At 46.3% G+C, this 243,793-nt stretch overlaps 2 protein-coding genes across 4 annotated transcripts; one reads left to right on the forward strand and one right to left on the reverse strand.

The window, feature by feature from the left end:
* Positions 1 to 56,842: 56,842 nt before the first annotated feature.
* On the reverse strand, positions 56,843 to 151,968 carry GEMIN6 (gem nuclear organelle associated protein 6). 3 transcript variants are annotated; one of them, XM_078649014.1, is made up of 3 exons: positions 151,950 to 151,968; positions 84,798 to 84,933; positions 56,843 to 57,466 (listed from the first exon to the last, which is right to left on the reverse strand). In XM_078649014.1, exons 2-3 carry the CDS (start codon positions 84,923 to 84,925, stop codon positions 57,097 to 57,099), a joined length of 498 nt encoding a protein of 165 aa, XP_078505140.1. In that variant the 5' UTR covers positions 84,926 to 84,933; positions 151,950 to 151,968; the 3' UTR covers positions 56,843 to 57,096. The 3 variants fall into 3 exon arrangements, with proteins under 3 accessions (XP_078505140.1, XP_078505139.1, XP_078505138.1); XM_078649013.1 differs by lacking the exon at positions 151,950 to 151,968 and adding an exon at positions 151,428 to 151,538; XM_078649012.1 differs by lacking the exon at positions 151,950 to 151,968 and adding an exon at positions 151,421 to 151,533.
* LOC144763426 (serine/arginine-rich splicing factor 7-like) lies at positions 151,963 to 243,252 on the forward strand. Its single transcript, XM_078649011.1, has 7 exons — positions 151,963 to 152,108; positions 191,195 to 191,375; positions 202,511 to 202,690; positions 205,108 to 205,176; positions 206,745 to 206,837; positions 220,165 to 220,200; positions 242,978 to 243,252. The coding sequence occupies exons 1-7, from the start codon at positions 152,078 to 152,080 to the stop codon at positions 243,021 to 243,023; spliced, it is 636 nt and encodes a 211-aa protein (XP_078505137.1). The 5' UTR covers positions 151,963 to 152,077; the 3' UTR covers positions 243,024 to 243,252.
* Positions 243,253 to 243,793: the final 541 nt, after the last annotated feature.

Below are 243,793 nucleotides of genomic sequence, written 5' to 3' on the forward strand. Positions count from 1 at the left end.
TATGGCAGTCCATGACGAGGTCCAAGGTGAGTGTTGCAGAGTGCATCGGGGGACAGTGGAAGGTGATGATGCAGAGGGCAGTCACAAGCTGAAACAGGCCATTTGGCGGAGATCAATGCTTCTGCGTCCTTCTTACCACTAAGGCAGAATCATCTGCATCTTCGTCCTCTGCTGTTTCATGTACCTCACATGTGGGTGGTGCTGGTCTTTCTCCAGCACTGTGTGGCACTGACACTTCAGGGGCCGGAGATGTGGATGTAGTGGTAGCAGCAGCATGCATCAGCACCAGGCCTTGTGGCAGCAATGCCATGAGGATGATCTTGAGGTCATTGTAGAACCCAGCTACCACTCGCTGGTGTGCAGCTGTGGCAGCCGCGCTTTCCGCCTGCATCCGCTCTATGGTCTCCAATAACCACCGCATGTTTCCCAACTCCTGTGTGACATCGCTAGAGCCACTCTGACTGGCCAGTTGTTCTATTCTCTGAGTCAGGGCTCCAGCGATGTCAGCCTTGGTCCATTGGAGAGCATGGAGTGGACTGTGGGTGTCGTTTAGGGACTGTGAGTGGTCCCTGATGGGACTTAGACACCCACGTATGGCATCTACTTTGGCTGCCATGCAGTCAGCCAGCTTCTCCTGGCACCCCAACACACGGCTCCTGGAGCTGGGCTGCGGAGGCTCTCCACGAGCTGTTGGAGGGCATCAGAGTCGAAGCTCTGGTGGTCCTCTTCATCATCAGAGAAGAGAGGGTCGGGCTGCTCTGCAGGAGGTGTTGATTCTCCCTCTGCAATGTGAAGGGGGATGCAGTTTAACCTTGTGTTCACATTTCTGTTGTTGCATTCTACATGTTTTAATATAGACTGCATGACTGTGTACATTGTGGCTGTGTAGGAGGAACTGTATTTGATGGGGGTCAGTAGACATTTCGACGGCATAACGGATGTGTATTTGTACTTGTACATTATCCACTCACAATTCCCTGCAATGCCAATTGTGATTGGCCAGTGTCTACACACAAGCGGCACCAGTTGTGTCTTGTGGACGTGTTGCAGTTTGTACCACATTGTAATTAGTGTTGATGTGCTCCGCATGTTATGTGTGTGTGCTGCATTTCTGGGGAGTCGCTCCTGCAGCTATGATTTTGCTGCACCTTCTCTATTTCATGTGATGTGCCTATGAGTTCTGTGCTTATGCAGTGCTGAGATGTTGCATACTTGGGTACATAGGTCTCTTGGTGGGAGTTGGGGGCTGTGGCATGGTTTGTCTGCAGATGTGCTCAGCTCAATTGTACATGTGTGCCATTGTGCCCATCTCCCCCCGTCCCCCCAGTCCCTGTTCGTTACTCACCCTGGTACTGTTGTGTCTGGTCATGTTGAGCAGTGTCCAGTCCCCCACCTCCTGCCACCGTCTCCCTACTGATGACTCTGGATACCATTTCCTCCATCTCGTCCCGCTCCTCCTGTGGCGCAGGACTGCCACCTCCAGTCTGTATTGCTGCCTTCCGGTTGTTGCCGAGTTTCAGCTTGGTTTTGCACTTGACATCATTCCAGGGCCTCTTGACCTCTTCCATTGTCCTCTTCAGCACTCTCACTGCATTCACCTTGTCCACAATGGACTGTCATAGTCCATTTTCTGTTGCCAATGACACAGTGGAGGTGACGAACAGTTGTTGATGGTGTTCTACCACCGCCCTTATCAGGATCCTGTTTTCCTGTGGACTGAACCGCTTCTTCCTACTCTTCTCCTTGGCCTTCCCTGACCCCGAGGTCCCTGGCTGGTCCTCCGGGGGGCTTGTGGGGTTCTGGTTGTCCTCCGTAATTACTCCGGCAACATCCATTGTGCTTCACTGTTGGTCGTCTGTTTTTTTTCTACTTTTATGGTGATTTTTCCCACCAAGCGTGTGTGAATTGCAGGCCTGTCGCTGGTTTTTGCTGGTTTTTGTATCACATTTGCCCTCATCGCAGCTTTTTTGCATTCGTGTTTCGCATTTTTGAGGCATCGAGTTGTTTTTAACTAGGTCATTTGGCGCATTATCGTGAGACTATCGCATGGTACCGCCGTGTTGTGAATACTTAGTTCACATGGCGTAATTTTCCAGCGATGAACTGCTATGTAGAGTTGTTAATAAGTTAATTTTGTGATGGTTATCGCACGTTCTTGAGAATATACCCCTTAGTTTAGAATTCAACAGTTGCTTCTAAAATCTGTCCAAATGTCCAGTGAGTGACCTCTCACCCGAACCCACTGCCATAATAGCACCAGAATGAATTCACCATTGACCTGAGATCCAGGAGATTAAAAATGATGTGGCAGGCTAGCAGGCTGCAAATACACCAGCTCTTATAGATACGGAGATGCACAGACAGACCTTAAATCTGCCAGTCTCACTACGGTGCTGTGCGCATCAGCGCTTATAACAAGACTCCTCCTGCCGACCATCCCTAGGAACATCCGCACTACCATCTGCCGCTGACACCACTTCCGACCAGATCATTAGTCAGGCAAGAACAGCGTCACTAGGAGATGCCGTAGAATCCTCATACCAGTAATGTCATGCGTGGTCATGAAATGAACAACTGAGATTAAAGGGATGTGTCGACATAGGGGCCATAGAGTAAATGCTGCAGGTACAATTCAACTGACTGTTGTGACAGCTGTTGACAACACAATAGGCTTCCAAATGACCTCCTTTTTTTAACAACCTCAGATAACTGCAGGCTTCTCAGACTTCCAGCCACTAAAGTTAAATGCCCAAAACTTCAAATCTGCATGCAGTCTGTCTTCAAGCCACACAGGTCGGGCATCTGTGGGCTGTCCGTCTTCAAGCCACTTATGTCAAACGTCCACTTCTGTAGGCTGTCTGTTGTAATAGACACCGGTGGGGCATCCAGGGAGTTGCTTAGGCTTCTCTTCAGACTCCAACAATCTTCTTTTAATTTCTTATGCAATTTCTTGGCTCAACACGCGTGGTTCCTTTTCAAAATCGTCGTGACTTTTGTAAACAAATTCAGGCCCTTCTAGGTAATCAATCCAGTACCCAGTAGGGTAGATTATATAGGTACATTTATTCAGTTACAAGTAAGATGGTTATAAAGTTGCCTCACCAGGAGCAGCACTCATTCCAACTGACCACTCATCCAAACCAAACACTCATGAATATTTTTATGACATCACATTCACACAGGCTGAGCAGCAAGGAACTAGGAGAAAACAAGATACAACAGTCTCCACTCAAAGGTCGATTGTCACATGCTAGCTTAGAACTATACATGCTTACTGGCGTATCCACTCCAGTCATGTAGATCTATACAAGTTCCTTTTGAAACGTTAGTTGCAACTGGAGCTACAGTTGATCCAGGGATTGATTTCAGTGCCATCAACTCTAACTTCCACAACTTATTTGCTATCAGCTATCCCACCTTTTCTCCTAACATTTCTTCACTACATTTTTGTGCTGCAGCCCAAGGCAGACATAACCGCTTTTCTGGGCCATCTGTATGGCATACTTTAATTTCTTTAACAGCAGAGCTGTGGCATCATTCTACTAGAATCGGGGTGGGCAATGGTTTGAGCAATAATAACAAGGTCTGTAAGAGGAATGCACTGTCAAAAGGGCCTGGCTGACACTGGCACGCACCCCTTTAGTATCCCTATCTCGCAGCCAGGTCAGCAGCTTAGGTATGAGCACATTCTTTGATAACTTTTCTTAAGGGATATTCTGAGCTTTACAAGGTCACCTAAACTCATGCCCTGACATCTGCTATGACTACTTAACATCATTATTGGCAGCCATTTCCTAAATGGCTTCCTGTGGTAAAACTAATGGGAGTTTTTGGCCAGTATCACTCTTATATTGCAGTATGTATCAAGAATCCACACCACATACCAAAGCAAGCATTTGCAATGCAATAGGTCTGAGTTGAAGCTATTGGCATTGTAAAGGACAATGTCTTTTATTTATGTTTAAAAAACCAAAACATAAATAAAAGCCATTGTCATTTACAATGCCAATAGCTCAAACTTGAGTAATTGTGAGACAATGGCATTGCAAATGTTTGTTATTTTTTTTGAGGAAGGAGTGTGGGGGCAGGGAAGGGGCAAAAGTACCTCTAAGGTACGTCTTGGCACGAGGACACACCCCCTCCAAGGCCCAGTCCCCTCCTCACACAGCTATTTTTAGGCCAAGCCTAGAGCAGCGCATGCGCTGCTTGCTCGACTTTTAGTAAAGGGTAAAAAAAAGTGCTACCTACCAGAGGCTTTTGCTGGCCTGAAGCTTGCGTGCACGTGCGCGTGCACGCGCGCAGCCGCCATCTGTCTCCTCCGTCATGGGTTATTAAGTTGCTTTCCCCTCTGCCTCCGTCCGATTACTTTAACTTTCACTTTCGTGGCTTGGCTTGTTTTTTCCTGTTTACCGAATTGTTGTTTTAGAAAGCTTTACCTTTTATTTTTTCCCGGCAACAATCATGCTGATGGTTTCCCTTTAAGCGTGTGGTGCTGTTGTTTACTCCCATTCCACAAGATGGCAGTAGAGAACTATTCCTTTTACGTTAAAAAAATGTAGGCCATTTTCCAGCAGTCCTCAAATTTTAGCAACGACGTAGTCCAGTAATGCCCGTATCATCAACAATTCTATTTACCTCCCACAAAATATCCCAACCTACTGCTTGCTAAATCACCAAGTTAATTAAAAATCTATGCACATAAAAGTTGTGGACCAGGCATATTTGAAATAAATAAATAACTTAAATGCCTGGGTTGTTATAAGATTACAGACAGCCATTTTTGTCATTGTAGAAATTGGTGAATACCACAGGAAACGCTGTCAGTTCTTAATGTCTTAAAGATAAAGGCTTGTGAAAATATTACTGTAAGGTATCACTGGTGTGTGGTTTGGTCATGCTATGCTACCTGGTTATTTCCGGAAATATCACTATTACTCTGGAGAAGAAAACTGTCCTGTGAACAGATCACCAAACGTGTTTACCAGTCTGGATGGTTAGGATGTTCTACGTTACCCATAACTCTCCCATAACTCTGTCAAGCCAGACAATAAAAAAATGGTTAAAATGGTGCATTTTCCATCACAAGTTTTGGAATAAATTGACCAAACACATGGTGCCATGCCTTGATGCAGCTCCTTCTACTGCTCCCCTTCATGAACTGCACGTTCCTACACAGGTGGTTGAGTGTAGCCTTTTTCAAAGGTGGGAACCATGAAAGGCTGCAGGACACACCTAAGATGTCCTTAGGTCCCTCCTACAAGGAAGGACCAGACCCAAAACAATAAAGCTCAAGATCAAACATAACCACTGATCTAAGGACTTAAATTATGGACATCCCTCCCTACCATCAGTGTTATCAACAGGTCTAAAGTTCAGACTCCCAACCAGCGCACTGTGGGCGGTAAGGTGAGAAACTGGTGCTTTACAAGATATCTTAATGAATAAAGAAATAAAGCGCTACGCCTGCAGCCCTTCCTCTGGCACATGTACACTATGCTACGCAATGCTTATTAGCGGTGGAATACCTTCCATAGTATTCATTACTTGTGTCTATACCTGAACCCGAAAACTACAACAGCCTTTTAATACAGGGACCTAAAACATACAAATCTCAATAGTGTCAAGATGTGGAAATGTCACAGCCAACATTTGCGAACAATTTTTTTATTACGGTTTACATCTCGTCTATTTCATTTTCATTTAACTGTAGTTTCTCTTTGCTACATACATACATCTTTATTTACTGGTTTTTCTTTGCCCTGCCTGGTAGAAGACCCTCTTTGTGTTGTTCCTTTCCTCTCTGTCATTTGATCAGCAGTATCTGGGTCCATTTTTAGGTCTGGCGAGACATTTAGTAAGCGGGTTTTTCAAGTGCTACCAAAGGCAGCAACCAGCTTGCTATTACGCGCACCAGCATGCTCGATCTCTTTCACTTGCGCGCGCTCACAACTCCCGTTCGCGCCCGCACTTCACTTTTTCGTGCTGTTGCGCCAGCAGATATGTTAGGCGAAGAGAGACATTCATAATCTTCGCCTACGTTCTATTAATAGACCCAAAACGTGCCATCTCTAAAGCTAGGGAATTTCACGTTTATATATTTTTAAATATCTCAGTCTGTTTATTTGATTAATAGGACCACTCTTGCAAACAATAAAAGAAAGAAATGAATGAAATAGCTTCATAATGCAAACATTTCTAAAACTATCCACTCTAAAAATACAAGTACACTTTTAGATGTGTTGCTCGTGCGACTATGGCTTGCATTCACAGATCGTCCGATGAGCGCGTAGTACAAAGGTAACTGTGCGCATAGTACAATTGTAAATAAACCTTCCCTCACGGTAAAAGAGGCTGGTGCATCTTGTCACTGATGTGTGAGCGTTCATTCAGCTCGGCGTGCCGCTGCTTTTGTCTGCATACCGAGCAGGGGTATGACTGAGCAATCCGTGAGTGAGAGGGGGCAGACCTAAAGTAGAAACTCAATGAGTGGCGGCTAGTCCGCCCTGCACTCATGCATTTCTTCGGTGTTTAGCCGGAACTACTTACTTGAGATCTGCAGCAGGAATCGCATGTTATCATTGGCTGATATAACGTACAGGGTTTCATTCGGTAATGCGGAAATAAGAGAAATCAAACTGTAGAAGTTAAGTACTGAGGTAAGTTCCATTTTTGGAGTAACCATTCATTCAATTGTGTATTTATTTATCATTCTTTAACTCCTCTTTCGTTTACTTGTGTCACTCACCCTTTTATAAATCTTATTTATTCTAGTAATCCTATTAATTTACACTGTTTATTCATCCTTTGTACTGGTACGCAATATTTCTCTATTTATCCACCGGAAGTCCACACATGCTAATATATCAGAAGAGGCAAGTGGGAGATTAAAAGAAGCATTGGCATAGCCAATAGGTCTCGCATTTGGGACCTTATAAGTGTTTAGCCATGCAACAGTTGGTGTTGTTGCACCAAAGATATTCTGCTGCATAACTAAATACTTATAGGGTCCAAAAAAGCGAGACCTATTGGCTGTGCCAATGCTTGTTTTGTTTTAGTTGGCAGGTCTACTTACAGTACATTAGTTCATGTATCTGCTTTCAGTGTATTTTCCTACCTGCATTTCCTTCTTCATGTCACACAACTGAGTGAGGTCTGTGCTGGGATGTGTCCTCCCCTTATTGGTGGTGCAGCTGGAGGCGGTGAACCGACTACTATGAACCCAGAAATACTTATTTTCACTACGTTGCCACATAGTACACAGACTAAGATTTGAGATGTTGGCATGCATTTATATATATAGCGCTTACTACCCCTGAAAAGACATTGGGTTGCTCTTACTCCTTTCTCAATCACCCTTTGGACTTGGGCTGTTTAATTTATCATGGAGGGCTTCTAGCAAATCAAACTGCACTGCTCTCCCTCAGAGGCTCAGTGAGCCAAGCATTGGCTGCTGAAACATGTGCTGATCGGCAGGTAATGTGGTCAAAATCTTACAAGGCTCACTCTCCCTTCCTCCTTCCATCCTTGCAAGTCCGGTAAAATGAAGACAATTACATTTAGTAAAAGACTCTCTCACCTGTTAACTACAGCGCTTCAAAACGACCATTACAGTGCCCTGGCCGGACTGAAGTCCACATATAAATGACCACATCATCCATGTCAAGTGATACATTTCATAGAAAAATTAGAACTTTCATACACTATGCTATGTAGTCGGTTGAGGAACAGCAGCAAATCGTGTGGCCAGACCGATGGGTATCTGATGACTCCACGTCAGAAGAGTGCGTGGGACCATTCTGAGGCCTATTTTGAAGAAATCTACATCTGTGGTGTCTGCTTAAACTGGACTGGTCATTTATACCATCTGGTCCCAGGCACTCTTTTCACTCATTTACGTCACGCAGGCAGTCTGCCCTTGCATATACAGTCCGCTGACTTTGCTTCCCCAGGACTACTGGAATTATCTGGCATGGAAGGCAAATCACATTATGTGGCGAGGTTGAATAAATTATGCCGCAAGTTTTGTGGTCCAATTTAGCATAATTTCTAGCATTATTATGTTTCCATTTTAACATACGTTAATACTGGCTGAGGAAAAGCTTTTGGAATCGAGCCCAGTATGAGCTTTCGAACTCAAGGCCCGAGTAGCTCTAAAGACGTGCTCACTAGACGGAGTGAGGCCTCTGGTCGCCTGTTACACTTACAGAGGGGTCTCATCACACTGTTCATTTATTTATATATGCCGCACAGTCCAGCAAGAGCAGCCCAAGTGTTATTTTTCCAGTTTCATAGATTAAACTTTCCAACAGCAGCACTGTTCCTCATTTTATCTGCTCACCCAGGGCACCTGGGGGGAAACTTTTTTCCATAGCGACCCTTCTAGCAGAACAAAGGCCCCCTGTGTTATTTTCTCAATGGCTGACATGTCTTGAGAGCTGCAGTGAACACTGAAAGTTTATTTTTTCTTTTCTTTTTTCCACTTACCTGTGCCAAAAGGATTGTTGAAAAGCAGGGCTAAACAATTGTACTTTCAGAGCTATGTTTTTCCAGAGGAAAGAGTAAACAAGTCCTCTCCAGCCAACCACACACCCTTCCCGATGCAGAGGGGCCCGAGCGGGGACCGCTGGAGAGTTGCTCCCTCCCAGCTTCTGTGGAGGTTGCGGGGGAGTCCTCCCTGGTGAAGGGGCCGGCAGGAACAGGTCAGGAACTTTCTGAACTTTTGGAAAGTTTCTCCTCAGGAGCGGCTTTCACTTCGGCGCCTTTGGATTTAAAGTTTGCGGCACCAGTACACCGACCATGTTGCTGGCCTCAAGAACAGACACACACGTCGAGTGCACCTCTGGCCAGCGAGCGACACGCACGCTGAGCAGTGTGAGCCTGAAAGAAAATAGTGCTCACCCACTACATAACGCCGACCGTGTAACACCGCAAGTAAAAGATCCAGCCCTGATGGGCAGTCAGAAAAGGAGACAGGGTGGTAACAAGGAGAGACTAAGAAACTTCATATTAAATCGGAAGGCATTTTCTCTGGGTTTCTAGGTAGTATCCATTGTGGGAAACTGACAATTACTATATTTCCAGGGAGTCAAATAAGAGAGAACAAGCATTTGCAATGCAATCGGTCTCGCCTTTGGGACCTTATATGTATTTAGCTTTGCAGCACATTAGCCTGAGCGCTGAAACATCTACTGTTCTTTAACATGTAAGCACCGAACTGCGTGACACACCAGGCATGGGAACACATGGAGACAAATATTGACTTTCAGCCGGAAATGGTATAGTCCAAAGCTCTGTTTTTAATATAAAATCAGGTCCTTTGGTGGTCATATCACTGAAAATACAAGACTGAAAAAAATATTATTGTCTACGGGTGCTTGTGGAAGACAATTTCTATGGACTGGAATCTAGAGAATGCTAAAGTGATTCTGGTATTTTACTGACCTCTGCTGTTCGTTTTCTATCAAGAAAGTTAAATAGAGGTAGTTGAACAGAATAAAAGTCCCTAAGCGGAAGCAGAAAAGTCCTAGGGCTGATCTCCAGAGCCCACAAAGTACATACTAAAGTATATACAAGAGGTCTTGAATGCCTGCCCTAAAAAGGCTGAATCCTGCTTGAAACTAATCTAGCAATATATTCTTTGTGGTGAAATAAAGAGATTTGGCATTGACTTCTCCCTCCACTATCTTGGTGTTAGAAAGTAGCAAAGATACAGGGCTATGTTGCTTAAAGTGGCCATAGTAAAGGAAGGCTTCTTCAGCAAGGTTTTTTTTTTTTAGTCAAGGAGGATCAGACCCAAAGCAAAATAAGAATCAGCCAAGTTGCAAATCACAGGTGCCACAAGAGGATACTACCAGTCATGAAATACATGCAAGACAAGACTTAGGAGGAGATCCAGCTTTAAGCACCTTTACTAAACACATAATACAATCTTGAATAAGAAGGCTGAATTCAGTTAGACATTTCTGCAAGCCCAATGTCGTTCCAGAAACAACTGAGAACTAATCAGATGGACTTGAAGCACCCACTGGATTCTATGGAGTTATACATGGAAACAATGTTGTCCTGAAAGAAAATTAAAAAAAAACAGTGTTGCAGCATTTGCGTAAACGCAATGCACCATAAGGCATTTTGTAAATGATGTTACGCAGGTGTCAAACAAAAAGCAACGATTAACTTATTGACAAGATCTTTGCTGTAAAAAATTAGAAAATAAACCATTCTAGCCCAATCATAATAATGACATTTACTTCGCCCTTTTCATTAAATTAAATCTAGTTAAAAATAGTTATATTTTATATTTCATTTCATTTTATAATAAGACAGTCATTTATTTTACTTAAAAAGATTAAAGCAAAGTGTGTTGATCATAAGAGGCTCATTTAGAACGAAGTCGAAAAATTGAGGAAAAAGCCTGAGCACAGGTAACATTTGTGCCTGATATGGGTCTGTTTTTAAAGATAATTGACACCTTTTTGAGGAGCAAAAGTTGAGAGTACTTTGTGCAAAAGGTGAATGTACCCATTTTTGTACAATAGTAGCCCTTTTTTACATTATACTATGTGCTGGTGGCTACAACCTATGAGCAGTCATAATCTGTGCTCAGTTCAGAAGCAAAAACGGTGCAAACTTGGTTTGTGTCCATTTTAGCAGGCAGGTATTTCTCGAAACATGTTCAATGTTAGACAGAATTTACAACAGGGTAGATATGACAAGTGATATATTGAGACACAAAAGAGATAAAGCTGTACGTCAGTAGCACACAAGTGGCTTCAATAGGGATTTGGGGCAGCCGACAGGGTGAGCAAATCTAATTTCTTACATTATTCAATTAAAAATTAGCCACTGTGTCACCAAAAAGCCCAGATGATGATAAAACAGCTTTATGATAGACCTCTGTTTATACCATTCTCTGCTTGGCCGAAAGGATCTTTGGCTGACACAGGGGAGGGTTTTATTAGCACGAATTAAAACTGTGAGAGTTGAGCAGTGAGGGATGACACAGCTCCTCTCCTCAGTCACACATGTAAACAAACGCCTGCATCACAGTGAGGTTGCCGGTGTTTATTCTTAGAGTTTCGAAACTAGACAGCTGTTGCATCCCTCTGGATTGCTGGTAGCGTCTTCCTACTCCGCCCGGGAACCACGTAAAGGGTGCACGACAAGCAGCAGATTAACCCAACCACATGGCTGCCGGCCACCCCACGCGGTGTGCAATGTTTTAAACCCTTCGCTGCTAGGCCTTTTCCCCTCCTGTGCTAAGCCTTTTTTTGGCTATTTGGGGTAGTGCGTGCTTAGGCCCCAGTAACTCTTTGGCCACATAAGGTATCCACGCTAATTTTGCGTACTTTTCTTCCAACATCATGGGGATTCTAAAGGTACCCAGGGTTTGTGGATTCCCTTTGAGGGGTTCCAGAAATTAAGCAAAATACAGTAATTTGTTTCAGAAAAATGGGAAAAATGGGCTGCAAAGGAAGGCATCTGGGTTTTTCCCTGTAAGGGGCTGAAATCACCACTTTCCCAGCTTTTAGGGAATGACAGTCTTTTGTCAGAGAACCAACATTTTTCACACAGTTTTGGCAGTTTTCTGGGACATAGCCTATTTTTGCTATTTTTAGTGCTTCCAACCTCCTTCCAGTTAATGGTAAAAATGAGTATGAAAGCAATAATGGATCCTGGAAAGCTATACATTTAATTAAAGTAGGCAAAATTCTGAATTCATTTGTCTAAATCCATGATGGTTTCTTTATAAAAACTAACAGTTATATATAGGAAAAAATTAAAATTAGTTGAAAAAAACAGCCTTTTGTGTCAACGTTTTCACCTGTAACTTCTTTTAATTATGACAGCTCTTTGCAAGCAATATACCGTTACATTTGCTGGACCTTCCTGGTTGTGGGGATATATAGGACTTGTAGGTTCACCAAGAACCCGACGAACCCAGAGCCAAAAACTGCACAGCAACTTGCAATGGAATCTTATTACGTACCGGGTTTAGAGCAATTATTCTTTGAAAATGTATACATGGAAAAATTGGTAAGAAAGACACCTGTGTATTTCTGAAATGGGTACAAATTATAGAGTTTAGAAACAGTACATATTTGCACATTTTCAAAATTGGAAATACTCATACTAGCATGAGAAATATTGGTCATTTTGTCTTTCATTTGGAAGGCAGAAATGCATCAAAACTCAACAGGAAATAACAGTTGCTTTACAAATCTGAATTGCCCTAAGTCTCCCGATAAAAATTGTACCTCACTTGTGTGGGTTGGCCTTGTGCCTGCGACAGGAAACGGCGCAAAACGCAAGGTGGTCGCACCTCAATTTCGCACTGAAAAATGACCCCTTTTTGGCAGAGTGCCTATCTGTAGTTTTTGTACCCTAGCTCGGCCAGCACCTAGGAAAACCTAGCAAACCTATACTTTTTTGAAAACTAGACACCCAGGGAAATTCAGAATGGGGCCCACCAGGTTCTGTTACCCAGAATCCCTTGCCAACCTAACAAATTGACAAAAAAAACACATTTTCCACACATTTCTGTGGTGGAAAGTTCTGCAATCTGCGTGGATCAACAAAGTTCCACCCACCCCGCGTTCCCCAAAGTCTTATGAGAAAAATGATACCTCACTTGTCTGGGTCTGCCTAGTGCCTGCGACAGGAAACGGCGCAAAACGCAACGTGGTCGCACCTCAATTTCACAGTGAAAACTGGCCCTTTTTTGGCAAAGTGCCTACCTGTAGTTTTTGAACCCTAGCTCTGCCGGCACCTAGGGAAACCTAGCAAACCTATACATTTTTGAAAACTAGACACCCAGGGAAATTCAGGATGGGGTGACTAGACTGCCTCCCACCAGGTTCTGTTACCCAGAATCTCTTGCAAACCTAAACAATTGGGAAAATAAACGCATTTTCCTCACATTTCTGTGGTGGAAAGTTCTGGAATCTGCGTGGATCAACATATTTCTACCCACCCCGCGTTCCACAAAGTCTTATGAAAAAAATGGTACCTCACTTGCCTGGGTCTGCCTAGTGCCTGCGACAGGAAACAGCACAAAACGCAATGTGGTTGCACCTCAATTTCGCAGTGAAAACTGGCCCTTTTTTGGCAAAGTGCCTACCTGTAGTTTTTTAACTCTAGCTCTGCCGGCACATAGGGAAACCTAGCAAACCTATACATTTTTAAAAACTAGACACCCAGGGGAATTCAGAATGGGGTTACTCGACTGCCTCCCACCAGGTTCTGTTACCCAGAATCTCTTGCAAACCTAAACAATTGGGAAAAAAACGCATTTTCCTCACATTTCTGTGGTGGAAAGTTCTGGAATCTGTGTGGATCAACAAATTTCCACCCACCGTTTGTTCCCCAAAGTCTTATGAGAACAATGGTACCTCCCTTGCCTGGGTCTGCCTAGTACCTGTGACAGGAAATGGCGCAAAACGCAACGTGGTCGCACCTCACTTTCGCAGTGAAAACTGGCCCTTTTTTGGCAAAGTGCCTACCTGTAGTTTTTGAACCCTAGCTCTGCCGACACCTAGGGAAACCTAGCAAACCTATACATTTTTAAAAAGTAGACACCCAGGGGAATTCAGGATGGGGTGACACGACTGCCTCCCACCAGGTTCTGTTACCCAAAATCCCTTGCAAACCTAACAAATTAGGGGGAAAAACGAATTTTCCTCACATTTCTGTGGTGGAAAGTTCTGGAATCTACGTGGATCAACAAATTTCCACGCACTCCGCGTTCCCCAAAGTCTTATGAGAAAAATGGTACCTCAGGTGCCTGGGTATGCCTAGTGCCTGTGACAGGAATCGGCACAAAACGCAACGTGGTTGCACCTCAATTTCGTAGTGAAAACTGGCCCTTTTTTGGCAAAGTGCCTACCTGTAGTTTTTGAAACCTAGCTCTGCCGGCACCTAGGGAAACCTAGCAAACCTATACATTTTTTAAAACTAGACACCCAGGGGAATTCAGAATGGGGTAACTCGACTGCCTCCCACCAGGTTCTGTTACCCAGAATCCCTTGCAAACCTAAAAAATTGGAGAAAAAAAACTAATTTTCCTCACATTTCTGTGGTGGAAAGTTCTGGAATCTGCGTGGATCAACAAATTTCCACCCACCCAGCATTCCCCCAGGTCTCCTGAAAAAAAGGTACCTCACTTGCGAGGGTGGCTCAAGGACCCACAACAGGCAATGGCCCAAAACCTAATGAGGCGACATCAAAATGACCTATCACAAAGCAACCTGGTTTTGCAAGGGGGTGCCCATGAGTTTTTGGCCTGGGGCTCGGCGGCCATCTAGGGAAACCTACATAACCCACACATTTCTGGAAACTAGACACCCGGAGGAGTCCAGCAAGGTATGGCTTGCGTGGGTCCCTCATCATTCTCCTACCCAGAATCCACTGCAAAGCTCAAATTTCGCTAAAAAAATCACTTTTTTCCCCAGATTTCTGTGTGGTAAAGTTGTGGAATCTGCGTGGATCCTCAAATGTCCCCCCCCCCAGCGTTCCCCCAGGTCTCCCAATAAAAATGGTAGCTCACTTGCGTGAGTAGGCATCGTGGCTGCAACTGGAAAAGGCCCAAATCGTACGGTGGATACTTAAAAATTACCTATAGCAAAACTACCTTATTTTTTGGGGGGGCACATGAGTTTTTTGCCCCGTGCTCGGCGGCCATCTTAGGAAACTACCAAACCCAAACAGTACTGAAAACTAGACACCCGGGGGAGTCCAGCGAGGTATGGCATGTGTGGGTCCCCCAACGTTTTCCTACCCAGAATTCCCTGCAAACCTTAAAATTAGGTTAAAAAAACACTTTTCCATACATTTTTGCGTGGGATCTCCATGCCGGCAAACATGTCATACCACCCAGCGTTCCTCTTGTTCTCCCGAGTAAAATGATACGTCACTTGTGTGGGTGGGCCAAAGGAACAGGCCAAAAATGTATTTTAAAAAAATTGCAGCGTTTACAAGAAAGCACCGAGAATTCTACTGTTTTGGGGTCATCCTAGTCACAGGCCTTTGGCCCACCCACACATGTAAGGTATCATCTTTTTAAATTTGGGCCCCCTGGAAGCAACCCTTGCCCAAGGGGTTGCTTCCATTTAAAAAAAAAAGATTTCCCTGGTGTCTAGTAGGGTTTTTTGCTCCCTCCTGAGGGCAGAAAGGCCAAATTAAGGGGCAGAATATATTCAATAAAAACTATGGGCCCAAGGAAAAGACCCTTGGCCAAGGGGTCACTTCCATAAATCCCTGGTGTCTAGTGGGCTTTTCTACCCCCCCTGGGTCCAGAATCGGAAGAAAAACAGCCGATCTGTCCCGGGAGGGGGGGGGGGCAGAAAAGTCTAAAATATTTACAATGCCCCCTAGAAGCGACCCTTATCCAAGGGGTCGCTTCCTTTACAAAAAAAACAACAACCTGGTGTCTAGTGGGCTTTTCTACCCTCCCGGGTCCAGAATCGGCCAAAAAAACAGCCGATCTGAAAGTCTAAAATATTGACATTGCCCCCTGGAAGCGACCCTTGCACAAGGGGTTGCTTCCTTTGCAAAAAAAAACCAATCCCTGGTGTCTAGTGGGCTTTTCTACACCCCCTGGGTCCAGATTCGGCAAAAAAAAGGGCCGATCTGCCCCAGGGGGGCAGAAAAGTCAAAAATAATTAATTTGCCCCCAGAAAGCGACCCTTGCCCAAGGGGTCGCTCCCTTTTCAAGAAATAAACAATCCCTGGTGTCTAGTGGGCTTTTCTGCCCCCCCCTGGGTCCAGATTCGGCAAAATAAAAACGATCGGCCTCCAGGGGGGGGCAGAAAAAGTCTAAAATAATGATTTCGCCCCCAGGAAACGACCCTTGCCCAAGGGGTCGCTTCCTTTGCAAAAAAAAAACGATCCCTGGTGTCTAGTGGGCTTTCCCCCCCCCCCCCCGGGTCCAGATTCGGTGAAAAAACGTCTGAATAATGATATGCCCCCCTGGAAGCGACCCTTGCCCAAGGGGTCGCTTCCTTTTTGCGGAAAAAAACATCCCTGGTGTCTAGTGGGGGCATTTTTGGTGCAGGATCGCGACGCTGTGCGCGATCCTGCACCAGGAATGCCCTGTATTGGGACATCAGGGGAGTGGAAACCGAGAAACAGCCCCCCCGCCCCACCGGAGAGCACAAACCTACCTTGCTCGTTGGACGCGCTGAAAAGAAATGGCTTCCAGCGCGTCCAGCGCTTCCTGATGACGTTGGCGCGTGCTGAGCGCGCTGACGTCACCAGGAAGCGTGGGGGGCCCGGGGGTGGCAGCGGAAGACTTTCACACGATCAATGCCCCAGGGGGGGGAGCGCCAGCGCTCCCCCCGAGGGCTGTGCCGATGACAGAGCTGTTCCGTCATCAGCACAGCCCAACCGATGCTGATGACGGAACTGCTCCGTCTTCAGCATCGAAGGGGTTAAAACCCTTGACAGTGTGTACAGTGTATCGAACCATACTGCATTCTACTGTCGTGTTAATTCCTCTTTTTGACTAATTTTCATCACTTCGTGCATAAGGGGAAATGTATTAACAGAAATAAAAGGCAATGTTTTAGATGCATGCTTTTACGATAGAAAGGTCGAACCAATCTTTAGTAGAAGGGTTATATAAAAAACGCATTTGGAGGGTTTTGCAAGTGTGTGGTGGTGTTTTGTAGGCTCGTCCAATGCTTCTGCAGCTTTTTTTTTCTGTTTGGCTCAAGCAGAGATGATACTCCGAGCAGCACAGTCAGCAAGGGAAGGAGAACGATTCGCCTTATAAACCTCCATTTCACCGGAGCTCCGCGTTTGTAAATCATACATGGTAAATAAAGAGTCTGTGGTGCATGGTGGGAAGCCCCGTGTCTTCCCTTTGTCTCGTGGAAATGCGCCGTCTCCCTGACAGACCCACACAGAAAAGATGGCGGTTTGCCACCAAGAAACCAACACGCAAGCACGGGCGCCCGCCAACTACAGCCTTCGCAGGGCTTCCATAGGGCCAAACCGCACAGCCAGTGCGCGGAACTCCCACATGAACGTGCATTCCAACACGATCCGCGCGGAAGCAAAATCCATAAAAATTATTTTCAGAATATGTACTTCATTCATAAAATTATTACAACTAAAAAGCATCCTTTACCCGCTTTCGTTTTGCAGCCTCCACCCATTCCTGAAATAAGCAAGCGTGTCACAAACAGCACATAAGAAAAAGAAACAGTGAACAGCTTGTGCGCGCGTTAATTATAGTTGAGCACGCGCACCACGTCTTCCGGAGAGGAGCACTCAACTATAATTAACCCGCGCTCAAGCTGTTCACTGTTTCTGGGAAGCGCGTTCACAGACCGGAGTCTGCTCGTGCACCGGTCTGTACCAATTGGGGAGGCAACACAACGACAATAAGGCTCGCTGGCGGCAGCGCTTTGCGCTGCAACGCCAGGCGAGCCCTAAAAATGACTACCTTTGTTTACTTGCTTCTCTAGTAGTAGTTAGATTCAGCACTCAAAGCCACCTTGAGGAGGTAGCACTAGATTTTGAACCCACAATACAGCAGTACGGTGCAATACTTCCAATAACATGCATCTTTATGGCAAATTTGTCATAATTGCTGGGTTTATGAATTTTGTGCTAGCTTTGGATACCAGATGGTCTCCGCCCTTTTACTGTAGCTTTATTTACTGTCTATAGTCTTTGGAAGAAATGTTCTAGACAGAATGCTACAATATAGCTTGGATTCAGTGATGTCTGTCTCAGTTTCACTAGAGTGTTAGGGCAAAAACATCAGTGGGTTTCAGCTGAGGCAAGTGAGAATCTGACAAAGATGTTACAAAGCACCAAAATATTTTACACACCAAAATATCCACCACCCAAAAGTTAACTTGGTTTTTCACACACAATTATTTTAGGGCGCCCTGAATTCTGGTCCAAATCAAGCTCACAGGGCCCGATTCACAAAGAAAAGATGTACATTGTATATCCACACCAGTACATGTACTCATGCACGTGAATGTACCTGGTCAACTTTTGTGACTTCGCAAACATTTCCAGTAGTATGTCTGGAGAGCTGTGCTAGTTACAGTTTTTCAGGTTTATTACTAGGAATGTCATGCGACATCTGCTATTTCCCAAATTTGGAGTTGTGTGCACGGTAAAACTCCGCATTGGTGAAAGTACATCCGATGTATAAATATACATACATTTTCATTATTCTTTTTTTTTTCGCTACTGGGAAAACATTTTCCCCAGTTTAAACCCCATGTCATTTGAGTGTGTTTCTTTGCCCTTCCCAAACTGGAAGGGGAGCTACTCCAACCATTTCCGTGTTGAAAAAAGTACTGTACGCCATGCCTTTTCTTCTTCTTCTAGAAATAAGAATGACTTCTCAGCTAGAACTTAATAAAAAAAAAAAGCCATGTTAATTTTCTTCCTGTTTAAAAAATGTGGAAGAAAATAAGTCTTTAGATAGGCATTGTATTGATATATAGATAAAAGAAAGATTTTTCTCTCGTTCCAGTTTTCAGAGATTCTGCACCTTGGCAGAGATATATAGGGCCTTATTATGAGGTCGGTCGGAGTTGCCTCCAACCGACACCATAGTGGTCTTGGGGGCCGACCGATAATGCAATCACACATGGTGCATTCCATACTCCCATTTCTCAATGGGAGCTTGTGCTATAGCTGTAAACCAGCTGTAGCGCAAGCTTCCATAGAGAAATGGGAGATTGTGTTTATCCCTGCACCCCGTGGCAGGGATCAACGGGGGGCACGGCCCCAACCAGAGGCCGCAAGGAGAAGGGGGCCCTGCTAGGGGCCCCAACCTGACTTTCCCAACATGCTTTCCATGTCCGAAAGCCCGACATGGAAAGCCTGTCTGAAACCGAGCATCATAATCCCAATGGTGGAAACACCAACCATTGGGATTACGGGCCGGTCTTCGAATGGCCAACAGTGTTGAGTGCGGATTTTATCAGCCTCCGCCCTTAGTTCTGTTGCTTAAATATGGTTTTATGATGACAAACCAAGACTTCCAATTGTATGGTAATTCACCTGGACTTAACATTGTGATGTAAGTTATATGTGCTCTTCTGCCTCAGCTAATGAGATGACTAATGATCGAAAACGTTGTACAAGGGGGGTTGTACCCATATAGTCAGTGGGACCTGGGTGATCAATAGCGTTATATCTAGGGGGTCCCAGACCAAGAACACAATTCCTATTTTGAAACACACACTACTTAAATGAATTTAGGAAACACACACTAAATGCTGGTGACCAGTGTTTTTAATCCACTGTACCAAACAAACAGTCAATGTTAAGAAATCAGACGAAACATATACAAAATTCAATGCGCCCACAATGACCGAAAACAGAATTGATTTTCGCAGTGCATGCAACATTTCTTCTACTCTACAACCTTTAAACAAGCACAATGTGATCCGCTGTGTTAAAATTGGTCCTCTCTGCAGGGTCCCTCCAATCTTTTTGCTTTCACTCCCTTCCTTTGCAGAACCCGTTTCTGTTGGCTATTAGGATTCAGTGCACTTTACCACTGCTAACCAGTGCTAAAATGCTTGTGTTCTCTCTCTAAAATATGGTACAATTGGCTTACACCACACTGGTGCATTGACATTATTTGTAAGTCCCTAGTATATGGTACCACGGGTACCCAGGGCCTGTAAATCAAACACTACTAGTGGGCAACAGCACTCATTGTGCCACCCACTATAGTAGACTTTTTATACATGTCTCAGGCCTGCCACCGCAGCCTGTAGGGCAGTTTTAAACTGCCATTTCGACCTGGCAAAATAAACTTTTTTCCAGGCCTAATGAACAAGTTACTTACCTTCGGTAAGAGACCTAGGTTAGTTATAGATTCCTTAACTTAGAATTACCCGCAGGCGTCAGACTGGATCCAGAGAATTTGTTCTTAGCAGTACCCATGCACGTCGGTAGGTTGCATTGGTTGTCTCCACGTCCATAGTCGGTGTCGTGGTGGCCGGGATGACATTGTGGTGCCTACCTAGATGCCGTCTCTGCACGGTGATGTCAGTTCTGACAAGACTTTCCACGCCAGAAGCGCAGAGCCATGAAAGACACTGACCACTGGTGCACCACAGCTAGGGCCATGTAAGGGAGTCCCTATCCCTATAAGTCAGTTTATAGAGTGGGGAGGATAGGTGGAATCTATAACTAACCTATGTCTCTTACAGATACCTCGTTACCGAAGAAAAGTAACTTGTTCATCTGAAAGAGACAGTTATAAATTCCTTACCTCAGAATAGATACATCAACCCCAGAGGAGGAGCTACGAACCAAGTTCACACCAGAAAGTCCTGGAGGACAGAACGGGCAAAATAGCCATTCCTCCGGACTTGGCTGTCCAGGCAGTAATGTCTGGTGAATGTGTGCAGGGCTGCCCAGGTTGTCGCCTGGCTGATGTCAAGTGGGACTCCATATGACAATGCAGAAGTTGCTGCCATAGCCCTAGTGGAATGAGCACATAGCCACACTGGAGGTTCCTTTTTCGCTAAAGCGTAATAGAATTTATTACAAAGGACAACCCATCGGGAGATGGTATGCTTTTGGACAACCCAACCTTTTTTGGCACCCCCATAGCCAACGTACAGTTGATCATCCACCAGGAAATCTTTTGCGCGGTCAAGGTAGAAGGACAGAGCGCATGTTTTGGGTCCAGACGGTGGAGTTTCTCCTCTTTGGAAGGGTGCGGAGGCAGTAAAAAGGTGGGCAAAGTGATATTTTGGCCTATGTGAAATGGTGTCACCACTTTATGAAGGACCATGGGTCTCGTCCTAAGCACCACTTTGTCCGGATGCACAAAGGGGGCTTAGAAGAAAGAGCCTGAAGCTCACTCACCCTGCGAGCAGAGGTGATGGCAACAAGAAAAGACGTTTTCAGGGTAAGGAGCCTGAGAGGACAGTTGTTGTAGGAGGGTGGCTCTGTATATACTATACCAAAATGAGGTATACCGTGCACAGAGTCCAGTGGAACCCCCAAAGGTAGGCAGAGGTAAAAGTAGATAGCACCTTACTCTCTATTTGTGGTAGTGTGGGCAAGCAGTAAGGCTTTATCAGAGGGTAGTGTTACGCATTTGTTGTAAACACCCAATCAGCAAATGATGTCACACACTCAAAGACTGAACAAAGACCAATTTTGTTTCTATAAAAATATTGTTAAGTTATTTTATTTCTAGAACCAAGCCAAGCTTGGCACAGGTAAGTGAAATAAATGATTTGCTAAATATTAAGCAGTGTTTACAAGTGAATACAAGTTAAGTTCAAATGCAGTTGTTTGAAATACAGGTAAGTCAAGGTATTGAAATTACTGTTCAGATTACTTTTTAGTTACTTTTTAGATTACTTTTTAAGTTACTTTTTCTACTCAGTGTGATATGCCTAGATATCACACTGGGACATTTCCTAGAGAAAAGGTAAGTAAAATCAGTTTTCCACACTTGGAATTTTTCAGGTTTCCATACAAATCAACTCCACACAACATTTTTCAGAGAAAAACAATCAATAGATTCCTATGGAGAGAACTTAAGTTATCGGTTACCAGGTAAGTACTCAGTCTTTGGGGTTGAGTGTCTGGTGTTAGAACAAGGGTTCCCACAGGTTTGAGGATGCACTCTCAAAACACTCTCAGCTGCACCAGGGTGGCTGGGTGCAGAGTGCTGAGGCCTAATGTCATCCATTGGGGATAGGGGGCCTCGGGTTGGTGGCTGCTTACGAGCAGGCCACTGGATTGTGAGAGCAAAGCTCCTGGTGTTAGGCTTAGGGCAAATGGGGATCTGAGTTAGCACCCAAAGTACACCCACAACGACGCAGGGGTGGCTGGATGCTTTTTTTGGCATCGGTGCCCTTTTGGTTTCAATGGGGATTTTCCGGTTTCAACAAAGACTGCAGGCTCGGGGACAAATATCTTCTGGAGGTAACCACTGGTTAGAGAGGTAAGTTGAGATGCCTGGGTATGCTGGGACACCGTCGGTTGGGCCACCCAAGGCCATGGGGCTTCGGGTGCAGGGGTGTCTTTAGGAGTCAGGTTTCTCTTACCAGCTCCGGTCGCGGTCAGGGGGATCCTCCAGAAAGTGGCTTCAGGCTTCACTGGGAATTCGAGGCAGGTCAGATATCACCAGATCTCTGGTCAGGATCGCCGGGGAGACCTACTCGTGGTGTTGGGCCACTCAAACTTGGGCCGTGGGCGACGAGTGCAGAGTGGTGCAGACTCGCGGATGTGGCCGGAGCCAGAGTCTGTGGGTGAATACATTTGGAGTTCCTGGGAGACAAAGTCTTTTCTTTGGAAGGCTGGGCAGGTCCTCGGGGTACTTGAGATTGCTTGCTGCAGGACACACCGGAGTTTCGCTTCTGCAGGTTCGAGATGGGAACAAGCCGGAAGGGCTGGGGTCAAGTCAGTGGGTGTCCTCCTCTTCTTAGCTTCAGCACGGCTGTTTGGTCCTTCTTTTTTTCTTCTTGGCTGTTTCTTGTTTGAGGAGGCAAGGTTCAGGGGTAGATTTAGGGGCGATACAGGTAAGTAAAGGTTTGGACCAATGGGTCTCTTCCTTGGGGTGGGTACACCACCGTATTATGTGATGTAAATATCTTCCTAGACAGTTGTAGTTGCTAAACGTCTGTGATTAATTTGTCATTCCAAAGCAGAGAAAATGCAATGTCAAGCAAGAAAAATGTATAAAGCAAGAAAAATTTATAAAAAAGATCTATGTTTATTAAAAATTAGGAAAATAAAAACACAATAAATTCAGCAATTAATTTTAGACACAAAATATACAATCAATCTAGAGCACAGTTAAAAGTAGGGGAATGTCTTTATCTAATCCAATAAACAGTAATGTGGCGGGATTAGGATTAATTCCTAATCCCGCCACATTACTGTGCTCTCAAGGGTGCCAAGCCTTTGAAGCTTCCCCTTCGTGGACCCTGCCCAACTTGGGGGAGGAGACTTGGCACCTCGTCCCAGGATGTGCATTGTTTCAGACCGTCGAGAGCAGCAGGCTCTCGACCCAGGGATCCAGAAACATGTCTGGTGGTGGCACCTGGTGAGCAGCCACTCAGCCTGGACACTAGTATTAGGTCATTTTTCTGGGGGCATCTCTAAGATGTGTTCTGTGTGGATTTTTCATGAAATCCCACACTGGCATCAGTGTGGGTTTAATGTGCTGAGAATCTTGATACCAAACTTCCTAGTTTTTAGTAAAGCCAATATCGTACTGTGAAGTTCGTAATGACAAACTCCTGGCACCATATACCCTTAATGGCATTACTGCACTTACAATGTCTAAGAATTGGCTTAGACACTGTAGGGGTACAGGGCTCATTCACCTGTACCCTCGCCACTGGTATAGTGCACCCAGCTAGAGGGGTAACTGATCTATGCCAGGGCAGTGGGTTGTAGGCATGCACATGTGTGCCATGTTGACTCTTCACTTTATGATGCACCAAAACACGTAGGCTGCAAAGACAGTGTGTGGGTGTAAAGGTACAGGGCCTCTAAGGGTGGCGCAATACGTGTTGCTGCCCTTAGAGGCCTTCTCTGGTCACAGTCCCCTAGGTACCTGTGGTTCCATTTACCAGGGGCTGACCTGTGGCCAGAGAGTGCCAATTGGGTGTTATGTTCCATGCAGTTTTAGGGAAAGAACATAGGCCCTGGGTACCTGTTTGGCAGGAGCCCAGGGCACACTCAGTCAAAGTACATCGCCCGTTCAGCAAAAAGTGGGGGCAACCGTGCAAAAAGAGGGCATTTTCTTACAGTTGTGAAGAGAAGAGAGCACACATTAGATAAGTTAAAACGAGATTCAAGTCCCACTGAGGCATCATGAAAGGAGATGGAGGAAAGAGATTAATAGTCCCCTTAAGTAATCTGTTCACAATAGCGGACTTGAATAAAGAGGGCTGATCTGGTATCGGGAGGTAAGCAGAAAAATGCAAGATAGCCTTTTAGAGTTCCCAGAGCGGAGCCCTGCTGGGCCAAAGAGAGGATGAACAAAAGAACCTCAGAAAGAGGGTCACAGAGCAGATCAACAGTCTTTGCTGTGCACCATGCCACAAACGTATTCCACCAACAGGCGTATACCGTTTTAGTGCAGGGATGCCTGGCTGCCAAGGTGATGTTACAGACTTCGGGTGGAAGGTCAAAAGCAGTCAACTGTCGCCGCTCAATCTCCATGCAAGGAGGTGGGGGCTGGACAGGTTTGGGTGGAGGACCGTCCCCTACTGCTGCGACAGAAGATCCTCCCAGAGGCGCAGTCTGAAATGAGGATCAATGGCCATGCTCAGGAGCTCGAGGTACCAGACTCTTCGTGCCCAGTCCGGAGCCACAAGAATGACTTGGGCAAGGTCGCGCTTCACCTTCTTCAGCACTCGGGGCAGAAATGGTACAGGCGGAAAGGCATACAAGAGGCCACAACACCACTTGCGCCGAAAGGCGTCGCCAAGCGAGTGCCGCCTTGGAAACTCCAACGCACAAAACTGCTGACCTTGTGCGTTCTCTTCAGTGGCGAACAGATCTAACCAATGCTCTCCCCACTGCTGAAAGAGACCTTGCACCACCTCTGAGTGAAGATGACATTTGTGATCTACCAGGCACCGACGGCTGAGTTAATCTACCCTGGCATTCAGAGAACCTGCCATGTGTTAAACCACCAGGGTCATGCCCTGATGTTCCAGCCATGTCCAAAGGTGGAGAGCCTCTTGACATAGGGTCCACGACCCCAACCTGCCTTGTTTTTTTGCAGGACCACATGGTGGTGGTGTTGTCTGTGAACACCTGCACTACTGTTCCCCTGAGGGAGGGAGGGAGGGAATGCCTCCAGTGCCAGGCAGATCGCTGAAGCTCCAACAGGTTGATGTGGAGCCCAGACTCCGCCGGAGACCAGACTCCGCCGGAGACCAGACTCCTCTGTTCTCCGACTTTCCCAGATGGCCGCCCCATCCCACGAGTGATGCATCGGTCACTACCCTGAGTTCTGGTTAGGGAAGGGAGAGGGATCTGCTTTGACCCAATCCTTGTCCGTTAACCGTCAATGTAGTTGGTGTGCAGTCCCCTTCGAGATCTGGATGTAGTCCGAAAGATTCCCCTGATGCTGCAAGCACTGGAACTTCAGGTCCCACTGCAGAGCCTGCATATGCCATATGGCATGATCCACCAACAGGATGCAGAAGGCCATGAGGCCCAGCAGCCTCAGGGTCATTCTCCGCGAAATCCGGGATGGAGGCTGAAACATTGGTATTGTAGCCCGAATATCCCGGACTCACTGCTCAGGAGGATATGCCCGAAACTACAATGTGTCCAGAACAGCTCAGATGAAAGGGAGTGTCTGAGAGGGAGAAAGATGTGACTTTGACACGTTTATAGTGAACCCCAGTGAGTGCAGGATGTCCGCCATAGTCTGAAGGTGGAAGACAACTGCCTGGGGCGAGCCCGCCTTCAACAGCCAGTCGTTGAAATAGTGGAAGACTGGAACCCCTGATCTGCGCAGATGAGCTGCGGCCGCTGCCATCACTTTCGTGAACTCTGAGGAGCACTGGTAAGGCCAAAGGGGAGCATGGTGAACTGAAAATGCTTGTGGCCTATTGTAAACCGTAGGTAGCGTCTGTGGGCCGGCAGGATGGGAATATGGAAATAGGCGTCCTGCAAGTCCAACAACGCGATCCACATCCAGTATCGAAGGCAGACAGGAAATACGGGGTTACCCAATGCACTCTTAACAGTGAAATTTTTCTCATGTAACATACAACAATTAAATACAGAAAAAACACAAAGCGACAGAGAGTTCTAGGAAACTCCAGAGGGAGAGTCGTCCGGTGGAGTCCTTTATTGTGTCAAACAGGCAGCCGACACGTGTTTCATCGCTATTGCGAATCCTCAGGGCTGAAAAGAACAAATAAATGACAATGGGGCATTCCATGTGTGAGGGTACAATCACAATGATACAGCATAGCATGGTCTCATGTACAGTTTATAATGCTTCCACTAGTGTAAAATACCAGCATTACACCTCGTTACATCTTTGTGCAACCAAAGCATTCGTGTCGAAAGTGCAACTACGGCGCCATCTTATAAGTGTTTAAGTGACCAAGTGAACATGTCAATCCTGAAAAAGAGCTCCGTTGAACCTCTTATTGAGACAAGACGGCGCAGTCTGTAATTTTACAATAGCACCATGAATTGTATGACCACCTGTATGCAAGTGCCACTGTACGTGTACGGTTCATTCATACTACGTGCAGTGTGATAGTGAATATGGTCTCGGGACGTTTGTGACTCTTAAGACCAAGGACGCACATACCTATAATGGCTGTATCAAAAGCCGAAGGTCTATATGAGAATCAAGCAAATGACAAAAGGGAGGAAGAGGCCCATTATTAATGATACCATATGTGTGAAATAACGGGGCAATAAAAAAAAAAATTACAAAAAAATGTAGATGCGATAAGGTTAAAATGCTCACCACACAGCTGGTGATATTTCCGACCCAGCCGGGCCCGTGACCGTCAATCAAGAAAATATAAGGAACTGGTCTCCACACTGTAAGGACCAAATAATGTCAAATGATAAAGAACCCAAATGATGCTAGATCCGAACAATTGACTGATTAACTCGTCCAAACAATCATAAAGTCCACATCCTGTCTTTAAAACTAGACCAGTATGAGAATGTTTATAAGTGCTATTCAATCTCATTCATAGCCAGCAACTTGGAAAACACGAGGTTAAATCTCTAGATATAATGAGGCTGAGCATGAGAGGCTAAAACTAAGGAGTGGCTTCTCAGATGAGACCAAATATGCCTTACCTCGGTATGAGGTTCAAAGCGGACAGAATAGTCATATGCCGTAAGAAATATTGGGACGTAGAGTAGTCTTCTAGTAGCGTTTCTAAAATTTAAAATTGCATCCCAATCACAATTTTTGTAAGGACATCCTTTACATCAGGTCAAAGAACTATAGATTATCTGTTTCTGTCTTACCTAAAGGAGCATCATGTCAAAATCAACACACTAGCCTGGAGTCGGGTTCAACTTCATTCACTGTAGAGAGGACGCCAATTTCTAAGAAAGGATGTGAATATGTATCAACATCGAGTAAGGGAATTCAAAGGGTAAGTAGACTCATATACCGTTAATATGAGCCAATGAGGATCGGGAAGTTGGGGAATTATGAGCTTACCTCGTATCACCGGGTGCGGTAACAGGCGTCTGCTCTCCTCGGGCCGTGTTCCTGTTTGGACACGTGACCCGGAAATCCGGCTTGTTAAGAAGATGCGTAACGATCACCTGACGTAAAACTAGAGCGCTGACCTCAAACTTTAGGTCCGTGACAAAACGGAAGTCAATCTGATTGCTGTGATACTAAAAGACCATGGTGATAAAAAATTTCACGTAACCAACGCTGTAAGGTGAAGACTAGTAGTGAAATGTGCACAGAAATACTAGTGTATGTATAACTGAAATAATTGAATGACGGCGTGCCCCGATGGGAAGTGGATAGTTCATGCGGGTAATTGTGAGTGAAAACAGACGTGTAGGTCCCACTCACACGTGACTTCATAAAATCTAATTTCGTGGTGTAGATACATATCGAATTCAAAAGGTTTCACAAAAAAGCCTTAATACGTGATAGTATACAAATGTAGCTCAGTAATATTACAACGATAAAGTTCTTGTTGAAAAGTGTCCTGAAAACATGCAGCAACTTCAAATTGTCACATCCTGCCATTACTTTTCCTGTATATTAACATCATGTGGCAGTGTGAACATAAAGTTCAAAATTAGTCCTTTCAGCAGAAAGGAGTAGTTTCTGTCCTGTAACTCCAGTTCTGTAGTAGGGGTATCTCTGTTCTAGTCATAATCTAGTGAATAGTCCCGCCCATGTGCGTGGACCCCGGAGCAATCAAAAATAATCTCTTACAGTGTCAAAAAATGCAGAAATGCATAGACACTTAAGAGAGAATTTAAAGACAGATAATGCAGCCTAAAAGGCTACACTGTCCAGTACTTCAACTAGAAATTCCACCATAAAATCCACAAAACAGCAAAAGCCTGTACAGATTTCCATTGCTTTAACAGCAAACTCCCTCAGGAATGATAGAGAGAAGAACCTGGACAGACAAGCCCCATAGGCTGCCATTATGTGGCTCAGAACAGGATACTGTGCCTTTAAGAGAATCTTCCAGAACCTTCTCCCAGTATCCCAGAATGCATAGCAGGTCCAACTTACTTTCAGTTCTTTTTGAAGGCGTAACACGCCAGACCTGTAGCATTCCTTAAAGGAATATGTCTCTCTCCACCGGGGAGGAGGGAGGGTGCTTATGACTATAACAGAGATACCCCTACTACAGAACTGGAGTTACAGGACAGAAACTACTCCTTCTGTAGTAGGGGATCTCTGTGTATAGTCATAATCTAGTGAATAGAATGGCAAGCCCATCCCCACACCAAAGCGGCGGTGGAGAAAAGAGAAGCAACACCACTATTGTGCGAACAGATTTCGCAGTGAAGCCTGTCCAACCTGAGCATCTGCCCTAGCATCAGTGTCCAGGCAGTAATGCTTAGCAAAGGTATGGACTAACTTCCAAGTGGCCGCCTTGCAGATTTCTGCAATCGGAACATTACGAAGCAAAGCTGTCGTGGCAGCTTTGCCCCTGGTGGAATGAGCCTTAGGCTTACCTCCTAAGGTCTTATTAGCTTTTTGGTAAAACAGCTGTATGCAGGACACAATCCACCTAGAGATAGACTGCTTAGAGGTCGCAAGACCCGTCCTGACTGATCCATAATTGATGAACAATTGGTCTGACCTACGAAGATCACTGGTTTTATCCAGATAAAATTTCAGCACCCTCCTAACATCCAGGGAATGCAAAGACCTTTCCCCTGGAGATGAAGGATTCTGAAAGAACGTAGGTAAAGTTATAGTCTGGTTGATATGAAAATCAGAAACAACCTTGGGAAGAAACTTAGGGTGAGTACGCATAACAACCTTAGCAGCATGAAATACAGTATAAGGTTCTTGGCAACACAACGCCTGAATTTCACTCACCCTGCGGGCCGATGTAATGGCCACGAGGAACGCCGCCTTCCAGGACAGGTGCTGCAACGAAGCCTTATGAATAGGTTCAAAAGGCTCCTTCATCAATCTGGAGAGCACCATATTCAAGTCCCATGAAGGAGAAGGAAGCCTGACAGGAGGGAATACTTTCTTCAAGCCTTCTAGAAAATCCTTGATCACAGGGATCTGGAAGAAGGAAGTCTGTGAAGGGCATTTCCTGTAGGCAGTCAAAGCAGCCAGATGAACCTTAATGGAATGGACATTAAGGCCAGACTGCGCCAGATGTCGCAGATATGGAAGGATGACATCTTCCTTGCATGTCGTAGGGTCATAGTTCTTAGACTTGCACCAGATGCAAAACCTCTTCCACTTGTAAGCATAAGAAGTCCTAGTGGAAGGTCGCTTAGCCTCCTTCAGTATGTCCATACAATCCTCTGGGAGATTCAAATGGCCATACTGCACTATTTCAGGAGCCATGCCGCCAAACTCAAAGACGAGAGGTTGGGGTGCACCATCCGCCCCCCGAACTTCGTGAGAAGGTCCGGCCTGCACGGCAGCTTCATGTGAGGAAGGAGAGACCGGTGAAGCAGGTCCGTGAACCACCACTGTCTGGGCCATTCCGGGGCAATCAGAATCATCTTCGCCCTGGATTGGGAGAGCTTGATGAGAACCGCTGGAATCAGGGGAATGGGTGGAAAAGCGTACAGAAAGCTGTTCGACCAGTTGATCCATAACGCGTTCCCCAGCGTCCCCGGCTGGTAGTACCTGGAGGCGAAGTCTCGGCATTTGCTGTTTTCGGCGGTGGCGAACAGATCTACGTCTGGAGTTCCCCACCTTGCGAAGACTTCTCCTAGGACTTCGTCGTTTATGACCCATTCGTGGTTTTCCTGAATCAGTCTGCTCAGCTCGTCTGCCTGAACATTCTGCACACCTGGCAGATGAGTGGCCGTAATCGCGAGTCCTCGAGCCAGAAGCCAATGCCAGATCGCCTGCGCCTCCTGAGACAGAGTGCGTGATCTCGAGCCCCCCTGCTTGTTGAGGTAATACATCGTGGTCGTATTGTCCGTCTGTACAAGCAGAGAGTTGGTCCGGAAGGACGGTTGGAAGGCCTTCAGCGCCAAGTGAACAGCCCTGAGTTCCAGGAAATTGATGTGGTACGTGGACTCCGACGGGGACCACGTCCCTTGAATCTGTAGATCTCCGGAGTGCGCTCCCCATCCCAGGAGAGAAGCATCCGTCACGATAGTCTGAGTGGGAATGTCCTTGTGGAAGGGAACCCCTCTGAGGAGATTCTCCGCTGAACACCACCACTTCAGAGACTGAAGAGCATGCAGAGACAGTCGTATCTTGTCGTCCCAAGAGCCTCTCCTCTGGTCCCACTGATCTTCCAAGCACTCCTGCAGCGGTCTCATGTGCAGCCGTGCATGCGGTGTCAGGAAGATGCAAGAGGCCATCAATCCCAGCAGAGAAGACACCGTCCTCACTGTCGTGGATGGAGTGGACATGAGAGCCTGAGCCTTCTGAAGGAGTGATAAACGTCGCTCTTCCGAAGGAGACACGCTTGCCGACAGCGTATCGATGGAGGCTCCCAAGTACTGGATACACTGGACCGGAGTCGGAACAGACTTGGACATGTTGATGTGCAACCCCAGCTTGTTCAAGAGAACGCACGTCTTCTGGAAGTGTGCTTGAGCTTCCGAGAAGGAGGAGGCCTTGATCAACCAATCGTCCAGGTATGGGTAGACAAACACCTTGTTCTTCCTCAGGTGTGCCGCTACCACTGCCATGCACTTCGAGAACGTCCGGGGCGCAGACTTCAGCCCGAACGGAAGTACCGTGTACTGATAATGATTGGTGCCGACTTGAAATCACAGGAACTTCCTGTGTTTGTGTGCAATGGGCACATGGAAGTACGCATCCTGTAGATCTATGGCGCAAAGCCAGTCTCCCCGCTGCAGCTGAGGATAAATCTGATGCAACGACAGCATGCAAAACTTTTCTCTGCGAATCCATTTGTTTGCCTGTCGCAAGTCCAGAATGGGCCTGAACTCGTTCTTGTCCTTTTTGCGGACCAGAAAGAACCGAGAGTACAGACCTCTTCCTCTTTGGGACAGAGGGACAGCTTCTATCGCCCTTTTCCTTAAAAGGATGTCGGCCTCCGCCTGGAGCTCGCGCAGTTGATACTGCGAGCTGACCGGAGGAATCGATGGAGGAGGGCTGGTGAACCGAAGACTGTATCCATTGCAAACAATATTCAGCACCCACTTGTCCTGAGTAATTTTTTGCCACTCTGCCAGAAAAAATTGAACGCTTCCCCCCACCGGAGCGGGTAACGGACGAAGGGGAAGTAACCGCTCAGGGTCGAGACCCAGGCGGGCTCTTGTTCGCGGTAGAGGACTGCTGTCCACCTCTACCCCTCTGACGTTTCTGGAAGGGTCTTTTGTATTGCTGCTGTTGTTGCTGCTGCTGCTGTTGCCCAGAAGACTGTCCCCTGCCTCTACCCTGCGACCCGAACCGTCGTTGGAACTGGCGGTAGGGTTTCTTTTCTTTGGGCTTCTCCAAGCCCACAGCCGTCGGGGTTTCAGCCTCGGCCTTCATCCTGGCCATTTCGTCATCTGCATGTTTCCCGAAGAGGGTGTCGCCGGAAAACGGCAGATTTGCCACTCGCTGCTGTGCTTCAGGCTTGAGCGACGTCAGCCGGAGCCAAGCATGGCGTCTCTGATTGATACCGTGGCAGTATCCATGCGCGGCCAACAGGGAGATATCCGCCGAGGCGCTGATGGCCTGGTTCGAAACCAGCATCCCTTCCTGGACGATCTCCAAGAAGTCCTCTTTCCTGTCACGCGGGACAAGGTCCGCAAACTGTTCCATGGAATCCCACAGTGCACGGTCGTACCGCCCCAACAACGCCGAGTCGCTGGAGGCCTTCATCGTCGTGGAAGACGTCCCACACGCCTTCCGTCCAGCCGAGTCAATCTAGCGGCTCTCCTTATCCGGAGGCACAGTGGAGGCCGGGGAGGTAGCATGTAGTTTCCTAGCCGCCGTCACAATCACCGAATCAGGCACTGGGTCCTTCCGTAAGAAGGCCGGGTCCGACTCTGGAGCCCTGTACTTCTTGACAAGCCTGGAGGGAGCGGCTTTCACCACCGCCGGCGTAAGGAAGAGCTGTTCCGCAGGCTCAACCAGTCCTGGCACCAAAGGCAGTAGGGGGCGAGACAGGTGCTTCTTGTGCAAAGTCTCGAAGATCACAGAAGTCGTCGGCGTAGGGGCCGTCACCTTGATCCCCAACTTCGCCGCCCCTCTCAGGAGAACCTCCTGGAACGTGCCAATGTCATCTATCGGAGATACCCTCGTCTCCGGTGAATCCGACAATGTAGGTGAATATGAACGGGTCCTAGAGGTCGAACGGGACCTGGACCTATGCCTCCTATGGCGATGTCTGGATCTCGAGGAGGATCCGTGTCCACTCCCAGATCTGTCTCTCCTCCCTGAGCGTGACCTCGATCTCCTGGTTCTGGGACGCTCCGCCGGCTTCCCCGGGACGGACGTCTTGGGCTTAGGAGGAACCTTCGACTTAGGAGTTTTCTTCGGAGGTGTCGGAAGTCTGGGCATCGACACCGATCTCGGTGGAACCGGAGGAGGAGCACCAGGCACCGGGGCCTGTGGTCCTGACGGAAGAGCAGGTAGAGGAGGCAATGGAGGAAAGGTTGGAGCCCTCGGAGGAGGACCTCTAGGCAAAGGAGGAGGAGGTGTAATAGTCTTCTTCGGGGTATGCACCTCTGAGTACGCCGTTCCCGGCGAGCCACCATCCTGTCCTGACTGAGGGGAGCCCCCCACAGTCCTCGGCCTGTTCTTACGACCCCCTGACGTCGAAGACCGGTGTTCAGACGTCGAACGTGGTCCCCTCGACGTCGAGCCGCCCTTCGGCGTCGACCGTTTCACACGCCTCGGCGTCGACCGGCTTCTATGCCTCGACGTCGATCCCGACCAGATGGACGATCCTCTAAACCTCGACGGCGAGCGCTTACGCCTCGACGGCGACCTCGACCGCCTCGACGACGACCTCTTCGATCGCCTCGACGTCGACCTCGATCGCCTCGACGTCGACTTCTTCTGCGCCGGAGACCTCTTCCGCCTCGACGGCGACCTTGCCCTCTTCGACGGCGGCCTCGACGACGAGGATCCCCTCGACGACGACGATGTCCTCGCCCTTGACGGCGAACGGCGGTGTCGCCTCGACGGCGAGCGCCGACGCCGGGTCCTCCGATGCCGTCCACTCGACGCCGACGGCGACGACGAAGAAATCGACACCGGGTTCGACGGCGGCCAGTGTAAGTCTCTCGACGTCGACGGGCGACGTTTTCTTGACCCAGAGCCCTGGGGAGACCGGGAACTGGCCGTGGACCTTCCTCTCGACGTCGTGGTCAGAGCAACCGACCCAGACGGAGACCGTGGATGTTTGCTGGACTTCCTGCCCCTGGGGAGCCCCCCAGAGGCCTCAGCATGGGCAGTAGAAGCCCCTCCAGACCCACCTTGAGCCTTCAGTCTTCTTTCTTCCAGGCCCTGAAGTCTGATCTTCCTCCTGTCCTTCAGGGTCCTGCCAGAGAAGCCTCTACAAATCTCACACTCCTCTGGGATGTGGGAAGAGGGAAGGCAGAGGATACACACCTCATGGGGATCTGACTTGGCCTTCTTCCTGGAGCACTCCGGGCATTTGTCAAATAATGCAGGCATTATGGACAACAAAAGGGTGCAGAAAACCAAGAAGAAAGTCACCAAAGTACTTTAAAAGTACACAAAATCGAATTTAGTGAAAAAACACCAACAAAACCCTTGAAAAGGGAGAGCTCAATGCTCCAGGGTCCTGCTTGCAGGAGCCGGAAAAAAGAATTGAAAGTAAGTTGGACCTGCTATGCATTCTGGGATACTGGGAGAAGGTTCTGGAAGATTCTCTTAAAGGCACAGTATCCTGTTCTGAGCCACATAATGGCAGCCTATGGGGCTTGTCTGTCCAGGTTCTTCTCTCTATCATTCCTGAGGGAGTTTGCTGTTAAAGCAATGGAAATCTGTACAGGCTTTTGCTGTTTTGTGGATTTTATGGTGGAATTTCTAGTTGAAGTACTGGACAGTGTAGCCTTTTAGGCTGCATTATCTGTCTTTAAATTCTCTCTTAAGTGTCTATGCATTTCTGCATTTTTTGACACTGTAAGAGATTATTTTTGATTGCTCCGGGGTCCACGCACATGGGCGGGACTATTCACTAGATTATGACTATACACAGAGATCCCCTACTACAGGAGATTCATTTTCTGTGTACCAATATGATTGAGCAAGGTAAAAAAACACATTCAATGTGGCAATCACATAGTTAGATGTTCACGAAAAATAATACATTATAGCTCATGTAAACAGTGTCAATCTCTTGAAAGAAGTGGTTCTAAGTAATTGGTCAAAATGTAATCGATGTTCATGTTCATCAAAAATTAAACCTTGTCGGAAATCTTTTTAATCCCCCAGGAAATACTGCATCTCCTGGTCATAATTAAGTCCATGCTCAACTGAACGCAAGCGCATGATCCAGATCGCTTCAGTGCGTCTCAGCTTGAGCTCACGATTCCCTCCTCTGACTCCTAGTGGAACCACGTCAATGCCAAACAATCTTACAGGTGTATTGGTCTCTCTATTTTGGCAAGTCGCGACATGTAGGGCCACTGGATATTTAGTGTCACCTTTTTGTATTGCTCTTAAATGTTCAGTAATTCTGTCCTTGAGGGGCCTGATGGTGCTACCCACATAATATTTGCAACAGTTACATTCAATGATGTACACTACAAATTTCGTTGTACAATTGATGTTGGTCTTAATATTGTAAGACTCACCCACTGGACTTGTGAAATGTGTGGTGCCATGTTTGGCCCATTTACACATAGTACAGAAACCACATTTGAAGAATCCTACGCTGTGTTTTGTCATCCAAGTTGTGGGGGTGGTGTTGCGAGGAACAGTGGGACTTAGTTTGGTCCTGAGTGTATTCCCTCTCCTGAAGGAAATCTGTGGTTTATCTGAGATGCAGTTGCTGAGTGCCCTTTCAGATTTTAAAAGCCCCCAATGTTTCGTCAGACTTTTACGTAGTGTACCATGGAGGGAATTGAAATCAGTAATTAATCTGACAGTCTCAGTTTGTGGTGATTTAGAGTTATGTGTCAGTAGAGTGTTGGATCTATTCACTTTCCCAACTCTTTTCTAAGCTTTACGTATTACATTCGCTGGATAGCCTCTTGCAGAAAATCTGTCTTTCATACTGTCTAAACATTTCTTAAACTCAAGATCCTCACTGCAATTCCTTCTTGCCCTCAGAAATTCACCATAGGGTATTGCGTTGATCTGGTGTGAAGGATGTGAACTGGAAGCATGCAGAATGGCATTGCATGATGTTGACTTCCTGAAAAGCCTGCTGTGCAGACAATTTGAGGAAATGTAGAATTCCACATTGAGAAACTTTGTTTGTTTTGCTCCAATTCATAGTGAATTGTATTTCCCATGAGTTGTTATTCAAGTGTTTAAAAAAACTTTTCAGAAGTTCTTCTGAGCCTGACCATATCAAGATGCAGTCATCAATATATCGACCCCAAAAGATAATGGAGTCGATATATTGAGCGCCCTTACTGCCCCAAATTAGATCTGACTCTAGTGTACCCATAAAAAGGTTCACAAAAGAGGGTGAGATTTTGGAACTCATAGCAACACCTCTCTTTTAACGATACCAGGTTCGATCAAACATGAAAAAATTGTTCTTCAACACTAGCTCCATCATGGTGGATAACATGACAGTGTGTTGCCACAAAGACGCCGGTCTGTTGTGTAAAAGTTTGTTCACTGCCTGTATACCCAGGTCCATGTTGATACTTGTGTACAAGGAAACTACATCCATTGTCACCAGTAGTGAACCAGGTTGCCACTGTATATCTGCCAAAGTGCTCAAAATATGCTTCGTATCCTGTATGTAGGATGGTAAATTTCTAACCAAAGGACCCAGGAAAAGATCAACATATTCAGCTATTCTTTCTGCAGGACCCCCCATCCCTGAAACGATAGGTCTCCCTGGAGGAAAGGGAAGATTTTTATGTACCTTTGGTAGGGTATAAAGCCAGGGATGGGAGGGTCTAAAGACTTTCAAATAGAGATATTCTTCGTTGTTGATCAATCCAGATTGTTTCCACATCAAAAGCTTTGAGTTGATCTCAATTGTAAGTGGACCCATGGGATTAAAGGTAAGGCGTTCGTAGCATGTGTTATCCCCTAGTTGGTCTAGAATCTCTTGTTGGTAGTCAACGCGGTCCATCACCACCACGTTTGCCACCTTTGTCTGCCTCCCTGATAGTCTCACTGTCCATATGTGTGGATAGGGCTAACCTTTCTCCATAAGATAAATTGTCTTTGTATTTGAACGTTCTGTCTTTGCGCAAGCGATTCAGGTTGTCAAGATCTTCAATAACATGTTTATGAAAAGTGTCTATAGCATTGCCACCAGGTAATGTTGGAATCCATCGTGATTTCGATTTAAGACCACTGACAATGCTATAATCAGATTCAATGTTTAACTCCTCTTGTAACCTGTCCATGTCAAAAGGAGAATCCTCCACATCAGTTAGAGACAAGAGAAGATGGGTGGTTTGTATGTCCTTTATTGATAATGAGTCAGTAGTAGCCGGTGCAGGAATATTTTTAACCCCTCTATCCTTTTTTTCCAACCCAAAAAAATGTTTTTTTAGTTTCAGACTTCTGACAAATTTGAAAAGATCTATCTTTAATTTACAAATGTCACCTGTGGCATAGGGATTGAAATTGAGGCCCTTACTTAATAGTGAGATCATGTCCCTCGTGAGATGGAAAGAAGAGAGGTTAATCACCTGTACTTCCCTGGCTCTGGCCCTATTCAGTTCTTGTTGGTCCCTGATCTCAGTTTCCTCCTGTATTCTTCTGAGCTTGCTACCCCTGCCCCTCCGGGTTTTGGATCTGATTGGTTTCTTTGTGGGATGTACCTGTTGCCTTTCCTGATACGCAAGACCTCGCGAAAAAAAGCAGAACTACCTTGTTCTGCCCTGTCTAAACTGTCAGTATCGCCTCCATTAGTGCTGACAGAGTTCAGCGAGGTATTGCCAGAGGAAACAGAAGCAGGTTCAGTGCTTGTATTGTTTCGATTGGTGGATCTGGAGTTGTTGGGGATCAGGGAGTCATATTTCTTGTCGTAAGTGAAAATCCTTCCTTGAGCATAATCTAGCTTGTCTCTTCTCAATTGTCTCGCTTTTCTATTCTTAATGTCAGATTGGTGTTTTAGCAAGATTTCATCTAGAATGGTATAGTTTTTCACTGTAGCCTCAGGCAAATTAAGGTCCTTCGAAGGCAGACAGGACCTGAGCCAAGGTAAGCATTTTGAACTTCTCCTTCTACATATAGAATCAATGAATGAAAAAATCAAAAGAATGGGGAATAGAGAACAACTGAATGACTCAAAATTGATAATGTCTGTACTGGCCAAGCCTAATATTGTTTATTGATAATGCTCTATTCCACCAAAGCTGCCATTCTTTTGATTTTTTCATTCATTGATTCTATATGTATGTGATATTTGTTTTCTGTTATGTATTAATTTTTTTGTAGGATGTTGGATGTTTAAATATTATTTTGACACTGTTCTGTTTCTATGTGTATCAAACCATTTGTATATAAATTGGATGTACAGTCCTTATTTCTGTCTATTGATGTTAAAATATGTTTCTAAAATTTAAAAATAATTGGCATTGAATAAGCATGCCTGGTTGGGATGTAATAAATATTTTTCTAACCTGAAAACATTTTTTCGTTCAAGTAAGAGTGGTTGAGGCAATTTTCATGTTGTATGCATTAATAAGGGTCTAGCCTTAACCACGTTTTCATAGACCTATCTCCTTTGGGTTCCAACTTCACCACCACAGCGTAAGATGCTCCATTCTCCAAAGCCACGGTAGGAGCAGAAAGCATGCCATGGTCTGAAGAAATTACCAGACCACTGGCGTCTCCCAGGTCCTCTCTCCAGTCCGGCTCTGCAAGCTGGTCTGTCAAAGGGTCCAGCGATCCCTCCCAAATCTCATCACCACCTTTTGGGCAATAGGAAAAACCATGGATGAACAGGGGAACAAAAGTACCCTCTGGCGTCAGATTTGACGTCGGTCCACATCTGTCCGGCTCTGTGTCAATCTCAGTGGTGCGGATGGGGACGGCGTTGGCCGGGGGCATGGCCGACGCTGGGGTGTCATTGCTGGGATGGGCGCTGGGGAAGGTCGAATAAGGTCAACAGATGTCGATCCAGATCCAGGCCTAGATCTATGGGGGCCCTCTCGTGCTGAGGCCGGAGCTGCCAGCATCAGAGGCCCAGGACCACCGACCGGCTCCGCGGGGCCCAAAGGCGCGCCGGTGGAGTCAGGCTGCACAAAGTTACTGTGAAGGGCTTCGTAAAAGGTACAAAGTTGGACAAGGGACACCCCGGCTCCCTGAAATGGAGAGAGGTGCGTAGTTATCCCTGAGGAAGGCACCGAAGACAGGGACATATGCTGCAGGTCCCGCTTTGCGTCAGCGGACTGACGGGGAGAAGGCGAAGAGCGCAGGTGCTTCTTCGCCTTCTTCTTGTGCTTCAACTTACCCGAAGACCTCGAAGACTTGAGTGGGACGAGGTGTGGAGGCTCCGCGAGTGGTCTCGAGACCTTCCCCTCGAGCGAGACAGGGAGCGACACGGAGCCGGCTGCCAGGACTCCAAGAGCTTTTTGGACCGCTCCAGCAAAGACTTTGGGTTCATGGCCCAGCAGTCTGAGTACGAGTTCGGGTCGTGGTCACGCTCCAGACACCAAAGGCACATGAGGTGTGGGTGCGTCACAGACATCAGTTTGTGACAGACCTCGCAGGTTTTGAAGCCGGTCTGACGGTGGAATATCCCTCGTGCACCAGGAGTCGAAGACTCGAAAAGCTTTGTCAAAAAGTGACTAAAGGGGTAGCTCTCTCCGGATCTGCGCTAGGCTGGCGCAGAAAAAGAAAAAACTGACGTCAGCGCACAGGGGTGGAGTCTAAGTTGGCACCGCAATTTCATCCCAGGGACCACGGCGCCGATGACGGACGCGGAGTCAACCGACGCCACCTACTGACGCGCAGGGGTACTGCTAAGAAAAAATTCTCTGGATCCAGTCTGACGCCTGGGGGTTATTCTAAGGTAAGGAATGTATAACTAACTGTCTCTTTCAGATATTTATCTTTAATACCTATAATTCACAGCTGAGTTAGGCCCTAAAGCAGGGTTCTCCAACCTTTTATGTAATAAGAGCTACTTATGTTCAATGAAAATCATACGGAGCTTCCAATATTTTTAATGTGATAATAGTGATCCTGTCAGGCAAGATTACGATGATCACCTCAACAAGACAAAGGCTTCCGCAATTTGGAATGCCTCTTTATGGATAATACACAAAAAATATAGCTACAAAGCCCCTGGCACCAAGGTCATAATATTATTAAAAGATCTCCCCAAAGCCTTATAATTATCACTCAGACTGCAACTTTAAATATATTTGGAAATCCAACCATTTTTCTCCAAACATCAGGTAAATTCTCAAAATAAACACATTTTTTGTCATGTTTTTCAGTTTTGAGTCACATATATTACTCAACTAATCAAAAGCATCTAATTTAGTAGGCTGTAAACTGAAAAACTACCAGTAGGTCACAAGCTACCTGTTGCCAATGCCTGCCCTAAAGTCTCATAGGGCAGAATGCATTATATGTAAACAGACGTTTTTTAAATAATTAATTTTATTGTATTATAACATTCAGTACATTATGAATGTTGAACCAATAAAATTTTCCAACAAATTAGCCATCTTTCCATGTGTTAAAAACAGCAGTAATTCCTTACAAATGGGGGTTGAGGCGTGGGCAAGCTGGTGAACAAGAAGGCCGCATGACGTTGAAACCCAGCCAGAAATTCCCCATGACGACTGTATAATCCCCGATCCAGGGCTATTTCCGCCATCCAGAGCTGTACCTGCCTTCCTCACATTGAAACGGACACGCACCCTGTTTGAAGATTGGCTCAGGGAGATGCGGAATGGGCAGCTACGTGCTGGATTAGAGAAAGGGCCCGGCTTAGCCTCTGAGGCCCTGCAGTGACATGGGCCATGGGTTAGCCTGAGGCCGGGCACTGCCATTGCAGACGCCAGTCTCGTTGCCCCGGACTACTGGGACTGCCCGGGGCATGCTGTGAGATAGTGGTGGGCCACCGATTCTCCGACTGGTGGATGCGGCACTCAGCCTGAACAAACTGCTCTGCCGCCATCAGCGGCCATTTTGGGTCACGGCATATTGCCCGGCTAGCGCTGGTTCTAGGCTGCCCTGGCCTTTATGCTGCTGGCTGCTTCTGCTCCGTCTGTCTTTTCCTCAACCTGGGAGCTCGTACCCGTGTCTCCCAGGAGGGTGGTGAGTGGCGGCCTCAGCTGCGTCCCTGGGTGGAGGCTGCCACATAACACACTGAGCAATCTGTGGGCCCATCGTCTTTAAGCCACACGCTGAGCTGCTGGGAGACTGAAAGTTCCATTCTACACCCTGCCTGCCTGGGGGCCATAATTTGTCATCATCCTGGCGGGCCCTACTATGCCGGGCACTGTGGCACCAACAAATCAAGTCTACAAAAGATTAACTATCTGGGAACACTACTGCCAGCCAAGGCATCAACAGGCATACTATTTATGACTAAAACCGGACACAACATTGTGGACCCCTGTGAATACCCCGCCCCCATTGGCGTGGTCTCGCCCTTTAGCTTTTGTGTTTTCAAAGCATTGGTCGCTCAGACCCCAAACAACATAAATTGCCATTTCACCGTGCTGGTGAACGGAACGAAAAAGCGACTCCGGTCAGAATGGTGGAGATGGCGGATGGGCCCTGTGGGGCTATGTAATTGATGACCACGGAGGCCCTGTTGGCAGATATTCGAGAGGGTTTAAAGCTATGTACATGAGCTTTGATGCATTATCAGGCGGACTGGAAGGCATGAGCGATCGCCTCCATCGCCACCAGGCCTGGGTGGATGGGGCTGACAAGCGGGTCTCCACGTTGGAGGACTGGGCCACCACCATGCTCAAGTGGCTAGAAAGGTAGGAGCCCCACACCAAAACTGTGGCAATAAAAAATTAAGATTAGAAGCCAGGTTGCACCGCAAAAATGTCTGCATAATTGGCATTGCTGAATCTAGGGCTACTGGTAAAATGGATCTATTTGTTGAACAGTTACTGGTGGAATTATTTGGGTGAGAAATGTTCTCCTCTGCTTTTCTGGTGTGACGTGCCACCTGATCCCTGGGCCCTAGACCCCCTAGACGCTACGTCCTATTATCGCGCAAATGCTGAATCTTATAGATAGGGATACTGCACTTTGCTTGGCAAAGGAATATGGTCAGGTCCAGTTTCAGGGATCAACTATCTCCCTCTATCCCGATTTCACCCTGATGGTCCAGGAAGCGTGTCAAAGGTTTGCGGAGGCTAAGAACGCACTCCGGGAGCTGGGGCTGCGATATGACATGCAATCCCTGGCACGCCTCCGCGTAGATGTCCAGGGCAAGCTATGGATTTTCGATTCTCCTGCAGATGCACTTTACAAGAAATTCGCCAAGGAACACCGATCTGATTCCAGAAATTCTCCAGTGTGCTCGCCCCTGACCTACAGGCTACGAATAGCTCAGACCTTTCTCCTTTGGAATTACCTTGGGTGCTGCTCCAAGACATCGCTTCTACAGGGTTGCTTATCAAGATACACAGCAGCGGACCATGTCATGACTGTACCGGCTGTCTCATAGATGCCAATTTACTTGTACAAGTATCCTTTATCCAGTTCTATAAATGCTGTTACATGTATGTAATGGGGAATAGCTGTTTTTGCGTTGCCATACCCCGAGGTGTATACCGTAATTTGTTTTTTCTATGGAATGTGGATTCGCTGGGCAATTTTTGGCCTAGGGTGGGTGGGCATGGCAATGGGTCAGGGGTTGGTTTTTGTTCTTGTTATGGATGTGTACTACATTGGAAGGATGATTATTACTTTACAGTGCATAGGTCCTTCATGGCAATTGTAATGAATGACCATGTCCCATAACACTGCGACTTAAGGGGTGGAAATCACATTTATGACTTAGAATATTAGAGACATTAACAACCCCTTTAATGGCAAACAGGTGTTCTGACCACTGCATTGCACAAACCAATTATAGTCCTTCTGGTAAAACCGGGGAAAGATCCTACGCGCTGCCAATCTTATAGTTCACTGTCTCTATTGAACTTTGATAATAAGTTACTCTAAAAAATACTAGCCACCAGACTTTCTCTACTCTGTGAAACCATTATCTCTCCTCTCTAATCTGAGTTTATTACCACATCATTCTACCTCAATCAACCTGCGAAGACTGTTCTCAGTATTGAATAGAATACCCATTGAAGTCCCAGCATCAGTGGCACTGCTTGATGCGGAAAAGGCCCTTTCTCCCGAATGCCTTTCCTATTAGCAACACTTCAAAAAATCTGCCTTCCACTGGGGTATACATCTCCTATCATGCTCCTTTACTCTCAGCTGATGGCCCGCATTCGGACCAATGGGTCACTTACCTTCTCATTTACCTTGGCCAGGGGCACGAGACTTGGGTGCCCGCTCTCTCCACTTGTACGTATCATCGCCATGGACCCTTTGGTACGACTGTTGCAGGAGAGAGTCCTCCCACGAGGGCTGCAGTTCAGCCCCAGTCTGCTGCTTCTCTCGTTATACGCAGATAACATATTAGTCTTTCTTAGGCACCTCTCCAAGAATTTAGGCCCCTTCATCCAAGAAATTAAGAGATTTCATTTGACCTCTTCTCCAGTCTTCAAATTAATTAAGGGAAATCTGAGCTATTTCCGCCGACAGAGGTTATGAAGCAGTTTCAGTGCGATTACCCTCTACAGTGGCTGTAGACACCATTATATGCCTGGCAATTCATATCCACTGGGACAAAGAACAGATCCCCTGACTGAACCATGGCCCGGCAGTCGATAAGCTAACATCGCAGACTAGGAGGTGGATCAAATTGCTGCTATCAAGAGCCGACCTTATCGCCATTGTTAAAATGGTTGTTCTTCCCTGGTTTCTTTATTTGTTTCTCAACATACCCACTCCTCTTACAATTGATTTCTTTGCCACTGTGAGAAGCCTCCTTCTGCGGTTGGTCTAGGTGGGCCCAAGGCTGCGGGTGGATTGGTGAGCACTGGTCCTCCCTTATGAGTGAGGTGGTTTCAGTGTGCCACATTTCCAAGTTTACTATTTGATCACACAATGTCAATAGGCGTACCACTGGTACCATAGAGATACTTGCCTCCCCTATGATCGTACAGAGTGAGACCAGGCTGGTAGTACCCGACTGAATACCATTCTCCCCTCTGGTCTCCCTCTGGCCCCCACAGGCATCCAACCACTTTCTACCACATGTTGGGCGTTGAACCGACTCCTGCAATTGCAGGGGATGGAATACCTGTATTCCTCTGCCTTGCCACTTGCTGACAATCAGTGGCTGGCCCCCCATGTCGTAAGCAATAGTCAAAAACAAATTGGGGTGATACGCATTATATACTGCCGTGGACCTTTTTCCAGATGGCCAGGCAATCTCCTGGGAGGAGGACACACGCTTTGCCACACAACTCCAATCAAACAATGTATCTTATATTGTATTCAAAGCGCTCTACATGCCCAGATCCCCTCCTACCCTATCACTCCTGCTGATTTCAACCCTCTCACAATCCTCATAGAGGACACTGATGGTGGACACTTGTTATCTAAACTATATTGTGTGAGCCTGGCTATGCTGCAGGCTGCAGCCGATTGCTTGTGGGAGGCTTGGGTGGAGGATTGGCAGCGCCCTTTGCCAGACGATGTCTGGTATTACTGCGGTCAACAAATCAAAGTATTCTTACCGAACCTTAGACACAAACAGATACACTTCAAATTTCTCCGACACATTTACACTATTCCGAGTCTCTTGGCCAAGATTGACCCTAGCCGACCATCGGCCTGCCCTAAATATCATGCTGATGAAGCAGATTTTATACATCTAACATGGACATGTATACACAGAGGCAACTAGTGGGTAGATATCTTCGCACAACTCTCCCTGATGGTGAAATCCACCTTGACACCGGACCCACTATTGACGCTGCTGGGATACGTACATGATGTCCCAAATGCGATTCGAAGGTTTACAGCGATTGAACTCGTGTTGGCAAAATGTGAAATTACGTTATGCTGGGACAGTAGCTGCTACTCCACTGCTGCAAAATGGATTAAGAGTATCATATTCTCCGACGCCAGTAGCGAGCTATAAGCTTCATTGCAACCACACACATGACGTCCTCCGGATATTTGGCAACCACTACGCACGTATTTGCAGCAACGGAGATTGTGTGGGCCAGGCTGATTTACTGGGCTATGCTTTGTGTTGCACATGCAATGCAGTTTTCTTGTCAAGTGTTTACATTCGAACGGAAGTAGTGGTTATACATGTCATTTTATGATGATTGATGGAATTACTAACAAATACCCTAATTGTAGTATGTGTAGAACAAACGGTCAACTATGCTATTCCTTCTGGCATCAATGGAGCACATTTGTGTTGTGCTACTTTAGATTTCATGCACTGTCACTAATGTGGTACTGTTTGTAAGTTTAAAAAATGATAAATAAAAATGTAACAACTCCTAACAAATAGATCATTGATTACAAAACATCAGTTTAGAAACTACCGTCCAGTTCCCCTTCTTATCCGATACGTGCATCACCTCCCACGGCTGTTAGTATTTCATCAAGCGTCAGACTCTGGTATTTCATCTTTATTCACCTCCCCCTCCTCCACAAACTCTGCAAGTAGTAGTCCCCAGGTTAGCAAATCTTCTGCCACACTGATGGAGACCCATCTCTTTTGCTACCGCCCATTCTTTAACATCCTTCGTCCATCCCTGTGCCCTAGGGCCTAAAGGACCCATCCATGAAATGGCAACCCTCCTTTTTACCAATAGCAGGGCCAGTTGCATACATTTCCACTTCCTTTTCCTACCCTTTTGTTTCTTGACATTTCCCAAGAAACATATGGCCCAGTCTAGGTCTACTGCCAGACCCCCAATATACCCCAATCTTTGGAAGACTAGGTCACAGAAAGCACACACCGGGGGCAGTACCAAGCCAAATGAAGGAACGTTGGGAGCATACTCTGACACCGGGGACATCTGTCTATCTTGGGGGGGTCTATTCTGTGTAGGAGGACAAGGGTGATATATATAAGGACAATGTAATTGAAATGTACTAGTTTGGACCGCACATTGCAAATCCCCTGCTTAACCAGTGCACAAACACCTGTCCACCGTGCTTCCTCTAGCAGTGTTCCGAGTTCTTCTCCCCAAGACATTCTAGCCCAAAATGTGGTCTTAGGCTTACCAGCAATCATGGTCCTATATATGTAGGAAACCAAGTGTCTACCCTCGCCAAACTCTGGTAATACCCTAAACATGTCGGAGGAATTCGTGACCTCTGGGTACGTTGGCCAGATATCCCGAACCATGTCCACGATACTTACGTACAATAGGAACTGTCCCTGACCCACACTGAAGGTCTCCAGAGCTGCTTCAAACCTAATGAACATCTCATTGACGTATAGGTCCCCTAGAGCCAAACATCCTCCCTCCCTCCCTCCAGGCACTAACATCCACTGTAGTGGTCAACAGGCGAAACACTAGGGGATCCCAAAAATTGAACTCTTCTGCGAAGGAGGCGTGTCCCAGCACCACTCTCAACCCTCGCTCCCACAATGAGGCTGTATGTTTGATTATACATTGTATTGTAATTGCATTTATATAGCGCTTACTACCCCTGACGAGGCATCGAAACGCTTTTTTGGCGGGTAGCGCGCTACTCCGGGACCCATAGAGGATTAGTGTTGAATTAGTATAGTGAAACATGCAAGTACATTTTAAGTGGTGGATAGGTTAGTCAGTATTTGGAATGATAGCAGAAGGATAGAGGAGGACAAAGGTTTGTATTTATTTATCGCTTGCTTGTTGACGCACGCTATTCAGGAAGCCTATAAAGGATTAGTGGTGAATTAATATGGTGAAATATGAGGTAATTTCAGTGGTGGATATTAGTCTGTTACTTGGAGTAAGAAGGATAGCGGAGGGATAAAAGGGGAAGAAAGATTTGCATTCATATAGCACTTGTTACCCCTGATGGGTGTTTAAGCGCTTTTCTGGCGAGTAGCACGCCACTCCGGAATCCATAAAGGATTAGTGTTAAAAATTAGTATGGTATAAATATGAAGTAATTTGAGTAGTAGATATGTTATTCAGTTATTTGGGCAGTATATTAGTATAGTTGAATATGAGAAGTGAACATGTTAGTCTGTTAATTTTGATTGAAAAGGATAGTGGAGGGATAAAAGAGTGAACTTTTTTTATTTAGGTCTTAGCAGTAGGAAGAGGCTTTTGGATGAGTAAAAAGGAGTTTTGGAGGGAAGGAGTCAGAGGGGAGAGTTTAGAAAGGTTTGCTTTAGGGGATTGGTGTAGTAAAAAGAGGTGTCAGGTGATGCAAGGAGGGGTAGAGCAGGAGAGAGTCTAGAAAGGGTTATTTTGGCGATCATAGTAGTGGTATGGGGTTTGGGATTAATGAGAGAGTGGATGTAGAGGATATATTGATAGATGTATAGGATGAGAGATAGGGGAGTGCATTAGAAGGAGTAGTAGAAAGAAGTTTGAGATGAGTCAGAAGGTTGGGCTAGAAGATATATTGAGCGAAGTATAGGCTGAGAAATAGGATAGTGCATTGGAAATGCTAAATTAGAAGAAAGTGATAAATATATAGATCCATAAGTACACTGAAAGGGTATATATACATAAAGGAAGTAAGTATATTTAGATTAAATATATTGATAGAGGCACAGAGGCACTTCCTGGACTCTGCTCACTGCAATCTGGGGGCACATGTAGGCTGCAACTCACAGGATGGAGGAGAATGATTTGGGGTGCACCCAGCAAGGCCTTAAGGGGCCTGGGCAGGTGTGAGAGGAGGGCTCAGACGTGCCTGGTAGCTGAATAGCCAATGGTCTGCTGGCCTGGGGGTGGGATCTGGGCAGCTGCTTCTCCTGTTCACTATGGAGCAATTGCTGCAGCTCTTCTTCTCTGGAGTCATCTGTAAATAAATCCTTTTCCCAGTTGTCCCCTTCCGACAACCAGTGTGCAGCAGGTTGCAACTGGGATGCTAAATAGTACAGTTCCATATGGAGCAGTGCCAGACCTCCCTCCTCAATAGGTAGATGAAGAATCTCTCGGGACACTCTGCTCCAGCCTCCCACCCACACCAGACGTTAGTAAGGAGTGTAGATGCTTGAACACTGTCCTTGGCAGCGTGCCTAAAGAGTGCTGTAGGGCGTATCAGTTATGTGGCAAGAACAACATCTCGCCACTGCCACTCGTCCCATAAGAAACAGGGGGAGCGTGTTCCAGAATTTGACCAACCTAGTTAGGCCCTCAGTCATATGGTCAATATTATATTGTTTCAGTTTCTGAACCGTGTGTGTGAGGACTTGTTTGGGCGAATACACAATCCTGAAATGTCACCAAAGGTGTCTAAACACTCCAGTAGTAATAGCAACGACTCCCTCGGAATCGTCAGATAGAAATGTGCATCATCAGCGTAGAGAAAGATTATATGGTCGACCTCGCCATATCCCATCAGAGCCCTTTGGACAAAGGCTGCAAAAAGGTGGCCAACGGGTAAGGAACTCTGGCTGGGAGCCGGCACAAATCCCTGGCATGTACCACCTCCTCCACCAACTGGACCTCCTCCACCACCGGAGATCCTTGGACCGCTTTTCTGGGATTTCCAGAGCCGACCTGCAGCTTTCGCTGTATTAGCTTAGGCTGGCTATCATCAATGAGCGAGATGCCTACAGTGACTGCCGCCAGTGGAACCCAGCTTCCTGGCCGAATGCACGGCTGAGCTGCGCAGGCAGGGTAGAGGCGATGGGCTGGAGACCGCCCGTACTGTTTCTGGCAGTCACCTACCTTCCGGGCTTGGCCATGGCAGCTTGGCTTTCCACTGCGACTTCCTCCTTGCGCTCGGATACCCTAGGGTCAAGTTCGCGCTCTATAAAACAATAAAATACCCAAAAAAACACAAAAAAACTCTGTTGCTCCCTGATTGATTCCTAATGATTGGGAAGAGAGGGGAGAGTTCCTGGTTTTCTGCTCTCTCGTTTCCCGTGACCGAGAATTACTTCCCCCCTGACTGGTGTCTCAGGCTTTGATGGTCTGGGTTTTCGCCATTTTGTGCTGAGGGTTGATGTGGCAGAGGGTCAAGATTGATTTGCATAAGGCTGGGTCTAAACTGGGGTGGCATGGTGAGCAAAAGAAAGATGGATTTAACCCAGATCTCTTGACTGGAGGTGAATGTATGATTTATTCATCATTCCGTCAATCATTTGTTTGCGTAGCACTTTTCACCCGAAGTGGGATGGGAATGCCCAGACTTGGGTCCCTTGCTCACTGTACCACTGGATTCAAGCTAGCCTGGCTGATGAAGGGTAATATCTAGAAACCGGTCCCAGGATGCTTTTTCCAGTCCAGGGAGGACCTGGCTTGGCAGTTCAGTCTGGACTGTTCCCATTAGGCACAGGGTAAAGATTGATTTGCATATGGCTGGGTCTAAACTGGGGTGGCATTGTTTTGATCTTCAGCTCTCCACTTGATGCCGGTCTCTGACTTGGTTTCCCCAGCCAGACTGTACCCTCATGACGATCCCCTCTTAACGGGACACCTTTTCTCCTTTTGACAACGAGGATCCGTCCGAGAAATCCACTTCACACCCCTCTTCTGACCCTCTCCACAACCAGGTTGCACCAGCGCAGTGTCTGAGACCGGCCCCAGGTGCTGTGGATTCCTTGTCCACGACCTGTCTGGTTATTTGTTGACTTTGACTTTATGTGGCTCATGATGTTAGTTGTTCTTCACCGCCAGTTTGCCTGACTTGTCCCTTGCCCAGTTTCGGGCTCATTGGACCTCCCCTCCACCTTTTTGTTCTCTTCGGACTTGTTCTTGCTTTTCTTCTTTCCCTGATAAACTATGCAAGGCTGTTTTTTGCTCTCTGGTAACTGATGTAATTCTGTACTACTGTTTGCTTACAGTGACTTTGCAATGTTCCCCTGAAGTTCTATCTCCCTGACCCGTTCAACATTCCTACCCCTTCTAATCCCCAACTACCCTCCACAGCACTGTTTCTATGTTTAGCTTCGCTTTGTTTTTGAACCGATGTAATTGAAGTAACTCTGTACTCATGTATTGCGCTCTGATACCGCCAGGGCCTCCCCAAAGCGCAAATCTCAGGTAGCTGTGGAAGGCGCCTTCTTTTGTTGTAATGTTGTTCTGTGCAATTTTTGTATCATTGTGATTTTGATGTTTTGTTAAGTTTGTTTTGCTGCGATTCAGCTGTGTATGGTATGATTTATGCTTATGGTGCTATGATGTGTGCTGCTACAAGAAGAATGGATGAAATTTATGAGTACATTCTTGTTTTTGGGGTCTTCTGCATATGTGTAATATGTATAGTGACGAATTCTATAACAAATAATTTGATGAAATCATTTTGCAAAGAACATACTTTTTTCGTTACATAATAAAACAAAAGAATGTTTAAATTTTTTTTGTCTTGGGACAATGTTGATGCTTATTAAATGAAGGATATAATACCTATGTATTATCTTGTTACCAAGGAGGGGTATCTGTACTTGTTCTAGCAGTGGAAGGTTGCACAGGGTTAGAAATTTTACTCGAATCTCCCAAGGCCTGAGTTGCAAAGTCTCTAAAAAAAAATGTAACAATACAAACACATTTCCATGCATGTATGAGACCGAGCAACATGGTCAATGCCAGGTGGTGCTGCCTCGACAGCTATAGAGGAGATCGGCTCTGATTCACCCCCTCAGCCGTCACCTACCCAACCAGATATTGGGCAGTTTCTGCTATCTCCTGCCCTCCTTATTCCTGTGGCTGCCTCCCATCCCAGGGGTTCTCCCCTTGCTGGCCCACTTGACCCGAGCTGCATTCCTTATCCCTTTTTCTTTCCCCCTTACCTTCTATGCCCCTAGGACATGTGTCTCTGTTATGTAATGCTCTATTTACTCAAGTGACCGAGTAACATTGTTTTTCTATGTGTCGGTGCTATTCTATGCTCTAGTAACACACGTTTTTCTGTATAACACGGTTTTTTTTTCCTTTCCCAATGTTTTAATAAGCTCTTGTAACTTGTATCTCACTTATCCTCATGTAAAACGATCTGATGTCTCCAGGTCTAGCCAGCGCTATATAAAACGATTCAAATAAATAAATAAATTGCTCCAGAGCTATCGCAAACAGCCGGGGCAACAACCGGCACCCCTGACATGTGCTCCTCCTGATCTTTAGAGGGGTGGAGCATACTCTACTCACTTTGAACTTGGCCATGGGCTCTGTAAGGAGCAAACCTACCCAATCTCAAAAATGTCATCAAAACCGCATTGCCTCAAAGACCACAAGTAGGTACACTAGTTTACTGTTTAAAAATGCCTTGGCGATATCAATGGATGCAAGCCCAATTCTCCTGGTCCTCAACTTCATGTTTAAATCTGTTTATTGACAGCAAGTGGAATACAGCGTCGGCACAAGATACAGAGACCTTTTTCCAGGTTATATAGAACAAACTGTGAATAAAACAACCCCCCCCGTCCTCAACTTCATGCATTAACCAAACAACATTCATGGTGGGGTTCAGGCCAGGTATGAACCCACACTTGCCTGGATGGACCAGCTCGGCAATCACCAGTCTCAATCGCAGTACAAGAACTTTACAAGGGATTTTCATGTCAATATTAATCATCATGATCGGATAATAGGACAACGGGTCAGGTTTCAAATTCATTGCAATGGTACCTTCACGTCACGCATGGATGTCGGAAGCACCTTTTTATCCAGTGTCTCCAAGTACACTTCGAGTAGATCGGGAGCCACCTCTGTATTAAAGGCCTGGTAAAATTGAGTTGTGAATCTGTCATTTCCAGGCATTTTCCCGAATGGGAGGGACTTCTATCTTGGTTAGCGTTCAGCTCCTGCTCGGTCACGGCTCCCAGCTTTGGGCTCTGTTACTCTGTCAGATAGTACAAGGTTCACTCTCGATCCGGGTCGCCTAGGCCGGTGTATACCCTCTCCAAGTGCTCTAGAAACACCTCTATTACGTCACTCTGGGTTTGCACCTCACCCCGCTGAAAATTTGTAATGTGAAGTACAGGGGAGCGTGGCAGCTCACGGTGCAGGATGTAGGCCAAGAGTTGTTCTGAATCATCTCCCTCTCAGTGAAGCAGTTTTCAATAAGATTTCAATGTGTAATGCTCAAGCCTGTCTCTAGTGTCAGTCACCTGCTGCAGTAGCTCCATTTCAGTCTCCAAACCAGCGGCTTCACCCCGCGGTCACCTCTGTAAGGCTGCCAAAGCCTATTCCTTGTGAAGAAGTTCTACCTGCAGGGTATGCCTCATTCCACAAGAAAAACCCACGCATCTACCCCTGAGCAACGCCTTCTTTGCCTCCCATTCCATCGCTCATTTCTGGGTGGTAGTCCAGTCCAGCTCAAGATATTCTGTCAGGGATTTTGCAACCGCAGGTGTCTCCAACCTTTTCTGTACTGAGAGTTACTCATGTTCAATTAAAGGCATTGAGAGCTACTAATATTATTATTATTGTTGTAGAATCTCAATTTTGTTATATATATTAATTATAAGCTGGGCTGCATACAGGTGAGCTACTCAGAGTTAGTTGGAGCACTGCAGTAGCTCACCATTTACAGTATTGCTACCCACCTGGTCCTGGAAAATCTCAGAAGGGAATGGACATGAATAGGGGTACCAGGGGCTTCTTTTACATTAGAATTGACATGCATGTGGCGCATGATCAGACATATCTTGTCAGAAGTACTACTTCATGTAAACACACAAGATGATGGACGGAATGTTGCACAATGGCAAAACATTCACCCCCAGTCACATAACTGGGTTTAATCCATCGTTATTTTGTTCACCAAGCCACCCCAGTTCAGACATGGCCATATGCAAATCAGTCTTGACCCTGCGCAACATTCCGTCCATCATCTTGTGTGTTTTGCTGTTCTACCTCTGTGGAAAGGGTATGCCCAGACGTGGGTCCCGTGCTCACTACGCCACTGGAGTCAAGTTATCCTGGCTGATGAAGGCTGATAGCCAGAAACCGGTCCTAAGATGCTTGATTCCGGTCCAGGGGAGACATGGCTTGGCAGTTCGGTCTGGACTGTTCCCATGAGGCAGAGGGTCAAGACTGATTTGCATATGGCCATGTCTGAACTGGGGTGGCTTGGTGAGCAAAAGAACAATGGATTAAGCCCAGATCTGTGACTGAGGGTGAATGTTTTGCCATTGTGCAACATTCCGTCCATCATCTTGTGTGTTGTACTACTTCTTGTACCCTAGTTGCCATATGCTGTGTCACAAATAGTCAATCCAATCCGCTAAATTTACCATGCATGGCTGAGTGACCGGTATATTCCTGGCACCATGGGTGAGTGTCCCTTCAGTCAGTGCAACAGTAGGGAAAGTGTTGGATTGCGGAGGAGTAAAAATTACTATGCCCACTCCAGTCAGTTCAAAATTAAAAACAAACAAAATATCATCAACAAACTATAAATGTTTTAAAAACACAGTAAATAAAAAAATATATATAGTTTGAAAATGTAAATAAAAATATATTTAATATTAAAACAAATGAAAATAAAAGCATAGTATAATGTTAAATACATATCACAAATACCTACAAATATATTAAATAAAAAAATCGTTCATACAAATACTTTTATTTTGAAATTATTTAACAAAAACATGAATTACATTATATATTAAGTTTATTTATTTCCAACCCTATAACACCACAAAAGTCACAACCCACATCTAAAATCTAATTGAAAAACAAATTAAAATTCATAAAAATGTATTAACTTCCCACCCTTTACCCTTATAATCCCAAAATCAAAGCAATTAAACTAACATAATTATCAATTAATATTAATTTAGAACTACTTATTCATTAATTGAAAATAAATTACTTTCTCACCTTTAACCCCTATATGCCCAAAACCCACACCCCAATTTTTTTTAATTAACATAATTAATATCACCTAATTATTAATTACAAATAAATGACTTCCCACCCTTTACCCCAATAAACCCCACAACCCACACCTAAAATGGAATGTACACAATTACCATCATTATCAATTAATATCAATGCACAACTAATCATTAATTTAACTGAATTACTTCCCACCCTATCCCCCTATAAACCCACAACGGAACTAAATAACGCAAAATTGAATTAAAAAAACATTATTATCTACTAAAAATGTAACATATTAAAAAACAAATACTTATACAAAACAAAATACATCACATACATTTAAAATATATACTAAAATACAAAACACTTATTAAAAAGAAAAATTTATGTTTTAAACAACTATATTTTTGCAAACAATATTAATTACTACGATATTTTAATAATTGATATTACTTACCTTAAAATCGATTTTCTAGCTGTCAATATTTCTGTGCACGATACTTACAACTCGATAATTGTGTCAGTTGATATTACAAACTCTCTATTTGTCTAAATGCTCTCCAGCACCACTGCTCCACTCCCAGGGCCGCGTGCAAAACCTGGGAGGCTGCGAAGACATTTTTTCGGTGCTGCGTGATATCTCTCTCAAAAGCACCACACACACACCTGGCCGGCCAGGGGCGCTCAGCGGGTCGACCAGCACTCTAACATCTTTCAGGAACCTCAGTGAGCAGAAACGATTAGCATGGCCAGCCAGAGTCAAGCGATAGAATAGAGGCCTCCAGCATAGTCCCCACAGTCTCCTGGGCCCCCCTCTCCAGTGCTCCCGGAAATCTCAGCGTAGTGTTGCCACAATTCCAGGTCTTCACTCAGCACCCTGGTTCATACTTTGCTCTTTCAGCAGCAGCTCAACAGGTTACAGGGCTATGCGTGCCCCCCTAGCTCTGTTGGTTAGCGCCGGGTTCACCGCAGCACGAAAGGCTGCTTGTTGTCTTCGCTCCAGAACTCTTTCTGATATCCCACGCCAGGACGGAAATTTTAGCCTGCACTCCGAGCAGCATTTCTTCAGCCGATTTTGTACAAAAATCCACTGCCGGTGTCAGGATAATGCAGGATTGTGGAATTGGGGAACCACAGCTCTCTAGATTTGCAACCTGTCTACCATCTTGCCAGGCCACGCCCCGAGACATGTTTTTTTAAGTGTGACATGTTCTGGTAGTGGATAACCCTAAATGTGTTTTTCACTACTGTACGGCTAGCCTCTTAACAGTGGGTTGCTTTATTACATTGAACAAATGTTAATTTTTATTTGGGAACAAGTAGAAATGTGTTTGGACTCAAATTAACTGTATTTTAAAATCCCCTATAATTGTAAATTTGGACTCAAGGTCACAATTCGGAAACGTTCCTGGGTCATAAGACTGAGACCAGTTTAGGTGTTGGCCTTTGGATATTCCTGCCAGACAACGAGGCAAAGGGGTTTTAGTGTTGGCTGGATGGGCCATCCTGCCAGGATGGGTGTGGCGGAGCTATTACCTGCCCCGCTTACATTTCAAATGACTGCCTTCAGCACACACACAAAGAAAGCTGATACTAGTCTGTTGTCACCTCAGATTTCTTGGAGCCTTGAGAGAGGAAGCTGGGAACTTTCCAGAACAAGATGTGGGTGTAGCGTAGAAGATTTTCCGACTTCAAAGGCTAGAACCAGGTATAAATATAAAGGAGGTGAAAACTTCAATACTGTTCTGCATGTCTTTAACATAATATAGATTATAATGTGCATTAATATGTAACCTTGGTATTAACAGATAAGACGCACTTCCAAATAGGGAGTTTTCTAACCCACAACACTATAAGCTCAAAATATAGAAATCAAACTATAACTAAACAAGGCATATGCTAAATAATACAGAGGACAACAAAAATGCCACTGTTGTGCAGTGAAGAACACCAGGGGGGATCAGTCCACCCCTTAGCCACAGGAGTGCATCTAATTGCTATTTTTGAACTGAAGAAGGTAGGTGAACGAAGCAACAACAACTGGTGTACAGTTTACTTCTAACCCCTTAGGGCAAAGTATAAACATGATGCTCACATCTAGATATCAAGTCACCAGGTGCAGTTAGGACAGTGAAAGAGTGGGTGAACTGAAATAAACCAGTCCATATTAGTGCTCGTTATGTGACTGACATTATATCATACACAAAGTGTCATTTTATGGAAAGCATAACCAAATGCTTAGTACAGATACATCTGTATATTAGTTCAGAAATCAAATGTAAGCGATCATTAGATCTCACAAATTGTTTCCACAATCCCATAATAAATGAGCAATTATTTAAAAATCAGTTGCCCTTTTGTATAAAATTTCTCTTCATGGCGATGTGAGTAGCATGGGACTAAAATCTTCATACCTTATTTCCGGCTCTAATTATGAAAACTAAAATACTGTGAATGTACTTGATAGTATTTTCAACTGTAGTAAAAATGAAAATTCTGACACATATAAGATGAAGGCATGTTCTCACACTGGCTCGGGTGTCGAGTTAAAAGTTTAACAGTACTTAATTGTCGCTGTCATTTCTGAATGATGAATCCCTAGTGCATGCTTTAATTGATGTAAACTGTTGTCCTCAACCCTCAGTTGTGTTTTACTCTTAGGTTTATAGAATGTGACCATGTAAAATGTTCCTGAAGAAGGTGAACATCAGGGATTGCCCGGGCGTGATTTATACGGAACAAATATTCTTATATAACCTGCTGCTTCGGAGTTCTCTTGCAGTAGCGTCTTTATCTCTCCTCCTGCCCCCGAGCAGTTGTGTACTTCCACATAAAAAGTGCTTGCCATTCACGCAGCTGTGATCACTTTATTTATCCAGCTGCCGGAGATTGAGTTTTCAGGGGCACACACATGATAGTGTAATGTTATTAAAGTGTCTTACCTACATGGAACTTTAGGTTTGGCTTTACAGTGCCACTGTCACCAGACCTTTTAAACTACATCAATATTATTCTATAGTTCTTCGCATTCACACAAATACACATTCAATCCCATGCTATTTACTGGTAACACTTCTCATTACCATACAACACAACCTTAAAGCCAGACCTATTGGCATTGCCAACGCTTGTTTAACTTAGTTGTGAAAATTGAGAAGCCAAACTCGTTATGTTTAGATTTGAATAGTCCTAATACTTTTTAAGTTCGAAATTCAATAGATGTCTTATCAATTCAACGGTTTAGCTAAATATATGAATTATCTGTCACTTGTTATATAGTCTGTATATGGAATCTTATATGTGCAATATCATTTTATAGAGTTTTCTGTAAACCAATATGAAATCAAGAGAAATGACAAAAAGTACAGTGATCAAAACATATAGACACCAAAATAGAGCAATGATACATTAAATGCAACTAGCAGACTTCAATCTCCTAAGCCTGGAAATGTACTTGGCCTCTGTGAGGAGTGGAACCCAGAGCTCTCTGAAAACACCTGTGGTACTATGCAAACAAATAAACAAGACCATTTTCAAATAGTATACACCTATCACTGTTTAATAAGTTACCCAAAAGCCCATGAAAACAGTGCAGAGCTAGGACTGAAACTCGTAGATCGAATTTCAACAAAATAATCAAAAGACTAGACTTTTCTTCATCATTTGTCCTACTGCGAAATAAACCCCAATATGAAATCTAATAAAAGACCACACTTGTATCGGTGTTTGTGATAATGTAATCTCTGAATATCAAATATGAAGGTCAGAAATTAGCAAGGGTCACACAATCTCTTACAGGTGTGTGCCGGTTATATGGGTTTGTACAAGACCTTGGAGCCTGGATAAAATTATTTCATTAGAACTGTTACAATTTTCTGGCCCATAGGGTGGATCAATGGTAAGTACGCCTGCCACACACAGTGTTCTTCCACTTTCTGTTACAGGGATGTGGTTTTCTTCCAACCATGTTTTCAAGCTGTCCTTCCTGTTTTCTAAATAATCCCGACTGTAAGTCTTGCTTTCCACTGGCATGAACAGATGTACAAGTTTTTCCTTCTGTTCATCGTTGCATTCGTTTAGAATTTCCACACTCTGAACAGCATGTCCCATAATTGCTCTGATGGACACTTTACCATCTTCTAGAAAGTTGGCCAGGACAATGCTACAAAAGAAAAGAATGGGACAGGTTGACACAGGCAACAACAATAATATCAAAGTTCATAACATTCAAATGTATGACAAACAATTCCTTGACTCAACTCAAATTCCTCACTCATCCCACCCTGGAGAAATCCAAAGACAGAAATGAATGTGCAAAGTGAACCACGGAAATGTATCCAATAAAACAGAAATACAGTTAGGTTTCCCAATAATTATCATAAGACAAGCGTTGCAATTTTGGTTGAGGTTTTCAATATAGATGGAATAAGAGAATTACACATGCTTATTTATTTATTTATTTATTTATTTATGTGGTTTATAGAGCGCACAGCTACCCCCGAAGGGGTGTCCCGGCGCTAGAACCTGAGCCTCCAGGGGAGAAAAAGGAGCATAGAGCATGGCGAAACAGTGGGGAAATCAAAGTCCGGAAAAGAGCCAGGTTTTGAGTTTGGCTCGGAAGATGGATTCGGAGGGACAGAATCTCAGATCGATTGGCAGAGTGTTCCACAGTTTTGCCGCAATGACACTGAACCCTCTGCCACCCATTCTAGATAGTCTAAAACGGGGGGAGATCAGGAGGCGGCGGTCATTGGATCTCAAGGATCTGATGGAGCGAGATATCGAGACACGTTTTTTCAGGTAGTTGGGACCGAGGTCGTTGACGGCTCGGTAGGTAAGGGTAAGGATCTTAAACTGAATACGACTAGCCACTGGTAGCCAGTGGAGTTCCTTACGATACGCGGATACAGATTGGCGGTAGGGGATATTACCAATCAATCTGGCCGCCGCATTTTGGACAATCTGTAGCCGGTCTAACAGATACTGGGGGGCACCAGCATATAGGCTGTTAGCATAGTCCAGGTGGGACGTGATGAGGGCTTGGGTAACTGTACGGCGGGAATCCAGAGGGAGATAGGGGAGAATTTTTTTGATCATGCGCAACTTCAGGAAGCAGGCAGAGGTCACTTTATTGATCTGAGTTTTGCATGAGAGAGAGTCATCAAACTGGAAACCCAGGTTTCGAGCAGAGTGAACGGGAGAGGGCGCGGGATCAAGTGCCGTGGGCCACCACCAGGAGGAGGGGATGGGAGCTTTCTGATTGAAAAATAGTACCTCCGTTTTGTCTGCATTTAGTCTGAGGTGGTTAGCAGTCATCCAGACACTGATATTGTTAAGGCACTGGCGGAAGTTGGAGAGTGCGGAGTCCGAGTGGTCTCTGAAGGAAAACACCAGCTGAGTATCATCAGCATAGGAGACCACCCTGACTCCGTAGGACTCTACAACGTCGGCCAGTGGGGCAAGATAAACGTTGAAGAACAGAGGGCTGAGGGCGGAACCCTGTGGCACACCGCATGACAGGGGTTTTTCCTCCGACTTGAAAGGCCGTAGCAGTACCCTCTGACTTCTACCCGAGAGGAAGGACTCGATCCAGCTGAAAGCTGTGCCGCCAATGCCAATCTGTTTGAGTCGGTCAAGGAGGATGGGGTGGGAGACCGTATCGAAAGCTGCAGACAGGTCGAGGAGGACCAGCATGGCCTCCTCGCCCCTGTCCACGCATTCCCGAATAGTTTCCGATACCTCCAACAGTGCCGTCTCAGTGCTGAATCCAGCTCTAAATCCAGATTGTGATTCGTGCAGTAGAGAGTGGTTTTCCAGATATTCCGTGAGTTGCAACTGCACGGCTTTTTCCAGGACCTTTGCAGGTTTGGGGAGAAGGGAGATGGGGCGGTAGTTGGCGAAGACAGTGGGATCTGCATCCGCTTTTTTTAGGATAGGAATCACCAAGGCCTCCTTCCAAGTGGTAGGGAAGAGGCCATGGTGAAGGGAGGCGTTCCAGATGGAGAGGAAGGAGCAGGCTAGCGAAGGCGCCAGTTCTCCCATGAGTTTCGCAGGGATAGGGTCAGATGGGGCGCCGGATTTGCAATGTGTCAGTAACCTAATAGCATCGTCCCGGTTGAGTATATTGAAAGAGAGAAAGGACGGGGAATCTGGGGGACTAGTGGGGGTAGGCAGGGGGGCTGGCCCTTTAGGAAAGGAGACACAGAGTTTGTTTATTTTTTCAAGGAAGTAGTGTGAAAGTCCCTCGCATAGAGCCTGACTCGCAGTGTTCTGAGTGGCCCTGGCCGGCGGATTAATGAAGTCTTTAACAATGGTGAAGAGTGTTTTAGACGAGTTTTTGGCCTTGGTAATTTGAAAAGAAAAATGATCTTTCATAGCCATTTTTTTTTTTTGAGGAATGTTTTCAGGGCAGACCTATAAGAAAATTTGGCTTCAGGGTCGTAATTTAGTCTCCACTTACGTTCGAGTGCTTTGCATCTGCTTTTCTCCTCACGGAGGGAGGTGGAGAACCAGGGGGCGGAGGGTCGCAATCTAGTGGAGGTAATGACTTTCTGGGGAGCAATGGAGTCAATAGCATTGACAAGGGCAGCATTTAGCCTAGAGACGTTTCCATCTATATCAGAGGAGAGGTGCTCCGTCTGGAAGTGGAATACCGGGTCCAAGGTGGCACATGTAACCTTGTGCCACTTTCTTCCCAACTCCTTCCTCGGGGCCAGGGGGGCAGTATTCCGTCCGAGGGCAAGAGAGAAGGGGATGAGATAATGGTCGGACCAGGTGAGGGGGAGGGGTGGGAGGACAGTGGTAGTGGAAAAGTTGGCGAATATGAGGTCCAAGGTGTGCCCAGCCACATGTGTAGGACCTACGACTAATTGTTTGAGGTTCAGGCTTTCCATAGTTTCCAACAGATTGTTCGCCTTCACGCAGAGAGGATTGTCTACGTGGAGGTTAAAATCACCTAGGACTAGAAAATATTGGTGTTTGAGGGATAGATCAGCCAGTTGGTGGGAGAGGGCAGTGAGAGAAGGGGAGGTGGCGGTAGGGGGGTTATAAACTAATGTGCCGGCCAGTATAACTGCCGCGGAGTCAGATATAGAGAAGTACATGGCTTCAATTATACCAATATTAGTAAGTTTAGTAAAGGTCAGCTGGAGATAGGATTTGAGGATGACGGCTAGACCGCCTCCAGATTTACTACCAGCCCGGTTCATGCAATTTATATTGTATCCTGGGGGGATGGCCAGATAGATGTCCGGAGAGGAGGAATCAGTGATCCAGGACTCAGTAAGGAATAGAATATCCCATTCTTCTGAGGAGATAGACATCCAGATGTCATTGGCATGACGAGGGAGAGAGCGGCAATTGATCAAGCCAGCTTTCAGAGTCCGGCAATTAGAGGGGGGGAGCTGCGGTGGGGGACGAGGCGGTAGGCAGGGTTGGTAGGACGGTAGAGTGAAGTTACATTGCGGGCAATAGAAAGGAGCAGACTCTAAGTGGTTTGGGATGCAACGGATGATAGCCGGGCAAGGGGAGGGGTTTAGTAGGTGTAGTTGAGTGTTGGTCCAACACGTACGAGTAGAGTCAGTAGAAAAGACAGGGGGTCTGGCCCTGGGCCCAGTCCAGGCCCGGACGGGCCCAGACGGGCTTGCCTTAGGCGCGCCTTCGGCACGCTGACGGCGCGCCCGCTGCGCCCGTCCGCTGCGCTTCCTAGCGAGACACATGAGTTATGTCTGTGAGAGAGGGCGTCATGGGGGCGTGGCCAGCTGAGGTGGGCGTGTCGGACCTGGCGCCTCGCCCTCAGTAATGGCGAAATGAGGATTCGTTGCAGCGCTAAATCCGCTGTTCAAGTGCAAGGGATGAGTGATTTAAAAGAACAAAGTATCACACAGAAAAGTTTTTAAAATTACAGGCTCACTCCCGGCTTCCGCCTCAGGAGACTCGCGATTTAAAGTGACGCGCTTTCTATCTGCGCGCACTTATATGATCGAGTAAGGGGGCGTGGCCAGCTGAGGAAGGCGTGTCGGACCTGGCGCCTCGCCCTCAGTAATGGCGAAATGAGGATTCGTTGCAGCGCTAAATCCGCTGTTCAAGTGCAAGGGATGAGTGATTTAAAAGAACAAAGTATCACACAGAAAAGTTTTTAAAATTACAGGCTCACTCCCGGCTTCCGCCTCAGGAGACTCACGATTTAAAGTGACGCGCTTTCTAGCTGCGCGCACTTATATGATCGAGTAAGGGGGCGTGGCCAGCTGAGGTGGGCGTGTCGGACCTGGCGCCTCGCCCTCAGTAATGGCGAAATGAGGATTCGTTGCAGCGCTAAATCCGCTGTTCAAGTGCAAGGGATGAGTGATTTAAAAGAACAAAGTATCACACAGAAAAGTTTTTAAAATTACAGGCTCACTCCCGGCTTCCGCCTCAGGAGACTCACGATTTAAAGTGACGCGCTTTCTAGCTGCGCGCACTTATATGATCGAGTAAGGGGGCGTGGCCAGATGAGGTGGGCGTGTCGGACCTGGCGCCTCGCCCTCAGTAATGGCGAAAGGAGGATTCGTTGCAGCGCTAAATCCGCTGTTCAAGTGCAAGGGATGAGTGATTTAAAAGAACAAAGTATCACACAGAAAAGTTTTTAAAATTACAGGCTCACTCCCGGCTTCCGCCTCAGGAGACTCACGATTTAAAGTGACGCGCTTTCTAGCTGCGCGCACTTATATGATCGAGTAAGGGGGCGTGGCCAGCTGAGGTGGGCGTGTCGGACCTGGCGCCTCGCCCTCAGTAATGGCGAAATGAGGATTCGTTGCAGCGCTAAATCCGCTGTTCAAGTGCAAGGGATGAGTGATTTAAAAGAACAAAGTATCACACAGAAAAGTTTTTAAAATTACAGGCTCACTCCCGGCTTCCGCCTCAGGAGACTCACGATTTAAAGTGACGCGCTTTCTAGCTGTGCGCACTTATATGATCGAGTAAGGGGGCGTGGCCAGCTGAGGTGGGCGTGTCGGACCTGGCGCCTCGCCCTCAGTAATGGCGAAAGGAGGATTCGTTGCAGCGCTAAATCCGCTGTTCAAGTGCAAGGGATGAGTGATTTAAAAGAACAAAGTATCACACAGAAAAGTTTTTAAAATTACAGGCTCACTCCCGGCTTCCGCCTCAGGAGACTCACGATTTAAAGTGACGCGCTTTCTAGCTGCGCGCACTTATATGATCGAGTAAGGGGGCGTGGCCAGCAGAGGTGGGCGTGTCGGACCTGGCGCCTCGCCCTCAGTAATGGCGAAATGAGGATTCGTTGCAGCGCTAAATCCGCTGTTCAAGTGCAAGGGATGAGTGATTTAAAAGAACAAAGTATCACACAGAAAAGTTTTTAAAATTACAGGCTCACTCCCGGCTTCCGCCTCAGGAGACTCACGATTTAAAGTGACGCGCTTTCTAGCTGCGCGCACTTATATGATCGAGTAAGGGGGCGTGGCCAGCTGAGGTGGGCGTGTCGGACCTGGCGCCTCGCCCTCAGTAATGGCGAAATGAGGATTCGTTGCAGCGCTAAATCCGCTGTTCAAGTGCAAGGGATGAGTGATTTAAAAGAACAAAGTATCACACAGAAAAGTTTTTAAAATTACAGGCTCACTCCCGGCTTCCGCCTCAGGAGACTCACGATTTAAAGTGACGCGCTTTCTAGCTGCGCGCACTTATATGATCGAGTAAGGGGGCGTGGCCAGCTGAGGTGGGCGTGTCGGACCTGGCGCCTCGCCCTCAGTAATTGCGAAAGGAGGATTCGTTGCAGCGCTAAATCCGCTGTTCAAGTGCAAGGGATGAGTGATTTAAAAGAACAAAGTATCACACAGAAAAGTTTTTAAAATTACAGGCTCACTCCCGGCTTCCGCCTCAGGAGACTCACGATTTAAAGTGACGCGCTTTCTAGCTGCGCGCACTTATATGATCGAGTAAGGGGGCGTGGCCAGCTGAGGTGGGCGTGTCGGACCTGGCGCCTCGCCCTCAGTAATGGCGAAATGAGGATTCGTTGCAGCGCTAAATCCGCTGTTCAAGTGCAAGGGATGAGTGATTTAAAAGAACAAAGTATCACACAGAAAAGTTTTTAAAATTACAGGCTCACTCCCGGCTTCCGCCTCAGGAGACTCACGATTTAAAGTGACGCGCTTTCTAGCTGCGCGCACTTATATGATCGAGTAAGGGGGCGTGGCCAGCTGAGGTGGGCGTGTCGGACCTGGCGCCTCGCCCTCAGTAATGGCGAAATGAGGATTCGTTGCAGCGCTAAATCCGCTGTTCAAGTGCAAGGGATGAGTGATTTAAAAGAACAAAGTATCACACAGAAAAGTTTTTAAAATTACAGGCTCACTCCCGGCTTCCGCCTCAGGAGACTCACGATTTAAAGTGACGCGCTTTCTATCTGCGCGCACTTATATGATCGAGTAAGGGGGCGTGGCCAGCTGAGGTGGGCGTGTCGGACCTGGCGCCTCGCCCTCAGTAATGGCGAAATGAGGATTCGTTGCAGCGCTAAATCCGCTGTTCAAGTGCAAGGGATGAGTGATTTAAAAGAACAAAGTATCACACAGAAAAGTTTTTAAAATTACAGGCTCACTCCCGGCTTCCGCCTCAGGAGACTCACGATTTAAAGTGACGCGCTTTCTAGCTGCGCGCACTTATATGATCGAGTAAGGGGGCGTGGCCAGCTGAGGTGGGCGTGTCGGACCTGGCGCCTCGCCCTCAGTAATGGCGAAATGAGGATTCGTTGCAGCGCTAAATCCGCTGTTCAAGTGCAAGGGATGAGTGATTTAAAAGAACAAAGTATCACACAGAAAAGTTTTTAAAATTACAGGCTCACTCCCGGCTTCCGCCTCAGGAGACTCACGATTTAAAGTGACGCGCTTTCTAGCTGCGCGCACTTATATGATCGAGTAAGGGGGCGTGGCCAGCTGAGGTGGGCGTGTCGGACCTGGCGCCTCGCCCTCAGTAATGGCGAAAGGAGGATTCGTTGCAGCGCTAAATCCGCTGTTCAAGTGCAAGGGATGAGTGATTTAAAAGAACAAAGTATCACACAGAAAAGTTTTTAAAATTACAGGCTCACTCCCGGCTTCCGCCTCAGGAGACTCACGATTTAAAGTGACGCGCTTTCTAGCTGCGCGCACTTATATGATCGAGTAAGGGGGCGTGGCCAGCAGAGGTGGGCGTGTCGGACCTGGCGCCTCGCCCTCAGTAATGGCGAAATGAGGATTCGTTGCAGCGCTAAATCCGCTGTTCAAGTGCAAGGGATGAGTGATTTAAAAGAACAAAGTATCACACAGAAAAGTTTTTAAAATTACAGGCTCACTCCCGGCTTCCGCCTCAGGAGACTCACGATTTAAAGTGATGCGCTTTCTAGCTGCGCGCACTTATATGATCGAGTAAGGGGGCGTGGCCAGCTGAGGTGGGCGTGTCGGACCTGGCGCCTCGCCCTCAGTAATGGCGAAATGAGGATTCGTTGCAGCGCTAAATCCGCTGTTCAAGTGCAAGGGATGAGTGATTTAAAAGAACAAAGTATCACACAGAAAAGTTTTTAAAATTACAGGCTCACTCCCGGCTTCCGCCTCAGGAGACTCACGATTTAAAGTGACGCGCTTTCTAGCTGCGCGCACTTATATGATCGAGTAAGGGGGCGTGGCCAGCTGAGGTGGGCGTGTCGGACCTGGCGCCTCGCCCTCAGTAATGGCGAAATGAGGATTCGTTGCAGCGCTAAATCCGCTGTTCAAGTGCAAGGGATGAGTGATTTAAAAGAACAAAGTATCACACAGAAAAGTTTTTAAAATTACAGGCTCACTCCCGGCTTCCGCCTCAGGAGACTCACGATTTAAAGTGACGCGCTTTCTAGCTGCGCGCACTTATATGATCGAGTAAGGGGGCGTGGCCAGCTGAGGTGGGCGTGTCGGACCTGGCGCCTCGCCCTCAGTAATTGCGAAAGGAGGATTCGTTGCAGCGCTAAATCCGCTGTTCAAGTGCAAGGGATGAGTGATTTAAAAGAACAAAGTATCACACAGAAAAGTTTTTAAAATTACAGGCTCACTCCCGGCTTCCGCCTCAGGAGACTCACGATTTAAAGTGACGCGCTTTCTAGCTGCGCGCACTTATATGATCGAGTAAGGGGGCGTGGCCAGCTGAGGTGGGCGTGTCGGACCTGGCGCCTCGCCCTCAGTAATGGCGAAATGAGGATTCGTTGCAGCGCTAAATCCGCTGTTCAAGTGCAAGGGATGAGTGATTTAAAAGAACAAAGTATCACACAGAAAAGTTTTTAAAATTACAGGCTCACTCCCGGCTTCCGCCTCAGGAGACTCACGATTTAAAGTGACGCGCTTTCTAGCTGCGCGCACTTATATGATCGAGTAAGGGGGCGTGGCCAGCTGAGGTGGGCGTGTCGGACCTGGCGCCTCGCCCTCAGTAATGGCGAAATGAGGATTCGTTGCAGCGCTAAATCCGCTGTTCAAGTGCAAGGGATGAGTGATTTAAAAGAACAAAGTATCACACAGAAAAGTTTTTAAAATTACAGGCTCACTCCCGGCTTCCGCCTCAGGAGACTCACGATTTAAAGTGACGCGCTTTCTATCTGCGCGCACTTATATGATCGAGTAAGGGGGCGTGGCCAGCTGAGGTGGGCGTGTCGGACCTGGCGCCTCGCCCTCAGTAATGGCGAAATGAGGATTCGTTGCAGCGCTAAATCCGCTGTTCAAGTGCAAGGGATGAGTGATTTAAAAGAACAAAGTATCACACAGAAAAGTTTTTAAAATTACAGGCTCACTCCCGGCTTCCGCCTCAGGAGACTCACGATTTAAAGTGACGCGCTTTCTAGCTGCGCGCACTTATATGATCGAGTAAGGGGGCGTGGCCAGCTGAGGTGGGCGTGTCGGACCTGGCGCCTCGCCCTCAGTAATGGCGAAATGAGGATTCGTTGCAGCGCTAAATCCGCTGTTCAAGTGCAAGGGATGAGTGATTTAAAAGAACAAAGTATCACACAGAAAAGTTTTTAAAATTACAGGCTCACTCCCGGCTTCCGCCTCAGGAGACTCACGATTTAAAGTGACGCGCTTTCTAGCTGCGCGCACTTATATGATCGAGTAAGGGGGCGTGGCCAGCTGAGGTGGGCGTGTCGGACCTGGCGCCTCGCCCTCAGTAATGGCGAAAGGAGGATTCGTTGCAGCGCTAAATCCGCTGTTCAAGTGCAAGGGATGAGTGATTTAAAAGAACAAAGTATCACACAGAAAAGTTTTTAAAATTACAGGCTCACTCCCGGCTTCCGCCTCAGGAGACTCACGATTTAAAGTGACGCGCTTTCTAGCTGCGCGCACTTATATGATCGAGTAAGGGGGCGTGGCCAGCAGAGGTGGGCGTGTCGGACCTGGCGCCTCGCCCTCAGTAATGGCGAAATGAGGATTCGTTGCAGCGCTAAATCCGCTGTTCAAGTGCAAGGGATGAGTGATTTAAAAGAACAAAGTATCACACAGAAAAGTTTTTAAAATTACAGGCTCACTCCCGGCTTCCGCCTCAGGAGACTCACGATTTAAAGTGATGCGCTTTCTAGCTGCGCGCACTTATATGATCGAGTAAGGGGGCGTGGCCAGCTGAGGTGGGCGTGTCGGACCTGGCGCCTCGCCCTCAGTAATGGCGAAATGAGGATTCGTTGCAGCGCTAAATCCGCTGTTCAAGTGCAAGGGATGAGTGATTTAAAAGAACAAAGTATCACACAGAAAAGTTTTTAAAATTACAGGCTCACTCCCGGCTTCCGCCTCAGGAGACTCACGATTTAAAGTGACGCGCTTTCTAGCTGCGCGCACTTATATGATCGAGTAAGGGGGCGTGGCCAGCTGAGGTGGGCGTGTCGGACCTGGCGCCTCGCCCTCAGTAATGGCGAAAGGAGGATTCGTTGCAGCGCTAAATCCGCTGTTCAAGTGCAAGGGATGAGTGATTTAAAAGAACAAAGTATCACACAGAAAAGTTTTTTAAATTACAGGCTCACTCCCGGCTTCCGCCTCAGGAGACTCACGATTTAAAGTCTAGGTGCAACCTACAAAACAGATTTTAATCTCATATATCAAACGGATTTGGACAGCTCCAAAATACACATCAGGCACCAGCTCCTTTTCCGTCCCTATTAAACGCACACTACAAGACTTAGAATTTAGGGACGCGTGGCACACATTATACCCTCAAACCAGGGATTATACCTTTTTTTCTCATGTCCACCATACATACTCCCGCCTTGACGACATTTTTATTAGTCAGAGCCTCATAGGCTCGCTACAGGAAGCCAAGGTTTCCCCCCTTGCTATTTCAGATCATTGCCCGGTCTCAATCTGCTTGAAGTGGTGTGGCACCGTGCCCACGACACCCAAGTGGTACTTCCTAATTTCCCTCACGCGAGATAGACTACTTCAAACTGAGCTGCGGTAAGCAATCACTGACTTTTTAAAATTAAATACACCTGAAGACATGTCGATTTTGAATAACTGGGATGCCTTTAAAGTAGTAATATGAGGGAAATACATTAAACTTAACTCCACCTTAAACAAACAGAGGGCAAAGGAGAGGGAGGGCCTCGAAGCAGCTCTGGAACCCAAATGAAAAAAAAGCACAAGAACAATCCTAAAAGGGGCACCCTGCCTACTTTCACAGCACTGCAGGGCAAACTTAAAGCAATCTACACCAACAGGGCAGAATATACATCACTGAAATTACGCCACCTCTTACTCCCAGGGCAACAAAATAGGTAAACACCTGGCCAGACAGCTGAGGGAGAAGCGCGAGATGGAGTAAATTGGTGGCATACAAGACGTAAAGAGCAGTATGATCCATACAGATGCGGGAAAAGCTGACACGTTTGGGGGCTTTTATAAGGCTCTGTACACTGAGGAACCACGGGACATAGAGCAGCAAGCCAGATATCTTCAAACATTACAACTTCCCCAGATCTCCCGGGACTGGAACAATAGGCTTACGGCTCCCATAACCTCAGAAGAGGTGGGCGACACCATTGAGGCACTCAAACTCTATAAGGCCCCAGGTCCCGACAGACTCACGACACACTTTTACAAGACCTTTGCACCAGACCTAATACCGCACCGTGTGCAGCTTTTTAACACAATGGCAGAGGAGGGTGGAATTACCCCGTCGATGGCAGAAGCAGTGATTACGGACATAACTAAACCGGGGAAAATGTCCATTTGTGCTCCTCATACCACCCCATTGCTCTTTTGAATCTGTATGTGAGGCTTTATTTGGCTATTCTAGCAGTTAAATGATCGATGCCTGACTTAATTCACCCTGGCCAGTCCGGCTACATAAAGGCCCAGCAGACCCATGATAACATCCGGCGGACAGTGCACCTCATCGAGAAAGCTACAAAATGTAAGATATTGGGGGTTCTCGTGGGGCTGGATGCTGAGAAGGCCTTTGACAGTGTGGATTGGGCGTTCCGTTTTAATACCCTTACACATTTCGGCTTCGCAGATAAATGTATTAATATGGTTAGGGCTACATGCAGCCCCATTCTAGGGTACAGGTAAATGGGTCTCTCTCTGCTCCTTTCCTCCTCACGAGAGGGACGAGACAGGGGTGCCCCTTGTCGCCTCCGTTGTTCGCCCTCAGCATCAAACCCTTAGCGATGTCCATTCGGGAGTCACAGGCGATTAAAGGTATACCTTTTTGCAGGGAGTTTTCCACAAAATCTCGCTTTTTGCAGACGACGTGCTACTGTCCCTAGGGGAACCTGCCCTCTCCCTCCCAGCACTGCAATTTGAATTGACCAGGTTTGAAGCGGTAGTAGGATTTAAAGTTAATCTGAATAAATCTTACATACTTAACCTCACGGTCCCACAGAAGGCCAGGACATTGCAGGCATACTCCCCACTCCAATGGACTCCACAATCTTTGCAGTACCTAGGGATACAAAGACACCACGCGTAGAAGGGCTATACAAAGCTAACTTTCCGCCATCCCTCACCCAACTCCCAAATTATCTTAAGGGTTTGAAACCGCTTCTTATTTCATGGCTCGGTCACATACACGCGGTCAAAATGACAGTACTTCCCAAACTTCTATATCTATTTCAAGCACTACCTATTGAACTCGATAAGAGACTTCCTCCCTAGGATTAAATCCTTGATCACTCAGTTTATCTGGCAAGGGGGGAGGACAAGACTATCCTTTTCAACCCTGAGGCGGCCTAGAGCAGAGGGTGGAGTGGGTTTGCCGGAATTCGGCCTTTATTATAATGCTACCCAACTACGCATAGTAGCGGAATGGTACAAACGGGAATCGGAGAAACACTGGCTCCACATGGACCGTGCCATTGTGAGAGAACGCACGTGGACAACATTCCCCTCACCAAACACACCAATACATTTCACTCCAGCCTGCCCTCCGGCACTCCAAGAGGGACCCTTTACCCCCTGGAAAAAGGGGGGCTGCTTAGCCCTATCCCACCTTTTCCACAACCATGATATCCTCAGTTTCGGGAGTTCCAGTTAGACCAAGCTGAACACTTCCACTACCTACAGCTCAAGCACTGGGCTCTTACCCCAAACAACCGTGTCGCGGCCTTGAGAGAGAAAACAGTGTTTGAAAAGTTTGTGCTGAGGGTGGGCTCCATGAGAGGGGTCATTTCTTTCCTATACAACCTTCTACTCTCCTCCACATACTCCCCACATCCTCGATACATGGCAATGTGGGAGGGGTATTGCGAAGAACCATACTCGATGAGGAGTGGGCCGGGCTGTGATCAGATATTACAAAATGTAATCACTCCTTGGAACACCTTAAAACACTGATGGATTGGTACCTATACCTCACAAGACTCAAGAGACTATTCCTGAATACTTCAGATCAATGTTGGAGGGGCTGTGGGTTGATTGGTGACTTTCAGCATATTTGGTGGGACTGCCCCACAATCAAACCCTCCTGGGAGGAACTTTTAGCACAAATAAAATGTATGCTGGGCTATCTATGGAGGGCACCCTCTTGGGCCTTAGAGACCCGTCGTTCGAACATCAAACTAAAGCTGCGAAGGCCATTATGTGGACATGCATACGAGCCGTGAAGGTAACGATAGCGGCAGCCTGGAAGAAAAGGGAAGCTCACTCCCTCTCTCTTTGGCACTCACGACTGTGGAAACTGTTGTGTCTGGAGAGGATGACTGATATCTTCTGGGATGATTATAAAAGTTTTTAATTTAAATGGGGACCGCTGGTCGCCTTCCTCACAAAGGGGTTGCCCTTGGCAATGTGTCCACCCACGGTTAGGGACATGCACCTATTTCAATTTTAATGACCCCACAAATGACTAGGAAGTAGAGGACACCATGATGCGCCACCGCCATCACCACCACCACCTACATTGTTTGTTGGGATGGGGTGGGTTCTTTTCCTCTCCCCTGCCTTTTATTTTCTTTTTCTCTTTCTCCTTTTCTATCTTTGGGGACTCCTTTCCGGTTGGAAGAGTCAAAGTTAAACCCTGTAACAAAAGAAATACCGTGTTGAGCGCTTATTTCTTTAGTATGCGGAATGCCCAATGCCTGAATAACATAGGGCACTGTACTTACCACCGGCGGACCATCACTAAGACAGGCATGGGCCTCTGTCATATTTGTAAGTTCAACTATGATGTAATTCCTATACCGTACTTTCTACAATTGCCTTGCAAATTCCTATACTGATAGGCAATGAAACATATGATAAAATGTTAATAAACAGATGTTTGGAGAAAAAACAAAAAAGGTTTGACCACAGCTTTGAACGATTTGCGGAATGGAATTCTGCGGTTAAATCCATAAAAGACAAATACATAGGGCATTGTCTGGCCACAGTATACTTCCCTATATTCAAGGTCAAATTTATACACTGCTCGATGATCCCGACCAGACTTTCGAATCCATATTGGCAAGGGTAAAGAATGTGCTTTTTCTCTGTCCATCCTTAATCCTATTGTACAGACCGCTTCCTAATCTTTTTAATATGGAGTCTATTAAGGAAATGGGCCTTTGACAACCTGGTTTCATGCGGTCACCCTTTTTAGGTCTCGCGACCTATCGATGCGCGCAAGCGCATCGAGCGGAGCGAGAATTCAAGTAGCCAAAATCCTCATGAAACCACCAGCTTTTTGCTGGCGTTTTGATGAAGTTCACGTGAACCACGTGATCAAACACGAACGCGCATCAGCCTCCCTCCCTCCTAACTGCATTTGCCGCACAGCACATCAAAGGGCTTCGCCCAGCGTGCGCTCTGCGGCTTCTCCTCCCCTAATTAGTCATTTTCGCCGCTCCCCTGCCCGCCGTGTGGCATTTCTCCTCCCCCCTCCCCTTCTCTGCCTTCCTTTCCCGGCGCACGCATTTGTTGACATTTCTTTCGCTGCTTTGAACTCCACTCCAGCACATGCTGTGCTTGTTCTTAGAGTTTCATGTTGCCTTACTGCATCTTTATTGATGATGTTGATTCCCTCTTAATACAAATTTTACCGTAATCTCCTCTCGTTATTCTGGGTGACTTCAACCTTAATGCTGACAGTCACACATGTTTTACCCTTATTATTTATTTTTTTGTTTGCCTCGGCTCGTGTATCCGCATGGCGCCCGCTTCAGGATGCTGTGCTTCAAGGTTTTAACCACATTTGCATTTCACAACTAGTAGTATGTGTTTCGATGTGTAAACAAAATTTGTGGCTTTTGTTTTCTCAGCACGGCGCTTGCTTCACGGACATCGCGATTCATGTTCTGTTTCACCACCACAGCAGAGTGTTGAAATGTGAGCTCCCAGCTCGGCAGATAATTGTTCCCTGTCTGCCCTCTGCCCCCTTCTCCACACACAAGCTGGCCCGTCCTACATCACTGAAACAAAATGAACACCAGCATTCCTTACCCTTCAGACAACCACGGTTCCGATTTCCGAATTCTGTTGTTTCGAAGTTAATCTATGCAATAAAAGAGGCACCTTTTTTTATCCCTTTAGATATCCCTGGCACTTCACATTCTCCTGCTTAGTCTTTGTTGGAGCGCTGACCGCTCTGATCATGTGAGTGATTTCTACCCGTGATTACAACCTTGTGTGGAAAATGGCCGTGTTTATTCAACTAATCATGTGTGTGAAGCTGTAATTCTCACTCACTAACACTATATTTGTAAGTAGTCACAGTCCGACACTGCTAGCAAAACATCTGCAGTCCATTAAATGAGAAACACATCCCAAATGGAGCTTGGCTTTTGTGTATTTTAAGCACAATGCCTTACACAATCTGAAAGTTATGTGTGTGCCTCACAGGACATGATTAAAATGACCTTATGGTTAAAACAATCGGAACGTCAGACAGAGGAGATAATACAGATGCAAAACAAAAGTCAAATGAATTCCAATACATTTAAAAACAACTCCAAGAATGAGTGTGGACTACATTATATGTGTAACCTAATATTAAGAAGCTATTGCCGGACGTGTGCAAGTGTTGCCCTCATGCTCGAGACACCTTGCATGTGCTATTTTTTATTTGTATTTTGTAAGTACTGATGTAGTGCGTCATGGCTCAGGAGTGTCAAATCGCTTTACATAAGCAAAGGCGCCCTAATGAGCCTGGCCCTGGCCTATGACCTCATACAAGGCTTTGTAGCTTTGAACAGCACTTCGATCAGTAGATAAAACAAGCATTGGCATTGCCAATAGGTCTTATAAGTATTTAGTTTTGCAGCACAATATCCTTGTTGCACCAAGGATATTGTGCTGCAAAACTAAATACTTATAAGGTCTCACAAGCGAGACCTATTGGCTATGCCAATGCTTGTTGAAGATAGGCACTATAACAGAGGTTGACTATGAGGTCGGCAATGGGGAGTGAACAAGGCTATTCTGCCACCTTCCCCATAGAAGGGTGAAAGTGCCTTCAAGGGAATTTGTTTACATAAACTTTAAGTTATTTGAACCAAAATTGGAGGGATAAACAAATAGTCCCTGTGTGGATTAAATCTTTCTATGAATACAACAACTCACATAACATAAAACAAATCAAAACTGCATCAAAACACAAAGACTAACAAGGTGTATAGACAAAAGGTTTTTATCAAAAAATAATTGAATCAATATATACAGTAAAACAAAGGTCTGAAGGTCTATAAATGATAAAGATATATAACACAACAGAACCTAAGAACACCTATCCAATACAGTACAATAAATGATACAAAAGGAAGAGGTGAAGGTCGACGTTTCGGTCTCTTTAAAAAATACTTTTTGAGACCATCTTCAGGACTGGAGTCAATAAAAACTGTATAATGACCAACCGTAACCTGAAACATAAATGTTCTAAGTTACAAACAGTTCATAGATCAGTTACTCTTATCCATAACACCTTGAACATTCAACATTTAATCTTACAAATTAAACACACTATACATATAACATACTATTACACATTACAACGAATACTATCAAATGATTACAAGAAACACTTAAACACGAATCAAATTATAATTTGAATGTTCAAGGTGTTATGGATAAGAGTAACTGATCTATGAACTGTTTGTAACTTAGAACATTTATGTTTCAGGTTACGGTTGGTCATTATACAGTTTTTATTGACTCCAGTCCTGAAGATGGTCTCAAAAAGTATTTTTTAAAGAGACCGAAACGTCGACCTTCACCTCTTCCTTTTGTATCATTTATTGTACTGTATTGGATAGGTGTTCTTAGGTTCTGTTGTGTTATATATCTTTATCATTTATAGACCTTCAGACCTTTGTTTTACTGTATATATTGATTCAATTATTTTTTGATAAAAACCTTTTGTCTATACACCTTGTTAGTCTTTGTGTTTTGATGCAGTTTTGATTTGTTTTATGTTATGTGAGTTGTTGTATTCATAGAAAGATTTAATCCACACAGGGACTATTTGTTTATCCCTCCAATTTTGGTTCAAATAACTTAAAGTTTATGTAAACAAATTCCCTTGAAGGCACTTTCACCCTTCTATCATTATCTCCCAAGCCCTCAAGGGTATTCTGGGTCGCTCACTGTTTGTAATCACCTTCCCCATAGGACTTTGCTATATGTCGTTTGGGAAGATGCCGGACCTCCTGTGCTGCTAAGTCATTATATACCGCGAGCTGGGAATGTATAGTACTCGAGGTGCAATGGTCAGGGTCAGCCTCGTACTGGGTCTCCAGGATGCATATGGAGATGCGTATGGAGCTTTCCATGGTATGTAACTGAGTGTGCAAGGCTTGTAACACCCCAGCCGGCATGTGCTGATTCATATCCCCCTAATAGCAACTTTAAATTCCTCCCATAGGACATCCGCTCCCCCCACAGATCCTGCATTGTTCTCAAAGTACTCGAGAATAGACGTCCGCAGATCATTTCCGAATACCTGATCATGCAATGCGGTGGATTGAAATCACCAAGTGAACGGGGAGGGATGTGTGTCGCTATTCCCACCACTAATTTCACTGGTGCATGGTCCGACAGAGTCTGGGCATGTATTGCACCGTAAATACCCCGGAGCCGACCTTTCTGATTGCCAGCCAGTAATCTAGCTGAGACCATGTCCCATGCACAGTTAAGACAAAGGTGCCTACACAACCCTCTGGATTCCTCAAGCACTACAAGTCTACTAAGCCATTATCGGTCATACCCTCCCGCAACACACAAGCTGACTGTTTGCAATGCCAGTCCCCGGTGGCAGATCTGTTCCTCTCCGGGTCCAAATATAAGTTCAGGTCCCTTTCCCAGGTGATAGCTGTGGTTTGTAGCGTGTGCAGTCTACACCATATGCGTGTGTAAAAGTTCGGGTCATCCGCATTTGGACCATAAGTAGCTAGGAGGGTGATTAGGGGGTCTTAGAGTCTGCCTTGCATTATTACAAATCGGCCTAAGACTCCGTTTCAGAGTAGGTGGGCGTAAAGTGAACACCTTTCTTTATTAGAATCGTGACCGCCCTCCTATGGAGTATGAGGAGAAGGAGGATGCCACACGTACACAGGCCCATCTACCCGTGAAGTAGGGCTATTTGTACTTGATGTCCATCGAGGTACGCCAATACCTGCCTAGTTTTCCTGGGGTTGTTCAGTCCCCACACATTCCACGTTAACTTTACTACCTGCCCTCTACTAGGAGTCATTGCAAGCTCAATCTAATCAGGGTTTCACCCTTGCCATATCTCCGCAACATAATACATGCGTATGATCAACATCTACACTGCGTAAAACAACGCAAACAAAAAGAAACAGTCCCTCCACACCCCCTTTAGCAACCCAAAACTGAGAAAGACATCAATATTCCCTAACAAAAGAAACAAACTGAGTACAATGATATCCAATTTGCATAATGTCCTTGTCTGCATGTGTAATGCTAAAGAAGCATTTGGGGTGCGCCTGCTTGGGAAACTCCAGAGGCTCCAACATCCTCTCGGTGGTCGGAGGTGGCCAGGAATGTATTACATTGGCTAAATGAAGTTGATAACTAGGGGAGCTGTCTAGAGTTGGAATGTATTTACTAGACCCAACATATCCCTCACAAGTGTAAATCTCTTTCATTTAGCTGGTGATCGCCCTTAGATATCTGAGGAGTGAAAAGATTCACCTGCATTTATTATATAGTTGACTCCGTCCCCAGATCTCCAGTGATTGCACACTTGGGGAAGCATTTCAGTCCTGTAAATGTGGGGAGCCGGCTACAGTACTGATCGTGGCATCCATATTGCTGAGTTCAGAGAGGTTACATGGTTCAGATGTCTGCTGTAGATCAGACTGCTTGGTCTTCCAGATCCGAGGCAGCCCTATCTCCGCGTGGAGATTGAAGAGTCTTCACATATGCCATGGCTGCTTTGGGTGATGTCAATATCTTCTGTGCCCCACGATGCTGCCCTTGCAATCTGGCAGGATATAACATGGCATACTTGATCCCAAGTTGTTGCAGTTTCTTTTTGACCAGGGCAAACTCTCTCCGGTTCGCCTGTACACCCACTGTGAAGTCTGGTAAAACGCTACAGAGCACCTCTGTTATTGTGTGTCATCATTCTCCCTCACCAGGCAGAGCACAGCATCATGATCCCGGTAGTTGAGGAGTCTGGCAATGATTGGCCGGGGCGGAGCTCCCTGTGGAGGGAGAGCCGCTAGGGATCTGTGGGCGCACTCCACCAACAGCATAGAGGATAGATTTTCTACTCTAAACAGGGTTCTTAACATATCTTCCACATACTGCTCAATCGGGCCAGTGCTGGTAGATTCTGGTATTCCCATCATTCTCAGGTCATTATGGCGGGACCGCGCCTCAAGATCTTGATCCTTGGCCTGTATCACCGGAAACACTTTTTCCATATTATGAAACTTGGAGGTGACAGCCTGGAAGTAGTCTTCTGCTGCCGTTATGCGCGGGGTTTGTTGGTTTAATTTTGCTGCCATATTGTCCATGTGGATATGGAGTGTCGATTTTCCAGTCTAGTGACTGTAAATTTTTCTGCATGAAAAGTAATGTGTTTTCCAGGTTTGTTACGCTGGAGGACTCAAAGGAGAGGTATCTGAGCGTAGTCACCGCTCACAGGCGCAGAGATAGTGCAGCGTACACGCTTGCTTCCTCACCCCTTTCACAGAAGATTAATGGGGCTCCTGCAGGTGGAGTGGAGCCACTGGTAAGATCCCGGATTTGGGGGACTACCTGCTACTGGTGACTGCTTCATTCTCTGTGAGGTGGGTACACTTTGGCACAGAGATCAGCTGCTCGGCGCTATAGGAAACACTAGTCACTACTACGGACTACGAATAGATTGGGGTAAAAACCCCTATACAACAGCCCCCCCCCCCGCCTAGTGACGGCCTGCAAGCTTAATTCAACATGGGGAAGGCGGACAAGGCCCAATCAGGATTAACATTTGAGTCTTGGCAACTCGCCAAATACCACCTGGATGCTCTCTCAGACCCACTGTGAAAACAAGCATTGGAAATGCAATAGGTCTCGCATTAGAAAAGTTGGAGCTATTGGTCTTGTAAATGATTTTTTTTTTTATTTATGTGTTGTTTTTGAAAATAGCTAAATTAATAGCTTTGTCATTTACAATGCCAATAGTTATAACTTTTGCAAATGTGACACCTATAGCATTTGTAATGCAACATGTTTTGTATTTACGTGACTTAGATGTATTGATATTACAAATAACAATGGCTTTTAATTTTTGTAAATAATTAATACTTAAATAATTTATTTAATTTATAATGGCAATAGCTTAAACGTTTGTAAATAACTTTTGTGAAGATTATGTTCAGTGTATTTTATTGTGACAAAAATCCAAGAACATTGCATTTGCACCTACACACACACAGAGCCACACACATATAGATGTGGTGGTGGTGGATCTGGGGGATGTGGTGGTGGTGGATCTGGGGGATATGGTGGTGGTGGATGTGGTGGTGGTGGTGGTGATGGTGGATGTGGTGGTGGATGTGGTGGTGGATGTGGATGTGGTGAAAGTGGTGGTGGATGTGGTGGTGGAAGTGCTGGTGGTGGATGTGGTGGATGTGGTGGTGGAAGTGCTGGTGGTGGGTGTGGTGGTGGTGGATGCGGTGGTGGATGAGGTGGCGGATGTGCTGGTGGTGGATGCGGTGGTGGTGGATGTGGTGGTGGTGGATGTGGTGGTGGATGCGGTGGTGGATGCGGTGGTGGATGTGGATGCGGTGGTGGATGTGGTGGTGGTGGATGCGGTGGCGGATGTGCTGGTGGATGCGGTGGTGGTGGATGCGGTGGTGGATGCGGTGGTGGATGTGGTGGTGGATGCGGTGGTGGATGCGGTGGTGGATGCGGTGGATGTGGTGGATGTGGTGGTGGTGGTGGATGTGGTGGATGTGGTGGTGGTTGTGGCGGTGGATATCATGGTGGATGTGGATGTGATGGTGGATGTGGTGGATGCGGTGGTGAAGTGGTGTTGGATGTGGTGGTGATGGTGGATGTGGTGGTGGTGTTGGATGTGGTGGTGGTGGATGTGGTGGATGTGGCGGTGGTGGATGTGGTGGTGGTGGATGTGGCGGTGGTGGATGTGGCGGTGGTGGATGTGGCGGTGGTGGATGTGGTGGTGGATGCGGTGGTGGTGGATGTGGTGGATGTGGTGGTGGGGAGAGAGTGGGCAGGGCTTCAAGTCCATACTCCAATACAGCATAGCAGTGCATGGGCTGACCAGGCTCGACCTATTAAATGAAATTAGAAGAGAGAAGTACGTTGGGAGTAGATAACAAAGGAGTAAAGGGAAGAAAAGTCGGGAGAAAGAATGAGTTACGGAGAAGGAGGGCAACATAATGATTCAAAATTAAAAGTACGGAGGATATGGAATGTGGAGGTGACAGCTGGCAGGAACGAGAGGAAAGTGAGAGATGTCTCTTTCTTTATAAATAACTTTTCGAGCTGTGGATAGAAGCATCACAGAATTTGAGTGAACGCGAACGTTGTCTATTTTTTCAGCTCTTAGAGCGTGCACTCTTTCTCGACATTAAAGCCTTGCGGACCCTAGTGAGAGTGACTTGTTTTGAGTTTCGTTCAAAGCCACTTTGCCGCCGTCTGCATTGGCTTCACAGTACATATAGCTCAACTTTAACAACTCTGGCTAGTCCCCCAAAAATATGGCTGGTGTGCTGAAGAGTGAAGAAGGTGACGTTGTTCGTGTGCCAGCAGGAGAGGTCCGCAGTTGTGCGTCTCCTCCCTCATCATCTGGCTCCTGGAGGAGGGTTAGCGGCTCTCGTGATGTCCTCGGGCAAAGGGAGGAGGGTGGGAAGAAGCCGGGGGGAGGGAAGGAAGGGGGAGGAGAGGCGGGATGTATTTTCAAGCTTTAAACAAGGGGCGGAGCGAGGGGGAGGTGTGCTGGGAGAGAGTGGGGAGGGGAAGAGCTGCTGGCGGAGCATCCTTGTTATGGGCGATGTGTTGCTGTAAAGTGGATTATAGGCTGATCGACTAAGAGTCGGCAGGCTGGGGAACAGATGCTGCTGGGGAACGGATGAGGGGAGGTGCTGGCGGCTGGGGAGGCAGGGGGCGGAGAGCAAGGGGCGGAGCGGGAAGAGCTGCAGAACAAAATAGTGTGTAACTTTCTTTCTTTACCGAGCAGTTTATGCAATCTCTACAAGTTGCGCTATAAGAATCTGGGAAATTTTACGCATGTCCAGCTGATGCCTGAATTCCGTGCTGTATGCTAGAGTGCTGGGGGGGAGGTGGCGGAGCGGGAAGAGCGTCGTGAGGGGAGAGGGCGGAGCAGGAAGAGCTGCTCTCGGCAGGCTGTGTCAGTGTGGAATGCTGGCGGCTGGGGAGGCAGGGGGCGGAGCGAGGGGGAGGTGTGCTGGGAGAGAGAGTGGGGAGGGGAAGAGCTGCTGGCGGAGCATCCTTGTTATGGGCGCCCTCGGAAACATGCCCCGTTCTGTGAGAGGAATCGGTGTGGAGAGCAGAGGCTTCCGCCAACAGATGGGTAGGAGAGACTGAAAGCTATCGGGCAGGGGCTGTGCTGGAGGCGACTTGCAACCAAAGAAGCCGCACTGTAAATTTTCCGCATGTCCAGCTGATGCCTGAATTCCGTGCTGTATGCTGGAGGGGGAGGTGTGCTGGGAGAGAGAGTGGGGAGGGGGCGGAGCGGGAGGAGCGTCGTGAGGGGAGAGAGAGTGGGGAGAGGGCGGAGCAGGAAGAGCTGCTCTCGGCAGGCTGGGGAACAGATGCTGCTGGGGAACTGATGAGGGGAGGTGCCCTGAAGAAATGCGACACGGCAGGCAGGGGAGGGGGCGGAGCGGGGGTGTGGGAGGAGTGCGGCTGAGGGAAAAGACATGCAAGGCAGGCGGCTGGGGGCATGTGCACGCGCTTTTAATGTCAATGCGCATGCGCATTGAGCTTGAATTTCACGGGCACTGCAAGGAATCGCCATCGATTCCTTGCAAGTTGGTTAAAGTCTGTTTAAGCCCCCATAGTCTCACAAGCTCAATGCGCATGCGCATGGACAGGCGAGACCTAAAAAAGGATCTGGGTGGTATCATTCAGGATCCCCCGGGGCCAGCCGCATTACGGTCTTCTTGATCTTGGCACCCTGTGCACCATCTTGTGCCTTGCGGTCACATAATACTACTGGGCATGCAGGCCTCACCTTTTCTTCTTCGGGGGTCCACAGATCAAATACTCAGGCCTGTGTGCTCCGCAAGGAAATACCGCTCTCCTCGCTCAGCAGATGGCCCCTTTTGTTCTCAGTCTTTCAGTCAATGACTGCCCCCAGGGCCTCCCGGTGCAGCATTGGTCCGTTCTCACCTGCAGGTCGGGCGGATAAGACGTCTGCTGCAGCTCCGCTCCCCCAGTGCAGCCCGGCTCATCCCAGAGGATCACCAGCCCACTCTCTCCCTGCAGTCTCCGCCCCGCACCCGGGGAGTGCCCTTCCTAATTGTTGGCAGCTACACGGCACATGGGCAGCCAACTTGATCTCACCGACACGTCAGCGTCCCCCCACTTCTTTTTTAAGGACTTGTGCCCTGGGTATGCTTCTGCTCACAACGTGTTGCTCTGGGATCGTCGTTCTTTCCCACACACTCACCATCCAGGGCGAATGCAGCCAATACGGTGGATTAAGGTCGGATGAATATTCCCGGCCATCAGATCAATACTTGAGTGCGACCATCTTGCTCTGAGCTCTCTGGCACCCCCTTCGTCCCCACCAGTGATCTTACTTATGAGGCAAGCATACAATTCTCGAAGTGGGAAAATGTGCATGCATTTGAGAAACAGAATAAAAGCAAAAAATATGTAGTTGGGTGGAGGACCCACAATGGAAGTGCGAATAACGGAATTATGTAGGAGTAGAACCGTCTACCAGTGTACACAATAAAACAAAACAGTGGCCCCTAAAGATGGACGTGTGACCCTCTACTTTCTTGGAGAAAATTCAGTTCTCCTTGAAATTTCAGGAAATCTCCACAAGAGGGCAGGATGAGGGTTTGGGGTTTGGTCGGTCCTGAAATAATGCCTGTGGAAAAAAGATATGATGTTGCTACTAGAGTGGCACCCTCTTGTAATGTGGCAACGGATATACCTTCTAATGAATTACAAAAGCAATTATTGTATTACAACAAAAAGTAGGAAAGCATGACTGTAAGAGAGTGAGTTTATTTTGCAGTAACCCCCCCCACTTTTTGCTAAATTTTTTACACACTTTGACTGAATGTATCCTAGGTCCGTGCCAATCAGGTTCCCTGTGTTCTTCCCCAAAGCTGCCCCTTTGTCTCCACATTTGGCACTCCTCAGGCCCACATGTAAATCTCTTGTAAAAGGTACCAATGGTACCAAGGGCCTTGTGACCAGAGAGGGTTTCTAAGAGCTGAGCATGTATTTTGCCACCCTTAGAGGAACCTTACCTAACACATAAACACAGCCATTGCAGACTGGGTGTTTGTTTTGGTACAGACAAAACCGAGCTGTCAACATGGTACACATCCCTGTGTGCCATGTCCACAAACTCAGCCTGTGGGATAGGTAAGTCACCCCTCCAGCAGACCTCACAGCCCTAATGCAGGGTGCACTATACCACAGGTGACTTGTGGGGCATATTGCTCATGCAATATGCCCCATACGTGTCTAAGTCCATTCTTAGACTTGTAAGTGCAGTGAAGACATATTGAATACCTCGGCTGTGAGTTTGTCATTACGGACTCCACAGTTACATGATGACTTTACTGAAAGCTAAGTAGTTTGGTACCATACGTCTCAGCACAATAAGGCTGCACTGATGCTAGTGTTGGATTTATCATAAAATGCACTCGAGGGCATCTTAGAGCTTCCACCTGAAAAACAACCAACACACTATTGTATAGCTGACTGGTCTGTACCGGCCTGCCACAGACAGAAATGCTTCTGACCCGCTGAAGTGACAGCCCTGTGTTCTCGTGGCCCAGGAACAAAGCCTGCTTGGGTTGAGTTGCTTCATACCTACCCCCTAGCAGGAGCAGCATTCAGGGTGGTGAGCATCAAAGGCTTCCTTCCCTTTGAAATGCTAGCCAGGTCCTCTCTAGCTAGTGGAGATGCCCGCCTCCCCTGACCAAGCCACACTTTTAGCGGCAAGGTCGTGGGAAAATTAGTAGACGGGAGAGGTGTGTCCCCTCTCAGCCAGGAACACCCCTAATGTGTCCAAAGCTGAAGTGATCCTCTTCTTAGGAAATCCTCCATCTTGAATGGAAGGATTTTAGCCAATCAGTTTAGGGGATGCCTTTTGGGAAAGGGACATACAAAGGGTGTAGTCACCCAAAAGGCATAGTAGCCTGTTGGCTACTACCTGCCAGTACCCGTAACACCCCTAAGTTCGGTATTTAGGGACACCCCGGAAACTTGATCTGTAAATTCCTGCAGCCAAAGAAAAATTAATAAGATGCCGTGCAGCACAGCTTGAAGAAGACGACTGCCTTGGCCCCAGCACTCCTGGCCTGTCTCCAGCTTGAACAGCCTGCAAAGAAGACAATGCCTGTCCTGTGGCCAGCAACTTCCAAGAACCCCATGAAGACTGACACACTTCAATAAATACCAGATCTCTTTAGGACAGCAGTTCTGTCCAGAAAACACCAACTTCAAGGACTCCAGATCCAGGTTGATCCGCAACTTCTGCCCACTCTGCACCTGATGCCCAAGGCCAGAGTCTGAGTGGCTCACCTGCTCAGTGAAGTCCAACATTGTTTGACCTCTACTGAACTCCATGAAGTCACCTGCAGCCTCAACACGAAAGGCCCCCTTGACTGTGACCGGCTCCGGTAAAGAGAATGCAACACTAAATAGCACCCCTGCATCATCAGCCCCCGACCTCGGGGGTTCCCAGCCGATGGTGCCCAGACCTTTCCCAACATCCCAACTTACCCATCCAGTGTGTAGTCACCTTCATCCATCCTCTTGGCCCGAGGCTGCAGCCTCTTTGTGCAACTGAGATCCACCATTCTTTTGCATTGCGGATTTGCACCCTGCACCCGGCCACCGCTGGTGATGTAGCTTTGGTGCTCTACCCCTCCTTGCATCATCCGACACCTCTTTTTACTACACCGATCCCCTAAAACAAACCTTTCTAAACTCTCCCCTCTGACTCCTTCCCTCCAAAACTCCTTTTTACTCACCCAAAAGCCTCTTCCTACTGCTAAGACCTAAAAAAGAAAAATCCTTCACTCTTTTATCCCTCCACTATCCTTTTCAATCAGAATTAACAGACTAACATGTTCACTTCTCAAATTCCATATTCAACTATACTAATATACTGCCCAAATAACTGAATAACATGTCTACTACTAAAATTACTTCATATTTATACTATACTAATTTTCAACACTAATCCTTTATGGGTTCCGGAGTGGCGCGCTACTCGCCAAAAAAGCGCTTCAATGCCCATCAGGGGTAACAAGTGCTATATGAATGCAAATCTTTCTTCCCCTTTTATCCATCCGCTATCCTTCTCACTCCAAGTAACAGACTAATATCCACCACTGAAATTACCTCATATTTCACCATAATAATTCACCACTAATCCTTTATAGGCTTCCTGAATAGCATGCGTCAACAAGCGAGCGATAAATAAATACAAACCTTTGTCCTCCTCTATCCTTCTGCTATCATTCCAAATCCAAATAACTGACTAACCTATCCACCACTTAAAATGTACTTGCATGTTTCACTATACTAATTCAACACTAATCCTCTATGGGTCCCGGAGTAGCGTGCTACCTGCCGAAAAAGCGCTTTGACGCCTCGTCAGGGGTAGTAAGCGCTATATAAATGCAATTACAATACAATACAATACAATGTATCAGATAAATGCAAAGTTATTTTCGGAGCGCTAATGATGCGGTGATGTTTTAGAGTGAAACTGACACACGGGACGACTCTGGAGTGGCTGGGATTGAAGCCTAATCTAGGTCATGGGGTTTGAGCAGTGTGGTACGCGATTAATCGATCTCCACGGCTAGTCGCTTCAAAGTTGAGAATAGAACTAAGGCACCTGTTGCAAATGGTTGCCTCCAGCGTTTTGCTGTGATATCCTAAACTGTGGAGCCTCCAATTGGTAAACATTTGCCATTTGAAAGGAATTCAACATTAATTCCTCAAACTAATGATCAGAAAAAGGTTCATATAAATAATTAAGGCTTTAGCTTGCTATATTGAACGAATAAAGCAGTGAGTAGCAGGAAACTCACCCATAACTATCACAAGGCTGCAATGTTGATTGTGGCAAATAAAACAATGCACAACGGTCTGCACATCTGATTCCTGTGCAGGAACATTCGTTGGAGGAATTCATGTTGAATTATTTTCTTAACTTCCAAGCTTTGTTGCAACTGAAAAAATTGGACATTGCTACCAGAATGTAGTAGGTTTTGAAACATAGCACTCTCCTTGTGAATTAACTTAGCTATTAAGTCCATATCAGAATTCACACATCAAAAATATTCGGAATCGTTATTCAGCCTGGTATTTTGTAGAAGCAAATTACTTACAGCCTTGAAATATGAATTGTAAACTTACTTTCCCGAAACTGGATCAGTTGTTAGAACCCAGCCTTGATACTCATTTTTTTCATCCGCGGTGACTTTAACTTCCTTGTTGATATATTCTTGCCATTCCAGTGGTGTTGTATTGCACCACTCAGCCATCGTTCAATCTTGATACAAAATTAGCAGAAGCCAAGAAAAAAAAAAAGGAACAATTTTTTTTTAGAGATCATCCATTTAATGTACCTGCAACCTTCAATCGCACATTTTATCATTACTGTAGAGAGCTTAGGCTGCGTTGTCATACCAATCTTTTTTTTTTTTTTTTTTTTTTTTTTTTTTTAACTATAGCTGAAATGGGAATGTATCAGTCAAAGATAATTTTTTTGGGGCTACAATGAAAAGAGAATTGCCTGCTGGGGCTTGGGCTTATTAAGTATTTGGATTGTGAACAGTGGACACAAAGTTGCCTTGCAATTATAAAAAGAAACTTGTATATTCGGTCAAGGTCATCCAACTCAATGCATCACATTGAGACATAAGTCAAGTCATGTAGCTTACACCAATAAACAAGTTTCTCTGTTACGCTGTTTGCATCTCTCACACGGGATCGTGTCAAGATTTCAGAATTGATTAGTTCATATCTCTACTATTTGAGAATTTGCAATTTTCAGCAGTCTTTAATTAAATGAGAATAACACTTAACCCTGCTCGGTCTTGCAGCTTTTCCCATGTGCATCATCCTTGTGCACCATGCTAGTATTTATTACCTCTGCTTCTGCCCATGCCTGAAAAAATGTTTTAGCAATGACGCCTCCCTCTGTGGAGGTTCTGAATATATCTAGGATTTGTGTTCTTCCTATTGCCAACGAGAACAAAAGCCACATTTCTGCTTCAAGTTCACATTTTTTGGCAGCAACACCAATCTTGCAATCCTTTCCATGGGATCCCTAGACCTATGTAGCCAACAGCTGTTTGTACTCAAAGAAATTGTGCTGGATTATACACATTTTGGCACCTTTAATGAAGAAGTACAGAAGAAAGATACATTTAATGTATGTAATGATAGTGTGTGACTTTAAACCTGTTACAGGGGACTGTTTAAAATTTGTTGGCAAGCCATAATATGCTTTCAGACTGTCAGCTCTTTGGAACAATCAACTATTTATCTAGAGTTAGGGGCTTCCGCATCCTCCCCTATTGTTTGATCCACCCACAGGTCCATCAGTGCCTTTAGGGTACATACCTCTTGCGTATTTCTATGAACACCCATAATGTGCCTCGACTGCCATAGCTAATCTGCAGTACAGAAGAAGATGCCATCTGTAGTATCCTTGGTATTTCCAGTGACCCTCCCACCCTCCCCCCCTTATATCAAATTTTTTTATTCGGGTATGTATGTCCCCACATACACTGAACTAAGCGACCTCATAATAATTTAACTAATTGATAAGTTGCTGATCATTCCACTCAAAGCATATTATTTGCCTGTGTATTTTGGGCTCATATGCCAATACAGAGCCTTTTCGCTGAGATCATTATAACATGCAGAACACAAGTTTCAATCCTATCAGGGGTTTCTCAGCAGTTCATCTTTTTGAAATTGCTAAAATGAATATACTTTTAAGGATGAAAAATGTAAAAAACAATTATTGTGTACTGTTTTATTGATATGAATAAACAGTACAACGAGAAAGACTAGCTAATTTGCGATTTACATTGCTCCAAAACCCACAGTGGTTTATGAAACAAGGTATTATAGATTTTTTTTCCAATGGACCAAAATCATCCACATAGGGTACACACATTAGGTAAGACTACAAAACATCCAGAAAGCCTCAAAAGTATCGAAATACACCAGTTAAGGTATTTTCTGGGGTGGGGGAGCGGGTGGGGGAGCATACAACTCCAAGAGATACACAAATATGTTAACTCTCCCTGAATAAGGGATGGTGTCACGTCATGTGTTTTTGGTATTAGTGATCAATGACTATGAGTTAAGGTTTTGTGTAGAAGCAGAATTTAGGTCAGCAGTTTTTAGATATATTTAGTTTTCAAGGTTGTAAGTCTCCTCCTATAGACTTACTGAAATTAAATGAATGTCAGTGGCTAAATAAGAAGAGTTATGTAGAGCACAGTCAAGATTTGCTCAGTATAAACAAGTATTCTTCAAAATTGGGTAGAAACGCGTTTATGCAAGGAATATTGTATTTCCTCTGAATATATGAATCTCACTTTATGGGCTGTTCAATTCATATATGTTCAGTTCATGCCTGTGAATGTGATGTTATGAAAATATTGTGCAAATACACATTCATTGACATAATTTTGCATTAATTAGTCTTACTGTACATTCTTTACAACAACTCGTCATTCATAGATGTGATTTCATTTTGCTAGGGCAAATGGACATGGTTTGAATTTATCTACGTTTCTTTTTCCAAATGTACATTTGTTTAGGGTCGGTTCTATATTTTTCAGCAAGCTAATGTGGCAGACTTCAGCTTTGTTATAACATACTCATAATAGCAATCAAACTCACATTGCCAATGACATTATGGAGAACTGGGCACATCCTGTTTTCAGACTGTCATCAAATAGGATTGTGCTCCTTCAGTGTACGCCTAGATAAATACGCCTTGAACATGTTTAAAGTATGGTTCAAAATGATTTTGTGTGCATGGGTTGCTAGGTCAAATTGAATCAAACAATTTAGAGATTTGCGCGTGAAGGTGTTCCAAAAAGAAGCTTGTTAAAACAGTACTCAAAAACACAAACCAAGCGCGAGTTAAACTATTAAGTCCTTGGTCAAAGTTCAGCAAACGTCCATTCTTTAAGTACATGTGTTTTCCAAGGGGCTCCTCTAACTTTTCGTGAAATTTAGTCACAAAGTTCAAAAGTAATAGGCAAAAAAATGATTTTGTCATCCCTATAGAGGATGTACCATGAGGTTAGTACAGTAATGCTACTGTGTCAATATGCCTATGTTCTACAAATAACAAGCAGTTGTGAATTATCAGGTTCAGGTTCAAATTATCGATATAACACCGATAGGTTGTGGTAACAAATAATAGCTTCCTTATCTTTTTTGTTGTCAGTTAAAAGTCATAAAAATACACATTACAATATATATTTATAAAAGGCACATGCACTTAGGACCGTGTAGATACAATAACCATACACGTTATTCTTACGGCTATAACTGCTTATTGGTTACTCGAAGACTGCACTTTAATCATTTTACCTATTCACTGGATTTTAGCCAACAGCAAGGCTTTTATTACTATTGTAAGTGTACAATGGCCATTTGCACACACACTGAATATTTGATTTTTTAATCGGAGTTTGCTATTTGTAATGTTTTTTAGTAACTAAACAAAGTTTTGAACTGAACTACAAGTTAGAAACAGAAAATAAATTACTACACACATGTAGGATACAAACGTCCTTTTCTCATAAGCGCCTTTACATAATCCATAGTCTCGTGATGGCACATTCTTTTACCCTGGTTTAAGTTTAAGAGTAATCACCCTGGCAAACGAGGCATAAGAAATTACTGTGGCTAGGATCAATAGTAGATCCATTTTAGGATATGATGTCACGGCTACCTTATAGTTGGTAATTCCATAGATTTTAAGTGTAACTGGCCACTTCTTACTGAAGGTGCCGGTTTTAAAGCAAAAATGTATAAAGTGTATAATTGTGTCCCTGCCATTTTTATTTTGTTTATTTTAGGGTTTTATATAGTGCAAACTACACCTGAAGATATCGCGTATCAGAGCCCTTACATAGCACTAGTTTCGTTACACAAGGACACATTCAATTTCTTTTTTTTTATGCACGGTGGAGATTACATGATTTGCTAGGAAATCACAGGATGTTGAGCGTCGTTGATGAGGCTCGAACCCGGTTCCCCAGCTTCGACGTCGCCCGCTCTAGCCGTAAGGCTACATCCTCGCCATTGTGTCACACTGACTCATTACATATTGAGTGGTATTCAGTTTGACTGTATAAGCATATATTGCTAAAGTAATCAATCTAAACATATAATGTATGTCATGCTTCTGAAGTAATCTATTCTAGATATGATTCAAAGCCAGTCTTCACATTAACAGCCAAGTATGAAGCTTCATGTGTTATTTTTGAGCATTATCTCACACTCTGTAAACCGGTATTTTCTCAATTACCCTTACAGTGCTTGAACATATAAAAGAAGATTTTGCTCCCAAATTCGCACAGCCTATTCCCGCTCCGGTACTTTTAACATTCTCTGCAACGGTCTCTTATAAGACCCCTAACAATATGACACCATGAAAGGATTCTAGATAAGATTTTGCTAGGTGGTTCCTGAAAAACCTTCCAGAGTAGAAGGTTGAGCATAGTGCAATTATACTACAAATGGTTAATACCCAATTGTAATCTTAAGGGCTCTAAAAGTGTACCAGACCCATGATGCAGGGTAAAATCACAAAATAACTTAGTTTTTAGAACAATCTAGATAGGATCATGACACCACAACTTAGCGCTGTAAATTGTTGCTCCTACAACAATTTTGTAAAATGCAAAGTCCGGTTTGCAGCCAATTTCTTTCCTTACATCATAGTATGCTTCATGGTACTCGGAGAGTTTTCTTTTTGCTGAGCCCAAGTAAACCACAAATCCAAATGTACTCCCAAGTTGTTGAAATAGGTAGCCTGTTCTAGTATTTCATTGTGAATAGAAAATGTTGTAATAAGGGTTTTCTACATGTCAATGACCATTTATTTCTGTGTGTGATATCTTTCAAAACTCTAAAGTAGGCTGTTCACAGACATTCTGTCAATGATAGCAATACTGTGTCACCTGCAAACAACTAGATCGTGATATTTTCATTGCTCAACCTTGAAGCATCAAGTTTTAGGTTTACTTGTCGGTCTCCCATATCATTCATAAACAAACAAAATAAAAGAGGGGCAATAGGAAAATTCTCAGTGGGCGCTCCAGTTTTTCCATATCAAACCTTTTCTGTTTGATCGTCCAATCTTTGTAATGTCATTATTAAGACATTATTTTATTTACTTATATAGCACACATCCAGCAAGTGGCATACTGGTGCAGGAAGCTAAAATAGAGACAAGTCAAGAGTTAGATCAACAAAAAAAACGAAAGATTTTAAGTGCTTGCATTGCAGCCCGTAATTCTGAACAGCCCTCGGGGACAAGTCTTTCCAAGCTTTGAGACCTAAATGAGGCAAATACCAACTCCCAGAACATGTCTTCTAAACACTCAGGACATGCAGTATCAAGTTAGAACTGAAATGTAGATTGCAAGAGGATTGAGGCAAAGCAGCAGTGGTGGTGGTGCAAGACTACGGGTAGTAGACACATGATTAAATATTCTCAATCAAAAGATCTTCTGAACAGACATTTTTGGATGCTATAGCATTGTTTCTTTAGAGCATGATCTGGAAGATGTTACAGTAGTCCAGCCGTGAGAGCACCCATGCAGAGGCCAACTGAGGGTAATGATTCACAGGTACAAACAAAAGAACTTTACCAAGAGTTTTAAGTATGCCAAAACATGAAGAGGAAACACCACTAATCTGAGCCTTGAAAGGAGGACTCGAGAAATCATAAAAACCTGCAGGTCTAGTGCCTTAAATAATCTGCTCGACCTATTTGTAATGCTCTTGACCAATACACTGGTTTCAAATTATTTGATCGTGGGCAAATAATTTAATTAATTGCCCTGCCATTTTCTTCATTATCACATGACAGCCCCTTCAAATGTGCAAGTTCAGCATGCCTACCTTACAAAAAACTCTTCTTTGATTTAAAAGACGAAACTTTTTCCCCCATTTATAATACAAATCTAGCCATCTACATATAAAATACATATGACCCCTGACTTGCCTCTTCGTTCATTAACAGCATTTCCATCAGGGCGGGGCCAGGAATGTTTCTCAAACGATGTTCAAAAACTATCTATTTTAATAAATACATAACTAAACCATGAAATGGTAGCACACCGTTATTTGTAATCAGCAGATTTTATTGAAATGGCCACAAACTTTCCCACTGACATGAGGCTTTACTGATACAACTGTATAGTGTACAAACAATGTTTGGAAATGGAGTTTCTGCAATATGTGTCATTTGCACATCATCAAGTAAAGTGTGCTGGTTTGTTTTGCTCCTATTTAACTCTGTTTGCTTCACACTTCTTAATTGCAAAACATTTGCTTTTGTAATTTCCAATACATTTTGAAATATTTGTAATATTAATTTACAGGTTATGTTTTTAAATGTTATGTACTCGAAAAAACATAACTGACATCTTTGGACAGCTCACTAGACAAAAACATCCAACTCTAATAAGAGAGAGAAAAATAAACCTCATTTTCCAAGCGGCAATTAGTTAAAAGACAAACTGACATTTGACCTCATTTTTTTGAACAGACAGCAAATGTGTCAAGATAAAACCAAGATGATTTAATGGCATCTTTATTGCACTTTCTGAATGAACAGAAGACCTGTTCCTTTCCAGCATACAATTACTCTGACTAGTAGGTGCTAAAAATAGCCTGACCCGATAGATTTTTACAAGCAATTGCGAGTGCACGAGTAGATTTTTCGAAGCCTGCTTGAAAGAAAGATCTAAATCCAAGTGGACTCAGATTTGACTCGGAAGAAATAAGTGGTGGAGTATCCAGCTCTGTAGGAGAGAAGGAATTGTGGCATATAGGTTTTGAGTGTTTAAAAGCATCAATTGGTCTTACTGGGATTGAGCATCAAAAATCTGGTGGCCTTTCAGGCTTGCACTTTGAGCAATTATGGTTTGATTGAAGCTTCAAAATGGCCCATAATTCGGCTCAAATGTCTACGTTGAAACCTGACTTTAGATCTTTAAAAATCATAAGGAGCAGAACACTCCCAAGTAGAGCATATTTAGAACTAACCATTTGGAGTTTGATTGCCTGGCCTACTGTACCTAAACTATGCTAAATTTTGCCTGGATATTAGTAAGGATGTTTGTAAGTCAACACATCCATACAATTCTGTATATGGTTTAACAAAACATGACTGCAAATAACAAAACATGACTGCAAATTCTGGCAATTCCACCAGCAGGAAAATGGGTTTGCTTATGGCAGAGTTACATCACTCCTTTTTATGTCTCGGCCTAGCGATGGCTGCGCTTGCGCAGTCTCGCTGGCAAGATTTTATGGTTTTTATGTATGGGGGCTTGAACCCGCCCCTCTTCTCCATTGGCTGGCTTCCTAAACGGAGGCCAGTCATTGGAGGAGAGGGGCGTCACTCAGTTCAAGACGGGATTCGGGGGTGTGTTTTTGGTGTTCTTTCTCTCCCTGACGTCATCGTAACAAAGCACACCCCTCATCACGCTGCCTGCAAGCTCAAGTCGGCTCTCTGATTGGTGTTCCTTATTAACCAATCAGAGGGCCGACTGGCGCGTGCAGGCAGCGTGATGAGGGGCGTGCTTTGTTACGATGCAGGCAGAGTGTGTAGTAGTTTGACAACCATCAAACGGCATCTGTGATACGAGGCCAGTAGTGTGTGTGCTCTACACCGCTACAGTGTGTTACCTAAATAGACTTTTCAAGTGGGAATAAAAAAAAATACACACACAAAAATTATCGTGCGCAACCCACAACCTCCGAGAAGCAACAGGCAGGAGCAGTGCGCTTTTTCTGGCTGAAAATCCCGGCCTCCCCCTTCTCTCCGCATGGTACGTCCCGCCCCTTCAACTCTGTGCTGGAGGGGGAGCCGGACCTGCTGCTCCGACCCTGCCTGAAGCGTACTCGTGTTTAAAAGGATCGATCGGCGGGCTGGGTTTAAAGCCCAGGCAGGACCTGTCGGGCTCGCCTCCTGCTGCAGCAGCGTGCACTGTGCAGGCCGGCGGGGAGCGTCAAGCCCGGGCCGTCCCAGAGGGTTCCTGGACTGGAGGCTCCAGGGTCGTGCTCGCCGCGGAGGCTCACAGCGCACAGGCTGCAGTGCAGTGGGTCACGGCGGACTGGGAGCGGGGGGGGGGGGGGGGGGGTCAGGGTTCACTCACTGCCGGGGCTCAGGGTGCATGCACCAGGGAACAGCGCGTCCGGAGTAGAATGGACTAAGTGCTCAGGTTCTGGGTACATCAGCTGACGGTCCACAGTGGCATTCATTGACTGAATGCTGAGGTTTAGGGTACACACTTACAGCTCACTGACTGAGGAGAGGAAAATAATCTGAAGTTTACTCTCCTTTACGCCTTTTTTTTTTTGCGCAGTTTACGCCTGCATTCGAACACTGCTCTCCACAGCTGATCCTGATTTTTGAGTGAGCACTGCACCTGCGGCACTGCTTCCTTTCAGCTTCCACTTTCTTGGGGCACGCACGCCAGGTGGCCTGATTTGGACACTACTATTTCTGACACGGATTGTGGACTCTCACATTAACTCCGACTGTTCTGAACTCTAGTATCGCCTCCATCCTGTTTCTGCACGCATTCTGGACTCTCACTTTCTCTTCACGATAGTCGGCCTTTATACATCTTCATCCACGGAGTTTAGAGCAGTGGCCAAACCTGCGCGAGTTTGGGACGCCGATCCCCACCTGCAAGTGGTTTGGACAGGAATCGCCAGCTTGCGCGGGTTCTGGGCACAGTTATAACCTGTGCGCATCTAGGGGCATGCGATAAACCTAGTGGGGGTCGAAAGGTTGATCACCCCTGCCTGCGCTGGTTTCAGACCCTACGTGCTCCCTGAGCTGGTTCTGGACTCTGGCCCCATGGAGTCCGCGGTGCCCTTCAGCAGTGAGATCGCGGACCTGAGCAGCCAGGACGCGCAGTCGGTGTGCGAGGCACTGGGCTGCTACGAGGAGTCACTGCGCGGGGCGGGAGATCCATGTGGACATCCAGGTGTTCAAGCACGGGGTGGAGCGGCATCTGGAGGACGTGCTGCGCCTGGCCGGGCCCCTGCTGCGCACCGTCTCCGACCTGCAGCAGGAGAACAGCAGCCTCCGCGTGCAGGTGCTGCGCCTGGCAGAGCAGGTGGAGCGCCTGGCCCGGTGCGCGGGGCTCCCGGAGGAGGCCGGGGGCAGCGGCCTGCCGGGCTCACCGGGCACACCTGGGGATAAGGTACCAGCATCGTTACCCTTAACTCTCTGCACCTCCGGGGGCACCCTGCCTGGCTTTCCCTGCACCCCCGGGGGCACCCTGCCTGGCTCTCCCTGCACCCCCCGGGGGCACCCTGCCTGGCACTCCCTGCACCCCCCGGGGGCACCACGCTCAGATCCCCGAGCGTCCCCTGGAGGAATCTGCCTGGCTCACCCTCTATGTAAATGTGGGATACTTGTAAAGCGCACTGTTACTCTACCCGAGTGTCCTGGCGCTGTAGACCGCTGGGGAACCCGTCCTGGTTTTCCCTGTGAGATGGTCCCTTTCTGGGTATCTCCAGGGTGAAAACCAGGCATCCCCTGCGTCTGTGGGGGGCCGTTGTAGAGATGAGGCAAGCTTAATGCCCAGAGTTACCGAGTGTGTTCCCTGGTTAGAGTAGGCACTGAGGCGAGAATTATCAAGTCAGTTGACCCTGGTCCAAGACCCTGCCGCGTCGGGAATTGAACCCTGGTCCCGGGCCGTTCTCTGCTTACAGGTCTGCCGCCTCTAACCAGTGGGCCACACCTCTCCACCTCTCTCCTCTTGTGGGCTCAATGCCCAGCACGCCATGGACACCCCCGGGCAGCCTGCCCGGATCTCCCGGAGTGGCGTCTGCAGGGGGCAGTCTCCCAGGCTCCCCGTCTACATCTCAGACCTGGTTCTCCAGTCACGCCCTGCTGTCAGTGTCCGGGAAGGCGCAGGTGTGTGGCTGTGTATTGATACTTATACTTCACTTTTAATTGTAACAATATGCTTTATTCACACATAAAAATATGGTTGTGTTCGTGGCAATCCCCCACAAACAACAAATAAAAGCATATTTTGTGCTGCCCTTTAAATGTGCATGTTTTGATACAGACATATGACTACATCATTTGCTGAGCAAAGAAAGGTTTAGGGTATGATCCAGGGCAATGTAAAGATGCTGAGCAGGTGAGACTCACTGTTGCCGATGGACGTCATATAGGGGTCGCAGCTGCGATCACTGGCATGACCCTTGTGACCCCTGGCACTGCCTTTGTGACCTCTGGCTTCAGAGGTGGGAAAATCAGTGCCAGGAACATGGGCGGCAGTGGTTCCGCCCCCACTTTCCTTGTTTTCTGTCAATTTTATATTACACTAATAGTGAATAATATACCATTATTCACTATTTGTATAATAAAAAAATGGAGTATAATTAGCTTGCATATGACTCAGCCTGGAGCAGAGGTAAGTGAGTGCTTGCTGGTGAGAGTATAATTATGTGAGTGTGTGTGTGTGAATGTGTGTGTATTTGATGTGTGAGCATATGTGTGTCAGTGAAAGGAAAGGTCAAATGATATGTGATGTCACTTCCCCATCTGCTAAAATGTTGGTGAATTGACGTTCATGCTTCTGCTGCACAGCATATTTTGTTTTCCCCCATGGTAAGGGGTCACAATGGTTTGATGAGCTAGGACGTGCCAAGCTGACAGGCAGCAGAGGAAGCTGACAGGAAGCAGAGGTGTTGACCGCAGGACGTCTTCCTGCATCTCACGGTACATGGAAGACAGTCCGATGGAGATGAAAGCATGCCCAGCCTCTTATTACTGGTGTACGTGCCCACCCGAATGTCCCTCAAAACCAGGGCGTGTATCTCTGCACACAAAATAACACTACTTTTCTCTTTCCGCATTCGCGGCATTTTAAGGCGGGGAGGTTGCGCGGGTTGAACAGAGAGCAGAGCCCCCACCAGTAATCACAGTTGTCAAATACTTTGAGCCTGCGGGACTCGGTAACACTTCTTCCAGCTCCTCTGGCACGGGGTGCAGCTTCTTCGGGCTTTGTGCTGAATAATTTGGAGGGGGTCACTCAGGAGGCTGTTGTGATGGTGAGGAGGGCGAGGGACAGGGACTTGGGGGAGACTGGAAATCAGAGTGTTGATAGTACTTTGTCGTTAATATTAAAGTAGTTGGAATAATGTTGTTATCGGGCATGCTACTACATAGTAGTTAAGACTTAAAGACTACTCAAAAATGCCCGCCCTGTCGCTTACTTGCGGTACACGTCGCTTTGACGAAGGCAATATTATCACGCTTCACTCGCTAACATCGATTTTTCTGAACCGCCGCGCTCTGTACAGGCTTTCTACGACAGTTGTTGCCTTTGTCCTTCCTCTGTGTTTATGGTACTGGAGCGGAAAGATGGCGGCTTCCGGCAAACAGTGACTGAGGGGCCTGGGATTTGGGTAAATTGTGTCTTGTAAGACCCGGGTAGTGATTTCCCATAGCAATTGGTCAGAGGTCTTGATGGAGAGAGGAAAGAAAAAAGGGGAAGGATTTGAGGCGATAATATTCTTGTCTCTTTTTGGAGGACGTTATTATTCATCACCAGGCATGGCATTTTACCATCCCTCCTCAAGACATCAGCCCGGAATCCCTCAAGACTGGGCGTTTTTTTAAGGAGGGCATCTGTACCGTTGTCTTCTGGGGTGAAGCGTGAAGGGAGTAGTGACGTTTTTAATACGATTTGCATGGCATTCATTCCTTGGGGCTACTTGACCAGGTTATTAATAAATATCTTATACATGTGTGTGTGTGTGTGTGTGTGTGTGTGTGTGTGTGTGTGTGTGTGTGTGTGTGTGTGTGTGTGTGTGTGTCTGTGTGTCTGTGTGTGTGTGTGTGTGTGTGTGTGTGTCTGTGTGTCTGTGTGTGTGTGTGTGTGTGTGTGTCTGTGTGTGTGTGTGTGTGTGTGTGTGTGGCTCTGTGTGTGTGTGTGTGTCTCTCTCTGTGTGTGTGTCTCTCTCAGTGTGTGTGTCTCTCAGTGTGTGTGTGGCTCTGTGTGTGTGTGGCTCTGTGTGTGTGTGGCTCTGTGTGTGTGTGGCTCTGTGTGTGTGTGGCTCTGTGTGTGTGTGGCTCTGTGTGTGTGTGGCTCTGCGTGTGTGTGGCTCTGCGTGTGTGTGGCTCTGCGTGTGGGTGTGGGGCTCTGTGGGTGTGGGGCTCTGTGGGTGTGGGGCTCTGTGGGTGTGGGGCTCTGTGGGTGTGGGGCTCTGTGGGTGTGGGGCTCTGTGGGTGTGGGGCTCTGTGGGTGTGGGGCTCTGTGGGTGTGGGGCTCTGTGGGTGTGGCTCTGTGTGGCTCTGTGGGTGTGGCTCTGTGTGGCTCTGTGTGTGTGTGGCTCTGTGTGTGTGTGGCTCTGTGTGGCTCTGTGTGTGTGTGTGTGTGGGGGTCTCTGTGTGTGGGGCTCCGTGGGTGTGGGGCTCCGTGGGTGTGGGGCTCCGTGGGTGTGGGGCTCCGTGGGTGTGGGGCTCTGTGTGTGGGGGGGGGCTCTGTGTGTGGGGGGGGCTCTGTGTGTGTGGGGGGGCTCTGTGTGTGTGGGGGGGGCTCTGTGTGTGTGGGGGGGCTCTGTGTGTGTGGGGGGGGCTCTGTGTGTGTGGGGGGGCTCTGTGTGTGTGGGGGGGCTCTGTGTGGGGGGGGGGCTCTGTGTGGGGGGGGGCTCTGTGTGGGGGGGCTCTGTGTGGGGGGGCTCTGTGTGTGTGTGGGGGCTCTGTGTGTGTGTGGGGGGCTCTGTGTGTGTGTGTGTGGCTCTGTGTGTGTGTGTGTGGGGCTCTGTGTGTGGGGGGCTCTCTGTGTGTGTGGGGCTCTGTGTGTGTGTGGGGCTCTGTGGGTGTGGCTCTGTGTGGCTCTGTGTGTGTGGCTCTGTGTGGCTCTGTGTGTGTGTGGCTCTGTGTGTGTGTGGCTCTGTGTGGCTCTGTGTGTGTGTGTGTGTGTGGGGGTCTCTGTGTGTGGGGCTCCGTGGGTGTGGGGCTCCGTGGGTGTGGGGCTCCGTGGGTGTGGGGCTCCGTGGGTGTGGGGCTCCGTGGGTGTGGGGCTCTGTGGGTGTGGGGCTCTGTGGGTGTGGGGCTCTGTGTGAAATGAAAAGAAGTTTTATAAAGCGCGATTGCTGCCCTGGGGCGTCCAAGCGCTAAAGAAAATGGTGCTACCTGATGAAAACGGTCGACAGGGGGGTTTTAGTCAGATTTATTAAAAAGAATAGTTTTTAACTGTTTACGAAATGAAGACAGATTGGAGTTGGATCTGAGATAGAAGGGGAGTGAATTCCACATTTTGGCTGCGTTATAAGAAAACGACCGGCCTCCTGATCTTGATCTCCTAATTTTGGTGACTGTGGCAAAAAAGGCATGAGTAGAACGAAGCTGTTTATTGGGAAGGTACGGAGTGATTAAAGAATGATTAAATCACCGGACCTGTTTTCCAATAAGCCTGATGAGAAATACACAGGGATTTAAAATTAATTCTCTCCCTGACAGGGAGCCAATGTAGACTCCTCAGCCCAGGCTTAGCTGAGAGCCTACGGGGGAGCTGAAGCAGCGTTCGCACGGCACAGTTCTGAATTAACTGAAGTTTCCGTAAAGTGTACTCAGGGGCTCCTAGATAAAGGGCGTTGCCAAAGTCGAGGCGAGACTGAATCAGACCTTGAACCACCATTTGTTTGACCTCGAAGGGCAAGAGGGGGAGAATCTTCTTGATAAGTCTGAGCAGGCCAAAACAAATGGCTGATAGCCTGGTTGCCTGGCTGTTAAAAGTGAAGGACCTGTCCAGCCAGATACCAAGGCTTTTTATGGTATCTTTGGGTATTGGTGGAGGGCCCAGAGAAGGAGGCCATATTGAGTTAATCGTAGGGGCAACGGAGCCGCCGAGGAGCATAAGTTCCGTTTTGTCTCCATTGAGTTTGAGACATGAGGCAGTCATCCACTTTTTGACTTCCTCTAGGCACCCCCCAGATCAACCTGTGCTGATTGACAGTCTCGCTGTGTAAGAGAAACCACTAGCTGAGTATCGTCCGCATATGTGATGATCTTAATACCATAGGGACGGACAATCTCAGCCAGTAGTCTCATATATATGTTGAACAACGTAGGGCTCAAAGATGAGCCCTGCGGTACCCCACAGCCTAGGGATCTACTGAAAGAGACAGTATCGCCTTCAAATACCTGAAATGATCTGTGTGTGTTGGGCTCTGTGTGTGTTGGGCTCTGTCTGTGTGTGTGTTGGGCTCTGTCTGTCTGTCTGTGTGTGTGTGGGGCTCTGTGTGTGGGGGGGGGCTCTGTGTGGGGGGGGGCTCTGTGTGTGTGGGGGGGGCTCTGTGTGTGTGGGGGGGGCTCTGTGTGTGTGGGGGGGGGCTCTGTGTGTGTGGGGGGGCTCTGTGTGTGTGGGGGGGGCTCTGTGTGTGGGTGGGGGGCTCTGTGTGTGAGGGGGGGCTCTGTGTGGGGGGGGGGCTCTGTGTGTGGGGGGGGCTCTGTGTGTGTGGGGGGGGCTCTGTGTGTGTGGGGGGGCTCTGTGTGTGTGTGGGGGGGCTCTGTGTGTGTGGGGGGGGCTCTGTGTGTGTGGGGGGGGCTCTGTGTGTGTGGGGGGGGCTCTGTGTGTGTGGGGGGCTCTGTGTGTGTGGGGGGCTCTGTGTGTGTGGGGGGCTCTGTGTGTGTGGGGGGCTGTGTGTGTGTGTGGGGCTGTGTGTGTGTGTGGGGCTGTGTGTGTGTGGCTCTGTGTGTGTGTGTGGCTCTGTGTGTGTGTGGCTCTGTGTGTGTGTGTGGCTCTGTGTGTGTGTGTGTCTAGGTGTGTGTGTGGCTCTGTGTGTGTGTGTGGCTCTGTGTGTGTGTGTGGCTGTGTGTGTGTGGCTGTGTGTGTGTGTGTGGCTGCGTGTGGCTCTGTGTGTGTGTGTGGCTCTGTGTGTGTGTGTGTGGCTCTGTGTGTGTGTGGGGGGCTCTGTGTGGGGGGCTCTGTGTGTGGGGGGCTCTGTGTGGGGGGGGCTCTGTGTGGGGGGGGCTGTGTGTGGGGGGGGGCTCTGTGTGTGGGGGGGGCTCTGTGTGTGGGGGGGGCTCTGTGTGTGGGGGGGGCTCTGTGTGTGGGGGGGGGCTCTGTGTGTGGGGGGGGCTCTGTGTGTGGGGGGGCTCTGTGTGTGGGGGGGCTCTGTGTGTGTGGGGGGCTCTGTGTGTGTGGGGGGGCTCTGTGTGTGTGGGGGGGGCTCTGTGTGTGTGGGGGGGCTCTGTGTGGGGGGGGCTCTGTGTGGGGGGGGGCTCTGTGTGGGGGGGGGCTCTGTGTGGGGGGGCTCTGTGTGGGGGGGCTCTGTGTGTGTGTGGGGGGCTCTGTGTGTGTGTGTGTGGGGCTCTGTGTGTGGGGGGCTCTCTGTGTGTGTGGGGCTCTGTGTGTGTGTGGGGCTCTGTGTGTGTGTGGGGCTCTGTGTGTGTGTGGGGCTCTGTGTGTGTGTGGGGCTCTGTGTGTGTGTGGGGCTCTGTGTGTGTGTGGGGCTCTGTGTGTGTGTGGGGCTCTGTGTGTGTGTGGGGCTCTGTGTGTGTGTGGGGCTCTGTGTGTGTGTGGGGCTCTGTGTGTGTGTGGGGCTCTGTGTGTGATGAATGAAATGAAAAGAAGTTTTATAAAGCGCGATTGCTGCCCTGGGGCGTCCAAGCGCTAAAGAAAATGGTGCTACCTGATGAAAACGGTCGACAGGGGGGTTTTAGTCAGATTTATTAAAAATAATAGTTTTCAACTGTTTACGAAATGAAGACAAATTGGAGTTGGATCGGAGATAGAAGGGGAGTGAATTCCACATTTTGGCTGCGTAATAAGAAAACGACCGGCCTCCTGATCTTGATCTCCTAATTTTGGGGACTGTGGCAAAAAAGGCATGAGTAGAATAAAGCTGTTTATTGGGAAGGTACAGAGTGATTAAAGAATGATTAAATCACCGGACCTGTTTTCCAATAAGCCTGATGAGAAATACACAGGGATTTAAAATTAATTCTCTCCCTGACAGGGAGCCAATGTAGACTCCTCAGCCCAGGCTTAGCTGAGACCCTACGGGGGAGCTGAAGCAGCGTTCGCACGGCACAGTTCTGAATTAACTGAAGTTTCCGTAAAGTGTACTCAGGGGCTCCTAGATAAAGGGCGTTGCCAAAGTCGAGGCGAGACTGAATCAGACCTTGAACCACCATGTGTTTGACTTCGAAGGGCAAGAGGGGAAGAATCTGCTTGATAAGTCTGAGCAGGCCAAAACAAATGGCTGATAGCCTGGTTGCCTGGCTGTTAAAAGTGAAGGACCTGTCCAGCCAGATACCAGGGCTTTTTATGGTATCTTTGGGTATTGGTGGAGGGCCCAGACAAGGAGGCCATATTGAGTTAATCGTAGGGACAACGGAGCCGCCGAGGAGCATAAGTTCCGTTTTGTCTCCATTGAGTTTGAGACATGAGGCAGTCATCCACTTTTTGACTTCCTCTAGGCAGCCCGCCAGATCAACCTGTGCTGATTGACAGTCTCGCTGTGTAAGAGAAACCACTAGCTGAGTATCGTCCGCATATGTGATGATCTTAATACCATAGGGACGGACAATCTCAGCCAGTGGTCTCATATATATGTTGAACAACATAGGGCTCAAAGATGAGCCCTGCGGTACCCCACAGCCTAGGGGTCTACTGAAAGAGACAGTATCGCCTTCAAATACCTGAAATGATCTGTGTGTGTTGGGCTCTGTGTGTGTTGGGCTCTGTCTGTCTGTGTGTTGGGCTCTGTCTGTCTGTGTGTGTGTTGGCCTCTGTCGGTCTGTGTGTGTGTTGGGCTCTGTCTGTCTGTGTGTGTGTTGGGCTCTGTCGGTCTGTGTGTGTGTTGGGCTCTGTCTGTCTGTGTGTGTGTTGGGCTCTGTCTGTCTGTGTGTGTGTTGGGCTCTGTCTGTCTGTGTGTGTGTTGGGCTCTGTCTGTCTGTGTGTGTGGGGGGCTCTGTGTGTGGGGGGGGCTCTGTGTGTGTGGGGGGCTCTGTGTGTGTGGGGGGCTCTGTGTGTGTGGGGGGCTCTGTGTGTGTGGGGGGCTCTGTGTGTGTGGGGGGCTCTGTGTGTGTGTGTGGCTCTGTGTGTGTGTGTGGCTCTGTGTGTGTGTGTGGCTCTGTGTGTGTGTGGCTCTGTGTGTGGCTCTGTGTGTGTGTGGCTCTGTGTGTGTGTGTGGCTCTCTGTGTGTGTGTGTGGCTCTCTGTGTGTGTGTGGCTCTCTGTGTGTGTGTGGCTCTCTGTGTGTGTGTGGCTCTCTGTGTGTGTGTGGCTCTCTGTGTGTGTGTGGCTCTCTGTGTGTGTGTGGCTCCGTGTGTGTGTGTGTGGCTCTGTGTGTGTGTGTGTGGCTCTGTGTGTGTGTGTGTGGCTCTGTGTGTGTGTGTGTGTGTGTGTGGCTCTGTGTGTGTGTGTGTGTGTGTGTGTGGCTCTGTGTGTGTGGCTCTGTGTGTGTGTGTGTGGCTCTCTGTGGGTAGCTTTTTGTAGGTGGCTCTATGTGTGGGTGGCTCTATCTGTGTGAGGGTGGCTCTGTGTGTGTGTAGGTGGCTCTGTGTGGGTGGCTGTGTGTGTGTGTGGGTGGCTCTATGTGAATGACTGTGTGGGTGGCTCTGTATTTGTGTGTGGGTGGCTTTGTGTGTGTGGCTCTGTGTGGGTGCAAATGCAATAGGTCTCGCATTTGCGAGCGATTAAGCTATTAGCATTGTAAATGACAATGCCATTTATTTATATGTTTTAAAAACCAAAACATAAATAAAAATAATGTCATGAGCAATGCCAATAGCTCTAACTTTAACAATGCAGAGACCATTGCATTGTAAATGCTTGTTATGGAGTGGGATGATAGTTGCTGACTGCTAAGATCTATGGATGTTATCATTAGGGACAATAGCACGGACTACTTTATGTTAAACTTTGGTCTGAGATGGGGAATATCTGTGAACAGCAGCGGATTGGGAATCTTTCAAGTGGTGTTAGAGTCCAGGAATACCAGGGTGTTTGTAGTATGCCTTGAGCGGTTTCTTTCGACTATTGACAGATAACAGATGTTGTTAGACTACTTAATGGTACTCATTTTGATCAACTTCAGAAAGAAAAAGGCTAGGTGGATAAGATGGGTTCTGAGCCTGTGAACATGGTATCAAGCAATGGCTCAATGGCTCAATTAATTGACACAGGTATCTCTCCCCTACTAAATGCTATAATTCTGACAAATTAAAACAATCTTGGATATCACTAAATATTTTGCTACCAAAAAAATACAAGTTTAAGTGGAGACCTGGTTGGTCGAGTACCTTTATCATGTTGCTCTACCAATAGGTCTATTAGCAATTATATATATATATATATATATATATATATATATATATATATATATATATATATATATATATATATATATATATATATATATATATATATATATATATATATATATATATATATATTATTTTTTTAGAAATGCCCACATAAGGACCTGCTGTGCAAGGTCAACACTGGATACATTGGCCATGCAACGACACGTGCGCAGCACTGTGACAGTATGAAAAGAGTTCAGAGATTTCATCTTAGTAGAATGTATATGGTGAGACGGGAATGTTCTCTGCAAAGGCACACCGATGTGTTCCCTGCCCTGAGTTCACAACTACGTGTAAAGCTGGGGTCCTGACTTTTAATCTGGTCCTACCATCACGCTACTCTAAGCGGGTGCACTACGGCCTAGACCTGTACCGGACTCTGAGAGTTCATGGATCTGTCCTGTGACCAGATGGGGTGAATCAAGCCAGGGCTCAAAAAAATCATAAAATTGCACAAGACCTGCAGGTCTAGTAACGTGAACCATCTACTCGACCTAACTGAAACGCACTTGACCTCTAACTCTGAAAGCTGAGCAAATATGACTAGTTAAAGAGACTTAAAAGCATTTTCATTGCTCACTTTGTGAGCAATAAAGATGCCTTTAAATCTTGCTTTCTTGTCACATTTGCTCTGCTTTCAGAGGCAGAGGTCAAGTGTCAGTTTGTCTTCCTACTCGCCAGAAAGGGCGAGTAGGGCCTAAAAATAGCTTGTCTTTATTGAATCTGACTCGCAAATGCGAGTGGACTTTTCAAGCCCTGCAAGCGTTCCCTTATTATAGGCAGAGAATAAATGTCCCTCTCTTAAATATAGTGCTTAAAGTGGTGGTGGGTACGCAAACAAATAATGGACGGAACGCTGAATAAATCATACATATCACCCTCAGTCAAGAGATCTGGGTTAAATCCATTGTTCTTTTGCTCACCATGCGACCCCAGATTAGACACAGCCATATGCAAATCAGTCTTGACCCTGTGCCTCATGGGAACAGTCCAGACCAAACTGCCAAGCCAGGTCCTCCCTGGACCGAAACAAGCATCCTGGGACCGGTTTCTGGGTATTACCCTTCATCAGCCAGGCTAGCTTGATTCCAGTGGCACAGTGAGCAAGGGACCCACGTCGGGGCATACCCATCCCACTTAGGGTGAAAAGTGCTACGCAAACAAATGATGGATGGAATGCTGAATAAATCATGCATTCACCCCCAGTCAAGAGATCTGGATTAAATCCATGGTTCTTTTGCTCACCACTGTTCCCATTGGGCGCAGAGTCAAGACTGATTTGCATATGACTGGGTCCAAACTGGAATGGCATGGTGAGCAAAAAAACGATGGATTTGGGCCCAGATCTCTGTATTGGGGTGAATGTATGACATTGTTCTGCATTCTGTCCATCAATTGTTCTTTTTGCATTTGTCACCCGAGTGGGACGGGTATGCTCAGACATGGGTCCCTTGCTCTCCATGCCACTGGAGTGAAGCTATCCTGGCTGATGAGGGTTGATAGCCCGAAACCGGTCCTAGGATGCTTGATTCGAGTTCAGGGAGGACCTGGCCTGGCATTTCGGGCTGGACTGTTCCCATTGGGCGCAAGGTCAAGACTGATTTGCATATGACTGGGTCCAAACTGTAATGGCATGGTGAGCAAAAAAACTATGGATTTGGGCCCGGATCTCTGTACTGGGGTGAATGTATGGCATTGTTCTGCATTCTGTCCATCAACTGTTCTTTTTGTAAAGTGGTGGTGGCAGCATATAGTGTTTTAGAAAGATCTGTATTGTGACCAGACCTTTTTATCAGGGTCACTGGGATTGAGGCCTACTGTTGCACTGGTGTAAAGTTCTTCTATTATGTATTATCCTAGAGCCTTGAATTGGCATCCCAAGTGTATGTCATGTGCATATGTGGTGCATGCAAAGCATGTGTAGTGATAAGCTCTGTATATGAGAGAGCCTGAGTAATAAGGGTCAGTGGGATCCAGTTTGGATTACCTTGGCCTGCTACAACACAAGATGAATGGTGAGGCCTTTGTTTCCAGAGAGTGCAAGTGTATTGCCTGAATTTCTGTAGCAGTAGAGTGGTGAACCAGAAACTGAAGTGAGGACGATGGGACCAGGCTACCTTTAAAGATGCCTTGAGGTCTTTTGTTAACCAAGAGCTGCTTATTAATCTTCTTGAGCACTGCCAATTGTTGAATGAAAGGAATTACGGGTGTAATTGAAGTCTCTTTTCATTCATTCAAATCTTTATTTCGGTTAGACAAACCATAAAAGAATCATTTACATAAAAGCCAATACATTCTATAAAAACAGATAATATCAATAATGGGAATTTCAATTTTCATTTAGTTTGATGGAAAGCCATAAAGAGAGAAGGGTCATGATAAACAGTACAATATTTTCAGAAGGGAGCTTAACAAGATCAGATAATTGAAGTTCCTAATCCACTATTCTAATTAGTCAGTCCCTAGTTCGCTAAATGCATAGGAGGTACAAAGTTTAAAAACTAGCAATAAATATAATTATTAATAAATATTTATATTAAAAAACCAGATGCTGATATTATTTAATGGATAAAAACATGTTAACAATTTTAAAAGGTATTTCTTCCATTTCATGTAGCAAAATTTAGATGTGCAAATAACGCAACATCTTATCCACTAAAAGCCCAAAACCATGTCAACATCATTACCAACTTTTCTGTCAAATGCCTTATCCTGTCACTTCAACAATTATAGTTTCAGACCTTGTCTTTTGCGTACAATGGCTATAGCAAGAAGATATCGGCTTAGGCTAAATACAATAGTCTGCGTGGTATCTGCTTTAAGCACTCTTTCTGCTTCCCTAATGCGTCTGAATCCTAGGAGGCGACAAATAGGTTTCAGTCTCTTTTGTATATGGTGATGAAGTTTCTAGGTGAGACCGGACTCTTTGTTACTCCTTCCGTTGGGCGGATGACAGCCAGGTGCAGAAACACAACACCTCATTGTGCCAGTGTTGAGATTACTCCAGGTTAGAGATCAGTCCGAAGCTACCTGCTGTTTAGAAGTATCACTCTACATAAAGACTGTCTGGAGAGCAGCTTGAGCGGGACACTGGAAAGAATAGTACCCCAAACTGGTTCTTCAGTTTGAGACAGTGGATCCACATCATAGTCTAGAATTTGGATATAAAAGTGGGACCTAAACCATCCCACTTGTTCCAATTCCTTTGCGACTACGGAAGAGTGCTCCACAGAGTACTCGACGTGCCTTCTGTGCAACCAGGAATGGCATCTGCCGGACAGCCAGTCTCCGAGAGGAGGAAGAGCATCACTCAAAGTCTGTATTTTCTGCTGGTGGAGCTGAGGATGTGTCTAGGGCACCCAAATGTCTGCTTGCCTCTCTGCTGAGCAAGGTAAGGAGTGTGCCTGGTTGTGCAGGAGGAGAGACTGCCCATAAGACCCTGCATGTCCCCAGTGGAATAGGGCCATGCAGTGAGAGCAGACTGCCCAAGAGCAAGCTGGGAGAGATCCATCTGACATGGCACTCCTAGTCTCTTACACCGGTTTCTGAAAGCAACTGATGGATTACCAATGTCCAGATGGTAGCTGCAATGGAGTGATCATCATAGACTCAGATGAGGGCTGCAAATGAGTGATCTTCGTAGCTCCAGACAGAGGGTATAACTTCTATCATCATCATAGGCCAGGACAGGGCTGCAACTGCCATGATCAGCTTAGACCTCGATGGGGGCTGCAACTGCTATGATCATCTTTGGCCCAGGTGGGGCTACAACTATCTCCAGTCTGATCAGGGCTGCAACAGCCGTGACCACTGCTTGTTTGAGTGGGTCTTCACTACTCATCAGCCTAGGCAGGGATGCATCACAAAAAATAAACTGCATCTGCGCCTGAGTCATTATTTACTCAATTACAAAGGGAGACTCAGCAGATAGAGGGCTACTCGGGAGAGACTAGTACGGGGGATGAGATGTGTAGCACCAATAAAATCACCTCCACTGACACTAATTGTATAAGCAATTGTATTATGTAGCATTTAATACAAGTGTGTGATTGAAAGTCATTTATTTTTCATACAGACAAGCACTGGGCTGAACCGTAAAAAACACCATACACAATAATTCTAACAGAGTTTTATATAATGCGAACTTGACCTGAAGGTATCTGGTATCAGAGCACTTTACATATCACCAGTTGCGTTACAGGAGGACACATTCATTTTTGCTAGGCATGGGGAGATTACGTGATTTGCCCAGAATCACAGGATGTTCAGCTTTTTTGCCGAGACTCGAACCCAGTTTCCCAACTCCGAGGTCAACCGCCCTAGCCGTTAAGCCAACTCCTGTCACTAATGTGTATGTTGTTTAATTGTTGATCTTGAGCACCCCACACTGCCACTCAAAGCCTGTGGCTGCTATTACCTCAACTGCCAGAGACTGCAGTGGCCAGGTCTGCACCTGCAGAGGGGCCTACAAAGACTGAAGCTGGCCGGGCCCGTAGTTGCAAGTGGCCTGCACCCAGCTTCCACGTCGGCCTATTAACCTCCTCCTCAATTTAGACCCTGCAGCAATATACGTGGAGGAGCCACTAGAGCTACAATAAATTGAAGACTCACTTGTTGCTTATCAAATTCAAAGAGGGGGTTAAGACTTGTAATGAGAGCACATTTCACTGTGTGAGAACAAAAAGGCTTCCCATGTGCTTGATTCACTCTTTTACTGATTCTAAACCAGATGGAGGGCCTCCCAAAGAAACAACTAGGGAGGGTGTAAATCCTATCTATTGTCACTATCTCGATTAACCAATTGGATTGTGTATTATTTAATTAATCCTTGTGAATAAAATCACTTTTTTTTCTAAAGGCCAAGCAATGGGCTGGAAATTGGAATTATTATATCCGTTGGTTGATTGTTGAACACTGAGCTCGAGAAGTTACCAGAGCCTCCCTGAGAAGCCTGCTCACCCCAGCTACGAGGAGACTCAAGTGCGGAAGCAGTTGTTCTGGACTGTAGGACTTGGCCCTTTTTGGCTAAAGTTCCCTAAACTTGTATTCCCCCTAGACCTTTTTTAGGGCTCGCGCCCTGTGTTGCACTGCGAGGCGAGAGCCCTTTTGCCTGGGGTTTGGAAACGGACCCTGGAATCGCACACGCTCGTCGTACGTGTGCTTTTACTTTTGGGTTCCACTATAGGGCTTTGTGTGCGTGTTTTGTTTGAGCACGCAATAGGCCAAAGGCGGGCGCATTGTTCTGCCCATGGCCTATTGGTGTCTGTTACGTGCACCAAAGCCCATATGTTTTCAATTATCGTGCCCAGACACGGGCGCGTTAAGTGATAACACATGTTCGCTGTGGCACGAGCGCGCATCACTCCCGAGGGTTTTTTTTTCTTTTTTTTACAATAGCGATCTCTTTTAGTGCTGCTGGTTTAAAATTGTCGTCTTGGGCGAGCAGCAGAATAAAGAATAAATGGTCCGTGTGCTCCTGTAAGTTTTCCAGACCACACACAGTGTCATCAGAAGTGTGGCCGAAAGCTGCAGTTTGATATCAGCTTCATAAATCAAATGTATCTGCAGCAGTAAAAGGTGCCTTAAATGCGAAAAATGCCCCACACACGGGGTCCAGGAGCATGTTTCAAAATGAAAAAAGCATTTACAATGTCAGCACCCGCGCTTTAGCTTTAGATATTTTAAGCTAAAACGTGGGTGCCGTGATTGCTTTAAAAAAAACATTTGGAAAATAATTCTTTTAAACCAATCGTGACATCCGCACATTTGCTTCAGATGTTCAAAGCCTAAGCGCAGGTGCCGATATTGTAACGAAAGTAAACAAGTAGGGGAAAAAAGCGTGCAGCACCCATTTTTTAAAAATTTGCTTACTTTTGTTACAATCGGGGCACCTTCGCTTTAGCTGTAAACATCTTAAGCTAAAGCGCGGGTGCTGCTATTGCTTAAAAGGAAATAAAATAGAAATAGAAAAAAATTCTAGTTCTTCACTTTCTAAGCAATCGCGGCACCCACGCTTTAACTTACAATGTTTACAGCTAAAGCGCAAGTGCCACAAACAAACAAAGCTGTTAGCTGCCACCAGGAGCCCAGAGTATTCTACGCATCATTGCAGGCTCCCACCTCCAGCGTCTGTAGTGGTAATATGTATCGGAGAGTGCAATTTTGCTATCCCACACCAAAATCTTTTTCCATGTGGGGAAATCCCTTAACCCACACCTCGAAAATATGCTGGTAGATGTAGGAGACCTATTCACATGAATTTGCACACTTAATTATGATTTTTTTAGCATAAAAGATGTGTACAAATTGGGTGTGCAAAGGCGTTGGGACTGCTTGTGAATCTCTATATAGTGCTTGTTTGGGCGTTAATAATAGGGTAAAAGGGAAAGGGGGTTGCTCGGTGTAACAGGTGCGCTTGGTTTGAGATGTTATGGTTCTTTTGTCGCGGATAAGCAGGCTCTGACACTTCCTGGAATATATGTTCTCACTTGTGTACTGAAAATCCGGCGCCTTTCAACCGGCGTGGAAATATTTGTTTTAACATCCGCAGTGAATTGAAATGTTCGGAATCTCTTTCCCACCATGTGCTTGTTTAAAGGATGTGGAGAAACAAATATTTTAGGCAACGCTTTTAAAACTGTGTGAATATTGAAAACCAAGGAAAAACTGGAAAAGTACCACACTTTTTATCCCTACGCATTCCTGGATGAGACAAACAAATGTTTCTCACCAGTGTCCACTGCAGATCCTTCTAGGTGACCAGGAAGCAGGTGTTTCTACATTACCCAATGTGTCTCCGCACAGCCAGTGACTGCTCTCTGGGCTGCAGGGCTTGTGCAGGGGCACAGGGCCTGCATTCCGCCAACAGGCCGTGAGCGAGGTCACTGTCCAAGTGTGTCCACCGCATTACACTTCAAAGGCGGCTAATGTATGCTGCCGGGCTCGGCGGCTGTTGCTCGGCCTGGCCTTTGTGTGCGAGGTTTTATGGTGCGAAGAGTCACCGTGGCAGCCCCTCCCCTCACTACTTGACTGAGCTTGAAGCGAACCCCGGCTCTTCACTGGGCTGGCTAGAAACTTAATTCCCACCCCGTGTGATCACGTGATGTGCCCTCGTACCATCTCTTAAGTTCCCCTTAGGTAGAGCACACTGTGAAGGCAGAAGCAGGGGGTGGACGGGAAGGGGTTATTTACAGGATGTGGGCTCCATAGTGATTCTACATTTTAAGTTCCCTGCCAGGAGGGTGAGTGCAGAGTTAATGATCCTTCTCTGGTGATGGGTTGTAAAGGAATTAAAGGGGGGGGGGGGGGCACCTAAGTGGCTTTGTGCCTTTTGTTTCTGCAGGCGAGAGGAGAGTTGGTTAGGGAGAGGGCCAGAGGGGAAGGGATCCCAGGGGGAGATGCTTAAAGCTCAGGAATGCCACCGCCCTTTTTATACGGATTAAAAGTCCTCAGGGTTGGAAATGAGAGCAGTGGTAATTACTAGAAATTCAATGATGGGGAATCCTCAAGTTTCGATAAGGAAGCCAGACGAACTGTCAGAATTTGGCTCCGCTAAGGAAAGGGGAGTCCGGGTATATTCTTGCAATTTGTATGCCTTTATTTTAAGCATTTGTGACAGAACAGAGTTAGCGTTCACATGACCAGTAGTATTACATGTGTGCGTAGAAGGTAGGGTTGCCACCTGGCAAGCTTTATTCCGGATGGCAGATATTTTAATGTCCCTGGTGGTACAACAAAGAAAAATCACCCAAAGCTGATATTTTTCCCCTTTTCAGTACATACTTTAACAACCATTTGCAATGCAATAGGTCTCGCATTATTAAAATTTGAGCTATTGGTGCTGCCTTATTTAGCAATGCCAATAGCGCAATCTTTAATAATGCGAGACCTATTGCATTGCAAATGCTTGTTCTGACATGGTGTTGCCAAATTAGATGCTTTGGACACTTTGCCACTGCTAAACAGTGTGAAAATGCAAGTGCTACCGGTGTAAAGTGTAATGGTAATTGGTTGTCCATGATTAGTATGTTTAGCTTACTGGTAAAGTCCCTAGTAAAGGGCACTATGTGTGCCAGGGCTGGTAATGCACATGCTACTAGTGGGCCTGCAGCACTATTTGTGCCGTGCCACCCACACAAGTAGCCTTAACGAGCATTGGCATAGCAAATAGGTCTCGCTTTTGGGACCTTATAAGTAGTAAGTTATGCAGCACAATAGCCTTGGTGCAACAACATCAACTGTTGCATGGCTAAACACTTGTAAGGTCCCAAAGGCAACCTACTTCAACTCCAAAACCGCACGTATTCTAGTCTCCCTCCCCCATCCCTGCCTGCTGAACCACATGGACAATGATGCATCTTCCAACCTCTCAGGAAACATCATGCATCCTCAGCTGACCGCTTTCAGAGCAGTAACACTGGACGAAGTAAGCACAACCATGGCCAAAATGAAAAGCGGCTCCCCTCTAGATCCTGCCCCCATTAGATTCCTGAAAACAGTAGCCCCTGTCATCGTGCCTACGATCACGGAGCTGATAAACATCTCGCTATCTCAAGGCTCTGTCCCCCCAAGCTGGAAGAGTGCAGTAGTCAAGGCACTCCTAAAAAAACCTCATTTGGACCCCGCCGACATGGCGAACTACCGGCCAACCTCACTCCTCCCATGCGTCAGCAAAATGGCCGAGAAACTGGTCAATGGGCAACTGTCACAGTTCCTTGAATCAAACAACCTTCTGCGGCAGTCACAAACTGGATTCCGCCCGGGCCACGGCACAGATACCGCCCTCCTCGCTGTCATCGAGGAGGCAAGGTGCATCCTGGATTCAGGAGGGTCAGTGGCAGTGATCCTCCTGGACCTCAGCGCAGCCTTCGACACGGTTAACCACCGTGTCCTACTCCATCGGCTGGCCGTGGCAGGGCTCGCAGGTTCGGCGCTCACATGGATAGAATCCTTCCTTTCAGGGCGCTCGTTCCAGGTATGGGATGGCAACTCCCACTCTGCCTCCCTCCCCCTTGCGAGCGGAGTCCCCCAGGGGTCATCCCTAAGCCCCACTTTATTCAACGCCTACATGGCCCCCCTCGAGGATGTCGTCGCCCCCTTCGGGATTAAGATAGTGAGCTATGCGGACGACACGCAATTGGTCGTCTCACTCTCACATCTGGACAATCACCCAGACAATCTGCCGAACTGCCTCCAACAAATTCACCACTGGATGTGCGAGTCATCGCTCAAGCTAAACGGATCAAAGACAGAAGTCACGCTTTTGGGCAAGCAATGGACCACCATCCCCTCTTCGGTCTGGCCAGACGTCTTCGGGGAAGTACCCACCCCGAAACAAGTAATTAAGACCTTAGGAGTCTGGCTGGAACCCGAGCTGTCTCTGAAAACCCAAGCAACCAAAACAGCAGGCACCTGTTTTGGTCTCATGCGCTCCATCCGCAGGATCCTCCCACTACTTCCGCCCCTATCTAGGAAACTCTTGGTCCAAGGCCTGATCCTTGCGCGGCTAGACTACAGTAACACGGTCTATCTAGGAGCTCCTGAAGCCACTATGGCTAAACTTCAGCGTACGCAAAACGCAGCTGCCCGGCTCCTTATGAATCTCCCTTCCAGAGTCTCAGCCAGACCAGCGATCAAGGCCCTCCACTGGCTTCCAATACGACAAAGGGTAGAATTCAAGGCCCTGTGCACCGCACACAAACTTCTCAACGGTCTCGGCCCTGCTATCCTGAGAGACCTGGTTACCCCCTACAAGGCCCCCAGATCCCTACGCTCGAACAATGAGCGTCTGGCCAACGTCCCCAGATACAGGAAGGCACGCACCGGCGGTAGACGCTTTTCTGTAAAAGCATCCTCAGGATGGAACTCACTTCCTCGCCCCCTGAGGCAGGAACCCAGCCATCTCCTTTTCCGGAAAAAATTGAAAACGCTGCTGTTCCCAAAATAAAGTCCCCTCTCCCCTCTGGCCTCCACAAATGCTACAGCGCGGGGATGCCTCCGGGTCACCAGGCGCTCTATAAATCGCTAAATAAATAAATAAATAAATATACTGGCTATGCCAATGCTTGTTCCTTTAAGCCATAGTTTGACATTATTCAGTGCTTTTGACAGGACTCGTGTCCATTGACAAAATGTCTTCATTGGTGGCGAAGTGAAACCGCTAATAACTGGCCGCTAGGGGGCAGCGTTTGGTGAGCAGCGAGACAGGAACGCATCTACCCACTGCACAGAACGGTGTAAGGAGCACGCCTTTAATATAACACTCTCCGAGATGTACCTGGGGCAGTAAGATAGATGACCTGCTTAAGCAGCTTAAGCATGCCTTCATTTGTGTTTCAGCCTGCCAATGTACATGCACTTATAATGTTAGCCTATATGAGTATTTTTTGTACTATTCATACAGTATGCTTGTGTTTGTAGGTTCACTCATTGCTTTAAACATACAAAAATGAGTGTATTTACATGAATATGTCTCCTCTGTATGATTACAGCGGTCTGTTTTTTATGATTAAGTTTGCACTGTATAAATCTACATGTATGCATGCATACACACATTATATACACATTTACATCGTTAAAATATGTAGCTTAACATGTACAACACTTTGATAATGTCATGACTTTACCCTCCAAATTATCCTTCAAGGCACAAGGGAATGAAAAAGTAGAACCATCGGATTTAATATAAGAGGAGCGAAACCTTAAAAGGTTGAGAGCCGCCTCCGCTAGGCTGCGCTTGGTGCAGCTCTACTACCTACATGACGCATACCTTACCCCTGTGCGCCTTCATCGCGCGGGGCTTAGCCCGTCTTCAGCCTATACCAGATGTGGCCATGAACCCGCTGACTTCCTCCACATGGTTTGGGCCTGTCCCCTCCTAACGAGATTCTGGAAAGGCATTGAAGAGGAAGTCTCCGAGGTTCTTGGGTGGGGGGGTTCCACACGACCCTAAGCACACAATCCTGGGCATCACCGATGGGCTAGACGGGTCACGCAACGAAAAGTTGTTCTTCGCTACAGCTATGGTGGTGGCCAAGAGAGACATTGCGGCCTCCTGGAAATGCCCGAACCACCAACTGTGAGACGTTGGCGGGATGGGGTGGACTGGTGCGCCACACAAGAGAAGGTTATGTATGCGGCACGTTGCTGCCCCATGAAATACCGCAGAATTTGGGGGAAGTGGCTGGGGGGAGGGGTCTAATTATGGGGGGGTCTGACTGTTTCCGTCTTATCTCTGCTTTATTGATGTCTGTATATTGGGTAACGAGAATTTGTATTTGTAATCCTCGATCATTCAATTACAGTGCGGATTGGCTGGTGTTCTCCTTCTGTAAACTAAATAAAAATGTGTTTATCAAAAAAAGGTTGAGAGATATGTTGTAGGCAGAAACGCGTGTGAAGAGAGATTGAGGGTGGTAATAGGTTTGCATTCAGAGATGCTGTACAGTTGTCTGTGGACGATTACCAGTGCTTAATTTGTGCAGGCGTTTGCTTGTGTTTGGCACAGACGCATGTGTTTTTTTAAAAGACTTAAGGCATATATTCACGACAGCCTGTTCCAGCCTAAGCCTATTTTTAAAAGCGCAGGAGCAAAGTGTTTGCAATCTGATATGAATTAAAAATACACAAAAATGCTATAAAAGATAATCAATTTTATTCCCAGGCTGCACTGTATGGGATAGGCTGAGCTTAAACATGTTGATATTGTTATTGTTTTCAATTAATAAGTTTATCCTGGTTCTTAAAGCACGCCATGAACAAAAAACCGATCTAACGGCTAAAGGTGTACTATGAAGCCCTAATAACATGCATTTGCAATGCAATAGATCTCGCATTAGGAAAGTTTGAGTTATTGGTATTGTAAATGACACATTTTTAGGTCTCGCCTGTCGATGCGCATGCGCATCGAGCTTGCGAGACTATTGGGGCTTAACCACTCTTTAACTAACTTGCAAGGAATCGTGGCGATTCCTTGCAGTGCCCGTGACTTTTAAGCTCAATGCGCATGTGCATTGAGCTTAAAAGCGCGTGCACATCAGTTCCCTCAGCCGCACTCCAGGCCCCTGCTGTTTTCACACCCTCTCCCCGCTCCGCCCCCTCCCCTGCCCGCCGTGTCGCATTTCTCCTCCCCCCTCCCCTTATCTGCCTTTCCCTCCGTCTTACAGCGCTTTCGCTTTTACAGCTGCTTACAGTTTGGCAAATTGCGGGGTTTCATTTTGCGTGTGTGCTACTACATCTTACAACGCTTTTGCTTTTCCAACACCGCACATTATATCAGTGTGTTACGGCGCTTCCGCTTTTCCAACACCAGGCATTGTATCAGTGTGTTATGGCGCTTTTTCTTTTCCCCACACCAGACCTCATGTTGCTTGTATTTTTAGGGCTCGCCTGCTGTGTGCATGCGCATAGCTGGCGAAGCTCTATAGGGGCTTAAACAGCGTTTACCCAAGCACGATTCCACTGGCGATTTCTTGATGTGCATGTGCTTTTTAGGTCATTGCGCAAGCGCAAGCCCTAAAAAGCGCGTGCACAATGCCACCAGCCGCCTGCCTGCCTGCCTCGCATTACCACATCAAAGGCAGCTTCTCAGCGTGCGCTCATCCCCTAATTATTCACGGCCGGCCGTACTTTCAGTTTCACGGCCGTCGGCCGTGTCTCCTTTTATGCTAACTCCCTCTGTACCTCTCATTGCATCCTCCTCTTTACTTCGATTCCTGCCGTTTTCTCTCTTCTCCGGCTGTTTGCTTTGCTTCCTTGTTAGGACTTGTGCCCCCCTCACCCTCACCCCCTCACCCTCACCCTCACACTCACTCACCCTCACACTCACTCACCCTCAACCCCTCACCCTCACCCTCAACCTCACTAACCCTCAACCCCTCACCCTCACACTCACCCTCAACCCCTCACCCTCACTCACCCTCAACCCCTCACCCTCACTCACCCTCAACCCCTCACCCTCAACCCCTCACCCCCTCACCCTCACCCCCTCACCCTCACCCCCTCAACCCCTCACCCTCACCCTCAACCCCTCACCCTCAACCCCTCACCCCCTCACCCTCAACCCCGCACCCTCAACCCCTCACCCTCAACCCCTCACCCCCTCACCCTCAACCCCGCACCCTCACTCACCCTCAACCCCTCACTCACCCTCACTCTCACTCACCCTCACTCACCCTCACCCTCACTCACTCTCACCCTCACTCACCCTCAACCCCTCACTCTCACCCTCACTCACCCTCAACCCCTCACTCACCCTCACCCTCACTCACCCTCACCCTCACTCACCCTCACCCTCACTCACCCTCTCACCCTCAACCCATCACCCTCAACCCATCACCCTCAACCCATCACCCTCAACCCCTCACCCTCACCCTCACTCACCCTCAACCCCCCTCACCCTCACTCACCCTCACCCTCACTCTCACCCTCACTCACCCTCAACCCCTCACCCTCAACCCTCAACCCCACCCTCACTCACCCTCAACCCCTCACTCACCCTCAACCCCTCACCCTCACTCACCCTCACCCTCACTCACCCTCAACCCCTCACCCGCAACCCCTCACCCTCAACCCCTCACCCTCAACCCCTCACCCTCAACCCCTCACCCTCAACCCATCACCCTCAACCCCTCAACCCCTCACCCTCAACCCCTCACCCTCAACCCTCAACCCCTCACCCCCTCACCCTCAACCCCTCACCCTCAACCCCTCACCCTCAACCCCTCACCCTCACCCCCTCACTCACCCTCACCCCCTCACTCACCCTCACCCCCTCACCCTCAACCCCTCACTCACCCTCACCCCCTCACTCACCCTCAACCCCTCACCCTCACTCACCCTCAACCCCTCACACGCACCCTCAACCCCTCACTCACCCTCAACCCCTCACCCTCAACCCCTCACCCACCCTCAACCCCTCACCCTCCCTCAACCCCTCACCCACCCTCAACCCCTCACCCTCACCCACCCTCAACCCCTCACCCTCAACCCCTCACCCACCATCAACCCCTCACCCACCCTCAACCCCTCACCCTCACCCACCCTCAACCCCTCACCCTCCCTCACTCACCCTCAACCCCTCACCCTCACTCACCCTCAACCCCTCACTCACCCTCAACCCCTCACCCTCAACCCCCTCACCCTCAACCTCAACCCCTCACCCTCAACCCCTCACCCTCAACCCCTCAACCCCTCACCCTCAACCCCTCACCCTCAACCCCTCACCCTCAACCCCTCACTCACCCTCACCCCCTCACCCTCACACTCACTCACCCTCAACCCCTCACACTCACCCTCAACCCCTCACCCTCTCACCCTCAACCCCTCACCCTCACCCTCAACCCCTCACCCTAAACCCCTCACCCTCAACCCCTCACCCTCAACCCCTCACCCTCACCCTCAACCCCTCACCCTCGACCCCTCACCCTCAACCCCCCACTCACCCCCTCACACTCACTCACCCTCAACCCCTCACACTCACCCTCAACCCCTCACCCTCTCACCCTCAACCCCTCACCCTCTCACCCTCAACCCCTCACTCACCCTCAACCCCTCACTCACCCTCACCCCCTCACCCTCACCCCCTCACCCTCACCCCCTCACCCTCACCCCCTCACCCTCACCCCCTCACCCTCACTCACCCTCAACCTCACTCTCACTCACCCTCAACCCCTCACCCTCAACCCCTCACCCTCAACCCCTCACCCCCACCCTCAACCCCTCACTCACCCTCAACCCCTCACCCCCTCACCCTCAACCCCTCACTCACCCTCACCCTCACCCCCTCACCCTCAACCCCTCACTCACCCTCACCCCCTCACCCCCTCACCCTCACACTCAACCCCTCACCCTCAACCCCTCATCCTCAACCCCTCACTCACCCTCACCCCCAACCTCAACCCCTCACCCTCAACCCCTCCCCCTCACCCTCAACCCCTCACCCCCTCACCCTCAACCCCTCACTCAACCTCACACCCTCACCCTCAAACCCTCACCCTCACCCTCACCCTCACTCACCCTCAACCCCTCACACTCACTCACCCTCAACCCCTCATACTCACACTCACCCTCAACCCCTCACCCTCAACCCCTCACCCTCAACCCCTCACCCTCACCCTCAACCCCTCACCCTCAACCCCTCACCCTCAACCCCTCACCCTCAACCCCTCACCCTCAACCCCTCACCCTCTCACCCTCAACCCCTCACCCTCAACCCCTCACCCTCAACCCCTCACCCTCAGCCCCTCACTCACCCTCACCCCCTCACCCTCAACCCCTCACCCCCTCCCCCTCACACTCACCCTCAACCCCTCACTCTCACTCACCCTCAACCCCTCACCCTCAACCCCTCACCCCCTCACCCTCAACCCCTCACCCTCAACCCCTCACCCTCAACCCCTCACCCTCAACCCCTCACTCACCCTCACCCCCTCACCCTCAACCCCTCACTCACCCTCACCCCCTCACCCTCACACTCAACCCCTCACCCTCAACCCCTCACTCACCCTCACCCCCTCACCCTCAACCCCTCACCCTCAACCCCTCACCCTCAACCCCTCACCCTCAACCCCTCACCCTCAACCCCTCACCCCCTCACCCTCAACCCCTCACCCTCAACCCCTCACTCACCCTCACCCCCTCACCCTCAAACCCTCACCCCCTCACCCCCTCACACTCACTCACCCTCAACCCCTCACACTCACTCACCCTCAACCCCTCACCCTCTCACCCGCAACCCCTCACCCGCAACCCCTCACCCTCAACCCCTCACCCTCAACCCCTCACCCTCAACCCCTCACCCGCAACCCCTCACCCGCAACCCCTCACCCTCAACCCCTCACCCTCAACCCCTCACCCTCACACCCTCAACCCCTCATCCTCAACCCCTCACCCTCGACCCCTCACCCTCAACCCCTCACCCTCAACCCCTCACCCTCAACCCCTCACCCTCAACCCCTCACCCTCAACCCCTCACCCTCAACCTCAACCCCTCACCCTCGCCCTCAACCCCTCGCCCTCAACCCAACCCCTCACCCTCAACCCCTCACCCTCAACCCCTCACCCTCAACCCCTCACCCCCTCACCCTCTCGCCCTCAACCCCTCGCCCTCAACCCCTCGCCCTCAACCCAACCCCTCACCCTCAACCCCTCACCCTCAACCCCTCACCCTCAACCCCTCACCCTCAACCCCTCACCCTCAACCCCTCACTCACCCTCACCCCCTCACTCACCCTCACCCCCTCACCCTCACCCTCACACTCACCCTCAACCCCTCACCCTCACACCCTCAACCCCTCATCCTCAACCCCTCACCCTCAACCCCTCACCCTCAACCCCTCACCCTCAACCCCTCACCCTCAACCCCTCACCCTCAACCCCTCACCCTCAACCCCTCCCCCTCAACCCCTCACCCCCTCACCCTCACTCACCCTCACTCACCCTCAACCCCTCACCCTCAACCCCTCACCCTCACTCACCCTCAACCCCTCACCCTCACTCACCCTCATTCACCCTCAACCCCACTCACCCTCACTCACCCTCACCCTCACTCACCCTCAACCCCTCACCCTCACTCTCACCCTCAACCTCTCACCCTCAACCCCTCACCCTCAATCACTCACCCTCAACCCCTCACACTCCCCCTCAACCCCTCACCCTCACTCACCCTCACTCACCCTCAACCCCTCACCCTCAACCCCTCACCCTCACCCACCCTCACAACACATATTGTGTTACAATAGGTGTCACATTTGCAAAAGATAAAACTATTGGCATTGTAAATAACAAAGCTATTAATTTCGCTATTTTCAAAACAAGCACATAAATAAAAAATGTGTCCTTTACAATACCAATAGCTCAAACTTTCCTAATGCGAGACCTATTGCATTGCTGTGCTTCTCTCCCCTGCTGCACTCTCCTGCTCTCTAGAGATGTGGCCTAACGACCAGAGCTGCCATCTAAGTCACGTAAATACAAAACATGTTGCATTCCAAATGCTATAGGTGTCACATTCGCGAAAGTTATAACTATTGGCATTGTAAATGACAAAGCCATCAATTTAGCAATTTTTAAAACCAACAAATAAATAAAATATGTCATTTACAAGACCAATAACTCCAACTTTTCTAATGCGAGACCTATTGCATTTCCAATGCTTGTTTATTTATGTGTTGGTTTTCAAAATAGTGAAATTAATAGCTTTGTCATTTACAATGCCAATAGTTATAACTTTCGCAAATGTGACACCTATAGCATTTGTAATGCAATATGTGTTGTATTTACGTGACTTAGATGTATTAATATTACAAATAACAATGGCTTTTAATTGTTTTTAATAATTAATACTTAAATAAAGGTTATTGTAAATTATAATGGCAATAGCTTAAACTTTTGTAAATAACTTTAGTGAAGATTATGTTCAGTGTATTTTATTGTGACGAAAATCCAAGAACAGAAGTGAAATATTAACATCTTTTTGTGACATTTGTAATAAAGTTTGAAACATTGAGAGAACATATTTGAACCAGTTGTTGTTGAATGGTTGCATAGATTGATGCTGTGGTGGCGTGGAGTGATGTTGTGGTGGCGACGAGTGATGCTGTGGCGTTCAGTGATCCTGTGGTAGCGCATAGTGATGTTATGGTGCCCCTGAGTGATGCTGTGGTGGTGCTGAGTGATGCTGTGGTGGTGCTGAGTGATGCTGTGGTGGTGCGATAGATAGATAGAGTGAGTGCGATAGATAGAGGGCGATAGATAGAGGGAGGGAGGGCGATAGATAGAGGGAGGGAGGGCGATAGACAGAGGGAGGGCGATAGACAGAGTGAGGGCGATAGATAGACAGAGTGAGGGCGATAGATAGACAGAGTGAGGGCGATAGATAGACAGAGTGAGGGCGATAGATAGACAGAGTGAGGGCGATAGATAGACAGAGTGAGGGCGATAGATAGACAGAGTGAGGGCGATAGATAGACAGAGTGAGGGCGATAGATAGACAGAGTGAGGGCGATAGATAGACAGAGTGAGGGCGATAGATAGACAGAGTGAGGGCGATAGATAGACAGAGTGAGGGCGATAGACAGAGTGAGGGCAATAGACAGAGTGAGGGCAATAGACAGAGTGAGGGCGATAGACAGATATAGTGAGGGCGATAGATAGATAATAGTTAGAGGGTGATAGATAGATAGACAGAGTGAGGGCGATAGATAGACAGAGTGAGGGCGATAGATAGACAGAGTGAGGCCGATAGATAGACAGAGTGAGGGCGATAGACAGAGTGAGGGCGATAGACAGAGTGAGGGTGATAGATAGACAGAGTGAGGGCGATAGACAGACAGAGTGAGGGCGATAGATAGAGTGAGGGCGATAGATAGACAGAGTGAGGGCGATAGATAGACAGAGTGAGGGCGATAGACAGAGTGAGGGCAATAGACAGAGTGAGGGCAATAGACAGAGTGAGGGCAATAGACAGAGTGAGGGCAATAGACAGAGTGAGGGCAATAGACAGAGTGAGGGCAATAGACAGATATAGTGAGGGCGATAGACAGATATAGTGAGGGCGATAGACAGATATAGTGAGGGCGATAGATAGAGTGAGGGCGATAGATAGACAGAGTGAGGGCGATAGACAGAGACAGTGAGGGCGATAGACAGAGACAGTGAGGGCGATAGACAGACAGAGTGACGGCGATAGACAGACAGAGTGAGGGCGATAGACAGACAGAGTGAGGGCGATAGACAGACAGAGTGAGGGCGATAGACAGACAGAGTGAGGGCGATAGATAGACAGAGTGAGGGCGATAGATAGACAGAGTGAGGGCGATAGATAGACAGAGTGAGGGCGATAGATAGACAGAGTGAGGGCGATAGATAGACAGAGTGAGGGCGATAGATAGAAAGAGTGAGGGCGATAGATAGACAGAGTGAGGGCGATAGATAGACAGAGTGAGGGCGATAGATAGACAGAGTGAGGGCGATAGATAGAGATAGACAGAGTGAGGGCGATAGACAGAGTGAGGGCGATAGATAGACAGAGTGAGGGCAATAGATAGACAGAGTGAGGGCAATAGATAGACAGAGTGAGGGCAATAGATAGACAGAGACAGTGAGGGCGATAGACAGAGACAGTGAGGGCGATAGACAGACAGAGTGAGGGCGATAGACAGACAGAGTGAGGGCGATAGATAGACAGAGTGAGGGCAATAGATAGACAGAGTGAGGGCGATAGATAGACAGAGTGAGGGCGATAGATAGACAGAGTGAGGGCGATAGACAGAGTGAGGGCAATAGATAGACAGAGTGAGGGCAATAGATAGACAGAGTGAGGGCAATAGATAGACAGATAGAGTGAGGGCGATAGACAGAGACAGTGAGGGCGATAGACAGAGACAGTGAGGGCGATAGACAGAGACAGTGAGGGCGATAGACAGACAGAGTGAGGGCGATAGATAGACAGAGATAGACAGAGTGAGGGCGATAGATAGACAGAGATAGACAGAGTGAGGGCGATAGATAGACAGAGTGAGGGCGATAGATAGACAGAGTGAGGGCGATAGATAGACAGAGTGAGGGCGATAGATAGACAGAGTGAGGGCGATAGATAGACAGAGTGAGGGCGATAGATAGACAGAGATAGACAGAGTGAGGGCGATAGACAGAGTGAGGGCGATAGATAGACAGAGTGAGGGCGATAGATAGACAGAGATAGACAGAGTGAGGGCGATAGACAGAGTGAGGGCGATAGATAGACAGAGTGAGGGCAATAGATAGACAGAGTGAGGGCAATAGATAGACAGAGTGAGGGCAATAGATAGACAGAGACAGTGAGGGCGATAGACAGAGACAGTGAGGGCGATAGACAGACAGAGTGAGGGCGATAGACAGACAGAGTGAGGGCGATAGACAGACAGAGTGAGGGCGATAGATAGACAGAGTGAGGGCAATAGATAGACAGAGTGAGGGCGATAGATAGACAGAGTGAGGGCGATAGATAGACAGAGTGAGGGCGATAGACAGAGTGAGGGCAATAGATAGACAGAGTGAGGGCAATAGATAGACAGATAGAGTGAGGGCGATAGACAGATAGAGTGAGGGCGATAGACAGAGACAGTGAGGGCGATAGACAGAGACAGTGAGGGCGATAGACAGACAGAGTGAGGGCGATAGATAGACAGAGATAGACAGAGTGAGGGCGATAGATAGACAGAGATAGACAGAGTGAGGGCGATAGATAGACAGAGTGAGGGCGATAGATAGACAGAGTGAGGGCGATAGATAGACAGAGTGAGGGCGATAGATAGACAGAGTGAGGGCGATAGATAGACAGAGTGAGGGCGATAGATAGACAGAGTGAGGGCGATAGACAGACAGAGTGAGGGCGATAGACAGACAGAGTGAGGGCGATAGATAGACAGAGATAGACAGAGTGAGGGCGATAGACAGAGTGAGGGCGATAGATAGACAGAGTGAGGGCAATAGATAGACAGAGTGAGGGCGATAGACAGAGTGAGGGCAATAGATAGACAGAGTGAGGGCAATAGATAGACAGATAGAGTGAGGGCGATAGACAGATAGAGTGAGGGCGATAGATAGACAGAGATAGACAGAGTGAGGGCGATAGACAGAGACAGTGAGGGCGATAGACAGAGACAGTGAGGGCGATAGACAGACAGAGTGAGGGCGATAGACAGACAGAGTGAGGGCGATAGACAGACAGAGTGAGGGCGATAGACAGACAGAGTGAGGGCGATAGACAGACAGAGTGAGGGCGATAGATAGACAGAGTGAGGGCGATAGATAGACAGAGTGAGGGCGATAGATAGACAGAGTGAGGGCGATAGATAGACAGAGTGAGGGCGATAGATAGACAGAGTGAGGGCGATAGATAGACAGAGTGAGGGCGATAGATAGACAGAGTGAGGGCGATAGATAGACAGAGTGAGGGCGATAGATAGACAGAGTGAGGGCGATAGATAGACAGAGTGAGGGCGATAGATAGACAGAGTGAGGGCGATAGATAGACAGAGTGAGGGCGATAGATAGACAGAGTGAGGGCGATAGATAGACAGAGTGAGGGCAATAGATAGACAGAGTGAGGGCAATAGATAGACAGATAGAGTGAGGGCAATAGATAGACAGATAGAGTGAGGGCGATAGACAGATAGAGTGAGGGCGATAGACAGAGACAGTGAGGGCGATAGACAGACAGAGTGAGGGCGATAGATAGACAGAGATAGACAGAGTGAGGGCGATAGATAGACAGAGATAGACAGAGTGAGGGCGATAGACAGAGTGAGGGTGATAGATAGACAGAGTGAGGGCAATAGATAGACAGAGTGAGGGCAATAGATAGACAGAGTGAGGGCGATAGATAGACAGAGTGAGGGCGATAGATAGACAGAGTGAGGGCGATAGATAGACAGAGTGAGGGCGATAGATAGAAAGAGTGAGGGCGATAGATAGACAGAGTGAGGGCGATAGATAGACAGAGTGAGGGCGATAGATAGACAGAGTGAGGGCGATAGATAGACAGAGTGAGGGCGATAGATAGACAGAGTGAGGGCGATAGATAGACAGAGTGAGGGCGATAGACAGAGTGAGGGCGATAGATAGACAGAGTGAGGGCGATAGATAGATAGAGTGAGGGCGATAGATAGATAATAGTTAGAGGGTGATAGATAGATAGATAGAGTGAGGGCGATAGATAGAGTGAGGGCAATAGATAGATAGACTGACTGAGGGCGATAGATAGAGTGAGGGCGATAGATAGACAGAGTGAGGGCGATAGATAGACAGAGTGAGGGCGATAGATAGACAGAGTGAGGGCGATAGATAGACAGAGTGAGGGCGATAGATAGACAGAGTGAGGGCGATAGATAGACAGAGTGAGGGCGATAGACAGAGTGAGGGCAATAGATAGACAGAGTGAGGGCAATAGATAGACAGAGTGAGGGCAATAGATAGACAGAGACAGTGAGGGCGATAGACAGAGACAGTGAGGGCGATAGACAGACAGAGTGAGGGCGATAGACAGACAGAGTGAGGGCGATAGACAGACAGAGTGAGGGCGATAGATAGACAGAGTGAGGGCAATAGATAGACAGAGTGAGGGCGATAGATAGACAGAGTGAGGGCGATAGATAGACAGAGTGAGGGCGATAGATAGACAGAGTGAGGGCGATAGACAGAGTGAGGGCAATAGATAGACAGAGTGAGGGCAATAGATAGACAGATAGAGTGAGGGCGATAGACAGATAGAGTGAGGGCGATAGACAGAGACAGTGAGGGCGATAGACAGACAGAGTGAGGGCGATAGATAGACAGAGATAGACAGAGTGAGGGCGATAGATAGACAGAGTGAGGGCGATAGATAGACAGAGTGAGGGCGATAGATAGACAGAGTGAGGGCGATAGATAGAAAGAGTGAGGGCGATAGATAGACAGAGTGAGGGCGATAGATAGACAGAGTGAGGGCGATAGATAGACAGAGTGAGGGCGATAGATAGACAGAGTGAGGGCGATAGACAGAGTGAGGGCGATAGATAGACAGAGTGAGGGCGATAGATAGATAGAGTGAGGGCGATAGATAGATAATAGTTAGAGGGTGATAGATAGATAGATAGAGTGAGGGCGATAGATAGAGTGAGGGCAATAGATAGATAGACTGACTGAGGGCGATAGATAGAGTGAGGGCGATAGATAGACAGAGTGAGGGCGATAGATAGACAGAGTGAGGGCGATAGATAGACAGAGTGAGGGCGATAGATAGACAGAGTGAGGGCGATAGATAGACAGAGTGAGGGCGATAGATAGACAGAGTGAGGGCGATAGACAGAGTGAGGGCGATAGACAGAGTGAGGGCGATAGATAGACAGAGTGAGGGCGATAGATAGACAGAGTGAGGGCGATAGATAGACAGAGTGAGGGCGATAGATAGACAGAGTGAGGGCGATAGATAGACAGAGTGAGGGCGATAGATAGACAGAGTGAGGGCGATAGATAGACAGAGTGAGGGCGATAGATAGACAGAGTGAGGGCGATAGATAGATAATAGTTAGAGGGTGATAGATAGATAGATAGAGTGAGGGCGATAGATAGAGTGAGGGCAATAGATAGAGTGAGGGCGATAGATAGATAGATAAAGTGAGGGCGATAGATAGATAGACTGACTGAGGGCGATAGATAGAGTGAGGGCGATAGATAGATAGAGAGATAGATAGATAGATAGAGATAGATAGATAGTGAGGGGGGGGCGATAGATAGATAGAGGGCGATAGATAGATAGAGTGAGGGCGATATATAGATTGAGGGCGATAGATAGATGGAGTGAGGGCAATAGATCGAGTGAGGGCGATAGATAGATAGATAGATAGTGAGGGCGATAGATAGAGAGATAGAGTGAGGGCGATAGAGAGATAGATAGTTGTGTGTGTGTGTGGTTGTGTGTGGGGTTGTGTGTGTGTGCGGGTGTGTGTGTGGAGTTGTGTGTGTGTGTGGGGTTGGCTCAGCGAGACCTAAAAAAGACTATGTGCATCTAGTTAAAACATATAGGTGTCTTCCTCCATCTGTTCAGCACGGAACAATGACATTCCACAAGAATACTGCTTTCACATACATCTTCCAGAAGGGAGTACAAGAACCTAGCAGCTGCACCCATGCGGTATGTAAATACAAACAAGAGGCTGCAGCACAGGCACTCTTTACAAGTGCATGTCTAAACGTTCAACAAACAAACTGGAGTAAACCTATCTGACTGGATAAACAAAAGTGTTAGTCATGAGTCATCTGTGTGATCAGCAGAGAGGAGATGCCAAGTGCTGATAAGCTGTTGAGCTTCAGGCTGGGCCTGGAACAAACTGGCATCAGACAGCTGCTCTCAGATCTGACAAAGTTTTACAATGAAGGCTAATTAAGCGACCGGGCGAAAGGAGCTTTAAACGCCCGTAATCTTCACAGAAGGTAATGGCATCAGCGGCTTTGCTTCAGTTCCAGTACAAGCGTGGACACTAATGGTTATTTTGATGCAGCTACTCCCTTTAGGGGAGTTATGAATTCTAAATTCCCATCCGTCTTCGCTTTTGGGAAAGGAGGGGACCGGAATGCAGCAGAAATAGGGTTCAAGTAAAAATTCCAGAAGTGTTCATAATGATTCCCATCTGTGTTGAGAAATAGTCAAGTGATGCAGAGCTCGTAATACTAGTGCCGCTTACGAAGAATCCCCTGCCCTGAGTGGGCGTGAGGTGCACACTGGGCGAATTTGCTGAACAATGTGGGCCCCCGTTGCCCCTTGTACCGGGTGCGGAGCATTGGTGGGGTCCGGGAATCACCTTTGTCGCACAGAAGCCCGCCGAGTGGAAAAACAGAACACATGCACTCAAATGGAGTGTGAACATGAAATGAAAACACACTTGAAATGCGTACAGCCACAGGGGCATTACGTAAACAAGCACAGGCAAAGCAAACAAGCAGGAAGGGGTGGCTTGAACATTAGGGAATACAGCAATGTATTGGTGGCATTTTCTCCATCGCATAAACAACAGACGTAATTTACCATCGTTATTTCCGGTACAAAATGTTACTGTAATATGCCTTATTAGTTAAATTCTTTTTTCTCTACTGTCACCCAAACTGAAAAAGAATCACAGTTGTTTTTGCTTAGTTTTGCACCAGTGCACTGTTAAAGTGATACGCTTAGAAGTTCATATGTGCCGCTTGCAATTAAAAGCGGTGCACTGCACGGTTCCCACAAAAAGGTGATGACGCCAGAGCAACAAAAAGGTAAAAGCTCGAGAAGTTGTGAGAACAGCAAGAGGGCAAGAAATGGATGGCGCTCACAGGCCCTTTACGAGTACAACTACACTATTAAGCAGGCTGCACATTCCTCAAGCCGGAAGAAGTGGCCTCGGAGAACCTGTCTAACAAGGTGGGAGAGGGGCCTGGATGGGGAAGCGCGTTTACAAAGTGTACGTGAACAAGTCGTAAAGGAACACTGTATTTTAGATTTTTCAAATGTAGTGCGCGCGAAGCAAACACAACCCCCGAACACGGACCACAGCGGGGCACCGGGCTGGTGCTACCCTGCAGGGGATAGGGGGGGTCAGTGAAAGGCCTGTTGTGTTGTACTAAGTGAATCATTGCGCAATTACAGTAGGATTTAAAATGCTGATGCATCATTTAAAAACAGGTTAAATACAATGGATATAAGGTATCACTCAGGTTTTTTCAGAATATTAAAACAAGGAGAAGGAGGCTGGTTTCAAGCATATCTTGTTTGAGTCCGTTGGGAAAAATCCCTTTCAGAAGAAAAAAAAAATGCGAGACCATTTGCATTGCAAATGCTTGTGACTATGGTTTACACACAGCTACACAGCTGCACATCTTAAAATCAGGCAAAACGTTTCCTGATGGCTGCATTCGTCGAAACCATACGACATACACACACGGCACACTTTCGTCTTAAAGGAAGCATAAAGCCCATGCAGGCGAAACAGACCTGTAAAGGCATGATATAGTCAAGTATCGACATGGAGGGAGAAGGCACAGATAGCGGGCGGGCTGCGGGGACGAGGGGTACGGGGAGGGAGAAGGCACAACAACGGGAGGGAGAGGGGTAAAGAGGCATCAAAGCACGTCTTACCTGCAGTGAGAGAAAGTGAGCGTGTTTATGCTATGGAGGTTACAAAAGCCGATAGCAAGTTAGGCGGCACAATAATACATTTAAAAAAAATAACGCTGCAAGATAACACAGAAATACAAAAACTCGTTTTTATTTATTTATTATTGTGCCGCCTAACTTGCGATTGGCTTTTGTAATCTTCATACCATAAACACGATCTAAGGTTACAAAGGCCGATCACAAGGCGGCACAATAATAAATACAAAAATTAACGTGGCGAGATAACACACCAATAAAGTATATTGCGAAATAGTAAGCAAAATAAAACAGCATACACACGATGTGAAATACTAAGCAAAATAAAACTGCTTAAACACGATCTAAGGTTACAAAGGCTGATCGCAAGTTTAGGTTGTAGGAAAGGGCATGCGGAAAAAAACAATAATTGAAAATTACAGAAAAACATGCCCTGCAGCGCAGGCTTCTAGTAAGAAAGAGGTTTTCTTGTTTTTGACATCGTTTGTAACAAGCATTGGCGGCCCCTTTGAAGTGAAGCTCTAATTAGGGAGGAGGAGAAGTGAGGCCGAGCGCGCGCTGGGGTGAATGCCTGAGGCCTAGCGCACGCTGGGGAAGCTTCAGATGCCTGTGGGAGGGAGGCTGGTGGCTTTCATGTGGACGCGCGTTCCACACAAGTGTACCACACGAACTGACGGAAATCCGCGATGGTTTCAGACCTTGGTTTGGCCTCTATACTCTCGCCTATTATCCCTTTCGGGATTAATAGGCAAGACCTAAAAAGGAGTACTTCTACTTGAATGACAAACAACAGATAAAGTCAGTAATTACCAGGTTCTTCAATAAGTGGCGCAATGCCAGATGTGACGTATTTCATGTAATCATGGGTAAGAGTGGATATTAGATATGACGCATCGCCACGACCTGTCTCGGCCTTCCTGATAAGGGCCTGGTAAACGAACCGGTGCTAAAAGATGGGTTGACAACACATGTGTGACAGGAAAAACGCACAATATGACAGCCTGACATATAAAGGCGAATGCCAGACATGATGTGTGGCCAGCAAGGAGTATGCAGAGGGCATGCGACTAAAGCAATGATCAGAAATTGGAGTGTGGAAACTATGTAGTGAAACGTTGGGTGCCCAGGACATTGGTAGGACAGAAGACAGACTGTCTGAGTAAGTGGGGGCAGTCATGGATTCGTGAAAAAAGTGAATGCGCGAGTGTGGCGCAACCATGGTGCAAAAGGGAAAGGTGAAAGGTAAATGAACCCCGGGCAGAGACAAAAAGAGAAAAAGAAAGTAAAATCGTGCAGGCAGACATTTGTCCTCCTTGACACGTGGGTGACAGACAGTAGAAGCAGGGCACTAACAAAGTGTGGAAAGTAAAGAAACAGAAGGGCAAAGGGAGTGGAGACGACAGCTTTAACCGTACAGGCAGGCAATGGACCTCCTTGATATATGGGTTACAAATCGTATATGCGGGGCGCTCACCGGGTATGAGAAAGTGAATACACAGAAAACAAAGAAACGTAAAGGAAAGTGTAACCATGCAGGCAGGCAATTCTCCTCCTTCACAAATAGGTTACAAACAAACAGTGTATGAGGGGCGCTTAGTGTGGATAAAAACCGACCAAGGGCATGTGTGCTCGGCAAATAAATAACGTGCCAGCAGGTAATACCGATAAAATTTAAAAAGATATCGTAACCAGGAAATAGGACCCAGAAACAAAGAAGAACTTTTAAAAATGTGTTCGGCCACAAAGCAATGCAATGCCCGATGTAAATGCAGGATCGTACATGTGGACGGCAAAGGGCAATGGGCGCGGTGCCTCTGATAGGACCCGTGCAAGGGGTATCGGGATAAATACCTGAAGCGAAGTTAGTCAGCGTCTAGGACCTTGATCCAAGGTCAGAACCAGCCAAGTGACCACGGAGCATCCTATTTGTACTATGCAACGCGGGAAGCGAAGTATAGAGACGGAAGAAAGACGGCCCAGGGCGTGCAGTAGGTCGTGAAAACCGGGATGTATCCACTCTCTACTTTTCATCCTGCGTGGGATCCATATAATATCGTCTCAGCTAGCGTAGCGCCCCTGTGCGGCAAAAAAGGGGTCACGAATGGGCTAATGTGAACAGAAACTGCAGTGAGACACGTGATTAGAAGATTATGGGGCAATAAAAAAAGTGTCTGGCACCAACATGACAGTGTATCGAAAAAACTCCAACAGTCAATGAAATGAGATGCGGACAGCCAAATGTAAACAAAGTGTATCAAGCGCTGTCGTAGTGAAAATGGCGCTAGGAATCCCCAGCACACAAATAGATGTATGTAGAGATTGAACCCACACTGACAATGTTAAGACAAGCGCTAAACCACAAGTGCTCTTTGGTAGTTGAGGTTCGTGTGACCAGAGTTCCCGAAGTCACACCAGGGATCAGGTGCCTGCATGTAATGAGGCAGAGGGTAGGGGTAGTGACTATCGGAAGCAACAACGCTTACTTAGAAAATGGGAAAAGCAGGGTTGGGAGAGAGGAGTGGATCGGCACTGGGAGATTAAGTACCTCTGTAGGCACGTGGGGGAGGAGGTCACAGCAGATTAGGCGAATATGATCTCGGAGAGCAAAGGAAACAAACACCGATCTGAACAAGCACGTACAGTGGTCCCTGCTCTACCCTGCCCACTTCTATAATGGTACAAAAGGGGGTGGTGATGGACAGAGCATCTGAACCAATCAAACACTCACACCCAGTCAAAAGATCTGGGTTTGATCCATCACCGTTCTTTAGCCCACTCTGCCACCCCAGTTCAGACATGGCTATATGCAAATCAGTCTGACCCTGTGCCTCATGGGAACATTCCAGCCCGAACTGCCAAGCCATGCCTTCCCTGGACCGGAAACAAGCTTCCGAGGACCGGTTTCTGGCATTCCAGCCGTCTTCAGCCCGGCTTGCTTGAATCCAGTGTCAAAGTGAGCAAGGAACTCACGTTTGAGCATACCCTGCCACACTTATGGCGGCCAAAGCGGTACAAAAGGGGGTGGTGATGGACGGAGCATCTGAACCAATCAAACACTCACACCCAGTCAAAAGACCTGGGTTTGATCCATCACCGTTCTTTAGCCCACTCTGCCACCCCAGTTCAGACATGGCTATATGCAAATCAGTCTGACCCTGTGCCTCATGGGAACAGTCCAGCCCGAACTGCCAAGCCATGCCTTCCCTGGACCGGAAACAAGCTTCCGAGGACCGGTTTCTGGCATTCCAGCCGTCTTCAGCCCGGCTTGCTTGAATCCAGTGGCAAAGTGAGCAAGGGACTCGCGTCGGAGCATACCCTGCCACACTTATGGCAGCCAAAGCGGTACAAAAGGGGGTGGTGATGGACGGAGCATCTGAACCAATCAAACACTCACACCCAGTCAAATCAGTCTGACCCTGTGCCTCATGGGAACAATCCAGGCTAAAGAACGGTGATGGATCAAACCCAGATCTTTTGACTGGGTGTGAGTGTTTGATTGGTTCAGATGCTCCGTCCATCACCACCCCCTTTTGTACCGCTTTGGCCGCCATAAGTGTGGCAGGGTATGCTCAGACGTGAGTCCCTTGCTCACTTTGCCACTGGATTCAAGCAGGCCGGGCTGTAGACGGCTGCAATGCCAGAAACCGGTCTTTGGAAGCTTGTTTCCGGTCCAGGGAAGACATGGCTTGGCAGTTCGGGCTGGACTGTTCCCATGAGGGACAGGGTCAGACTGATTTGCATATAGCCATGTCTGAACTGGGGTGGCAGAGTGGGCTAAAGAACGGTGATGGATCAAACCCAGATCTTTTGACTGGGTCTGAGTGTTTGATTGGTTCAGATGCTCCGTCCATCACCTCCCCCTTTTGTACCACTTCTATAATGAGCATGTGAGAGGGGGTAGTGAGAAAAAGGGGGTGGAGGATTCACGCGCTGTAAGGCTTAATGAGCCATGAAAGAAAGGCAGATGGCGGCTGCGCGCGTTACTGCAAGCTTGAGGCCAGCTGAAGCCTTTGGTAGCACTTTGAAAACACACTTACTAAATTTCTCGCAGAGCAGCACATGCGCTGGCTCAGGAGAGATCTAAAAAGAGAACACAGGCCTGCCATTACAGGGCCTGCGCGCAGTTTGTTAAACTGCCATGTTGTTCTGTCAAGTGCACTCACTTGCCAGACCTTACCCTTCCCTTTCTACGCACATCAGGAACCCCTATGGTAGGTCCAGTGTATCCCCTGGGCAGGGTGCAGTGCATGTGAAAAGGTAGGACATGTACTAAGGTGTGTACTATGTCTTGTCAGTGAAATAATCTCCATTTCGTTTTTCACTGTGGAAAGTCTATCTTGCCCATAGGATAGAACGGGAAGGCTGTACCCTATGTTTTCCAGCCTATCTTCCCAAAGGCTTAGGATGGAAAGGTGAAGTTTAGTATGCCTGAACTCACAATGTAATAACACATCTTTTTATGGAGGTGGTTTCTGAATTGTGTATTTAGAAGTCACTCTTTTAGAAGTGGCTGAGTTGTTGTGCTCTAAAATTTCTGTGCGTCTCTGCCTGGCTGTGGATTGACTGTCTGGATTTGAAAGCGATAGGATCTGGGGAATGTCTTGACCCAGGGGAGGAGATGAGACAGCAACAGGCTGACCTGCACCTGGAGTGTAGGGGGAGGAGAAGCCCCTATAGGTGAAGAGGCCTGGGTTGCTGCTATAAAATAATTGTCCAATCTCCTGCTGAGTGATTGAGAATCCAGACCTCCACTAATCAAAGGAAGAAAGGTGTCACTGGCAGGGAGGCACCCAGAACTGGTTGAACAGGGGTCAGTGACCCTAAAACACAAAGACTTCAAAGCCATTGAGGGGTATAACCATGAGAGCTGAAGCCCCTGAACTGGAGAATTGCTTGATCAAGTGTGAACAAGACTGGAGCTACTTTGTGGTCAAGAAGACCTTTGCCAAGAAAGAAACAACTGAAGAGACTGAAAGATCTGTGTTCTGGGGCTGGCCTGCAGTTTGCAGTTTTAACCAAGCAAAGGCTAAAGGGACTTTGCTGTGTGCTGTGTCCCCCTGCTTGAAAGTACTTTGCTGTGTCCTGAAGTAATTTATCTCCAAGGGCCGAGGTGAGCTGGCTCCCTCTTGCGGAAACACAGGAACACAAAAGTTTCCATGAGAGTCTCAACGATGCTGTGTGCGTGTGCTTTGTACAGCCTGAGACCCTCGTAAGAACTGCCCTGTGATCATGGGTGCCTGGAGTCCAAGTGAGTTCTAGCAACGCTGTGTGTGTGTGCTTTGTGCAGCCTGAGACCTTCATGAGGATCGGCCTGTGATCGTGGGCACCTGGAGTCCAAGCAAGGATCAGCGACGCTGTGTGCATGTGCTTTGTGCAGCCTGAACTCATTTTATGAGGATTGTCCATTGATCGTGTGCACCGGAATCCAAGTGAGTCTCATTGACGCTGTGTGCGTGTGCACCATGAGACCTTTGTGAGGATTTGCCTTGTTATTGTTTGCACCGGAATCCCAGTGAGTCTCATTGACGCTGTGTGTGGGTGCGTTGTGCACTGTGAGACCTTTGTGAGTATTTGCCGTATCATGTGCACCGGAGTTAAAGTGAGTCTCAGTGACGCTGTGTGTGTGATCTTCGTGCAGCCTGAGACCTGTGTCTGGAGTGCCCAGTGATCGTGCACCCGAAGCTTAAGGAAGACTCAGCGACGCTGTGTGCGTGTGCTCTGTGGCAGCCTGAGATCTTCGTAACTGTAGCGGCTCGGACTGGCAGTCCCGGAGGAGCGGAGTTGCCAGCCCGAGCCCGCTGTTGTCAGTTCACAATGTTGCATTGGAGGCCCAGACGCTAGACAAGGAGAGGAGAGTGGGTTTGCGCCCCCCAGGTAACGTGTGTCGACTCCTGGGGCGGGCTCGGAGTGAGACGCTCTCGACCTCTCTCTCGTGTCGGCAGCGCAAGCCTCTGCTTCAGCTCGGATTGTGCTCTGTATTGCCAAGGGAGTGGCAGTACAGGGGACGGAGTGCAGAGCTGCACTTTCTGATTACATCGTACCCGTGTTCGGGGATACTGTTGAAAGGCTGACCAAGTCAGAAGGAGAGGCGGAGAGACTGCCTAAGGCACTATGATTGGTGCCTGAGTGTATTACGGATCATTCCATTTCTGCATAACGGAGTACCTGACTGTTGTATTACACACTGAATCATTTCTGCATAACGGAGTACCTGATTAGTGTATTAAGCATTGCATTATTCCCGCATAACAAACTGCCTGATTAGTGTATGATGCATGGCATTTTATCTGCATATTGAGCTACCGGATTGTCGTATGACTCATTGCATTGTTTCTGCATAACGGCCTACCTGATTAGCGTATTGCGTTATTCCTGCATAACAAATTACCTAATTAGTGTATTACGCATTGCCTTATTTCTGCATAACGACATACCTGGTGGTTGTATTACATATTGTATTATTTTACCTTGCAAAGTGCCTGATTGTTGCGTTACACATTGCATTCTTTTTACATTGCAGAGTGTGATTTCTGCATTACGCCTTACAGTAGTTTTACATTGCAAAAGTGCCTGCTTCTAGCATTCCGAACTGTATAACATGATATTAGGATTACAGGAGAATGTTTAGAAGTGCTCATTAATTCCGCCAGAACTTACAAGGGGCGGCTGGCCTAACAACCGGCCAGGACAAATAGTACACAACCTCATCTGTTGAATTTATATTGTGTGGTTGTATCTTATATCTTTTTACATAAAGTTTATACTCGTTTTTTATAAAACTTGTGTGGAGTCTCTTTGTGGTGTCATCATTGGGTCATTGTGAGCCTGATTGCAAATACTTTACACATTTGCCTTGAAGATAAGCCTGGCTGCTCGTGCCAAGCTACCGAGGCGGTGAGCGGGGCTATCTAAGAAGGTGATCTTCCTTTCCCTGACGTTGGAACATGGGTCCCTACTTGGCCTAAGGTACCTACCTCAGCCAACCAGGGATCCCGCGTCTAACATGGACCATTTTGCAGAGCCAAGATGAGACAGGCCCCAAGGCACCAGTGTCAAATGACCTCAACCACCACTCTCTGCCCAGAGGCCCCAGTACGAGGTTCTAAGAGCATTTTTTTTTTATCACCATTTACACCTAGGATTGTCATCTGGCTTGTTTTAAACCAGTATGACTGGTATTTTATTATCCCCGTTGGTACAAACATTAGAAAAATCATCTAAAGCTAGTATTTTTTCACCTTATCAGTACATACTTTAAACCGTAAATTTTAGGAAAAAACACTTTAAAATGTGTCCTAGAGCTGACCTAGTTACACCTGGCTGATAATTAGAGTAAACAAAGACATGTTAAAATTATTACTGACGATTTCATATAAAGTTCTACTCAAGAATCAGATCCGGGTATTTGCAGAATCTTAAAAAGTGAACAGATGGCCAGTATTCTTCCCTGGGAAAGGCAGCAACCTTCTTTATGAATACATTATCCGTTAAAGTCAAAGTTATCATTTCAATAAGAGTTTTGAGCATGGCACAAGTCCTAAAAAAAGAAGTGGGGTGACGCTGCCACCGGAAGGGAAGTCACGACAGGAAGTGACGTCACGAAAGGTGCCGGGCTCCTCGTCCCAGAGAGGCCAAAGAGTGAAGTCCAGCTGTTTGGCAGGGGGGACGGCGCCCCCCCCCCTGTAAAATAAGTGGGGGACGCCGTCCACCCACGTGGTACCCTGACTCGAGCCCTGGTTAGTTCGAGGCTACCGTCGCACTGCGAAGCCGAAGATTTTATGACTTCTACAGTGAAGCTTGAACCCGCCCCTCTTCTCCATTGGCTGGCCTCGTAAATGCTGGCCAGCCATTGGAGGAGAGGGGCGTCCCTCTGTTCAGGCCCCGTCTTGGCCCCGTTTTGAGCAAATTTGAGGGCGTTTTTTTTGCATTTTTTAATCAGTGACGTCATCCGTCACTCTGCAAAAAAACACGCCCCCGAATCCGAAAATGGCTGTGAGTTTCTCCGAGGCATTTTCGCCTCGCCTCGGAGAAACGTGGTGGTGTGGAGCGCTCCTCGGGGAGACCGGCGTGCTGGACCCGCTTCTACAATGCAGGTGAGAGGCCCTTTTCTGCCCCCCTCTTCCCTCGTTGTGCTTGCTTTCTTGGTTGCCCGCCCGCCCGCTCCTCGTTGTGCTTTGTTTCCCGCCCGTGAGTGAGCATTTTTCACTGTGTGATTAGGGTGCGGGGTTTTGTGCCAGGCACGTCTTGGGAATTTGTATTTCCTCTCTCCAGAGGCGCCAAAAAAAAACTTTCGAGGCTGCCGCCAATATCCTAGGGAGGTTCAACATCCCTTAATAGACACTAGCTGTTTAAAGCTTCAAAACAATTATCTGGAAACCTGTCATTTGCAGGGATTTCCAGTTAATAGTATGTGGACTCTCCAGATTCCCGTGTGAAAGAGCTGCTACCGAGTGACACACGGCGCCCTGCACTGATAATTCTTCAGTGTCTGACAGGGCACAAATAAAATAATAATAAAAGTGTCAATACGTATTTTACCAGGTAATGGGAATGATTCAGTACACAGTTGTGAGTCATTTCAGGCAGGGCTTCCAGTATTGTGATTAACGCATGGATTTGTGGGGCAGTTTTATATATTAACGCTAATTCGGGGATTAAGTAATTTGACAAGGAACACAGGATGTCTTGAGCATACGCCTTGAATCGGATTTAGCTCCCCAGTTCCAAATTCGACACCTCAGGCCATAACGCCACATCCTCTCCCCGTGCTAGTTTTAACTTGGAAATTCAAATTCAGCTCTATCGAAGCATCTCTATAGCGATCTGCACAATTGTGTATTGCTACACAGGTCTGCAGACCGTCCACACTTCCCCTTCTTACCTTAACTTCCCTTGTAGAAGGAGGTTTCGCACCCATAGCCCTGCAAGTCCACTTCATTAATGCTCTGTTGGCAGTGCTTCGGTAATTAAGACATACATTGAAAAGGCCCCTATATTCGTGTCCTGGACATTACAAGTGAAAATAATAGTTATTTTCGTGAAAGTGTGTACAAGTAAATGATGCTGATGTTATCAATGGGTTGTTTCCCACGATTTACTTAATGTTGCATGTGTCTCTGTCCTACGAATGATTTCCTTTTGCATATTAAAGACTGAGTCACCGCTAGGTGTCTGGGTGAGGTCCGAATGTGGATGAGTGTTAATGATGGGGCACAACTGAGAGCTCTGGAGTTTAGGCTATAGGCAATTCCTAACATTGCCTGTCATAAAGGTGCTCTGACTAAAAGCTTATCTAATCATTGGCTTCTCTACCGAGTACACAGAGAGGTGGTCACCTAGATGGTAATCATAATTGCAAATTTTTGGGAAAGTGTATGAAGGAGCTATGCAGTCATGGAAATAGTGATAGCACGACAGGAAAAGTAAGTGCAGTGTATATGTTTAAGAAAGTTGAATTTTCATATGTTTAAGAAAGTTGATTCTGCAGTGGAGGAGATAAAAGGAGGTACATTCAAAGGAGAGGGTGAAAAGACAGCAATGTAAAGGTAAGAGATGAAGTGTGATACATGCAGGTGTAGAAATTTCAGAAAGAGCTGTGCCAAGAAAGCGGGTCCAAGTGACTAAGAGAGAGATTGCATTGGAAAGTGATGTGAAGAATGCGAGTTGCTGTTCTTTTATCTGATATTGAATACAAATAAGTAAGTGCTAATAGGCATTTGTAAATCTGAAAGGTCTGTTTTTTATTTAGATTTTTGTTGCCTTAGTGATGTGTTTGGAAGTACTAACGGAAAACACAGAGAGAGGTGCCACATAGTAGTCAAGGAGCATGCTTTAAGTTCAGGATTCTAAGTCACATTTCGGCTACTCCATATGTAGTATTCTTAATTACTGTTCTAGGCGATGCCAGTTTTGAGACTGTTAGACCTGTCTGCCCTTTGGGTAGTCCCTTCTAATTTATTTTTGTCCCCTTTTTGCCCCTCAAAACCTTTAATTTTTAAGTCCACTGTATCTTTTTGGTGTTGCCCTAGGGGGTCAGGTGCTCCTTGACCCTCATAGGTCCTCATAGTTTTTTTCCTGAGGCCTAGGTGCCTTCCTGACTGAATTTACAAGACTCACAAAATGGTGGCCAGTAACTGCCATAACTGGCACTTCAGGAAAAAGGGCCATTAGGGTAACATAGGGAGACTCTAGAACATTGCAGCTAGTTCTGGTGACCTAAGGCTAGCCTATATAAGGCCAGGGTCAGAGCAGCCATTTTGTGGTGTCCAGTGAGCTGTTGTGGTAGCAGGTCAGGAAAGGAGTGAGGCGATCTTGTGGGGAGGAAGGCGCACTAAGAAAGGGGAGATCGACTTTTGAGCCGGCGGCCTCTTCGAGTGACGTGCCCCCTGCTCATCGACCAAACCCTATCGTGTGTGGGGACTGATTCTCACCCCTGACGCTGTGGAAGGGTTCCTCAACTAACCCCTATATGCGGTGGAAAGCTATCTGTTGTGGCAACACTAAGCAGGAGAGTTAGCGATTAAGGAGCCGCTCACCAGTGAAGCCCCTGTGGAGCTGTGTAGGAGTTCCCCATGGTGGTGTGACCAGCGGATGTGGGGGTGCGTGCCTGACGCCTGTGAAGCACATCGCATTGGTGAGGGGACGTCTAGCGGGCCGAGCACAGCTGACGCGAGAGGTCTCTCCAGCTGAGCTCGCGGTGTCGGAAGAAGAGCAGACAGAGGCCGGTGGGGGGCGGAGTCCTAGAATCCGGCCGAGCCGACGAGGGAAGTCCCCCGGAAGAAGTCGACGGAAGCCGGCTGTGGGCGGAGACCTGCCACTCTCGGAGCCAGCGAGGAAGGAACCCCGGAAGAGCTGGGTGCTGCCCTGACGCTCAGCGAGGACGACTCGGAGTTAGCCCGCGCTTCAGGAACCGAGCGGGGCCAGGTTGTTGACAACGGAGCCTTCCCCGGTTTGGGGAACAACACGGACCTGGTCTCAGAGCAATCAAATAAGACCGCTCAACTGAAGTAAGGAGGGTGATCGGTGGGGCGGGACAAGGAGGCCACATTGAGAACTCGGCCCTCACCGATCGACTTGCATCATCCCCAGGGCCTTGCGGCTACATAATAAACACCTCCTGAATGTCGCTAAGCTGAGGGAGGTCCCTCCAAGAGAGTGAGGGAACCTGTAACATTTCCAGAAACTGATCTAGGCAGGGAAATTGGGGCTACCTAGGGACCTTATCAGGTGGTGAACAGAGCAAGGAGAGGAACTTAAGTATCTTCCCTTAAATCCCTATGGGGGGGAGTTCAGAGTGCCCCGGAGCTAACCATCCCCAATAAGAGTGTCCCATTGAAGTTTTACCTGATTGTGGGTCAAGACCGTGCAACCTTTATTGTAACATCCAAGGAGGAATCTCTGCCAGGGTTTCATTGAAGGGAGTGAGACTGGTGTTAATATGAGCTCCAGGCATTAGATAAATATTCTGCGGGGTGTGATTCAGATAACTCTGTTTTTGAGCTAAAGCGCTGCTGAATAAACGGGGAGGGGTAAGGGACAAAGGATCTGCTGGAATTAGTAACCCTGAGCCTCTGAAAGTAAAGACAAGCATTGGAAATGCAATAGGTCTCGCAGCATTAGAGTTAGTGCTTTTAGAATTGTTTATGGTTTTTTTTTGTAAATCTTTAGCATTTTTGTTTCCTGTAGCCAATGCTAAAGAATTTCAAAAAAAAAAAAGCCATAAACATTTCTAAAAGCTCTGAAATGCAGTCTGAAATGCTGGATATATATTCAGTACAGATACACTATATTGTTAATGAAGACATAGGATATAATATGTTGTACTGTATACACACAATTAGATGGGAACGTGCTGTGTGTGTCAGCGATTGAAAGAGACTGCACTCAGAGTTGCTGTGCGCATCAGCGAAAAGATTGCAGAGTAGACACGCAATACTTGTACTAAAGTGTTGTGCGATTGTACTGTAGGCACGCAATTTAAAATCCAGCTAAACGCGTCAGCAGAGTTGCTGTGCGCATCAGCGAGTGAACTGTAAACTAGACACGCAGTTTTAAAATCAAGATGTGCGTATCAGCGAAAAGATTGCAGGGTAGACGACCAAATACTTGTACAAAAGTGCTCTGCGTGTCAGCGAAAGAACGTAAAAGTCTGCACTGGGCACTGCTGTGCGAGTCTGCAAGAAAGCATGGAGCTGCTGTGCGCATCAGTGAGTAAACTGTAAAGTAGGCACGCAATTTAAAATCCAACTGTGCGCGTCAGCGCCGCGGAGTTGCTGTGTGCATCAGCGAGTGAACTGTAACTTATACACACAATTTTAAAATCAAGCTGTGCGTATCAGCGAAAGGATTGCAGGGTAGACATGCAAATACTTGCACAAATGTGCTGTGCGTGCCAGCGAATGAGCATTAAAGTGCACACAGGGTCGCTGTGCGCGTGAGCGATAGAGCATGGAGCTGCTGTGTACATAAAATGGACACAAAGCTGGTGTGCACGTTAGTATTGGCACAAAGCTGTTGTACACGCTGTTGTCCGTCTGTAAAGGCTGCTGGGTGTGTCAGCCAAGGAGAATGAAGCTGGTTTGCGCGTCAAGGTTTCTAGGTGCGCAATCAAAGAGCAACGTCGGGTCAATGCGTTGCACGTTGCGTTCCAATGACGAATTTCTGGAATGCCACAGTTATATGGAGAAGTCCTAAAGTTCACAGAGGAAAGCACAGTGCCAGCACGAGGACGGGCAGTCACGAGCAGGTAGTTAAAGAAATAACATGGAACCACCCGGACAGCGGTAAAGTTAACAAGTGAAAGCGGGATGTAAGTAGGGGGGAGGAGAAGTCTGGGCAGGCAGGATGACTCAGGGGAGGGGGCGGAGCGGGGCAGAGCGGCATGTGGGTGTGAAGAAGCCGGGCCTTTGAAGTGAAGCTAAGCTTCACTTCAAAGGTGTCGGAGGAATGCGGGCGGCTGTGCACGCGCTTTTAAGCTCAATGCACATGCGCATTGAGCTTAAAAGTCACGGGCACTGCAAGGAATCGCCACGATTCCTTGCAAGTTGGATAAAGAGTGGATAAGCCCCCATAGTCTCGCAAGCTCGATGCGCATGCGCATCGACAGGCGAGACCTAAAAAATGTTGTATGTGTACTGATGAACTGATTCCCTGAATCCCATACTTAAAGTGTAATCATTTGATTGTCTATGTACTGGAAACCATATGCTGAGAACCAAGAAACTTATTCTTATAAAACAGCTCGTATTTTTCTAAGATTGGTGTAGTGTCTTTCTTTTCTAGTGGATGGGCGCTTAACACTTTATGCCTTGGGATAGACCTTCCTACGTCGCGCCAAGCTACCCTATGTGGTCTGGTAGTCCCAGGTCCAACATAATTGGTGTCCAGCGGTGGGATGAGAACTGTGCTTGCGTCCACTCTATAGTAACTTAGTGTACTCCACAGGCCTACACCTGGAGTTTTCTCCTTGCGGACTCCCTAATTAAATTTTAGTTTTTCCAAATGTACTCCTGGTGGTGGGTGGAGGAAGCTTCTAGTTACCCTCTGAAATAATTCTTTCCAAGTGGCTGTCCCGCACTCTTGGTGGCAAAATGGAATTCGCACTGGAGGAGTTAGAAACCTATAATGTGGCTCAACTCCGTGAATTTTGTCAAAATATGGGAGTGTTTTTCAAGTGTGGTGCTAAGAAGGGGGAACTTCAAACCAGCTTGAGGGCGTGGGTGGCAGCTCACCCGAATGGGAAGGAGGAGGAGGACACAGACAGGGAAACTGTCATCGGGGTAGATGTGCTGTTCCAATCTGAGAGGGAGAACTTACTGACAGGTCCCAGAACACTCTCAAGAGAGGGCAGCAGTGTCTCAGCGAGAAGCTTGACTGAAGCCGAACTAGCGGACAGGAGGGAAAAAAAGACAACTAAAATGGGAGTTAGCCAGGTTGGAAAAGGAGAAAGAGGAGCAGAGGATAGCTCATGAGTTGAAACTCAGAGAGTTAGATCTCAAGGCCCTGCAAGTAGGGACTTCCAATTCTCCAAACGGTGGCAGCGAATCAAAGGATTTGACCAGGGAACCCAGACCTTACCTAACTAAGGATGTAGTCGCCAGCTACAGTACAGGGGATGACATCGCCAAGTGGCTGGCCGCCTATGAGGTCTCCTTAAGAGCCCATGGGATTCTAGAGAAACACTGGGGGGGTGGCTTGTATAAGTACATGCCTCCTGCAGGGAGAGACACACTCTTGGCCCTAGAGCAGGGGGAGCAAACCCACTACCCCACCATGAAAGTGGCGCTAATCAGAAAGTTTGGACTGACTCCAGAAAAATACCGTCAAAAGTTTAGGGGTAGTCCCAAACTAGGCACACAGAATTGGGTGGATTTCTTGGACTACGCAAAGAAGGCATTAGAGGGCTGGGTGTAAGGCAGCGAGGTGGGGGACTATGAGGGGTTGTATGACCTTATACTCAGGGAGCACCTACTCGAGAAATGTTTTCCCGAGCTGCGTCAACACCTGGTGGACAGCAAGCTGACCAACCCCCGGAAGCTTGCAGAGGAGGCGGACATCTGGGCAAGTACCCGGGTGTCCTCAAAGGGGACTGGAGGGGATTCCCAAAGGGCCGGACAGGGCGCCCCCCAGAAGAAAGAGGGGGGAGATAAAAGAGGGAGTTCTCCAGGGAAAGGGAGCAGGATTCACTCCTAAGGCTAACCCGCCCGAAACCCTTATCTTGGCCAAAGTCAGCAGCTAAGGGTTGTCCACTGCTTTGAGTGTGGTGGGGTTGGACATTATAAGGGAGATGTCAAGTGCCCAAAGAGACCACCCCCTCCCACCGGAGGAAAAGCCCCGGGAGTAGCTAGTGTAGTGCTCGGGGAGGAGTTGCCCTTAGATAAGGGGGGTGAGTGGGCGGGTGTCACCTTAGTGTCCCTGGGAGATCGGGAGATGGTTCCTAAGATCCAGGTGCCCTCAAATACTGTCAAGTATGGGCAGTGGGTCACCATCAATGGCCAAAGAGGGGAGGCTCTGAGAGACACAGGAGCCAGTATGACTATGGTAAGGAGTCAACTGGTGTCTCCAGAGCAGGTGATTCCACATGTACTCCACCCCGCCGCGATGGCTGACGGCAGATTGGGCCACTACCCTGTGGCCGAGGATCCCTTTGAGTGGGAAGGGGTTGCAGGTTCACTTCGAGTTGCCGTAAGCCCTGCCGTGCCAGTCGATTGTCTGTTGGGAAATGACATGGAGCACAATGCTTGGAAGGAGGTGGAATACCGGACTCATTCGGAGATGCTGGGTACACCTGACTGGGCCTGTGCAAGCACGAGGTCCGCGACTACCCGGAGAGGGAGTTCGCCTGGGCTGGAGCCTGGAACAATGGCCCAGCCCGCTGCCAAAAAGGGAAAGAACCGAGGACAGGAGAAGCCTGCTTCGGCTTCCACGCCCCATGAGACAGATCGGCCACCTGCGGTGGTGGACCAGGAGTCCATGGAGGGGGAAGTAGTCTCCCTCGAGGACTTACCTATTCCTGCTGAGTGGCATGTGGAAGGAGGGCCTACCAGAGAGGAGTTTTGTAAGGGCCAGAAGGAGTGCCCTACCCTTGAGGGACTGAGGCGACAGGCCGAAGCCCAGGCAGCAGGGAACGTTGCTGGGAACTACCATATTTACTGGGAGGATGGACTCCTCTACAGTGAACCGAAGGTACCTTTGCCCGGGTCATCACGGGCCTTGGTAGTCCCTCAACGCTACCGAGTCCTTTTTTTTTTTTAGAACTGGCTCATGAAATTCCCTTGGCAGGACACTTAGGTCAGGACAAGACCTTTGCCCGGCTTGTCCCCCACTTTTACTGGCCTCAGACGAAAGTGGCCTCCGACACATACTGTCGGACATGTGTATCCTGCCAAGCCAGTGGGAAAACAGGGGTGAAGCTAAAAGCTCCCCTGGAACCACTTCCTGTCGTTAGCACCCCCTTTACAAGGGTGGGCATCGACATTGTGGGGCCATTGGATCCACCAACTACAGCTGGTCACAGGTTTATCCTGGTTCTGGTGGATCACGCCACACGGTACCCAGAGGCAATTCCTCTGAGGACTGTCACTGCACCTGTAGTGGCTAGGGCCCTGATGGGGATCTTTACCCGAGTGGGTTTCCCCAAGGAGGTTGTGTCCGACAGGGGGACCAACTTCATGTCAGCATATATGCGGGCTATGTGGAAGGAGTGTGAAGTTACCTACCGGTTTACCACTCCTTATCACCCCCAGACCAATGGTCTGGTGGAAAGGTTCAACAAGACCTTGAAAGGCATGATAAGAAGTCTGCCTGAGAGCCTGCGGAGGAAATGGGACGTCCTCCTACCCTGTTTGCTGTTTTCCTACAGGGAAGTGCCGCAGAAGGGAGTGGGCTTCAGCCCCTTCGAGCTTCTGTTTGGGCATCCTGTGCGTGGACCTCTCAGCCTGGTGAAAGATGGATGGGAAAAGTCTCCCAGGAAGCTTCCCCAGGATGTGGTGAGCTACATGCTGGCTTTCCGGAGCCAAATGGCTAAGTTGTGGAAGCAAGCTTCTGACAACTTGGAAGCCAGCCAAGCAGTGATGAAAGAGTGGTATGACCACAACGCTCACCCTGTGGAGTTGGAGCCTGGCCAGAAAGTGTGGGTGATGGAACCTGGAGAGCTAAGTGCCCTCCAGGATCGTTGGACAGGCCCCTTTGAGGTGTTGGAGAAGAAGGGTAAGGCCACCTACCTGGTGGATCTTAAGACCCCTCGACAGCCCCTACGGGTGCTGCATGCCAATCGCCTCAAACCCCACCACAAGAGGCCCGAGGTCATCTTGATGATCAATCAATCAATCAAAGACATTTATATAGCGCACTACTTACCCGGAGGGTCTCAAGGTGCTAGGGGGAGGGGGGGGGGGGGGGGGAGTGCTGCTACTGCTCGAACAGCCAGGTCTTGAGCTTCTTCCTGAAGGAGAGGTGGTCTTGGGTCAGGCGCAGGTCGGTCGGAAGGGAGTTCCAGGTCTTGGCGGCCAGGTAGGAGAAGGACCTTCCTCCTGCTGTCGTTCTCCGGATGCGGGGGACGGCGGCGAGGGCGTGGCTGGCTGAACGGAGCGGTCGTTTGGGAACGTGGAAGTTGATGCGGTTGTTGAGGTAGCTGGGGCCTTGGTCGTGTAGGGCTTTGTGTGCGTGGGTGAGGAGGCGGAAGGTGATTCTTTTGTTGACGGGGAGCCAGTGCAGGTCTCTCAGATGTCCTGAGATGTGGCTGTGTCGTGGGATGTCGAGGATGAGTCTGGCTGAGGCGTTCTGGATCCGCTGGAGTCTCTTCTGGAGCTTGGCGGTGGTTCCGGCGTAGAGTGCGTTGCCGTAGTCCAGTCGGCTGGTGACGAGGGCCTGGGTGACCGTCTTCCTTGTCTCGGTGGGGATCCACCGGAAGATCTTCCGTAGCATGCGCAGGATGTTGAAACATGACGAGGAGACGGCGTTTACTTGTCTGGTCATGGTGAGGGAGGAGTCCAAGATGAAGCCCAGGTTGCGTGCGTGGTCTGTCGGTTTGGGTGCGCTGCCCAGGGCGGGGGGCCACCAGGAGTCGTCCCAGGCGGAGGGCGAGGAACCCAGGATGAGGACTTCCGTCTTGTCTGAGTTCAGTTTCAGGCGGCTGGTCGTCATCCACTCGGCTACGTCTTTCATCCCTTCGTGAAGGCTGGCTCTGGCGGCGGCGGGGTCGCTGGTCAGGGAGAGGATCAGTTGGGTGTCGTCGGCGTAGGAGATGATGTTGAGGTTGTGTTGGCGTGCGATGGCTGCGAGGGGGCTCATGTAGACGTTGAAGAGGGTGGGGCTCAGCGAGGATCCTTGAGGGACGCCGCAGATGACTCCGGTGGCCTCTGACTTGTAAGGTGGTAGGCGGACTCTCTGTGTTCTTCCGTCGAGGAAGGAGATGATCCATTCCAGTGCTTTCTCCTGGATTCCGACGTTGCTGAGGCGCTGCACTAGGGTGCGGTGGCAGACAGTGTCGAAAGCCGCGGAGAGGTCTAGGAGGATGAGGGCCGCTGTTTCCCCGTTGTCCATCAGGGCTCGGATGTCATCGGTGGCAGCGATGAGGGCGGTCTCGGTGCTGTGGTTGGCTCGGAAGCCAGACTGTGAGGGGTCGAGGGATCCATTCGTCTCGAGGAAGGCGGCCAGCTGCTTGTTGACGGTCTTCTCGATGACTTTGGCTGGGAACGGGAGGAGCGAAATGGGGCGGTAATTCTTGAGTTCGGTGGGGTCCGCTGTAGGTTTCTTTAGTAGGGCGCTGAGTTCGGCGTGCTTCCACCTCTCCGGGAAGGTGGCGGTGTCGAAGGAGGTGTTGATGATGTCCCGCAGGTGGGGTGCGATGACTGCGTCGGCCTTGTTGAAGACGTGGTGAGGGCAGGGGTCGGTCGGAGATCCGGAGTGTGATGGAGCAGAGGAAGCGGAAAGCGAGCCTCTCCCTGATCTCTTTTGGTCTCAGGAAAAGGATGGGTCGGTGGAGGGAGTGATTCTCTCCCCATCCCTAACTCCTGAGCAGTGAGAGGACTGCCGCCAGGTCTTGGAGCAGTACTCTTCGCTGTTCTCCCTTGTCCCGGGAAGGACCCACCTGTGTACCCATGATGTGGACACAGGAGACAGCCCACCAGTGAAGTCTAAGACCTACCGGCTGTCTGACAAGGTGAAGGCCAGCATCCACGGTGAGGTTACCAAGATGCTGGAGCTGGGAGTCATTGAACCTTCTAGTAGCCCCTGGTCCAGTCCGGTGGTTCTAGTACCAAAAGCTGCCCCACCGGGCACCACTCCAGAACTGAGGTTCTGTGTGGATTACCGGGGACTGAACTCAGTGACCAAGACAGATGCACATCCGATCCCTAGGGAGGATGAACTTATTGACCGGCTGGGAGCTGCCCAATATGGGAGTAGCTTTGACCTTACTTCAGGGTACTGGCAGATCTCTTTTACAGGTGGAGCCAAGGAAAGGTCAGCCTTCTCCACACCTGAGGGCCACTACCAGTTCTGTGTGATGCCCTTCGGGCTCAAGAACGCCCCTGCCACTTTTCAGCGGCTGGTGAACCAGGTCCTCTCTGGAATGGAGGCTTTTTCTACTGCTTACCTGGATGACATTGCTGTCTTCAGTAGCAGTTGGGAGGACCATTTGTGTCACTTGCAAGCTGTTCTCCAGGCCCTGAAACAGGCTGGCTTGACAATCAAGGCCAGTAAATGTCAAATCGGGCAGGGGTCGGTTGTGTACCTAGGCCACTTGGTGGGCAGGGGAGCGGTGCAGCCCCTCCAGGCAAAGATTGAGGCAATCATGGCCTGGGAGCCCCCCCAAGACCCAAACTGAGGTCCAAGCTTTCCTGAGCCTCACAGGTTACTATCGTCGCTTTGTGAAGGGGTATGGCACTATTGTAGCGCCCTTCACTGAGCTCACTTCCAAGAAACAACCTTAACGGGTAGTCTGGACGGAGGCTTGTCAGCAGGCCTTTGAGAAGCTGAAACAAGCAATGTGTGCAGCACCAGTCCTGAGGGCCCCTGATTTCTCCAAAGAGTTCATTGTCCAGACAGACGCATTAGAGCATGGCATTGGGGCAGTGTTATCGCAACTCAATGAAGAGGGTCTGGATCAGCCTGTTGTCTTCCTATCTTGGAGACTGCTTCCCCGGGAACAGAAGTGGAGTGCAATAGAGCGAGAAGCCTTTGCGGTGGTATGGGCTCTGAAGAAGTTGGGGCCATACCTGTTTGGCTCGCACTTCCTGGTTCAGACTGACCACCGACCCCTTTGTTGGCTGATGCAAATGAAGGGGGAGAATCCCAAGTTGTTGAGATGGTCCATCTCCCTACAGGGAATGGACTTCCGGGTGGAACATCGGCCTGGAGTGGACCACGCCAATGCAGACGGTCTCTCTGGGTATTTCCGCCTTAGTGATGAGGACTCCCAAGGGGTTGGGTAGCTCTCCCCACTTTCAGCTGGGGGGGACGCATGTTAGACCTGTCTGCCCTTTGGGTAGTCCCTCCTAATTTATTATTTATTTTTGTCCCCTTTTTGCCCCTCAAAACCTTTAATTTGTATGTCCACTGTATCTTTTTGGTGTTGCCCTAGGGGGTCAGGTGCTCCTTGACCCTCATAGGTCCTCATAGTTTTTTTCCTGAGGCCTAGGTGCCTTCCTGACTGAATTTACAAGACTCACAAAATGGTGGCCAGTAACTGCCATAACTGGCACTTCAGGAAAAAGGGCCATAGGGTAACATAGGGAGACTCTAGAACCTTCCAGCTGGTTCTGGTGACCTAAGGCTAGCCTATATAAGGCCAGGGTCAGAGCAGCCATTTTGTGGTGTCCAGTGAGCTGTTGTGGTAACAGGTCAGGAAAGGAGTGAAGCGATCTTGTGGGGAGGAAGGCGCACTAAGAAAGGGGAGATCGACTTTTGAGCCGGCGGCCTCTTCGAGTGACGTGCCCCCTGCTCATCGACCAAACCCTATCGTGTGTGGGGACTGATTCTCACCACTGACGCTGTGGAAGGGTTCCTCAACTAACCCCTATATGCGGTGGAAAGCTATCTGTTGTGGCAACACTAAGCAGGAGAGTTAGCGATTAAGGAGCCGCTCACCAGTGAAGCCCTGTGGAGCTGTGTAGGAGTTCCCCATGGTGGTGTGACCAGCGGATGTGGGGGTGCGTGCCTGACGCCTGTGAAGCACATCGCATTGGTGAGGGGACGTCTAGCGGGCCGAGCGCAGCTGACGCGAGAGGTCTCTCCAGCTGAGCTCGCGGTGTCGGAAGAAGAGCAGACAGAGGCCGGTGGGGGGCAGAGTCCTGGAATCCGGCCGAGCCGACGAGGGAAGTTCCCCGGAAGAAGTCGACGGAAGCCGGCTGTGGGCGGAGACCTGCCACTCTCTGAGCCAGCGAGGAAGGAACCCCGGAAGAGCTGGGTGCTGCCCTGACGCTCAGCGAGGACGACTCGGAGTTAGCCCGCGCTTCAGGAACCGAGCGGGGCCAGGTTGTTGACAACGGAGCCTTCCCCGGTTTGGGGAACAACACGGACCCGGTCTCAGAGCAATCAAATAGGACCGCTCAACTGAAGTAAGGAGGGTGATCGGTGAGGCGGGACAAGGAGGCCAAATTGAGAACTCGGCCCTCACCGATCGACTTGCATCATCCCAGGGCCTTGCGGGCTACATAATAAACACCTCCCGAATGTCGCTAAGCTGAGGGAGGTCCCTCCAAGAGAGTGAGGGAACCTGTAACATTTCCAGAAACTGATCTAGGCAGGGAAATTGGGGCTACCTAGGGACCTTATCAGGTGGTGAACAGAGCAAGGAGAGGAACTTAAGTATCTTCCCTTAAATCCCTATGGGATGGGGTTCAGAGTGCCCCGGAGCTAACCATCCCCAATAAGAGTGTCCATTGAAGTTTTACCTGATTGTGGGTCAAGACAGTGCAACCTTTATTGTAACATCCAAGGAGGAATCTCTGCCAGGGTTTCATTGAAGGGAGTGAGACTGGTGATAATATGAGCTCCAGGCATTAGATAAATATTCTGCGGGGTGTGATTCAGATAACTCTGTTTTTGAGCTAAAGCGCTGCTGAATAAACGGGGAGGGGTATGGGACAAAGATCTGCTGGAATTAGTAACCCTGAGCCTCTGAAAGTAAAGAAAAATGTTGTATGTGTACTGATGAACTGATTCCCTGAATCCCATACTTAAAGTGTAATCATTTGATTGTCTATGTACTGGAAATCATATGCTGAGAACCAAGAAACTTATTCTTATAAAACAGCTCGTATTTTTCTAAGATTGGTGTAGTGTCTTTCTTTTCTAGTGGATGGGCGCTGTGTTACTAAAAGGGTACGACGCAAGCTTAACACTTTATGCCTTGGGATAGACCTTCCTATTTCGCGCCAAGCTACCCTATGTGGTCTGGTAGTCCCAGGTCCAACAGAGACCCTTCCCCGTTTTTAGGTCTCGGCTGCGAAAGGCTGCGCTTGCAGACTCTCTGTGTGTGTGTGGCTCTGTCTGTGTGTGTATGTGTGTGTTGGGCTCTGTGTGGGTTGCTTTTTTTGTAGGTGGGTCTGTGTGAGGGTGGCTCTGTGTGTGTGTGTGTGTGTGTGTGTGGCTCTGTGTCCGCTAATACTCTCTACTACTCTCTAATGCTCACCTATTGCCATTGTAAATGACAATACCATTAATTTGTTTTTAAAAAAACAAAAAATGAAAAAAATGCCATTTGCAATGCCAATAGCTCTAACTTTAACAAAGCCGAGACCATTGCATTGTAAATGCTTGTTTTTAGAACTATACACATTGAACAGAATTCGTCTAAAACTGACTCAAAGCCATACACGGACATTCACCTGCCAACCTATGTCTGTAGCCCACTCAGTTTACTTTTTCAAGGTTCCCCAAGAAGCAAACTCCTGAAGGCAAGATTGTGTTATACCACAGCAGAGACAAGAGAATGTTAAATCAGAGTAGTTCGTTTCATTTTGTTTTAGACTTTGGAGTTTAGTACTGCTGGCTGTGAAAAAATAATCTACAACTAACAAAATGTAAAGAATAAACACATTATTATCATGATTCAAAATAGGTTTCCCTCAATTAAAACGTCACTCCTATATCTGGTAGCGGTCTCTCTCGCTGTGACTGTGACATAATCGGGTCCCCAAAGAAGCAGAACTTTGACGAAGGAGGTAAGATTAGAAATACAACACGCAGTTTTGCGGGGAACGCGCTGTGACTCATTGAGCTTCGCCGCCCAAACAGATCATGCATGCGCGCACGGACTCACCCAGTACCTGCAGGTGTGGCTGAGGGGTAACCTAGTAGGACTCCAGAAACATCTACTTACACCCCTTCTTAATAGCAAGGGCCATTACCGCCAATGCCTCCAAAAGCAGAGTCCTAAAACGAGAGCCAAGGACTGTGAAAAGAAGCCCCAACTAAACCAACCCACATAACGATAGAAGTTGACTACGCTAATGGACACTCACAAAACAAAGTGTCACAAAGATTAGGGACGCGTAATGTGATATTAGGAAGAGCAAATGGTCGAATAAGTTGACATTAACCCCATCTCGTCAGCCAGGCATGCTAAATTAAAAGTTAGGAAAGGCAGTTGAATGTATCTCTCTTTACTCCGCCATTGCGGACTATAAAAGTGGTGTTTTAAGATATAATGTGACTACACCAAAGCTTCTTAAAGCAAGTAACCCCCGTGTAGCATCAGTTAGAGAAAACACAGTACCTCCTCCCCTCCACTATGGAAACTAACCAAATTAGTCAATTTGGAGTGCAATTACGGAAAATAAAGTGCTCACACGGGGTGGGTGTTGGTGAGTGTCGGCGCATGCGTCTTGGTGCTGCCTGATCCTATTTCATTTTCTGCTCTGTGTGACTGGCTGCCAAGCGCCATTACGCTGCTGGAGGCGGATAGCGGTCTGGAATCATGTCGCGCTACGGCGGGCGTTACCAAGGGGGTAGGTGAAAACGAGAGACAGGGCAGCAGCCCGGGGTAAGTGAACTGTCAAAAGAGAGCCAGGGCAACAACTCCACACCAGTTTGGATGCTGCAGCAGACTCGCTACAGTTGGTGTCGCGGCGAGGATCACAGTGTAGGAGCACTAGACGTTTTAATAAGTTCTTTTTGATTAGCGTGTTTCGCGGGTAGAAACCGTCGGCAGTGGTTCGACACTCGCTTCTTTTTTACGGCTACTACCCTTGATTCGTTTTGTTGCAGTAAACTGCGTGCCTCCCCTCCTCACTCAAAATGGATGCCGAGCAAACGGCACTGGCTCAAGCGCTGCGCTTCAGAACCTCGCGTGCTGAGCTGCGACCCACCGTGAAATGCACAGGCCCGCATGTGCTGAGAAACCATGGCCTAATCCATTCTAGAAGCTTAAATAAACAAGCATTGGAAATGCAATAGGTCTCGCAGCATTAGAGTTAGTGCTTTTAGAATTGTTTATGGGTTTTTTGTTGTAAATCTTTAGCATTTTTATTTCTTGTAGCCAATGCTAAAGAATTACAAATCAAAAAAGCCATAAACAATTGTAAAAGCTTTAACTAAAAATCCTCTGAGACCTATTGCACTGTGTGAGGGTGAGGGTGAGTGAGGGGTTGAGGGTGAGTGAGGGGTTGAGGGTGAGTGAGAGTGAGAGTGAGTGAGGGTGGGAGGTAAGGTTTTTTTTCCCTTCATTTTATAGATTTGGTAAAGGGATGAAAGGCCAGGTTATGCATGACTCCTCAATTACTCATCTGCCCCTTCATAGCATTTGAAAGCAGGGGCAGGAGGTTTTGATGGAGATACATAACATAAAGTTATAGATGGGTAAAACGTTAATTACGTGGATATTTTTCAATTCAGGGTTCTGAGTGACGTCATAGAACACTCGAGCTTCGCTCTTAGCTTGAAGCAATGACACTGCCTGAATATAATTTAATGTGCTGCTCAGAGCCACATTTTACACTGCTATGACTGATTCTCTGCTGCATGCCAATAAGTCGATTTGTGATGAAGTGTCACACAAAAGACATTGTTATGTCACTGATCCAGCGGGCTATAGAAAATATATCATAAACTATGCTACCCAACTTCATAACCTATAAACAAAATTCTATACTAAATATGGACCCATTTATGAACCTGATATATTTTGGGCCTACTGAATCAGGTGGTCAGAATAAATCTATATACACATTATCTACACACTATATACATATTTATACATTTGCAGAAAGAATATTGTCATTAGAATAAAACCCAACCATTTAAACGACCACCATAGGCGACGTGATCTAGCTAATGGTAACCTATACTTCTAAATAATCAAGACCAGCTTGTTTGTCAAAAGTAAGATTTTATTTTCTAAATTATGATATATAAGTTGAAAGTTTTATAAATGAAATTTATTTGCAATAAAGCAAGCATGATGGTAAGAAATATGAAAAAAATACAATTTAAGCAATTGAATCAAATTTAAAGAAATTATATAAAGTTTAGCATTTCTAAAACCTATTTCCCTAACTGAGCTAAATAGACAGAAATTAAAGTAAAGATCTTTGAGGATTCTTACATGCTCCACGCAAAGTCCAGCAGCACATCACCCTCATCGGAAAGTCAGAAAGCAGCAGCCAGCCCAACCCTAAGGGCATGACTTTTTATACCTTTCTACGCTAACTAAACTAGCAAAGGAAAGTTTTCAGAATTACTCGACGTCCCATTGGCTGAGAGTGACAAGTGACATGTCACCCGATTCTTAAAAAGTTCCACAAAATCATGTCTTACAAAGACCATTGTCTCTTCCACGTGAAGCCAGAGGCTTCCTACGATTGCAACTTTGTATCAAGTCATCCTCGCAGCTTCCACAGTCTTTCAGTGCAACTTCCGCGGATGCCAAGTTAAGGACTGACAAAAAGTTCACTTTCGACCTTGGCCATGTCCGACAGAATGATGTCAGCTCTTCAGTTTTGCTTTGTGAATGCAGCTTCAATAAACGTTTTAATTCAGAATGGGCGTCTCGTGACTTTCTGCAGAATTACAGATCAGCTTTTATTTTGCGGCTCAAATAGCTAGGCCTCAAAAGCAGGCAACTTATGATTTCTAGTATAAAACAAACACAAGAAAAGTATTAATGTAAGAAATAAAGTATTTTCTGTATCCACCCCATGTTTTACTAATTAATTAACCCACCCTATTAATCAAAATGTTACCTAGCCATTGCAAACAAATAAAGCAGCGTTTATATTTACCAGTCTCCGTTTTTCAATGAGACCCATATGCACCTAGAATAGTAGAAATGACATTACACAGACAAGGAAAAGCAAAACAAGCACATGCTTATTTAAGTTTGCAGCAATTAGTAATGACAAAAACGAAAACAATAAATTATTTTATTATTTTGCACGGACAAAAAGATGCAACATTTATGCACGTTTATGAGCACACATGTTAGTCCCCCCACGTGTAAAGTTTAATCTAGGTTGTATTAGCACGACATATCACAAATCATTAATAATTTTATTCATGTTATGGAAATGTGACTTTGCGAGTTTAAACAAAATTTTGTTTTCTATCTCGCTCCATCAACTCCCTCATCTGGTGATTAACAAATCACCACACCAGCACTCAGAATTTTGGTAAATTAAAATTTTAAGAAATCGATTCAAATTCATTTGTATTAGTAAAACCTAAAAGTCTGTTTCAGCATAATCTTTGCAATTAACATGACGCTCTCTATGTAACTCCTGTAACTCAATCTCCCTTTCCTCTTCTTTTCTGAGTTTATAGATTCTTTTCTTTTCTCTCAAATGCTTCTTTCTCTTATGTAACAAACAACCTACTTTAGTCAAAATAAAAATGAATACTATTATAATCAAAGGTGCCAGAATCTTGCCAAGAATTGAACTTCCGATATTATGAAACCAGTTTTTAATTGCTTGAAACCTTTTTGAAAGTTTCCCAGTAAAATCTTCTTCTTCTAAAGGAATTATTTCTGAATGCATTTGTGTAATATTCTTAATATACATTTCAATATTTTTACTTTCATCCGGTATATATGTACAGCAATGTTGGACATGTAAAATGCCACAGACTCCTCCCTCTTTTGCTAGGAGTATGTCTAAAGCAAGACGATCTTGAATTACCATGGATCTAATAGCAATAACTTCAACATTCACTAATTGAAACCCATCAGCAGTGTCAGTTGATAATCTATCAACTATAGTGGATAATTTTCTGATTCTCCCTGCATTTAGGGTTATACCAACAAAAGGTATTACAGCTTGGAAAATATCTCCCAGAACTTCAGTAAAAGTTTCTCTTTTAGCTCTATTTACATAATTATGAATTTTAAACAATCCTTCTGAATCTCTGTCAACATGAAACACTTTAGGAAAAACAATTCCCACATAACAAGTTCCATACCAATGGTCTGGAAGGTTATAGTAAGCTTTGTCACCACAAACAAAATAAATTCCAGGAAAGATAGGATCTTTTCCACCTTTAAATCCCCAACCTCCCATAATCTGATAAGTATCTTCACAGTTACTTGCACCTACAAAATAATTATCAAAAAGTGTATTATCTCTTCTAATACAAAGCTTTCCACTAACAGGTTTGTCTATGTGAATTGCAATATTTTCAAGCATTTTGCCATTTAATTTCTCATCCTCTTTTTGCCAGAAGGATGACTTAGTCTGCTTGACTAATTCATTTCTCTTATAAATTGCTCTTCTCTCCTCTACCATATTCAAAAATTTCTTTCCTTCAGCACTTAATTTACATGTTAGATTATTCTTATAAGCATACTCATAAGTGAGTTCGTTAGTAACAAGGAAATATTCTCTCATTTGTTTAGCTTTCTTATGTTTATTTAAAGCATTATCAATTTTAACATTAGCAAAAATCTCATCATAATTTGAATAATAATATTCTAAACGACCAGTTTGATAAAATAAACTAGTTAATACACTACATGTAACAGCATAAGTGAGAGGAAGCATATTATATGTTACTCCCTCAGAAACAGAAGCGGGTAATTTAACGCATACATAACAGTCCTTTGCATCCATTACCTTTACATATTCACTCAAAAGCTTTGTGAATGTATTGCTTGAAAAATCACCTATTGATTTATCTTGATGAATGTTAGGCTGATGATCAATTACTTTTGCAGATGTACTATGTTTAGTTTGGCTAACCAGAGCTTTGCTTGTTATGTTAACTTTGTGTAATTCTCTATTCATTTCTAATGGTATAATCACAGCTAGTACCAACCAGAGCAGAACTAAAATGAGCAGACATACCAGAGTCATCTTACAGCATCTTTTAAAAACAGAACATCTTGAAGTGCTCTCCTTAACGTAAGGCATTTTTAGGTTAGTTTTAGCCTAAAAAAAAAATAAATTTTAAAATTTATATACACCCCCCTTTTAAAATATATTTTTCTTTTATAACCCTAAACAATATTTCTTCGACCTTATGTCATACATAAGTTTTCTTCTACTAAACAGTTTTTCTTCGACCTTGTGTCAACTAACAGGATTTCTTCAGCCTTTTGCCAATTTAATAAATTTGTACTTCAATCATTGTCACTAATTTCTTGGATTTCGTTCTCTTCTTCACTACTATCATATATGTCTATAACAGGTGGAATTACTAAGTAAGTCCACTCAGGAGACTTGTATTTCTGGTTTGGTTTAATTATTCTCTTCCCTTTTCTCGATATCACTTCTATTTTTCTTCCAACTCCAACTTCTTTTCCAGGACTCTTTTGACTACTTATTTCTTCAACTTGTTCTATTGGCTTTTTGATTAATCTTACTCTCAATCTTCCACCAGGCCAGTAGTCTGCTTTTCTCACGTATTTCTTCTTTGGTTCAGAATTATTTGATTCTGACTTCCAATTCCTTTTCTTTCCGTTTTCACTTCCACCTTCCACTTCACTTTCTTCTGTTTCGTAGTCTGAAATTTCAATTGACTCAGGAACTTCTCTATTCGGCAATTTCACTCCTTCCGGAACTTCACTTTGTCTTCCATCACTCGTACTCGGTAATTCGTTCTCCTCCTCTTCTTCAATTACCTCTAGCTTCCCAGATTTCGGATTTTTGTTCCTTACTTCAGAGCTTGTTCTCTGCCTTTCGATACTCTCCTGGTCTGAAACTTCCTTTGGTTCAGCTTCTTTGTCTTCTATATAGACATCTGAATCTTCAGTTATCTTTCCTTTTAACAGATTCTCTTCACCTTCAGAATCTATTTCAATTATTTCTAAGTCTTTTCTTGTCAGATTTCCATTCACTGGCACAGTTTCCAGATGTCGACTTTCTTGTCGATCTTCAGAATCTGGAATTATTTCACCTTCTGTTCTGTCTTCTGCTTCAGAATCAGAATCATCTGTGGTATCACTCTCAACATCAGAACTCTCAGGAGTTGGTATTGGAATAGTATGACTTGGATGAATCCAGCGCTTCAATCCTCTGCACTTTACAGCATTAGTAGTGATCAAGATTACCTGCCTAGGTTTCTGCCATCTAGGAGATAGACAATTCCTCCTCCGATGTACTTTCGTTCTGACCCAGTCTCCAGGTCTCAGATCATGTGTCAAAACTTTGTCATTTGATTGAGCTTCAGTTCCAACCTGATTAGACACAGAAGTTACCATATCAGATAACCTTTTACAGTAATCCAAAATTGCACTGTCATTTATGCTCAACAGTTTACCTACAGGTACAAAAGCTTGCCTCATAACTCTTCCCATTAAAATTTCATGAGGACTCAGACCTGTCTTTTTATCTGGTGTACTTCTTAATGACATCAAAACAAGTGGAAGAGCATCAGTCCACTTAACACCTGTCTCCAGACACATTTTTCCAATTCTGTTTTTGATAGTTCCATTTATTTGTTCAACTACACCTGATGCCTCTGGTCTGTATGCACAGTGTATTTTCTGCTCAATGCTCATAGCTTCACAAATTAACTTCAACAGTTTGTTATCAAAATGGCTTCCTCCATCACTCTCAATAGTGACTGGAAAACCGTACCTTGGGATGATTTCTCTGAGCATTAGTTTTGCTACTGTAATTGAATCACAATGTCGTGTAGGGAAAGCCTCTACCCACCTTGAGAATAAGCATACAATTACAAGTACATATTTCAAACAGTTGTGTAAAGGCATTTCAATGAAATCTATTTGTAACCTGGTAAACGGACCACCCTCTCGACCAATTATTCCTCTCCCCACCACTGATTTTCTGTTTGGATTCATTTGTTGGCATGACAAACACCTTTGACAAAAAGATTCTGCAATGGTTCTAAATTTGGTATTGAACCATGTTTCTCTAAAAAGTCTGACCATTGAATCTCTCCCTAAATGTGCAGGACCATGATATAATCTGGCCATGTCAGAAATCATGCAATTTGGTAAAACTACTCTGCCATCCTTGTAAACCCACACTCCATCTTCATCACGTGGTCTACAATCTGATCTTAACCATAGGTCTTTTTCCTCATCGTCTGCTTCGTTTTGTAAATCTCTAATCTCATTCCATGTTTCTACAACAGTTGTTAACATTAATGAATTTGAATCAGTTTCTGTACTTCTATTCCGATTGTAAGAATAATTTTTCCTTGCGCAGTACTTTGCTGTTTCGTCTGCGAAGGCATTTCCTTTGGAAATATAATCAGTTCCTCTAGTGTGCGCTGCACACTTGACTATGGCAATTTCTTTTGGCAATTGTATTGCTTCAATTAATCTTCTAATGAAAACTGCATTTTTAATTGGTGATCCTGTTGATGTCATGTATCCTCTCTGTGAGCAGAGTTGTCCATAATCATGCACAACTCCGTACCCATACTGACTATCAGTAATGATGGTAACTCTAATATCCTTTGATATTTCACATGCACGAATTAAAGCAATCAATTCAGCCACTTGTGCTGAACGAACTCCTTCAAGACATGATGCTTCTTCAACATCTTCGACTGTACAAACTGAGTATGAAGCTTTCAAGACACCACCTTCGGATCTTAAGCATGAGCCATCTACAAAGTAGACAAAATCCGATTCAGGCAAAGGTCTGTCTTTGATGTCTTTTCTGGGTTTAGTGCAGAATTCCATGACATCTAAACATTCATGTTCTGTCTCAATGTCATCAACAATTTCAGAATCAGGCAGTAATGTAGAAGGATTCAGATTCAGACATCTTGAAATCGAAACATTATCTGCTCCCAGTATGATTTTCTCATACTTTGTCAATCTGCTACTTGTTAAATGTTGAGTCTTACCTCTTGTCAGTAATATTTCAACCGAATGAGGCACAAAAACTTTCACAGGAAATCCCATAATGATTCCTTCACTTTGTTCAAGGCTGATACTTGTAGCTGCAACTGCTTTCAAACAACCTGGTAATGCTTTTGCAATTGGATCAAGTACTGCAGAGAAGTATGCAATAGGTTTCTTTAAATTTCCATGTCTCTGTATTAATACAGATAATGCACATCCTTCTCTCTCACTGCAATACAGTTCAAAATCTTTCTCATAATTTGGCATACCCAAAGCAGGAGCTTGGCATAAGCTCTTTTTCAGGTTCTCAAAAGATTCCATTTCAGCATCATTGAGAATAATTGGATCTTTTACATCTGATTTGGTCAGTCTTTGTAGTGGTTTTGCAATTACTGAAAATCCACTTATCCATTGTCGACAGTAACCTACCATTCCCAAAAACATTCTGACCTGTCTTTGTGTTCTTGGCGGTAACATTGCTTGAATCATTTTTATTCTCTCTATTGTTACTTGTCTTTTTCCCTTTGCTATTCTGTGACCAAGATATTTTACTTCTTGTTTGCAAAACTGTAGTTTTGCTGGGGACACTTTATGTCCTTCTTCTGCAAGGCGATTTAACAGAATTATTGTGTCTGTTACACAATTTTCTCTTGTCTTTGCAGCTATTAACAAATCATCAATATACTGCACCATCGTAGACCTACCTGGTAAGTCTAAATCTTCTAGTGATCTTTTTAACAGTTCGTTAAAGATTGAAGGACTTTCTGTATAGCCCTGAGGGATTCTTGTCCATCCAAGGGTCTTACCTTGGAATCTGAAAGCAAAGATTTCATAACTGTCTGGGTGTAAGGGAACAGTAAAGAATGCATTGCAAAGGTCAATGACTGAGTACCATTCAGCATCATGTGGAATCTGAAATAGAATTACTGCTGGATTTGGAACCACAGGACAACATGGAATGACAATTTGATTAACCTTTCTCAAATCTTGTACGATCCTAAAGGTTCCATTAGCCTTTTTAACTCCCATAATTGGTGAATTACAAGAGCTACTTTTCATTTCCTTTAATACACCTTGCTTGATTAACTTTTCAATTATAGGTGTAATACCTTCAATTGTTTCTGTTTTCATTTTATACTGTGGAGTGTTTGGAAATTCTATTCCCTGCTTCAATGCAATTTTAACAGGATCTACGTTTTTCATCAAACCCATCTCATTCCCAGTAAAATCCCATATTTCAGATTTCACTGTTTCCTTTAGCTCTTCAGGTAAATCCTTTTCTTCAAATGCAGGAAACAATTTTGTTTCTTCTGCTTCTATCATCATCATTGTCATTCTGTACAAACCATCTTCTTCCATTGTTTGTAACTCAACTCCTTCAGGAGAACAATATATTCTGCAATTCATTTTACATAGGATGTCTCTACCTAATAGATTTACTGGACTACTATTACAAACCACAAATCTGTGTTTGTCTCTGTAATTTCCAATTTCGACTGGTACTGGATCAGTTAAGTCTGTTTTAATTTGCTGATTACTTACTCCCACGACTTGGATGGTATCCCCAGAGAGAGGTAGGTTTTCAATTTCCACTGATCTAACAGTAGAACGGGTAGCACCAGTGTCCACTAGAAAAGTGATGTCTACATCATTAACTTTCCCGTTTACATAAGGACCAGACTGGTCAACCTCAAGAGTGGCTCCAACAACACACTCTTCCTCCTCTCTCGGGCACCGTCAGCAATAATCATCAGAATCACTGTCTTGACTTTCTGTTAATAAAAATTGTTGTGAAGCATTTTGCATTTGAACCTTTTGCTGCTTTTGCTGTTTTTGTGGTTTTATTACCTGTTCACATCCCTCAAATCCCACGTTTGGATTATATTTTTGAACTCCCCCACAATTCGGAAAAGGTGGTTGTGGCAATTGGTCTTGACGATTATTCACCTGTTGTTGCTGCTGTTGTTGTAACTGTCGCTGAATATTAAATTCATTTAACCCCTGTTGCATCTGTAGCTGTTGCTGCAGGTTAACACCATTCTGCATCTGTGGATTCAATAAGGGATTCTTTGAGTTTCTAGGAGGATGAGGACACTCGTCCCTCCAATGTCCAATTTCGCCACAATTAAAACAAGGTAATCTTTGTTTCAGCTCTTCTATCTTTGGGCTAAATTTCTTTGGGAAATTATTACCTTTAAACTTTCCTTGTATCTGGTTTGTATTTCCAGTTTGAACAAAATTAGTGTTCTTGTTTCCCATGCTGGCAATCTGTTGCTCAGCCACCTTTACCTGAGCCCACATGGCTTTCTCCTTCAGCTTCTTCTGTTTTACTTCTAATTCATCGCTACAATATTTTGCTTTTCTTAGAATATCATCTACTGATAGGGCTTGCCATCCGACAATACTAGTTCTGATCATTTCTCCAATTTCAGGTTTTAGTCCATAAACAAATCTATAGATAAAATGACTCATGTCTTTTTCATCTAATTTTTCATAACCACTGTATTGTTTAAAGATTAACAATAGTCTTTCATAAAAAGAATGAACTGATTCTTTTGTTTCCTGTTCTGTTCTTTCTATTTTAACCCAATCAATTTCTTTGGGTGGAATTTTGTTTTTCATCCAAACAATTACTTTCTCGTAAAAATCCATTACAAGTGGATTTGGGGCACCTGTTTCTTTGATTCGTTCAGGTTCTGCTTTTGGCCAACTAATAGATATTTTACATTCTGTCCAAAGATCAGATGGAACTACAATGTCAAAAAATCCATCTAAATCAATCCACAGAACTTTTGACACTTTGATAAATCTATCGACTTGTCTGTACCACTCAACAGGTTTCTCTCTTAATTTTGGAAAGTCATTTGTGAATAACAGAATGTCCTGTCTTGACCATGGGACATGAACATATCCTCCACCTGCAACTTCTCTCATTGGAAATTGTTTTTGACAATTTTTCCAATCTTTCATCTTCCTTTCTTTTGGTCCATTTCACTCTCCATTTCTTCAGTTCTCCTAACTTTTTGATATAGACAATCAAATCTTTAATGTGAACTATTCTTCCCATTGAGTTCAAACTCTCAATGTCACTTTCTGAAAAATCTAATCTGTAATGTTTTGCAAAATTCTTTTGTTTACTTACATCGATTTCAAGTTCTGCAGCTAGATCCTCTAATTGATCATATTTATTTTTCGTTTTCCACTGAATGCTTTTGCAAATGAACAGTAGTTCATCATCCCGATAGTAATTTAAACTATCTGGGCCAATTGTTCCAATTATTAATTCTTCAATATTAGCCTTTAATTTGGCCACATCAAGTTTTGGTGTTGTTACCCTGACTTCAGGACTTCCTACATCTGACATAGCACCCATAGGTGTTTTTGGAGATAAATCCTCATTAAAGGTTAAATCAGGCATTCTCGATCTAGAAGTGTTTAATTCAGTCAAGTCTGAATAAAATTTTTCAGCAGGTTTTTGAATTTCTGTATTTAAAGGAATAGTTAATCCAATTTTGTTTGTATCTCTTTGATCAAATACAGGCTGAACAGGACCTATTGTTACTGGAACTGTGACAGCTTCCATGCCTTTTGTCATTCTTTTAATTAATTCTTCTTTAAACCTTAAATATTCATTATAATCGACATCATCAACATTTCTTGTTTCTCTTGCATAATCTTTTGGAGGTTCCCTTGCTCTTGGAGTCATTGTAAAATGTCTACCTTCATTTCGAGCATTCTCAAATTCTGATCTTCTAGGAGTTTCAGTGATTTCACTATTATTTGGGTAAAGTTTAGGAGCTTCGCTAATTGGAGGTGCACTCGGTGAAGTTTCAGTAGAAACCACCGGAGTAGACCATGATCTAGGAGGTCTCAAAGGCTGATTAGGCTGTTTCTTTCTAGCAGTTGTATATATTTCTTCCATGACTGCATCTTCAGATTCACTTTCCATAGATTTCCCTGTAGGAGAACCCATTACCATTTCATGAATTAAATACAATCCTTCACTCATGTTTCCCTGTCTCCACATTCGCAATCTATCTTCATGAGTTTCTCTTTTCCATGATGGATTTTTAGAAGGTCTTTTAATTCCACTAGCTTCTCTTTGTAACTGATACATCTCATCTTCCCACTCAACTAAAGCTTCAAATTGAGTTGGTCTTGGTTTTGGAACAAGAGCATTCATTTTCTCTCGTAAGTTTCTTAAAACTCTTACATTAAATGAACCATCATCAGGCCAAGCCAAAACACCATCGTTTTTAGTATAACGTTTCCAACTGTCGAACCATAAGACAGTATGATATCCGTATTCACCTTCCATGTACGCTGCAGGTGTTTTATACTTATGAAGTAGTTTACCACCTCGCGTTTCGATTTTCTTATCAGGTGAAAATAAGTTCTTAAATTTCTGAAATAATGTTGTCTTTTTCTCAGCATATTTAAAATGATAACTCATTTTTAAAAGTTAAATTTAATTCACAAAATCGTTCGTAAAATATTTCCGGGATGTTCCGCAAAACAACCAATCCGTGCGCGAAACACACCAACAAGCCAATGGTAGTTGAGCTGCGTCACTTTTTCAGCTTGACCAATAATTTTAGAGTTTTTCCGAACTACCAATCAGCTCACAGGTCGTCAGAGACTCAGGAGCCAATCAGAATACAGCTTGTGACGTAGGTCACCCAATCCCAGCGCGGCTCTGTGACGTACACAGCAGCTGCGGTTTCTCGCTTCTCACTCCTGGCGCTTACCCCTCCTTCACAAAATCCTTTCACAGCGCCATTTTAAGAACACTTTTCAGTGTAAATTAATTCTTAACAATGACTATAAAGACAACATCTGTTCGTTTCACTATTTAGGATAGTTTACATACATTCAAGTATCCACACTTCGGAATAGACGGCGCTATTCACACTAAGGATAATATTCAATTGTTAGTAGAGTAACCTTACCCCACCCTTCTAACACGTATAATTATGAACTTGTTTTGCTCTGAACCCACCGCGAAGTGAAAGTTCTAAGAGTTCCACTTGAACATAAAATACAATTCAAACTCGCACTTTTACACGGAAAATTCCCTAAATTCAAACACACATGAAATCCGTACAGGACTCTCACCTGTTTATAGAATTCATGCACCGTTAGCAAAAATAACAACGTTATCCGTACAGGGCTCTCACCTGTTTATAGATATGAAACATGTACCCGTACAGGACTCTAACCTGTTTATAGATAATCATGCACCGACGTTAATTTTACCCTTCACTCAAGCTCGGATATAACTAATACTCTCATCACAGTGAGTTTTATGGAAGGCGCTTTGTCCCTATTCTCATGCTGCTTTGATTTCTTAGAAAATCCTCACTATACAAGATTCAGACCTAGCCCTAAAACTGTGCTGCTCGGCGACAACACTATGGTACACGGCGATACCTCTTGTGATACTCGGCGATATCACTACAAACTGAACAGATGGCTTGCGTGACTAATTTCTCGCCACACAATCTATACCGGTATAGCTTACAGATAGGCACGAAAAACGAACTTAACAAGTGTTAAAACATCGATCCTATTTCCATACCATGACGCAACCCTTAGCAACCAACATATTACCTTGGTTACCTCTTAGCAACCATCAATTTCTGCTACCAGATAATTGATCCAGCGGGCTATAGAAAATATATCATAAACTATGCTACCCAACTTCATAACCTATAAACAAAATTCTATACTAAATATGGACCCATTTATGAACCTGATATATTTTGGGCCTACTGAATCAGGTGGTCAGAATAAATCTATATACACATTATCTACACACTATATACATATTTATACATTTGCAGAAAGAATATTGTCATTAGAATAAAACCCAACCATTTAAACGACCACCATAGGCGACGTGATCTAGCTAATGGTAACCTATACTTCTAAATAATCAAGACCAGCTTGTTTGTCAAAAGTAAGATTTTATTTTCTAAATTATGATATATAAGTTGAAAGTTTTATAAATGAAATTTATTTGCAATAAAGCAAGCATGATGGTAAGAAATATGAAAAAAATACAATTTAAGCAATTGAATCAAATTTAAAGAAATTATATAAAGTTTAGCATTTCTAAAACCTATTTCCCTAACTGAGCTAAATAGACAGAAATTAAAGTAAAGATCTTTGAGGATTCTTACATGCTCCACGCAAAGTCCAGCAGCACATCACCCTCATCGGAAAGTCAGAAAGCAGCAGCCAGCCCAACCCTAAGGGCATGACTTTTTATACCTTTCTACGCTAACTAAACTAGCAAAGGAAAGTTTTCAGAATTACTCGACGTCCCATTGGCTGAGAGTGACAAGTGACATGTCACCCGATTCTTAAAAAGTTCCACAAAATCATGTCTTACAAAGACCATTGTCTCTTCCACGTGAAGCCAGAGGCTTCCTACGATTGCAACTTTGTATCAAGTCATCCTCGCAGCTTCCACAGTCTTTCAGTGCAACTTCCGCGGATGCCAAGTTAAGGACTGACAAAAAGTTCACTTTCGACCTTGGCCATGTCCGACAGAATGATGTCAGCTCTTCAGTTTTGCTTTGTGAATGCAGCTTCAATAAACGTTTTAATTCAGAATGGGCGTCTCGTGACTTTCTGCAGAATTACAGATCAGCTTTTATTTTGCGGCTCAAATAGCTAGGCCTCAAAAGCAGGCAACTTATGATTTCTAGTATAAAACAAACACAAGAAAAGTATTAATGTAAGAAATAAAGTATTTTCTGTATCCACCCCATGTTTTACTAATTAATTAACCCACCCTATTAATCAAAATGTTACCTAGCCATTGCAAACAAATAAAGCAGCGTTTATATTTACCAGTCTCCGTTTTTCAATGAGACCCATATGCACCTAGAATAGTAGAAATGACATTACACAGACAAGGAAAAGCAAAACAAGCACATGCTTATTTAAGTTTGCAGCAATTAGTAATGACAAAAACGAAAACAATAAATTATTTTATTATTTTGCACGGACAAAAAGATGCAACATTTATGCACGTTTATGAGCACACATGTTAGTCCCCCCACGTGTAAAGTTTAATCTAGGTTGTATTAGCACGACATATCACAAATCATTAATAATTTTATTCATGTTATGGAAATGTGACTTTGCGAGTTTAAACAAAATTTTGTTTTCTATCTCGCTCCATCAGTCACATATAATGCAAACATGCAAATGTCACACATAAGTAAGTTGAAAACTTGGAAGCCCTGGACAAGAATTCTACCCAGGACTGCCTCCCACTGCCCCCCCCCCCCAAAAAAAATGGGTGCTTGACCATGAATGTTGTGATGCAGCTGCTGTATTCGATATTACAAAGCTGTTTCATGTGTCATCTTGAATATTTTAAAATATTCGGTGACAGGTCAATGCAGACTATGAATTGTTGATTTCAGCAAATAATTTCAAATTTACCTTGTAAATAAAGACGGCCCTATTCTGTGTACATCCACAAATCAGTTGTCTGTGCAAACATCAGGACAGGAGGGCGTAGGAAGCCTCACCAAGCCCGCTATGTAATCTTATGCTCTCTTTTTAGCAAACAAAACGTCCAGTCTGACCTTATCTGGAAGGTGATTGGTTGTTTGGAGAGATTTGCGGGAGGATAAATGTACTGCGTATGGCCAAAGTGAATACACTGGTCCAGGAATGAGAGAGCACATTAAGGAGTTTTGGTCAACTAACGTTCCATGTAAATTTAAGAAACATTACCTCTCACACCTGACAGTTTACTGAAGGACTTTGTGTAGGATAAATACTCTTCTTGTCTTTTATTTATGATGCCAATGCATTCTGGTTGTTGTAGTCTAGGTGTGCTTCAGGGGAGCTAATTGGACTAACAGAAATATTAAAAATGAATTAATAAAATAAAGCTGGGGACTAGACAATATAGCTCTGATTACGAGCGGAACGGACATGAGCGGTGCTGTCCAACTCCTGTGTAAACCCCTGTTTGCACAGGGGTCGCACTTACGAGTTAAGTATTTACTGCACCTTGTATTATCGGGTATCTCGCCAGAATTTACCCTCCAGAATTTAACGGGAAAGAGTATAGTGCTACCCGTAGGTGCAGATTTTAGTGTGATATGCACCAAAATCTTCATGTTGTTAAAAACATGCAGAGAAGCAACCAAGATTCAGACACAGTAATGAGGAAGGTGGAGGGCGGGGGCAGTCGACTGTAACACACAGGCTGTGTGAGTCGGAGCGAATTAAGTAACAAAAGAGCAGTGAGGGGTATACTGGCACAAGTAGAAACAGTATATTTTTCAAATACAGCAACTTAGAAAAGCACATATTTGACCAACACCAATGCTGTCATAGGCACAAGGCCGTGTTTATGTTTGCACATAAAGCGTGGGAAATCAGTATAGCTAATACAATAAAGAAAGAAACCTTGTCAAAGGAAGCTGTGGTAGGGAATGAGAACAAGACGGAGGGAAGAGAGGGGAGAGGGGAGGGGGGAGGAGAAATGCGACACGGCGGGAAGGGGCAGGCAGGATGACTCAGGGGAGGGGGCGGAGCGGGGCAGAGCGGCATGTGGGTGTGAACAAGCCGGGCCTTTCAGACACAGTAATGAGGAAGGTGGAGGGCGGGGGCAGTCGACTGTAACACACAGGCTGTGTGAGTCGGAGCGAATTAAGTAACAAAAGAGCAGTGAGGGGTATACTGGCACAAGTAGAAACAGTATATTTTCCAAATACAGCAACTTAGAAAAGCACATATTTGACCAACACCAATGCTGTCATAGGCACAAGGCCGTGTTTATGTTTGCACATAAAGCGTGGGAAATCAGTATAGCTAATACAATAAAGAAAGAAACCTTGTCAAAGGAAGCTGTGGTAGGGAATGAGAACAAGACGGAGGGAAGAGAGGGGAGAGGGGAGGGGGGAGGAGAAATGCGACACGGCGGGAAGGGGCAGGCAGGATGACTCAGGGGAGGGGGCGGAGCGGGGCAGAGCGGCATGTGGGTGTGAACAAGCCGGGCCTTTGAAGTGAAGCTAAGCTTCACTTCAAAGGTGTCGGAGGAATGCGGGCGGCTGTGCACGCGCTTTTAAGCTCAATGCACATGCGCATTGAGCTTAAAAGTCACGGGCACTGCAAGGAATCGCCACGATTCCTTGCAAGTTAGATAAAGTGTGGATGAGCCCCTATAGTCTCGCTTGCTCGATGCGCATCGACAGGCGAGACCTAAAAACTCAACGCTGGTGAGACGGGGGTTGTGACGCAGCCTGGAGAAGGTCTAACCGCCGCATTGCAGCCATCCTCCAAATGCAACCATGGCGTGACTTGCTTGGGGAGCGCGAGAGTAAACTGCAAACCGTGAGTAGATCGCAAACAAGTTTTAGATTAGGACATATTACCAACGAGATAGTAGAAACATTATCATGAAAACCAGCGTCGTTTATTGTATGTACACGTGTAGTTATTTACAAAATACCCTGTATATAGTTTAAAAGATTCGGCTAGTTACCGCGTTACGCCATGGCATTGTTTTCATCTTCCAAATACAGATGAGTCGGAGGACCAATGCCTTCCGAATTTGGTCATAGTAGCCTATAATTTGACTACAGAAGGGGACGCCGTTTCCAACCTGATGTGGTTATTTGTCTCTCTAGGAGAGACTAGTTTTATTTTTTTTTTAAAGTAGCAAGAGTGTTCGTGTTTAGTATAGTATTCGAAGTCTCTTGCAATTTTAGTTGAAGGTTTGATTATGTAGTAATTAAGGCAAAACCAAAGGGGATGATGGACGTAGTGTTCAACAATGCAAGCACTCACCCCCAGTCATCTGATCTGGGTTTAATCCATCGTCCTTCTTTAGCTCATTCCGCCACCCCAGTTCAGACATGGCCATATGCAAATCAGTCTGACCCTGTGCCTCATGGGAACAGTCCAGCCCGGACTGCCAAGCCACGTCTTCCCTGGACCGGAAACCACCATCCTGGAAACGGTTTCTGACTAATCAGCTGTCTTCAGCCAGGCTAACTTGAAACCAAAGGGGATGATGGACGAAGTGTTGAATAATGCTTTTGCTTTGTTCGCCCTAAGTTGGCAGGGTATGCCCAGATGTGGGTCCCTTGCTCACTTTGCTACTGGATTCAAGCTAGCCTGGCTGATGACGACTGATTGGCCTGAAACCGGTTATTTTGCCTTTTGTTGACATTCATGCAGATTTCTTTGTCTCCTGTGCTTTCTTGCATTTTTGGATGTTAACTTGCTATGCCCACTGTACTGTGTTTTTCTTACTTTCCATTCTTTCTGATTTGCCCTATACCATTCTCAGGTCTTTGCAATGGTACCTTTTTAGATAGGCTAAGGCTGACGCCAAAGCCAGGCAGAAACCACCATTCTAGTCAGGGCAAGGGAGTCACACGCCAAGATAACCCCTGCTCACCCCCTTGGTAGCTTGGCACGAGCAGTAAGGCTAAACTCGGAGGCAATGTGTAAAGCATTTGCGCCAGCGCACAACAGCAACAACATCCTAGGCACACCACAAAAGGAACTCCACACAAGGTTATATTAAAATAACTTTTTTGTATTGTCAAAACACATCAGATAGAAATCACACATGTACATTGTGCCAACTGGCACGGGCAATATTCATAAGGGATTATTTACAAGACAGGGCCACATAGGCCACTGTCAGAATCAACACTTTTAGAAATAGAAATACTGTCAGAAATTAGAATAAAAGGATATAAAACAAGATAACGGTTCTAAATCACATACACAACTTCCTGAAGGCCCACCCCGAAACCCCGTTTGTGGACACCTACTTCTCTCTGATCAATGGAGCCACGAGCACTGATATCATCCTCTACACTATACGTAGAGCACAATGGAGGAAAGCGCTCCTCTCCTTTCTCACTACCTCCACCACCAGAAAATCTGCGCATGGTCTAACACTCTCTATCACACCATCCCAACTCTTCCCAGGCAAAACCACCATCACTATCTACAACAACGGGATCATCCTATTCCAATCCACAGATAGGAACCTTGACCTACTCGACAACATGTTCCCCACCTTCATAGAACATATCTCCAACCGTCGGACCTCCATTCCTAACACCTCAGACTACACCACACCCTCCACCCCCAATCGTCAAGCTAACATTCCTAACGACACACACCTCTTCCCCTCCCCCTAGCGCTCTAGTCAGTCACCCACCCGATGTTACTTCTTTACACCTCCCAATCACAGGCGTAGACCACTCCCCCACCCCCCCTACCTCCCACCTCCTACGAGTCTTGCAGATGTCACTTCTTCACACCCCTCAATCACAGGCGCTGATCACTCCCCCCCTCATACATCTTCCACACCCCCACACCCCACCTCACACCTCCTACAAGTCTCGCAGAACCCATCACCTCCCTGAACTTATCTCCCCCCCCCCACTCTCACTCCCCACTACCCCACTCTCCCAACTAGACTCTCAGAACACACCACCACCCTTACCTTATCCCCTCCTCCTCTCTCCCCCCATTCTCAGCCCCCACTACCTTACCTGCACCCCATCATCTCCAGCGTACGCTCATCCCCCAACTCACCTTCGCCGCCCCCCACCAACGCCCTCACCTATGCCTCCAACCTCCCCCCTACTTCATCCACAAACTCTCTCAACCATTACCGCAGAGCCCTGCACTCTCACTAGCACACCCCTCCCCCCCACTACAGTCCCCTGTTCAGCCAGTCGCCCACTGCTCTCATCACCAACACCATCCCTACTCCAACTCTGGACATGATCTTTTTTTTTTTTTTTTTTTGGCAGAGTTTTATATAGCGCGAACTAGACCCGAATCAGGTATCAGAGCGCTTTACATAGCACCGAATCAGGTATCAGAGCGCTTTACATAGCACCAGTTACGTTACATGAGGACGGACACACATTCAGTTTAGGCATATCCACCCTCCTACAAGTCAAAGAAGATCTTCACACCATCAAAGAACTTCTTTTCACACACTCTAGACACCCCCTACCCACCGCCACTTCCTCGCCCAACAAGCTCTCCACCCTCCCCACAGACCCTCTCACTCAATACTCCCTGCGTTGGCCCTCTATCCCCACTCACAATCACACCTACCGCCCCCGTCGCGCCCTCAATCCCCTTTCGGACCACGACATTCACACCCTCCTCCGCTCATATGTCCCAGGTCCCTTAAACCACACAATCACCACATACCTCCCCATATCCACGATTCCCTCAAATCCCCTTGGGCCCCCCACACAAAGCAACAGAAGCTCCGTCCCCAATAATCTCAGAAAAGTCCCCCTCTCTCTAGAACACTCAACCACCACTCTCACCCCCAGACTCAAATGCATCCTACTCAACTGCAGATCGGCCCGGGACACTCCTCCGACATCGCGGATCTCATCATAACAATGGACCTTGACCTAGCCATTCTGATTGAAACCTGGCTAACTGAATCCTCTACACCTATAATGGACATTCTAGTCCCCTCCCAACTACCACATCATTAGACTCGACAGGACCGGCAAGACGGGCGGGGGAATCGCATGCATTTTTAGGAGCAACCTCTGTTACTAAAATCACCTCCTGTTATGCTCTTCTGGCTCCTCAGGATCGATGTGATGCTATAAGGATTCCACTTCCCGATCGTTCCAAACTCATTTCGAATGACACTGAGTTCAGGTCGGATCGGGCAGGGGACAAAAGGACGGGAAGGGACAGCAGGGATAAAGGATCTGTAAAACACAAGCAGAACAAAAAATAGCACACACCTCTCCTTCCACCACCAAATGCTACTCTCATTAATTCTCGCTAGAGTATGGTACCTTAACCGCAGACCCTCTGCCAAATAATACAGCACCAAGAACAGGATCACTACAGTGTTTTAGTTTGCCTGCACCGTCTGCTCTCTGATTACTTCATCAGAGAAAGCAATGTTTTTCCCTTCCTTAAATGTGAATCAAGCAGCCTTAGACTTAGTCACCAACCAGTGTACATTAAGTTCTCTCAGTGGAACTTCTCTATAGGCAATCCAGAGTACAAAGTTTCCACGGACACTACTTGTTTATAACATAACCAAACGTTGGCGCTCCTCCTCTACGGGAATCAACACGCATTCCAAGGATTTGAACTGCCCTTCAAACCTAAATCCAAGCGCTCCTCCACACCGGGAGATCAGAACGCTTTATCTAAGGATCGTCTCTGAAAATAGCTTAAGTGTTTAACCAGCCACAGCAACTCTCCGTTTCCCTCACGAAGAAGTCTCCAGCCGTTCCGCTGACTGCGCGGCTTAATTGCTCTGACGGCAGCCCCACCTTCCGTTACCTCACGGAAAACTCCACAGCGGCTCTGCTGGTTGCGCGGCAAAGATTCACTAAGAGAGTAAGAGCAGCCGCTCCTCTCTGAATACCTGACGTCGATTCTACATCGAGGTTTCCTTGACCGAAAGTAAGGCGATCCTCGCTCACAGTCACCTCTAATATCCCGAATGGCAAACTCCAAAGTCGGCGTCCTCCACCTGGACCGCCGTAGACACCAGTCCCAAAATTACGCGCACTGCTACTTGCTATCGCGTTGCATAAGTAATCTCCTCCTCTGCCCCTAAGCATTCTGGGATCTGTAGTCCCTGGTTCTTTGGACTTCTATTTACCGATCTAGGCAGGCGCATCAGCTGGTTCCTGACAGTAGGCCCCCCTTCCCAGCGCCTTTTTACCTTCAGGTTTCTCCGGGTACCGTCCGTAAAAGGAACAAACCGCCCGAGGGGCATGCACACCACTGCAAGGTTCCCATGAATCTTCCTCTTCCGTGTAACCTTTCCACGATACCAGAAACCACAGTTTCCCTCTGCGGTACTGTGAATCACGGATCTTCCGCACCTCGTATTCCAACACCCTCGGAGTATCAACTGGAGGAACCGTCTTGCTACTTACCAAACCCGCCGGCTTCAGCAACCCGCAATGGAAGACCGGGTGAATCCTCAGGCTACCCGGCAGACGGAGTTTGTATGACACTGGGTTCACTTTTCTCAACACCTCATACGGGCCTATGAACCTGGGATGAAAAACGCTTCGCAGTTTGAACTTAATGTTCTTGGTTGAGAGCCACACTCTGTCACCCACCTTGTACTCCGGTCCATCCACCCTCCGTCGATCTGCCCATGTTTTGTACACTCCCTTCGCTTTCTGCAGGTTCCTAGCAACTGTCTTATGTAGCAGCAACAGAGATTTCATGCGTTCCTGCACCGTAGGCTGATCCTTTACTTCTACAGGCATTGATACAGGAAGCGTCTTTGCGGCGTAACCGTAATTGGCCATAAAAGGAGAAACCCCGATGGAGCTTTGCACTGCGTTGTTGTATGATAGCTCTGCCAGCCAAAGCATAGAAGCCCAGGACTCCTGGGCCTCCTCCGAGTAACACCGCAAATATTTCTTCAGGGACTGATTGAGCCTCTCGGTTTGCCCAAAAGTTTGCGGATGGAACGATGTGGATGTGGCCGCTTCGATCTGCAAAGCCTTGCACCATGTCCTCCAGAAGCTTGCCACAAACTGGGGACCCCTGTCCGACACAATCACCTTCGGCAGCCCATGTAGACGGACTACCTCTTCCAACAAAAGCTGTGCGGTCTGACCAGCAGTGGGTAAGTTCCTGCAAGGCACGAAGTGTCCCATCTTAGTCGGGCTGTCCACCACCACCAGTATAGCCGAATTCCCTTTTTCCACTGGTAATCCTGTGATAAAGTCAAGACTGATGGTGTGCCAGGGGAAAGGTGGTGTGGGCAGAGGAATGAGCTTTCCTCTAGCTCTTGTGTGATCTGCTTTACCCCGTGCGCAAGTCTCACAATCCGACACCCACTTCCTGGCCGATACCGTCATAGCTTCCCACCAGAAATGTCTTTGCAACAGTTCGGTGGTCTTCTTGACCCCCGGATGACTAGCTAACGGAGAGTGGTGACACCAACGAAACGCCTTCTTCCTTAGCCCTGGAGTGGGAATGTACAATTTATCCTTGAACGGTAAACCGTCCCGTAACTTCCTTCCTTCACCAACTTTTACCCATCTTTCCCACTGTTCTGATGAACGGTTCTTTCGGATGTCGTTGAGGAATTCTTCGCTTCTCAGCACACTGACCACTCTTTCTGTAGGTATAATGGACATGTGCGCATGTTTGTTCGGGTTTTCAGTACTTTCCTGACGAGACAGGGCATCCGCTTTGCGGTTGTCCACTCCTGGACGGAACGTGATGTAAAAGTCCTACTCAGCGAACAACAATGTCCACCGCATCTGCCTCTGGGTGAGATGCCTAGCCGACTGCATATATTGGAGGTTCCGGTGATCAGTATACACCGTTATCCGCTGGCGTGCCCCTAACAGATAAGGCCTCCATTCCTGGAACGCCTTTTTGATGGAAAGGAGCTCTTTCTCTGCTATGGTGTAGTTGCACTCAGTAGAGTCCAGTTTCTTTGACAGATACGCCACTGGGTGTAGACCAGTTTCTTTGTCCCTTTGTGAGAGAACCGCGCCCACAGCCATGTCCGACGCGTCTGCTTCCACCACAAAGGGGGCTTCCAGGTCTGGGTGTCTAAGAATCTGGGCCGAAGTGAATGCTTCCTTCAATTCACTGAACGCCTTGTCTGCCTCGGAGTCCCAGTTGAATTCTACTCCTTTCCTTAACAGGCGTGTGATGGGGACCGCCTTTGAGGAAAATCCCCCAATGAATCTTCGATAAAAGTTCGCGAACCCCAGGAAACTCTGGACGTCACGAACATTCTTGGGCTCGGGCCAGTCTAGCACTGCCTTTACCTTGCGTCCGGTCATGCACAGTCCTGATGGACTACGGTTCACCCCTAGAAACTCAAATTCCTGAACTCCGAATTCACACTTGCTCAGCTTGCAAAAAAGGGCCTGTTGTTTAAGCCTCTCAAGCACCTCACACACATGCCTAGGATGGTCTTGTATTCTGTGAGAATAAATAAGTATATCATCTAGATACACAATAACAGAGACATCCACTAGCTCCGACAACACTTCATTCAGAAAGAACTGGAATGCCACTGGGGCATTACAGAGCCCGAACGGCATTACCAGATACTCATACAGACCATACCTGGTCTTGAAGGCTGTCTTCCACTCGTCTCCCTGCCTTATCCTTACCAAATGGTAAGCACCCCTCAGATCCAACCTGGTGTAAATTACAGCTTCCCTGACCTGATCTAACAAGACACTGATGAGGGGCAGGGGATACCTATTCCTGACAGTGTTTTTATTTAACATCCTATAGTCACAGCACGCTCTAAGATCTCCATTCGCCTTTGAGATAAAAAACTAAGGGGATGCTGCCGGGGACCTGGAGGGACGGATAAACCCCAATTTAACGTATTCCTCTAAGTAAGCCCTGAGGTGTTGCGTTTCTGGTTCAGAGAGAGCATACACTCGACACGAATGAAGCACGCTGTCGTCCATCAGATCTATCCTACAATCGTATCTCCGATGTGGGGGAAGCACCTCTGCCTTGGTCTAGCTAAAAACCTCAGCAAATCTCCTGTATTCCTCTGGCAGCGTTACCTCCTGTTCTTCCACTGTAGCCACACACCAAGAAGACGCCAAAGCGCTCGCTGTTGTTCCTCCTTCCCTAAGGCACTGTACCATGCAGAGCTCTGAGGTAAATCTCACTGTTCTTTCTGCCCAGTTAACTTCCGGGTTATGCTTACAAAACCAGGGCATACCCAGAATCAGTTCGTATTGTGTGGCGTCTATGATATTCAGTACAATCTCTTCAATATGGGCACTTATTTCCCCTGCTAGTGTCAATTCCAAAACCTCCGTTTGTGTAGTGATCAGGCCAGATTTAAGTGGTTTGCCGTCTACCGCCACCACCTCCTCCGCAAACTTCCGGTTTACTATCCCCAAAGACAGCGCCCTGACCAACCCACTATCTATAAAATTGCCTGTAGCCCCTGAGTCTAACATAGCCAGGACTTCATGGACCTGAGATCCTACCACCAGACTTCCGTGCAACACTATGTGTGCCTCAGTGGGTGACGGAAGTTCAGATGCTAAGGAAGGTATCTTCATGCCTGTCTTTTCTGCTGAGCGAGCTTTCTCAGGGCCTTCCACTTCTGCTCCCACAATGGAGACTGCTGCTCTTTTGAATCTCCCTGAAGGGTTCTGTGTCTTAGGTTTGGAAGGGCATTCACGCACATAGTGCCCCTGTTTTCCGCAATACATGCACAATCCCTGTGCTCGCCTATTCTCCCTTTCTGTGCGTGATAGCGGTGCCCTTATTGCACCCAACTCCATGGGCTCGAGTCCCGCTTCACTAGTGGGTGTCTCTTTCTTAGTCCCTCTGTCGGTACCTCTATCATGAATGCGCCCGTCCAGTCGCAACGCGAGGCTGACTAAATCAGCACAAGTGCGAGGCTGGGGGTCGATTCTGGCTATCACATCCTTAAGCTCTCCACATAGGCCCTGGTAGAAAAGCGACATGCGCTTCTCTTCGGGCCATGCGGCCTCCGCTACCAGTCTGTTGAAGTGTGTAAGGTATGTGACCAAATCCCCCCCCCCTCCCTTGACGTAAGGACAACAGTTCTTTGTCTGCACTAAAGGACGTGGTTCTCCTGTCGAATACCCCTTCAAAGGCGCTTCTAAATTCACCCCAATCCGACAAAACAGCGTTGTTATTTCTCACTAGTGGCACCGCCCAATTAGCGGCATCTCCACTAAGATATGAGATTGCGAATGCCACCCTTGAGTGATTGGTAGGGAAAGAGGAAGGACGACACGAGAGGTGCATCAACAGTTGGGTGATAAACACCTGTACTTTGTGCGGGTCCCCTGTATATCTTTCAGGGGTCGCAAGTGGTATAGGGGGTGCTACTGAAACCTGTATTGGGGGGTAGGGCCGCTGAACCGATATCAAAAGGGTTACGTGCGGTTCTAGCCACTCTTTCTCTTAAGGCCGCTGTCTCTAACCGTGAGGACGCTAACTCTTGTTGCATTAACTCTAAGGCCTGCATTACGTCAAGTGTCGTCATTATAGCTATCACACGACCAGGAGGAGCAGATATTTCGTGAGCGCGTAATTCTGTTATGTTCTTCTGGCTCCTCAGGATCGATGTGATGCTATAAGGATTCCACTTCCCGATGGTCCCAAACTCATTCCGAATGACACAGAGTTCAGGTTGGATCGGGCAGGGGACAAAAGGACGGGAAGGGACAGCAGGGATAAAGGATCTGTAAAACACAAGCAGAACAAAATTAGCACACACCTCTCCTTCCACCACCAAATGCTACTCTCATTAATTCTCGCTAGAGTATGGTACCTTAACCGCAGACCCTCTGCCAAATTATACAGCACCAAGAACAGGATCACTACAGTGTTTTAGTTTGCCTGCACCGTCTGCTCTCTGATTACTTCATCAGAGAAGGCAATGTTTTTCCCTTCCTTAAATGTGAATCAAGCAGCCTTAGACTTAGTCACCAACCAGTGTACATTAAGTTCTCTCAGTGGAACTTCTCTATAGGCAATCCAGAGTACAAAGTTTCCACGGACAGTACTTGTTTATAACATAACCAAACGTTGGCGCTCCTCCTCTACGGGAATCAACACGCATTCCAAGGATTTGAACTGCCCTTCAAACCTAAATCCAAACGCTCCTCCACACCGGGAGATCGAAACGCTTTATCTAAGGATCGTCTCTGAAAATAGCTTAAGTGTTTAACCAGCCACAGCAACTCTCCGTTTCCCTCACGAAGAAGTCTCCAGCCGTTCCGCTGACTGCGCGGCTTAATTACTCTGATGGCAGCCCCACCTTCCGTTACCTCACGGAAAACTCCACAGCGGCTCTGCTGGTTGCGCGGCAAAGATTCACTAAGAGAGTAAGAGCAGCCGCTCCTCTCTGAATACCTTACGTCGATTCTCCGTCGAGGTTTCCTTCACCGAAAGTAAGGCGATCCTCGCTCAGTCACCTCTAATATCCCGAATGGCAAACTCCTGAAGTTGGCGTCCTCCACCTGGACCGCCGTAGACACCAGTCCCAAAATTATGCGCACTGCTACTTGCTATCGCGTTGCATAAGTAATCTCCTCCTCTGCCCCTAAGCATTCTGGGATCTGTAGTCCCTGGTTCTTTGGACTTCTATTTACCGATCTAGGCAGGCGCATCAGCTGGTTCCTGACACCTCCCCCACCCTCACCTCCTGTGAACTCATCTGCCTCAATATCACCAGCGAGGGCAAACCTGTATGCTCTTTACATATCATCTACCACCCGCCCGGGGACAACCTCTCCTTCACCCAACAACTCATGGACATGATTTCATCCACTGCCGGACGGCAGATCACTCAAATCTACCTGGGGGACTTCAATCTCCACTGGAACAATCAGAATAACGCAGTGGTGAATAGTCTCAAAACCTTCCTTAATGCGCTTGATCTCACCCAAATCTGCAACAGCCCGACACATGACAAAGGCTCTATCCTCGACCGTATCATCGCTAAAGAGGACTCTACCCAACTGGAGGCAATCCAACCCTGTGACTGGTCAGACCACCACATTATCACATTCTTCATCAACGAAAAAGTTAAACCTTATCCGGCTCAACCCACCAAATCCAAGATCTGGAAAAGGGACCTGAAGAAACTTAACCCCAACTCCTTGCCTTCCCACACCTGCAGTCTCCTCCTTCCCCCTTCGGATGCCTCTGACGTACAATCTCTGACCGACTTCTACCTCGACACTATGACCTCAATAATCAACGAAGCCGCCCCCCCCCCTGCAACTGAAGAGAGTCTCCATCAAGAACTCGAACCCATGGTATGATGGTAGACTCAATGAAGACAGGCGTACCATGCGAATGGCAGAGCGCACCTGGAGATCAGACCCCTCAGCACTGCACCTTAAAACTCTAAAGAATAAGAGAAATGCCTACTTTAGGAAAATCAAGCGCTGGAAATCTGACTTCTTTAGCCTCCAGCTGGACCAAGCAAAAAAACGACCTAGAAAACTGTTCGAACTAGTCAAAAATCAAACCAGGGTGCAACCTTTACAATCAAGCAGCACAAGCGATATACCATCCTGTGAAGGCTTTTCTGCTTTCTTTAAGCTAAAGACTGACAATATAAGAAGTGATCTCCTCAATGATGTAAGCCGATACTCCAGCCCCATCAGCATCACTACCACTCAACCCAAAAACAACACAGCATGGTCGTCCTTCGACACCTACTCTGAAGAATCAATTTACAAACTGCTCAGCACCTTGAAACCCTCTAATCACCTCTCAAACCCCTTACCTGCTAATGCTGTAAAAGACTTCACCCCCCTGCTCCTCCCACTCTGGACTAAAATCATTAACAGTTCCCTTCAACAAGGACTCATCCCAGACTCACTCAAGGTGGGGCAAGTCACGCCTATACTCTAGAAACCTACAGCTAATCGGCCAACCTAAACAATTACCGCCCTATTACCAATATCCCCACCCTGGCCAAACTGCTGGAAAAATGCGTACAACTCCAACTGACAAAACACATTGATTAGGGTTGAGGAGGTCAAACTGATCAATCAGACTTCCGAGCAAAACACAGTACGGAAACGGCTATGACGCACATAATTGATGACGCCCTCCAAATCCTTGATCACAACGATTCCTGCCTCCTCATCCTACTTGATCTCTCCTCAGCATTTGACACTGTCAAACACGAGAACCTACTGGAGCTGTTAAACACCAGAATGGGTTTATCCGGGACTGTGCTCAAATGGTTCACTTCCTTCCTACATAACCGGGCTCTGAAGTTCAAGATCAACAACGAGCTGTCCTCATCTGTGCCTGTAAAGACCACGCACACGCTACCCCCCACGTGCATACGCTACCCCCACGTGCATACGCTACCCCCCACACGCACACGCACACGCTACCACGCACACGGTGCCACATAATTACACGCCACATAATTACACGCCACATAATTACACGCCACATAATTACACGCCACATAATTACACGCCACATAATTACACTGCACTCAATGCAACATACACTCCAAATACCACTCGGTGCCACATAGTTACACGCCACATAATTACACTCTATCTATCGCAGCATCACTCAGCACCACCACAGCATCTCTCAGGGGCACCACAGCTTCACTGAACGCCACAGCATCACTCGTCGCAACCACAACATCACTCAGCGCCACCACAGCATTAATCTGTGCAACCATTCAGCAACTGGTTCAAATATATTCTCTCAATGTTTCAAGCTTTATTACAAATGTCACAAAAAGATATCAATATTTCACTTCTGTTCTTGGATTTTCGTCACAATAAAGTACACTGAACATAATCTTCACAAAAGTTATTTACAAAAGTTTAAGCTATTGCCATTATACATTAGAATAACTTTTATTTAAGTATTAATTATTAAAAAAATTGAAAGCTATTGTTATTTGTGCTCTCAATACATCTAAGTCACGTTAATACAACACATATTGCATTACAAATGCTATAGGTGTCACATTTGCGAAAGTTAAAAGTATTGGCATTGTAAATGACAAAGCTATTAATTTCGCTATTTTCAAAACCAACACATAAATAAAACAAGCATTTACAATGCAACGGTTTCCCCTTTGTAAAAGTTAGAGATATTGGCATTGTAAATGACAAATTTTGTATTTATGTGTTGGTTTTGAAAACGGATAAATAAATGGCATTGTCATTTACAATGCCAATAGCTTAATCTCTCGAAAATGCGAGACCTATTGCATTTGCACCCACACGCACACACACAGAGAGCCACACACACACACACAGAGCCACCCACACAGAACCACCCACACAGAGAGCCACCCACACACAGCCACCTAAAAAAAAAGCTAGCCACACAGACAGAGCCCCAACACACACAGAGCCCCAACACACACAGAGCCCCAACACACAGAGCCCAGCCCTTTCACAACCTGATACCCATACCCACCCCTAAATCCGAAAACTCCCATACCGCCTAATACCCCTATCCAACCCTAAATATACCATTACCTCCCTATACCCCTACCCAAAATATCCAATGCCCTTGCTAACCCCTAAACCCCAAAAAACGCCTTTCCTACCCAAGACCCCCACCCACCACTGAACCCTAAAAACTCCCTTACCACCCTACCCCTACCCACCCCTAAACCCTAAAAATACCATTACCTCCCTACACCTCTACCCAACACCCTTACCCATCCAGAAAAAAAACCTTATTCCACAAGACCCTTACTCATCCCTAAAAATACCTGCACCACCGAAGACCCATAAAAATACCATTACCTCTCTATACCTCTGCCAAATACACTTACCCACCCCTAAACCTACCCTTACCTAACCCTAGAAATACCCGTACCACACAAGACCCCTACCCCTCTCTAAACCTTAATTGGAGAGAGATATAAATATATATTTTCACACACACATACATTTATCTTTACCTTATATGCGTGATAAAGGTATATACATTGCAAATACATTTGTGATAAAAAATATGTGGTAAATGTCCTGTGTTGTAAAAAAAAGTGTTGTAAAGACTGTTTCCCGCAATGGTGTACTTAACTGCACCTCTTAAAAAAAATTAGGTTTAAGGCCCATATAATCGATTGAATTTCCAAAATAGCGATTTCCTAATAGTGATTGCGACTCTGTGGGTATCACTATTAGGAAATCGCAATTTTAGTACATTCCATTTTGTATTTCCTAAAGCGATTTCTTAGAATTCGCGATTTTTTAAATGTAAAATAGACCCATGGGCCCACGCCCTTACTGCATGTCAGTCTAAAAGTGATAAAAAGTAGTGTAAGCCGCAGAATTTGTTAGTTGATGGAGTGTATCTGTAGAGCACGGATGGCGCTAGAGAGCAGTGGAGCGCAGAACCAGGAGCGCGCACTTTGAGGTAGGACTCGTGGGCACTACATTGAGACACCCAGAGAAGGGGGGGGCAAGGCTCCACCTGGGAGGTAGAATGTTTGCGGAAGAGTTGCGTCATCAGTTTCTCTTTCTGGACCCTAGCAGGGTGGAGACAGCTCAGATACGGATGAGAATATGGGTCCTTATCCGGGGTGTACGGCCTGTCATTTCCATGCCCCCCTCCCCCCGAATAAGGAAGACATGCACAGGGAACCCCAAAGTACACATGTACCTCCTTCCAGACATTATTTGGCAGCCTCTGTACACCAGAGAACCCACAGCCACAAATCTCATAGCGCTGCGAAGAAACCAAAAAGCTCCCATCACGAAATAAAAGTCTGACAGGCAGTGATGCGCCTCTTCATGCCCCACCACACCACACCCCCCCCCCCCCCCCCCCCCCCCGGCGAGCATGATGACATGGGCCGGACTGGGAACCCAAAGTAGCCCTGGCAAATTTTGTTAGACCAGCCTCTAAATGGTACATAGCGAGCGAGTCGGACCACTACAAAGGGTTTTAGGGTGCTCTGCCACCCCCACCTCCCCCCATAAAATTGGGGCAAATAATGGCAAAAACGATGCATTCTACTACACATTCTTCATTAAATATTCAATTGTATTTGATTTTAAAGCATAGTAATACTTTACAGTGCACCAGGATACAACAATCCTTGTTGGGACTCTTCAATGTTCCCTCCCTGTCACCCTCTAACAGTGCCCCTCATCACTCCATAAGCCCTCTCACATGAATTTCATTTGTATTATAGCGCCTTTCATGACAGCGTAGGGTGTCGAGGCACTTTACATCACAAACAACAGAGACAATGACGCAAACGTGTGTAAATCAGTCCATAGAAAAGGTTAATAAGACAAAGGGGACAGGACTCCCCTGCCATGCAGACTGGCAGGCATTGCTGCTTGTTCTGGGGAAATCACAACCTCAGCATTCAGAATGAAACAGAGCGGTTAGGGTGGCCTTTACCAGGAGAGGATGCGGCTAGGGGCCAGAGCTGCCGGCTTCGGAGACGGGTGATCCAGGTTCGAGTCTCGGCTTTTTGGCGCAACTTCCTGTGATTCTGGGCAAATCATTTAATCCCCTCGTGCCTATGGACAGCGCCTGGATACCCTCTAGTCCGATTAGAAGCACTATACAAATCCAGGTATATACATGCATTCATTCACACACAAACTAACAAGAATACATTTTACTCAAGTAAACCCTTTTATCAAAATTAGGATAATAAAAACACTGGGGGAAAAAAACAACTTTTGTAACCAATATTACGATTATAACAAGTACTGCACAGTAACAAAAGGACCTCTGTGACAACAGCAGTGACCCACGGAGCTGTGCACATCAAATACTGCTCTGTGGTCTGTATTGTACAGGCTCTTAGCAGCAGGGATATTAACCCTCTGTGCTACCTTAGAGGAGTCAACGCTGCCAGGAGATAAAACTCTGCTCGATCCGCAGGAACATTCATCACGGAGTTATCTTGACACTTTTCTTGTTGCCTGGAAACTGTTGAATCTACGTGGAACTCTGCGGCGCTTTAAAACCTGCTGCAGTGCTACAAAACCACCCCCCAGTAACAAGTGCACCCCCCCACCCTTCCAGGCCCCCCGGGAACGCCCGATGCCCGGCACAGGTCGGCCACTCCGGCCTTGAACCTTCGAGCTGCTCTCCCTGCGACCACCTACAAACATGTATGTTATCTTATTCCTGACACAGCGCCAGCCGTGGCCGCATAATGGGCGTCTGTGCGCTAGACGCGGCACGAACAATCATATTTTCAAGAGAAAGGGCAAAGAAACGTGACAGGTTCAGGAAAGAAGCGGATGCAGGCGAGAGAAGGGGAGATGAAAAGCGTCACAGACAGAGATATGTGAGAAATAGAGAGAGAGGGTGAGAGGGTAGGAGGAGAAATAGACTAGAGAGTGCTAAAGTAGTAGGGTCGGAGTGAGGGCACAGAGCGCCTGAGGTGACACACTGCAGGGCATCCCCGGGAAGGGGATGCAAAGCATGAGTTTTATTAAAGAGAATTACAACATACAGAGGCAGCTAGAAGCTGATGGCCGCAGGCCATGCCGCCCTGGGCAGAGGCGTGGGGTCCGGGCACCCCTCATCAAGACCTGTGCCAGCCTCTCCCTCTGATCGTCGACAGCTCGAGTGCCTGGCACGTAGCGCACACACAGCCCGTTCACGCTGTGATTGGGCGCGCAGTGCCAGCCTGTTTTGCAGCTATGTCCGTCATACCAGCTGCCGGCACCCCTCCAAGAGAGAGAGCTACACTATCGGATTATGCCGGAGGACGGCTCGCTACCCCTTCACTTACTCTTCCATCTAACAGCAGCTGCCAGTGAAGGATACCGGAAGCGCTATGAGGGAGGTTCAGAGCTGCCTAACTCGAACCTGCACACCCCAGACTGCCAGCCCGAAGCCCTCCCTTTCAGCTGCGTCCTTACAGCGGCATACAACCCTACACACACACACTCTACAGCCCTGCCCTCTGCCTGTACCTCCAAGCTCGGCCCCTCCTGCCCGAAGCCCGGCGGACTTACCTGGGGTTTCCTGACCTCGACATCGGGACTACCTGCTGTGCACGGACCCCGCAGCCGCCCCTTCGCCATTTTGACCAGATTTGTAAACAAGCGTCGACTGTAGTGATCTGCGAAGGGGGGGGGGACCAAGGACAACGGGAGGGGGGACGGACGGCGAGAAGGTGGTCAGGATAACATAGCGCCACAAAAGGAGTTTGCAGTAGCCACAATGAAACTTTGCATGGTCGACAGCTAATTAAAAAAGAAACAGTCAAGTAACTGAACATTGTATTAAAACGTAAACTTAAAACCTGTTTCTATAAGTTATTTATATATAAAAAAGCATGTTAGACTTTTCCCTGGTAACCTTCTGTTTAATGGAACGTGCCACCATTTCAAGATGGCGCTTTAGCATGCGTATAGACTACATTTTTATAAAGCTCATCTTTGTAGTACTGTCTAGCTCGCTACATATTAGGTAGGCTGTGCAGGAGGGAGACACAACTCCGCTGCAGGTAAGATTGCTAAACGTCAGAAGCTTCACAGCCGCCTCATTGGCGTCATGTCCAGACATAATAGGAACTGCTAAACAATACAGACACAAACATGCAGCGCCTTGCTGAGTTCAGTGACAGGTTCTCTCTCTTAGAGGCCATCTTCGACTGTAGTTGTATTAGAGAAACAAGTGTATAATAGTTACGCTATGAAATGCTTACATGAACGATTGGTTGATGAAAATATGAACAAGTCAGGTCCCGGGCCGCGCTGTGATTGGCTGACGTCACGGGGATGTCCCGGGCCGGCAGCCAATCACAGCGCGGCCCTGGAATGACGTCACGGGGGTGTCCCGGGCCGGCAGCCAATCGCCGCGCGGCCCGGGACAAAGGGGCGGGGCTTAAAAAAAGCACCAGAAACGCCCCCGAATCGCGTTTTCGAGAGAAAACGCGATTGACAGCCTCTGCCTCCCAATGGCTAGCCTCCATTTATGGAGCTAGCCAATTGGAAACAGAGGCTGTCCTAACCTCACTATTAAAAACAACAGATTTCGATCTGGGAGGGGCTTCGCCCCTCGCCAGGTTACGAAACCTAAAAATTGTCATTTACAATACCAATAGCTCAAACTTTCCTAATGCGAGACCTATTGCATTGCAAATGCTTGTTCATTGAGTTGTCGGATAGATCCTAGAACTTACTCCAAGCCCGCTATGTCTTATGGGAATGAAGATGCGAGAGCTAGGTTTACGGGAAGGCAACGGAAGAGTAATAGTTGTTAAGTTATTCAGTTTTGTCACCGAGCAGACACTTTATTGGACTGTTTCCCATGCAGGACCTGCGCTTGGGGTCTCCTAGAGGTGATGGGCTTTATTTTTTGTTTAGCAGTTGGTTGATGTTTTGATAATCAAATTAGTGGTATTCCTCATCTCAGTGGCTTTAATCTGAAATTGGGATCTCTTTCTTATAATGTATCAGTTGTGATCCTCTGCCAGTGAGCCTTTGATTTTCTGAAATTAACCTGCGTAGAGACTGTTTCTGTATGACTGTGTTGCTTTACCCTAACGCAGGAGGTAAGGCTATACCTGTTGGGATGTGTGTACAGTACTAGTAAGTTCGGTCGAAATATGTTCAGCACTTGCATTAACCCGGTTACCATTTTAGGTCTTGCTTGACAATGCAGGTGTCTTTAGAACTTGTTATTCACCGCGGAAAGAGCTTCAAGAAGTACTGCACATGGCTCTAGAGCGTCCACATATTGGTGGGCTGTAATGCATGTTTTGATTGGGCGGAAATTGTGCTCTCTTACACAAAGTGCTTACTCTTAAAGAGACGTATGTAATCATTTATCGAATCTACCCCTAGCTATTGAGTTACAGCTTGACCTCTAGGTCAAACGGATGCCACAGCAAAGTTGTAGGTAGGGCCACTAAAATGATGGTATTTTGTGGCTGTGGCGTTTTTTCGCATAATTATGAATTTGCCATCAAATCCATCATCTGCAGCATAACCTGCAGATTTTAAATAGAAAAAAATGCGTCTACTGCTAACTAATCAAAAGATAATAATAAACAGCAACAACACATACTGCTGCACAGTGAATGGTCCTGTGCAAAGGTTGGCAGCCCACTTTAGTAGTTCACTAACTTCACAGTGAGTGACAGTTATTCCCTTTCCCACAAAGCCCACCATCCCACAAAATAGTACTTGCATGTCAAGGACTACAATAGCAATGTGTCTTGAGACCAGTACAAATTTCTTCTTTTAGCCTTAAACTCTTTTGCTTGATGATCCAAAAGCGCCCCACCAAAGTTAAGCACATACTATGACAAAACAAGCATTGACAAAACCAGCAGGCAACGCCGGACCTGTTGGGTTTGGCAATGCATATGTATTACCTTGGGGTCACAGGGCAGTAAGTGTATGGGCAGTGTAAAGTGTTAAAAGGGTAACTGATTGTTGAGCAGTCCTACTTCTACTTTTTTCGTAGCACACATTTGGGTAGATGTAGACAGACTTTGTGCTGAAACTGCTCATAGGTGCTTTTACAAGGAACAGTAGAACTAAGACCTAATTGGCACAGTCTGTGCATGTCTCCCATGAAGGAGGTGTATTGATGACTGGTTGGTTCGGGGTGGTATGGCAATTGCTTTTTAAAATTGGGACTGGGTAGGGAATGCAGTAATTCCGCGCCACCTAACGTGGCGCAACCTGAGGTGGCACCTACAACCTGAGACCTGAAGATCACAAACTGGTTTAAAAACTACCCATAAACTATTATTCTCTTATTGGATCATTGAGTCTGTATGGAACCTCGGACCCTTCCACTCAGTGTTTTACTGGAAGCATTCCAAACTAATATTACCTGTATGTAGGTGGATGGAGATAGTGGCCAACATCTGTGATTCTTCTTAAACAGTGAAGTGAGTTGGCCATGCAATTAGAAAAGAGTATTTGTGTGTCAAATGATTTCCACTGTGTACACAAACTAATACAATAATGAAGTGACAGTCTTATCTGTTGCATGGGTCTGTTGTCAGAAGAAAAGGGTTTTGGAGCACTCTCCTGTAAATCCTTCTGTGGGACTGAGATTTCCTTTCCTTCTGCGAGAGAGAAAAAAGACAAATACCAGGTTTAAAAAAGGTGCGGGGGAGGGTTAAAGCAGATAGGAGCAACATATCAACAAAGGCAAAGCTGGAATTAGTCCCCAAGATGTACTCTAAGCTCTTCTGTGCTCTAGCCTCCTGGGAATTTTGTTTTTATATCCATGGTGTGCCTTGATTAAAGGCATCTCCGGTTAAGAACACAATTGTCTCCTCTGTGTGGAACTTGGTCAGTTATAAAATAGACCAGCTTGCTCCTATCGCTGTAGTTTATCTCGCTAAAATGGGGCGTCATTGGATACTGAGGATCTTTATTATCAATGGCACACTTGTGCTCGAATTCTGTTTTGGCCCGGTGCATTGTGCTTCCTACGTAGTGTTTACCACAAGGGTACTGTAGGACATAAATGTGCAAACTCTGAGCTACACGAGAGAAGTTTTGTAATTTTTCTTGCTCTGCTGTTAGCCGGTATTGTGTAATATGCTCTGTTGCAACTGAACTTGAATTTTCTGCCGGGAAAGAAGCTTTGTAGTTTGCCCACTCTATTGGTGTCTTTCAGGGTGACCTCTTTGTGGACAAGGGTGTCTCTCTGGGATCTGCTCCTACTGTAAATAGTGCTGGGTCTGTGCGCCACATTGCTTCTGATGGTGTCAGTGGTACGGGTTTGCCCATTATGCCTGAGAAACTTTTCCATCTTTTTGTTGGTTATTATAGGTGGTAATGTATCTGGATTTGTCCTCTCCTTCTTCTACAGCTTTAGCTGGTGTAAACAGGATGCTATCCCTGTGCTTGATGGAACTCAACTGCAGTTTTAAGAACCCAACCTGGTTATCCTCTTTTTAAATCTTTTCATCATGATATCTCGTTCCCTAAGAAAAGATTCCTGGGAACTAGTGTTTCTCGTAGCCATCAACAGCTCCCTGTGTGGGATACCCCACTTCAAGGTCTCAGTGGCTTCTGAGGGTGTTAAGTAGGCTGTTGCCTGATGCGGGCTTGCGGTATAATTTAGTGGTAAAATGTAATATTTCCCCCCCCCCCGCCTCTTTTCACCGCCACAATGTTGGTGCTTCAGGTATATGCTAGTGAATTAATCCTGAGTTTGCTTACAAATGCTTCTGCAAACTCCGTACTGCCTCTCCATATGATGAATAAATTATCGATAAAACTGAGTCATAGGATGGCATTCTCAATGTCCAGTGTTATGTGCTTGGCGACTGATACCTGTTCTCCCACCAGCCCATGAACAAGATTGCATAGATTGGGTTAGAGCAGGTACCCATTGCTGTCCCACTGAGTTGGCAGAACATGTTTCCATCAAACAAAGATGTTATTGCTCAGGTAAAAACTAACCCATTTCCAGTAATGTGTTGGTGTGTTGCAACAGATGGATGGGTCGTGCTTCTAAGAAGAGTTCACTGGCTTGAAGGCCATCAGAATGCTGGTTGGCAGTGTAAAGAGAGCATACATCCAAGGTCGTAAGGGTAAAATCTTCCTCCAATGGATGCCCTCTATGCGTTGGAGGAAGTCCTTCGTGTATCTTGTGTATGATGGTAGTTGTAAACAAAGTTCCTCAAAAGAAAATCAATATACCTGGAGGTATTATCTAGGCTGCTTTGTATTGAAGACACAGTAGGTCTTCCGGGTGGGCCTGTACTGATCTTTGGGAGAAGGTAGATACCCGGCTCTGTGGGTTCTTTTTTTTTTTTATTTTTTTTTTTTTAGGTAATTGTGCTCCTCAAAGAGACTCCGATCCCTCCAGTCTTCCAATTTGACCCAGAAGGTGTGAAGTGTTCTTCCTTGGAGATGGGGGCATAGCATTCCCTGTCTTTGAGTTGCCTATATGCCTCACCAATGTATTTTTCCCTAGGAAAAATAAGTTGCCCCCCCCCCCCCCTTTTCATCTGGCTCGATTTTTATATTTGGGTCTTTCGCTAAGTCCTCTTCTGCCTGGCGTTGTGCCCTAGTTGTGTATGGTAAATTGTTGTCTGTGTCTCAGTATTCTTTAGATCTTTAATGGGTTTCTCATGGAAAGAACCTATGGTGTCAAAGGGCATCTGGGGCATGAAAACGGAGGTGAGTTTGAAGTTTGTTGGGGCATAGGTAAAATCAATGACATTAAGAAAATGGGATCGCTGGCAATCCGTTCTCTTGCTAGATGCGCTTGATATCACTTAAGATAGAGCAGCCTCAACTAACTGAGTGTTGCTCTTAACAGTTTATTTATCATTTATGACTGCTTGTCTAAAATTTAGCGCATTTTTTATTTTTTGTGTGAAATCGCATGCCTCGTTATAATTTGTATCGTGCATAACATTGATGCCTAATAACACTGTCTTTTATTTACCTCCCATTCCATATGGCGGCCCCTGTTTTCACAGTCTGGTGTATTTCTTGTTGCCTATAACTAGGCAACCCATGTAACTGAGGATCTTGTGACCAAGGCCTGGCTGGGCTGTAAAGAGTCTTGTAGTTCTGGTGAATAAACACTCACTCACCCCTCATGGCCTAGCATTGCTCTTTAGGCATTTAAGGTTGGACATTTTTATTATGCAATTGAGAATAGAAATGTAACACTAATTGAGATGCTTAGAAAAGTTCTGTCTGTAGAATTGAGGTATTGTTAAAACTGTTCTCTTCAAGGTGCAGCTAGCATGTTTACATTTTAGTTGACTTCATAAATAGATAAAACAATTGACGCAGCCAGTGGGATTATGTGACTGAGGCTGCAGTGTTTATTTACTACGTTTGCCACAACGTTTGCAACTGTCAAAGCAAATGTTTCTAGCTCAGAAGGATAAAAATAGCCACCAGAGAATGTGCCCATAATTTGGATAACCCCAACATGTAATTTATTTATCCATTGCTGCACAATACTAGTGAGCTGAACAAGGATTAAACTCTGCAGACTATTGAAGTGGATGCTGTCATGATGGCGAACCCACATATCGCAGGGAGCCATCAAATATTGTACATAATGCAAATGTCTCTGAAACCAGGGATTTTATATCTCTGCATTTTGTGCAGTAAAATCACTTATAAACCTGTAACATTATGCTTGTCAGGGTTTTATTTTAGTCCATGAAGGGGAAGCATGTGCCTTTTGGAAACAGTTTTTTCCCCCATTTGAAAATGTTTTTAATAAAAGGACAAGTGTTCCATAATAAATTACTTATAAATGCACAATTATTTCTTTTCTGAACAGAAACCAAGGTGTTTGTGGGTAACCTTGAAACCGGAGCCGGGAAAGGAGAGTTAGAGCGTGCATTTAGTTATTATGGCCCTTTGCGAACCGTGTGGATAGCAAGAAACCCTCCAGGATTTGCTTTTGTGGAGTTTGAGGATCCAAGAGATGCAGAAGATGCTGTTCGTGGATTGGATGGGAAGTAAGTTTACATTATGTGGTAGCATAAATTGTCAGTTTACGAGTTGTCATTTGTTTATTTCCGATTTTTTTTTTTTTTTTGTGGTGAGTACCCGGAGAATTTTTCTGTGTGTTGTAATTGCTGTGATATGGTTTGAGTGGCACAACACAGAAGAGAAGTAGAAAAAGAGTTCCTACAGGGAAAAGAAATCTAACGAATGTAAAATGCATTGTTATATTGTTCTTGGTCATTTTTTGTGTGCAAATTTGACATTCAAGACCTGATAGGTTATCATTTGCCTGTCACTGAATACTTACATAATTTTATTTTAATAATTGTCCAGCAAATTTACCTTGAATGCCCTCATTACAAGCTATCTGTAAAGGTTGAACCACGTGATAAAGGCCTCCGATTCAGAGTGTTCAATATGAAAATGAGGACTGAAAGTTTAAGCTATTTAACGCTGAATTCTGCACACGAGTGCCATAGACCATTTGGAGGCTTGAATAATTGGGGAATCTCAAGTGAGAAGTCATTGATTCAGAGTGAGTTCTCTCCAACCATCCCATGGCAGCCCCAGGTCTCCACTGTACAAACCTGGAATCTTCCCTGGCTGCAGTCCAAAACTCATAATTCGAATGCATAACCCCCCCCCCCCCCCACCTCCGACCCTGATGAAATAATCATAAAAACACAAAGGAAACTGTAATGTCCTTGACAAATTAAGTTAAGCCACAATGCCAGCTTAATATTAAAAAAGGAAAAACAAGGATGCATAACATTACTACAGGGAAAGAGAAATTATAACCGATGACCTTCACGTGGCATAATCCTTCCACCATGCTGGTGTCCTCAATGACACTGCTCGTTTGTGCCTTCTTCATGATCACATTTGAAAACATCTGAACCAGGATTTAACCCTGGGAGGACTGCCTGCCTTCAAGAAAGACGCCTAATTTCCTGCGGACAGCGAACCTGTCCAGAAGAAACCATCTGCAAAGAAATAACTTTGCCTGAGGAACCGCAAACCCTCCTCCTGATCCCCCTCCGCAACTGACATCCATGACCCGAGTCCAAGTGGCCGACTGGTCCTGCGAAGGTTCCCCAGCATTTCTCAGCCAGTCCAATGTGGGCTGACTCCTGCTGGGCTCCTTCTCGACAATTGCAGCCTCAACTTAGGACCCACCTCGCCCCGCGACCTGCCCCGTAAAAGTTTTCCGACGCCCAAGGACTCCCCTGCACCCAAAGCCTCATTGGTTAATATTGGGCACCTGAAGCTGTGTTGGCCCACTGCATTCGACTGCCCCTGTGCTTATGAGGGTACAAATTTGGTACCTCCTTGTGCCCTCAACCCCCCCTCCCTCACCCCCAGCTCTCACCTTCACTCCAGGAGATCAACACCTGACACCCCCTTACTCACCTGTGAGCGGCGCAGCTTTGAGTACCCTCAGTCTCTATTGGCTAACATTGGGCACCCAACTTCAAATTTGACTTCTGCACCCTGCTGCCCCTGTGCTGCTGGTGGTACACTCTTGGAATAGATTTGAACCCTGCCTGGTATTGACCAAACACCCACAGAAGTCAGAATTTTTAGGTTTTGCGTACGCAAGCATGCGCTAGCAAAATCTAATGTCTTGCAGTGGGGAACAGGGACTCGCCCCCTCCTCCCATTGGCTAGCTCCATAAATGGAGGCTAGCCATTGGGAGACGGCTCTGTCCGTCAATCCCGGACCAGATTCGGGGGCGTTCCCGAGAATTTTTCCCTTTTGGTGATGTCAGCCGAAAGCCTGTTCTCGGGAACGCCCCCGAATCTGGTCCGGCATTGCCGGCACCCGCCTTCCTGACCTTCTCAGTTTCTTCCCTCAGCCACGCCTCGTTCAACTGCCCTCACACTCCCCCGTGCTCGTTTTCAGCGGGTGCTTACCTGTAATAAATGAAAAAAAGTATATACATTAGGTTAGAGAAGAAACGTTCGTGTGCAGAAATAACCAGTGTGCGTCTGCTTCAAGCCTAATGCGTCTACCTCACAACGGTCGCATCGGACGTGGTTTATTCCCAGTAAAACCCAGACATGCAGACTAGTGAAAGCGTCAATGCTTTCTGGAATAATTGTTACAAAAAAAAAATACATTTTTTTAACTATTTCCTCCAACACACCGGTGACTGTTCTGCGTACTTCTATAAAAAGTATATTTATCAAGGAAACGTACAGCAGAGATTGGAGAAAGGATTTTTACGTGGACTTTACTCCGTGCTTGCTATCCGCTATTTCTGAATGTATCTAAGTGCAGCTATAGTGAGTTCACCCCTGCGCCCTCGAGCACCTCCTGTGTTTGACCTTGACCACGCGCAGATGACACTTGCCTCCCCCTAGGGACCCGTAGGTCCATCTTTCCAGGAGTGTAAAGACTGCTCGTTTGACCGCAACTAGCACCCGCCAGCGCTGCTGGGAGCACAGACACAACTGCGCCACGAGCGTCGCAAAAAACCGCTCGCAAACACTATAGTCGGAACCTTCTTTCAACCTGGGCCTTCTTCTTCTTTCTCTTGCCTCAAAGGCGTCTCAAAGCATATTTTGCAAACCTACACCTGCTTGTAACTGTTCATATGACTGGACTCTTATATTTACTACCAAAATCCCGCATGATTAGCCCTCGTGCGCTCGCACTAACAGCAGGTTTAAAGTTCGAATCTAACTGTTCAGCCTTCAGTTATAATAAGTTCTGTAGAGCGCAGAACTGCGTCTGTAGCGCATAAGACAATGTATCACTAGAGAGAGTAGCGTCTAGTGGTATAGCACAAACTGCAGGCAATGCTTGCCTTCCGCAAAAATAAATATTTAGCGTTGCGCCAGAGCTCATATTTCTGTTACACATTTTCCATAAGACAAATATACGCAGTCTTGCTAATTTCTTGCTTTATTATGTGGCATGTTTTATACATCGGATGCCCTGACTTCACGAAGTAGGGGCTGGTGGCAAGGGAGAGCTGTAAGGGGCTCGCAGACCGGCATGTCATGTTTACTTCCTGGCATGAACGTAAAATGGGAGCCCGCTTCTAAAGCAATCGGGGTTACAGTATTCAACACGCGTACAAGTTATTACATTTTTTCTGGGGTGTGATTCACTGCAAGTCCTGCATAAACTCTGGACTCAAGCCGCGCCAAGAAGTCATATCCAAAGAGGTCAGGGACTGGATGTCTGCGCCCCCTCCAACGCAGACCGTCGTTGGCAGGCACCGCACATCCAGTTTTGCTCGTGTCGTGGTAAGTAGGGTCACAAGACTTAGACGGGAGGGTCGAACCAACGTATATAGCAGGGTCGATCATATTATGCGGCAAAAAAAAGTTATGCCCCACATTTTGTGATAGTATCACTTCATTATTGTGTTGGTTTTTTTGTGCTCGGTTTAACACTGTTTGAGCAAGCATTTCACCTCTTTAGTACCATGTTAACACATCAATAAGAAACTTGAAATTGACTAGTAACTCTTTGTGAATGGCCTTCCACTGCCAACAACACCCGTTGCAGCATAGTAGTATTCTTGATCTGTTTGAGTTAGTCATGTTTTTTGTAAAAATGTGCAGTTTATGCAGAACATGATGGATTATGTGGCAACATTCATAATTATGCGGAAAGTGCCAAATAATAAGAGATGTTTCGCTGTTTGTGGAACTGATGTCTTCATCTGTTGCATGGAATGAGCCTGTCCCGGCACAACTAACCCAGAACAGAGGGTGCCCTGTTAATGTTCTTAACTCCAGACGCTCTTCACAAGCGAAGTCTGTGGTGTTCCCTTAAAGACCAGTACCCTAAAATGACCAGCGTCAGTGGCACCCGAGGCTCAGCCAGTCTGGCATGCCACTGCTGCGCTGTCTGTCCCAGCTCTACTGGCCTGTCCTCCGACAGTAACACCAGACACCAGTACCTTCCTCTAACATTCGGGGCCTGCATTACTACTTCTTCCATCAGGTTAAACAGGTTTAATATTATCCTAAATGTGTCCTTTGTTTAAAACTCTTTAGACTGCAAGTTCCTGGGATAAAACTCTACGTAGCCTTTCTTTGGTCATGGTAAAAGTTTAATAAAGTAGGTTCATGGTCTGTAAGACAGAGCTCAACTGACCATGGACATGACAAGGATGTCTCATGACCTCTCCATCCTTGGATGTCACTGTCAGCAACGCCCCCCCCCCCCTCTCATTCAAGGGCAGTCCACTTTTACGGCAGCCTCTTACACAGAAACGAGACGTATCTTCTGTGAGGCGAAACCTCCCCGACCAAGGGGCGCATGTTCATGCACGGTTACTGACCCTGCCCCATACCTTCTATCCTTTCTGGGACAAAGGCGTTCGAGGGCGACTCCTCTTACATGTAAACCTTCCTACGCAGCAGGGGCGCTTGCTCTCTTTCCACGAGAGCCAGGCAGGCAAAAAAGAAAAAGTTTACGGAAATTGCAGGCTCGGTCCGGAAGAAGCTAAAAGGGGAAAGCCGAGGGTCAGTTAGACCGAGTAGACACGCATCCTTCAAATGCGCGTGAACGGCGGATGCCACGTTCCAGAGGAGGAAATGAATTTATGTCCTGTTAATTTTACGCCGCTCGGACAAAACCCTGACACCTTTCCCGGCATCAGCCTCCTAGGGACTTCTGCACTCGACCTTCCTCTCACTTTTTGGAGATTCTGATGTTTAAAATAAGATTCCCGATTTTCACATGTTCCCCAAGAGTCGTTTCTATGGTCTAGCATTATTGCTACAATTTATTTTTAATCGATTGTTATAGCTAATGTTTAAATAAAAAAAAAAAGAATCGTTGCAATTTATATACGTTTTTTTCATGTCGGTTTGAGTCATGGTAAGGCAAACTCCACCTTTTATCCTTCCCAGGTTGGCTGAGCACTAATAAATTGGTTCATAGTACCGACGGTTACTTACAGCGCATAGAATCGGCAGATGTGAGCCGTGGAGCGCCTCCTAGAGCCTGTTATTATTGCCAATCATTTGCCTGTGATGTCACAACTCAGCTAAAAGCTGGGACAAGTGCCCCATGCTACCCCTTGGCCCAACTGCCCTCCCGAAGCCTTACCTTTAAGTGCCTCAGAATAAAATGTAAATGGTGGTATATTATTCTATAAATTACAGCTAAGGCTATAGTGCTTGCACCTGCGCTGTGATTTTAGGAACTTCATGTATTCCCATTGTTAGCACGTGCTCTTTTGACATTTATTTTCAGAGTATAAAATAGTGTCTATTAACCGGCTGTGAATGCACAAAGTTGCATATGAAAAGATGCGGCGCCGTTTTTTAACCCTCCCTGCTTCCCAGTGCCTGGTGTGTTAATTACAGCTCCTGTTTTCCATATACTTGCCGTTCAGTGGTTAAGCCCGGGAGCATTCATTACTTCCGCCCTGTCCCTCCCCTACCTCTCCGGGGGCCTGGTGCCGGCACATATGACAATCGCGGAATGCGGGGCCTGCACGCTTAGTGGTTCCCATGAACTGCCTGCTCGCTGCAGCTGAGAGGGCCCACCCGCTCTAGTGGACGAGCCGAGGGCTCTCAGCCTTTCACTGGTGGCCGCCATTTCCTGCTTTGGAACGCATGTTTAAAACATTGCTTTCCGTCGCTTCAGAGCAGGTCTTGGCGCTGTTAGACAAGGACTGCTGGACCAAGGCCCACAAACTCTCCGAGGAAATATTTCCACACCGAACCTACATTCTTCAAGCACTTGCGGCGCGCAGCTCCACGTACTCTAGGTTTGTATCCCAACATCCACCCTTCCTCTTTGGTATATTGTTTGAAAATGATGCCAAACTATTCAGTTGGAGACGATGTGGCTTACCGACAAGAGCTGCCGATGTTGGAACTGGGCAACCAGCTTCGAGTTTCAGAGTCGGCTCACAATCATGTGATGCTGGGCAAATCACTTATATGATATATCTATCTCTCAGTGCCAACACAATAAATAAATGTATAACGTGTCCTTGTGTAATATAAGTGGTACCCATGTACAGACCTCTAATACCTTCAAGTCGAGTTGCCTTGTGCAAAAGAAAATACAAATACATGTAGAGCCAGGTTTTCTCACTATGTGGTTATGAAGGCACAGCTCAGTTCCAGATGGTTCTAAAGAGAAACCAGTAAAAGAATCCACTGCTCCAGAGTCTGGTACATCACTCTTGCTTTCGGCAGCAGAACGCAAGAGCGTGGCTATAGAATTTCTTTTATTGGTGGTCCCGGGGCTGAACCACTTCCCCTCAGATTTCCGTGTTTTTTTCCGTGACACATATGGACATTAAAACCCTGGGTCAGACTAACCATGGTATTTTTTTAAAGAGTGGTAAATTCGTATAATGTTCTCTTATATAATTACGCAAACATTCTGGGGCCTATTATGTGCAATTATTCTAATTGTAAATTCTTTACTTAGGGCTACAGTTTAGAGCATGGGTACTCACAAATATTTTCTCAAGGGCCAAAAAGATTGGTCTGTGGTGCGATGGAGGGTGGCACTGATGTCAACCGGGTGGCTGTTGGTCGGGTGAGGGGGCTGATGGTATGGTAGGTGTAGGGTAAGTGAAGCATGCACCTCTACTGGTCGGCAAAATTACACAAAGTGAAGCCAGAAAACCTGGGATAAATTTTGGCTTTCCCACTTGACCAAATTGTGTGATACAAGGCAATTGTTTTATTTCACTTTCCCTCCTTTTTAGGTTTTGCCTGGCAAAAGATGCGCTCTGCGCATCTTTTTCGCGCAGGCGAAAACCTAATGACTATAGTAGGGGAGACAGGAACGGCCCCTGTCTTCCATTGGCTAGCTCCATAAATGGAGGCTAGCCATTGGAAGACGGGCCTGTCCGTCAATGCCAGACCAGATTCGGGGGCGTTGACAAGAATTTTTGGCTTTTGGCTACGTCACGCTACGTCAGCCAAAAGCCAAAAATTCTCGGGAACGCCCCCGAATCTGGTCCGGCATTGCCGGCACCCGCCTTCCTGCTCGGGGCCGTGAGGAGCCCGCAGCCGCCGCCCCGTCTTCGGCGAGGCCCCGGAGAGGAGGAGTTTGAAGATTGGTAGGGGGGCGGGGGCATGGATGTCTAACGTTAGCGGCATTAAATACAGCTACTGAATTCAGGTTTTACTTGTTCAATTCCAGAGACCATCACTGCCCCTTATCCCCGTTTCAGCTCAGCCTCTCATCTTGCCCATGTCGTTCACAAGAGTACCACCGAGCCCGGTGATAAAAAGCCCCGGTAGGATTGTAGGGCAGTGTGCTAATAGCAAGCTGTTACTACCAGGGCACCTGCCGGGAGGCTGGCATGTGCCCTCGTTTGTGCACACTTCCTGGCTCGCCTGTGACTCCCATTTCACAAGTGCTCACACGTCGATGCCCCGGCTGAGGACCGGAGGGCACTGGTTCCCGGTGTGTAATAAGGAGGAAGGGACTCACCTGTGCCAGGCCCGCTGCAGACCTCACCCCACGGCTGCTCCTTTCACCCTAATTATCCGGAGGTGAAATCAGGTGTCTGAGACCTCGCCGTGCACGCCCAGAAGAGACGGGCACCTCCGTCGTCAGAGAGACGAAGCAGGAAGTCCACGGGGCAGGAAGCGAGTGTGGAGCAATAACTGCTGCCCTGGACCGCTGCACACCCGGGCCTGTTTACTCAGCGGCGCGCTGCATTCTGGGGCTTGTATTTTGCGTTTACCTTCCGAAGGATGAGCGTTACATCTAAGCACACAAAGTTAGGTGTTCTAAAGTGCTTAATGAACTCGAGTTAAGTGCAGAGTGAAAATCAGCCATTTACACTGGGCTTTCAGTGGGAGCGAAAAAAGGTGTGTGTGTGTGGAGAGGGTTGTCTCTAGAAGGTGCTGAACTCAGTGCTTCGCATTATGTGGCTATCTCAGCTGCTGGCATTGCCACGGTCCCCCATAAAGGCTTTTTAACCAGCTAAAACTTCTGGAGAGCGATGTGGACCACTCCAGTGTCGCACTGTATTTGAGAATGTGAAAACGTCTGTCTTTGGCTACTACATCCTGCCTTGGCTTTCTAGCAGGGTATGTGTATAAATGCCCAGTATTGACATTTGAAAGTATACTTCAGGGGTGCGTGTATGCATGTGCAGCAGGGTATGTGTGTGCTTTGAAATCTGGGTATCTTTGTCTTCAAGGTGAGTGTGTGTGTGTCAGCATACTGGGAGTATGTACTTCTGTCTAAAGGGGATCTGTGTGTCTGTACATGCGAACGTCTGTGCATGATAGAGTTTCTGCATTAGTGTGTCTGCACTGTGGTGTGCCTCTGTAGGGAGGGCTGTGTGGTACTGTGCAGGGGTGGGTGCATCTGTGTAGTGTGGTTGTCTCTGTGTAATTGGGTTGTCTGTATTTCCAGTGGTTAAGCAATAGGCGAAGACAAAATGTAAATACCCATTGGTAAAGAATTAGGAAGACCGCATGGAGAATTTCCAGGTTTGAGCTAATAAGACAGAATCAACAATATTTTGGCGTATAGACTGAGTAACAACTGGTGAAAGAGGTAATGAATGTCAGTGCTGGAAGCGAAATTAGTGCACACCCATAAGGCCTAGTACCACATTCAAAATAAAAGCCGTTTTTTTATGGACTCTGCTTGTGCCTCCGTGTGCCCCTGTTGCGCCTCTGTGTGCCCCTGTTGCCTGCTTGTGCCTCTGTGTGCCCCTGTTGCCTGCTTGTGCCTCTGTGTGCCCCTGTTGCCTGCTTGTGCCTCTGTGTGCCCCTGTTGCCTGCTTGTGCCTCCGTGTGCCCCTGTTGCCTGCTTGTGCCTCCGTGTGCCCCTGTTGCCTGCTTGTGCTGTGTGGGTGTGTGTGGAGGGCTCCGTGTGGCTGTGTGTGTGGGAAGCTTTGTGTGGCTGTGTGTGTAGGAAGCTTTGTGTGGCTCTGTGTGTGAGGGGCTTTGTGTGGCTGTGTGTGTGGGGGGCTCTGTGTGGCTGTGTGTGTGGGGGGGCTCTGTGTGTGTCATTTGTGGGAGATAAAGCTAGTGGCATTGTAAATGACAATGCCATTTATTTATGTTAAAAAAACATTAATAAAAATAATGTCAAGAGCAATGCCAATAGCTCTAACTTTAACAAAGGCAAAACCATTGCATTGTAAATGCTTGTTAAGTTTAGTAACTGCCTGCAAAAACTGCATTTTTTTTCCCTCCCATAGACTAACACTACAATGCACCAAATGTCCACTTTAAAAAAAAAAAGTGTAAATCATTTTTCCTGAAAAACGTACTTACCTTTTTGCAAACATCTTGGTCTTTAAAATACATTTTGAAAGAAGCTAATTTTTTTCTCTAAAATTGGTGTGGCTTTCCTGTTTGAGTAATGTTATTTATTAGTCACTGTGTGCATAACAAATGTCTTACACTTCTGTGGCTAGGCCTAAGGCTGCTTGCCCACACGACCACAAATGGGACACTTTTAATGTATGTTGAGCCCTGTACACTTTGGGTGGAATCTCTGGACTCTGCACACTATAACCACCTAGTGGTATACCATATACAGAGACTGCTTCCTGAACCTGGCTGCATTCTATAACTCGCAATTCTAATGCATAACCTGAACAAAATCCCTTCTTACATTTTTGTATCTGGAGATGGGTTGTGTAAGGTTTCAATTAATAATTCAAATGCTAGGTTTCAATTAATCGATGTAGACTAGGTATTCTAATTTGGCAATCGTGTGTGTGTGTGTGTGTGTGTGTGTGTGTGTGTAAAGCCACTTCGAAGGGTTTTGATGTCCGTCACAGGCGTTGAACAGATCCCACCATTTTGATTACACAGACCATTTAAGAAGCAGCTTCACAAGGGCAACTTTTTTTTGGGACATACGTACCGTCCTTTCATGTTTGCACTAATGGTGTTTAACCCCTTCCCCGCGGGGCTAATTCCCATGCGGGGTCGCTTGCAGTGCTCGTGACGAGCTGAGCTCGTCACGCTGCACAGTGGAGCTGTGCTCTCAGCTCGTCACGACTCCGCCCACTCAATAGAACGCCCCGCACAGGAGGGGAAATATTCCCGCGTGGCTGTTCCGCGGCGGTTATGACGAGCTCATGAGCGTCTAACGTGTTAAGAAATAAAAGTACATCTAAGAAAATAATTGTGGACTTCCTCTGTGCCGTGGAGACTCTGGTGGGGACCGCGCAGGGTTTTGCTGAAGATATATATATATATATATAAGATTCCAGGACACCCAGGGATGCTTCTATTCATTTATTAGGCCAGATCACACATCACCAACACGTTTAGCTATGGTGAGGTGTGATCTGGCCTAATAAAAGCATCCCTGGGTGTCCAGGAATCTCTTTTTAAGCAGAGAGAATTGTACACAAAAAAAAAATATATATATATATATATATATATATATATTTCAAAACTACATTAGCATCTTAATCATTTACTTTGTGGGTGCAGTTCATAAGGTGACGACGACAAAGGTTGGAAGCTAGTCTTTTATCTTGGAAATGACGACTAACTTGGAGCAGCACAGTGCCTAAGCTTTCGGGCAAGATGCATTCATCCAACATCGACAAGTAACCTAGAGTTTGGTCGTGGTGGATCTAACTAAGATAGACACCATTGTGACTGGCTTATTGAGACTTGTTAGGCTGAACTAATAGAACCGTGCTCTAATCTTTCTGAAGGCTTGGTTTTTGCAGTGATTAATATGACCTATGGATGAGCTCTCCGGTATACATCCCGTCAATTAACTTTGTACGTTAACGTTTCTTTAATAGTTAACACCTTGTTTTGTTAATGTGATGTGCTGTTATTTTGCATATAGAGGTGTGTTTAGTACCTTACATGAAGCCATGTTGTCAATTTGATTTATAATTTGAAAATGATCAACTACAAGACCATACGTCATGGCCATCAGTGTCGTTTGCAATGGGGGCTTTGGGATATGGTGATTACCATCGCAACAACACTTGTATCCTGTCTTGACGGTTTTCCCTGATTGTGGTTTGTATTTGATTTGTTTTGTTATTGGCAAAACTACACATGGCTGTTGAACTTAGGCTTACTCTACAAAAGTCGTCAAAAAATCTAAATATCTTCGTCCTTAAATGTTTTTGTATAGTTGAGCACTGACTTTGGTATGTTGCACAGATTTTTTTTTTATATTAGGATTTTCTTATTGTAGTGTGCTCTGTGGGTCAAGGCTACGGGTTGAATTGTCAACAGGCATGCCTCGTCGGTCCAGATATGACCGACTTCCATCGAGACGCCCCTTCGATCCTGCTGACAAGTGCTTCAAATGTGGAGAGGAAGGCCACTATGCTTATGATTGTCATCGTTACACTGGCCGCCGACGGAGGACCAGGTATGATCAGCGTATTCTTTTGCAGTTTCCTTAATTAAGACCTAGGGCTTTTCTGGCATGAGTATATTTGTTACTGTACCCCAATTTTCTGGATATTTAACAGCGATGTGGTACAGTCATTATTAGTTATTTAACCAGTTGCACTTGCATGAATATATGAGTCGCAGGCTACATGTATTTTTCCAGTTTACACGTGGAAACAAACCTTTGTCAACTGATTCGCTACTTTTCTTGTTTGGTTACAATTTACATATAGTTCAATGTCCTATTTTTACAGTCTAGAAAGGCCATTTATTTTTTTGATCAATTGCCTGCATCAGCCATATGTATATTCCTTAAATCACTTATTTTGGTAAAGCTTTATGCGTGCAATGACCCTGCTTCTCTAGTATGTTCTACCCCAATCCCCCTCCCTTTGACACTCCTATACTCACTCACACCTGCATGCATTATCACTTTTACCTCCTACCAGTTTGTCTTGTCTTGAATAGTAGAGGCCAGTGTAGTAACCTCCAGCCCTTTCTAGAGTATACATTGGCGTAACTCTTTAAGGGGACCTCCTGCTACCCCCAAACATATCCCATTTTACCCTGCAACTGCCTTCTCAAGTCCTATGTGTGAATGCTTGATATCTGTTACAAAAAAAGGCATCTTAAGGGGCAAGTAGCAGAGCCACCTCTTAGCCATGCTCACCATACAGGGTATAACCCGTAATACTTCAGTCACCATCTGTGCGGGAGGGGTAGGAAGCCTCCCACTGTTATATGTACACATTTACATGTGAGGTGTTTGTTCAGCAGCTTAACTCCGCTTCCACTTCCCCCAGTGAGCATGGGTGTATCTTCAGCAACTCGGGCTTCCGGATAAAAATGTTTTCGTTGAGTGTGTTTAATCCAGTCCACCTTGAGTTTTTGGCATGCATACTGCTTGATCTTTTAGGACTGGTTCCCTTCTAGTAGGGAGTGGACAAGATCCTCTGCAGAATTGCAGACATCAAAATCCCGACGATTATTCTGTCCCTGTGCTGGGAGCAAGGGAAGATCTTTGTGCTTCATAAGAGGGGGCACCTCCGACAACATAGTATTTTAAATGGTGTCGGTCACAAGCTAACTCTTTTTGACAAGACTATATTGTGCCAGGCATTATGTTTCAGGCTTACAGTGCCATCTCACCAGCTCTTAACCTTTGTGGATTTGCGGGGTTTGTTGATTGCATGTGGGGGGGGGGTGGATGTATGGGGAGGGGTATGGGACCATGAGAGTAAAACCTGATGCAAAAATGTAATTTACTATGACGTGTAACTTGTTGAACTGTTATTGGTGTATTTTATAGATTGTTAATTTTTTTTATATGCAAAATATTAACCCTTGACCTGGTCAAAACCTTTCAGGTTTCTTCGTTTGAGTCAGTCGCCTTGATTCAGAATGTCACGAGCCTTAAGATTTCATGCTGAGGCGCCTTGCAAATTCGACCATTAAGATTCTGCTATACCTTGGGTGATCAGCATGAGGCCATATCCCCTCAAGCCTTCTACATGTAGCTTCACCTTTAACAATCCTTAGAGGCCAGAAAAATTAAGAAGGTGACCGCCATTGTGCTGTAAATTTGGCTTTCAATTGGGCCCCCTACGTTTAGAAAAAAGGAACGTCCGATTGACCACATTCCCTCCTAGAAAAATCTTCCTCCGACAATCAAGTCTCACCCGGTTTCATTTGGCTGTCAGTATGGTCGTCGCTAGATTGAAGAAAACATCTACAATAGACGCAGCGATCGACTGATAGATCTTCTAGATCTCCTAGACCTTGAGCCAAAGAGGGTCGACCTGCAAACTTGCAAGGTTTACTTTAACTACAAATTACACTTTTTTTTTTTCTTTATAAGAAATGTACATTTTATGTTCAGTTAAGCAATCTTTGTTAGCAGAAATGTAAACCCGTAGCTTGGATACATTTAGAAGTATAATTAATTGACCCCCAGTTTTCTTTCATCTGGGAAACAGGTTTTTCTTAGTTCTGAGAAATGTTATCAACTGTTTAAATCTTGTGCAAAGGCTTAAATTCGGGCTTTATTTAATCTGTTGCCAGTGGTAGACGTAGCAATAATTATTGGACGGACCTTTTTAAACCTATTTTTATTTTTAACAGCTTAAGAATTTTCCTTGTGATACCGACCCTCCGTTTTATTAGCTTCAGACATCATATTCCCCGTCTGTAGATATAGCGGTTTGTGCTTTATCTAGTGTCAAAGGAATTTCCTCTTGCCACTAATATATTTTGGAGTCTTGGGGATAATGACCCTCCCCGCTCTGGCACATGATTCTATAGTTAACTGAACACCATTCGTAAGTGGTATTGAGGCAGTGGTAGACTAAGACCTAAGGTTCCATTGTGACACTTTTTTTCAACTTGATGACTTAGGTCAAGGTCTCGATCTTACTCAAGGTCCAGAGGTCGAAGATATTCTCGTTCACGAAGCCGTGGCAGAAGGTGAGATTATTTCCTTGTACACTGTTTTCAGAAATGTATGCATTTATGCTGTGGCATTAAATAGCTTTTTATGCAAATGTCTTTCTGATTTATATAATTTGTCAGGAGTTTCTGGCTTACTTTACGGGGCTGAGCTTCACCCCCCCCCCCCCCTATTCCAATATGATAGATTGTATGTGTCGCCTAGTTATTATTCAAATTATTGACCTAAAATCCTGATAAAAGGCACCATTGCATGAAAGGTGACGCAAAACTGACTTACTTCAATACATAAATGATATTGAGTTAGCATATTGGAAAGCATCTTTTGCAATCCAGTCACTGCAGTGTGTGTGTGTGTGTGTGTGTGTGTGTATATAATACTAGCTGCCCGTCCCGACGTTGTCCGGGTATAAAAAAGCTTTACCCGAAGGACGGCGAACGCTACCCCCGCTTTACAATGCCGCAGGCGTCTTAGAATGCACACTCCCACACAAAACAATGCTGAAGGGCATGCACACCTCACGACGTGCACGAACGCTAATCTCATCTCAGTGAGATTAGCGTTTGTGCACGTCGTGAGGTGTGCGTGCCCTTCATCGTTGTTGTGTTTTGGCGTGTGCATTCTAAGACGCCTGCCGCATTGTAAAGCGGGGGGTGACAGCGCGCGGGAGCCGACACGCCGCCCCCAGCGGATGTCACGCCCCCAGCACACGCCCACAGCATACAATATGATTATTTTGTATGTATAACCCACGTAGCACACGCCCCCAGCGTTTGTCACGCCCACAGCACAACGCAGACACGCCCACAAGGGATTACTTTGCTGGCATGGTTCTTTTACCTTTTAAATGTATATGGTGGGCGTCTGCATAGCCTATGTCCTTCTGCTGCAACTGCCCTTTCCAATGCTGTATTGGGTGTTGTGATTGGTGCTGTTGTTACTGAGATTACCCGCCTCAAATGTTTGGGCTCTCTCTTTATAATAGTAGTATAGAAGATGGGCATAAACCATATATACAGACACACCAATTATATGCAGTTACCATTGTTGAGGAAGTGTCTTCATGATTCACTCGAGGCTTTGCTTCTCGTGGTTCATGGCTTACTCTGCGCGTCTGTGTACACAGATGTACAGAAAGTAATATGCTATTTATTCTTGTGATGTGTGAGGAGAAGCCATGAACAAGTGTGGCATTCAGACATTATATGAATCACAATAGTGTATTGCTTCTTGAGATCCAGTGTCTTCAATCCTGAAGTAGGGAGAAACATACATGATGAATGACATTTACAAGACTTGCGTAGCAATGTTTTTAGTAAAAAAATGTGTCACATAACGTTTGACTATTTGTGAATGTTATTTGACGGAGAAAACCTGTCCAGTTGCACTCTTGGCATATGTGGTATGGATATTTCCCCATCAAGCTCTATTGTGGGTATATTTCAAACCTATGTGACTGTATTCGTGGTCCTTACTACAGAATGTGAAAGAGCCAGCTTACGGAGTCTTTATTTTGATCATGCTGGTTTCTTAACATGTTACTTTATACAATATAGTTAAGTATATGCTTTTTTGTGTTTTCTAGAACACTGTCTCGCTCTCAAAGGTCTGCATCTAGATCTCTTAGCAGATCTAGATCTCCACGCAGGTACAGGTCACGATCAGCGAAAAGATCAAGGTGAGACACATTATTTAAAGCTTTGAGTTTTCCTGCTAAGGCTTATTATAGTGCTGTAAGAAACCTTCATAATCCAAATCCTCCTTCGCCTGCTGCCTATCAATTATGCTACATTATACTTGTTTTAAATCGAGACATGTTAAAATGACAACACTGAACATATTTAGCCTTGGTTGGATTTTTATTAAGTATCCATTAGATATTCCTATTACTAAATAACTTTTGTGTTATCTTTGGGGGCAGTGAGGGTTGTAATTTAAAGTTGTTGCTTTATTTTCTTTTGCTGAAATGTCAATTTTGTCTGGTAGGCAGGGTTTCAGTTTTCCCTTTCATCTCTTAATAAAAAGGACTTCTTTGAGTAACAGAAGCAGCCCAAAAAATGCAACTGTGGCACAGCCTCTGTATTCAGTGGGGATTATGTTTCCGCCATGGCCTGTCACTATCTTTCAGGTTATAAACCATGTGTTGCCACTTCTGATTCTTATTTACATACACAGTGACACCCGGTGGGCGGGTAGATTAGGTGACCATGGGTTTGCCACCAGAAAGCGGCCCGAGTTTTACTGAAAACAGTGAATTTCCTGTGCCATAGGTGCAGTGGGTAGAATCGTTGCTTTGAGTGTTTGCTTGTTTGGATATGGCACATCTCAATTGCTCGGAATGCAAGTTGAAAAAGGGGAAGTATTGCCTTTATTTGTATATCTGATGTGTGTTCAGTATCACTAATACAGATGTTACACAGTCCCATCCAGTTCTTGCAGCAGGGCGTGGACATTCCTTTCTGTGTCAGTGAGAAGTACATTCTCGATGTCTAAATACTCGGAAGCTGGTATATTCCCTTTCTGTTCAAATGTTTCTCGCACCGTACACCTGACCTGAAAGTGAAACCTTCTCCTTTTGTAATAATCTGAACGCCAGCAGATTCCTCACCTTGGAATACCCCAAGGTGCCAGCCAGGAACTGCAGAAATTTGCAGTAGTGCTCATTACCACCTATGGGTGACCTTGTGCTGCACCACGCTGACCCCATACTATTCCAAAAGTAATGAAGCTATACTTCCTATCTGTGCAAGCCCTGCACATCAACATCAATTCCGCACCTTCTGATGCATATGCGGAGCTCCAGCCCCCCAAAGTCGGTCTCCACCAACTTCTAAAAACCTTGTTCCCCACCAAAACCGATAGGATTCAGGCTGAGCAGTTAATGCAGCAACTAGATTTTGGCCACTGACTTGCACAAGGAGAGCCTTTCAGGGTCTGGGCTCCATACATGACTTGAAGACCAGTGATGAATGCATCCTGGTGCACTCTAGGGTAATTCGAGATCTGCAAGCAAAGTTGTAAGTTGCTGAACATGAGACGTGACTCCATAGAGAAGGGTCAAGGGTGTCAAGATGCAAGCTGCATTCCCTCAGTCATTGGCCATGTATAAATTCCCCAGTTGGTCCTGATGTACCTTGAGTCCCTCAGGCTGTCTTCTACCTCACAGCAAACCGAGGCCTTCAAAGAGGTTCTGAACATTTTTAGTGTGCTTTTGAGTCCCTCTGGCATACCTTCAGTGCCATTAAACAGCAGGAGCCTCCAGCTATGGGCTGTCTGAAAGTCTTTCCCTGGCCCTTCTAGTCCCCTTGAGGCAAGTTATTAGGCCTGTACCATCTCCAGGTCCCTGATGGCATTGGTGCAGTCGGTAATCTATTGCGACACTTTCTTTGGCTTGACCAATGTCGCACTATATTACAAAAGAGCAGCATGCTGGCATGCAGTCTGATTCAGTGTCTTTACCAAGTGGAAACTATCAGCAGAGGCCTTATATTCTTTTTGGGCCTAATTTTGATCCTGTGCCAGAGCATGGTGCACCATAGGCCTCTGAGATTGATATCTTACTCGTTCCACCTCTCTTACTACTGATGGCTCCTTATACTTTGATTTACAGATTGGCAGTAGGCTAAATACCTCAGCTGAGACAGTTTCTTCTCACCACATGTTTGTTTATGTTTATGAGATTTGTAGCAGGCACAGCTACTTTGAGTGAGCCCAGTGGTAAGAGAAGCAGAAGAAAAATTAACGGACAGGATAAAATGGAAGGTCTTAAGCTTTTTCCTGAAGAGCTTAGGAACCTGGATGCTGCGGAGGTCCAGAGGGAGTTTGTTCCAAGCCACAGCTTCCTTGTAGGCAACGAAGCTGCCGCCTACCCTTTTTAGACGAAACTCTGGGACGTGGGCCAAAAGCATCGTGGCTGAATAACTGCCTAGGAGGGACATAGAACCTGAATCGCTTTCTCAAGTATGCAGGGCCAAGCCCATAGAGAGCTGTATGTGCCAGGACCAAGGATTTCTCTCTCACTGGCAGCCAGTGCATATTACACAGTTACACAGGTGTTGTCTAACGCTGGTCTTTATCGGAATATTGAGGAGAGTTCTGGCTGTTGTGTTCTCTAATACCTGAAGTTAGATCAGTAGCTAGCCGGGCCGACGAACATATAAGGCATTGGCGCAATCAAAGCGCGAAGATATCATCGCACAGGTGACCGTTTCCCTTGCCGAGATGGGGAGAAGAGGTTCCGTTGTCGAGATGGGGAGAAGAGGAAGGAACTTTTAAAAGGATTTTAATGTTCCAAAGCACAGACCCCTAAGCTTCTTAATATGAGAGATGAAGCTTAACTTCTCATCAAACCAGATCCCTATGTTCTTCGTGGGTAGGCCCTTGGAAATTGGCTGAGGAGATTCTTCAGGCCAGAATAAGTTCCAGAAGTGTGTTGACTGTGGGAATCGGGGGGGTGGGAGGGAGAGAATCTCCCTTTTTTTCTGATTTCTTTTAAACTGGGCATAAGAGAGCTAACGAAAGACTGCTGACAGGCAGGATTTTACTAGGGAGGTGGAGGAGTCCTTATTCCATGTGAAAAGGAGCTGGGTGTTGTCTGTATATGCAATAACTTTGGCACTGACATCTTTAGCCATCTGGATAAGGGGGGGGACATGTATATTTTAAAGAGCAGGGGTCTCCGTATAGACCCTTGCGGCACACCGAGGGTCAGGTTCTGGGGGAGGCTGAAAATGGAGGGATGGAGGGATCCAGATTTGCTGTGTTCTGCTCTCAAGATAGGATTTCAGCCACCGCCAAGCAGACCCCGATACTCTAATTTTGTGGAGATGGGCCAGTAGCAGTGTGTCCGGCACAGTGTCGAACGCAGCTGACTGGTCCAACAGAATCCGGGCAGCCTTGCCTCCTTTGTCTTGAGGTTTCCCGGGTGGCCTCAGATTTCGACCAGAGCCGACTCAGTGCTGTATAGGGCGATGGCTGGAGGGGATGTTTAGGTTATTAGGGGGACATTTTTCGATTGTTTCCAGGCTGGCGGCACAATGACTACGGTAAGAGAAAGTTTGATCAGCATATTCAATTCTGGGTGGACCACCTCGGCGGCCGTGGCTAGCAATTTAGCCGGACAAGGGTCAGACGGTGAACCGGATTTAAGTGATTTGAGGGCAGCTAAGGAGTCCGGCCTAGATATGGCCTTGAAGGCAAATGGAGTAGCCATGATAGCAGGCGGCAACCAGTCGGGAGAAATGTTAGCCGCTGGAAGACATTACCAACGTCAAAATTAGATTGAAGTTACGGATCTTGTTGATGAAGAAACTAGAGACTTCTTCACACCAGGCGAGCGAAGGGTAGTGGGTAATGGATTCCGCTTTAGGTGAGCGAAAGCTATGAACAATGTTAAAGATTTCTTTGGCATTGTTACCCAAGAGGGCAATTCGCTCTGCATAATCAAGACTTTTAGCTTGAGCAATGGCTGCGTAATACGACCTTTGTGCCTTCGAGCTTTCCTAGCTTTCGAACAATACTCTAGTCTCCATTTGCGTTCAAGCATTTTGCACTGCTGCTTCTGGGTTTTTAGGGAACCGGAAAACTACGGCTTGGAAGGAGAATACCTCTGGCGCCTACGACCAGTTTCTGGAGAAAGGCGCTTTACCGTCTGGAAGATCCAGTTTGTGAAATTATCTAGGGTTTCACTCAAGTTGTTGGATACAGCCGGACATGACTCCACAAGACTAAAGGCCGTTGGGTCAATTCTGTGAGTGGGTTCCCCCTGGTGTCCCAAACAGGGTTGTGCCAACATGGGTTTATTATGGACTTGCCAAGAGAAGTGGATCACAAACACTGTCCTGGACCTCGGGCTATAGGAATTCCACATCCCTGGTTAGTGTCAGAAATTGGTTTACCAGCTTGGGGGGGGTGGTATGTACCCACATCAAGTAATAATCAGCCCTCGTCAGGGTAAACACTGATGTCCCTAAATTACCCTCAGCTCAAACCCCCTGGTAGCTACAGCACAAAGCAGACCTGCTTAACTTGGAGGCAAGTATTGATGCAGAACTAAAACCGTAATGAACGCTGAATTTAATGATTTAGACAAAATGACAAAAATCCAATAGGGGAACCTGGAGCTATGTATATGAAAAATTCTAGGTATAAATGGGGCTAAGAAGCACAAAGTGCCAATGATAGTCAATGGTCGCAGTAGCCAGGGACCTGGATGCAATTTGATGCTGGCAACAGCATGCCGCTCTGCTGCACCAACCAGGTTTTCGTTTGAACTTACTCTTTAACTCCGAATACACCACAGGAGTACACTTTCTAAAGACCCCAGGAACTTGAGGAAGCCACTTAAAGAATTATAGGGGGGCAGACAACGTTTAGTCCAGGTCCAGTTGATGCTGAGCAGCTGCAGCAAACTCCTCTTGTAGCTTGTTGTATCCCTGTAGCTTTAACCGGAGGTCATCTTTATGACCCCTGGTAGCCACATTTGTCCCTGGTACGAGAGAGCTGGCCAGTCCCCCCCCCCCCCCCTCCCTCCGATCTCTCAGGCTGAAGACAGCAGATTGTCCCCTTCTGAACTTCCTCAGGTCCAGAAGTGTTGTGAAGTGGGTACCTGAAGGTGCCACATTTATGCCTGGCACAAGCTAGTGGGTGGGAATGACCTTTAGGGACACCCTAACCAACTGAGTAAAGGTTCCTAGGGGTAACTTAAGCCTCTTCTCATGATGTAAAAAGTATTTGGCCACAATAAACTTGGTATCTGAATGCTGAGATTTGTGTGTGGGGAGTGAATTATTGTAATCCTAGTGTCTCCCTAAGCCCCCAGCCCCCCCCCCTATTCACACTAAAATGTAGTTTAAGGCAGCATCTCTACCCTTTTCAAACTCAGACAGAACTCTGCTAAGAATCTAATCTGAGCTTTCAGCATCTCGCAGTGGATACACACAGGTGTTTTGGAATTCTGTTTCCCACCTTTAAAGTGTGCCCCAAATGTTCTATGTAAAACGCCAGCAGAACTGTCGAACAGGAAGTTGCATTCAAATAAGATTTGAGACCCTAATGTAAAGAGGATACTCACAGCCCCACCCGATGGTCACTCTAAACCAGTACAAATCTGCCAGGCACCAAACTTAGTTGGAGGGAGAGCTGCCTCAGAAGGACAAAAGGGAAGGATGGCCCAGATGTGAGCTGTACCTGAATCCGACAGTGGAGGCCCTCTTGAAGTGCACCAAGGGGCTGCGTACAGCGCAGCCTATTCTGTCATAGGGCAGACTACACACAAGCCCCCTTATCTGTGACCTGGGAGCAGTTCAGTCCTCCCCATGGGAGCGAACAAGCTGCCAGGTGACAGTTTAATACTTCAAGGTCGTCAGAAGCTTTAAGCAGTCAAAAGGCAACTTTCAATAAACTACCTTTTCTGAAATAGTGCAACCAAATTTGACTTTAATGTTTACAAATCTAAAACTATGTGGTAGTCTGAAATATTTTTCCAGCTGTCACCAATCTGAAATTAATGTAAGGTGTTCTAAAGTAACCTTGTTTTCCCTATGGAAGTAGTCTGCCATGCTACAGTAAAAAGAACTGTTATGCTCTTTCACTTTAAGTAATTTGGAACATTCATTTTCTTCATGTCCTACTTTAGTACCATACACTCAACCCTATGGGCAATAGAGCTACCTTAGAAGTGAGTTTATTCATATTTCAAATGAACGTAAAAACAGTCAAGAGACTATTTTAAAAGGTCAAAATAGTAATTTAAACCTGCACACCTAGGTGACTGGTGGCAAGCCTGCAGTGATGTATGCATCATCAATGCAGTGAGTCTAACAATGAGTGATGCCGCCCGCTCGAGACGTTTTGGTTACGTGTCCTGGGTACACTTTGGGTATCAGTCAGGAGTATACCAATTTTACTATCTTGAAAGGAGAACCAAAAGAACTTTACCTGGTAGCAGTTGTAAAGTGCATAAAGTTTAATGGACAGCAAAAATATGATCAAGCAAAAAGGTTTAAACAAGCATTGAAAATGCAATAGGTCTCGCAATAGAAGAGTTTGACATTTTTCGTTTTGCATATGGATGAGTGGCGTTGCGTGGATGAGTGGCGTTGCGTGGATGAGTGGCGTTGCGTGGATGAGTGGCGTTGCGTGGATGAGTGGCGTTGCGTGGATGAGTGGCGTTGCGTGGATGAGTGGCGTTGCGTGGGTGAGTGGCGTTGCGTGGGTGAGTGGCGTTGCGTGGGTGAGTGGCGTTGCGTGGGTGAGCGGCGTTGCGTGGCTGAGCGGCGTTGCGTGGCTGAGCGGCGTTGCGTGGCTGAGCGGCGTTGCGTGGGTGAGCGGCGTTGCGTGGGTGAGCGGCGTTGCGTGGGTGAGCGGCGTTGCGTGGGTGAGTGGCGTTGCGTGGGTGTGTGGCGTTGCGTGGGTGTGTGGCGTTGCGTGGGTGTGTGGCGTTGCGTGTGTGTGTGGCGTTGCGTGTGTGTGTGGCGTTGCGTGTGTGTGTGGCGTTGCGTGTGTGTGTGTGGCGTTGCGTGGGTGAGTGGCGTTGCGTGGGTGAGTGGCGTTGCGTGGGTGAGTGGCGTTGCGTGGGTGAGTGGCGTTGCGTGGGTGAGTGGCGTTGCGTGGGTGAGTGGCGTTGCGTGGGTGAGTGGCGTTGCGTGTGTGAGTGGCGTTGCGTGTGTGAGTGGCGTTGCGTGTGTGAGTGGCGTTGCGTGTGTGAGTGGCGTTGCGTGTGTGTGTGGCGTTGCGTGGGTGAGTGGCGTTGCGTGGGTGAGTGGCGTTGCGTGTGTGAGTGGCGTTGCGTGTGTGAGTGGCGTTGCATGTGAGTTGCGTGTGTGAGTGGCGTTGCGTGTGTGAGTGGCGTTGCGTGTGTGTGTGGCGTTGCGTGTGTGAGTGGCGTTGCGTGTGTGAGTGGCGTTGCGTGTGTGTGTGGCGTTGCGTGTGTGTGTGGCGTTGCGTGGCTGAGTGGCGTTGCGTGGCTGAGTGGCGTTGCGTGGCTGAGTGGCGTTGCGTGGCTGAGTGGCGTTGCGTGGCTGAGTGGCGTTGCGTGGCTGAGTGGCGTTGCGTGGCTGAGTGGCGTTGCGTGGCTGAGTGGCGTTGCGTGGCTGAGTTGCGTGGCTGAGTGGCGTTGCGTGGTTGAGTGGCGTTGCATGTGTGAGTGGCGTTGCATGGGTGAGTGGCGTTGCATGGGTGAGTGGCGTTGCATGTGTGTGTGGCGTTGCGTGTGTGTGGTTGCGTGTGTGAGTGGCGTTGCGTGTGTGAGTGGCGTTGCGTGGGTGAGTGGTGTTGCGTGGGTGAGTGGCGTTGCGTGGGTGAGTGGCGTTGCGTGGGTGAGTGGCGTTGCATGGGTGAGTGGCGTTGCGTGGGTGAGTGAATGGTTAGCTGTTGCTTATGCGACGTATAGCACTTAATACTAAAGTAGGCAGACCTTCTTAGCCTTTGTGAGAATAATAGCAAAATAAAAATAAAAACCAGATCAAGTCAAGGACGCAAACGGCACCATGCTATTGTTTATTTACTCAGATGATTTGCATAAAAATGTAACTTGTTGCGTGTGTGAGTGGCGTTGCGTGTGTGAGTGGCGTTGCGTGTGTGAGTGGCGTTGCATGTGTGAGTGGCGTTGCGTGTGTGTGTGGCGTTGCGTGTGTGTGTGGCGTTGCGTGTGTGTGTGGCGTTGCGTGTGTGTGTGGCGTTGCGTGTGTGTGTGGCGTTGCGTGTGTGTGTGGCGTTGCGTGGGTGAGTGGCGTTGCGTGGCTGAGTGGCGTTGCGTGGGTGAGTGGCGTTGCGTGGGTGAGTGGCGTTGCGTGGGTGAGTGGCGTTGCGTGGGTGAGTGGCGTTGCGTGGTTGAGTGGCGTTGCGTGTGTGAGTGGCGTTGCATGTGTGAGTGGCGTTGCATGTGTGAGTGGCGTTGCATGTGTGTGTGGCGTTGCGTGTGTGTGGCGTTGCGTGTGTGAGTGGCGTTGCGTGTGTGAGTGGCGTTGCGTGTGTGAGGCGTTGCGTGTGTGAGTGGCGTTGCGTGTGTGAGTGGCGTTGCGTGTGTGAGTGGCGTTGCGTGTGTGAGTGGCGTTGCGTGTGTGAGTGGCGTTGCGTGTGTGAGTGGCGTTGCGTGGCTGAGTGGCGTTGCGTGGCTGAGTGGCGTTGCGTGGCTGAGTGGCGTTGCGTGGGTGAGTGGCGTTGCGTGGTTGAGTGGCGTTGCATGTGTGAGTGGCGTTGCATGTGTGAGTGGCGTTGCGTGTGTGTGTGGCGTTGCGTGTGTGTGTGGCGTTGCGTGTGTGAGTGGCGTTGCGTGTGTGAGTGGCGTTGCGTGTGTGAGTGGCGTTGCGTGTGTGAGTGGCGTTGCGTGTGTGAGTGGCGTTGCGTGGGTGAGTGGCGTTGCGTGGGTGAGTGGCGTTGCGTGGGTGAGTGGCGTTGCGTGGGTGAGTGGCGTTGCATGGGTGAGTGGCGTTGCGTGGGTGAGTGAATGGTTAGCTGTTGCTTATGCGACGTATAGCACTTAATACTAAAGTAGGCAGACCTTCTTAGCCTTTGTGAGAATAATAGCAAAATAAAAATAAAAACCAGATCAAGTCAAGGACGCAAACGGCACCATGCTATTGTTTATTTACTCAGATGATTTGCATAAAAATGTAACTTGTGAGCACGTTTCTCTAACTCTCCAATAATCCCATTACAACACTTTGTACAAATGAGAATGTGCAACGCTGTGTTGAAGTTAATTTTTTTAATTAACAAAATGCAAATAATGTGGAGAGATTTCAAGTGATTCAGGAATGGGCGCCCTTGTAAAGAGAAAGTACGGCCGGCCTGGGCAGTGATAGGGGAGGAGGGAGGAGAAATGCGAGTCACGGCAGCAGCAGCCTTTGATGTGCCTGCCGGCCGGCCGTGAATAATTAGGGGGTGAGAAATGCGCTCGGAGGGCTGCCTTTGATGTGGTAATGCGAGGCAGGCAGGCAGGCGGCTGGTGGCATTGTGCACGCGCTTTTTAGGGCTTGCTCAAGCGCAATGACCTAAAAAGCACATGCACTTGAAGGAATCGCCAGTGGAATCGCCAGTGGATAAACACTGGATAAGCCCCTATAGAGCTTCGCCAGCTATGCGCTGAAGCGCATCAGCAGGCGAGCCCTAAAAATAAAGTGACCCTGCAGAAAGGGTGCATTTTGAACGGCTAGTATTCAACACCATCTATTTCTACCATCTCTCTAGTACCCTACTCATATAAATGTAAGATCTACCAACCAGAAGCTGTTTTACTCATACGGCCCTCTACTCCGTCCGTCTAAGTAGGTGTGTGTGTGTGTGTGTGTGTGTATATATATATATATATATATATATATATATATATATATATATATATATATATATATATATATTCTTTCACTCCTTCTCCACAGCATACAAAGTAGGCACCGACTCCGTGAGGTAAGTATCAAGGATTATTCTTTATTCCATACCGTAGACGTGTTTCGACGGACCCAGCCGCCTTGGTCACTACATCTACTACTCCCCAAGTGCATACGTGTTTTATAGTAATCACAAATACCATGTGACCCAAATGAAAGAAAGTGAAACAATTCTAGTAGGTGAAAAATTAGAAAGCAGACCATTGGTTGTCATGGTTACAGGCACATAAACGATAGACATGGTGGAGTCGAATGGTTAAAAACGCAAGTCATGGTAAAATAAATAAAAATTAGAAAACAAATTCACAGTGTCACTTACAGTTTTCCATGTTGCATAAATCGACATTTGCTGCTTTTGTATAAAATACAATAGATAGATGAAATTACTATTTCGAAATCCGTGTATTTTGGCTATTTTGGAGAATGATGGGAAGTGAGAACATGTCAGCCCATTGTTTTAAGGTCCAGTTTGCGCGCGCAGTCTGTAACTTCATTCTGAAATTGCAGCAGCCCACGGGTGAGAGGCCGGTGCTGCGGTGTATTGGCTTGGCGCTTGACAGGGGATGTAACCGTGCTTAAGGTGAGACGCCGGTTTGGTTATACGTAATGTATGGAAGGCACTCGTGTGCGTGAGTGAAGACATAATGTCGTTTGGCCACATGGCTTGGGACCTCGTTTGGGGCTATACACATGTGGGTTCCTAGTGGATTTTACGCATTTAGAGAATCGGGGTCCGGGCGAGTCAGCCTCTGATGGTTTAGTGGCATTCAGATGTGTACTTGTGGAATTTCTACCTGTCTGTGACTACGCACGCTGAGAGACACTTGGAAACCGTTAGCCCGGAATTCTGGTAGTTCATAGATATTAACTTCACTAACTGCTGCACTATCTATCAAGTGAGGTGCCTGCTCATTCGGTGTTGGTGATTGTGTTAGCCATGTGTTGTGCGGGTATTTACAAGTGATGGTGAGTTTCAGATGTTTTTAGCTGAGGAGGAGTTGTCAGGATGCGGGATGGTGAGTGCTTAATCAAAGTGATGTTCTTAATGGCTTGAGAGGTGTTATCAGAGATGTACATTTAAAGCTTCGTCTGCGTTGAGCCCATGTGGGGCTCTGCTGTTTAGTAAAATTATGTACTTCGATTCCAGTCTCCTCAGTGTTAATAATCAGTTTCCCCCCCCTCCGGGGTTTTTGGACACTGTCTAGCACAAAGTAGCTTAGGTCCCCTGCTCTGCCATGGTGGTCTCTGTTTATGTGTCTCGCTACCGGGTAGGCCGGATCATCATTAGCGATCGCCCTGAGATGTTGTAAGATCCTCACGTGTACAGGGTGTAGTGTGCTGCCTACATAGATTTTGTTGCAGGTGCAGTGTAACACATATACTGCGTAGTCTGTTTTGCAGGTAAAGTGGCCCTTTATTTGCAGTGGACTTTTTCTGAGAGATGTTGTTATGGAGCGGGTATTCTTTGCATGTCTACACGCTTTGTCTGCTCATTCGGTGTTGGTGATTGTGTTAGCCATGTGTTGTGCGGGTATTTACAAGTGATGGTGAGTTTCAGATGTTTTTAACGCTTTGCGCAATATATATATATGTATATATGTGTATATATATGTGTGTATGTATGTATATATGTATGTGTGTGTATGTATGTATGTGTGTGTGTGTGTGTGTATATATATATATATATATATACATCTGCAAATACCTCGCAGCAGCGCTCCTTACAAAGAGACTCGAGGCAAGGACCAACTTTTTCTCAGCATTCTTTTATTCAGCCATTAGGTAGTGTGTCATGACGCGTTTCGGCCGTCCCAGCGGCCTTGGTCACATGGCGATACAGATTGCTTTTTGCCCATTTAAAGTGATAACGTGCAGTCACATGTCAGAAATGATGGACATAGAAAAAAAACTATATGTATAAATACATTTGCCTGTACTTTCTCATGGTGCCAATACAGAAGTGAAATAACTGTATAAATACATAAATAAGTCACATTTTGCATAATGTATCAAAAGATTAAAAATATACATATCCAACTTCAATTCGTTGTGCGAAGAGTACTGTCAGTTTAACAAGAAATAAGTATAACTGCATAAATGCATATAACTCTTCAAGATGGTGATGAGAAAAAATATACCATGTAGTCCATCAAATCTATTAGCAAGTATAGTGCGAAAAATAGTGCTCACCCGTGTGTATTAAATTATAATACAGAATTATATTGTTGATCACTGCTATTTAATCATAGTAGTGAAAAAAGACCCAAAAAAAGAAAAATTAATTTTGTCTATGTGGATCTTTTTTTAGAAAGAAACAAGAAAGAATGAATTCATGACAAATTGTACCAGCCAAATAAGGCTCGGAAGAAGAGAATATGGTGCCTTAACTATTTTCCGGCACCATTGTATCATTCTTGTCCTTTGCCATGTTATTGCACCTAAATTTAAAGTGATGTCGTGTCAATTGGAAAAAATAAATATAATTTCTTCCTCTAAAGTGACATCGTGCAGTCAAAGTGCAAATACAGCTAAAGTGGCTGGGGCTGGAGGTTATACAGTACTGAGATAAAGGGGAAGGGAAGTCTAAACCCTATTGAAACAGAGCTTTACTTCCATATTCAAGATAAGATTTTTACATACATCATCAATGTTGCACATATAGAAAAAATCACACCATAAAAACAATCTAAAAAAGAGGGAAGCGGTAACATGATTAAAATCAGCTATCACATCAAAAATCTATATATATATATATATATATATATATATATATATATATATATATATATATATATATATATATATATATATATATATACACACACACTATTATAAAGAGAGCCCAAACCTTTGGTGCTGTGGTTACTGAGATTACCCGCCTCAATCACAACACCCAATACAGCATTTGAAAGGGCAGTTGCAGCAGTGCAGACGCCCACCATATACATTTAAAAGGTAAGAGAACCGTGCCAGCAAAGTAGTCCCTTGTGGGCATGTCTGCGTTGTGCTGTGGGCGTGACAAACGCTGGGGGCATGTGCTACGTGGGTTGTACATACAAAATAATCATATTGGGTGCGTGTGCTTCGTTCCGCCCTTCATGCCATGTGGGTCGTCGTGTGCTGGGGGGCGAGACAAACGCTGGGGGCGTGTGTGTGTGTGTGTGTGCGTGTGTGTGTATATGTATATGTATATATGTGTATATAATATACAGGAAGTCATAATAACCATTCTTAAACCATTTTTCACCGGACGTTGGTTCATGCCGGGCTGGAGCTGTGGTGGCTTCTGCTGTGCTACCCCTTTGTCAGTTATTCTGCTGCTACATAATGGTCCCAATAGTTTCCCAAGCTAATAATATTATGTTTGCTCTGAAAGCTACTTATTTTTCTCAGCAACCTCCGGGGAATGCAGGTGGTGGATGAATTGGTGAAAGTTTCTTAGCATTCAATATTTAATTGCTTCATATGCTGGTGAAGGTATTCCATATCACTATGGAAATTCATGTCTACGTTCATGTTTAGATAAACAAACTGTTCAGTTGGTTTTACAGGGAGAGGGGACAGTTAGTGGCTACTGTTCAACTTTATTTACAGCTGTTTTTGTCTTTCTATTTGCAGTCGATCAAAATCCAGGTCCTTAACTCCAACCAAGAGGTATGCCTATGACATTTGTACATACTGGTGTTGTATTTCTAAAATGCTCTTTATGGTGTTACTTGAAACAAATGGTGCTCAGGCACAAGACCAGGCTCTTGAAGGTGACCTGATTTAGTTATTTTTTTTTATCTGTGGGGTTAGGCGCCCAGCGATGTAAAATATAGGGAGAGGGCAGAGATACTGGTGGAGGGGCCATCCTTCAGTGACGGGGAGCTTACAAAGATTTCAAACACTCCATGGCAAAACAAAGTTTAGGCAGCTGTAACTTCGATGTAGCTCACTTATGCCGATTGGCTGAAATTTCTGTATTGATTGCAGAAGGGTGAACTGAGTTTTTAAAACCATGACACCGAATTTTCCCATATGCCTGATGATTCAGATCACAAATTGCATCATCAGATCTCATTGTATTGAGGCTAATTGGGAAGCTAACAAAGGGCAGCACAAATGGCTGTGCTTGGTGGTACCCGAAAAAAACCTGGTGAATGGTAAAGTACACTACTTTCTCAAGCCTAAACATTGATATTCAGATGTTTTCATTGGGGATACTGTGATGGAGAAGCTGCTTGTGGTCCTCAGTTATCTAAGCCACATACCTCTACCACCCACTGACAAGAGGGCGAGAAGCAGGCAAACATTCAGTAACAAAGGTGAAGTAGAGCAGCAGACCCTTACATTTTGAAGTTAGATGTGTAGAAGAAGCACCACTAGATGGAGAGTACAAGAGATAAGCCAAAAACATAGGAATACATGTATCTCTGGTGGGGGAGGGCAGCCTTCATGAGTATTAGCTGTCAAGTTGAGTAAACCAGTAATCGGCAAATTTAGCCTTGGATTTGGACAATTTGAAACATAGGCTGTTAGCATCCAGTGGCAAATTCCAATGTCTATTAAAAACTAAGACCGATAGAGCTCTTTACATCTGGCAAAAGATAGTTGAAGAACAGGGGACATTTAGATTAATTGACCCATTGACAAAACGGCAATTTCTTCCAAGAACAGAAGCTAAGGTCTCACTATTGCACTAACATTACCACAGAAGAAATGTTCAGCAGAATTGCACACTTAACCCCTCGGCTGCCCTATTGATGCTTATATCATAAAAGTGTCTCGGGCACCCTTATTATATGCACATATGTCCGCAACAGCAAAGAGGTTAATTTTGTCACTCCTGACATGACATCCCACCCATCTGATGTGCGGTGGTTCCCTCCCTAGCATATGCTGTTTAAATCTTCTTTAACCTAAGAAAATCTATACTGAGCCTACTCCTTTCTAGCACACACACTGTCTTGAATGCTAGCAAGGAACCTGGACGTAGGCAAGATTTGTTTGCTTACCCTCCTTAATAAATCCAAACAGTTCCTTGTTTCTTGCTGGGAAGCTGTTTGGGTTGACTGCACCTAGGGAAACCTACGAGCCCCATACATTATTGAACACCAGAATCTTGGAGACGTCCTAGGTTGTGTGAATTGGGAGTACAATGCCACTTTTCTGGATTGATATGTAATAGTTAGGTCTCGCCTGTCGATGCGCATGCGCATCGAGCAAGCGAGACTATAGGGGCTCATCCACTCTTTATCCACACTGCAAGGAATCGTGGCGATTCCTTGCAGTGCACGAGAAATTTAAGCTCAATGCGCATGCGCATTGAGCTTAAATGCGCGTGCACATGCCCCCAGCCGCCTGCCTTGCCTACTCTCTCTCACAGCCTCCCCCAGCTCCGCCCCCTCACTACTTGATTGCACGGCCGCTAGGCCGTGCCTCCCCTACTCTCCTCCCCCCTCCTCCTCCTACTCTCCTCCCCTGCCTGCCTGCCTGTCGTGTCGCACCTCTCCCCTCTCCGCCCCCTCCCCTGCCCGCCGTGTTACGGTGAAAGGCTTGTTATGCCCAGGCGCCTCTTTTACTGTTCCACCAGTCTGGACTGGGAGCGGGGATAAAAAGCGGCAGGCCCCGCAGTTCCTTATCTTACGAAAAGCGGGCTGGCAACTTCGATACCCCGCTCTCATTAGCCTATCTGTCGCCATTTATTTCAAAGGGCACCATTGCGCATAAACATTGCGGGCATGTCATGAAACCATTACGACACACTTGTGAACTGGCTGGGACGCAGCAGCATTTCCCACCAAGCGTTTATCCAAAACCAGTTCATAGCGTGCATGATCTTGACTGCTGATCTCCGTCTATATGGAAGTCACGCTGTGGTTTTCACGTGATCAATGAGTATTGTGAAATAATCTTCAAACTGTATGTCTAATTCCCACAAGTCTTGATCAGTGAAGTCTACCTCGGGTGATCATTATTCACTGTGGTGTTTGTCACTGAAAGCGCCTCTGCTGTATACTGAACGGTTTAAATCGAGCTTCTCAGCAAGATTTCCTCTCCCTTCCTACATTAATGGAACCAGCATGCTTCACATTGCATCAACGCATCTTGAGGCAGCGTTTAAAAGATGGCATGTTGACTCTGCATTGAAACACATAAATGAATCTGTCCTTTAAACAGCTGCTTCTAGAGCCAAAACAAATAAATGTCCCTTATTAGGTTTTTTTCGAGACAAACCTGCCGCCCAACAGAACCGTGTTGCAGGTGAGTTTGTGTTGGACTCCATTATCTTTTCTTTTCATTTCTTCTAATCTTTTTAACACTTAGTTCTGACCACGTCCAGTGGAATAGATGTGCTGATCAAATATTTCTCTGTGATTAACAGGTTTGCATTCCTGGCTTGACTTTTATCTCATGTGGCAGGGAGCGCACTGCAGACACCACGCCACGCAACGCCACTCATCCACGCAACGCCACTCACCCACGCAACGCCACTCACCCACGCAACGCCACTCACCCACGCAACGCCACTCACCCACGCAATGCCACTCACCCACGCAACGCCACTCACCCACGCAACGCCACTCACCCACCGCCACTCACTCAATGCCACTCACCCACGCAACGCCACTCATCCACGCAACGCCACTCATCCACGCAACGCCACTCACCCACGCAACGCCACTCACCCACGCAACGCCACTCACCCACGCAACGCCACTCACCCACGCAACGCCACTCACCCACGCAACGCCAAGTAACCAAAAACATTTCCATGACAAAAAGGAGTCTCTGGCCCTTAATCCACCCACCATATGCAAGCGTTTTCATCAGCATAGCATATAGCATATCTACTAGTGATTTTTAGTTAAAGCTTTTACAAATGTTTATTGCTTTTTTGATTTGTAATTCTTTAGCATTGGCTACAAAAAATAAAAATGCAAAAGATTTACAACAAAAAACCCATAAACAATTCTAAATGCACTAACTCTAATGCTGCGAGACCTATTGCATTTCCAATGCTTGTTTTTTTTTTTGTAAACGAGCATTGGTTTTGAAAAAAGGTTTGCTCAGACGCCTTTAAAAAAAAAAAAATCTTGATTGTGTAAGGGGTTGGCAAAACTCTCACCACACACGGATCCTGTTCGCCTACCAATAAAAATCTCACCTCGTGTGGGTGGGCCTGTGATGGTAATTATAGTTGACACTAATCACCCAAATGTGAATCTGTGTGAAGTATGTTAGTGTCAGTGTGATCATTGCATAGTGCCAATTTTGGCCCATTCATGCAGTAGGGCCAACCCACACATAGGCTACCTTTCGTACTGGTAGACCTATAGGGATATTGGATAGTAGGACTGCTGCCATTTTCTTGAAGCTCTGGAGTTTTCTATCACTGAAGAAGGAAATCCATGGTTTGTGGGGGGGAAATTGCAAAAAATTTGACCAGTCATGTTTAGCATTTTCTGCTGGCAAGGAAGTCGGGCTAAAGGAGGTCAGCTTCAAAACCGATTGCTTAGATTGTTCAGAATCAAAAAATGTACGTTTTGTTTTTTCTTTCCATATAGTCCAGAGTTTGATATGTCATATTATGAATAGTGCACTATAAACAGTGATCCTACTATGACTTTGTAATCTACACTAATATTGCATAATTGATTGTGCAGACTGCATTGCTTGTTTGTAATCCCACATGTATATTGCCGGACCCCAGAATTTTTGGGCACCGTCTAAAAATGTGAAAATATCTTCACATGTTTAATTATATTGTAAGTATACACTGAAAAATTGTTGCAGGGTTTGCATCAGTACATAACCCTGGATGTACCCAAAAAGCATAGTTGTATTGGTGCACAAATGTACCCAAGTCACGTGTTCTTGAACAACTGACATACAGGGACACGGCTGGGGCACAAATACCCTCCCTCTGAATGGATTAAAGGGATTGATGGCCGTTCCATCAATAAAATCGGAAAATCCTAAAATTGTAGTGAGCAACCTATTTCTCAAACGTCTATTAACCTCTGTGTACACAGTAAACTGGAAGAAGACAGGCTGATCCGTTGGCTAATGTAAATATTCATATCAAAAAGTATAGCCTTAAACGCACTTACTGGCATTGCACCAAGAAAATCAATGAGACCTTAAACTCCTGTGTGTTAAACAATTTTGCCAGATTGCAGTAAAACATTTAAATAGCTGGGGACGATCACTAAACTGTTTAAAAAACACCAAGGTGTATGTCTCCAGGAAACCTGGAATAACTTAATATCTTCCTAGAGCAAACTGTTTGAAAATCTATTGCAACGCAAGTTCTTCTCAGGTATCCAGTCATAGTCTACTATTCTGACTGGTCACATCGCAAGATCCAGTTCATAAACCATTCGGTTAATTAAAATAAAATTCAAACTCAGATGGATGAAAGGGAAACACGGTTTGCCAAATGTGGGACTTCGCTTTTGCATTGGTTAATTTGTCACTTTTCAGTTACATATTGCTGTGTTCGTGATAAACCGGTACTAATTAGATGAATCTGTATTAGAGTTCGCGAACAGTAACAAAATAACACTGGTACAGAATGTTTTGAGCACATAACTAATTTTTTAATTGCTACTTAATTCCAATGGCTGTGCCCAAGTTGAAACTGACAAGCAGCTCTGTGGTTTACGTGATAAGCTATCTTCGGTCTTTCTTGCTTTCAGGCCAGCTAGTTTGTAGCAGTTTCATGGTTTATGAACCAACTATTCGTTAAGATGCAAACTAGATAAAATTGTTACCTAGGCAGTGTGCAGAGATTTCGTTATGTGAGGGGAGGCCCTTTCCGCATAGTTGTACATTTCTGTGTCTTCCACAGTAGCAAAGTATTTTTTTGTATTCATCTAAGGTTGGTCTCCCTCCTAAGGGACCACTGCTTCCAGGAACCTTGAAGTATTTGGCAACACTTCTCATCTCCTGCGCACTGCGAAGCTTTTGTTTTATTTATTTATTTATATATATATATATATATATATATATATATATATATGGGAGAGGTGTGGCGCCGCGGCCAGGGCGACTGACGCTGGAATCTGGGGACCACGGTTCGATCTCCGGCGGCAGGTTAGCCCAGCACCATGTGACTCTGGGCAATAGCTCGCTTAATCTTCCCGACGGCCCCCAGCGCCTAGAGACCCTTATGGGTGATTGTGCGCTTTACAAATGTGGACTTTTTTTATATATATATATATATATATATATATATATATATATATATATATATATATATATATATATATATATATCTGGATGTTTTTAGTCTCTATAAAATATATCCAATGCTTGATGGGTAGGAAACATGTAAATGTATGGAGCAACGTATCAGACAGTCTGCCCCCCCCCCTCCCTTTGTGTGAAAGAGACAAAAATTATAGCATTTTGGTGTGTGTGTGGGGGGTGGGCGTAGAAATCTAGCACTGAGCCTTGCCAGCGATCCATTAATTAGTTTAGGGCAATAGAGTGTAAGAAGTACTGCTTTTTGAGAAGTTAGGGGTAATTGGGTTCCTAGAAATCAGTGGATAGTTCATTTTTGCAGTAGTCTTGAGCATATATGATGGGGTCCATGCTTGGAAGGATGACTAAGTGACCTTGAGTTTCTGGATGGTGTCGTAACAACGATGTACTGTCCAGAGGGGCATTAAGGATTTATTTTTCACCTTACCCTCAAAGAACGAACCTTTTTATAGAATAATGAGCTCTCCTAAAAGTTGTCTCAATGCTTACCATCTTAGTTTTTGAGTAAAAAGTATTTTTACATCACCGTGGTTCTGGATCCTTTCTAGGTTCATCTAATTTTAATATTGATCTGGAAAATTTCTTTGACAAACCCATGGTAAGAGCTTGTTAGTTTGCAAGTCTGACGTCTTATTATGGCAGGATTACATGTAGGAATGAGGCAATAGTGTAAGTTCAGATAGCAGGATTGGTAGCGTTACGGTCTCTCTTTGGCTGGCCTACATACAGGGCTTTTGAAGAAAGGGATGAGAAGTGGCTAAGGAAGTGATCTGACAAATTGACAGATCTATTCTTCTCGATCTTTCCTTTTGTAGCAATTTGGAGATCCAAAATCAAGTATTAGGAGTGGATGTAAAAATTAGCTGTGTGTATTTAGTTAATAAGAATGAAGAGAGCTGTGACCGAGATCTCTTTTAGAACTTGCCACTACAGGTTGGTCTCCCAGGAAGATTTCTACCTGTGGTGCTTGAGTGATCAATTAAGAATTTGATAAATTGCTCCACCAATGATATGTTGTCTCCTGGTGGATGATGGGAACTTATTTTAGTGAGGATGAGCCCTAAACTACTTATTTGGATAGGTCTGTGCTTTTTTCTACAGCTCATAACAGAAATAGACAATACCAAAAATGAAAAAAAGTGGCCTTCGAGTTGAATTAAATGTTGACAACAGGTGATCTTTCAGCAGTTTCTTAAATGTTATTAAATTATTAGCCGATCTTGCAGATGGAGGCAGTACAGTTTACGAATTGGGAGCCAGAAAAGGAAAAGAGTGAAATCAAAATGAATCACAAGACAGGCAAGGGGTTGTCAGCAAAAATGGAGCAGAGCATGGCATCAGACCGAATACAAAATGAAATAATGGAGCACAGGTGGGACTAATAAGGGAGTCAAGGAATTTAAATACAGTACATAAAAAGTAAACCTTTCCCAAAGCAATCGGAAAGGCAGTTAGTCACACGGCGAGAGATTAACAGATTTACAAACGCAGAGGAAATAAGAGAAGTAAACTAAAATATATAAATGTTCAACCACTGATGGGGATTATATTGACCGCTAAAGCAATCGAAGGTGCAAAATAAAGGGTGGATTAAAAACAATACTCTTTATATGAGCAGAGAAGGAAAACAAAGGTTGAGTGGGAGGAAAGCAAATGTGTGCCAGGGAAGGTGGGCTGGAAAGATGAGAATCCTTTTTCTTGAGATTCACTTTCAGAAAGTGAATCCATGCTTTGCAGATCATAGCTAAAATGGGTAATATAGGTAACAAAAAAGAAGGCAAGGGAGTGAAAGTAGAGTATGTCTGAATTGTCAAATGGAGAACAATAAAGAAAGTGGGTCGGTAAGATTTAAAATGTGGAAAAAATATTTTCAGAGGTCTCACCTAGAATATGGTTGGGATGAGGAACTAACAGCGAAAGATTCAGCAAGAATTCTCTAAAACTCCAGGAGTATTAACCGAAAGATGATTAGTTTAAATCTGCAGGGAGATCTAACAAGGTTTCAGGAAGTCAAAGCATACTTCAGATCCTTGAAGAAAGTTGTGTGGACCAGGAGGGCTGTAAGCGCCTAATAGCAAGAATAAGGTTAATAGCGGCAATACAAAAAAAAAGTAGTAGATGAAGATGATAAAGCACAGTGAACATCTCTACCCCTCCTTCCCAGAGAGGCATGTGGAGAGTTGGTGAATGATGAGGCTGAGGCTGCGGGGTGTGAAGCCATAGTAATCTATTATTGGGTGATAGTCATTTTTCAGTCATTTATGGTAACTGAAATTGACATGATAGTGTCGATTACAGCGAATATTTGATTACATAACCTCTCATCCCAGAACCTGAGGAAGAGCATGTTCAAATCTGTGAGTTTTTTTAAGTTGTGCCAAGCATTTTATTATTTTTATGGGGAGGGGCTAGAATAAGTCATAGAAACCCTAGAAGTGAAGGGGTCCAGGGATGAGTGTTTCCCTCTCAAGTAGACCTTGCAGTGTTTTATCATATTTATGTACAAGGGTAAATTCTACCCACTTTATACCAGTTCTAAGAATGCAAGACGCACACATACCGAAGTGGCTTGCTTCATCTTGAGGTCTCCTCCTCGCGCAGCCTTTGTGGTCTGATGATTTTTCAAATGTGCTTTGACCATGACTATTTGTAGAGCAGGAAAATACCACTTTGCCCAGAGTGCCACCAAAAGTAGCTCAAAAAGACAGTATGTACTTCAGTCCTTGAAAGACGCAAAGGATATGAGGTGTCTGAAGAGCACCTCCCCAGAACTCTTAAAGTGCAGGATAAACTGTTAAAATGCAATATTGCTCAGTGTGCCCAACTCCAAGATTGAGGTGGGGGATGTAGGACTAAAGAGATGAGGAAATACTCAAGGAAATGAGAGGCCTGGGGAATACGCTCTTGACATCGAGGAAACTGTCTTTTTGCTAGCCATGCTTCCTAAATCTATGTACGCAAGCAGGCTGCAGTGGAATATATGCTTGGAGTGACACACGGTCTAATAGGTTGAGGCAAAGGTTTTCAGTTTCTTAAGAAACTGAAACGACCTTCCACTTTTCCTTCAAGTGCCCGGTGTATAAATGTGAAGACTGAGTATCTCAAAACTCTTTCTGCATTCACTTATGAGGTACGATTAGTGAAGGAACCGATGGAAGACTGCTTCCTTCCTGAAACTCTGTGCCCATTCCAGAAGAAAGCCATGTGTGAGGCATATGAGCTGTAGATCATATGCTTTAGCATAGTTTGCCTTCTGATGTTGGGCCTGGATGTTTGCACTTTGTTTTCCTTCAAAGAAGTCTTTGTAGTCACAAATGAGGTGTCTCCTCCTTGTGGTGATAGTGCGCATGGGCATCAGCTCCATCCTTAAATTGTTTTTTTCTGCCTTCGGGTTCGGATGTGTATTGCTGCGGTTCGGTATTGTTTTCAAACCCCTTCGAAGCGCAATCCTCTACCTTCGACGATTATGGTCTTTCGATCGTGGTTTACCATTCTACACGTATGATCTAAACATGAAAACCTTTGGCCGGAAACTGCGAGGCAGGCTGTCTGGCCCACCCTTGCCGACCATGCCAGCAGTCGGTGGAACGGACTCTGTTCAAGCTATGTCCTGGGTGTCGTGCTAAGTTCCCCTGCGCCGAGGAACACGAAGAAAGATCCTGTGAAGTGTGTATCGTTCCGATCGAAGAAGACCATCCGTGATCGTCTGGCTCGACGCCACGAGATGCAAAGTGGCAGCGGCTCCGGCTCCGCACCGGACATCTTAGGTGACGAACCAGAACACAGTCCTACCAAAGAAGAACTGGTGTCCGAAGCTGACTCCAACATGGAAGAAGACCTGAACGTCACTCTGACTCAACGTACCATGAGTACAGACCCCCATGTGTCCACTCAGGCTAAAGATAAGGCTCTGGTATCACCCTTGGGCTCCGGTTGACACCAAAAAAGTTTCAGGTGCCCCGCTCTCCAGCCCAGCTATGAAACACAAACGCAAGCCTTCCGGCTCGAGCTCAAGCCGGTCGCAGTCCGGTGCCGAGCCAACACCTTCTGCACAGAAACATAAGGACAAACATTGGCCACGCTGTCGGTACCGAGGACATCTTCGACACTGAAAACCTCTGAGCTGAAACCCTCGAAACCAAGAGCCAGAACCGAAATCGTCCAAGCCTAAAACATCGGAGCCAAAAAGCTCATAGCAGACAACCTCCGCGCCGAAAAGTTCGGAGCCGAAACATATCACTCTGAAGACTCCATCGCCTAAAGCGGCTAAAACTAAGGATTCTGATTCAAAACACTCAGCACGCAAAGACTCAACTAAAATCTTCGATGCCGAAAGCTACTCCGAAAGGAACGGACACTCCTTCCAAGGAACTTCCATCTAAAGAAACACCTAGATACAAAACAGAAAATACTTGGTATTGATCTAAACACTGGACGCCTTCTAGAGTTAGACCTCCCACAAGATGCCACTATACCTCGTAAGCAGAAAAAAGATCTGGGTACCAAGCCTTCTCCCCCTTGTATACCTCCATCTCCTCCTATTGCCAACATTACACCATCAAATTCACCACCTCCAGAGTCACCTGACCCACAGGATGACTATTTCAGGGACGGGGATGATCATCATATCCCTCAAGACCCAGACATACTACATGACTCTGACCCCTGGGATGATTATGATAAGGATCCAAATGTACCAAATGACCCTGATCCGTATCCCTCCAGACCTTTCCCACCTGATGAAAACATTGGCTTTGCACAGCTTATCAACAGGGCTGCCCAATATCATGGGGTGGACCTACATACTGACCATCTAGAAGATTTCCTTGTAGAAACATTCACAGAGGTCTACTAACTCTTTACCCATGCTAAAAGGAATGTTAAAACATACTAACAAGGTATTCAAAGACCCAGTTAGAGCCAGAATACTAAAACCTTGGGTGAATAAAAAGTACAACCCCGCTCCTACAGACCCTGTATTCATAAAAGGTCAGTTACCATTAGACATTCTTGTTGTATCTAACGCCCACAAGAGAGCTAACCCTCAAACGGGTGACACTCCTCCTCCTGCCAAGGAGTCTTAACGTATTGATGTCTCCGGCAAGAGGGTAGCTTCACAGGATGTCAATTCTTGGCGTATTGCCAATGCTCAGGCTTCATTGGCACACTACGACAGGGCACATTATGAGGACAGGGCACATTATGAGGAGTTGGAAAAACTCACACAACATTTGCCAGAAGAACATAAGGCAAAAGCTAACTACCTCATTCAGGAAGGGAAGCTCATCACAAACACTTCCATAAAATTCTCCCTAGATGCAGCAGGCACAGCTTCGCGTGCTATCAACACTAGCATACTGTTGCAGTGACATGCTTGGCTTTGAATCCCTGGATTCAAGCATGAGGTACAATCCGCCATTCTTAATCAGCCCTTTGATAAAGAGCATCTTTTCGGGCCAACCGTAGATACTTCATTAGAAAAAATGAAGAAAGACACAGACTGCAAAATCAATGGGTGCCCTACAATTACCTTCCAGCAGGGGTTCCTTTTGGCGCTCCTTCTACAGGGGTAGCTCAAAAACACTGTCCGGAAAATCTCTCCTCCTCTTATAAAGGGAACAACCAATCTAAATCCTCCAGAGGCTATTTTCGAGGAGGTTACAGAGTAAATAATAATGAGGGAAGAGGCAGAGGTAACTCCACCCTGTTAAAACAAGCGGTCCTCTCTCTGTTGGACAAACATGCAATAGAACCAGTCCCATTAAATCACCATGGGACAGGAGTGTACTCCCTATACTTTTTGATTCCCAAAAAGGACTGCTCTCTCAGGCCCATACTGGACCTCAGACAGCTAAACTTCTACATTCAATCGGACCACTTCCACATGGTCACCCTACAACAGGTGCTCCCATTGCTTCAACAAGGCGACTTTCTTTCCACTTCAGATTTAAATGACGCCTACTTCCATATTCCCATTCACCCAGCTCACAGGAAATATCTCAGGTTCGTGGTGGACGGATAACATTACCAATTCAAAGTCCACCCATTCCGGGTCACTACAGCACCAAGAGCCTTCAATTGTCTAGCAGTGGTCGCAGCTCATTTAAGAAGACCGCACATTCACGTCTTCCCTACTTAGACAACTGGCTAATAAAAGCCTAAGTCACAACACAGCTGCATACACCACACTCACAAAATAGTTCAGCTGCTTCACGACACTGGATTCACTGTCCACCTCACCAAATCCCATCTTCAACCCTCCAACACGCACGCCTATCTAGGAGCTACAATAGACACTTACAAAGCTCTAGCGTACCCCAACCCAGTCAGAATACGCACCATGCAAACCCTAATATCACAATGTCAACCGCAACACTCATTACCAGCCCGAGCGTTTATGCAGTGGATCGGAATGATGTTGTCTTGCATTCTAATAGTTCCTTACACAAGACTCCAAATACGTCCCCTACAAGAATGCTTAGCACGTCAGTGAAACCAGGCTTGTGGTCAGTTAAATGATCTGGTGTTGGTAGTTGGCTGCACTCATCACTCTCTGCAGTGGTAACATTTCTAAAGGTTGGCCATCCGCAGACGCATCACTCACTGGTTGGGTAGCTCATCTTCAAAAACATACCTTTCAGGGCACATGGACTCTACAACAAAAACAGCTCCACATAAACCATCTGGAGCTGCTCACAGTTTTTCTAGCATTGAAAGCTTTTCAGATACACCAAGTAGGCAAAGCTGTCCTAGTTCGTACAGACATGACAGCAATGTACTATACAAAACGGTGGGCCATACCTCAAAAGATCTACCTCCTTGCAGAACCTCTCCCAGGAGTAGACAATCTGATTGCAGATCTGCTCAGTCGTCAGAGACAACAAATCCACGAATGGAACTACATCCCCAAGTACTCCTCCCATACTTCCAAATGTGAGGCTACCCAGAAATGGATCTGTTTGCCACACACCAACGCAAAATGCCCAAACTACGCGCCCAGGTATCCACACATTGTCCAAAGGCAATGCACTATGGATAAATTGGTCAGGAGAATTTGATTACGTTTTGCCGCCTCTCCCACTAATTCCATTAGTGGTTCGGAAGCTCAAGCAACATTCCCTCACGATGATCCTAGTCGCTCCCACATGGGCTCGACAACCATGGTTCACAACCCTGTTGGAACAATCTGTAGTTCCTCATCAAAAGTTGCACCTCTTCCCCCAAGCTTCTCACTCAGAACCATGGAGAGATATCCAGATCCAAGTTAACTCAACCTTGCAATCTGGCACCTGAAATCTTAAATTTGGCTACTTTAATCTCCCATCATACTACATGAATGTCATTAGAGAGGCTAGACGTCCTACCACAAGAGCATGTTATGCAGCAAAATGGAATCGATTTGTAAGTTATTGTACAAAAAAAATAAATCCGCTAGATGCTTTAACTCAAAACATAATTTTCTATCTGTTACACCTACAACATGCTAACTTAGCATATGCATCTACACAATTACACCTTGCCGGCATAGCGGCGTACCTACAAAACGGACTTGTCTTTGTTTTGCGTACCCGCTGTGAAAGCTTTAATGGAAGGACTCAAAAGAATCATTCACTCTAGACTTCTGCCTTCTCCCGTGTGGAATCTTAATATAGTCCTTACAAGACTCATGGGCCCACCATTTGAGCCTTTGCACAGAGGCGAACTATAATTTCTCATTTGGAAAGTAGCCTTCCTTAGAGACATCACATCTCTAAGAGTTGGTGAGCTCCAAGCACTAACTATGCAAGAACCATTTTTGCAAATTCACCAAAATAAATAAGACTAACCCAAAATGTTTACCCAAAATCGTTTCTGCTTTTCATCTCAACCAGTCGGTTGAGTTACACGTGTTTTTTCCACAACCAGACTCCATAGCAGATCGTGCTCTTCACACATTAGTTGTCAAAAGAGCGATACTTTATTACTCTGAAAGAACCAAACATTTTAGGAAAACGAAACAACTTTGTTGCTTTTTCACAACCACATAAAGGCAATCCCATCTCCAAAGCAGGTATTGCATGATGGATAGTTAAGTGCATACAGATATGCTACCTTAAGGCTAAACGCACCTTAGCAGTTCCCCCTAGAGTGCATTCTACAAGCAAACTAGGGGCTTCCATGGCAATCTCGGGGAACATACCCTTGGATGACATTTGCAAAGCTGCAACATGGTCTACGCCACACACATTCACAAAGCACTATTGTGTAGTTGTGTTGGCAACACAACAAGCGAGTGTGGGCCAGGCAGTTTTAAGAACACTATTTCACAACACTGCAACAGATACAGGATAGCCACTGCTTGGGAATAACTGCTACATAGTCTATGCTAAAGCATATGATCTACATCTCATATGCCTCGAACGGAAAATGCTACTTACCCAGTATGCATCAGTTCTTGGCATATAGGGCTGTAGATTCATATGCACCCACCCGCCCTGGTACCTTTACCTGTTGCAGTATTATCTTACATTGATACACTAAACATGGATATCACTTTCCACTCGTACTAACTCCATCATCACCCGTAAGGCAAAACAATCTAAGAATGGGGCCGATGCCTATGTGCACTATCACCAAAACGAGGAGTCGCCTACCTCGTGACTACAAAGACTTCTTAGAAGAAAAACAAAGTGCAAACATCCGGGCCTAACACCAGATGGCGATCTATGCTAAAACCTATGAATCTACAGCTCTATATGCAAAGAACAGATGCATACTGGGTAAGTAACATTTTCCTTTCTGCCTATGTGACCCAGCATTGTTGTCAAGGGAATGCAAACATTTAAAGGGCCATCTTTCAACTCCATAACCCCTTCTCTGTTAGGCTCCTCATTTGGTATAATATAAAGAGTGAAAAATAGGTATTAAAGACACCTATGTATTTCCGAAATGGGAACAAAGTATAGAGTTTAGAAACCGTAGGGAATTTCACATCTCCGAAATTTTGGGTACCCATTCTAGCATGTGCATTATACGACATTTTTCAAAGTGACTTTTTTACATAGTGTCCTACATTTCGAAGGCAGAAATGCATCAAAAGTCAATCGGTAATAACAGTTGCTCTGCAATTCTGTGTTCCCCTAAGTCTCCCGATAAAAATGGTACCTCACTTGTGTGGGTAGGCCTAGTGCCCATGACAAGAAACTGGCAAAAACACAATATGGACACACTACAAAATAACGGTCAGTTTTCACTGTAAAAATTTGAAGTCCCTCGCTGTAGATTTTGAACCCTAGCTTTACCGGCACCTAGGGAAACCTAGCAAACCTATACATTTTTTTTAAACTAGACACCCAGGGGGATCCAGGAGGGGTGACTTGTCTTGCTTTAACCAGGTTCTGTTACCCAGAATCCCTTGCAAACCTCAAACTTTGAGAGGAAAAAAATCCCACACATTTCTGTGATGGAAAGTTCTGGAATCTGCGTGGGTCCAAAAACCTCCACCCACCCGCATTCTCCAAATCTCCTAATAAAAATGGTACCTCACTCGTGTGGGTGGGCTAGTTACCAGCAACATGCAAGTGCCCAAAACGTATTGTGGAGACCTCAAAATTACCTATTGCAAAATTACCTGTTGTTGCAAGGGGGTCACCTGGGTTTTTGGCCCATGGCTCGGCGGCAATCTAGGGAAACCTACCAAATCCAGACCTTTCTGAAAACTGGACACCCGGGAAGTTCAGGGAGGTATGGCTTGCCTGGATCCCCCAATGATTTCCTACCCAGAATCCCAACTTTTGTGGGGTGGGCTGCAGTCCCCATGCCTGTCCTATTAAAAAAATCTCTGCTGTCTAGGGTACTTTCTACACCCTCCCCCCTCCTCCCCAGGGGGAGCAGAAAGACTTGTTATGCCAAAATGTATGGGGCGGGGAGCAGAGGCCCTTGCCCAAGGGGCTGCTCCCCGCCCTCCCTTGTGGCTAGTGCTGCTTGGGAATCGCCCTATCACCAAGCGGGCATCCACTAGGGAGTAGTACCATTGGAAAGGGGAGATTCTCCTACCACTCACATGTGTTTCGGTGCTCGGGGGGCTGAGAAACTGAGTACTGAAATAGTACACTGAAAACAAAACGTTGTTTCAGTTTCAATGACCGCGCGCCATGCGCACAATCGTCAATACATGGAAAGACAAACACAAGCCTCTGGAGGTTGGGGGAAGCTCTAACCCCAACCCCCTCCTCCTGAGGCAAAAAAAAGGAATGGTTCCATCATGAACACTGGTTCTCATGACTGAACCATTCTGTCATGAGCACCGACCTTGAGTGGAGGAGTGCAAGCATTTTCCACAATGTCCAATTATGCATATGAATAATGCAAAAGCAAACTAGGAAAACAGCCAGTTCTTCAGCATCCTCAGGGCCACCACCTGTTAGAAAAGTGTGAGGATAGAGAAGATGGGGAGGTCAGCAACTACAGTGGCGCATAGCTAACTTCAGCAGTCTTAAATAGTTATGGACACCAATAGAGGGAAGAGATAATAAATGGTGCGATATGATACAATACAAAGTGCTTACTATCCCAAAGTGGGGTTCTGAAGCACTTGCATACATGGGTAGAAAGCTGTACATTGAAAGAATTGTCTTTTGTTTCCATGTGTGGAGTGTTTCCATGTTTTGCATATTATCACTAAGTTGTGGGTGGAGACCCAGACAACGAAGTAAGGAGTATGTAGACCGGGTTACATTCATCAAATTCATGTCCCTTGCTACCAAGGGGGTGCCAATTAGTTTTTCCTTACCTCTGTTTGATAGGGGTAAAGGGTGGGACTGCAGCTTCTGCGTTCAAAGTGAGGTTGTTTCTCTGCTAGGCCTGCCCTTTGCCTCCAGTTGCTGCTTCAGAAAGGTTATGACTCCCCAATGCAGGGATGTTTAACTTCATTGTACTCATGTTGTGGGTACTTGTGCCTGGTGCCAGCCCTGATATCTCCTGCTGTGAGAAGTATCCCTACACAAAGGAAGTGAACCTGAGAAATCAGTCTGGTACTGCAGCTTGATGCACTCTCAAACTGTTGTAAGTGTGCAAAAAAAGAAAAAAATAGTAGAAAAGGAGCACCTTGTTTCCTATCTACTAAATGAAAACATTCATGAACTCTACTTAAAAGTGGGAGGTTGAGTCCACAATCATGTGCCAACATCTGATGAACTGTGAAATTGAGGAGGAAAATTAAAAGGTGCTAATGTGACATCTCACTGACTAGTGCAAGAAGAGCGTCTGTAAAGGAGACTATAGCAAACTGCCTTACGTGCAGCAGACAATGCTGGTAGGCAGATGGGCACTGCTCGAAGGTGACCTGCCCGACTGAAAGTTTAGGATTTTGAGCAAGACGTATAGGCCTCTATCATAAACATGCCATTCACAGAAGAAAGTCTGTTTAAAGCAACAGTAGACCACTCCCAACATAGGAAGAAAGATAAGGACGCTCCTATAGCAATGAGATCCTTACAGTTAAGGGGATATTTAAAAAAAATTTTTTTTTTAAAGGTGTGTGTGTGTATATAGGGAAGGAACCAACCCAGCCACAACCAATGGTGAGAGGGAGTTTCCAACCCAATATACAACATTCTCAGACCATAATTGTGCAGGAAACTACTACACTATAGCAAGATCAGTCAGCACAGAGACCTTCCTTATTAAGGCATAGCCAGCGGGAAAGGCCAGGCCAGAGCACAAGAAGATCAGACACAGGCACCAAATAACTCTGAAGAAGAGAAGCCCCTGACATCAAACACCTAGTGCAGGGTGTCCGCTGGGGGGTTATTCTCCAGGACTTGAAAGAAATGACCTCTGAGAAATCGGCACTCAATATCCTAAAACTCTGCTTCTGCATTGCTTTGGAGATGGCAACAAATTGCAAGCCAAAGGGATCGGTATGGAAAAGTAAACTTCTAGAACAGAATATACAAGATGATCCACAAAATGAGTCTACTTAGTGGCCATAGACCTCAAGGACACATACCAGATGAGCAATGGGCAAAATAAATATGATAAACCACTCGAACTACCAATTCAAAGTGCTCCCATGTGAGAGTCTGCACCAAGACTGTTTACAAGTTGTCTTGCAAATTTTGGCCGCTTACTGAAGACTGGATACTTGTAAAACCGACAGGTCAACTGGCTGGTAAAGGAGCTCTTATTCAGTGCCAAGACAGCATACAGAAACTGCAATTGCTGGGGTGCTCTCTAGAAGTAGAGAAATTATCTCCCGTTCCCGTGAGGGATAGGCTGTTCTTGGAGGCAACATTGAACTTCATGATAGCAAAATCATTCCGGATACAGAGCCGCTGCCACAGCACCCGAACTATGCCGGACCATTAACACCTCCTTCGAATCAGGCATCTTCCCAGACGACTGGAAGCGGGCAGAGGTCATGCCAATCCTCAAGAAACCCTTGGCTGACCCGACTGACCTGAAAAATTACTGGCCCATCTCTCTGCTTCCCTTTTCAGCCAAAGTCATGGAGAGATTTGTCAACGCCCAGCTGACCACCTTCATCAAAGAGAACGCCCTCCTCGACTCCTCCCAGTCCGGATTCCGCAGCAACCACAGCACCGAGACCGCCCTCCTCGCCGCCACCGATGACATTCGCATGCTACTCGACCAGGGCCACACATCCTCCTAGACCTCGCCGCAGCCTTCAACTAGGTCTCCCACAGCACTCTCGCAGCCAGGTTCCACTAGGCCTGCATACGGGCCTTCGACTGGATCCGCTCCTTTCTCACCGGCAGAACCCAAAGGATCAGACTCCCACCATTCATCTCAGAACCCACACAGATCAACTGCAGAGTACCCCAAGGATCCTCGCTCAGCACCACGCTCTTTAACATCTACATGGCCCCACTCGCCACAATTTTTGTTCAGCATGGGCTCAGCATAGTATTCTACGCCGACGACACCCAGCTCCTCCCTCATGAAGAACCCCGAAGACACTCCGCTTCCGAGAAGGAATGAGTGACTTCGCAGTCTGGATGAACAGCTGTCTTAAGCTCAACTCCGAGAAGATTGAGGTCCTAGTCCTAGGACCCTACTCCGTCGCCTGGGACAACACCTGGTGGCCCTCGGAAACCCACCGATTCCATCAGACCACGCCCGAAACCTCTGCATCATTCTAGACTCCTCCCTCACCATGACCCGCCAGATTACGCAGTCACCTTCATCTGCTTCCACTCCCTGCACAAGCCCTTCAAGTGGATCCTCCCCGAATGCAGAAAGACCGTCACCCATGCAGTCAAACGAGCAGACTGGACTATGGTAACTCCCTCTATGCCGGAATCAACAAAACCCTACTACACAAGCTCCAATCCATCCAGAATACTGCAGCCAGACTCGTCCTTGGAACCCCACAACATAAGCACATGACCCAGCACCTACAAGACCTCTAGTGGCTCTCCGTTGAGAAGAGTAACCTTCAAGCTACTCACCCACACTTACAAATCCCTCCACAACATTGCACCAAAAATACCTCAAGAAAAGAGTCTCCTTCCAGGTACCCAAAAGGAACCTCCGTTCTGCCGACCTCACCCTGGCAGATACCCTATGCATCCGCAGAACCAGAACAGATGGAAGAGCCTTTTCCTGCGTCGCAGGAAAGACCTGGAACGAGCTTCCAGGCAGTATCAGACGCTCCCCCACTCTGCACACCTTCAGGAAGAGCCTCAAGACCTGGCTCTTAGACTAATCCGGAGATGCAACTCCTCCTCCCCCCCTAGCGCCTTGAGACCCTGACTGGCGAGTAGCGCACTCTTTAAAAAAAAAAAAAAAAAAAAAAAAACCCTGACTGATACACAACATTATTTTGGCATTGGCTGTGCAAGTTCGTCTCTGCCTGAAGGGAAAGTTTCTGGTGGTGAGACCAGTGATTAAATTAATTAGCATGATAACCTTCTGCTTTCAGGTGATTCGGTTTGCCAAGATATACAAGACCACTTTAATAATGTTTACAAAAGCAGTGGTTCTAATTGGCTGGTACCTGGGAGGATATAGTGGTTGTTGCAGCGGCGGCAGGGAGAAACTGACTGTAGGCAGACTGTTCAGACAGTTCCTCCTCCGTGACCTTTACTAAAGATGCATCACATAGAGGGTGGGTTGCACATATGGGGACACTAAAACCCAGTTGTCAATAGAACCAACAGTAGGCAGTGAAACGCACTGCTGGAACTCGATGGTATTTGTAGTGCTGAAGGCCTTTCACGGACACAACACAGGCAGTGGTACAGATTTAATCCGACACCAGAATGACCATGTTCTGCCTAAACAAACTATTGAAGAACAAGATCATGTGCTTTCCAACCCAGCACAGAATATATATGGATGAGCGCTTGTAAGCCATACAAGAAGACTGACTGGAGGGACACTCGCATGGTGCCCAGAGTGCAGATCATATCTTCCAGGCTCATATTGCTTAATTATTTGCACGAGACCTACAAAACACCTGAGCACCTTTGGCGCGTAGCATGTTGGTGCTTCTTCAAAACCCCGACCCACTTTTATCATATTGTGTGGGGCTTCCCGTTGATTGCGGGATACTGGGAGCAGGATCATTGAGGTTCTATCCAGGGCAGAAGGGAAGCCCACTGCCCCCTTCCCATTCCCCATTCCCCATTCTATTGGAAGTCCTTGAGGGAGTGAGCGACACTGGGGAAGACAAGACCCTGGTGGGAATTGGAGTGGCACTTGCAAAGAGGGATATTGCCAAAGGTTGGCTGCTGCCTTCCTCTCCCCCAATAGCACAAGGAAACGGGCGATGAACTGGTGCGTGATGCTGAAGAGGGCCGTATAGGAGGCCAGGAGGTTTTTCCAAAAACGTGCAAAGATATGGGATAAATGGTTGGAATACCATGGACTTCCCATGTGGGATGTGTGGGGGGGGGGGGTAAGATATATGTAATACCTCCTTATCTTACTGTACTGATGTCCCATGTTATGTGTTATTTTCTGCTTTAAGAACCAGTAAAATTCAGTTTATTAAAATAAAAAGCAGCAAAGAGAACTGCACCGCCAAGTTAATCGCCAACACCTATGTGGAAAGGTAATCTGGTGCTAACGTTCCTGGTGACTGCTCCATTGGAGCCTTTGCACAAACTAGGACTTAAGTTCCTAACCATGAAAATAGCCTTTCTGATTTCCTTGACTTCCCTAATCGCAGTAAATCAGTTACAAGCACTTGCAGTGCCGGAACAATACCAACAGATGCACAAGGATAGGCCGTTAATGAGATCTAACCACTTTTTTTCAACTAAGACACAGGCTGCAAGTACTACACACTCTAAATGTTAGGAGAGAAGTACTGTTACCGGGAGGAAACAAAACTTATAAGAGGGACTCAGTGCATTGTCTTACGCACCAGCAAGCATAGGTGTCCCCGTCACAAAAGGAATTGTTGTAACCTTGATAATACAAACATGCTATAATCTAACAAGAAAAATGCTGATTAGCAAGCCAAGATCTCACACTGCCAGTAACAAAGGGGCGACTCTAACCAAATGACTTGTGACAGCCAAAGGTAAACAATTTCCACCTTCTCATAATATTACCACATGAAGTCCAACAGGGAAGCTAAGGGGGAGTAACCAAAGGTACTGAGACACCTGTTTGCAACCACACATTAACTTCAAACCAACCTCTCAATTTAAGGTAATTAATTCAGAGATTCGTGTTTCAAAAGGAAAAAGTTACTTACCAGTACTTACCAGTAACAATAGTTTTGCAGTTTGAAAACCTTTCTCGATTCACATGACTCTCACCTCCGTAGCGAAGAGGTGTGGTTCAACAAAAAGAATTGGCACCTTGCATAGATAAGGATGCCCAAGACCGTATAGGTAGCTCAAAAAGGGTACATTTAATATGAAAACAGACCATACACTGGGAGCATATATTTGATGTCATAGTGGATGTTACTACCCATGTACTGGTCAAGCTCAAGAGGAGAAGCAAAAAAAGGAAAATAGGGACATTTTATAGTTATTGATAAGTAACTTTTGCCCCCTTTGTTGTTCTTGGTGTGGCAGATTATGTACATGACATGATGTATGGTGCTCCAGTGAGGCTATGAAAGAGCAGGGGCATTGAGGATTACTGCAAGTGACCTTGCATCCTAAGGAGGCAGTCATTTTTGCCTAAGAGGGTACTGCACCAGTGGCACTTGTACTTGACCGGATAGTGGCGAATCTCTGGCATCCTTTTTGAAGGATAGATTAGAAATGAAGAGTAGAGTGGCGTACCACCCTAAGGACCTAAGTTTTTCACTGGAATTTGTGTGTAGGGTGTGTTTTGGGGGGGTGTTTTGAGGGTGTGGCAAGGATCGGAAGATTTGTTCAGGTTTTCTGTGGGCGTTGACATGAAAAAAGTTCTGTGACTGGAGGATAATGAGTTGGTTAGGGAATTTGCTTGCAAAGGCGTGGGGCAATAGAGGACTTCTGCCTTAACATCCCTGTGTATTTTTAAAAAACATCTTTTTTTTATCTAATTGTCCAGAATTTTAACCTAAATTTCTTTGGAATAACCTTTGGCTAACGCATGCGGTCACACAATCTTTTAGAGTTTAGGCTAAAATCCTATCCGTGAAAGGGGGAGTTAGTTCAGGGTATAGCTTTCAATGGTCCTGATTAAAAATGTAGGTTTTGTTTACCTTTCTTGATTATAGTAGACATTGATAACGCTGTGCAGCGTTGTTTATGCAGTGTTCTCCTACTGCCACCTGGGCAAAATTGGTATAGAAATTGATGGCCAACGGTTCTGACAAAAGGAAACCACTAAATTGCTACTTGTTCAAAAATGGAATTGATTAGAACATGCATACATTAACCCCTTGACCGCGGCGCAAATTCCGCCGCGGTGCTGGGGAATTAATGAGGGGACGTGTTTCGGACGGCCCCGGCCATCCTCCGCACACGCCCACTGTGACATCTGGCGGCCGGAGCCGGCCGACGCACGCAACGGGTTAATGGGCTGAAGAATGGGAAACCGTTGTGATCGGAGTGGAGAGGTGTGGCTGTTAACCATGCCGGTGTGTTCCCAGATGAAAAAAAGAAGAGGTTTCTGGTACTGCCAAGGGTTGCCCATACTATAAGTCTAGAGAGTCGCTGAAAAAAGTAGATGGATTGTGTCGTCCATGTGACATTCATTATATATATATTTTTTCTCTTCACAGTAATTCACCCTTGGCAAGTCCCGCAAGGAGTGCCAGTCCAGAATGAGGCGGGAGATGGGACGAAGTCCTCAGATATTTGGAAGATTGTATATTTTGTGATGTTCATTTTTGATGTCATTTGGCCAGATGGGTGTTTTCAGTTGTATACTGTTAAGATTGGTTATTTGACTATTTTAAGATTCTTTGTAAAAAATAATTAGCAAGTTGCTTATTTTTGTTTTTAAATACCCTCTGGCCATGCTTTTGTATCTGGTTATAAACATGCTCAGTCTCAACCCGTGTCTTTGTCTGGACTATCTTTGACCATATTCAGCCAAGGTGGTCCTCCCATACACCATTTCCCCATCCCAAATGTATATAGAAGTGGACTTGGCAATACTTCAACTCCCTCATGGCGTTTCTGCTTTTTAAAGCATTTAAAACCAGTGTTCAAACTGCTGGAGGACCCTACAGTTTGGGTTCCCCTTTCTCAACAATGTTACCAGCTGAAAACGTATTTTATGTTTGTGAAAGAAGAAAAAAAACATTCAAATAGTATGTTCAGCACATCTTATGTGAAACAGTTGAGCCTTGAAATTGCACCATCCCATAAGCATGAGAGGAATGACCTTCTTTCTACATCCGGTCTTGTGCTGTTGTGTAACCCATCCTCAACCGTGAGCTCATGCAACCTAAGGTGTCATGCGAGGCCTGTTATCTAGTCCAAGATCCAGGATTTTGGTGGACATCCTTGCAGATGTAAACTACCTGTTCAGCTTCCTTGCACCATGCTACATCAGGAGTTTATATCCAGAGGGCCTAGACTACAAAGTGCTT

The sequence above is a fragment of the Lissotriton helveticus genome, chromosome 6 (assembly GCF_964261635.1).
Source record: "Lissotriton helveticus chromosome 6, aLisHel1.1, whole genome shotgun sequence".
Taxonomy (NCBI): Eukaryota; Metazoa; Chordata; class Amphibia; order Caudata; family Salamandridae; genus Lissotriton; species Lissotriton helveticus.

Excerpts from the sequence above, each read along its gene's own strand:
- GEMIN6 (XM_078649014.1), bottom strand. The coding sequence starts at position 84,925 with ATGGCTGAGTGGTGCAATACAACACCACTGGAATGGCAAGAATATATC. Across the intron at positions 57,467-84,797 it reads ACTGATCCAGTTTCGGGAAA|CATTGTCCTGGCCAACTTTC; the intron begins GTAAGTTTACAA and ends TTTCTTTTGTAG.
- LOC144763426 (XM_078649011.1), top strand. The coding sequence starts at position 152,078 with ATGTCGCGCTACGGCGGGCGTTACCAAGGGG. Across the intron at positions 202,691-205,107 it reads GGCCGCCGACGGAGGACCAG|GTCAAGGTCTCGATCTTACT; the intron begins GTATGATCAGCG and ends TTGATGACTTAG. Across the intron at positions 205,177-206,744 it reads TCACGAAGCCGTGGCAGAAG|AACACTGTCTCGCTCTCAAA; the intron begins GTGAGATTATTT and ends TGTGTTTTCTAG.